Source organism: Mustelus asterias, chromosome 18, assembly GCF_964213995.1.
Source record: "Mustelus asterias chromosome 18, sMusAst1.hap1.1, whole genome shotgun sequence".
NCBI classification, from domain to species: domain Eukaryota; kingdom Metazoa; phylum Chordata; class Chondrichthyes; order Carcharhiniformes; family Triakidae; genus Mustelus; species Mustelus asterias.
Window position 1 is genome coordinate 79,755,063 of NC_135818.1, and position 245,136 is coordinate 80,000,198.

Sequence of the window (245,136 nt, forward strand, 5' to 3'; positions counted from 1 at the left end):
ACTGATTGGGGCTCACAGCCGGACACTTTGATCACGCGGCCCATAAGTGAAGATCACTGGCTGCTGCACGGGACGAGTTCACCGTTGCGCCCATTGCGTAGCTGCGGTATACTTCCCGGGAGTGAAACTCCGTCAATGACTCCATAAAGACATAACCCCATAAAGGAAAGAACAAAATCCCGACAGTCGCCGCCCCCGAAACCCGTCGTTAATTTTCTTTCTGTGTTTGGAAAGTGGCACCGGTTGGGCTTCTCCTCCGGCGCGCCGGAAGTTTGCGCTCGCAAGCGTTGCCGGGAGCTGTAGTTCCTGGCGCGGGTCGGAAACTACGACTCCCGACGGCCCTTGCGCTCCGGCGCATGCGCAGACCGGGCGGCGCTGCCTGTACCTTGAGGAGGCTGATGCAGGGAAGTGAGTGAATTCAGGGGTGAGTGAGTGAGGGAGTGAGTGAGGGGGTGAGTGAGGGAGGGAGTGAGTGAGGGAGGGGGTGGGAAGCATTGATTTCCTATATGTAAACATGAGTATCGTCAACAAACAAACACACAAGCAGATGTACCTGATGTTTTAAAACAAAAGTGGGCTGTTCCCCCTGTAACTGTCCCCCAAGGAGAGGGACACTAATCAGTTTAATGGATTGTGTCCTGAGACTGCCTCTGCCATCCAGCAACACTAAAGGGCAGCTAAACCCCCTCCAGAGGGCCAGCTTGCAGCATTAACCTTCCATTGTGTTTTGTGAGGGAATGTTCTCTATCGTTTGACATCTGCCTGAAACCTAGGTCAACATCTACTTCCTAATTTTACCCCTTGAAGGATACAGTTGTCCGTCCCTCCCCCCCACCCACAATTTCAGTTCCTTTTTCTCCTTGCAGACAGATTCTTCATTGGATTACAGTTCTGCAGATGTCTGCAGCTCACCCTCCAGTTCCAAGTGACTGTTGTAGTGTGAATCTCGGCATCCAGTGTTAGTAGGCTGCTTAGTTTTGGAGGGCAATGTCGTGGTTGGTTATATCGCACTTGCAGGTCAATTCTGCGCCTCCACTGTTGCCCTGTCTGAGGTCAGCCAACCAGACTGGGGTATTAATCCCTTCCCCCCCCACCCGTGTCACCATTGAACTGTTTACTTTGAATCTGATTGGAAAAATGGCAGGCTGGACCTCGTAATGAGTAGCGGAAACTTCATGATGGGTTAAAGTTGGAAATGGTTCTTGTATTCTATAAACATTGTAATTAATTCTCATCCTTGTTTTCAAATCCCTCCATGGCCTTATCCCTTCCTATCTCAGTAATGTCCTCCAGTGCCACAACCCTTCTGCACTCTCCGAATTTGGGCTTCTTGTGCATTCCCAGTTGTGATTGTCCCACCATTCAGTTGCCTCGACTCCAAGCTCTGGAATAAACTCCATAAACCTCTCTGCCCCTCTACCTCACTTTCTTCCTTTAAGACACTTACCTCTTTGACTGAGCTTTTAGTCGTCTGCCCTGATATCTCCAAATGTGGCTCAGTATCAGACTTCTTTTATGCTCCAGTGAAGCACCTTGGGACATTTAATCACTTTAAAGATGCTGTATAAATATAAATTGTTAATACTATATTTTTCATTTTTAAATTATATTTGTAGATGAGCAGAACTAAAAATGACGAAGAAGAATATTGGAACAGCACAAAATGCAAAGCTTTTATGTTTGATGATGACGATGAGTTTACAGAGGTGAGTAAATTGCCTGTTTTTAAATTTCCCAATCAGATGAATCATCTCTGTAGACACTTCGAGCACTTACTTGTGCACAGTAACATCTTACAAACCACAAATCGATATTTGGCCGGTTAATACTATTGATTTTGGAGTTAATTTTGGGAGGAACATTGTCCAGGTTACCAGGAAAACTCGTTAATCTTCTTCTGGACAGGAATATAGAGTCTTAAGTGCCTCTGTTCAGGCAGACAAGATCTTGGTTTAACAGCTTACTTAATGTATTTATTTAGAAGAATAACCTGAGACTGGTTAAAGTCTATTCAATTTTATTTATTCCAAATTTTTAATTAACCAGTCTTTTACACCCTGCCTCTTGAAGTTTTCCTTTTCATACCCCACCCATTGCCCACAAGCCACTGACAATGGCAGTCTTGGCAGCTTGGAGTTGTAAATGAATAGTACACATGAATCTATCACCCTCTCAGGCCCTTGTGTCCTCATCCCCCTCCTATACTTCTTATACACCCATGACTGTGTGGCCAAATTCCCCATCAACTCAATTTTCAAGTTTGCTGACCACACCACCATAGTGGGTCGGATCTCAAACAATGACGAGACAGAGTATAGGAATGAGATAGAGAATTTGGTGAACTAGTGCAGCGACAATAATCTCTTCCTCAATGTCAACAAAACGAAGGAGATAATCATCGACTTCAGGAAGCGTAGTGGAGAACATGCCCCTGTCTACAATAACAGGGAAGAAGTAGAAAGGTTCGAGAGCTTCAGGTTTTTCGGTGTCCAGATCACCAACAACTTGTCCTGGTCCCCCCCATGCCGACACTATAGTTAAGAAAGCCCACCAATGCCTCTACTTTCTCAGAAGACTAAGGAAATTCGGCATGTCAGCTACAACTCTTTCCAACTTTTACAGATGCACTGTAGAAAGCATTCTTTCTGGTTGTATCACAGCTTGGTATGTCTCCTGCTCTGCCCAAGACCGCAAGAAACTACAAAATGTTGTGAATGCAGCCCAATCCATCACGCAAACCAGCCTCCCATCCATTGACTCTGTCTACACTTCCCGCTGCCTCAGCCACGCAGCCAGCATAATTAAGGACCCCACGCACCCCGGACATTTTCTCTTCCACCTTCTTCCTTCGGGAAAAAGATACAAAAGTCTGAGGTCACGTACCAATCGACTCAAGAACAGCTTCTTCCCGGCTGCTGTCAGACTTTTGAATGGACCTACCTTAAGTTGATCTTTCTCTACACCTAGCTATGACTGTAACACTACATTCTGCACTCTCTAATTTCCTTCTCTATGAACGGTATGCTCTGTCTGCATAGTGTGCAAGAAACAATACTTTTCACTGTATACGAATACATGTGACAATAATAAATCAAATCAAAATCAAATCTCTCCTCCCTCCTATTGAATGAAGAAATTACTCCTTGTCCCGGTCCGAAATGATCTCCTCTTATCCTGAGACCCATGTTTTAGATTACCCAATCAGCGAAGATAACTTCTTTGTCTATTCTATCAAACCCCTTCAGAATCTTGTGTGTTTCAATGACAGCACCTCTCCTCTTCTGAACTCCAGAAAACATAGACCTACTCTGCATAGGACAACTCGCTATTTCCCGGAGACTAATGTTGTAAAAATTCATTGTCCTGCTTTCAATGCAAACATATGCTTCCTTAAATATGGAGACCAAAACTGCACACAGTGTTCCAGCTAGGATTTCATCAAAGCCCCATACAACTGGGGTCAGACTTGTTTGAAAGAAGAAGTACCTTTATTAGCGCACTGTCACCCATGGATATGGAGTAGTGTATATATTATTGTAACACTATACAGAATTAGGTGCATTGAATTGGGGTGGTGACGGAGCCAGTATAACTGGTTTGGGGTTCATATCTTTTAGAACTAGCCAGTGACCCCAGTTAGCCACATGACGTTTCAATTTATCTACACTTGACCTATCGCACTCGGCTGCCAGTTTGCTGGTTGGTTATATTTTGCATGACAGTTTGTGTTATATTTTTACTTCAGCTGAAAGAGTCCAAGCGAGCAGTAAACAGTATCCGCAGTATTGTGGAAGAAGATGACGATGATGTGGAGAAGGTTAGCTGGAGTGGGGAGCCAGTAGGAAGTAAGTACTGTAACTGCATCCCAACACGCATCCCTCCCCGCTCGCCCTTCTCACTCCCTTCCCTCTCGCTCCGGCTCTCACCGCCCCCCCCATCTCTCTCATCCCCCCCATCTCTCTCATCCCCCCCATCTCTCTCATCCCCCCCATCTCTCCCATCCCCCCATCTCTCCCATCACCCCCATCTCTCCCAACCCCCCGATCTCTCTCTCATCCCCCCATCTCTCTCATCCCCCCCATCTCTCTCATCCCCCCCATCTCTCCCATCCCCCCCATCTCTCCCATCCCCCCCATCTCTCCCATCCCCCCCATCTCTCCCATCCCCCCCATCTCTCTCATCCCTCCCATCTCTCCCATCCCCCCCATCTCTCCCATCCCCCCCCCATCTCTCCCATCCCCCCATCTCTCCCATCCCCCCCATCTCTCCCATCTCCCCCATCTCTCCCACCCCCCCCGTCTCTCCCCCCCCCCCCGTCTCTCCCCCCCCCCCCGTCTCTCCCCCCCCCCCCGTCTCTCCCACCCCCCCCCTTCTCTCCCATCCCCCCGTCTCTCCCATCCCCCCCGTCTCTCCCATCCCCCCGTCTCTCCCATCCCCCCGTCTCTCCCATCCCCTCCGTCTCTCCCATCCCCTCCGTCTCTCCCATCCCCCCCGTCTCTCCCATCCCCCCGTCTCTCCCATCCCCCCATCTCTCCCATCCCCCTCCCATCTCTCCCATCCCCCCCCATCTCTCCCCCCCCATCTCTCCCATCCCATGTGCTTGCTGTTATAACATGGAGTAAACTCACAAATATAGAGGGATCCGAGTTCCCTACTGCATTGTGAAAGGGGTGGAACATAACAGTGGAAACTGGCTGCGATGGTATCGAAAGTGTTTGGAATGGAATGAAAGCAAAGGGAATCGTGGATCCCTGTGTGGGATCTGTTTCTGATTTCTATATTTCCTTCTCCCCAGGTATCTCGTGGTCAATCAAAGAGAGCGCGACAGGGATCCGAGCAGGGGACACCCGAGACTTGGGACCTGGAAAATCCCTCTCCGACACATCGCAGCCGACTCTTTCCAAGCCTGGCTCTACATATTCCCTCAGCAGCTTTTTCAAAGGTAAGTGGCAGCCTCGTGGACATTTCTCTGCTATGAATGATTGCGTCGCAGGGAAGACCAAGTGGGTCCCATCAAACCTGCGCTCCTCCCCTCCTCCCTTCATGGTGGCTGGAGCAGGTGCACAGTGAACAGGTGCATCTTACCACACTGTACCCCATAAGTCCTGTCCTGCCGCTATGTAATCTCCTTAGTGGGGGAAAAACAGAGGGCTGCTACCGGAAGAAAATATATTGGAACATTCCTCTCTAATACCATATATGCCCCCCCCCCCTACATTTTATTCACCATTGCTCAGTTTTGAGAGTATAAATCACTCTGGCAGCTGTGCAGTAATGCCTCAGGATGCCACCGGTTACCTTTGCATCATTACTGGCTTTGAAAGCAATATACACATCCACATGCTTTATCAGTTTCTGCCACCCAACTTGACAGCGTGACTCCCTCCCAGACCCACAGGTTCTGGGTGCCTTTCGATATGCCACCCGCGATGCCATCCTTCCACTGTGAGTCACGATGATCCGTGTCATCAAGGTATCCCAACTGCGTTCTCTCCTCCTCCCCCCCCCCCCCCCCCCCCCCCCCCACCAATCTGCAGTGATGTAGAAGCCTTGCTGTCACTGCCTTTGAATGGAGAATGTCACGTACTCCACGTACTACTGTGTTCTTGCTTTTTCAATTTGTATTCCTGACTGCAGAGTCACTGGATGTCAGGGAGTGAATCTGTGGCAAGTAAGCAGTCTCTCTGACCAGATTTCTAACATGGAGATGCCGGCGTTGGACTGGGGTAAACGCAGTAAGAGTTTTTAACAACACCAGGTTAAAGTCCAACAGGTTTATTTGGTAGCAAATGCCATTAGCTTTCGGAGCGCTGCTCCTTCGTCAAGCAAACTACCCAGCCTTCAGGAGAACAGTGACCACGACACCACACAACCCTGCCACAGCAACCTCTGCAGGACATGCCGGATCATCGACACAGATGCCATCATCTCACGTGAGAACACCATCTACCAGGTACACGGTACCTACTCTTGCAACTCGGCCAACGTTGTCTACCTGATACGCTGCAGGAAAGGATGTCCCGAGGCATGGTACACTGGGGAAACCATGCAGACGCTACGACAACAGATGAATGAACACCGCTCGACAATCACCAGGCAAGACTGTTCTCTTCCTGTGGGGGAGCACTTCAGCGGTCACGGGCATTCAGCCTCTGATCTTCGGGTAAGCGTTCTCCAAGGTGGCCTTCACGACACACGACAGCGCAGAGTCGCTGAGCAGAAACTGATAGCCAAGTTCCGCACACATGAGGACGGCCTAAACCGGGATGTTGGATTTATGTCACACTATCAGTAACCCCCACAGCTTGCCTCCTGGACTTGCAGAATCTCACTGGCTGTCCTGTCTGGAGACAATACACACCTCTTTAACCTGTGCTTAATGCTCCCTCCACTCACATTGTCTGTATCTTTAAGACCTGGTTGGCTGTAGAGATTCACATTCTAATCAGTATTCTGTAACTTGATTTTGTGTCTCTGTATGCCCTGTTTGAGAGCAGATATCCACTCCATCTGACGAAGGAGCAGAGCTCCGAAAGCTAATGGCATTTGCTACCAAATAAACCTGTTGGACTTTAACCTGGTGTTGTTAAAACTCTTACTAGATTTCTAACAGCATGTATGTGCATTGCATTGCACTGCATAGCAGGAGTGGTAATCCCATTTAAATGTATGTTCAGTTAAATTACAGATTCAGAAAGATACCTTGACCTCTGTCACTGTGGTAAAGTCAAATCATTCCGATAGTGGGTAAACATGGCTTTTATAAAGGAAATGGAACAAGTGTCAGTCAGTCTCAGGCTGTCCTGCACTCACCAATTTTGGAACATTTTTATTCCACAGGTAAAAGGGATCCATCAAGCGTTTTATTTGGGGTCAGTCGGCCTGGAAGTTTCCAATCGCTTTCTGATTGTAAGTTTTCTGTTTATGCACCATTTTATCCCCTTCCTACCCTGCATCATGTAACCCCATCAGCATATCCTTCTATTCCCGGCATGATGGCACAGTGGTTAGCACTGCTGCATTACAGGACCAGGGACCTGGGTTCGATTCCCGGCTTGAGTCACTGTCTGTGTGGAGTTTGCACATTCTCCCCGTGTCTGCATGGGTTTCCTCCAGGTGCTTCTGTTTCCTCCCACAGTCCAAAGATGTGCGGGTTAGGTGGATTGGTCATGCTAAATTTCTCCTTGGTGTCAGGGGGACTAGCTAGGGTAAATGCATGGGGTATGGGGATAGGATCTGGGTGGGATTGTGGTTGGTGCAGACTCGATGGGCCAAATGGCGGCCTCCTGCACTGTAGGATTCTATGATTCCTTTCTCCCTCGTGTTTACCTAACTTTCTCATGAATGCATTTATGTTAATCATTTGAACCACTCCCCATGGTAGCAAGTTCCATACCCTAGCTGCTCTCTTGGTAAAGAAATTCCTCTTACTGGATTTATTAGTGACTATCTTACATTTATGCCCCTGGTTTTGGTCGCTTCCACAATTGGAAACATCTTCTCTAAATCTGCCCTATCAAACCCTTCCATAACATTAAAGGACTCTATCGGGAGAATTGGGCCCCAGCCTGTTCAACGCTTGCTGAAGGGTATTATTTCTCCATATTGGATGTGTGGGAGCTTTACCATTTCCCCTGCGTCACTAACCTTTGCTGCTTAGGTTTACACTGAATGGCGCTGTCACCACCGTATCCGCCCAACTCCCTCTTCAAGTCATTTATGGATCAGCTTCCATCACCTGTTCAGGTCGCGCATTCTTGATCCCAACAACACATCTCGTTTCCTCTGTTCTGAAGTGAAAGCATCAAAATAATGTAAAAAGTTGGCAGGAGGATAATTGGTTTCAGTGAAGTCTGTTCTTCAGGGAGCTGCAGAGTGACGGGAACTCATGATCACAGACTTCACAATACCGGCTGTGATATAATGGGGGCATTATGAAATTCTCCCCCTCCTCTAAAAGGGGAGATGGAGAAATGAGTGAGAGGGTTGCAGTGTCAATGCTAACACAGCTTCTGTAAGGAGTCCCACAGCGGCAGAGTGTGACTGGTGGAAGCCCTTCAACCCCTCTCTTAAGACTCCCCCTTCGACCTCGTGTTGGGACCTCCCTTTGAGCTATTTGTTTTTTTAAAAAAATCATTCGTGTGATCTGAGCAGTGCCACCAAGACCACTATTTGTTGCCCATCCGTAATTACCCTTGAGAAGGTGGTGGTTAGATGGATGAACTGCTGCAACCCACCTCTTGTGGGTACAACCTCAGTGCTGTTAGAAAGGGAGTTCTAGAATGTAGACCCAGGAATAATGACGGAATGGTGATGTATTTCCAAGTCAGGATGATGTGCAGCTTGGAGGGAACTTGCAGGCGGTGATGTTCAACACTTCCATCATTAACATTACATTCTCCACTCTCTCCTTTCCTTCTCTATGAATGGTATGCTTTATCTGTATATAGTGCGCAAGAAACAATACTTTTCACTGTTCACTAATACATGTGACAATAATAAATCAAATCAAATGAAGTCATGTTCCTGTGCCCTTTTGTAGTTGGTAGGGTTTGGACATTGTTGTCAAAGGAGCCTTACAAAGTTGCTGCAGTACATCTGGCAGATGTGCACACTGCTGCCACTGTACGTCGGTGGTGGGGGGAGTGGATGTTGGAAGTGCTTGAGAGGATGTGATCAAGTGGGTTGCTGGTGAAAATTGGGTAGCCATGTTTTGGAGGAGGAGCTGGTCACCAGATTAGCATGCGTGACAGACAAGGGGGTAACAGAAAAGTGAGATTTTGCTTTCTCACAAATTGTCAAGGTACTGATCACTCTTCAATACTTTTGTGCCAGCTGTCATAGGCTCAACTACCACGAACTATGCTCCCAATCTACGTAAATCAAAGGCCGATTACAAGGTGGGTGAATTAATTTATTTAAAGCTTCTGTGTAAGGTACAAGTTGAGTTGTAAACTGGTTCCATCACCGTGGACTCAGAACATAAAATATAGGCACAGGCGTAGACCATTTGGCCCCTGGAACCTGTTCTGTCATTCAATAAAATCTTGGCCGATTTTCTGTCTCAATCCCACTTTTCTGCCCATTCTCATTATTCCTTCATTCCCTTTGTATTCAAAAATATATTGATTTCAGTCTCAGATATGCTCATCGACTGAGTATCCGTAGTTCTTTGGAGAAATCCGAAGATTCACAACCCTCTGAAGAGATTTCTCCCCATGTCAGTTCTAAGTAGCCATTCCCTTTATAGGCTGGACTGCCCAGACAGAAGAAACAGCCTCTCAACATTTGTGCTGTAAAGATGTGTGTAGTGTTATAGAAAGCATTTCCCTACTAGAATGTATGTACTGATGTCTTTAGCGGGTATGAGCATGCGCGGGTAATGTCATTGGTAGTGCAGGCGTTTGTGGGTTTAGTGTTACCAAGAGGGACCTGTGTAACTAGTTGTCTCCAGTTTTGAGTCCGTGCTGTACTGTATTTGATATTTTTACAAGAGGATTGAATATCATATTGCATTCCACATACCTTTTTGTGGCCAAGCTACCACATCTTTTTAGTGACGAGGAAAAAGCATCAAAATAAAAGGAAAAGAACAGTTTGAGGTTCATCATGGCGCTATGAAGATTTGCACAGCGAGTTTGCAACATGAGCGGCTGTCGAGGGCTCTGATCAGCCGGTTTGTGAGTTTACTGATGAAAAACAGACGGGCAGCACCATGACTGCGTTCGGGACCATCAGTGAGTTTGTGGAAGAGAACGGGGACTGGACAGAATTTGTGGAAAAATTGGAACACTTTTTCTTGGCAAATGGAATTGCAGATGAGGCAAAACAAAGTGCTCAAGTCTCCTGGCTGTATGTGTGGGGCGAAGATTCACAAGCTAGAGAGGAATTTAGAAAATCCACGGTCAATGGGGGGGGGACGTTTCATTGTGGAGTTTATTGCGCTCATTCGGAATCGTCACAATCCTAAGCCTTCAATGACTATCCAGTGCTTCAAGTTCCATAGTCGTTTTCGTAAGGCGGGGAAAGTCTTTAGCTAACTTTGTTGCTGAGTCAAAACAACTCTCTGAACATTGTGAATTGGAGCAGTATTGGAGGACGTGCTCCAGGACAGACTAGTCTGTGGAATTAATGTGGACAGCATTAAGTGTCGTTTGTTGGGAGAAACCACACTGACTTTCAAGAAGGCTCCAGAAATTTCTCAGGGCATGAAAACGGCTGCCGGCAATGCAAGACATTCAAAAGGCAAATGGCGGGTCATAGGTGGGTGCAGAGTGACAATTAAAAAAAGAGGCTGCAAGCGAGAAGCTGAAAGCAGTTGGAATGTTTTTGGTGTGGAGGGACACGCTATGTGAATCATCGCAAAGTTAGGGGTGCTGTTTGTCTCCTTTGCAACAAAAAGATAATTTAACTAAGAAATACAGGGGTGCGAAGAGCAAGTCAAAGGCTGAGCGGGGAAAATATAAATTTGAAAAAGCCTCAGTCAGCTACACATCACCTGGAGAGCTCAGAGCAGGGGAAGAACACTCTTACAACGCGCTTAACGTGTGTGAGGGGTGCGCAGAGCCTTTTTATGCCGCAGTGGAGGTTGATAAACAACAAATTAAGATGGAGGTGGATACGAGAGCCTCTGGATCTATAAGAACAAAGAACAATACAGCACAGGAACAGGCCCTTCAGCCCTCCAAGCCCATGCCGCTCCCTGGTCCAAACTAGACCATTCTTTTGTATCCCTCCATTCCCACTCCGTTCATATGGCTATCTAGATAAGTCTTAAATTAGTGAGGAGATCTACAGGAGGACTTGAGCCTCTAAGCAGGTGCCAGCATTTAATCAGGCTGGGATCCAACTTCAGACGTGCACAGGAGAGGCTACCCTTGCTTGAGGCATTAGAGGTGGCCATTGCACACAACAGCCAAGAAGCAAGAGCATGGCTCCTGGTGGTAAAAGGGAAAGGGCCTAGTTTACGAGGGTGTGATTGACTCAGTAAAATTCCATTGAACTGGGGTGTGACTGAGCACACAAGGAGAGAGGATGTCATTCAGAAATATCCCAAAATTTTCAAAGATGAACTCGGTGCAATGCTTGGCACTACAGTTAAGTTGTTTGTAAATCCTCCGGCTACTCCAAGCTTTTTCAAGCCCAGGGCACTGCCCAATGCCATGAAAGGCAAAGTGGAGGAGGGGTTGGAGCAGCTACAGAGGCTTGGAATCATCAAGTCCATTCAGTTCTCATGTTGGTCATCTCCATTTGTTCCTGTTCTTACAAGTGACTATACTATGTACATAAACTCACCGTTAATCAGGCCTCCAAGCTGGACGCTTACCTGTTGCCACGGGTGGAAGATCTGTTTTCAACCCTTGCAGGAGGCAAAACGTTCTCAAAACTTAACATGAGCCACGTTACCACCAACTCTTGTTAGAGGAGGACTCAAAACAATATGTCACAATCAACACTCACAAGGGTTTGTTCAAATGCAACCGTCTGGTTTTTGGGGTGTCCTCCAGTCTGGCGATTTTTAAAGGACAATGGACAATCTGTCGCAGGGGATTCCTCATATAGCTGTTCACTAGGACGACATATTGATCACAGAGAAGACTGAGGAGGAGCACCTCAGCAACCTGGACCAAGTGTTAAAGAGAGGCAAGGCTGCATCTGAAGCATAGCAAGTGCATCTTCCAGGCACAGAGTGTGGAATACTTAGGTCACAAAATCACAGTGCAGGGTCTATCCCCGGTGGAAGACAAAGTTTGAACTCTCAAGGAAGCTCCAAATCCCAGGGGTGTGTCTGAGGGCAGGCCATTTCTGGGCATGGTAAATTACTACAGGAAGTTTCTGCCAGACTTTTCAACAAAGTTGGTGCCACTATGTCTACTACTTCACAAAGAAGCAAAATGGAAGTGGGAGCCAGCACAAGAGAGCTTTCAAGGACGTGAAAGCGCTGCTACAACCAGCTAATCTGCTGGTTCACTTGGATCAGGTCAGGCAGTTCATGCTGCCATGTGATGCCTTGCCCCATGGCATCGGGGCGGTGTTTTCTCATCTGATGGAGGAAGAGTCAAAAAAACCCATTGGTTTTACATCACATGCCCTGACAACAGCTGAGAATGGATATTTGCAGTTAGACAAGGAAGGTCTAGCTTTCACATTTGCCGTGAAACGGCTTCATCAGTACCTTTACAGTCATTCATTCACTGTATGTACTGACCACAGGCCATTGAACCTTTTCAGTGAATCTAAGTGCATTCCTTCTCCTATAGCCCTGGCGAGAATACAGCTCTGGGCTCTCACATTGTGTACAGGGTAGGGATGGATAATGCAAGCACAGACACATTGAGTCATCTCCCTTTACCAGACATACCCATCAAGACATTATTTCCTCTAGAGACAATTTTCTTGCTCGAGAAACTTTCACATTCTCCTGTGAATGCCAAACAAATTATGCAGTGGATGGATGGATTAGGACCCTGGTCTATCCCAGGTGAAGAGATTCCTGATGCAGGGATGGTCTACGCTTATCGGGGATGATAAATTGAGACCAAATGCAAAGCGGAAAGGTGAGCTGAGCGTGAGGGATGGTTGTATCCTTTGGGGGTCCAGAGTGGTCGTCCCACCCCCTGGTCTTTCAGAAGCCTTGGATGAAATTGATGAGGCTCAGCTGGGTGCCTCCCGAATGAAAAGCTCAGTCAGGCCATACGTTTGGCGGCCTAATATGGATCAGGACTTGGAGAGCAAGGTGAAATCCTGTTCGGCATAGCTGATCAACCAAAAGATGGCGCTACATCTGTAGGAGTGACCTGATCATCCATAGCATGGACATCATGTGGATTTTGCAGGGCCTTTAATGGTCAGATGTTTCTAGTCATCGTGGGTGCACATTCTGAGTGGTTAAAAGTACACATTATGAGCAACATAAAGTAAAGTAAAAGTTAAGTTTAGTTATTAGTCACAAGTAGGCTTACATTAACACTGTAATGAAATTACTGTGAAAATCATAGCTCCCATTACGATAGAGAAGCTGCGCCAAGTCTTTGCTGCACATGGTTTACCGGACTCTCTTGTTTCTGATAACGGTACAAGTTTACGAGTGATTTGTTCCAAGAGTTTATTCAAAGGGATGGAATATACCATGTGCGTACTGCATCTTTTTATCCAGCTTGAAGTGGTTCAGCAGAGTGAGCTGTTCAGACACTGAAATGATTGAGGAGAATGACGGGTGATATTTTGGGAACCAAGCTCTCACGGTTCTTGTTCCAGTATCGGATCACACGGCAAAACAACAACAGGACGCTCACCAGCTGAATTGCTGATGGGTGGGAGGCAAAGTCTTCCCCAGATGTCAGAACGAGAGTGGGAAGGAGACAGGAAAAGCGGGAGGAGAGGCATGACTACCATGCTAAAGAGAGACATTTCTATCTGAATGGTTGGGTCTGTGTGGGTTTTTGGCAGTAACAACATTTGGCTGCCTGGAGCTATTCCCAACTGAAGTGGTCCAGTATTTTTGATAATAAAAGTGACCAATGGAGCAGTTATTCGTAGACACCAGGATCAGATTCGTCTACTCCATGACTCGGAGATAGCAAACATCCTAGACCACCATGGTAGAAGGAATAACCGCTATGGACATTGGACAGGAAGTAGTTCCTGATGTACAAGGATTTCCAGTGGACTCTGCACCAGGAGAGGATGAGGGACATTCATTCAGAGATGCCGAACCTACTTCTGCACCCACAAGCCCAACCCAACTGAAGCAGTCCTCACCAGTGTCTACAGAGTCACCAGTGGCACTGTGCAGGTCACAGAGTAGTTGCAAAACTCTTGAATGACTGATGTATAGTTGAGACATGAGTTTCATTATATTTCTATCCTTCAGGAGAAGTAAGCATCTTCCTATTTCAATGTATATACGGTTGTCTTTAGCGGGTATGTGCATACATGAGTGATGTCATTGGCAGCATGGGCTTTCGCAGGTTTAGTCTTACCACGAGGGACCTGTATAACTAACTGCCACCATTTCTGCGTCCACGTTGCACTGTGTTTCAATATTTTTATAAGAAGACTGAATATCACAACACTTCCGACTGCCTTTTTGTTACCATGTTACCAAAAGTCTCATCAGAATTTTACACGTTTCAACGAGATTAAAGGCTAAAAATTTTCAAACTAATTTGTTTGACCAAGTTTTGGTGAGAGTTGTTACCACTGGGGAAATGGTTGTAGCAGACCCTCATGGATCAACCATAACCTAGTCAGCCTCTGCCCAATCCCCAGAGGGGGACCTTTGCAGCAGTAGTTTTACATTTCCTGCACTCATCTCCTCCTAGGGGCCGCTCTGGGCAGGGAAACCAGATTGACGCTGATCCTGGGGTATTGAACCCATTGTCCTGCTGGCCTCCTGCTGTCCCCTATGGGGAGAGAGGACTTTCATTCCACCATTCTGCATCCCAGAGGGCGAGGAGCATTGTGCTAACCTGCTCCCAGCCCCGCACTTTTAATGACTGCGCCTCTGTAAACCATTGTGGAACTTTCCTGAATGACACGAAAATTCAGGAAGCGTTGCATATTTTTGTGGGCGGCACAGTGGTTAGCACGGCTGTCTCACAGCTCCAGGGACCTGGGTTCGATTCCCAGCTTGGATGACTGTCTGTGTGGAGTTTGCACGTTCTCCTCATGTCTGCGTGGGTTTCCTCCGGGTGCTCCGGTTTCCTCCCACAGTCCAAAGATGGTGGGTTAGGTGGATTGGCCATACTAAATTGCCCCTTAGAGTCAGGGGGACTAGCTCGGGTATATGCATGGGGTTATGGGGATAGGGCCTGGGTAGGATTGTAGTCTATGCAGACTCGATGGGCCAAATGGCCTCCTTCTGCACTGTAGGATTCTATGAATGTTAAGCATGCAGTTTAAATCCAAGAGGAGAATGTTGCATTTTCTTCTCTGTAACAGAAGATGCTGCTTAATTAGAAAACAGTGCCTAGATATTGTAAAAAAAAATTGAGATGGCTATTTATAGTTTCATTCATTAAATACACGAAGACTCACAATTATTGGACACATGTGGGAATGAATGTGCTTCTTTCCTTCATGTTTCATGCCCTTTAAAAACCTGATTCCACTTAAATGAAATGAATGTTGTCCATTGGGGCCGCTGTAGTAGCAATACTACAGGTTTAGTAACCCGATGCCTGAACCAATGATCCAGAGTTCATATTCCTCCGTGACAGATGGAAAATTTTAATTCAGTTAATTGACAAACTGTGGCCTAAGAAGTTAGTGTCGGTGACATTCGTGGACTGCAGTAGTTCAAGGAGGTGGCTCACCACCATCTTCTCAAGCTCAATTCAGGATAGACAAACAATGGACGCTTGTCTTGCCAGCAATGCCCGCATTCGTTAATGAATAAACAAAACCTGAAAGACTTGGCTCTGAACTAATTACATGTTATTGTGAATCTTGTTCTGTTATGATTCTGACTGTGGCGATTCACATTGTGTTTCCCAATCCCTTTACACAGGACATTTTAATTGACTGGAGTCCATTGGAGACGGTCCGGCAGATGCAGAAAGGCAGGGTATGTGATGTATTAACAAATATTATTTTGCACTCTTCCTCTTGAATCTGAGGGACAGTTTGACTGGCACAAGGCACTTGTCACTCCCTTCCCTCCGTGTCATTATTAATGTGTGAGTCTGGATGCTGAGTGTCTGCTGGACATTCACCCTTGAGGGGACTGAGCTTGACCCTTGTCCTCATCCGATATTCACACATGCTTTCTTTCCTGGGATTGTTTATTCCCTGCTTCAACTTAAGGCCACTGGCCGCTGCAGCAACGAGCCAATAGCAGTGGCCGACTGCAGCAGCGAGCCAATAGCAGTGGCCGACTGCAGCAGCGAGCCAATAGCGGTGGCCGACTGTAGCAGCGAGGCAATAGCGGTGGCCGACTGTAGCAGCGAGCCAATAGCGGTGGCCGACTGTAGCAGCGAGCCAATAGCGGTGGCCGACTGTAGCAGCGAGCCCATAGAGAAATAGAGGTTTACAGCATGGAAACAGGCCCTTCGGCCCAACTTGGCCATGCCACCCTTTCTTTTTAGACCCCTAAGCTAATTCCAATTGCCTGCATTTGGCCCATATCCCTGTATACCCATTGTACCCATGTAACTGTCTAAATGCTTTTTAAAAGATAAAATTGTACCCGCCTCTACTACCACCTCTGGCAGCTTGTTCCAGACATTCACCACCCTCTGTGTGAAAAAATTGCCCCTCTGGACACTTTTATATCTCTCCCCTCTCACCTTAAACCTCTCTAGTTTTAGACTCCCCTACCTTTGGGAAAAGATATTGACTATCTACCTTGTCTATGCCCCTCATTATTTTATAGACCTCTATAAGGCCACCCCTCAGCCTCCTACGCTCCAGAGAAAAAAGTCCCAGTCTATTCAGCCTCTCCTTATAACTCAATCCATCAAGTCCCGGTAGCATCCTAGTAAATCTTTTCTGCACTCTTTCTAGTTTAATAATATCCTTTCTATAATAGGGTGACCAGAATTGTACACAGTATTCCAAGTGTGGCCTTACCAATGTCTTGTACAACTTCAACAAGATGTCCCAACTCCTGTATTCAATGTTCTGACCAATGAAACCAAGCATGCCGAATGCCTTCTTCACCACTCTGTCCACCTGTGACTCCACTTTCAAGGAGCAATGAACAAGTACCCCTAGATCTCTTTGTTCTGTAACTCTCCCCAACACCCTACCATTAACTGAGTAAGTCCTGCCCTGGTTCAATCTACCAAAATGCATTACCTCACATTTGTCTAAATTAAACTCCATCTGCCATTCGTCAGCCCACTGTCCAAATTGATCAAGATCCCACTGCAATTGGAGATAACCTTCACTGTCCATTATGCCACCAATCTTGGTGTCATCTGCAAACTTACTAACCATGCCCCCCTATATTCTCATCCAAATCATTAATATAAATGACAAATAACAGTGGGCCCAGCACTGATCCCTGAGGCACACTGCTGGCCACAGGCCTCCAGTTTGAAAAACAACTCTCTACAACCACCCTCTGGCTTCTGTCAAGAAGCCAACTTTGTATCCATTTAGATAACTCACCCTAGATCCCGTGAGATTTAACTTTCTGCAACAACCTACCATGCGGTACCTTGTCAAAGGCCTTGCTAAAGTCCATGTAGACAACATCAACTGCACTGCCCTCATCTACCTTCTTGGTCACCCCTTCAAAAAACTCAATCAAATGTGTGAGACATGATTTTCCACTCACACAGCCACAGCTGACTGTCCCTAATCAGTCCTTGCATCTCTAAATGCCTGTAGATCCTGTCTCTCAAAATACCTTCCAACAATTTACCCACCACAGATGTGAGGCTAACTGGCCTGTAGTTCCCAGGCTTTTCCCTGCAGCCCTTTTTAAACAAAGGTACAACATTTGCCACTCTCCAATCTTCAGGCACCTCACTCGTGACTATCGATGATTCAAATATCTCGGTTAGGGGACCCACAATTTCCTCCCTAGCCTCCCACAACGTCCTGAGATATACCTCATCAGGTCCCGCAGGTCTTCTTGACCATGGCCTCAATATCCTGAGTCATCCAGGGTTCCCGACTTCTGCCAGACTTGCCCTTCACTCTAAGAGGAATGTGTTTAGCCTGAACCCTGGTTAACACACTTTTGAAAGCATGCCACTTACCAGACGTCCCTTTTCCTTCCCACAGACTCCCCCAATTCACTTTTGAAAGTTCCTGCCTGATACCATCAAAATTGGCCTTTCCCCAATTTAGAATATTAACTTTTGGGACAGACCTATCATTCTCCATAGCTATCTTAAAACTAATAGAATTATGGTCACTGGTCCCAAAGTGATCCCTCACTAACACTTCTGTCACCTGCCCTTCCTTATTTCCCAAGAGGAGGTCAAGTTTTGCCCCCTCTCGAGTCGGGCCATCCACAGACTGAATGAGAAATTCCGCCTGAATACACTCAACAAATTTCTCTCCATCCAAGCCTCTAATACTATGGCTGTCCCAGTCAATGTTGGGAAAATTAAAATCTCCGACTATTACCACCCTATTTTTCTTGGAGCTATCTGTAATCTCCTTACATATTTGCTCCTCAATTTCCACTGACTATTTGGGGGCCTATAGTACAACCCTATCAAAGTGATTTCCCCCTTCTTATTTCTCAGTTCTACCCATATAGACTCAGTGGCCGAACCCTCGGATATATCCCCTCTCAATACGGCCGTGATGCTTTCCCTAATCAAAAGTGCAACTCCCCCTCCTCTCTTACCTCCTGTTCTATCTTTCCTATAGCATCTGTACCCTGGAACATTGAGCTGCCAGTCCTGTCCATCCCTTAGCCATGTTTCAGTAATTGCTATAATATCCCAGTCCCATGTACCCATCAATGCCCTGGGTTCATCTGCCTTGCCCGTCAGGCCTCTTGCATTGAAATAAATGCAGTTTAATCTGGACTTCCCTTGCTCTCTGTCTTGCTTCTGTCTGATCTGTCTGGTACTAGGATTACTGACACTGCCTTTACTAATTAATGTGCTCTCTTTAACTTCCGTGCTGTCCTCAAACTTCTCTTCTGTCTCCCTACTGCTTTGGATCCCACTCCCCTGCCAAACTAGTTTAAACCCTCCCAAGTGGCTCTAGCAAATCTTCCTGCCAGGATGTTAGTCCCCCTCCAGTACAAATGTAACCCATCCTTCTTGAACAGAACAATAGCAGTGGCCGACAGCAGCAGCGAGCCAATAGCGGTGGCCGACTGTAGCAGCGAACCAATAGCGGTGGCCGACTGTAGCAGCGAGCCAATAGCGGTGGGGCTGACTGCAGCAGTGAGCCAATAGCGGTGGCCGACTGTAGCAGCGAGCCAATAGCGGTGGGGCTGACTGCAGCAGTGAGCCAATAGCGGTGGGGCTGACTGCAGCAATGAGCCAATAGCGGTGGGGCTGACTGCAGCAGTGAGCCAATAGCGGTGGGGCTGACTGCAGCAGTACGGTGGCACAGTGGTTAGCAATGCTGCCTCGCTGCACCACGGCCCTGGGTTCTATTCCGGCCTCAGGTCACTGTCTGTGTGGAGTCTGCACATTCTCCCCGTGTCTGCGTGGGTTTCCTCCCACACTCCATAGTTTTGCGGGTTAGGTTGATTGGCCATGCTAAATTGCCCATTCGCGTCAGGGGGACCAGCTAGGGTAAATACGTGGAGTTTCGGGGATAGGGTCTGGGTGGGATTGTTGTCTGTACAGGCTCGATGGGCCGAATGGCCGCTTTCTGCATTGTAGGGATTCTATGACTGCAGCAGCGAGCCAATAACTCATTGGATCTGGTTTAAAACGTAAAAATAGAATATTTAAATTGGAGGGGGACGATTGCTTGAGACTTCAATGTAGTCATTCTCTCTCAGATGTATGCTTGCGGGCACACACATGCATAAGCACACAGCTTTGATTTTTATATAACCAACATTTATTGTTGCTCAGTCTTGTACCAATTTTGTTTTTCAGATGTACTCTTTAGAGAGGTTTCGCTCCTTGAGTGACAAATTGCACCTTGTGGATGAAGCTGTTCGAACGCACGATGGGAATGTCATCACTGCGGTGAGTACTGATCGGAAACTCCACTCAAACTTGATACAATTGACTCGCCGAATGTGTGACTCACTGGACAACAGCACAGTGTGGTGCATCTCGTTCAAATCCGCTGTGTTTTGTTCAGTTTGCGCACTTACATTCACCTTGCTTTCCTTATGACTCTTGTTACGCACCTATCCTTTTATGTCAGCCACAAATCGTCACACCCGGCCTAATTCACTGCATTCTGTCTAGCCTCAATCCAACCATTGTCTCACACAGACCACCGGGATCCTTGTTTGTCCAGAATTAGGTGTGAACTCCTGTCAACCCACCATCAAGGACCACAGCGATCTGAATTATTCCAGTTAATCCCTACCAAATAAACCTGTTGGACTTTAACCTGGTGTTGTTAAAACTCTTAGTGTGTTTATTCCAGTTAATGCAGTGAAACAGGACAAGGAAATGTTTCTGTAATTGTTTTCCCAATTGTTCGAGGAGCTACCAGGAGATTAATCTTTAATAAAAAATAAAAACAGGAAATGCTGGAAAAGTTCAGCAGGTCTGGCAGCATCTGTGGAGAAAGAGGAACAGAGTTAACATTTCGAGTCTCCTTCAGTTCTGAAGTTTTGAGTCATACAGACTCAAAACGTTAACTCTGTTCCTCTCTCCACAGGTGCTGCCAGACCTGCTGAGTTCTTCCAGAATTTCCTGTTTCTATTTCAGATTTCCAGCATCCGCAGTATTTTGCTTTCAGATTAATCTTGAATTCCAGGAGAAGATCAGTGGGGACTCCCTAGTGCTGATAATGCTTGGGCTCAGGAATTTTGATTTGATTTATTATTGTCACATGTATTAACATGTAGTGAAAAGTATTGTTTCTTGCACGCTATACAGACAAAGCATACCGTTCATAGAGAAGGAAAGGAGAGAGTGCAGAATGTAGTGTTAAGTCATAGCTAGGGTGTAGAGAAAGATCCAACTTAGTGTGAGGTAGGTCCATTCAAAAGTTTGATGGCAGCAGGGAAGAAGCTGTTCTTGAGTCAGTTGGTACATGACCTCAGACTTTTGTATCTTTTTCCCGACAGAAGAAGGTGTATGTCTGGGGTTGCGTGGGGTCCTTGATTATGCTGGCTGCTTTTCTGAGGCAGCGGGAAGTGTAGACAGAGTCAATGGATGGGAGGCTGGTTTGCGTGATGGACTGGGCTTCATTCACGACCCTTTGTAGTTTCTTGCGGTCTTGGGCACAGCAGGAGCCCATACCAAGCTGTGATACAACCAGAAAGGATGCTTTCTATGGTGCATCTGTAAAAGTTGGTGAGAGTTGTAGCGGACATGCCGAATTTCCTTAGTCTTCTGAGAAAGTAGAAATATAATTAGAGGTACGTGTCGCAATAATTCATCAATGTGATGATGAGTGTTTCAGAATGCCAATAAACTAAAGAACCTGGTGTAACCATATGTCAGTTTGCAAGTTGGAGATTATAAGGAGAGGATGATCATTTATATGTGAAATGATTAGGAATCCATAATACAGCTTGTTCTCCCAAATTAACATTTTGAAGATAAATGTGATTATATTATTCAACATTCTCTCAATTACTCGCTCAAGGATCATAAAGAAACATTGAATTGCCAGTCATCATGGAGGATGGTTAATTATCTGTTTAATGCTTATTTTGATCGAGCCTATATTTACAAAAATGTTTCTTATCTCTTCTTTCCTTTTAGATTTTGATATTCCTGAAAAAATCATTAAGCAAAGGTAATTTGGTCTTGTATGATATCAATGTTTGTTGTGACCAGGGGAATTGAGGACAATATAAACTCTCATCTGCTTTGTCTCAGCATGGTGCCTTTCTCTCCTGCTTACCCAATGACGGGGCTTTTACACACCCAGTAACATCCCACATTCAGCCCTGACATTGTGCTGAGTAATGCAAGATCAAGATTGGGCGGGGGGGTGGTGGATAGGAGAAGTATAATTGACTTCAAACTATGCATGTTTCTGAAGGAGGAACAGAGGAGAATAGGGTGAACCTGGTAGGGTGTCTGATCTTCTAACTGCCTAGTGACCTCCATCAAGCAAGAGCTGTGTACCCTTCACAGTTGAAGAGCTGTCTGAAATTCACCCTCTCAGTTTGTATGTGAAGAATAGCAACAGGCGGACACCATTTAGGGCCGTACGGTGGCACAGTGGTTAGCATTGCTGCTTCACAGTGCCAGGGACCCAGGTTCAATTCCGGCCTCGGGTGACTATCTGTGTGGAGTTTGCACGTTCTCCCTGTGTCTGCGTGTGTTTCCTCCGGGTGCTCCGGTTTCCCCCCACAGTCCGAAAGGTGTGCAGGTGGATTGGCCGTGCTAAATTCCCCCTTCGTGTCCCAAGACGTGTAGGTTAGAGGGATGCGCGGGGTGGATACATGGGAATGCGGGGTCTGGGTAGGATGCTCTGTTGGAGAGCCAGTGCAGACATGATGGGTCGAATGGCCTCCTTCTGTACTGTGGGGATTCTATGATTTAATCCTCCCTCAAACTTGCTCCATCTTTCTATGAGATTATAGCTGATTTGTGGCTTACCTCCATGTTCTTGGGCAAGAGAAAGGGGTTTACAAAGTGACTTCTTCTCCATTGTAGTAATGGTGAATTTGTTCTCGCTCTGAGCATCCATGCTGTTGGTGAGGCTGCCATTTCACTAGGATGGAAGCACTCAGCAGGTCAGTCAGCATGGGTTTATCTCTCTCCACTGGTGCCACCAGACTGCTGAGTATTTTTTTAGAGTTTTCTGCTTATCTTTCTGATTTCCAGCATCTGCAATATTTTGCCTTTTGTCATGTTGCTGAATTGTGGGAAGTTAATCCCGGTGGTATTCAATAAGCTGCTGCACGCATGTCTCTTGAGTATGACCCTTCTCACTATATCTCCCCCAGGGCCCTTTTGTGTACAGTATTATGTTGATGAAGTGACTGCCTGTCCAGGGGTTGCCAAACAGTGGGTCAGGACCCCACGAGGAATAGTGCTCAGTGAGAATTGGATGTTCTGACAGGACAACCCTGGGAATGGCTCTGAGTCCCCATGAAACACGCACATGTTTTTTCCTTCTTGCCCTTGATTTAGAAGGCATTCTCTAAGGGAAATTGCTCTGCTTTGAGACCCCAGTCCTGCCTCCGTCAACCCCTGCAAGATGATCGTGAGAAACACCATTGCTCCCTGCGCTCACGACCCTCCCCCCCACTGCTCTCTTAGCTTTAGCCCCATCCCTGCACTCGCTGTTCTTGTCCACCCCTACTCTCATTCTACCCCACACCTCCTATACTGCTCTCATTATGAGACGGCCTTTGCTATTTTTCCAGTGAATGCCACTGAATTCACCCATACTTGCAGGGAACTGTGTTGGATTACCCAAGGTAATTTTCAGTTATAGACTCCTGGCAGAAGAGAGAGATAGGAGGAGGTAGAGGATTTAAGCCTGTGACCCAGAGCTGCAAGACCAGTGTATAAATTCACTCTGCCTACCCAGGGTCCCATTAATTCTTGCTACTGTAAGTATGTAATGCTTTGTTGTGTACAGTGAGAAGTCTCACAACACCAGGTTAAAGTCCAACAGGTTCATTTGGAATCATGAGCTTTCGGAGCGCTGCTCCTTCTTGATTACCTGTAAAGACTCGCATTCCAACCATTCTTCACATTCCAATCTGTAATTATCTTGCAATTGTGTCTTTGCCTACATATGCCGTGTTTGTGAACCTACCTCCAGTCACCTGATGAAGGGGCAACGCTCCTAAGGCTTGTAATTCCAAATAAACCTGTTGGACTTTAACCTGGTCTTGTGAGACTTCTTACTGAGTCCGCCCCAGTCCAATGCTGGCATCTCTGCATCATGGCTTTGTTGTGTTTGTTAGAACTTGTTAGATTCTTGTCGTTTCTCCCCCCCCCCCCCCCCCCCCCCCCAAAATGTTGGTGGTCCAGTGTTGTTACTGGTCAGGCCTGCTATTTCTGCTGCTTCCCCTTGATGGCACTGTTACATGGCAAAGTTAAAACTAATATAAGATATTGTAAGAGGCTGTTATTGTTTTACCCAGAGGTGGTGCTGTCAATTCACTCTGCAAGTGGAAATAGAAGGCGTCAGCCAGCATTTTCTACTCTGTTATTTCCAGCGCGATTCACCCACGATTGGCCAATCCAACACAAATGATCAATACCAACTACCTACATTTATAGAATGGCTTTAACATAATGAAATGTCTCAAGGCAATTTGATGACAAAAACATGATTTGCACTGAGCAGAACTTGCATTCGAGATTCCGCCATCTTCAACACTGGTTTATCAAAGTTTAGACTGGATGGCAAGGTGGCACATGGGCACCACGGTGGCACAGTGGTTATCACTGCTGCCTCACAGCGCCAGTGACCTGGGTCCGATTCCAGCTTCGGGTCACTGTCTGTGTGGAGTCTGCACGTTCTCCACGTGTCTGCGTTGGTTTCCTCCGGGTGCTCCGGTTTCCTCCCACAATTCAAAGATGGGCGGGTTAGGTGGATTGGCCATGCTAAATTGCCCCTTATTGTCAGGGGGACTAGCTAGGTAAATACATGGGATTATGGGGATAGGGCCTGGGTGGGATTGTGGTCGGTGCAGACTCGATGGGCTGAATGGCCTCCTTCTGCACTATCGGATTCTATGAAACCAGCCTCTCCCACAAACTGACCTCCCCAGATTGAATTAATCACCACCGTGAGTTTCCACTAATTGTGACAGTCCGCAGACCTTTGAGAAGGCTCTTCAAATTGAGCTTTAATTTTGTGCACTAGAGCATTAATGGGCAACTTTTAAAAAGTATTTAAATGTGAAAAAAAAATTAATTTACTGAGTAAATGACTGCAATACACCAGTGAAACTGCTAAGTGGTTCTAGATATTTTGAAGTAACTTTCAGTTCTGTAAAATTGTGTTAGTTACAGATGGCAGCCTAAAATGCTTTTTAGTAATAAACCCATTTTTTGCTTATATTAATAAAACTGTACATGGTTACCACTCTTACAATACATTAGGGGCTATTTCTGTCACAAGGGAAGGAATTACTTTGTAAAACGCTGCTAGATTTGTGCTGATTCATGAACCAATTTACATTTATGCAAATGGAGTGAATGGAAACTTAAAATGAATCTGCAAAACGAGTGTAGAATCATAGAATCCAACAGTGCAGAAGGAGGCCATTCGGCCCATCGACCACAATCCCATCCAGACCCTATCCTCATAGCCCCATGCATTTACCCTAGCTAGTTCCCCGTGACATTAAGGGACAATTTATCATGGCCAATCAACCTAACCCGCACATCTTTGGAGTGTGGGAGGAAACCAGAGCACCCGGAGGAAACCCACCCATGCACGGGGGAGAATGTGCAAACTCCACACAGACTGACCAAGGCCGGGAATCGAACCCGGGTCCCTGGCGCTGTGAGGCAGCAGTGCTAACCACTGAGTGTGATTTGCAGTTGGAAGCTGTACCCCGTAAAAGTACAAGAATAAACATACTTAACACCAGGGAAGCCATTTTGCTCAGGCATGATGGGTTGAATAGCTTCCTGAGGTGTTCAAAATCACCCTGCACAGAGTAGGTAGAGATGAACTGTTCCCATTGCTGAAAGGATTGAGAAGCAAAGGGCACAGATTTAAGATAATGGGCAAAAGAAGCAATGGTGATCTGAGGAAAAGTTTTTTGTGCCGCAAATGGTCAGGATCTGCACCTGACACTGTGGTCTGGGCAGGTTCAATTGAGGCATTCAAGAGGGAATTAGATTGCTACCTGAAAAAGGAAGAATGTGCAGGGCCACAGGGAGAAGACGGAGGAGTGGCACTGAAGAGCCAGCATAGACATGATGGGCCGAATGGCTTCGTGTACTGTAACAATTCTATGATTCTGTCCTGCATCACCTTATGTGGAGAGACCTGAGATATTGAGAGCTGTTTCCTTTGGAACAGGGAAGGCTGAGTAGAATCAATGGAGTAAACAAGAAAAGGTTATTTCCTCCGGGTGGGAAAGCAATGATAAAGGGCCATTAAATTACAAATATCACCCGAGATTAAGGAGAAAAACCACGGGAGTTTCTTAATGGAGGGAGTTATTACAGCATGAAATACTTTTTTACAGAGACTGGTTGAATCTTTTAAGGGAAAATTGGATAAATCTTTGAAGGAACGATGGGGTAAATGTCAGACAGAGGAATTGGATTTTGTGTTGCTGTCACAGGAAGCTTGTACAGACATGATGGGCTGAATGGCTGCCTCCTTCTGTGTTACAAATGTATATGCAGCCTCTTTCAGCAGCTGAAACAGACGCAGCTAAAAGGCACACTACACGCTCTGTCACGCATTGCACAACCAGAGCCAGTGGTGGAAGCGGAATCCACAGTCACTTTTAAAGGGGAAGTTGTTGTGGTTGTCCCTTTAAGGGCAACAAAGGATCACCTGGCCTGGGAGACCAATCGGGAGTCAGAGTGGGGAATCACCCCAGGGGGAGGAGTTCTCTTAGGTTGGAGAAATTCCAGAACTAGCAGCAGGCATGAGCTGCTGTTGTCGATCCTTGTAAATTAATCCTTTGTTGCCACTAATGAAGACTGTGTAAGTGCATCATTACAGAAGTGGATACATATTTGAAAAGGGAAAAATTTAGAAGGATCTTTGGGAAGGGAAGAGGAATGGACAAAGTGCGTAGCTCCTCCGGGGAATTGACAGAACTGTCATTGATCAGGTGGTTTCCTCTGTGCCACAATGTTCTACGAATTTTACATCCAACACAATCGAAATTGATTAATGTATCCTTTAAAAAAGTTCAACACCTCATTTTCGACTAAGCCCCTGATGGTAAGAATGTCTTTTTAAATGATTGTGTAATTCCTTACCATAGTGATGTGACGTAGGAATGTAGGTTTCGTTGTGATGGTAATTTGCCGAGCTTATTTGGAAATATGTGTGTGTCTGTATTGTAGAAGTTCTATTTCGAGAGTTGGAGTGCAGACAGGTGGCCCTACAACATTTCGTCTACTATCTGAAAGAGACGGGGGAACAGAAACTGCTGTTGGAGATGCTCAAGTAAGGCAACTGTTTTTATATCCTGTAGTATTTGGTTATGAATACAAATACTATGAGAATTGAGCATGGAAGATTAACATAACTAAAGGGCGAGAGAGGATGGGGCTCTCGAAGAACATGAAGGAATGGTCATGATTGAGAACAGCAATTGAATAGACGACAGGGCCGAAGATTAGACAAATTCCCGTCTCCCCAAGGATATCTGGGAGGGGACAAAGAATGGAAGTGGTAAATGTAGAGGAAGCAGCAAGATAGATGAGGTTGGATTCGCAGGCTCTCCTCAGCTGATCTGAAGCGAGGCAGCTCTAAGGATGCTTGAGTGGGCCTCCGGGATGTACATGGAAATGTGGAATTAGCCTGTTTCCCGACTCCTGATCAAATGAGGCGGCACGGTGGCACAGTGGTTAGCATTGCTGCCTCACAACGCCAGGATCCCGGGTTCGATTCCTGGCTTGGGTCGCTGTCTGTGTGGAGTCTGCACATTCTCCCCATGTCTGCGTGGGTTTCCTCCCACATTCTGAAAGACGTGCTGGTTAGGTGCATTGGCCGTGTTAAATTCTCCCTCAGTGTACCCGAACAGGCGACGGAGTGTGGCGACTAGGGGGTTTTCACAGTAACTTCATTGCAGTATTAATATAAGCCTACTTGTGACACTAATACATGAACTTTAAAAAAACTTTATATCCAGTAATCGCTGGGTGGGGGTAGAATTAGATTTTTCTAGCTAGCGTCAGTGGCAGCAAGTGAGAGCTTCAGAATTGGGTCGGTAAAGGAAATTAAATCAGGATAAAATATTCTGATATGCAAGGTGACACTATACTTTGTGTTTCTTTTAACGCAGGGTTCTGGGGAGAACGGAAGAGGCTGCAGTAAGTATGCTACAGCGTGGAATGCAGAATAAAGCTCTGTCTGATCCACTCCCGGGTCGAGTCCAATAACTGTTTGGGGTACCGTAGTGTTGTGGTTATGTTCCTGGACTAGTCACCCAGCGAATGTGAAATTCAGTTTGAAAGATCTGGAAGTAAAGAGCTGGCATCAGCACGAGTGACCATTAAGCTGCCGAGTTGTCGAGAACAAAACAAATAATGTCCTGTCGAGAGTTAAACCTGCCACCCTTAGCTGGTCTGGCCTATATGTGGCTCCAATCCCACCCTGACATGGTTGACTGTTAACTGCCTTAGCTCACCACTCAGTTTTACTGAACTACAAATGGGCTTCACTACTACATTCTTGGAGTGCTCTGGATGGGCAGTCAATGCTGCCTGTGCCAGTGTTGTCCATATCCCGAGAGTGAATTACATGTAAAATGCATAGTAGCGTTTCCCCTCCACTTCCCCATTGAACTCCCACAGGTTTAGTGTAGCTTAGGTGAGATGGTATAATTTTCCCAGCAATGTACCATTGCCTCAGATGACTATCCCTCTGGTGCTTTGGCGTAACATTACTGAATGAGGTAAAACAAGTTACTGGGCAATGTAATGGACAAACGTGCCAACAAATTGGCAGAGGAAAAGCGGCCATCTCCTTGGGTGTGGATTGCAACTGAATTCCAGGCTCGGAGGTGTAATTGTGAGGGATCATAGAGTCCCTACAGTGAGGTAGGAGTCCATTCGGCCCATCAAGTCTGCACTGACTCTCCAAAAGAGCTTCTTACCCTGTTTGTGACCTCGACCCCACATTCCTGCCTACCCCCAATAACCTTTCACCCCCTTGTTAATCAAGTATCTTTTATTTTGTCCTGGAATTCCCTTGTTGCCATGTGAGTGGTTTGGTTTGTGAGATCCTGGTTGTTAAATTAATGCCAAACAATTGTCATGTGAAGCAAGAATACTGAGATTCAATAGATGCTGTTGTGATTTTTGTAGAATTGTTTCATCTCTTGTTACAGCTCTTGCAGTACAAGGATCATCTGAATATCAAAAGCCAAGTGAAAAAAACAGAATATTTAAAAAACTGCACTGGGTGAGTGCCCTCAAGAGAGATACAAATAGCTGAATAGAAGCTAGGCTTTCTGTGCTCGTCATGTCTCATGATTCCTACCCAAATGTTTCTATCTTCTGTTTACTCTCTTTTCCTGCAGACTCCTTGCTGTGATGTGTCCTTGGGCTCTGTGTCATCCAGTATCTCACCCGAGCTCCTATTCTTTGTGTGTGTGTGTGTGTGTGTGTGTCAGCAGGCTGTGTCGAGCACACAGCGATCGAACCCAGTCACGATCCTGACCTTCACACCTGTGTGCTTTCCCAGCGCCTTCTGCTTTTGCTGTAACCGTCTGCACTCGTCCAACTCTGGCCTATTGTCCATCCCTGATTCTATCATACCACTATTGACAAAATTCCCTCTCTCACACCTTCTACATCTCTCTCGCCCTTTAAAATACTCCTTAACGGCTTTCTCAAAAAAAAAAATTGAACTGTCAGAAATTTGGTTTAGAGCAGCGGCATGGTGGCACAGTGGTTAGCACTGCAGCTAACCACAGCGCCAGGGACCTGGGTTCGATTCCGGTCTCAGGTCACTGTCTGTGTGGAGTTTGCACTTTTCCCCCCGTGTCTGCGTGGGTTTCCTCCGGGTGCTCCGGTTTCCTCCCACACTGCAAAGATGTGCGGGTTAGGTTGATTGACCATGCTAAATTGCCCCTTAGTATCGGGAGTTAGCAGAGTAAATGTGTAGGGTTATGGGAATAGGGTCTGGGTGGGATTGTGGTCGGTACACACTCGATGGGCCGAATGGCCTCCTTCTGAGCTGTAGGGATTCTATGATGATACTGTGAATTCTGGTTGAGTGCTGGATAACACCAAGTTTACTGTACTTTTTCTCTAGTGATCATTGTTTTTAAGTTACTCCTTCCCTTTTTGCCTCTATTATTTTCTATTATTCTTCGGATGCTTTCTGTGTCTTCTACTGTGAAAGCAGAAACAAATATTTGTTCAAAGTCTCTGCCATTTCTTTGTTTCCCATTATTATCTCATGGGACCAATGTTTACTTTATATTTCTTGCTAGTTTTCTCTCATATTTCAATTTCTCCCTTTTTTTTTAGTAATCCTTTGCTGGTTTCTCGAAATGTTCCCAAGCCTCCAGGCTATCACTAATCTTGCAGCATTATACATCTCTTAACTTCCTTAGCCACAATGGTGCATCCTTCCCAGAGCATCTTTCTTTCTCAGTGGAATAAGTGTTATGATATATCTCCATAAATGGCTGTCACTGCTGCTCTACCATCTTGTCTTTTAACCTATTTTCCTCGCCCACTTTAGCCGTCCCTATTTTCATACCCTTATTCAAGTTTAAAACTCCAGTTTCAGAACCAAATTTTTCACCCTCAAACTGAATGTGAAATCCATCATGTTACGATCACTCTTGTCTCGATGATTCTTTACCATAAGGTCATTGATCCTGTTTCATTACACATTTTCAGGTCTAGAATAGCCTGTTCCCTGGTTGGTTTCAGAACATACTGTTCTAAGAAACTGCCCGAAGTGAACTCAGCCTCCAGTCTATCTTTGCCTCTTCCAGTCTATTTTTTCCTCCAATCCACAAAGTTGGATAAAAATCTCCAATGGACTGAATATTCTTGCGTTAGTTGGGTAAGCAGATTCAGCGAGTGGTTTAGTCCAAAACATAAGGTCCGTTTCCACTCAAGACTAGTAGTGGAATGTAATATGGATGGACTCAGTGGACTCAATAGTCAGCCTCTTTCTCTGCCTGAATCATTTCTATGTGGCACACTAACATAGTGCCATTGGAGGTGTGTTCATTCCAGTAACCACTGACAAACACATTCATTAGCATGTGATGCCCGGGGGCACATGAAGGCAAGTCCAGTTGTATACTGTGTGATTGTTTTTAAGCCGACCTTGGGAGCAGCTCCCTTCACTTTGCGTTGTGTGTGTGAAGCATTTTAAGAACATTTCTGTCTATCAGATCTACCTGACTGTACATTCCAAGCTGACAGTATCTGGATGTGACAAGAATCCAAACATAACACATCAGGGCATCAAGACAGGGCTGGAAGGAATCAGAAATGATGTGGAGATGCCGGCGTTGGACTGGGGTAAACACAGTAAGAAGTTTAACAACACCAGGTTAAAGTCCCAACAGGTTTATTTGGTAGCAAAAGCCACACAAGCTTTCGGAGCTCTAAGCCCCTTCTTCAGGTGAGTGGGAATTCTATTCACAAACAGAGCATATAATCTTGAGTCTGTGTCTTTATATGCTCTGTTTGTGAACAGAATTCCCACTCACCTGAAGAAGGGGCTTAGAGCTCCGAAAGCTTGTGTGGCTTTTGCTACCAAATAAACCTGTTGGACTTTAACCTGGTGTTGTTAAACTTCTTACCAGGAATCAGAAAGACATGATAGGACACTATTAAATACAACTTTTTTTTCCTTTTGAATAATGTCAATGTAAGAGAATCAGTGTGTAAAAGTGTGCTCTCTGCAAGTCACCAGTTATATCTGTCTTGCACTGAGTAGCTGCTTTAAGTCCCTGAGAGATGGTGATTGTTGAAACAGACATTCCACATTACTGTATCTCCATGTTTTTCTTTTTAGACTTCCATTTGCTTCTGATGACGCCACATTTGTTAAAGACCACTACACACTGCTGGACAGACAGATCATTATTGAGGTAAGAGCAATCTGGAAATATTTCACTTTTTTCCTAAATTTAATTTTGTTTCAGTTTGTGTTGAATCACTGGTCACTGCCTCCCATACCTGCCATTGGTCGCCATCTCCTGTAACCACCATTGGTTCAGAGGTGGTGAACCTTTGGAACTCTGTTCCTTAGCTAGCGGTGAAGGCAGTGTCAGTGAATATTTTTAAGGCAGCGGTAGATAGATTCTTGATTAACAAGGGAGTCAAAGATTATTGGAGGTGGCAGAGGGGTGGCACGGTAGCACAATGGTTAGCACTGCTGCCTTACATTGTTAGGGACCTGGGTTCGATCCCGGCTTGGGTCACTGCCTGTGTGGAGTCTGCACGTTCTCCCCGTGTCTGTGTGGGTTTCCTCCGGGTGCTCCGGTTTCCTCCCGCAGTCCGAAAGACGTGCTGGTTAGGTGCATTGGCCGTGCTAAATTCTCCCTCAATGTACCTGTAAAGGCGCCGGAGTGTGGCGACTAGGGGATTTTCACAGTAACTTCATTACAGTGTTAATGTAAGCCAATTTGTGACAAATAAATAATTTTTTTTAAAAAGAGTGTGGAGTTGAGGCCACACTCAGATCATCCATGACCTTATTGAATGGTGGAGCACACCTGGGGCTAAATGGCCTACTCATATGTTGGATGTAATTCCTAATCTCCGGTTTAGGGGAGACAGTGATCCAGAGGTAATGTGGCTGGACTAGTAATCTGACGGCCCAGGATTAATGCTCTGGGAACATGGATTAAAATCTCAATGTGGCAGCTGGTGGAATTTAAATTCAGTTAATAAATCTGGAATGTAAAGCTAGGCTCAGTAATGATAATTCATTTATTGTTGCAAAAATCCGTCAGGTTCATAAATTTATTTAAGGGAAGGAAATCTTGTCTCCTTACTGGGTCTGGCCTACATGTGATTCCAGATCCACAACACTCTGATTCTGAAATGCCCTCAGAAATGGCCTCGCAAGCCAAAGACAATTAGGGACGGACAACCCATGTCCCTGGAAAGACAAAGAGTTTTACTTTAATGGCCTGGATTTTGCTTTGCGAGTAACAGCACTCACCATTATTTTTGATAAGTCAGACACCAACTTCCAGGATATGGGTACACACAGTTAAATCTGGAAGTTACAGCCTGGGTTTCCCTGCTGCTCTGCACTCATCATCCTCTTCAACATTGAAATTAATGTAAGGACATGAGGTTGTTGTACTTAATTCTAGTTATTGACTAAATGTGGTAGAGAAAGATGGGCAGGTGCATTCGGGTGAAAGTGAATTTTTAATGGCATGATACTTAATGCCAAACAGCCTCTCCAGCCCTGAAAATGTAACTTCATAAGTGTGGAATTATATTCCTTCAGAGTTTAATTAGTGTTAGAGATTTTTTTTAAATTACTTTTTTTTCCCTCATTTATATCTTTTATTCCCTTCTCTCCTATTTCCATTTTTCAATCCCTTGTTTTATTTTGCTTTTTATACGTGATTTAAATCTCATTTATAATATTTGGTTTATACTTTGCGTGTCTCAGTGAGGATTCTTCAGTCTGATTGGTTGAAGAGCCCTGCTGTTGCTTTTTCTGCCACAGATCTGTGTAGAGGGGGCCGCCCGGGATCAGAGTCCTGATGACGACGAGTCTCCACTCCAAGGGCCATGATACACTTGCATGCCCTCCGAGTATGCAATCCAGTGTGATTATGCAGTGGCTTTAACTGATTAGTGAACTGCAGAAGGAGAGCAGCTACGTGTCCCAACTTTATTGGTGTCTGAACCACATTGTAACTATGGGTGTATTAGTGTGAAGCTGGTTTTGGAATCGGAAGTGACCCTTTTTGTTTTGGGGTTTCAGGAGAACGACAAACGCATTGAGGCATCTGGTCAAATGGAGGTTTTCAGGAAACATCCCAGGAAGGCCTCCATCCTTCACATGCCGCTGGTCACAACACTTTACTATTCCTGCTTTTACCATTACGGGGAATCTGAAGTGAGTCATCGTTTTTTTTGTATACACGTGTATGTCTTTGCACATGTGTTAATCATAGCGGGGCTGATGATAAAGGAGGCCTGCTTTGCAGTATTTTGACCAATTGGAGATTGTCACCTTGAGAAAGAGCCACTTCTTTAATTCCGTCAGTGCCGGCTCACATTTGCATCATAAATGTGAAATAACCACTATCGCACCGTAAAATAGATGCATGTGAAAATAAAATTATTAATTCTGAGTGACAGATCAACACATGGGGTGCGATTTTCCAGCCACACTCCCTCCAAAGCCGGAAAATCCTGCCCGAGGTCAATGGACCTTTGCATGGTCTGTGTCCCGCCTGCGACGATTCCCGTGGCGGGCGGGATGGGAAAATTCCACCCATAGAGTTTATTCTGAGTGATAAATCAATAAAGTAGCATTGATCTAAAAGTATCAGATTAATTTATAACCCCTTCCCTTCAACTCCACGTCAGAGATAGGGTTGGAATTTTACCTTCCACCTTTGAGCTTTGCCAGAACTTTGACCTGATTTATAATATCCGGATCAATGTTTGTTCCCAGTGACACTGCCACTGAAAAGGGCTGGTGTAATGTCATCGTAGAAACCCCTGTTACTATCTGGTTCCTCACTTGGACATATGTCGCCATTTCTCCATCACTTCTTGTTCAATATACCGGAAATGATGGGCAACATGGTGGCACAGTGATTAACACTGCTGCCTCACAGCTCCAGGGACCTGGGTTTGATTCCTGGCTTGGGTCACTGCCTGTGCAGAGTCTGCACGTTCTCCCCGTGTCTGCGTAAGTTTCCACCGGGTGCTCCAGTTTCCTCCCACGATCCAAAGATGTGTGGGTTAGGTGGATTGGCCATGCTAAATTGCCCCTTAGTGTCAGGGGGATTAGCTAGGGTAAATGCATAGGGTTATGAGGATGGGACCTGCGTGGGATTGTGGTTGGTGCAGACTCAATGAGCCGAATGGCCTCCTTCTGCTCTGTAGGATTCTATGATTCTATGAAATCCCTGCCTCAGCACACTATGGCAGGAGTATCATCACCACAAGGACTGCAGCAATTTGAAGTGAAGTTCACACCAGCAACTTCTCAGGGTAATTAGTGACCAGCAGTAAACAGGAGTCTTGCCAACATTGCCAACATTTCAAGAACACTTTTCAAAACACTGCACAAACTATTCCAATCGCAGTTGGAATGCTGCACACCAGCGACTAAGTTAGCTCATTTGCTTTTGCCTGAGTCATTAAGAATTAAGCCAGGCACAGATACACAAAACTGATGCCACTTTATTAATACACCAACTAATACCATCTAATCTTAAATATTTAAAAAGTATCTGACATACTTGGGTAGTCATCATTAATTGAAATAATTTTATTGCAGGGTCAAACATAGTTAAATCTGTTGTAATAGCATATAGTTGGACAGAATTAGATGACAGGTCTTGTCCAGATTGTGTAAATTGACAAGGTTGTTTTATTGGGCAGAGAAGGGGTGATGCGAATACTGCTGTTGGTGTCACCACTATGATGTTTGGTGTGGGAAGTATGGTGGAATGTATATCATTATCTCCTGAATCGTTCTGGCCCTCGTTTAGGAATGAAACACTTGTTGATTCTAACTGTGTTCTCGTTTTGTTTCTTTGTAGGGAACATTCAGTAGCCCAGCCAATTTGAAAGCAACATTCAAAGTAAGTACTGTGTCTTTCCAGTCAAGCAAAAGAAAGCATTTATTGAGTAAAATACACAAGCCCCAACAAGCACCTGTATTTCAGTGTGCAACTGAATCATCGTCACTGATTCCATCCTCCCCCAATTTAATCCATGGAGAGAAAATGCTCCGAAATTCTCCCAGCTCTCAGTTTAATATGTATGAAGTCAGTGCATTTTCCTCGGATGGGAAGTTGCGATTTTATTGTCTGCTTCCTTTAACCATCCCAAGAATCGACAAATATCAACTTTTTTTTAATACTCATTCATGGGACATGGGCGTCGCTGACTGGCCAGCATTTATTGTCCATCCCTAGTTCCCCGAGGGCAGTTGAGAGTCAACCACATTGCTGTGGCTCTGGAGTCACATGTAGGCCAGACCAGGTAAGGACGGCAGATTTCCTTCCCTAAAGGACATTAGTGAACCAGATGGGTTTTTACAGCAATCAATAATGGCTGCATGGTCATTAGTAGATTCTTAATTCCAGATATTTTTTATTGGATTCAAATTCCACCATCTGCCGTGGCAGGATTCGATCCCAGGTCCCCGGAACATTAGCTGACTTTCTGGATTAATAAACTAGCGATAATGCCACATGGCCGTGATTAATTATACTTAATATAATAATGGCTCTGTGATTACCACTTCCTGCACCGAGTCAGACATTTGTGGGTTTAAACCCCACTCCAGAGACTTGAGCACATAATTTAGGCTAACTGACACTCCATTGTAGTACTGAGGGGAGTACTACATTGTCAGAGGTGCCAGCTTTCAGATAGGACGTTAAACTGAGGCTTCAGCTGCCTACTCAGGTGGATGTTTTAAAAAGTAAGTCCCAGAGCACAATTCACAAAAAAGCATAAACTCTCACTCAATGGGTGGAATCTTTGGCACTTTTGAGATATTTCAGGCATGGGCCATTTCCAATCCCGACCCTGCTTGGATCAGAAATGCAACAACAGAGACTTTTTGGGAGGCAACCAATTGAGAGGCTGTCTCCATGTTGACTGAAGTGGTAGGCCCAATCAAAGGGCCTGCCGCACTCAACTTCTCCAAGGCGGCCTTCACGACGCACGACAATGCAGAATCGTTGAGCAGAAACTGATAGCCAAGTTCCGCACACATGAGGACGGCCTCAACCGGGATCTTGGGTTCATGTCACACTATCTGTAACCCCCACGACTTGCCTGGGCTTGCAAAATCTCACTAACTGTCCTGACTGGAGACAATACACATCTCTTTAACCTGTGCTCAACCCTCTCTCCACTCACATTGTCTGTACCTTTAAGACTTGAATACCTGTAAAGACTCGCATTCCAACCACTATCTTGTAAATTGAGTTTGTGTCTGTATATGCCCTGTTTGTGAACACAACTCCCGCTCGCCTGATGAAGGCTTTGGTAACTTGTGCTACCAAATAAACCTGTTGGACTTTAACCTGGTGTTGTGAGACTTCTTACTGTGCACACCCCAGTCCAACGCCGGCATCTCCACATCTTAGCATTCAACGGACAACAATCCTCTGGGAGAGGTGGGTGCTGCTGAAGTAGGTGGGAGAATGTGAGACCACTGCAAAATGGAGGCACCCTCAGAAGCCGACCTGATATTAGAAACTATGGAAGGCCCACAGCTCTCGGTTCCCTGAGTGTAGAGGGGAATCCCTCCAGAGGAACAGTCGTGGCATAGACTCCATCCTTTGCAATCATGCAGCTTAACAATGGGGCCTGATGTTCAGTTAACATTCGAAGAATTCCAGTGACACCTACATTTTGGTGCTAAGCGGGTCCTTAATTGATGCTAATAGGCTATCTGTTATTACTGGACAGCTAGCCACTGCCACTTAGAGCCCACCTTCAGCAAATGCTGACCTGATGTGTGACTTTGCTCCTGGTCCCACCTCCAAACGCACTGCTACAGGGCCGCAAAGATTAGGCCTACAGTTTGCGTCACTCGTTTTCAAATAGGCAAAACGATGAACATTGTCAAAACAAGCTCAATGGCTCATTTTTGGAGATTTTTCATGACTGAACAGAAGCAGCATTTTCCATTTACAATGTGTTCTGTAACATGCTTTTCTGGAAGGAATATTTTCTTCATTGCTATATTTCTTTCGGGTTGGCTACTAACTGGGAAAACCAACCAGCTATATCTCAAGGACCTGCTTTCTCAAAGCCACGTGAGTCCTGCCTGACATTGAATGTTTTGTTTTGTGAAATCTTGGCCAGGATGCCTGGGGAGCTAACCCAGCTGAACTCCTATGTAATGAATCAACTCAACAGGACAGGTGTGAACAATCACTGAAATATCCAGACTGAATCTTATCATGTGAGGCACATTAGTTCAGATATCTCATTTGGATTGTAACCTACACCACTCAGCCTGACTCTGTCCCTTTGAGACTCAAATTTAACTCAATTGTTGCACTCTTAATATATATCAGGTTACCTCATATGTCAGAAATCTCGGTATGTAACAGTGAGCTGTGACAGTGAGAGGTACCATTTCGGAGCTCGATTCCGGCTGGAGCAGGTGCTCACAGCTGTACATTGCCAGAAGCGCTTGCTGCATGCAGTTGGTAGCCATGACCTTGGATGTGTATTTTCCTTCTGCTGCTAGTACCAGAAATACTGAGGCCAGGACGTGGCACCCTGACGCTCACCCCAGCAAAGATCATCAGGAATAGGGAATAACTTGTCCACCTAATCGTAGTACATTCTGTACAGAGGACAAAACCCTCACCTATAAACTGGAACAAAACACCACAGGCAAGTTCACTTTAACTTGCTAACAGAAGCATGTGAAACTGGACCGCACATGGTTTATGAGCCGAATCTGCATCAGAAATTACTGGCCAGCCAGGAAGAAGTTTCTGTATGTGATGCATTCTCCTCCAGTTATGGTGACCTCTGTTTTTGAGTCTGGGGTAAAGGGCAGGACCGATGCATCGCGTGTATGGATGCAAACATGGGGCATCTTGTGTTGGAATCCTTCCTTCCTTCCTTCTCCTTTGAGTAGGAATAAAATGGGCCACTATCGAGGAGAGGCACAAAAACAAAGAACAATCCTTCAGGGTGCTCGGAGACACAGAGTGGACCGGTACCCATGTATAAGGCGGGGGTGCCGACAGTTACAATTCCACGATGGGTCAATTAGGCTTCAAGATTAGGGAATAAAGAAATGTCAATGAGGACAATTTGAAAAAAATGTCTTCACAGTTTCACAAGAGACGCGGGGAGAAAAAAAACAATTATTTGTGGATGAATTATGTCCTATTTTTAGTGAGGTTATATTGTGTGTGTATTTGTATTTAGTAGAAAATATTATTTCTGCTTGCATTTTAGATTTCAGACAAGCAGTACTTACTCACTACACTTGCAGCTCGTGCCAAACTGAAGGCTTGGAAAGATGTCGATACTCTATTTACTACAAAGGTAATTTTTTTGTCTGAAGACCTCATTGTATCAATAGTCTATAAAAACAGCAGAACATGTTCTTTAGTACTTTAACCTACTTATCTGTTCGTTAGTAAAAATAGCAGATTTCATAGTTTTACTTTCTTGGTTACTGATTTGATTTATTATTGTCACGTATTAGTATGCAGTGTAAAGTATTGTTTCTTGCATGCAATACAGACAAAGCATAGCGTTTATAGAGATGGAAAGGAGAGAGCGCAGAATGTAGTGTTACAGTCATAGCTAGGGTGCACATAAAGATCAACTTAATGCAAGTTAGGTTCATTCAAAAGTCTGATGGCAGCAGGGAAGAAGCTGATCTTGAGTCGGTTGGTACGTGCTAGATATTCATTAAGAGAAAGACTTGTATTTATGTAGCACCTTTCATGGCCAAAGAATGCTATAAAGCACATTGATGATATATCATTGCATTTTGTTTTATTTTAGAATTGGCTTGGATATACCAAGAAGAAAGCTCCAATTGGATTTCATAGAGTTGTGGACATCTTGCACAAAAACAATGCCCCCGTTGAGGTAAGATGCTATTTCTAATACTTTGATAAGATATTTCCTTCCTTCTCCTTTTGAGTAGGAATAAAATGGGCCACAATCGAGGAGAGGCACAAAAACAAATAACAATCCTTCAGGATGCTCGGTGACACAGAGTGGACCGGTACCCATGTATAAGGTGGGGGTGCCGACAGTTACAATTCCACGATGGATCAATTAGGCTTCTTCTGTGCATTACTGTTCTCTTGAGCTTCAAATTCACTTCCCTTGCTGTCTCACATCAGCCTCCATCTCACTTACTTTTCAGTTGTTATTTTTGGTTATTCAGTCTTAGTGAGTTAGTCATTGAAATGCCACAGTAAGGGTTATAATATTATAGAAACATAGAAGATAGGAGCAGGAGGAGGCCATTTGGCCCTTTGAGCCTGCTCTGCCATTCATTAAGATCATGGCTGATCGTCCAACTCAATAGCCTAATCCTGCTTTTTACCCATAACCTTTGATCCCATTCACCTCAAATGCTATATCCAGCCGCCTGTATAATATGATTGTGTTATTAGAATCAGAAAGCTACCACTGCTATAAAGGTCTTTTGTCTTGGCAATGCAACATGCTTGTCATTAACATCCACATGGATGTTAGAACATAAGAACTAGGAGCAGGAGAAGGCCATCTGGCCCCTTGAGCCTGCTCCGCCATTCAATAAGATCATGGATGAGCTTTTCATGGACTCAGCTCCACTTACCTGCCCGCTCGCCATAACCCTTAATTCCTTTACTGTAGAAAAATTTATCTATCCTTGCCTTAAAAACATTCAACGAGGTAGCCTCAACTGCTTCACTGGGCAGGGAATTCCACAGATTCACAACCCTTTGTGTGAAGAAAGGATTGGGTGAAGAAGGGTTTGCAATACTGCGATGATTCAATGGTTTCTTCCATGCATTTTGACCCCCCACCGTCCCCACTTAAAAAATGATTTGTAGTGTGATCGCCCTGTTCCATTTTGTCATGTGGAACCGGCGAATACCAGATCACCTTTAATGCTGAAGCAGAAACCATTTGGGATGTTGAGGTGGCTGCTCGTTGGTAGGAGAGGGTTAGGGTGTGAAAACTGTTTTGGGTACAGTTAGAGCAAACTGCACTCTGCAACTTGGTCATGACATATCTGACCCAAGGGTGTTTTGATGCTGGGAATTACCCACTATTCCTGTCTCTATTGGCAAGCAAATATTAAGTTGAAGGTAGTTTTTAGAATAAGGTCAGAACTAACTTGGCACTGAGCGATGGGGACTGAGATATCAGCAATGAGATAGTACACCTGTGAAGCAGTCAATCTGTGATATCATGTGTGGGTTCATGTAACACATCATGCCGCTATAAAAAGAAAGACTGTTTCATGGAATGATACCACATTGAAGGAGACCGTTTGGCCCATCGAGCTGGTTCTGTTTTTGATAGAGTTAATTGGTTCGAATTGCCTGCTCTTTCACCGTAGCCCCATAAGTGTTTCCTGTTTGAGTATTTGTACAAATTTCTTTTGAAAGTTACTATTGAATCTGCTTACAGGCAGTGCATTCCAAATCACAACTCAGCGTTCAAAATGCTTCCTCATGTTGCTACCGATTCTTTTGCCAATCACCAGTGGTATTTCACACCATATTCTTACACTTTTCTACAGGTTATTCAAGAATATGTTGCTTTAGTGGATAGCACAGAACTGAAGTTGAACCTTGCCACAAAGTACAAGTGCCATAATATTGCGATTGATGTAAGTATAAGTGTGGATTTATTTCTGCTGTGATGTTGAGGGGCTGAGTGCCACAAAGAGCAGTAGCACAGTTTCATGCAGAGAGTCCATTGTTGGTGTGTTTTACATTCCCACAGAGGTCCAGAACAGCCAAGTGTGTTTAATGTCACAAATGGTCTGGGTCAACTCAGCTGCTGGATTTCCTCTCAAACACTATAAACAGCAGCCTTTCATCAGCCATCTCCCCTCCCTGCCCCGCCCTCGGCACCCGCTCCGCCCTCGGCACCCGCTCCGCCCTCGGCACCCGCTCCGCCCTCGGCGCCCGCTCCGCCCTCGGTCTTCTCCCTCCCAAATTCTCACCCCTGTATCCCGCACGATACCCCTGACTGCCAATCCTCGTCCCCCTCGCCCAGCAACCCTCGCCCCCTTCGTCCGCCATCCCTCGCCCTTCACTTGTCTGCCCCCCTCACCTGCCAACCATCAGCCCTCACCACCTCCCCCCCTCCATCCCCATTGAAGTGCATATGAGCAAGAAGGTTCCTTTACACGCTTTCTGCCCCCAAACAGCTTGTTCATGGTGAGAAAGGCACTCATTTTGAGTGCGTGTGATCCAAATACCCATCAAAATAAATTGATGAGTTGAGAGTACTGATGTGCCACAAGTTGTCCTGACTCTCCTGAACCTCTTGTGTTAGAAATCTCATTGCCAGAGGCATGAGAATGGTTCAGCTGGGAGATAATGGTTGGTTTGGGAGAGAGGGAATGTGCCTAAAAAAAGGTCAGGATACCCTGATGAAGGATGAGTGAAGATGATGGCATTGGTTCCAGATGTTGTTTAAATTGGAGATGTAAATATCAGTTGAGGTTACAGAAAGTAAATGATGCAGTAGTTTGTAAAAGTTTGTTTACTTATTTCTTTGCTCCTAATTTAGACCTACAGGGATCTCAAGGACCGACAGCAGCTGGTTCTGTACAGAGACAAAGTGGAGAAAAACACACAAGAGCACAGGAAGATTGACTATATACTGAGCAATTCTGTAAGTTTAAAACGCGACTTTAAATTTTAGCTAGTGCTGGGCTGCAAGAATGTTTAAAGCACTTGTGACAGCTGACTTAAATCTTCTGGCCAAGTGATGATCTCAGTCTGTAACTGGGACTCTGCGCTGCTTTAAAGCAACGGTCCAGTTCCAGAAATAGAGACAATTGCTGTTCTGTTAAAGCCGTTGCTTGCTTAATGGCTGGAAGTGAGAGCTACTTTCTTTTTAATTTATTTTTATTCATTCGTGGGACATAGGCGTCACTGGCTGGCCAGCATTTATTGTCCATCCCTAGTGAGCTGCCTTCTTGAATCGCTGCAGTCCACGTGATGTGGGTTGACCCACGATGCCATTAGGGAGGGAATTCCAGGATTTTGACCCAGCAACTGCGAAGGAACGGCGATATATTTCCAAGTCAGGATGGTGTGTGGCTTGGAGGGGAACTTGTGGGTGGTAGTGTTCCCATGCATCTGCTGCCCTTGTCTTTCTAGATGGAAGTGGTCGTGGGTTTGGAAGGTGCTGTCTAAGGATCTTTGGTGAATTGCTCAGTGCATCTTGTAGATAGTACACACTGCTGCTACTGAACGTCGGTGGTGGAGGGATTGAATGTTTGTAGATGTGGTGTCAGTCAAGCGGTCTGTTTTGTCCTGGATGATGTCAAGCTTCTGGGGTGTTGTTGGAGCTGCACCCATCCAGGCAAGTGGGGAGTATTCCATCACACTCCTGACTTGTGCCTTATAGATGGTGGATAGGTTTTGAGGAGTCAGGAGGTGAGTTATTCGCCACAGTATTCCTAGTCTCTGATCTGTTCTTGCAGCCACTGTGCTTATGTGGTAAGTCCAATTGGGTTTCTAGTCAATGGTAACCCAAAGGATGTTGACAATGGGGGAATTCAGCAATGGTAACACCATTGAACGTCAGAGAGTGTCTCTGGAAGCAGAAAGCATGAAAAGGAATCATCTTGCTCAAATGCACTTCAGTGGGGGTGGATGATGGCTGGCAGGTGAGGGGAGTGCGAGGGTTGGCGGGCGAGGTAGGGGCGAGGGTTGGCAGGCAGGGGGACGAGGGTTGGCGAGCAGAGAGGAATGGTGGGGGATAGAGGGGTGAGAATTGGGATGGGTGAGGATCGAGATCATTGTCTGGCATTTGTGTGGCGTGAATGTCTGCCCAAGCCTGGATGTTGTCCAGATAATTTGAAAACAAGTAAATGAAAAATGAATGCACCTGCCTGATTGTTAACTGTAGTTTTGAATATTATTGTGTTTTGCAGCAGATCAGATGGAAAAATTGATGAACCAAGATTCAATGCAGCAGTACCTCCTGTGTACATGATTCCTGAGGGAGCGGGAGGTTGAAAAATCTGGTAATCAGCGACAAGGAGGAGTGATCAACATCAACCTTTGGAGAATCGCAGGAGCTCTTCCCCCTCGCGATTAAAATGAATAATTAAATGGAAGCTTATAAACTAAGTGTCCTATCCATACATTTGTATATTCCATGTGTATCAAGTTGTTCAGTTGCAAGGTTTTGACTTTTAAGAAAGGGAGATGGAGCGAGGGAAGGGTGGGGAGCGGTGGAGGAGGTATGGCTGGTGAAAGACAGTCCTGAAGCTAAAACTAACAAAATACTGAGGATAAGAGACAAGCTCTCTTTCAAAACTTGAGGTATTTGGTTTTAGCCAGTAGTTGTTGCTAGCTGGCTTCACCGTTAACATCTAGAAACAAGAATATGATACTAGAGAAAAGTTAATATATTTATTATCTGTTTGTTTGGGCTCTCCCCTAATAACGCTTTGAAAAAAAGTTCAATTCCTAAATATTATTTCAACATAAATGAAAGGAAGCATTTTTGTTGTACAGAAACTGAAAACCAAGTTGCACATTAAAAATAAATTTTGTAATAAAATGCTAAACTCTGGTAGTTTTTTCTATGTTGCATTTCATTTGTTTATTTGTATGGTGCTTTATTGTTTTCTTCCTGTGCCTGGCATCACTTCTGGTCTATCTTAGGCCTTAAGGGGAGAATGAGAGTTGATTGAGGGATGAATGAGAGAACTTGCTCCTTTTCCTTCTGGTGAGGTGGGAAATTCTCCCAGTGTGTGGAGCTTTGCTGGGGCATAAGTGGGCATCAGGTGAGTGGGAGTTGAGTTCACAAACAGGGCATATATAGGCACAAACTCAATTTACAAGATAATGGTTGGAATGTGAGTCTTTACAGGTAATCAAGTCTTAAAAGTACAGACAATGTGAGTGGAGAGAGGGTTAAGCACAGGTTGAAGAAATGTGTATTGTCTCCAGCCAGGACAGTTAGTGAGATTTTGCAAGTCCAGACAAGTCGTGGGGGGGTTGCAGATAGTGTGACATGAACCCAAGTTCCCGGTTGAGGCCGCCCTTGTGTGTGGAATTTGGCTATCAGTTTCTGCTCAGCGATTATGCGTTGTGTGTCGTGAAGGCCGGCTTGGAGAACACTTACCCGAAGATCAGAGGCTGAATGCCCGTGACTGCTGAAGTGTTCCCCAACAGAAAGAGAACACTCCTGCATGGTGATTGTTGAGCGGTGTTAATTTATCCATTGTCAATGCATCTGCATGGTTTCCCCAATGGCCCATGCCTCGGGACATCCTTTCCTGCAGCGTATCAGGTAGACAACGTTGGCTGAGTTGCAAGAGTATGTACCGTGTACCTGGTGGATGGTGTTTTCACGTGAGATGATGGCATCCGTGTCGATGATCTGGCACGTCTTGCAGAGGTTGCTGTGGCAGGGATGTGTGGTGTTGTGGTCACTGTTCTCCTGAAGGCTGGGTAGTTTGCTGAGGGCAATGGTCTGTTTGAGGTTGTGCGGTTGTTTGAAGGCAAGAAGTGGGGATGGCCTTGGCGAGGTGTTCGTCTTCATCGATGACATGTTGAAGGCTCCGGAAAAGATGTCGTAGCTTCTCTGCTCTGGGAAAGTACTAGATGATGAAGGGTACTCTGTCCGCCGTGTCCCGTGTTTGTCTTCTGAGGAGGTCGGTGCTGTTTTTCGCTGTGGCGTGTCGGAACTGTCGATCAATGAGTCGAGTGTCATATCCAGTTCTTATGAGGGCATCTTTCAGCATCTGGAGGTGTCTGTTGCGATCCTCCTCATCTGAGCAGATCCTGTGTATACCACAGGTCCGTAGGGGATGGCTTCTTTAACGTGTTTAGGGTGGAAGCTGGAGAAGTGGAGCATCGTGAGATTATCCGTGGGCTTGCGGTACAGTGAAGTGCTGAGGTGACCGTCCTTGAAGATGCGTGTGTCCGAGAATGCAACTGATTCCGGATAGTAGTCCATGGTGAGTCTGATGGTAGGATGGAATTTGTTGATGTCATCATAGAGTTGTTTCAGTGATTGTTCGCCATGAATCCAAAGGAAGAAAATGTCATTGATATATCTAGTGTATAGCATCGGTTGAAGGTCCTGTGCGGTGAAGAGGTCTTGTTCGAACCTGTGCATGAAGATATTGGCATATTGAGGTCTGTACCTTTAAGACTTGATTATCTGTAAAGACTCGCATTCCAACCACTATTTTGTAAACTGAGTTTGTGTCTATATATGCCCTGTTTGTGAACACAACTCCCACTCACCTGATGAAGGGGCAATGCTCCGAAAGCTTGTGGCTTGTGATACCAAATAAACCTGTTGGACTTTAACCTGGTGTTGTGAGACTTCTTACTGTGCCTATCCCAGTCCAATGCCCGCAACTCCACATCATGGACAAAATGACCAAGTGCTTCATCCTTTAGTTCCATCCTCAAACCAGTGGCTTTGCTTCAAGAAAGTATTTAATTAGCCAGGAAGTGCTTTGTGTCCCAAGGTCAGGAAGGGTGCTATATAAATGAAAATATTTTATCTCATTAGCGTTTCCCACTAAGCTTGTGTGGTATGAGACAGGCACCAGAGTACAATTGCCACAGCCCGTTGCTGTCACTGCTGACTTGCATGCCCTCAATTCCCCTTTGTGTGTTGGGGTGGTGAGGGTTGTGAGTTGGGCTGGTTAGGGTGGAGACAGGTTGAGTCTGACCCTGGGAGAGGGCAGTGGGCAGTATCAGCGACTGTTCCCAATGGGGTTCCTGCCCAGTGACTGTTCCCAATGGGGTTCATGTCCAGTGACTGTTCCCAAATGGGGTTCCTGCCCAGTGACTGTTCCCAATGGGATTTCTGCTCAGTGACTGTTCCCAATGGGATTTCTGCACAGTGACTGTTCCCAATGGGATTCCTGGCTCAGTGACTGTTCCCAATGGGATTCCTGGCTCAGTGACTGTTCCCAATGGGGTTCCTGAGCTGCTGCAGCTTGAGGCTCAGCTCTAGGTGTCCCGCTCACTGCCTGAGCGCTCAGCCTCAGGACCCTCCCTAGCAACGCGTCCCCTGGCTCCGTATCCAAGGGCCCCGGGGCGATCATGGCCAAACAGCTCGGGGTCATCCCGGAGAAAATCCGCAGCAAGCGGATCTTCCTCAACAACTTAGACTCGTTTGTGGGGACTCAGACTGGGAAGGTTAGCGAAATCGGCAACTGGTTACTGAGGGGCGGGGGGGGGGGGGGGGGTAATTGTGTATGTGAGGGGTACAAGTGTGTATGTGTGTGGAGGGAGTGTATGTGGGGGTAAGTGTGTGTGGTGGGGGTAATTGTGTTGGGGTACAAGTGTGTGTGTGGTGGGGTTAGTGTGTGGGAGGTACAAGTGTGTTGGGGGGGCTGTGGGTATGTGTGTGGGTAAGTGTGTGGTGGGGAGTGAGTCAGGGTATAAGTGTGTGTGGGGGGTAACTGTGGGTAGATATTTGAGTCTTTTGGGGTACATGTGTGTGTGGGAGGGTTAACTGTATGTGGGGGTAATTATTCATGCCTATGTGAGGGTATATGTACATGTGAGGGGGGGGTTAAATGGTTAGCACTGTTGTCTCACAGCGCCAGGGACTCGGGTTCAATTCCGGCCTAAGGTGGCTGACTGTGTGGAGTTTTCACATTCTCCCTATGACTCCCTGTGTGGGTTTTCTCCGGGTGCTCTGGTTTCCTCCCACAGTCCAAAGGATGTGCGGGTTAGGTTGATTGGCCAGGCTAAATTACACTTAGTATCAAAAGATGTGTAGGTTAGGTGGATTAGCCATGGTAAATGCGCGAGGTTATTGGGAGTGGGTGGGGAGGTCGGGAATGAGTGTGCCTGAGTAAAATGTTCTTTCAGAGAGTCAGTGCACACTCGATGGGCTGAATGGCCTTCTTCTGCAATGTTGGGGTTCTATGTGCATGTGGGAGTAGAGATGTGTCAGTCTGCTGGGATATATGTGTGAGGCCACAAATGTGTGAGTGGAGGGTAAGCGTATGTGAGGAGAGTGTGTGTGGGGTTAACTGTATGTGGGGCAAGAATTCATGTCCAAATGTATGCGGCTAACTGTGGGGTTAAGTGTGTAAGTAAGTGCAAGTCTGCATGTGGGTAAGTATATGTGTAAGTGTGCGTGCATGTTTGTTTATGTAAATATATCTTTAAATGTGTATGTAAATGTGCATAAGTATGTAAGGTTGTGTATGTATATGTATACTCGTGTACGTGATTCTGGTTGGGGAAATTCCAGAATGGTGCAAAGAAAGAACAAAGAAAAGTATAGCAAAGGGACAGGCCCTTCGGCCCTCCAAGCCTGTGCTGATCATGATGCCCTACCTAAACTAAAAAAACCTTCTTCCCTTACTCGGATCACATCCCCTCAGAATATTATATGTTTCAATAAGATCACCTCTCATTCTTTAAACTCCAATGAGTAAAGGCTCAGCCTGCAGCACTTTGCCTCATGAGACAACCCCTTCATCTCAGGAATTGCCGAGTGAATCTTCCCTGATGTACGGGAGAGGTGCCATTTGGCCCACTGTGCCTATGCCAGCTAAGATGGCATGAATGGTACTCCTCACCTGTATCTAGCCTGTGATTTCTGAACTTCATCTTCCTTTACTACAGAGCGCCTCCACCATTTTACAAACTTGATTCTACGTTATATTTTTATAAATGAGCACAGCACATTAAACACATTAAAAAGAATGTCTGATGAGCCTTTAGACAATAGGGGCTGGTTTCAACTTGACTTGATCACATCATTACGGCAACTGATTAAACTCCTACTGTGTATTCCCAGGCACTTAAGTAGAAGGAACACAGTACGTTTGACAAGATAGTTTTTGAGTCCAGGAAAGATAATTTAATTGAAGGAGGGAGCAAATTCATCGAAGAGGGCATAAAGCTGGCAGTATCAGAGCTGTTAAAAATTGGGCAGAGCTACAACGAGTGTCTGATGCCATTAGTTTTACTGCCTTTCTGAAGTTGGGTGGCACGGTGGCACAGTGGTTAGCACTGCTGCCTCACAGCGCTAGGGACCCGGGTTTGATTCCCGGTTTGGGTCACTGTCTGTGTGGAATTTGCACATTCTCACCGTGTCTGCGTGGGTTTCCCCCGGGTGCTCCGGTTTCCTCCCACAGACTGAAAGACGTGCTGGTTAGGTGCATTGACCCGAACAGGTGCCAGAGTGTGGCGACTGGGGGAATTTACAGTAACTTAATTGCAGTGTTAATGTAAGCCTTACTTGTGACTAATAAATAAACTTTACTTTAAGTTGAAAGTTTTTTCAAGTTTTTCATTGACAGTGGCAAAGTGCACTGCCATAGGTTTCAAAGCTTGGAAATTCCATTTTCACACGCTCCCATCATGAAACATCGACCAAACTGACCTTTGCTAATATAATATATGACCTTTGCTAAGATTGTCAGTGCTGAAAGTTAACAATGCTGTTGAAGAACTGTACAAAAACACCTCCATGAGAAGGTTTTGATTTGTAATTCTTTATCATGCTGAACCTGTACAAAATGCTAGTTAGGTTCCAGCTGGGGTATTGTGTCTGATTCTGGGCACCACATTTTAAGAAGGGCATGAAATCTTTAGAGACGGTACAGAAAATATTTATTAAAATGGTTCCAGGTGAAGGATTACAGTTACATGGATAAACAGGAGAAGTTGGAATAAAAGCAAATTACTGCGGATCTGAAACAAAAACAGAAAATGCTGGAAAACCTCAGCAGGCCTGGCAACATCTATGGGGAGAGAATGGAGCTAATGTTTCAAGCCTGGAGCTCTAACGAAGAGTCTTCCAGACTTCAAACATTGGCTCTGCTCTCTCTCCACGGATGCTGTCAGACCTGCTGAGATTTTCCAGTGCTTTCTGCTTTTGTTGGAGAAGCTGGGGTTGTTTTCCATAGAGCAGAGAAAAAGCTAAGAGGAGGCAATGAAGGCATTTATGATTATGAAGGGTTTAGATAGAGTAAATAAAAGCAGAAACTATTTCCAGTGGCTAAAGAGCCGATAACCAGAGGAAACAGATAGATATAAGATGATTGGCAAAAACCTGATTTGTCATAAAATAAACTTTTATACAGAACAAGTGAATAGGATTTGGAATACACTGCCTGATAGAGCGGTGGATACAGATTCAATAGTCACTTTCAAAAGAGAATTGGATAAATACGCCAAGGGGAAGAAAATGTCAGGAGTGTTGGGAGTGCACGAGGGAATGGAACCAACGAGATTGTTCCTCAGATGAGATGGCACAGACTTGATGAATCAAATGACCTCCTTCTGTGCTGTATTGTTCTCTGCTTCTATGAACTCAAGGGTTAAAATCTGATACCTGATTCATTTCCAGCATCTATCCAGCTGTGTAGTTGGAGCATCGCTGGAGGAACTGGTAGAAGATGAAGAGCAAGTTGAGGAAGAGACTGACACCATCAAAAGTGTTCAAATATCCAAGGGGACATACCAGGTGGTAGGAACAATGAATGATGCTGAAGCCAAGAAGCCTGAGTTTGCTTTTGAAATCTTCTCTGTAAGTCACTTTCCGAAGCAAAGATGTTCCTAAAAGTATTATTTTTAAAATTAATAACGGGACTGATACCTCAAAACAGGATTGGAGTTCTTATAATTAGGCAAAGACAAGTGTGCATGTTCATGGTTTCTTACCAGGTTACTATTGCTTGGCATGTAGAAGAGCTGATTGTTAATGATTATTAATCTCAATCACAAAGGGATAGGGTGGGGCAGTATGGTAGCACAGTGGTTAGCACTGCTGCTTCGCAGTGCCAGGGACCTGAGTTCGATTCCGGCTTGGGTCACTATCTGTGTGGAGTTTGCACATTCTCCCCATGTCTACGTGAGTTTCCTCCGAGTGCTCCGGTTTCCTCCCACATTCCGAAAGACGTGCTGGTTAGTCGCATTGGCCATGCTAAGTTCTCCCTCAGTGTACCCGAACAGAAGCTGGAGTGTGGTGACGAGGGGAATTTCACAGTAACTTCATTGCAGTGTTAATGTAAGCCTTACTTGTGACTAATAAATAAACTTAAAAATGCTGCACTTGTATAACAGGCCAATCACAATCTGAAAGGAACTATAATTACTAGATAGTAATCGATGAGGCTCCAGCAACAAGAAGGGTTTATTAACCTATATTAATTATATACATCCTAAGGGTCTGACAGAACATCTGCACAGGTCCACTCTCTTCTCCCTGGTTCCATCTGAGGTCCCCAAGACACTCGCCTACACTCCTGATTGGCCTTGCTTAATTCGTTGCCACTCCATAGGATCCGGCCCAATCACGTAGCCCACAAAGGATCGCCCCTTAAAGGGGCCACATTACCCACTCCTTACCCCCTAACTCTTGAGTCCACCTATGAATGAAAACAAAAAAGGAAATGTTATTAAGCATAGGCATACAGACACAATATCACATTAGGGACACCAAAAGGAAAGTCCATTCACAAAATCAGTCGATCCAGAAACTACCAGACTCTTGTGGAATGCCACAACTCAATACAGGGTGCTTCAGCAAGCAGTGAATCCGGTCCAGCAGAAGCAAAAGGCAAACTCATCAGCTCAGGGCGATATCTTCCCCAGTGGCTTCTCCCTCCTTGGCTACAGAAGCCAGAGGCAGCTTTGGCTCTACAAAGGCTGCAGGTATTCCTGGTTCTGGAGCTGGTACACATAAATCTGCAGTGGGGACACACCTATTGGTGCCCTGGATCAGGTCCAGCTCTAGTCCTCAAATGATCCACATGTTTTTTCACATGGCAACCTTATACATCCAACACGTACGAAACTGGTCACGTTCTCTCTACAATTCTTCCTGACACCCAGACTGGTCCATCCAAAGTTTCTTGCTATGACTAGGCCATCGACCTCGAACATTCTGTGTCCTTCAAGTCATGGTGTTCTTTCTGGGAGGTCTGGCCAGCCTCCACCCTCCCAGACAAATCTGGAAACACCAAATCCAAGTAGGTTTGAAGGTGGTGTCCCATTAATAATTAGCTGGCGTAAACCCTGGTCGTAGTACTGGGCATAGTACTGTACAATAATAACAAGAAACTTGAGAAACGTAAAGTCAGTGGCCTCTGAGCTTGCTTTTTCATCAAAGCCTTAAATGATTGTATGGCTTGCTCAGCCAAGCCATTCGAGGCTGGGTGGTAAGGGACAGACTGAACGTAGTGTATTCCATTTGACCTGACAACCTGACGGAACTTCTCAGCTGCAAATACTGTGCCTGTTTTTTATTCATTCGTGGGACGTGGGCATCGCTGGTGGCCAGCATTTATAGCCCATCTCTAGTTGCGCTTGTTCAAAGGGTAGTGAGTGTCAACCACATTGCTGTGGCTCTGGAGTCACGTGTAGGCCAGTCCAGGTAAGGACAGCAAATTTCCTCCCCTAAAGGAATTAGTGAACCAGACAGGTTTCATCAGTAGATTCTTAATTCCAGATATTTTTTATTGAATTCAGATTCCACCATCTGCTGTGGCAGGATTTGAATCTGGGTCCCCAGAACATTAGCTGAGTTTCTGGATTAATAATCTAACGATAATACCACTAGGCCATTGCCTCCCCTGCCATTGTCGGACATGAAGACCTCAAGGACGCCATGGATGGCAAAGACCTGCTGATGGTGGCTGTGGCCGTCATTAGCTGACCTTCAGCCATTTTGAATGTGCATCCACCAGGATGAGGAAGAACATATGTCGCATGAATGGTCCAATGATGCACATCCCAGGCAGAGCAGGATGAAAATACTGGCCTGAAGTTATGTCTGGTGGCCTGGTATCGAGAAAGAGATTGAAAGAATGCTCAGCCAGTGCCTGAGTTGTCAAGCCCAGCAGTTATTGCCACCACCAGTTAATATATATATCCGTGGGAGTGGCCAAGTCGTCCATGATCGCATTTATACATAGATTTCATTGGACCATTCATGGGACAGATGTTCCTCATCCTGGTGGATACACATTCAAAATGGCTAGATGTCCGGCCAATGAAGTCTACAATGGCCACAACCACCATTGGCAGGTTGTGTGCGGCCTCTCAATGTCAACTGACATCTTGTGGGAAAGGACAGCTCCCACTCTATATGGTGATGTATCACAGGTCACTACCAACGGTTTGGCTGGATCAAAATTTACCAGTTTGTTGATGACTGTAAGGCTTGCTTTACTTTAGCAAACGCCTCTTTTTGCGCCTCTCCCCATTTCCATCACTGATGGTTCTTCAGAAGCTGGTCTAATGGGATCAGAGTCATGGACACATTCTGCAGGAATCTCCCATTATAATTTACCATTCCTTGGAAAGATTTGAACTCCGTAACATTCCTAGGTTGTGGTATTTCTTTGATGGCTTTCACCTTGTCCTCAAAGGGATGCAAGCCAAGGTTTATAACCTCATCCACTTGTAATGCACATTTCTTGTGTTTTAAGTGGATGCCTGCTTCTTTAAACCTTTTTGGGACCTTTTTCATGTTTGCTCTGTGCCCCTTGGGGGATACTCCAGTGAGGGCTTTCCCCAGCCTTATTTTTCCAATGGCTTCATCATTAGCATCCTCACCTTTACCCTATGTAAACTCCAACTCATCCAGAACTCTGTTACCTAGAATGTTACCCCTTTGCTTATCAACTTTGTTAACTCTCTATCCTCAACATATCAACCTCAGGATTTTCATTGTCTTCTATAAATGTTCCTGCTTGCATCCAGTGCTCTCCTGACTCTGGACCATTTGTGTTCCTTCTTCCCCTGATGTACCATTGGCGGCAGAACCATTTCACTCCAATGCTCTGGGAGCCTCACCGAACATGGGAGACTTTCACCCAGTTTCAAAAGCCTTCTTAAAACCTAACTCCTCAACAATATCTTATCTATTGTCCTTAATTCTACCACAACTCAGACACTGGGAGTTTGTAGAACCTGAGGAGGAGCTTGGGAGGATTTGCCGCTTTAAAGACAGGATATATTAGACATTATTGCTGTTCACTGTGCCAGTTCTGATGAAAGATTACACCTGAAACCTCGACTTGTATTTCTCTTTTAGATACAAATAAACCCACTGTGCCTTGCCATCAACTTCCAGCTTTATTTCAGATTTCTAACATTTCCAGTTTTGCTTTGAGAAATTAGCTTTTCCCATTAAGTAAAGGTGTTTTTCAATGTTATTGGAGCAACAATGAAATAAAATATTTCAAACTGATGGTATGGTACTAAGACTTGCAAATCAGTTCTCAGGTTCCACCCGTGTCACCATTTTGTTTCATTTTTCTTTACTAGTTTTAGTTTTAATCTTTTTTTTTCTTATTTTGTTCCTGAACAGCATGATTCTGCCATTCACACCTCCCCGAGACACACTTCTTGTTTATTTACTTGTCCTATTAACACTGCCTTTGCCTTGTACCTTTTGTCATTTAGTTTCTCACTATCAGAGACATTCGCCGGAATTTTACCGCTCCACCCGCCACGGGAATCGGAGCAGGTGAGGGGTGGACCATGGAAAGGTCCGTTGACCTCGGGCGGGATTTTACGGTTTCGGGACGAGTGAGGCTTTAAAGTCCCGCCCATAATCTTTCATTCTTCTTTGCATCCTCCCACCTTTCCCTACCTCTGTACTCACTTTAAGCCTGTTACATCTCTAACTTTTCCCAGTTCTGTTGAGGAGCCATCAGCTTGAGACATTAACTCTATTTCTTTGCTAGACCTGCTGAGTATTTCTAGCCTTTTCTTTTTCTTTTTATTTCAGGTTCACCATTGAACCTGCACTCAGTTAGCTGATCCCATTTGCCACAATTGGCCTTCATGCCTCTGAGATAGAAAGGGAGAAATCCAACCAGGGATCCCGACCTTTGGTTTCTATTCCAGTGACCTCTGCTGGAGAGTCTGTGCGTGTTGACATTGAGTGAGGCTCGGACTAAGCTTAACTATGATGCCTTCCACAGTAAACCAGTCAGCTCAAAATTACTATCTACCTCCATACATGGATGATACTGGAGTCATTTGCAAGTGGTATTGGAGAGGCTTAGCAAGATTTGAGGAGAAGAGGGGAGAAAATTGAATTGAATTGTAAGTCAGTAATATAATATATCAATGTGCATATGCCTGAAGATCTGAAAAGGAAAAGAATAGCTTTAAACCTCCATTGGAACTTGAAATATTGCAAACGTGAATTGCAAATATGCACGTCTGTACATGGAGTCATAGAGGTTTACAGCATGGAAACAGGCCCTTTGGCCCAACTTATCCATGCGCCCTTTTTTTTACACCCCTAAGCTAATCCCAATTGCCCGCATTTGGCTCATATCCCTCTATATCCATCTTATCCATGTAATTATCTATAATGCTTTTTAAAAGACAAAATTGTACCTGTCTCTACTACTACCTCTGGCAGCTTGTTCCAGACACTCACCACCCTCTGTGTGAAACAATTGCCCCTCTGGACACTTTTGTATCTCTCCCCACTCACCTTAAACCTATGCCCTCTAGTTTTAGACTCCCCTACCTTTGGGAAAAGATATTGACTATCTACTTTGTCTATGCCCCTCATTATTTTATAGACCTCTATAAGGTCACCCCTCAGCCTCCTACGTTCCAGAGAAAAAAGTCCCAGTCTATCCAGCTTCTCCTTATAACTCAAACTATCCAGTCCCGGTAGCATCCTAGTAAATCTTTTCTGCACTCTTTATAGTTTAATAATATCCTTTCTATAATAGGGTGACCAGAACTGCACACAGTATTCCAAGTGTAGCCTTACCAATGTCTTGTACAACTTCAACAAGACGTCCCAACTCCTGTATTCAATGTTCTGACCGATGAAACCAAGCATGTTGAATGCCTTCTTCACCACTCTGTCCATCTGTAATTCCACTTTCAAGGAGCTATGAACATGTACCCTTGGATCTCTTTGTTCTGTAACTCTCCCCAACGCCCTACCATTAACTGCGTAAGTCCTGCCCTGGTTCATTCTACCAAAATGCATCACCTCGCATTTGTCTAAATTAAACTCCATCTGCCATTGGCCAGCCCACTGGCCCAATTGATCAAGATCCCGTTGCAATCGGAGATAATTTTCGTCACTGTCCATTATGCCACCAATCTTGGTGTCATCTGCAAACGTACTAACCGTGCCTCCTATATTCTCATCCAAATCATTAATATAAATGACAAATAACAGTGGGCCCAGTACTGATCCCTGAGGCACACCGTACACTTTAGAGTTTAGACACAAGTTCTAAACAGGGTTGCTATCTTACACATTTTGTAGAAATTATTTTTTAAAAAGGTATCGTTATATAAATACCTGGAAATTATCTAATGCAGACTGTAAAAATCTGTTAAAAAAAGGTAGCTTTCTTTATTTTTCACGTCTTATTTCAGTTTATTTCACGGGAGCAGCTATTGGAATATCTTCTGGACTGCGACGTCATCATCTATAACATCACAGAGTCAACAGAGCAAATTGATGAAGCCTCTTGGGCTGTTTCAGGTTCTTATTTATCATTTCCTTTTTCTGTTTTCCTTTAGCCTTTTGAACAATAATTATGTACAATCAGCTCAATTTCTTTCATCTTGTTTGTTTCCTAAATGAACAGCATTCCATTCAGGTCAAATAAAAATCCTTGCCTTAAGTACCTGTCAGTGAAGTTGCATTTGTTAACGAGGTGTGCTGAATTTCATTAAAACCGTAAAAAGGGGGTGGGAGGAGCTTGTACTTTCACCCACTAAAATAGAGCCAAGCCCCCTCTGAGTAATCCTCAAAGCCAAGACACACAAATAGTGTTATGATATGGCAGCTGGTAAGTGCCAGGCTGCCCAAATCTCAAAGGGAAACATGAACAAGCTATCACAACAATTTGCCATTTCTATTTTATGAAAAGGCATCTGAAGTCAGGAGGAAGAATTTCAAACCGCTTGTGAAGATTTAAAAACTAAATGTAAACATTTATTGAAAAAAATGAAACTTAAAGACACAAGATTCCATTTACACCATTAACAGCACTTCTACAAACATTCCCAATAATGGTATCTGCTTAATTAACTCAGAGCTAAACATCTCTTTTAGGCAACAGTTCTCATAGATTTTAATCTTTCAAATTCCAGAGATATTACCACAAATTCTATGTTGCTATAGGGGAAATCTTACACAAACATTTCCTTCTCATTTGATTCTGGGACCAAAGTTTGTTTCCAAAACCTTGAAGACACAAACACTTTTCTCTGAGGGTGGTGACAGCTGCTTATTCATGGGTCTGTTTCCAGCTCACACTGCTTTTAGATTTCATAACCACTCCGACTGATACAGTCTTATGTCTCTCTTTAAAATGTTTTTTTTCTCTTTCATCTTTAGCTCTCTTGTTTTACCTTCCTTTAGAAGTTTCTTTTCTCAGAATTTATAGGTCTTTCATGGTATTTTATGGCCTCTACTTTTACTACATAAACATAATACTTAACTTTATTTAATTTACGATCCTCTCCAATTATACATGTTCCTTTTGAAATACAAACGTTAACTTCAAGTCACTTCCCTTATCTTCCCTAATGTAAATTTCCATTAATGTTGCCACTGTTCCCACCTTAGCCCTGCTCAATTTCCACTTAAAACATTTGCTTTCACACCTAACTCTTTTGATTTTTTAAATCTTAGGGCGGCATGTAGCACAGTGGTTAGCACTGCTGCTTCACAGCGCCAGGGACCCGGGTTCGATTCCCGGCTTGGGTCACTGTCTGTGTGGAGTTTGCATGTTCTCCCCGTATCTGTGTGGGTTTCCTCCAGGTACTCTGGTTTCCTCCTACATTCTGAAAGATGCGCTGGTTAGGTGCATTGACCTGAATGGGCACCAGAGTGTGGCGATGAGGGGAATTTCACAGTAACTTCATTGCAGTGTTAATGTAAGCCTTACTTGCGACTAATAATAGATCAACTTTAACCTTGCAGTCTAACTGTCTTCATTTTAATTAAATGAGTCAGACCCTACAGTGTACCACAATATTATTAGAAAAATATAGAAAAATATGCAGCCAGATTCGCTGACCTCACCCGCAGCTGTGATTCTCCAGTCCGCTGCAGTGAACGGTGATTTGGCTGAGCACCAAATTCTCCATTCTCGCTGGCAGCGACAGCAGGGAACGCGAAGGCCGGAGAATTCTAGCCATGATATTTCCATCATGATAGACAATGGAAATGTTGAGACGTGCAACTTAATTTGGGTCAGTGAGGTTTAATCTGCAGAGAACCTTAAGAAAATACATGCCACATAGTGTTTAGGTTACAGTGTGAGTAATCGTATCGCTCTGGTACATCATCTTCAGTTCTGGCTTCACTTTATATGTAGTCTGTATCCATGCCTATCCCTTTATCAGTATCTAGGGTAACTTGCATTCCACTTGAATTAGCAATGATAGAAATCTGCTCTTTAACTTTTTAACGAGGTAGGAACTTAAAACAAAACCATTTTAATTTTGCATTGTTAATTAGTTTAATTGTGCTGTTATGCATTGTAGAATCAAAAAGCAATTGTATCATTTACCTTCAGACTGCCAACAAGTTCAGGGAAACAACAGTTTTATTACTAGAATATTAACTGTACCCGACAAGAAAAATACCAACAAACAAATTTGCATAAAAATAAAACTGTAAAATACTCTACCTGAACTCTCTGTTCTTACTTTTCTCTTCCTATTGTCTCTTTTTCCTGACTTGAAAATATGACCTTTTATCTCACTCTATCCAGCTAATAGCTGTTGAAAAAAGTTTTATTAACGAGAGTTTTTGTCAGTTGAATGCGAGCTTTCAATGCCACTATTTCAGATACTGAACATTATATGTTTGCTAAACGGGGAGAGGCGCTTACTAGATCTGACTAGGATTACATAGGATATATAGCACAGAAGCATACCATCTGGCCCAACCAGTCTGAGTTGGACTAAGTAAACCATTGCCATGTCAATTGTGTTTACTGCCCAGACAACTGATTTCATTCATAGCACACGGTAGGTTAATAAATATGGCATGTAATCACCAAGGAAAGATTTACCATGTAATATTTACTCTGATGTGCTTAGAAACATATAAAGTCAGTCAATGCTCAGTGACACACAATTTTCCTTGCCCACCTCTTTTACACACTTATAGCAAAGTGACAGATGAAGTTTAATGCAGAGAAGTGTGAGATGATTCATATTGGCAGGAAGAATAAGAAGAGATTGTATGAAATAAAGGGAGAAACTCTAAAGGAGGTGCAGGAACAGAGGGACCTCAGTGTATATTACGTAAGTTCATGAAAATGGCAAGGCATGTTGAGAGAGCAGTCAATAAAGCATATGGTATCTTAAATTTGATTAATAGGGGCATTGAGTACAAGAGTAAGGAGTCAAATTGAACTTGTATAAGACACTAGTTAGGCCTCTTTTGGAGTATTGCGTCAAATTCTGGGTGCCATACTTGAGGAAGGATGTGAAAGCATTGGACAGAGTTCAGAGGAGATTCACAAGAATGATTCCAGGGATAAAGAATTGTAGCAATGAGGATAGATTGGAGAGGTTGGGTCAAGAACCTAAGGGCACAGATTCTAAATAATTGGCAGAAGGAGTAAAAGTGACGTGAGGAAAATTATTTTCACCCAGAGGGTGGTTGCAGTCTGCAAAAAAATTCCTAGGAGGATGATGGGGTCAGATTCGATCGAGGTATTCATATGGGAATTGGATTACTATCCAAAATGAAAGAAAATGCAAGATTATGAGGCATGGGAGTGGGACCAGGTAGAATGCTCTTTCAGCGAGTCAGTGCAGCCTCGATGGGCTGAATGGCCTCCTTCTGCACTGTAAAGATTCTGTGCTTTTGTGATTCCAGACGCAGAATAGAACATGGGCAGAGACAGTTGCAGTACTAGTGAAATTTAAAGAGATGCAGGCACTTGAGGAAGAAGTGGCAGAATTGGAGGCCTGAAGTCCTTGCGGTCTTGGAAAAGGCTCAAAAGGCTCCTCTGTCCATTTCCAACCTTTGACAAAGTTGACAAAAGAAATCTTGGAGGAAATTATAGAGATAGGGAGGGGCGAGGTGGTGTATCAGTCTGCTCAACACCCAATCAGCTGTTTTAAAACTGCACAGTGGAATTTGCACTAGTGTAAGGAGTAAAAGTGATGACTTTGCCCCACCATGCTTCCAACCAATTATTTTAAATAATAAAAGATCTTCGGGACTATTTCAGGTGGGCAATTCCTGTTGCCTGCTACTTTATCATTTTCTGTATTGGCGTGAATTGGGAAATAATTCAATATAATTGATCTCTGCCTAGTTTTCTGATCAGGTCTATGAAAAAGGTGAACCTGATAGGAAAATCTATGCTATTTGTTGTATTTTAATGTGACATTTTAGGGTATCCAGGGATCTTGCTAAGTTTAAGTTCAAAATGCTCAACTTTCAGTTAGTAATTATATATGTTTATGATATGCAATATACATTGAAAAATTGTTCATGATGTGCATTAAATATTTAAAAAGTTGAGATTTCTAATGCACTCCTGGATGGCCTCCCAGATTCTACCCTCTGTAAACTTGATGCCATCCAAAACTTTACTGTTTGCGTCCTAATGGACACTAAATGCTATTCACCCATCACATCAGTGATCTATATTGATCCTGGGTTAAACAACACCTTAATCTTAATATTCCCATCCTTTTTTTCAAATCCCTCCATAGCCCTCACCCCTCTCGATCAATGTAATGTCAAGTTCCACATTACTCCGAGGTATCTGCTCTTCTAATTACCGTCTCTTGACCATTCCCGATTTTAATCACTCCATTATTGGCAGCAGTGCCTTCAACTGCTGAGGTCCTAAGCTCTGGAATTCACTCCCTAAGCCTCCCTGCCTCTCTACCTCACTTTCATCCTTTAAGTAAGAGGTCTCACAACACCAGGTTAAAGTCCAGCAGGTTTATTTGGAACCACGAGCTTTTGGAGGATGAAGGAAGAGGATCCAGGATGAAGGAGCAGCGCTCCGAAAACTCGTGATTCCAAATAAACCTGCTGGACTTTAACCTGGTGTTGTGAGACTTCTTACTGTGCCCACCTCAGTCCAACACCGGCATCTCCACATCATGTTCATCCTTTGAGACACTGCTGAAAGCCTATCTCTTTGAGCTTTTGCACATCAGTCCCAATGTCTCCTTACATGGCTTGGTATCGTACGTTGTTTGATGATACTTCTGTGAAATGCTTTGAGGGTTTTTTTGAACGTAAATTATTGTCGTTGTCTCAACATTCCAAAGGTGTTTCACTTTTAGGTGGCGTAACGGACACAGCATTACATGACTTCATGATTGTAGGGCAATCATGAGGAAACAACAGTAACACATTTGTGGATCTTCATGGCAGGGAAATAAACATTGATTTTGAAAAGAAATGTAAGAAGCACAGGATGCACAGCAAGCTGCAGAACCTCAGAATTAATTTAAAAATTCAATACTTAATGAAATAAAATGAACCTCCCAGTTTGGCTGTGCCCTCCCTCATTCCTTCATTCCCATTCTGTCCCCTCTCATTCTTCCCTCTTTTTCTTTCCTTCTATTCCTCTGTCTTTCTCCTCCCATCCCTTTACACTTTTCTCTATTCCCCTCCCCTTGTCTCAAAATCCTTGCATCTCATCTTCTGCCTCTCACCTTCTTCCCTGTCTCTCCCTTTACTATTTTCTCACACCCCCTTGCCCCTCCCCTCCTTCTTCCTCTTCACTTCCCTTCCCTTCTCTTCTCCCCTCTTTTCTCTTGTCCTCTCTTCCTCTTCTCTCCTCTGCTCTATTCTTCTCATCAACTCCACCTTCCCTTCCCTCCTCTTGCTCACTCATCTTTTCTTTTGCTTTGTGCCAGGGGATCATTGAAACAAGATAGTTACTAATAAACCCAAAAAGGCATTCAGGAGAAACTTCTTAACCCAGAGTGGTTCGAAGGTGGAACCTGCTGCAATCGGGTGTAGTTGAGGCAAATATCAGGGATATATTTAACGGGAAGTATATGAGGAAGAAAAAAATAGAAGGATATGATGATAGGGTTGGATATAGCATGATGGAGGAAGGTTTCACTGGTATAGACCAGCTTGGCTGACTGGCCTGTTTCTGTGACGTACTAACCTATGTAATTCTATATAAAGTTCAGTATAAGTAGGTAGACATTTTGTGTATGAAGTGCAGTTGAATATTGCTGTCCACCTTCAATCTCACCCCATTTACCAAGCAGTGAAAAACATGATGAACCTTCTGGAGCATCAAGCGTTCAAACTTATGAAGTATGGCACAGGAGATAGAGCTCACCGAGTTATGAATCACTCCTGAAATTCAAGGGCATGCAACTATATTGAAACAATACAATTCTGTATGAACATAAACTTCATTGTCTTATTCAGGACCAGGTAAGTAAACAATGAAAGAATACCAATGGGTAATGTTTATTTCTTTTCTCCTTTTTCCACCTGCAGCACTGCATTCAGAGATTGAAAATTTCGAGGGTACAAAGATATTCATTCTGTTGACAACGATAATGACATGGGCACTCACCAAACCCTCTGATCCTGTAAGGAAAATTCAAAATGTTTCGACATTTGCTGTTTAATCGTTAAGAAAATCAAATTGAATTTGCTGCTTTTAAGCATGCCTGTTTATTGCAGTTAAGTATAGTTGACACTTCAGGCAGAGCTGACCTGCAGAACTCAACACCCAATGATCATGGGTGAGTTGATCTGCACCTGTTCAAAATTTTGTGGATGTGCAGGTTTTTGAAAAATTCTTTCATGGGATGTGGGCATCACTGGCAAGGCCAGCACTTGTTGCCCACCCTCACTGCCCTTAAACTGTGTGGCTTACTAGGCCAATTCAGGGGGCAGTTAAGGGTCAACCACGTTGCTGTTGGTTTGGACTCACATGTGGGCCAGATTTCATTCCCTGAACAACAGTAGAGTTATAGGGTTTTACAGCACAAAAAGAGGCCCTTTGGCTCATTGTATCTGTGCTGGCCATCAAGCACCCATCTATCCTAAACGTATATTCCAGCACTTGATCCATAGCCCTATATGCTATGGCATTTTAAGTGCTCAAGTAAATGCTGCTTAAAATGTTGTGAGTCTTCCCACCTCTACCACTCTTTCAGGCAGTGAGTTCCAGATTCCCACCACCCTCTGGATGAAAAAGTGACCACACTCGCTGGCAGTGCGGAAACATGAAGGGCGAGGCAATGGAGAGCTGCTGCACTTTTGGAGCTTTGCATGGCATGAGTTTGCATCTTCACAAGAGCAGAATGTCAGAGAAAAAAATGCATTAATTGCTGCTTAGCTGCTTTGTACTCTCTCCATCATTTTATATATTCTACATTAAATCGGAAGATAACGGGGGCGATTCTCCCACAAAAATTCTAAGTGTCGAATTGGCGTAAAAACTGGAGCAAATCATGTTGGTTTTTTCAGTGGAAGTTTCAATATGAATCTCCCACACTCAATGCACTGCAGAGAACCGTAGCGTGAATCACTCGAAAAATCAGTGGGTGGGGCCTATTCCCGCCGGAGAGGCCTGCAGCATAGCGCTGAACAGGCCACTGCGCATGCGCCAATCTGTCAGTGCTGAGATCGGTGCATGCACAGTGACCCCTGTCTGTCGGACTCCCAATCACTGCCAGCTCAATTGCTGGCCAGCCCCGCGGCCCCCGCATTGCCAGCTGTGCGAGTCCCTCACGGCCCGATCACTGGCTTCCCCCTCCCCCGAACATGCCCGGGCCAGCCTCAATGCCCCCTTCCCCCAGGCAGTCCCAACCCACTCCCCCTGCGGCCTGAGGCCCCTCCACAGCAGGCTGACCCCCCAATCCCAATGGCCAGCCCCGATCGCTGGCCTCACACCCTCTGTCACCCAGCCCAAAGTGCAGAGTGGAACCCCCATCCCAACAGATCACCTCCCAGGGGCCCTTCCCCATCAGGCCCTGCCCCCATTTGGCCCCACCCCCTTGGCATTGCCCCATTCCCTGGTGGGCACTGTTCAGGGTGCCCCCAGGGGCTCAGGCTGGCACTGCCAAGGTGGCAATGCCCAGTGGGCACCCCTCCCCAGTGCCTGTGAGGACCTTGATTTCCCCTCCCTTCACTCCAACCGGGTCGGACTGCCAGTGCCTCGCAAAGCTGACAGCGCCGGAAATCTGGAGCTGGGAGTCACGAGGAGGCCATGGCGCCCAGCGGGGAGCCCGCCAAACGGCCTCCGCTCGTGTCTCCCGGCTCGCTGCGCTACAAAAGCAGTGCAGCGGGATGGGAGAATCGCCCCCCAATATATTTTTAAAATTTGCTTCTAATATTTTAATGTGTTTCATTCATGTAAAAATAAAGTTGACTACTGATTTATTTCCTCAGGAAGATCCAGAGGCTTCTTTAACAGAAGATGACTATCGTAAAAGAAAGGCTCATCCAAATTTTAAGGATCATCTCAGCCTTGAGAAACTGGTTATCAAACTTGGAAAAACTGTATGTAATTGCAGAAGAGTTTGAATTTTAGAGAAGTAATTTTCCCCTGTGCAGCTGCAGTGGTGGTACATTGATGTGGTACATTAGTGTTAAAACCAATAGACAATTCAGGAGAAGCTTCTTTCGCCAAAAGGTGACAAGAATGTGGAATGCATGACTGTTACGATCCCAGCTGATGTTACTACTGGACAGACAGATCCCCGGGTAGAATACTTACTCAATAGATCGTAACTTTTATTTTTTGTTCAGAGATGTGGATGAACTGAGCTGCAGGACTGCCGATTAACTTTTAACCAACAAATAAAACATTTATCAAACCATAAGACATAGGAGCAGAAGTAGGCCATTTGACCCATCAAGTCTGCTCCACGATTCAATGAGATAATGACTCAGCAAGAAAAGATTAACTATAATACGCTACTCCTTCACCCCACCTATATCTTTATAGATGCACACAGATTTATATGGATAACACAAGTTACAAAAATAGATCTTATACTCCAATGTTCTCAGTAAATACACAGTCCATGTAAACCAATAGGCCAACTGTGATCAGACATGTCACACTCAGAATTCCAATATAACTTACATGGATTTTTCATCAAATCCCCATAGATGCTCGTCACACTGTGAGCCAACTGATCTCCCTAGAATTCTGACTTCCATGTGAGTATTGCCAAACAACACTTCCAGACAACATGTCTTAGAATCTTTTTCCGAGCAACAAATTCTCTTGGATGCTGTCACCAAGGATCCACATCCAGGGTTTCAACCTCTCCTTTCAATAGTCTTTTGCCTTGGATTGCCACGTCCATGCCAACATAACACCACTGCTTCCCGGGTTGTATTTAGATGTCACCAAACTTTTGATTTACCTCGGATGTCTGGTTTCTCACTTTAAACTTGGCTCTTGCTGCTGCCTCTTTAACTCAGAACACTTTTTCTGCTTTTTACTTTAATTTCACCCAACAGGACCTTGTTCAACTTCATGGGCGGAATTTTACAACTTCATTGTGCCCGTTTTGCGGCAGGAAAATGTTGTAAAATTGGGCATTGAGCGGGAATGGCGCCTGTTTTTGCACCCATTTCCATTTTACCACAAAAAAAATCGACGCAATTGGGACCCACCCAAAAGGGACGAAACATCATAGAGTCATAGAGGTTTACAGCATGGAAACAGGCCCTTTGGCCCAACTTGTCCATGCCACCTTTCTTTTTTAAAACCCCTAAGCTAATCCCAATTGCCCGCATTTGGCCCATATCCCTCTATACCCATCTTACCCATGTAACTGTCTAAATGCTTTTTAAAAGACAATATTGTACCCGCCTCTACTACTACCTCTGGTAGATTGTTCCAGATACTCACCACCCTCTGTGTGAAACAATTGCCCCTCTGGACACTTTTGTATCTCTCCCCTCTCACTTTAAACCTATGCCCTCTAGTTTTAGACTTCCCTACCTTTGGGAAAAGATATTGACTATCTAGCTGATCTGTGCCCCTCATTATTTTATAGACCTCTATAAGATCACCCCTCAGCCTCCTACGCTCCAGAGATAAAAGTCCCAGTCTATCCAGCCTCTCCTTATAACTCAATCCATCAAGTCCCGGTAGCATCCTAGTAAATCTTTTCTGCATTCTTTATAGTTTAATAATATCCTTTCTATAATAGGGTGACCAGAATTGCACACAGTATTCCAAGTGTGGCCTTACCAATGTCTTGTACAACTTCAACAAGACATTCCAACTCCTGTATTCAATGTTCTGACCGATGAAACCAAGCATGCTGAATGCCTTCTTCACCACTCTGTCCACCTGTGACTCCATTTTCAAAGAGCTATGAACATGTACCCCTGGATCTCTTTGTTCTGTAACTCTCCCCAGCACCCTGCCATTAACTGAGTAAGTCCTGCCCTGGTTCAATCTACCAAAATGCATCACCTCGCATTTGTCTAAATTAAACTCCATCTGCCATTCGTCAGCCCACTGGCCCAATTGATCAAGATCCCATTGCAATTGAAGATAACTTTCTTCACTATCCACTATGCCACCAATCTTAATGTCATCTGCAAACTTAACCATGCCCCCTATATTCTCCTATATTCTCATCAATTTGCATTTTTGCATTCATCACAATATAATTAGCGAGCTTCACTCCCAATCATCCCAGCTCACCTGCCTTAATGACCTCGTTCGCTGCAACTGGATCATTCAGGCAAACACCTCAAGCATAAAAGTCACATTCAGGCGCTTGAGCAGAGAGGGTGAGTGAGGAGGTAAGTATCTGCTTTCAAACTGCTCCGAGCTGCCCAGGAGGGGTTATTTCCTGGCGGGCATGTTGCATTTCAGGTCAGGGGGGCTGCGAGTGTGTGGGGGGTTTGGGGGTTGCTGTTCTTCACGGGATCCGACTTTGACCTCTCATGACGGACCCAGGTCAGATATCTGACCTCGGGTCTTAGTGCAGGCAACAGCAAGCAAAGAAGGGGCTGGAAACTCTCTGAAGTGGCAGTCCTGCAGCCTCCTGACTTGTCAGGCAGCTCTGTCCGTGGCCACTACTGCATGGGTTCTGGGTGTATGTCTGTGAGTGGAGGGCATGGAATAGAGGCGGGGGGGGGGGGCTGTGTTACCATTCTGGGATCTGTGGGGGATATGGGGAGTGTGTGTTGCTGGGGGTCTGGAGGGGTATGGGGAGTGTGTGTTGCTGGAGGTGTGCGGGGGGGGTGGTTGGTATGGGGAGTGTGTGTTGCTGGGGATGTGTGGGAGGGGTATGGGGATAGTGTGTTGCTGGGGCTCTGTGGGGGTATATGGGGAGTGTGTGTTGCTGGGGCTCTGTGGGGGTATATGGGGAGTGTGTGTTGCTGGGGGCTGTGTGGGGGGATTGGGGAGTGTGTGTTGCTGGGGGTGTGTGGGGGGATTGGGGAGTGTGTGTTGCTGGGGGTGTGTGGGGGAGGGTATGGGGAGTGTGTGTTGCCGGGGGTCTGTGGGGGGGGTATGGGGATAGTGTGTTGCTGGGGCTCTGTGGGGGTATATGGGGAGTGTGTGTTGCTGGGGGTCTGTGGAGGGGTATGGGGAGTGTGTGTTGCTGGGGGCTGTGTGGGGGGATTGGGGAGTGTGTGTTGCTGGGGGCTGTGTGGGGGGATTGGGGAGTGTGTGTTGCTGGGGGTCTGTGGGGGGGGTATGGGGAGTGTGTGTTGCTGGGGATGTGTGGGGGGGGGGGGGTATGGGGAGTGTGTGTTGCTGGGGATGTGTGGGGGGGGGGGGGGGTATGGGGAGTGTGTGTTGCTGGGGGCTGTGTGAGGGGGGGGCATGAGGAGTGTGTGTTGCTGGGGGTCTGTGGGGGGTATGGGGAGTGTGTGTTGCTGGGGCTCTGTGGGGGTATATGGGGAGTGTATGTTGCTGGGGGGTTGTGTGGGAGTATAGGGAGTGTGTTGCTCCTTGGGATCTCTGAGGGGGAAATTGGGGGGCTGTGTTGCTGGACTGGGGGTGAGCAGAGATCCTTAACCTTTCCATCTGTCTCTCCATTCCCCAAATTCCATCCCCCTCCCCTTCAGATTGATGGGGTGGCTTTTGCAATGCAACCCATTGATCTTGCTGTTCATTTGGTTGCTGCTGGAGCAGACTGGGAGGAGCAGGAGGATGAATTGTGGGTAGAGGAGGCCCGGGTCTTACCACTCGCGGGAATAGAGGGAGATGGCCCATTTGCCCCGAGGGGGGGAGGGGTGGTGGGGTGCAGGAGAAGGAGGGAGCAGAGACCTCGGCAATTCCACACGCGAGTGTCCTTTGAGCAACTGTCTGATGGCACAAGTCCTGCAGGGTTTCAGGGAGTGTCCCTCAGAGGGCAAGGGTTGTGATATTCTTGGTGGGGAAAAGGGAGGTGCTTGGGGGTCAGGGGTCGAACGCATGCAGGGTGCTGGGAGTAGGGGGATTTGGGGGCAAGATGCTACTAGATGAGGTTAAACACTCATCCTTGCTGCCTGGGTTAAGTCATTCAGGTTTTTGCGGGACTGCGTCCCAGTTCTCCTGGCCAGTGTCCTGGCACTAACGCATGCTGCCACCTCCTCCCAGGCTGCGTTTCCATTCCTCCCTCTGGGACAGTGTCCTGCTGGGGGGGAGGAGGGTGTCCCGCTTTGCCTCCACCGCCTCCAGCATCCTGGCCAGATCATAGAACATAGATAGAACATTACAGCACAGAACAGGCCCTTCGGCCCACGATGTTGTGCCGACCTTCATCTGAAACCAAGATCAAGCTATCCTGGTGTGCTCCATGTGCCTATCCAATAACCGCTTAAATGTTCCTAAAGTGTCTGACTCCACTATCACTGCAGGCAGTCCATTCCACACCCCAACCACTCTGCGTGAAGAACCTACCTCTGATATCCTTCCTATATCTCCCACCATGAACCCTATAGTTATGCCCCCTTGTAATAGCTCCATCCACCCGAGGAAATAGTCTTTGAACGTTCACTCTATCTATCCCCTTCATCATTTTATAAACCTCTATTAAGTCTCCCCTCAATCTCCTCCGCTCCAGAGAGAACAGCCCCAGCTCCCTCAACCTTTCCTCATAAGACCGACACTCCAAACCAGGCAGCATCCTGGTAAATCTCCTCTGCACTCTTTCCAGCGCTTCCACATCCTTCTTATAGTGAGGTGACCAGAACTGCACGCAATATTCCAAATGCGGTCTCACCAAGGTCCTGTACAGTTGCAGCATAACCCCACGGCTCTTAAACTCCAACCCCCTGTTAATAAAAGCTAACACACTATATGCCTTCTTCACAGCTCTATCCACTTGAGTGGCAACCTTTAGAGATCTGTGGATATGGACCCCAAGATCTCTCTGTTCCTCCACAGTCTTCAGAACCCTACCTTTGACCCTGTAATCCACATTTAAATTAGTCCTACCAAAATGAATCACCTCACATTTATCAGGGTTAAACTCCATTTGCCATTTTTCAGCCCAGCTTTGCATCCTATCTATGTCTCTTTGCAGCCTACAACAGCCCTCCACCTCATCCACTACTCCACCAATCTTGGTGTCATCAGCAAATTTACTGATCCACCCTTCAGCCCCCTCCTCTAAGTCATTAATAAAAATCATAAAGAGCAGAGGACCAAGCACCGATCCCTGCGGCACTCCGCTAGCAACCTGCCTCCAGTCCGAAAATTTTCCATCCACCACCACCCTCTGTCTTCGATCAGATAGCCAGTTACCTATTCCAATCGGCCAACTTTCCCTCTATCCCACACCTCCTTACTTTCATCATAAGCCGACCATGGGGGACCTTATCAAACGCCTTACTAAAATCCATGTATATGACATCAACCGCCCTACCTTCATCAACATCAGAAAAATGAGGGGCTGTTTTCCTGGCCATTTCTTCCTGCACTGCCCACCTGTCTGTCCATCCTTGGGGGTTTTTATGGAGCTTTCCCTTGTTAGGGTAGATCAGCTGCAGGCAGTTTGGCGAGTCACGCACCCACTAGAGCATTCCCAGCAAATTTAATGCAGTTTGTCTTGTTACCATGGAGGGGAAGCGAAGTCAGCACTTGCAGGTATGCTGATGGGGTGGGAGGAGGGGCTGAATTTGTGCCTCTGTGATGATCGGGAGCATGGGAGAGAAAGGGTCATGTCAGTCAGCCATCGGGACTGGGGGCGGGGTCTAGGGGTTGGGGGGGTAAGGGGGTCAGTAATGTTGGGGAAGACTCCGATGTCTGTGGTGGGGAAGGGGAGGCTGTATCAGGTCCAGGAGGGTTCTGCCAGGAGAGCTGCTTTATTTTTCACTTTTTCTGCGCGTGCGTAGTTTGTGGCTCCAATCTGAGCTGCTGATTGTCTGGCGAGCCAGAAACAGTCTAGCCCACTCTTTCAAAGACTGAGTGCGTAAGATCGAGCGTGAAAGCTCGCTCGAAAAGCAAATCAGGAACTCTCCTGTTTTCACGCTAGCTGGACACATAGAAAAAATCTCGTAAAATTTCACCCCTTGTTCTTTGTTCCTTTAACTGAACTGTCTTCCTGAGACACAGGGTTGGACTACCTTCACAACCCACCATGTGTTTTGCAGTGGTGGAGGCCTGCCATTGGCTAGCGGTAGGATCTTCTGGTCCCACCATTGTCAATGGAGTTTCCTGTTGAATGCACCTCTCACCTTTGGGAAACTCACGGTGGGGGTGCACTGTCGGTGGAACTGGAAGATCCCACTGGCGTGAACAACCGGAAAGTTCTGGCCACACGTTTTGTTCCACGTTCCTGGCCTCTGGACTTTCATCTGTTTTTTTGGGAAATCTGCTTTTCCCCTGTTCCCAGTTCATAGAATCCCTACAGTGCAGAAGGAAGCCATTCAGCCCATTGAGTCTGCACCAACCACAAGGAGGCCTTATTCCCACAACCCCATATATTTACCCTGCTAATCCCCTGACCTTAGGATCAATTTAGCATGGCCAATCAACCAGACCCACACATCTTTGGACTATAGGAGGAAACCGGAGCACCGGAGGAAACCCATGCAGATACGGGGAGAATGTGCAAACTCCACACAGACAGTGACCCAACGCCGGAATCGAACCTGGGTCCCTGGCGCTGTGAGGCAGCAGTGCTCACCACTGTGCCACAATGTGTTCTGTCCAGCTTCTCCTGGGTCCGGCTAAAAACTAAACTCTTTCTAACCGAGGGTGGTCTTTGGTTTTTAAGCAACAACCTAGTTTTCCTTTGAACCTTATTTGCTTTCCTGTTGTAAATTCTCATTACCATATAGACAACTGAACCAAACTGAAGTCATCAACCCATTCAAATACAGAACCACAACATTAAACTTACTTAAAACTGTGCCTTATTTTGAATACTCACAAATACAAATATAGATTATTTAAAACTATCTGTTTCCTGACATAACATTAGAGTATTTGAGATAAATAGGGTATATAAATTTAAGGGGTGCTAGTTTGTCCAAATGGCTTGATTCACTGCAGGAGGAAATGTAAGGTAAATTTTACACTTAGTATTTTGGGTGTTCAGTTCCTAATTTTGGATGAATCTCCAAGACTATAAATATCCTATTTCATTCTATCCATCAGGCCATGTGTGACTCGAGCAAGTTACATTTTTGTATCCTTTTACTAATTCCCAATTTTTAATCAGTTTTTAAAAATGTTATTTTCAGAGGATGTAAGGGGCAAAATTGCATTAATTCACATTTAAAGAAGTATTGGTAGGAATGCTCGGACCTCACCTGCAGCTGGGATTCTCCAGTCCCGCTGCAGTGACTGAATGGAGATTTGGCTGAGCGCCAAAATCTCCGTTCTCGCTGGCCGCGGTAGCGAGTTGTGCGAGACTGGAGGATTCCAGCTATTGTGTTGCATTTAATGCATGGTTTCACTTCACAACAGCAATTTCCTGTCAAGAAAATGTGAAATACATTAGGAATGATTTAATTATTCAGGTGATGCCATATAATAGACTTTTTTTACAGGATAGATTATCAACTTGCTCCATGAGCACTCAATTGGCATTGTGAATCGACGACCTGTTACAGAATCCAACTAACTTTTATTGACAACATTAAAATATGGCAATTTAGATCATGGCCAGTTGGACTACAATGCCAATTTTCTCACCCTAAAAAGTAATTGAGACTAGGGTCAATCTTAAAAGAGAGATGAAAGGATTTTTAGTAAGTAGGGGTATTAGTGGTTATGGAGCCAAGGCTGATAAATGGAGTTAAGATGGAATTCGGCTATGACCTAATCAAATAGCACAAGGGGCTGATTGACCTATCTATTCCTCATTCTACATGTTTAACGTAGCCAGTAAGAATATCAAGTGAGGAAATTGATCTTTTTGGATGGATTGTGTAAATATAGCAATGAATATAGATGTGGACAAACCAATACAACTCTTCCAGGGGAAGAGGTGAAAGGATGAGACGGGATTGTGACTTAGAGGCGTTCAGTCATAATCCCAGAGATGGTAGCTTCGCACCAATGGCTCCTCAGTCAACCACATACACCAAATGTCTGGACCTGTGGTTCCTCTCGTACTTAGCAGGATTACTATTGCAACAACAATTTTTAAATTGTAGGGCAAGGTTTGTCCATGGGAGTTCTTGCGTGTTGACAGCAATATAGACACAGTGGATGAATGAGGATGGAAGATGCATGCTGCCAGGTGAAGGCAGCGCTTGGCTGCTGATGATAGCGCAAGGACAGAGCCTAACTACAGACAATAGCATGAATGTGGAGTCACAAAGTGCTCAGTATGACTTGTTACACTGTGGCGGGAACTTTCCGGCCATTCCTGCCGGCGGGATCTTCCGGTCCTACTGATGGCAGTAGGTGTGCAAATAATGGGGAACCCTGTTCACAGCAGCGGGATAAGATCCCGCCACCAGTCAATGGTGGGCGACCTCCACTGCCGCAAAACACTCCGGAAGGGGTGCAATTATTTTTAAATAGATCTTGATGCAGACTGTAACAGTTTTAAAGTTTGTTTAGTATTTGTTCCCACTTTGTTTTTTCAGCTAGGAGAAATTAGTAAAGTTAAATGGCCGATGATTGGAAAGATCTATTTTATTACATGCTGGATGATTTAGTTCTATTAATGCTGAATTAATCACTCAGTTTATTTGTGAAGAAAATATTTTGCATTTGTTTTATTTTAGAAAAAACGCAAGTTTACCACATACGTTGTTGCTGCTGGGCTTGTTTATGGAATGGAAGAAGGCACATTTCACTACTTTTTCAAGGTAAAGAATATGTTTTTTACCATCTTGTGATGGTCTTAATGATACAGAAACAGGAGCTTGACCCCCATAGCATCAGTTATTTTATATTCTGTAATGTATGGAAGGAGTTCCAGGATTTTGACCCAGCGACAGTGAAGGGATGGCGATACAGCACCAAGTCAGAACGGTGTGTGTCTTGAAGGGAACTTGATGGGTGGTGTTCCCATCCATCTGTTCTCTGGTCCATCTCGTTGGTAGAGGGCTTGCGTTTGGAAGATGCTGTCAAAGGAACCTTAATGAGTTGCTGAAGTGCATCTTGTAGGTGGGTCTGGATTCACAGGTAGGCTTGACCAGATGGCAGATTTCCAACAATGGTTTCGTGGTCACAATTAGACTAGCTTTTAATTCTAGATTTATTAATTGAATATAAATTCCACCAGCTGCCATGATGGGATTTGAACCTGTGTCCCCAGAGCATTAGCCTGGACCTCTGGATTACAAATCCAGTGACATAGCCACTTCACCCCTCCTCCCCTTAGATAGATAGTTGGTTAGCTGTTTTACTTCAGGTACTTTATTGAAAAGAAGCAGATTTCTGCAGATATCTGAGGAAAGATAATCCGACGTTGAAACCCTCATTCATACCTTTGTTATGTCAAGACTAGACTAATCCAATGCACTTCTGGCTGATCTCTATTCTACCCTCAATAATCTTGAGGTCATCCAAAACTCGACTGCCCATGTCCTTCTCAACTTGGTCCTATCCTTGTCAACCCAATGCTCGCTGAACTATACTGGCTCTTGGTCAAGCAATGCCTTGGTTTTAATATTCCGATCCATATTTCCAAAGCCTCCATGGTTTTGCCACTCTTTACCTCTGTAACCTCCTCTATCCCCACAACCGTCTGATATTACAATGCTCATCTATGATTTCTATGACAATGCTCATCTAATTTTGACCTCACGAACATTGAGGGCCATGGACAGAGTGGATAAGGAGCGGTTGTTTCCCTTAGTTGAAGGGTCAATCACGAGGAGACGTAGGTTCAAGGTGAGGGGCAGGAGGTTTAGGGGGGATGTGAGGAAAAACCACCCAGAGGGTGGTGACGGTCTGGAATGTGCTGCCTGGGAGGGTGGTAGAGGCAGGTTCCCTCACACCTTTTAAAAAATATCTGGATGAGCACTTGGCACATCAGGCCTATGGGCCAACTGCTCGCAGATGGGATTAGGTGGGAGTTCAGGTGTTTCTAATGTGTCGGTGCAGATTCGATGAGCCGAAGGGCACTTCTGCACTATGCAGGCGGCAAGGTGACACAGTGGTTAACACTGCTGTCTCACAGCGCCAGGGACCTGGGTTCGATTCCCGGCTTGGGTCACTGTTTGTGTGGAGTTTGCACGTTCTCCCCGTGTCTGCATGGGTTTCCTCCGGGTGCTCCGGTTTCCTCCCACAGCCTGATAGACGTGCTGGTTAGGTGCATTGACCTGAACAGATGCCGGAGTTGGCGACTAGGGGAATTTCACAGTAACTTCATTGAAGTGTTAATGTAAACCTTACTTGTGACTAACAAATAATAAATGATTCCTGATTTTAATTGCTCCGCTATTGCTGACTAGGCCCTGAGCTGACTAGGCCCTGAGCTGACTAGGCCCTGAGCTCTGGATTCACACCCTAAAATTCTTTGTCCTTCTTCCCCTCTTTCTTTACTGAAGTCGCTCCTTAAAAATGACCTTTTAGACAAAGCTTTTGGCCATTTGTCCAAGAGCACCTTATGTGGCTCAGTATTTAATGTTATGTGTAATGCTCCTGTGATGCACCTTGTGGTGTTTTAGTATGTGAAAGATGCTGTCTGGAGAAAAATATTGTTATAATTAAGATGCATCCAATTTTATTGTGACCAGGACAGCATCATCTGATGATTATGTCATTTCACATCTTTGTTCCACTAGATGTGTCAAAAATGGATGTGATCTTGGTCTGTTACTGATGACCTTCTGTGTGATTGTGTTGTTTGATGCGGTGGTGTAATTCTCATGGGGTTTGGCATACTTCAAACATTATGCCAGTATGGGGAATTCTAACCTCACGTGAATGCTTCTTTCTGTATTCAGGAGGCCTGGCTCGGGCTGAATCCAGCCATATCGTGCTTTGGGGAGGGTAAAAATATTCTTCCAACCATTCATGTCAAAGACTTAGCTTCGTAAGTATAGAACAAAAGAGAAGAACTTCACCATCAAGTCAAGGATATCAGCAGTACCTTTTTCTCAATTTAACTTCAGAAGTAAAATTTAGCCAACTGTTCCGAGATCGGAATTCTGATCTACAGCAATTTTGTTGTTACCATCAGAATTGGATGATTTTGCTGCCAGAACTGCTGAGTTTATCCTGCATTTTATGTTTGTATTTCCAGCATCCAGAGTATTTTGCTTTTACTATTATAGCATTGTAAGTCTGTTGGCTCTTTACCTGTCTTTTGAGTTAATTGGATGTCTGAGAGACTGGTCCTTTGCCATCCTCAGCCTGTGGTGAAAGCTATACTTTGTACAGTCAATTTCTTCAAACTTGTAATTTTCTTCAACAATTTAAAGATGTGATTTAGCAATAGAGATAGGTTCCTCATGGCTGTAATTGATTTATTGCAAGGCTTGCCTGTACTCACCCTTATTATTCCATCATGTAGGAACCCCAAATACTGTTTTGAAGTGGAAGGAAGAACATCTTTCTCTTCAGCAGGATGTTTTGTCCTCTTGTTGGGCTACAGTATCATGAGTATTGGTTAACTTCCCACATTTCATCTAAGTGTTGTTTGAAAAGAAAAAGACTCATATTTACGTAGCACCTCTCATGAACAGCACTGGATGTCTCAAAGTGCTTTATAGCCATTAAAATACTTTTGAAGTGTTGTCACTGCTGTAATGTAGCAGCCAATCTGCACACACCAAGTTCCCACAAACAATAAACTGAACCTGTTTTGTGATGTTGACTGAGGGATAAATATTGACCAGGACACCAGCAATAATTCCTCTAATTTTCTTTGAAATAGCGCCCTGGGATTTTTGTGTTCACCTGAGAGGGTAAAAAGGTCTCATGAAAGATGCCAACTCAAAATGTGCAGCAGAGTGGGACTTAAACCTGCAACCTTCTGATGGAGAACCAACTTAGCCACAGCCGGCGCACAATTCAGTTATTCAGTGTGAGCCCTGACAGTGAGTTTTGGCAGGATTTTGAACCACAGCAACTTCACACCCATACCAGATTTTGCTCTTATCAAAGTCTGGAAATGGGAATTAACTTAGACTTTGTGTACAATATAAAACAACAGTATCCAATTGACCACCTACTCACTCAATATTTAGTTCCAGTTACTTCAGCAGAACAGAATTTCAAACAGGGCTCCTGCTAAGTGTGATATCAACTATGGCTCCCCTTTCATTTCCCAAAACTCGGATGAATTTGTGTAGCTAATCACAAGGTCCTGAACCCAGGATCTTCCTCAGTTGAATGACTCGGGTGTTTAATAAAATTGCTGAGCCTTACGGAGAGCCTCTTATCTTTTGTTCAAAGGACTTCATTATGCTTGGAAAAAAATATAGTTGTATAAATATTAATTGGCATTTTAAAAAATAACGTCAAATACTCTTCTCAAACAAAGTTATATCTTGTTGGGTCACATTGTCTTCTTTTGTTTAAGTTACACCAATCTTTATGCCTCTACTGAGGCACATACCATTGTTTTCAGAACTAAAGAACAAAGCGTATAGGAAGTTAAATGGAAATATACTTTTTAAAAAGTCATCAGCTTCAAACATAACCACAGCCTTGGCTCAGTTGGTAGCACGCTCAGCTCTGAGTCACAGGGTTGTGGGTTCAAATGTCACTCCAGGACCTAAGCACAAAAATCAAGGCTGACACACCAGTGCAGTATTGAGTGAGTGTCAGAGGTGCCATCTTTCAGATGAGACATTAAACTAAGGCCCCATCTGCTCTTCCAGGTGGATGTAAAACAACCCATGCTATTTCAAAAAGATAAGGAGACTTACCGCCACTGTCCCAGTCAATATTCTTCCTTAATAAATATTACAAAATAAACAGATTATCGGGTTATTTAGCACAGAATATTCTGTCTCTGACACGCTGCTGTAGCCAGACTATTTACGTGACTGGTCTAGTTAAGTTTCTAGTCATTAGTGAACTCCCCCAGAATGTTTATATCAGGGAATTTGACCTCTGCAATGTGATTAAATATCAAGGGGTGGTAGTTACATTTTTTTTTGTTAGAAATGGTCAGCCTGGCACTTGTGTGGCACCACTCAGTAGCCCAGACCTGATTGTTGCACGCAGAATGGAACAGCTCATTGGCTGAGCAATTGTAAATGTCATTGAAAATTGCAATCATTAACAAACATCCCTGTGCCTGACCCTACGATGGAGAGATGGTCATTGATGAAGCAATTGGGACTTGGACACTGCCATGAAGAACTCCTGAAACTCATGAATTCCGGGGCTGAGATGATTGGCCTCCACAACCACCTTCCTTTGGTTTTAACAGCAACAGGAGAGGTGGGAATAAATAAAGAATTTTATAATGAACAGAAGTGTGACGAGGGGTGATTCCACATTCGCTTTGGGGAACTGTTCCAAATGGGAATGCAGGACAGAGAATAGGAGTGCAATCTTGTAGGTATGCTGTATCTCATTCTTCAAATCCTTTCAAGTGTGACTTCTCCCACTGAGATCAGAGAATCACCCTTTAATTTAGACTTGCTGAAATATCACCTTCATTTGGATGGATTATTTTTGTTTCGTAAATTATCTCAAATTTCCAGGCAGGTTGGAAGTAAAGGACACCATGTGGTTATTCCAGTATCAGAGACCAGGGAATGTGTGATTTTGTGTTGATTCAAAGAATTGACCTTTTTTGGCCATATCTTGCAGAGTGTTACAAAATGTAATGGAACGCAAGCCAAAATCATACTACATTCTTGCATTGGATGACTCAAAGCACAAGCTGAAAGAGATAGTCAAGGTAAACGCTTGGAGATCCCTCCTGAATGAAGAATGTGTATTTATATAGCCCCTTTCACTTCCACTGGTTATTCCAAAGTGTTTTACAGCCAATAAAATACTTTGGAAGTTTAGGGTGGGATATTCCGGATGTTACTGTTGGCAGGATCTTCCTGTCCTGATGATGGTGACGTCCAGCTGTGGGGTTCTCGGCGGCGAAGGATGTGAGCAACAGTAACCCCCATTGACAACACTGGGACTGGAAGATCCTGCCACCAGCCAATGGTGGGCCACCTCCGCAAAACACAATGTTGGGGGAGGGGGGGCTAAGAAGATAAGTTTCAATCTGTTCTATTTTGATTGTGTCATGTAACCTTATAGAGTATATAGATCATTGCAGCATATAAATACTTCCAATGATAGGTCATTTGCTTGCATTAACTTAATTTCAACCTACAAAATAAAGGAACATAAGAAATAGGAGGAGGACTGGCCATTTGTCCCCTTGAGCTTGCTGATTTGATTGCGGCCGTAATTCTGCCTTCCTTCCTAACGCTTACCTTTGGCTCTCTTGTTATTCAAACATTTATAAGGAATCACTAGGAATCAACCTAGTAAGCCTTCTCTGAACTGCCTATAGTGCAAGTATAAACCTCTTTAAATAAGGAAAGCAAAATTGAACATGGTACTCCAGGCGTGGTCATACCAATTTCCTGTACAGTTATAACAAGACTTCCCTTACTTTTATACTCAATCCCCACCTTGCAATAAAGTTCAACATTCCATTTACCTTTCTAATTGCTTGTTGTACCTGCGAAACATGTGACCAACCCTCCCTACATCTCCATTTCCACAAAATTGGTTGAATAATTCAGCCTTGAACTTATTCATTCATAGATCAGGGACTGGGTCCCTCGCATAATCGATTGAGGGCCTCAACCCAGCCCTGAGCCCATTGAGGTCCAGGTCAACATAGACTGTCCGCATTGCTGACTGACTGGAAATTCCTGTCAGCATGTGACTGAGGCCTTAATATGTTCCATAATTGGCCTCAAGAAGTTTGACACCATCCATCCAAAATGGCTTGGGGTTGGGATCATGGCACCAAACTGACATGGAGGCCAGTTGTGCAAAATTGTGTGCTTACCAGCTTCTGCAGTGTTGGGACATTTTTCCCTTGAGCTGATATGCTGGGCATCATTCTGTTGCAGTGCTTCATGCGGAATGTTAAAGTTGCTTTGGCAATTTTCAAAGAAATACAGAGTTTTCTTGGTATCCTGGTCAATATTGCTCCCAACCAATACTACAGATTAGCTGGCCATTTACCTCAATTCTATTTGTGTGATTTATTAGTACAGTATATACGCCTTTTCTGTTTATATAACAGTAAATAGATTTCACAAGAAATTCATTTTGTGAAGTGCTTTGAGACATTTAGACATGATAATTCATTATACATATATAAATATATATATATATTCCTCGTATCATAGGATCAACTAGATCAGCATAGGAAATTTAGTGATTGATCTCCTGGTCTGCATTGCTTAACTCTACCTTGGACAGGGCCTTCAAATGCCAGGAAATTGAGAGATCTCTAAAGAATAGTTGAATGTCAAATCCAGTAGTATTATTTTGAGAAACCGAGTAAATATAGTAATTATCCTAACAGGCAATCAGCAAACTTGGACCTGGCAAGATCCAACACGTTCCTGAAGAAGATGCCCTACTCAGCTATGACTTGACAGTCAGTACATCATTTATTTAACTATGTTCATGCTTAACTGTTTGAGTTTCCATTGTATTCAGCAAAGTAACAAATAGGCTTTCCATGGCATTTGCAGTTTTGCCAGTGTTGCCCATGTCCTGAGAACAAAGAAAGTGGGTTATTTCCAAAACATTGTCACTGCTGAATGTACTTTCTTCCATAGCATTCATACGTGAAAATTTGTATGGCCTATGTTTCTTTCATAAAGTTGGGATGGTTTCATTGAACTATAGGCTCTTGGCATGCTGCACTTACCTCATTCGGAACCATTGCTGGAAAAGGGCAGAAAAACAGCAGCGAGAAAATGAGAAAAGAAAGACAAGTTGGCTAAGGAGATTAAAAGGAAGAAACAAGGCTGGAGAATGTAGGAAGCAGGAATGGGCGGTAAATTGGAGGCAAGACAAGTTGGCAGGCAGATTTAAGAGGGAGCAGAATAAAACTGGACAAATTATCGGAAGAGAAAACACGAGGCAGGAACAGTTGCAAACATACTACGGGTGCTGAGCACCCATGCTTGTATTTTCTACAAGCATTTCAAGTAGAAGAATCATAGAATCAGTGCAGAAAGAGGCCACTTGGCCCATCGAGTCTGCACCGACCACAATCCCACCCAGGCCCTGTCCCCATATCCCTACATATTTACCCGCTAATCCCTCTAACCTACACATCTCAGGACACTAAGGGGCAATTTTAGCATGGCCAGTCAACTTAACCCACACATCTTTGGACTGTGGGAGGAAACCAGAGCACCCGGAGGAAACCCATGCAGACACGAGGAGAATGTGCAAACTCCACACAGACAGTGACCCAAGCTGGGAATCGAACCCAGGTCCCTGGAGCTGTGAAGCAGCAGTGCTAATCACTGTGCTATCGTGCCGCCCCTAGTAGTGGGCATTGCAAATGATAGAATACAGAAACAGAGAGGAGCTTCTTCATTATCTGAAAAAGAAAAGGCAGGCTAATGTGTTCACTGGCATAAAAACAGAGAATGCTTGAAATACTCAACAGGTCAGGCAGCATCTGTGGAGAGAGAGAAACAGTTAACGTTTCAGATTGATAATGCATGGATTTCGAGAGGTATCTTTGACCTGAAACGTTTCTCTCTCTCCACCTGCCGAATATTTCCAGCATTTTCCATTTTTATTTCAGATTTCCAGCATCTATTGTATTGTGTGACATTTTGAGTGGGCTTGTTTCACCAGAATCTTTCACCTTGCACACCTTGGACACTGCTAGTGTAATTCTATCTTCACCCACAAGGAAAAACTTCCTCGAAACATTTTCTTTATTTAATTTCACCTTTCAAAATTTGAAGTTTTAGTCTTTAAATTCACTTTCTGTTCCAACAGCAATCCGATCTTGATCACTTGATGGTGAACCTGACATTGGAGGCCTTTTTCATCAAGGAAAACTTCAACATCCACTGGGTGGCTGAAAGTGGTATTGTGGAGAACATTCAGAATCTTATCAAAGAATACAAGCAAGCTCGAACGCTTCTGGTAAGGTGGTTCATTATCTCAGTGATTGATCATTTCTCATGGAGATCTTTTTACAGTATTTCTCTGGGCTGTTTAAGTATCTGGAATTTTATGCTCATCCTCATACTTAAATCTTTCATATATAGAAATAATGACGTATGGGGAAAGCACACTCCAATGAAAGGACTTGAACTGTTAACTTTGTTTCTCTCTTCATAAATGCTTTCCTCACCTGCTGAGCATTTCCAGCATTTTCAGCTTTTATTACAGTCAGTAAAGATGCTTTGACGCCACTTACACTCACCCACCCCATTCTTTGGACCAATCATTCTTTCCCTATATTTGACAGTGAGAAATTTTGCTGTTATTTTGCACTGGATACTTCTTAAAGTTAGGAGAACGATAGTGTTTATTTCCAATGTAGTTCCCTTGCCTCTTCAATTTTCTCCCATTCTATTCTGAAGACCTTGGATCATTCTGGATTATAGTTGGCTCCCCTCTGTTACCTCATCCAAATGGCCATTCTTTACAGGTGAACCTAGACCTGGCGTGTTCAAACCTTCAGCCAGTTCAGGCGCCAAGTGCTGACAATCTGACCCCAAAAGTAACTCCTTCCGTATTTATTTTTATATTCTCTTTTATCCGGCTTCAATTTTATGGGTCTGAGTGTTTGAAATGCATTGTTTTAGCACTTCTGCTTCATTGCTGAATAACCTTCAAATCAGAATATTCCACTAGGCCCCACAAGAAAAGATCTCCTTCCTCCCAGCTTTCCCTCCAACGAGACCCTCCCGAAACCCCTCTCTGCCTTTTCCCAACACCTTCTATGTAGAGGCCAATAATTACTTCCCACCTTTCCACATGGGTGGGGAGTAGACTGAAAACATGTTAATGAGGCCTGGGAGTTAAAATACTCACCCCACCATTTACCCACCCAAAACATGCCGGGAGTTAAATTTGGAGCCTGTATGTTTGCTAAATATGATGTGGAGATGCCGGCGTTGGACTGGGGTAAGCACAGTAAGAAGTTTCACAACACCAGGTCAGGTGATGAAGGAGCCTGAGACTCCGAAAGCTAGTGCTGCCAAATAAACCTGTTGGACTTTAACCTGGTGTTGTGAGACTTCTTCCTGTGTTTGCTAAATAGCCAGTAAAGTATTTCAGCCCTGCTACCTCCATGTTTGTCTTCTGCTTTCCTGCTGAAGAATATTTCCTTTATTTTCTGAAAGCCTTGTAGGATGTTTTCATATTCAGACAAATGCAGAAATGTGTTTTAGCAATTATTTTATTTTCCACAGCCACTAAAAATCGCTATTCTGGGACCCCCTGCAGTGGGGAAAACCTCGGTGGCAGAAAAGTTGGCCAAGCACTACAAGCTGCACCACATCAAAATAAAAGATGTCATTGACGAGGCTATAGCAAATCTGGTATGTTTATTCTAACTAGACATAAGAAGAGTCAAAAATGAAAAAAGATCTCTTGACCCATCCAAGCGTAACCCTCCTGCACCCATACTTTCTAAAAGGACCTTCCAGTTTTATGTTAAAGAATCCCCAATGTTCTTACTTCCTCTACCCTGCCTGGCAGATTATTCCTCACACAATTCACTCTTTGAGCAAACCTTTTATCCCTGAACTAGGTTTAAGTTTACTTTGAACTAATTTATTTATTTTAATAAATTTATTTATTGCCACAAGTGACCTTACATTAACACTGCAATGAAGTTACTGTGAAAATCCCCTAATCGCCACATTCTGGCCCTGTTCGGGTACACTGAAGGAGAATTTAGCACGGTCAATGCACCTAACTAGCATGTCTTTTGGACTGTGGGAGGAAACCGGAGCACCCGGAGGAAACTCATGCAGACACAGGGAGGACAAGCAGACTCCGCACAGACAGTGATCCAAGACAGGAACCAAACCTGGGTCCCTGGTGCTGTGCGACAGCAGTGCTAACCACTGGGCCACCATGCCGCCCATGAAATATGGATCGCTTCACAAATTTGCATGTCATCCTTGCACAGGGGCCATGCTAATCTTCTCTGTATTGTTCCAATTTTAGTGTATGTGCTGCTGAAGTGAGCATATTACTATCCATGCCCTCTGCTCCATTTATTTCTGGGTCACTTTGAAACAATAATCTATACTGTTTAATATCTTATATGTTTCCATGTGATCCACCTTAATTGTCCACTTCAACAAGAGTAACACTTAAGATTCTCCAATCTTCCTTAATACCTCATCCCATTTACACATGGGGATCATGTGGTCACTTTTCTGTGGTCACTTGTCCCTGTGCAGATTTCATTGATTTGCTTCTCCAGAAATATTGCAGTGTTACAAGCAACCGGTTACTTTTTGTGTTTTTTTTGTTGCAAGTTTATTTTTCTCCTAGATAGCTAGTGTACGGTTCCCTCATTAATGTGTGTGCTCTTCATGTGTAAACCTAAGCAATTGGCAGCAAGCTATTGAACCGTGGATGAATCACAGTCCTATTATCTGCTGATGTTCACATATTTCATGTTCCTTCCAGAGGAGCAGTTACTGGATAGAAGGTGATCTGGTCCTCCTTAGCCCAGAGGCACTGAAGCCAATTGGAGCATACTTTCTTTCACCTTAACTGAGACATGTGACTCAGCACAGACCAGCGACGATGGTGACACAGTGGTTAGAACTGTTGCCTCACAGCACCAGGGACCCGGGTTTGATTCCCGGCTTGGGTCACTGTCTGTGTGGAGTTTGCACATTCTGCATAGGTTTCCTCCGGTTTCCTCCCACAATCCAAAGATGTGCGAGTTAGGTGGATTGGCCATGCGAAATTGCCTCTTAGTGTCACAGGGACTAGCTAGGGTAAATGCATGGAGTTATGGGGATAGGACCTGGGTGGGATTGTGGTCTGTGCAGACTTGATGGGCCAAATAGCCTCCTTCTGCACTGTAGGGATTCTGTGATCCTATGAATGTCACATTGCTTCTGCCAACTGAACTTAGCTGAGGTCTACTTTGAAAAAAAACAAATTGGGGGTTATTTTCACAGCTTTGTTTCAAACTAAATGTTCATCATTTTAGGAATTAAAAACTACACAGCCTGATACTGAGGAAGCGGAAGAAACTGAAGAAGAAGGTGATGAAATGGCAGTCAGAGATGCCCAGGGGCTTCTTGACCAAGTCAAAGAAAATATGGAACAAAATGGTGGTAATGAGTGTTGGTTTTCTTTGCATTTATTTTTATTTGCGAATAAATCAAGATAAGGGTGGCGTGCCGCAGGGATCGGTGCTGGGGCCTCAACTGTTTACCATATACATAGACGATCTGGAGGAGGGGACCGAGTGTAGGGTAACAAAGTTTGCGGATGACACAAAGATGAGTGGGAAAGCGAATTGCGTGGAGGATGCAGAAAGTCTGCAGAGAGATTTGGATAGGCTAAGTGAGTGGGCGAGGATCTGGCAGATGGAGTATAACGTTGACAAGTGTGAGGTTATCCACTTTGGAAGGAATAATAGTAAAATGGACTATTATTTAAATGGTGAAAAATTACAACATGCTACTGTGCAGAGGGACCTGGGGGTCCATGTGCATGAATCGCAAAAACTCAGTTTGCAGGTGTAGCAGGTGATCAAGAAAGCAAATGGAATGTTGGCCTTTATCGCGAAGGGGATGGAGTATAAAAGCAGGGAGGTCTTGCTGCAATTGTACAAGGTACTGGTGAGGCCACAACTGGAGTACTGTGTGCAATTTTGGTCCCCTTATTTGCGGAAGGATGTATTGGCTTTGGAGGGAGTACACCAGGTTGATACCGGAGATGAGGGGGTTAGCTTATGAGGAGAGATTGAGTAGATTGGGCCTGTACTCATTGGAGTTTAGAAGGCTGAGGGGGAGATCTTATAGAGACATATAAGATAATGAAGGGGCTAGACAGGGTAGAGGCAGAGAGATTCTTTCCACTTAGAAAGGAAACAAGAACTAGAGGACACAGCCTCAAAATAAGGGGGAGTCAGTTTAGGACAGAGTTGAGGAGGAACTTCTTCTCTCAGAGGGTGGTGAATCTCTGGAATTCTCTGCCCACTGAAGTGGTGGAGGCTACCTCGTTGAATATGTTTAAATCACGGATAGATGGATTCCTGATCGGTAAGGGAATTAGGGGTTATAGGGATCAGGCGGGTAAGTGGAACTGATCCACTTCAGATCAGCCATGATCTTATTGAATGGTGGGGCAGGCTCGAGGGGCTAGATGGCCTACTCCTGCTCCTATTTCTTATGTTCTTACGTTCTTAAAAGCTTTTAAACATTGCATCAAGTTATAAGTCCATGTACGGCCAGGTAGGTACAATGCATAGCTTCCTCTCACCATACTAATCCAATAGTTTATTTTATTGATTCTTTCCCTCGGGTTTATGTCAATAGAACTAATCAGTACTTAATGTCAGGACAGGCTCACATTGCAGACAGCCGCCCCTTAACAACTTCATTAACTTTAGTCAAAATGAATTTCCTTTGCAGCTTGGAACTGATTGGTGACTGCCCTAATTTCTGTTGTGTTGGCTTGGATTATTCCTCTTAAGGCAGGTGCACAGAGTCAAGAAAATTCCTCCCTCACAGCACCTGCCTCCGGAGAAACAGCCCCAAATGGCTGGATTTTTGTTCCGGGGGGTAGGTGTGTGCTGAAGTTTGGCTTGCTGCCCCTGGAAAAAGTTTGAATGAAGCCACAGGGGCTGCCAAGCATGTTTAAGAAGCAATCAGGCAGTAATACTATAATGATAACCCTCAGGTGTATGTCATGAAACAGACAATAAAATTGCAAGCATCAAGACACAGCAGGCTGTTTTTATCAAAATTTAAAGAATAGAAGATTCAAATAACCTGACGGCCCAACAATTCCACAGACCATATTCACTTTTTATGCACATCCCAATCTACTCTTAAAAGTTGCAGGTCACACACTGGGAAATGGCTCTCGCAGCAACCAAAATGGGCCCAGATGGGTTAAGGTTTCTCCCATTTGTACATAATGTTCCCCACCTCCGCCCCCCCCCCACCCCCCGCGCACACACACACACCTTCTCCCCCCCCACCCCCCGCGCGCACACACACACACCTTCTCCCCCCCCTCCCCCCGTCAAAAATAAGATCTGTCAGAAATGAGGTGAATATTCCAGATCTGGGAGCCCCGCATCGTTTTGGATAAGGCATGGAGTCTCTCTGACTCTTCAAAAATCACAGCACCTCAAAATGTAAAGCCCAAGATTCCATACGCTTTTCTAATTGCTCTCTGGTTTAGAGAAAAATGCATTTTCTTTTACAATCTAACTGATGGACTCTTTTGTTTTCAACTTTGTAGGTCGCCTGGATGATTCTTTCGTCATCAGGTTTATGAGGGAGAAGCTGTCATCTATGCCATGTCAGAATCAGGGTTTTATTCTTGATGGTTATCCTAAGACGTATACACAAACCAAGGAACTCTTCAGTGGTAAGCTTTGTACACTTTAATATTTCACAGTTGTCATCTTGAATTGCAGTTAGCCCCAGTGCAGCCTGACATGCAAGCCCAAAGACACACACAGTGACTCTGATTAGAATGAGGCTAGGAATGGATATATGTATAAATATACTTACCGTAAGTAACGGGACATCCCATGATAACTCATTTTTTTCAACAAAATCAAATCCTGTCCATCGTTAGATCAATCTGTCACAATGACGATACACAACTCAAGAGTATGATGGAATATTCGTCACTAGCTTCGAGGAGTGCAGCTCTAACTACGCTCAACAAGCTCGACACCATCCAGGACAAAGCAGCCCATTTGATCTGCATTCCATCACAACCTTAAGCATTCACTCCCTCCACCACGAGTGCTTAGGGCAGCAGTGATTTGATTTGATTTATTATTGTCACATGTATTAGTATACAGTGAAAAGTATTGATTCTTGTGTGCTATACAGACAAAGCCTACCGTTCATAGAGAAGGAAAAAGAGAGGGTGCAGAATGGAGTGTTACAGTCATAGCTAGGGTGTAGAGAAAGATCAAATTAATATAAGGTAGGTTCATTCAAAAGTCTGATGGCAGCAGGGAAGAAGCTTTTCTTGAGTTGGTATGTGACCTCAGACTTTTCATAGAAATCATAGAAACCCTACAGTGCAGAAGGAGGCCATTCGGCCCAATCGAGTCTGCACCGACCACAATCCCACCCAGGCCCTACCCCCACATATTTTTACCCGCTAATCCCTCTAACCTACGCATCCCAGGACTCTAAGGGGCAATTTTTAACCTGGCCAATCAACCTAACCCGCACATCTTTGGACTGTGGGAGGAAACCGGAGCACCCGGAGGAAACCCACGCAGACACGAGGAGAATGTGCAAACTCCACACAGACAGTGACCCGAGTCGGGAATCGAACCCGGGACCCTGGAGCTGTGAAGCAGCAGTGCTAACCACTGTGCTACCGTGCTGCCCTTTCGTATCTTTTTCCCGAGGGAAGAAGGTGGAAGAGAGAATGTCTGGGGTGCATGGGGTCCTTAGTTATGCTGGCTGCTTTTCTGAGGCAGCGGGAGGTGTAGACAGAGTCAGTGGATGGGCTGGTTGGTTTGCGTGATGGACTGGGCTCCGTTCACAACCCTTTGTAGTTTTTTGCAGTTTTACCTGGTGCCTCTCTGTTGCTGGCTGGCCTGCCTTCCTCAGCCCCGATCAAGTCGCCCCTCGCCTGCTTCCCTCGTTGCTTGATGGTTGTTGACTAGCGTGCTCACCTTGGTTTGCAGCTTTCACCTGGCACCTCATGCTTTGCCTCGCTGTTGCTGGCTGTGCCTTTATTCACAAAAGTTAAATATAGCATTTTCTGCCTCTGCCTCTCTCTCGTTCCACGCACGCACGCCTCAACATTTGGACCCGTCTATTTTCCTGCTTTAAGGGGACTCGGCCAATCAGAGTCTGATGTCGCTCTATATTGCCTGCTGATAGGCTCATTTTTATTTTGAGTCTATTAGAAAATGCAGAGTTATCAGGCTCTGATTGGTGCCCATTGACACTGGCCGGGGCCCACTGATCAGGACCCTGTGCCTAGGCACGGTGTGTTTCATTGTAAATCCCCCTCACCATTGGAAGCAAGAAGCATCGTGATCCCAATGCTTGTTTTCAATTTTGCAGCTTTCATCTCTCTTCCTGTTCTCCTTCTCAGTTCTCTCCAACTCTCTAATTCTTCCTATTTCTGTCAATTGTGGAAAAGTAATCGAAGAGCTAATAGACCACTGCAAAATGACGATGTGAATCTGGGTGCTGGATGCAGTACATTTAGATGAAGCGAATGAACCTGACGCTAATTCACACTGGCTGCCACTTTGCTGTCTGGCATGGCTTTTAGAAACAGTGAAATGGTATAAGAAAAATTGCATTTGAGGCACACACACAGAGGTAGTGGCAGACAAACAGAATGGAGGGGAGATAAAGGGAGTGACTATTACAGAGAACAGGAGAGAGAGTGAAAGTGTGAATGAAAATAAACAGAAATAACTAGGGAAAAAAGCCATCCAGACAGAAAGGATAACACACAAATGGAAAGAATTAGAGGGTTGGAGAGAACTGAGAAGCAATACAAAAAAGGACCGCAAATTTGAAAAGGGGTGTGGGAATTATTATACTGCACCTGTTACTTCCGATGGTGGCAGCACATAAACATGCTGTCTGCTAATTTAACTGATTGTAGCAAGAAGCCAACACTAAGTGCACTGTTGAATGTTTGCATGCCTGAACAGGTGGTGCAAAATTGAGGCTAACATGAGTTAAAGCCAGCCAATGTCTCTTAAAGGGGAGGGGCATTTTGACTGGAGCAGGTATTGGAAGCCATTCTAAAAGTGATGATGACTTGGGGACCCCTCAGTAATAGCAAACATTGCAGCTCGCTTCTCGGCCTTTTGGCTAAGATCAAGTGTAGTGTGGAGAGGATGCTGCGCTTGGTTGAGGTCATTGGGTTGCATTGAGGCTTCATATGTTTCATATGAAGCAATTTTTAAAAGCGGCATCTCGGCCTTTTGGCTAAGATGGAAATGAGCCCAAGCCTTGGAGGAGGAACCTCCCCCTTCTCCAATCAGCTTGGCTCATGTAGATCGGGCCCAGGACAGGGTGGTTTGGTCGCCTGCCCTGTCTTGTCAGCCTGGATCTGAAATGTCTCAACTTGTTGAGACTCTGAATTGGATTTGATTTGATTGAATTGGAAAAGTATTAAAAAAAACATTGCATAGAGTGGGCTCCAAGATTTTCCAAAGCTGCCCTGGAGGCCTTGCTGCAGGAAGTGGCGGGGGAGGAGTAACGTCAACAATGCACAGGGGTTAGGAGGCTTTCCAGACAAAAGTTGCAAAGTTAATGGGACCAACAGATATCTTCAGAAGTTAATACCAGGAGTCTGGTTGAAGTGTCACAAAATGTTCAATGAGTAGTCAGTGAGTGCATCTTCAAATGCCATATCACCCCTAGCTTAACATACAATGTACCATACCCGCATAACACAATGGCCAACAATCTTTATCAATTAACGCTCACTTGGCATTGATATATTTTACTGTAATGTAACACACATAGAATCATAGAATCCTACAGTGCCGAAGGAGGTCATTCAGCCCATCGGGTCTGCATAGACCACAATCCCACCCAGGCCCTATCCCCATAGTTACCCCAGCTAGTCCCCTTGACACAAAGGGGCAATTTAGCATGGCCAATCCACCTAACCCGCATATCTTTGGACTGTGGGAGGAAACTGGAGCACCCGGAGGAAACCCACGCAGACACAGGGAGAATGTGCAAACTCCACACAGACAGTGACCCAAGCCGGGAATCGAACCAGGGTCCCTGGCGCTGTGAGGCAAGAGTGCTAACCACTGTGCCACCGTGCTGCCACATCACACACACACCTCTCATGGTTTGCACACACTATTCAACCCCAACCATATCACCCGAACGTAGTCAAGAGTGGAATGAATTTTTAAAAATCAATCTATTGAGCACGTGAACAGGTGAAACTAGAATATCATGGGAATATCACTGGAATATCATGGGCTGTGCCCAATATATTTAGTCTCCTGAGAGAGGTAAATAGCCACACAAAACTTCCAAAATGATAAGGCTATATCAAACATCTCCTTGACTCGCAAAACACAATATATATATAAATATCTAACAAAGTGAGTGATTTAATTTAATCTAGCTCAGTTACATTCCAAGCAGCCCAGACACCACTGCGATCTCTTAGAATCTGTATTAATCTGTGTCTTACTCTTTTTCGCATCTTGTAATGCAGTTGAAGAGGATGAAGAAGAAGAAAGTACCATGAGCAAATCACCACAATATGACAAGGTTATTACTCCAGGTTGGTAATGTTTCATTGTATTTATGATTTTATAAAGCTATCTCAATAATATCAGTCATACTTTATTTTTTGTCATTGCCATCTTGCAAAATCTACTGTCTTCAGTTAAAGAATCTATCTGTTGTTGGTCCTATTTAATTGAGTTAAGGGTGAAAAGGTAATTTGGCCCATCAGGTTTGCTCTCTCCAAATGTATGATCTAACCCATGGAGGACTTTTTTCCTCCTCTAAGCCCTGAAGGGAAACATTTATTTGAAGCTCCCTCAAAGGTAATCAAGGAAAGCTCCAGAATAATAATGCGCCACTGAAATTTAAACCTGTCATGAGGGCCTCCTCATCCTTGTTGAATTCGTTTATGCCTGAATTCCCTAAGTCCTTCTCCTCTGACTTTTCTGCACACCTATCCTCACTCAATTTCACCATACATTAAAATGTTCCAAGTCCACGCAGATCACGACACAATCAGCTTTGCCTTCTCTCTGCTCCTGAGGTCTCAATCACCAACAAGGCTATCTCTGACTGCTTCCTTGACTCTATTATCACCCACATCCCCTCCAGCCTTCTACTACCTAAAAGCACTTTAAAAACTTACATTCTTCTGAACCCCCACCTATTACATATTTGCCAATAATTCAAGTTCCTGTATGCCTTCTCTCCACAGAGTTTATTTTTTCTTTGGATGCCTCTGATGAGTTCTTGAAGAATCGCGCCTTGAATCTGCCAGAGAGTGTTGTTGTTGGGACCCATTATACACAAGACAGGTTCATGCGCCATCTTGCCCAATTCAGGGAACAAAATGCAGAAGATGAGACACTCCTGAATTACTTTGATGAGATTGAGATTCATCCTGTACACATTGGTAAGCTTGATTGATGCCAATGAAATGACTAACAAAAGATATATGAGGAGAAGTAGTCCATGTGGGTCTTTAACAGGGCTCTGCCATTCAATCACATCATGGTTGAACTTCAACACCTGTCTGATCCCCAATCCCCTTGATTCGCTAAGGGTCTAAAAGTAAATCAAAAGAGTATTGAATCTTCTTATCAACTGTCAGTTTTAAGGGAGTCACACATTACCCAAACAAGCACTCATAAGTGATCTAAGGTAGTTTATTAATTTTTTAAGAAACAACTGTTTAAATATGATACATAACCTGAACAGATCGGAAAAACATATGGCCGTGACAGGAGGGAGCACTTTACTGATCCTCAAGGATTAATGGACGGATGGCACAGAGTGTATTGATCTCTGTGGCTTGTGGGTGCTCTGGTTTCCTCCCACAGTCCAAAGATGTGCAGGTTAGGTGGATTGGCCATGGTAAATTGGCCCTTTGTGTCAGGGGGACTAGTTAGGGTAAATACATGGGGTTATGGGGATAGGGCCTGGGTGGGATTGTGGTCAGTGCAGACTCGATGGGCTGAATGGCCTCCTTCTGCACTGTAGGGATTCTATGGATTCTATGAAGTCTCAGTCTGGAATGGTGAACATCTTTCCTGGTATGCCGAAACTTACTGTACTTGTCTCTGCATCCTCCAAAGCAAGTATTGATGCAGCCTACAGTTACAGCCACCCGAGGCCTGCAAAGTCTCATAGTGAGATGGACAGTGTTGTTTTCTTTTCACTTCAGACACTAATAACTTAGACTTGGGTTTCTTCCTTCCACACTGACCCTCCCTCTGCCTCTTTTTCCATTTGCTTCTAGCATTTCCTGCTTCTGAGTCCCCAAGCAGGACTTCCCAGTCCCTATCTCGCCAGTTTGTCGTAACAGCACCTACATAAGAGCCATTCACCACAGACTGCTGCCTGGTGTCCATGGTTATCCTACCTCTTGCCTGATCACATTTGCCAAATTTCTCTGTACAGGCCCAGGAATTAACGTTAATTGTTTAAAGTTTTGTTATCTTTTTAACATACTTGATCAGGGAAAATTCACATTTCATTGAAAACAATGTTTATTCATACGGAGGGCCTCTCTTGGAATCACTCATGATAACTTCAAGGTCGCATTTTACAAGAAAATGGGAACAGCAGCAGGCCATTCAACCCCTTGAACCTGTTTCACCATCAGTTAAATCATTTGATTTGATTTGATTTATTATTGTCACATGTATTAACATACAGTGAAAAGTATTGTTTCCTGCGCGCTACACAGACAAAGCATACCGTTCATAGAGAAGGAAAGGAGAGAGTGCAGAATGTAGTGTTACAGTCATAGCTAGGATGTAGAGAAAGATCAACTTAAAGTAAGGTAGGTCCATTCAAAAGTCTGATGACAACAGGGAAGAAGCTGTTCTTGAGTCGGTTGGTACGTGACCTCAGACTTTTGTTTCTCTTTCCTGACGGAAGAAGGTGGAAGAGAGAATGTCCGGGGTGTGTGGGGTCCTTAATTATGCTGGCTGCTTTGCTGAGGCAGCGGGAAGTGTAGACAGTGTCAATGGATGAGAGGCTGGTTTGCGTGATGGATCATGACATATGCTGTAAATATCCAGGATGTGGAGATGCCGGCGTTGGACTGGGGTAAACACAGTAAGAAGTTTAACAACACCAGGTTAAAGTCCAACAGGTTTATTTGGTAGCAAAAGCCACACAAGCTTTCGGAGCTGCAAGCCCCTTCTTCAGGTGAGTGGGAATTCTGTCCACAAACAGAGCATATAAAGACACAAACTCAATTTACATGAATAATGGTTGGAATGCGAATACTTACAACTAATCAAGTCTTTAAGAAACAAAACAATGTGAGTGGAGAGAGCATCAAGACAGGCTAAAAAGATGTGTATTGTTTCATCACTAATGATGTGTATTGATGTGTAGTAAGTGAATAGTCATGAGACAATACACATTTTTTTAGCCTGTCTTGATGCTCTCTCCACTCACATTGTTTTGTTTCTTAAAGACTTGATTAGTTGTAAGTATTCGCATTCCAACCATTATTCATGTAAATTGAGTTTGTGTCTTTATATGCTCTGTTTGTGGACAGAATTCCCACTCACCTGAAGAAGGGGCTTGCAGCTCCGAAAGCTTGTGTGGCTTTTGCTACCAAATAAACCTGTTGGACTTTAACCTGGTGTTGTTAAACTTCTTACTGTAAATATCCAGGCCATTAATTGAGCAAAGCAAATTGTAGCAAGAGGCAACTGAGTCTCTAATTGACTTAATTTGAACCAAGCACTAGAAGAGTTTAAAGAGGCAGGTAAGTAGGTTAATAATAGTACCTCATTGGCTGTAGAGCACAATAGGATGCCCTGAGGCTGTGAAAGACACCATATGAATACAAGTCTTTTTTTTAAACTGTATCACTCTGGTTGACTTGCCCTCTGATTTTCCTTCTCACCCTCTCAAAGGAGAAGGACCTCAGCTGTCTTCAACTCTGTTCCCTGATGACACAGTGTGTATGGAAAATCTTGGGTGTTTACGCATTTATTTCTTAACTATGGACGCCTATTTTAATGTCTGATCTATTTTTAGCTCTGGCAGAATCATCATTAGTGATTTTCATGGCCAATAATAACATCACATTGTTTTTTTTAAATCCACAACACACTCCAATGAGCGTTGAAAATCTGAAATTAAATCATGAACTGTTTAAAGTAAAGGATAGGTAGGTTAATTGTCCGGTTTCATTAGAACCGCCATGGTCAGTAGCAGAGCTCATTGACAGGACTGTAAGAGGTCAAGATTGTCGAGATGATACAAAACAGCAGGCAAAATGTGTTTTTTATTCTTTCATGGGATGTGGGGATTACTGGCATAGCCAGCATTTGTTGCCCATTTTCAATTACCCTTTTTGATTTGATTTATTATTGTCACATGTTTTTTTTTATAGATAGAATCATAGAATCCTACAGTGCAGAAAGAGGCCATTCGGCCCATCGAGTCTGCACCAACCACAATCCCACCCAGGCCCTATCCCCACATATCCCTCTGACCCCTCTAACCTATGCATCCCGGGACACTAAAGGCAATTTAGAATGGCCAATCAACCTAGCCCGCACAGTTTTGGATTGTGGGAGGAAACCAGAGCACCCGGAGAAAACCCACGCAAACACAGGGAGAATGTGCAAACTCCACACAGACAGTGACCCGAGCCGGGATTCAAACCCAGGTCCCTGGAGCTGTGAAGCAGCAGTGCTGACCACTGTGCTACCGTGCCGCCCTTGTATTAGCATACAGTGAAAAGTATTGCTTCTTTTGCACTATACAGAGAAAGCATACTGTTCATAGAGAAGAAAAGGAGAGAGTGCAGAATGAAGTGTTACAGTCATAGCTAGGGTGTAGAGAAAGATCAACTTAATGAGATGTAGGTCCATTCAAAAGTCTGATGGCAGCATGGAAGAAGCTGTTTTTGAGTCGGTTGGTACCCGATCTCAGACTTTTGTATATTTTTCCCAATGGAAGAAGGTGGAAGAGAGTATGTCTGGGGTGCATGGGATCCTTGATTATGCTGGCTGATTTTCCGAGGCAGCGGGAAGTGTACACCATGTGAATAGATGGGAGGCTGGTTTGAGTGATGGACTGGGCTTCATTCACGACCCTTTGTAGTTTCTTGCGGTCTTGGGCAGAGCAGGAGCCATACCAAGCTGTGATACAACCAGAAAGAATGCTTTCTATGGTGCATCTAAAGAAGTTGGTGAGAGTTGTAGCAGACGTGCCAAATTTTCTTAGTCTCCTGAGAAAGTAGAGGCATTGGTAGGCTTTCTTAACTATAGCGTCCGCATGGAGGGGCCAGGACAGGCTGTTGGTGATTTGGACACCTAGAAACTTGAAGCTTTCGACCATTTCTACTTCGTCCCCCTTGATGTAGACAGAGGCATGCCCTCCACCACACTTGAACTGAGCTTAGGCATTTCAGTGTACAGTTAAAAGGCAACCACATTGCTGTGGATCTGGAGTCACATGTAAGCCAGACCAGGTAAGGATGGCACATTTCCTGCCCTAAAGGGCATTTGTGAATCAGATGGGTTTTTATGACAATCAACACAGTTACTATTTCTAAAATTAGCTTTCCATTTCAAATTTTATTAATTGGTGTTAAATTTCACCAGCTACCGTGGAGGGATTTGAACCCATGTCCCCAGAGAATCGTCCTGGAATACTAGTCCAGTGACATTGCCACTGCCTCCCCCAGTTTAATGTAAAAACTTAAAATAAAGAGGTGTAAATCACAGTGCGAAATACAAAGGTAATTTTGGCCTGCTGTTTGCATTAGAAAGAGAAAATTCAATGTAGCATTTTCCAGCAATGTTGAAGATTGCAGTAGGATTACAAGAAAATTTGACAGTGCAACCTGTAACTGTTCCTTTCAGACGTTTCACAAGACAATGATGCTGAGAACACCCCAGTGATTGATGATATGATTAAAATCGTGGGATCTGCGAAAAACTACGGGCCCACACATGATGAGCTGAAAGAATTGCAGCGCAGAGAGGCAGATGAACGCCTGGCCAGAGAGGCTAGTGAACTTGCAGAGCGGGAACGCAGGGAGGCAGAAGAAGCTTCAGAAAAACTAGCACGCTGGGAGGAGTGGGTAAGTTAGGGAAACATGCTTGAAGATGGAACATTCTGTCCAGTTAGGATAAGGGGCAGCACTTTCATAAATGTTGACTCTGCCCATTCCTCTCTTTCTTTTCTAACAGTTCAGTTGTCACGCCCTTTATAATATATTCTAGATCTTTTCTCTAATCTACTGAAGATTGATGGAATTGACAATCTGATGCGCATCAATTGGACGCGAGGCTCAAAGCTTCGGTAAAAGAAGGCTTTTATTAACTAACAATGGAACTATCAGAACTTTAACACACTATCCCAGACTGAAGGGGTCCCGTCCGAGCAGGGGGTCTTATACCTCTCCCAGGAGGCGGAGCCCGACTGGGATGTGCCACAACAGTAACAATCACAGGTGTATCAATCCCACCCTAGCCCAACAACAACATTAGTACAATCCCACAGTAACCTATATATATTCCCATAGTGCTGGCCAGCCCTGGCCCAGTACTATCCAGTGGGAACCAACGATGGTTCACCACATTCACCCCTCCTTTGAGAACAAAGGCCGCCGGGGTACGAAAACAGACTAAAATGTCAACAGATTATAAGTTCAGACGGTCTGGAGGACCGCACCGTCGTTGTGACCTCCTCAATACCGGCGGTGACACCGGAGTAGGCACTTGCAGTGGCGTTCTCCCCAAAACGGCGTCCAGCTGTTCTCCCACGGACTCACAGGCCGGTTGACCCTGATGAAACGGTAGTGCAGGGGATCCTGACACATTCTGCGGTGGCGACGATCTTCAGGGCTCAGGCAAGCTGTGCATTGGAGTAAAACTGTTAAGCACTGGTCCCGGTGCTGTCCGTGCCACGTCCGGGGGAGAAATAAGGGATAAGGGATTCGTCACTGGGGGTATGGGAGCGACAGGAGTTGCTACGTCCCCTGCGGCCGCCAGGTCTCGAATCGAGACTGTGTCCTCTCGCCCGTCAGGATATGCCACATAGGCATACTGAGGGTTGGCGTGGAGGAGGTGGACCTGTTCGACCAAGGGGTCGGACTTGCGGGCCCTTACATGTCGCTGCAGGAGGACGGGTCCTGGGTATGTCAACCAGGCTGGTAAAGATATCCCCGAGGACGACTTCCGAGGGAATGAGAACATCCTCTCGTGGGGAGTAGCATTGGTTGCCGTACACAGGAGGGAGCGAATGGAGTGAAGCGCATCAGGGAGGACCTCCTGCCAACGGGAGACTGGAAGGCCTTTGGACTTCAACGCCAATAGGACAGCCTTCCAGACTGTAGCATTCTCTCGTTCCACCTGTCCGTTACCCCTAGGGTTGTAACTCGTGGTCCTACTAGAGGCAATCCCGTATGAGAGCAGGAATTGCCTCAAGTCATTGCTCATGAACGACGAGCCCCTGTCGCTATGGATATAGCTGGGGTACCCGAACAGGGTAAAAAGATCACGGAATGCCTTGATCACCGTGGCAGCCGATGTGTCCGCGCAGGGGACAACAAACGGGAACCGGGAGTACTCATCTATTATGTTCAGAAAGTACACGTTCCGATCTGTTGAGGGAAGGGGGCCCTTAAAATCAACACTCAGCCTCTCGAAGGGGCGAGTGGCCTTGACCAAATGTGCCCGGTCAGGTCGGTAAAAGTGCGGTTTGCATTCCGCGCAAATCCGACAGCTCCTTGTCACCGACCTGACGTCCTCCACCGAGTAAGGCAGGTTGCGGGCTTTGACAAAGTGGTAGAGCCAAGTGACCCCAGGATGGCACAGGTCATTATGGAGGGCGTTCAAGCGATCCTCCTGCGTAGTAGCGCATGTTCCGCGCGAGAGGGCATCCGAGGGCTCATTGAGTTTCCCTGGACGATACATGATATCGTAGTTATAGGTGGAGAGTTCAATTCTCCACCGCAAGATCTTGTCATTCTTGATCTTGCCCCTCTGCGTGTTGTTGAACATGAACGCCACGGACCGCTGGTCCGTGATCAGGGTGAACCGCTTTCCCGCCAGGTAATGGCGCCAGTGTCTGACGGCCTCCACAATGGCCTGGGCCTCCTTCTCCACCGCCGAATGCCGAATTTCGGGGCCTTGGAGGGTGCGGGAAAAAAACGCGACGGGCCTGCCCGCCTGGTTAAGTGTGGCGGCCAGGGCGAAATCAGATGCATCGCTTTCCACCTGAAAAGGGATGGATTCGTCTACCGCGTGCATCGTGGCTTTCGCGATGTCGTGTTTCAATTCCTTGAAGGCCAATTGGGCCTCTGGCGTGAGTGGAAAAGTCGTGGACTTAATAAGCGGACGGGCTTTGTCCGCGTAGTTGGGGACCCACTGCGCATAATAGGAGAAGAAGCCTAGGCATCTTCTCAGTGCTTTTGCGCTAGCGGGCAAGGGAAGTTCAGCAAGGGGGCGCATACGGTCTGGATCAGGGCCAATGATCCCGTTTTCCACCACGTATCCCAGGATGGCTAACCGGCGCGTACGGAATACACACTTCTCCCTGTTGTAGGTCAAATTCAGGCGAGATGCAGTGCGTAAGATGTTCTGGAGATTTGTGTCATGGTCCTGCTGATCATGGCCGCAGATGGTGACATTATCCAAGTACAGGAAGGTAGCCCGCAGCCTGTTCTGGTCCACCATTCGGTCCATAGCACGCTGGAAGACCGAGACCCCATTGGTGACACCAAATGGAACCCTAAGGAAATGATACAGACGACCATCCGCCTCAAAGGCCATGTATTGTCGGTCCTCTGGGCGAATGGGGAGTTGGTAGTAGGCGGACTTAAGGTCTATGGTGGAGAACACCCGGTACTGCGCAATCTGATTGACCATATCAGATATGCGCGGGAGAGGATACGCATCCAGCTGCGTATATCGGTTAATGGTCTGACTGTAATCAATGACTATCCGGGGTTTGTTCCCGCTCTTGACCACCACAACCTGTGCTCTCCACGGACTAACACTGGGCTGTATGATCCCTTCTTTGAGGAGTCGCTGAACCTCAGATCTGATGAAGATCCGATCCTCAGTGCTGTAACGCCTACTTTTAGTAGCGATGGGCTTGCAGCCTGGTACCAGATTCTGAAATAAAGAGGGTGTGGTGATCTTTAACGTAGAAAGATTGCAGGCGGGGCGCTTTGGACAATTTGGAGACTGCAGCTGTTCTCCCACTGTCAGCGAAGGGAGTGGCCCACCGTACTGTAGGATCACACTCTTCATGTGGACCATAAAGTTTAGTCCGAGGAGAATTGGTGCGCAAAGATGCGGCAACACAAGGAGCCTGAAACGCTCGTAAATTGTGCCTTGCACTTTCAAAGTTACCACACAACGTCCTAGCACAGCGACAGACCGGGACCTTGATGCCATAGAGATTGTCTGTTTGGCAGGTTGAATCTGGAGTCCACACCTCTTCACCGTGTCAGGGTGGATAAAGCTCTCAGTGCTCCCGCTGTCAAACAGACAATAAATTGCATGATCATTTACCTGTATATCCATCATCGAACAATCAAGCCTGTGAGGCTTAGCCTGGTCCAGGGTGATCGACGCCACCGTTGGTCCGTGAACGTCACTGCAGGCAGCTGAGGTCGATGCTGAGGGCCCCTGCTGGTCGCTCATGGTCATCGTCGACCAAAATGGCCGCCCCCATGAATCGCACATGGGTGAGGGCTCCAAACGTAGCGACCCCTGGTGGTCATCCTCCTCCGACTCCGTCGACCGCAATGGCGTCGTCCTGGACTCGCACGTGGACGAACCCCGCGAGGACTTCGACGACGATGGTGATGATCCCCGTTCCGAAGAGTCACAGGCCGCACTGCCGTTCCTGGGCTTCGATCTGCACACCTTCGCATAATGCCCCTTTTTACCGCATGCGGTACAGACTACCGCTTTAGCGGGACACTTTTGTCGTGTATGTTTGGCTCCTCCGCAGAAGTAGCACCGCGGGCCGCATGGGGCTGCAGCCGTCGTCTGGTCCACATGGGAGCACGCCATAACACTGCACTTCAAGCCCGAGGGGCGAGGAGGGATTTGCGACTGCTCCTGCCACGTTGTCTCCACGTGGTCCTCCGGATACAGGACCAAGCTCTTCGAAGCCGCCTCAAGCATTTCAGCTAATTCCATGGCTTGGGTCAGGTTGAGATTACCCTTTTCTAGCAGCTTGAGACGGATGTATGAAGACCCGACCCCGGCCACAAACGCATCTCGGGCGAGGTCGTACATGCTCTGCTCAGCCGACACAGCTTTGCAGTCACAGCCCCTGGCTAGCTGCAAGAGCTCATTGGCGTAGTCCTCCATGGTTTCGCCCGACTGCCGACGTTGTGTAGCGAGGAGTTAACGAGCATGGATCTCGTTAGGAGGTTTCGTATAGCGCTTCTTTAGAAGCTCGAGGGCCTTCGGGTAAGTGGTGCCCGCACGGATCGCGAGGTAGACTGTGTCGCTTACCCTCGCATGGAGGACCCGGAGTTTGTCATCATCTGTGGTGACCGCTGCGGAGGCTGCTAGGTAATCTTCAAAACACTTCAGCCAGTGGTCGAAGGTGTTAGAAGCGCCCACCGCACGTGGATCTAGCGTCAGACGTTCTGGCTTAAGGATTTGCTCCTTACTCTCCTTTCTTTTTTTTCTTCCGTCGAGAGTTTAATTTTAGTTAATAAAATTGATGCGCATCAATTGGACACGAGGCTCAAAGCTTCGGTAAAAGAAGGCTTTTATTAACTAACAATGGAACTATCAGAACTTTAACACACTATCCCAGACTGAAGGGGTCCCGTCCGAGCAGGGGGTCTTATACCTCTCCCAGGAGGCGGAGCCCGACTGGGATGTGCCACAACAGTAACAATCACAGGTGTATCAATCCCACCCTAGCCCAACAACAACATTAGTACAATCCCACAGTAACCTATATACATTCCCATAGTGCTGGCCAGCCCTGGCCCAGTACTATCCAAGTGGGAACCAACGATGGTTCACCACACAATCAGTTCCTGAGAAAATAACTGCTTGATACGCTTGTTAAAGTTTTATTTACATTAAGTTTATATAAATGTGTATGTGTGTTTATAGCTAAGAAATAAGAACAGGAATAGGCCACCTGACTCTTTGAGCCTACTCCACCTTTAACATCATGGCTGACCTTCTACCTCAACTCCACCTTCCAGCAATATCCCCATATCCCCTACCTTGTCTTTGTGTTGAAAAGTAATTGTCTATGCTTTGTTAATGCAGAACAAGCGCCTGGAGGAGGTAAAGAGACAAGAACAGGAATTTCTTGAAGCTCATTCGGTTCCACTACGAAATTATTTAATGCAGAACGTCATGCCTACACTGACGAAGGGGCTGATTGAGTGCTGCAAGATCAGACCCAATGACCCAGTGGATTTTCTGGTAAGAGAAAGAAAATATTGATTCCCTTGCCGCCACCCCCTCAACCTTTTTAATTATCCTCCGACCATAGGACTCAAAACAACACCATGCAATAATTTTGATCCGTGACAATATTGCACTTATGGTAATCAGTACTGATACCAGGTCAGGATCATTGTGAAGGGTGAAACGTCCAGTTTTCCATCCCAGTCTGCAGCCAAGGCTAACCTCCCACAACTGTGACTGGCTAAACAGACATTGAAAGAAACAAGAGCTGTGAAGCAAGTATTTTAACATGTTTGATTTTAGTACCAAGCTTCCTTAATGCCAACTACAGCGATACACTTTGCTCTGTCCAACACTGCAATTAACTACATGAATGAAACCCTCATCAATCAAACCAGCCTCCCATTCATTGTGTTTACAGTTCCCACTGCCTCGGCAAAGCAACCAGCATAATTAAGGACCCCACGCACCCGGACATTCTCTCTTCCACCTTCTTCCGTCGGGAAAAAGATACAAAGGTCTGAGGTCACGTACCAACCGACTCAAGAACAGCTTCTTCCTTGCTGCCATTAGACTTTTGAATGGACCTACCTTGCATTAAGTTGATCTTTCTCTACACCCTAGCTATGACTGTAACACTACATTCTGCTCTCCTTTCCTTCCCTATGTACTACGGTATGCTTTGCCTGTATAGTGCACAAGAAACAATACTTTTCACTGTATACTAATACATGTGACAATAATAAATCAAATCAAATCAAAACTTTAGTCTCTTCTGCTGAAGAGGACAGATATCAACAGTACTCTGTTGAAATCTCACAGAAGAAATGTAAGCATTTTGTATACTTGTCCATTAAATATCATGATTGCGCCACATTTCAAAAACATAGTTTGGAATCACTGGATAACAATCAAGATCAATGGTCTCGGGTAATATCCCCCATCTGTAGTCCTGTTGTGCTACTCTCGCCCCACATCTAAAGCAAATAGTAGTTTCTCTGCAGCGATCTGTGCCCCGACCCCCAACCACCATCCCACCATCAGTGGGATCAGACAATACAGCAAATTCACAAATCTGCAGTTTTAAAAGGTCATGATGTGGAGATGCCGGCGTTGGACTGGGGTAAACACAGTAAGAAGTTTAACAACACCAGGTTAAAGTCCAACAGGTTTATTTGGTAGCAAAAGCCACACAAGCTTTCGAAGCTCTAAGCCCCTTCTTCAGGTGAGTGGGAATTCTGTTCACAAACAGAGTTTATGAAGACACAGACTCAATTTACATGAATAATGGTTGGAATGCGAATACTTACAACTAATCAAGTCTTTAAGAAACAAAACAATGGGAGTGGAGAGAGCATCAAGACAGGCTAAAAAGATGTGTATTGTCTCCAGACAAGACAGCCAGTGAAACTCTGCAGGTCCACGCAACTGTGGGCGTTACAAATAGTGTGACATGAACCCAATATCCCGGTTGAGGCCGTCCGCGTGTGTGCGGAACTTGGCTATCAGTTTCTGCTCAGCGACTCTGCGCTGTCGTGTGTCGCGAAGGCCGCCTTGGAGAACGCTTACCCGAATATCAGAGGCCGAATGCCCGTGACCGCTGAAGTGCTCCCCAACAGGAAGAGAACAGTCTTGTCTGGTGATTGTCGAGCGGTGTTCATTCATCCGTTGTCGCAGCGTCTGCATAGTTTCCCCAATGTTTCCCCAATGTTCCCCGAGGCATGGTACATTGGGGAAACTATGCAGACGCTGCGACAACGGATGAATGAACACCGCTCGACAATCACCAGGCAAGACTGTTCTCTTCCTGTTGGGGAGCACTTCAGCGGTCACGGGCATTCGGCCTCTGATATTCGGGTAAGCGTTCTCCAAGGCGGCCTTCGCGACACACGACAGCGCAGAGTCGCTGAGCAGAAACTGATAGCCAAGTTCCGCACACACGCGGACGGCCTCAACCGGGATATTGGGTTCATGTCACACTATTTGTAACGCCCACAGTTGCGTGGACCTGCAGAGTTTCACTGGCTGTCTTGTCTGGAGACAATACACATCTTTTTAGCCTGTCTTGATGCTCTCTCCACTCCCATTGTTTTGTTTCTTAAAGACTTGATTAGTTGTAAGTATTCGCATTCCAACCATTATTCATGTAAATTGAGTCTGTGTCTTTATAAACTCTGTTTGTGAACAGAATTCCCACTCACCTGAAGAAGGGGCTTAGAGCTTCGAAAGCTTGTGTGGCTTTTGCTACCAAATAAACCTGTTGTACTTTAACCTGGTGTTGTTAAACTTCTTACTGTTTTAAAAGGTCACATTGCTGGAATGTCCACTTATTTTACCTGTTCCCCTTGTGACATAATGTAAAAATATGAAGGTATACCTAAACATAAAGGTATAGCGGGCTCCTCTCTCAAAGTTTAGGTTTCCGATCAATGTTTTCTAAAACAAGTGATCAGACAATCATATTACAAGTAAAGATTTGCCATGTCCTACTTCAGTTACACCTCTCTTAAATACCCCTGCATATTTTAATTCCCACTACCCTTATACAGAACTGATCAACCTTACTAATATGTATTATATATTTATTTTCAAGGCTGAGTACCTGTTCAAGAATAATCCACAAATTGAATGAAGAGAAAAAAGAAGTTAAGTTGCTTCCAGCCATCAAATAGATGTTCAAACCAGTTCTGATAAAATGCAATGATTAGGACGGTGTATTTTTAAATTGTAGATGAGGAACAGAAATTGTAATGGAAATGTAATTTGTGCTGTTAAAATAAATCCTGCTTATATATATATATGAATAAAGAGATGCACATTCATTTGTACTCTTACAATGCAACACCTTTGTATTATTCTGACCTTAAAAAGAAATCCTATTCCTCCATTGAAAAATGCAGCATTGGCCTTTTGGATTATCATTAGGCTATGATTAATACAAAAAAAATCAAGTGTGAGCAATGATGTGTTTTTTTCAGCCAGGTTGAGAAATTAATGGGATTAATCGGAACAAGGATTCAAAGGTGGAAGTGAAGGTGTGGTGGAGTGAATCAGTAGCTGGAGATATGTCATGGTGAAAAGAGAACCAAAGGCTAGAACAACTGGAAATTGAAGACAGCAGTTATAAGTGAAGAGTTTTTGTCCCGGGGCTGATACAGAAAGAGGTAGTGTTTGGAGTGGGAATTAGGGTGTGGGTGTAGAGTGATACAAATAATCAGAGTTGTCTTACCTGTGATTGATACCATGAGGTGTTATGATCCTTGGTCAGACCCAGGTCATGGGTGGGGATCCTGTTAGGGACCAATAACGTTTTGTTTAAAGTAGATAAAGTTTGAGTTTCAAGACGCTTACAAAAGTCAATAAAGCCGCAATATTCCACAAGTTTCAAACAACAATCTTTCAACAAACTTTACAAGTTCAGAAAGGTAAAACAATTTACTCTAACATTCAGGGTAAGTATGAGGTACATGTGAATTAACAGGTGAATTGTGGTCAGACACACACCAATGCGCACAACAGATGACAGATGCAACCAAACAAGATTTCATGGATTTCGCAACAACTTTCCCAGATGTTTGTCACATTGTGAGCCAACCAATGTCACTGAGACTTCATATTTCTCATAAAGGTTTCCAATCTCCCCCTTTCAAGATGTCTCCTCGGAAACCTCTCCAAATTTTGTCTCCACTCAGACATCTTCAATAATGACCCACCTCATAGGGTGCCTTCCGAGATTCCTTTCTTCAAGTACATGCAAGCTTCACTTTCCAAGTACAATTACAGATCTTTGGCCATTCCAAGCAGAACACCACTATTCCAAAGGGGTACTTTTGCCAACAACCCACAGTATGGAGTCTCCAATATTTGGCTGCCTTCTTGGATCTTCAGGGATTCTCTTGAGCCCACTTTGCTTAAGGTCTGCTCCCTGCAGCTCTCTCTTGAATTCTGAGCATATTTCTCTGCTCTTTTTTATTGACTTAATGGGACTTATTTCTATCCCCTGTCTTTCTCCCTTATCTGGTACTTTTCTTTGTGCAAGTGTAGGATGTTTCCAGCCGGTGCATGCACAGGAGACCCGAGGTTCATTAGGAACTGGAATTCCTGATCTCTGAACTTCAGACTAAGGTAAATTTAGGTTTCATCACAAGAGAATAGCAAGACCATGTGAGATGGCAAGGTCAAAGCAGATGGTCCCGAATAACGGTTGGGAAGTGTGAGATTAAGGGGAAACAGTAAATTCAGTGGAAAGAGAGCATGATAAATTGAGATGATGACTGAGACCATGAAATATTTTTCAGACAAGCACAAGCAAATAGTAAGTTTCAAATTACAATCCAAGTATCCAAGTATTACAATCCAAGTATCCAAGTGGGGTCTGATGTTGCAGTTGTATAGAACGTTGGTTCGGCCGCATTTGGAATACTGCGCCCAGTTCTGGTCGCCACACTACCAGAAGGACGTGGAGGCTTTAGAGAGAGTGCAGAGGAGGTTTACCAGGATGTTGCCTGGTATGGAAGGGCTTAGTTATGAGGAGAGATTGGGTAAACTGGGGTTATTCTCACTGGAAAGACGGAGGATGAGGGGTGACCAAATAGAGGTGTATAAAATTATGAAAGGGATAGATAGGGTGAACGGTGGGAAGCTTTTTCCCAGGTCGGTGGTGACGTTCACGAGGGGTCATAGGTTCAAGGTGAGGGGGGGGGAGGTTTAACACGGATATCAGAAGGACGTATTTTACACAGAGGGTGGTGGGGGCCTGGAATGTGCTGCCGGGCAAGGTGGTGGAGGCGGACACACTGGGAACGTTTAAAACTTATCTAGATAGCCACATGAACGGAGTGGGAATGGAAGGATACAAAAGAATGGTCCAGTTTGGACCAGGGAGCGGCGCGGGCTTGGAGGGCCGAAGGGCCTGTTCCTGTGCTGTATTGTTCTTTGTTCTTGTTCTTTGTTCTTTGTAGCAGCAGAATAACTTGTATAAAAACAAGATTGTTAATTTGCTACGTCTCTGGGTGTGATTTGTTTAACAAGACAGCGCAAGATGTTGACCCTTTATTAAAGAAATAATGACGACATGTGGAAAAATGTTTCCTTCACAGGGAATGGTTAGGTTCTGGAAACGCACTGCCTCAGGTGGTGACAGACTCAATAGTGAATAGAATAGAAATCTTACAGTGCAGAAGGAGGTCATTCGGCCCATTGAACCTGCACCAGCAACAATCTCACCCAGGCCCTTTCTCCGTAACCACACACATTTTTCCTGTTAATCCCCCTGGCACTAAGGGGCAATTTGGCCTCGTCAATCAATCTAAGCAGCACGATTTTCGGACTGTGAGAGGAAACCGGAGCGCCTGGAGGAAACCCATGCAGACATGGGGGAGAACGTGCAAACTCCACACAGTCACCCAAGGTTAGAATTGAACCCGGGTCCCTGGCGCTGTGAGGCAGCTATGCCACCGTGCTGCCCACTAATAGTGGACTTTCAAAAGGGAATTGTCTGATGAGAAAATAGTTGCAAGGCTGCCAGGAAAGTTGGTTTGGATTGGTTGAATTGCTTTTTCAGAAGGTGCTAGTAAGGGAAGTGATGGGCTAAATGGCCTCCTCTAAGACTGTGCCCAGCCTCTGCATGGGTTTCCTCTAGGTGCTCTGATTTCCTCCTACAGTCCAAAAGTAGGGGCGGCACAGTGGTTAGCACTGCTGCCTCACAACACCAGGGACCTGGGTTTGATTCCCGGCTTGGGTCACTGTCTGTGCAGAGTCTGCACATTCTTCCCATATCTACATGGGTTTCCTCCAGTTTTCTCCCACAGTCTGAAAGATGTGCTGGTTAGGTGCATTGAACAAAGAACAAAGAAAATTACAGCACAGGAACAGGCCCTTCGGCCCTCCAAGCCTGCACTGACCATGCTGTCCGACTTAACTAAAACCCCCTTCCCTTCCGGGGACCATATCCCTCTATTCCCATCCTATTCATGTACTTGTCAAGACACCCCTTAAAAATCACTACCGTATCCGCTTCCACTACCTCCCCCGGCAACAAGTTCCAGGCACCCACTACTCTCTGTGTAAAAAATCTGCCTCGTACATCTCCTTTAAATCTTGCCCCTCACACCCTAAACCTATGCCCCCTAGTAATTGACTCTTCCACCCTGGGAAAAAGCTTCTGACTATCCACTCTGTCCATGCCTCTCGTAATCTTGTAGACTTCTATCAGGTCTCCCCTCAAACTCCGTCGCTCCAGTGAGAACAAACCAAGTTTCTCCAACCTCTCCTCACAGCTAATGCCCTCCATGTCAGGCAACATCCTGGTAAATCTTTTCTGTACCCTCTCCAAAGCCTCCACATCCTTCTGGTAGTGTGGCGACCAGAATTGAACACTATATTCCAAGTGCGGCCTAACTAAGGTTCTATAAAGCTGCAACATGACTTGCCAATTTTTAAACTCAATATCCCGGCCGATGGAGGCAAGCATGCTGTATGCCTTCTTGACTACCTTCTCCACCTGTGTTGCCACTTTCAGTGGCCTGTGTACCTGTACACCCAGATCCCTCTGCCTATCAATACTCTTAAGGGTTCTGCCATTTACTGTATATTTCCTATCTGTATTAGACCTTCCAAAATGCATTCCCTCACATTGGCCGTGCTAAATTCTCCCTCAGTGTAACCCGAACAGGCGCCGGAGTGTGACGACTAGGGGGTTTTCACAGTAACTTCATTGCTGTGTGAATGTAAGCCTTACTTGTGACACTGATAAATAAACTTAAAGTGAATCTATCCTATCCCCTTTAACGTTGCCCAAAACGTAACCTTTGCCCAACTCGTATTTGCCCCCCCCCCCGGGGGGGGCTAGTGTGTGTGTGTGTGGCGTTGCTGCGCATGCGTGCAATTGGCAGCCCGACCAGGGTGTTCCTGGAGGGAGGGCTTTTGCGCATGCGTAACCTAGGAGGCTGTGGGGGGGGGGGGGAGGGGCGGAGCGCCCACGCTCGCCCTGTGACGCGTACCGCTCTCCCATTCCCTCGCGGCGTCCGTGGCGGACGCGGTGACGTAGACTGACGCCGCGCCGGGCACGTCGAGCCGGCTGGCGCTGGCTGCGGCGGGTTTGTTGTTTTTGTCCGTCTGTCGCCATGTTGGGAGCGGGCGCTTTGTTATAAAGGAGGAGCAGGGGAGGGGGTGGGGGGGAAATTAGAGAATAAAGGAGGGGGTGGGGGGGGAAAAGAGAGGGAGCAAGTGAAGAGGAAGAAATTTCAATTGGGTGAAGGTGGGGGAGAAAATTACACGGGCGAGGTGGGGGAGAAAATTTCCGAAAAGCGGTTAAATAATAAAGCTCGGGGCGCAAGGATGAGAGTGAACCTCGGCGACCGTTAGGGAAGGGGGAGTGGAAGTGGAACGGAGCCGGGCCGAGCCGAGCCATGCCATAGTGAGTACCGTGTGGGAGAGTCAGGGTGAACGGCGAGGGAAGCCCAGAGGCCAGGCCATTGTCCAGCTCACCCCACCCCGAAAGGCCAAGAGGCCGCCAGTCACTGCCGCCGCCGCCTTTAGGCCTCTCTCCCCCCAGCCAAACCCTGAGGGGGGGAGCTTTCATTCCAATTTATTGTTGAGTTGTCGCTTACTCACAATAAATGGCCGTGTCACTCTGCATTTCGTCCATTGCTTCCCCTCTGCCGGCCTGCTTGGAGAAGCCTTATGAAATTACAATATTTTAAATCAATTTGTTTGATACGGTTGTTGATATTTAACATGGTTTTATCCCTCTGCCTTTAATATCATGTATTTTGAATGGTTGACCGGATTTTGTAACCGAGGTTATGGGGAATCCTTCAAGCCACGTTTTCTGATTTAAAAAAAACCCCAACCTGCTTTATATTTCCCACTTAATAGTTTATAAAGCACAATTGCCAAAATTCTACCTGTTGAAATGTTATTTTCTTCCCAAGCCCCTTGTTCATGTATCAGAGCACACCCCCAGCCTAGTGGTAAATTGTATAATTAATGTTGATGTAATCAAAATGGGGATCTCTACCTTCTGACATGTTAAAAGGATGACCTTGGTAAGCAACTTTAATTGAAACCAGTACGGCAAGCAGTGCTATTTTGTGCCATTTGGTGTTGCTTAGAAAACATTCATTGATAACTAATTTCAAAAATGAACTTGCTTCATTTGGGGAGCATAGAGAAACTTGCCTTTTGGCAGGGGAACTTAATCACTTGAATTTGAAGGGGGGCAATTTTGAATTAACAAAGTATTTTGCATGTTTACTTTGTTTAGAGGGAGTATGTGTATGATAGAGATGCCGGCGTTAGACTGGGGTAAACACAGTAAGAAGTCTCTCAACACCAGGTTAAAGTCCAACAGGTTTATTTGGTAGCAAATTTGCTACCAAATAAACCTGTTGGACTTTAACCTGGTGTTGAGACTTCTTACTATGATAGAGATGGCAGCTATGCTTTTATACTTGGTGACGCTATCTGGGAAGCCAACCTGCAGTGGCAATTTGCTGTCACATCTCGTAGGGTGAAGTAGAGGGGGGAAAGGAGATAAGGTCGGAACTGAATTTCACAGTAACTTCATCGCAGTGTTAATGTAACCCTTACTTGTGACTAATAAATAAAACTTTAACATGGGCTCGAAATTGCCTGAAGGACAGAGAGCAGTGATATTTCTCAGGGTCCAGTATTTAGGCCGCTATCCCCTCCTAAAATACATTACCTGAATTTGGGGATACAGAGCATCATTTCAAAATTTTTCAGATGCACAAAACACAAATGTAGTAAGCAATGAATGAGGTGGTTAGTAATGAACTTCAGAAATGCATAGACAAGTGGATGAAATGGACACGTGGCAGACGAAATTTAACTCCGATTTGCTTTGATAGGAAGAATGAGGATAGATAATGATGCAGTTTTGCAGGGGCTGCAGAATTAGTGACTTGGGCTGAATGTATCCAAATCTTTGCAAATGAAAATTCAGGGTTATTAAACTAGTGCTTGAGTCTCGCTTTTATTGATATAGGCACAGAGTGCAAAAGCAAAGAAGTTATGCTAAAACTTTATAAAACAGTGGTTAGGTCTCAGTTGGAATATTGTGTTCAATTTTGGGCACTGTACTTGAAGTATGTGCTTTGAAGAGAGTGTGGAAGAACATAACTTAAGTCCTTCATCCCCAGTTCATTCTAGTTATTTGGAGAGCCTGGGCTTGTTCTGCTTAAAGCAGAGAAGGTTAGGAGGTTAGACAGGTGTTCAAAATCATGAATGGTTTTGCTACAGTAAATACAGTGGCATAACTGATAACCAGAGGATATAGATTTAAGGTAATTGGTAAAAGGATCAGAGGTGGCACAAGGAAATTTGAACAGTGATTTGTTGTAATCTGGAATGCACTGCCTGAAAGAGTGATGGAAGCAGGAGCGGGGGACGAGTTAGATAGCTCTACCAAAGTGACAGCACAGGTCCAAAGTGCCTAATGGCCTGTTCTGTATGATTCTATTATCTTTTATAACGGGCATCTTAATGATGACCTTCTTCATTGAATGTGACTACTTTAAAATGTAGGATATTTTGCATAGAAGTTGTAAAAGAAAATGGTGCTGGGGTGGAATGTACAAGAAGCCAGAGTTGGAAGAGCATAAAACTCTTGGAGGTTTGTATGGATATCAGAGGTCACAACGATAGGGCGGGCTGAGGTCATGAAATAGAACACTTTTAAACTGGAGATGTTGGATGTCTGAGGTTGGAAATTGTGGGTTAGGATACAGACAGCAGATTTTTAACAGCTGAAGCTTATGAAAGTTGGAGATTTGTGTTGGGGATGTAGGGTCCAAACCTCAATTTGGGTGTAAGTAGCATTCCGAAGTTCTGAACAGCTGGTTGGTCTCAATTTGGTGGTAAAGATGTCAATGAACTTCTTGCACTGATGGGGGAGGGGGGGTGGTGGTGGTGGCAAGGCAAATGGTTTGTAGCACAAAACAGTGCCAGGCTTATTCAATTCGATGATACTAGAGTAGTATGTAGTTTTGGTAGGTGACATTGAGGCCTAAAAGTGCTTGTGGTCCAGACAGACGGGGCAATGGTTGGCTAAGCTCGTTCTGCACCAGTTATGTTCAAGTGTTTTGTCTGTTGAATTTGAGGGAGTACAGACAGACCATGCCAAGTGGGACATGCATGATCAGCCTATTTACTCGTAAAACAGTTTTTTAAAATGAGAAATGACTGATGCACAGAAAATGCTGATGGCCAAATAATGAATAAAGGTTTGGAGATCCACTGGATATAAACAAATTCAAAATTTTAATGAGTTATTAAAATTGTATGGACTGTCATTAAATAAATTCAGCCAGAAAGTTCAATCAAAGACTTGATAATGAATTTATCATATGCTGAAAACACTTGGAAAATTAATATGTATAGGTGTTTTTATTCTTTTGGCCATCAGCATTTTCTCGTTTTTAAAAAACTGTTTTATGAGTAAATAGGCTGCGTTGTTTCCTAATTTAGTTTAATCAATTTTTAATTTTTCCTGCAAATATTTCATCAGTGAAATCATGGTATGGATTTTGTAAAAATGAAAGTGAAATGTCCTATTAACTAGTGCTTGGAGAAGGCAACGTCTTAAGAGGAAACCAGAGACAGTCCAATTTATTGTGACTGCATATAATTTGTGTGATTGTGTGCACTGATTATCTCCTGCATTATTATACAAGTAAGACTGAGCAGTCATGTGTAAATATGATTGTGAAAAATATCCATGTGGGCTCATTGTGTTCAGGTTTCAATAAGATTCGTACGGATTTAAGTGAATTTTTAAAAGTGGAGCTGGGGAAGAAGGAAGCATTTTTTTCCTTATCTATTTATGGTTTTACATTAAGTTCTAATATTCTGAAACTCTGACAACTTGTGTGCATTGACATTAGCTGTGGACGTCCTTCAAGAAGAGTACGATTCGGCAAAAATGTTGCTTCTTCACTTAAGGCATTACTTATTGAGTTTTTTACACACAGATTAGAAGCCTCAGTAGGAGGGTTCATAATTTCCTTTGTGTCCTGAAGCTGTTGAATTTACAATCAAAGCTACTTTGGTTTGGGTGGTCTAATTCATTAAAGAGATCAGTTATGATCTAATTGGCACAGCAGACTTGAGGGGTCGAGTGCCCTACTCCTGCTCTTAATTTGTATGTCTGAATGGGTTAGGGAGGTGCCAGATTTGATTTTGATCAAGGCTAAATTAGTTTGTTGTTCCTAGATTGGGAGTAGAAAAATTACAAGTAGTCTTGTCATGTCTAGCTAGGGAAAAGGCCATCCTGGATTTCTGCTCTTCAAAGTTACCCATTAATCCCATTGGAGGTGAACTTGTTGATGGAATTGGTTCTGATGTTTGAAATATTTAAATTGCCTGTTAGTACATTCACTGTGCAGACTTGCAGATGAAAAGTGAACAAGGCACTGGAGGCTGTCTGGTTCCTTTGGACCCAGCGAGGCAGCAGCTTTGGTTGAGATGGGAGAAGATCAAGTTGGCAGGAAAAGGAGGGAAGAAACTAAAATGTTTCATTTTAATTTGTTGACGTATAGGTCACTAGCTTCCTGTCTGGCTTTTCTGGTTAGAGGTGAGTAGCTGAGCTACACTGGCAAGGCTTCAGGTTTGAATCCTCATCTGTACTGTGACAATCTCCATACTCTTGGATCCGGTAGGGTAAGAATTAATTTTCTAGTTACACAAGAATGACCACTTTAATGGCACAGACCAGAATCTCTTTACAAGATGTTCATATCTTCAAGAGCTGAGAAAATTGCAAGGACAAGGTGCTAGTTTTTGTTCACAACTTGACTCTTTCTTGATATGAGTTTTGCATGAAAGGATGATAAAATCCAAAAAAAGTTTCAGTCTTGTTACAATTAATGAGGTTTATAAGATTATATTTTTGGACTTTTGCTTTCAATTTACGATAAAAGAACCATGTGACCTGTTGAAGTCTGCCTGGCAGTAAGTGATTTGATTAGAATAAGGCTTCCGTTGTCTTACTGAGAGGAAGATGCAAGGTATTTGCACTTGGAGATACTGGTCTCTTGAATTTACTCGAGCCTCCCAAAGTCCCACAAAGGTGGTGTTGGTATCAGGTTGTAAACAGTTGCACTGTCAATTTACTTCAAAGATGAAACAACATTGGGAGGAAGGATAGGTAATTAGCATTTCGATCTGAATGAAAGGTTATTGTGTTTCATGGGGAAGAGGGCAGAGGAAGCCATTTTTGTGATCGGCTTAACAGTCTTCCCTACGAAGCAGTGAACATCAGAGATAGCAATTGTTTGTGATCAGCAGAGAGAAAATGCTGAAGTATAAACAGAAAATGCTGGATAAACTCAGCAAGTCTGGCAGCATCTGTGGAGAACGAAACAGTTAACGTTTCAAGTCCATATGACCTATCTACAGAATTGAGTAAAAAGGCTGCTCGACTTTGCTAGCTACCACATCCAGATGCGGGGGGGGAGACAGTCTTTAGTTGAAGAGACGTATTCAGCAGCCTTCTACTGATTGTGGGAGATTTGTTTTGGCTTGGCCAGGGTAAAAAAGCATAATCAGAACAGGCGTTATTGCTGGTGGCAGATTTACACGCTGAAGACTGAGGAAAGTGCCTGGAGATGGTCACTTGAAATTACTACTTGGCGAAACTGATTCAGGAACCCATTGGAAGCTGGGGAGTAATTGTGGACTGTTGTAAAAAGGACTGATTCCTTGAAGTGTGATGAGTATACAAAGAGAAATATCACTGCTTTAAATTTTATTAGTGTCACAAGTAGGCTTACATGAACACTGCAATGAAGTTACTGTGAAAATCCCCTAGTCACCACACTCCAGCGCCTGTTCGGGTACACTGAGGGAGAATTTAGCACGGCCAATGCACCTAACCAGCACGTCTTTCGGACTGCGGGAGGAAACCGGAGCACCCGGAGGAAACCCATGCAGACCCGGAGAACGTACAAACTCCACACAGTCACCCAAGTCGCTAATTGAACCTGGGTCACTGGCACTGACGGGCAGCAATGCTAACCACTGTGCCACCGTGATGCATATACCCCTTGTGATTTTTAAGTTGCCTACAAAATGTTTCATCAGTGTTTTTGGTCCTTTGTAACAAAAGTTTTACTTTGTGAAATGCAATGTCATTCTTTCAGCTATTAACTGGAAGGTCACATTTCTTAAGTTATTGGTCTTTCTGGAAATCATAACACCCTCAAATATGACCTTTGCACATGTTCATAAATAGTTACTGGAGTGCTCTTCTGAACATCAGATTTGTGTCATGTGAGGCCATGTGGGAGTGTGACTGTTGTGCATGACAAATACCAGGCACCAGCTTGCTTCAAGTAGCGATGCGCCATGTGTACTCCTAGTATAATAGTGACATGTGTTTCTAATTTCTGGCTTGTCCCAATGGAAGGGTTAATTGTACTCTTGGGTAGTTTTTATAAAGTAACATTGTTTGGGTTCATTTGCCCATGTTAACGCAAAACATTCTGCATGACTACAATGATATGATCTCGGGTTTGCCTTGCTCAGTGGATGATGATCAAGCTGCGCTTTGCTGAGGCAGGTTTTATCTCCAGAAGTTACATGAGGTTTTGTTGTACAGATTAATTCAGGCTATTGACTAGTCCGGAGAAATGATTCCTGTCATGGATTTTAAGCGAACCTACCACAGTTCTGAAATTAAGTATTAGTTAAGGTGAGGATCTCCTGACCGTGAGTTGCAAGCATTGTTAAGAGTGAAGGCATAAAAACAAAGTGTTGGCAAAACTCAGCAGCTGGCAGATCCCTCCCTTAGGTTCCAAAGAATGATACTGGACTTGATGATAGCTGCTTCTTTCTCCACAGGTACCGCCAGACCTGATTTTTGCCAGCACTTTGTTGTTTCAAATTTCCAGCATACCAGTGTTTTGTTTTTTATTGAAGAATCAGGGCATGGTAGGTTGAGGTGGTGGGGAATAGCTGAGGAAAATAGCTATTTCAGAATAGCTGGTTTTGAAAGTGGTGTCATCGGAGACTGAAGAACTGATGGAAAAACTTGAGTATTTACAGGGAATAGGGAGGGAAGAAATTAATCCAGTGGGTTGTTTGATTCTGTGATCTTAAAATAGATGTTAGAATTGGAGAGAGAAGTCTAGGGAAGTGGCAGGTAGGGATGAACTTCGAGTGAAAATGAGAAGTACAGCCACTGGAAATTTCAAGATCGAATTGAAAGCAGGGTTGCACACATCAGTAGTGTAATTAAGTTTTAAGGGAGGTGGCCAAAATATGATTAAGTTGCTGAATATTTCTAGCTTTCTGATTTTTTTTTTTGGTTCAGACTTTGTTTTTACTCTTTGTCTGTAATATAGGATTATGTACTCTTGAGTTTGGAATGAGCAAGAGGAAATATCACTGGAGTGACACATTATTGTCAATCAAGTGGACATTTTGAAAAACATGGAGATATTGGAGCTGAAAGTAATAAACGGGAGTGTCCACTAGTGAAATTAGAAAATGATTTGGGTATCTCATTTTTAAATAGTCTTCAGTGTTTGTATTTTGGACGTCAGGGAGTAACTATGCTGAATGTTCCATCAAGAGAATGAGTACTCTATGTATTTGTGTAAAGGTTGACCCAAAGACTTTTGGCTTAAAGAAATTTTCCTTGTACTTCGTGTAAAAGTCAGCCCTAATTTTTTTTGGAATCAAACTCTGTTTTGATTATTAATTTTCCCTCGACAATTTCACAGCCAATCAGCAAGACTAATTTGCACCACATAATCTGTCTTGATTCCTTTGAGAAAGAATAATAAGTACACAACTCAGTTTAAACTGGAGGAAAATGGTAGATTGGATTAATGAATATTGGCAAAAGAATTGTATTATCACTGGTGGAGCCATTTAACTGTGCCCTCAGAATCAAAAGATGGTATTTTAGAATTCGCAGCCAGTATTAGGTACAACAGATTCATGAAAAGGCAAAATTGGTACTTGTCAGAAAATGAAAATTTCACATCGGCTAAAATCATCAAATCCACTGTTTTGTCATCCAACGTTAAAGAATGGATATTGATTGGCCAGCTTTAGGAATATGGATGAAATATTAATGAACTGCGCCAGGCCAAGATGAGTGGAAAACCGTCCTTGTAAAGACAACTGGCTATTAGAAGATACGGTTCACAGTGGTTCTGTCTTATAATTGAAGCCCATGGTGATATTCAAGCACAAAGTTTGAGAAATTTCAGAAAGGCATTGTCGTCCATACTCACGAGAAAGGCTGGGTGGATGAAGGCAGTTGCAAAAATTGGTGGGAGAAGTGTGGAATTTGAGATGAGGTGGACTACTGAAAGAAAAATGTTTGTTCATCTGCCACATGTTCAAATTCCACCTATTGACAATGTAGTCTGTGATAAGAGAATAACCAACAACAACTTTGCCCTTATTTCCAACAGTCAGATTAGTGTTGATCAGCCCTTGAATGTATATATCAATAAACCTCTCGAGGACAGTATCTGAAAGACGTGGAACAAGGACGTTGGAAGGTGAAAAATCATACACTAAAGGCGGAAATATGCCAGCACCCTCAACATTGTGCCAATGAGTCATAGACCATGGAATGAACTGTAATCCCAATATTGTCAAAAAATAACTTCTAAAATGTGGAATATTGAAAGTGCTCAATGATAGAGGGTGATTACTTGGGAAATTATGCCAAAGTCGGCTTCCTAAGTTTGCCGTAAAATATTGGGGTCTCAAATTTGACACTTATACAAGTTTTTGTATTGTTTTTATTCATTCATTCATGGGATATGGGCTTCGCTGACTCGACCATCATTTGCCCATCCTTAATTGCCCTGGAGAAGGTGGTGGTGAGCTGCCTTTTTGAACGATTCTATTTATGTTGTGTAGGTACACCCACAGTGATAGGGAGGGAGCTCCAGGATTCTGACCCAGTGACATTGAAGGAATGGCAGTATGTTTCCAGGTCAGAATGGTGTGTGGCTTGGAGGGGAACTTGCAGGTGGTGTTTCCATGCTGCCCTTGTTCTTTTAGATGGTAGCAGTTGTGGTTTTGGCAGGTGCTGTCTAAGGAGCGTTGGTGAGTTCCTGCCTTGCATCTTGTAAATGGTAAACAGTGCTGCCACTGTGCATTGATGGTGGAGGGAGGGAGTGAGTGAATGTTTGTAGATGGGGTAACAATCAAACGGGCTGCTTTGTCCTGGATGATGTTGAATTTTTGACAGTATTGTTGGAGCTGCACTGATCCAAGTAAGTGGAGAGTATTCCATTGCACTCCTGATCTATTGGCCTTAAATATGGTAATCATTGTAAAGCCCATAACCTTGCATGACTTTCTTCATTAGTTCTAATAGAAAGCTAAAAAAAATACAAGAGCTATCATGTAGTTGTGCTGTTCTGTCTCTGAGGATCCTCTGTTTTATCCTGTTTGAGGTTTTTGACTATCACAGATCCATGCTTGTTTTTCTAATGTTGATGTGAAAATTACATTCACATATCCTACTACTATGGCAATGCTTTGCAAGTAGCTGCAGATGACATCCTTTACATTTATATACAACCTTAAAATATAATCGTACAACACAGTTTTTATAAGATAATTACTTTTGACTTGCTAATAGGAATGCTGGCTGTTGCCAATGTTCTTTGTGGTTGTGCATCAACTCCTTTTGTTTTCCATTGTGCTTGCACCTTCTGTTGTGATCTTGCCCCACCTTGCCAGCTGGTGTCAAGTTGACTCGCTTGGAGAATATTTTGGGCAAATATGTTCACCATCAGATAATTTTTTTGATGTGTGCTGGATGAGTAATCTTAATATAGACTGTTGTTTTACATTCAATGTGGCAGGTTTCCTTTGCTGGTCATTGCTGTTTTTGTGCTTCCATGTTTTGTGAAACTGTTCCAGTGCACACTATACCTACCAGTTTTGCAGAAATCTCAATTAAATATGTTAAATTGATTTTCAAGGGCAACCTGTATTCTGCTCATTGGCTATATTAATTTATAAGCTATTTTTCTGTAAAGATATGCTGCCATATCTGTACTGGATACAGTAATAAATTGTGACACTCTTTTGAAGGAGTTCTGTGTCTCCGTGTGGGATAGATAATCTTTTTACCACTTTTTATATGCATGTGCCACACATGACAGCTGTAGATGGAAGCAAAACCAGGATGAGAAATATCTTTGTAGTTCAACATTCTTGAAATTCCAGTGAAATGACAGCATTGTAGACTTCAAAGTGTCTAACCTTAATTAAACCCGTTGTAAATGTTCACCAGTAGTGACTGGAAGAGGGAATTGCTCCATAAATGTCAAATTTTGTGTCATTTAGAATCAACCACTTCCCTTTGATATTCAGTGACATAATTACTGACTCTCCCATCATTGGCCAGAAACATAATTGGACCAGCCACAAATTTTGTGCTGCGTGAGCAGGTCATTGGCTGAGTATTCTGCAGAGAGTAGCTCACTTGACTCTCAAGGCCCTCCACCACATCCAAGGCAGAAGTCAGAAATGTGACAGAATCCTCCCCACTTGCCTGGATAAGAGCAGTTCCAGGAACCTCAGCAATATCTAGGACAAAACTGCCCACTTGATTGGTATTACCTCCACAACCAGTGCACGTTGGCAGCAGTGTGTACCATACAGCACCTACCAGACCTGTTCTCTGCCACCTTGAAGGAGAAAGGGAGCAGGCAAATGAGAATACCAAGTTCCTTTCCATGTTGTGCACCATCCGGATTTGAAAATATGTTGTTGTTCCTTCAGCATTGATAGGTCAAAATCCTGGAACTCTCCCTAACAGTACTGTGAAACAACTATCACCACATGGACTGCAGCAGTTCAGGAAGGCATGTAACCCATTGTCTGATCATAGGCAAATAGGAATGGACAATTGCCATCCCTTGAATGCACTTGGTGAACTTCATTGTGAAATGAAGGTACTTAGTGCTAAATATACTTATTGAGTTAAATCATTTTGATTTACTCACAGACTTTATAAATATAATTATTTGCTCCAACCTCACATGTCACAGGCAGTAAGTGTTCAATTGCTGTATAGTTTGACTTTTTTTTTCTGTTTTGTTCCACAGCCCTGCTGCAAATCAAGGATCTCTGCAGCCCCAGACACACAAACATTATGGTATTACATCTCCAATCAGTTTGGCTTCACCAAAGGAAAATGATTATGTACTTACTCAGAAACTCATTGAAGCATTGAAACCTTTTGGAGTCTTTGAAGAGGAAGAGGAGCTGCAGCACAGGTGAATCTTGCAGGAATCAGCCACAATTGGAAAGCTATTCAGCCCTAGTTTAATAAATCTTTGTTTTCCCTGATTTTCAGTCAAGTTTTCATTTATTAATTTGACTGGTTTTTATACACGGATCAGGGCAGAGGTGTGATACGCTCCTCCAGAAACATGCCCGGAGCTCTACCCATTCTTTTGACCATAATAAATTTTCAATTTCCACATACAAACACAATACTCTTGTCTGTCTGTAGGCTGGGAGATTTCTCTGGTAAAAGAGCACCTAGGAGATAATTCCTTTCAGCATTACCCACCTCTGTGCTTGTGACTGTCGAACTTGGCTGTTAAAAACTTGCTCTGCTTACATTCTCTCTCCTCTCCTATATCACCAGCATTAACTGGCCATTATTCTGTATTGTTGTTCCAGAAAACATCTGATCTTTATTAGCTTCTGTATATAGGAAATGAATATGCATAAAAATACTTGGAGGGGAAGGCCATTGGCCCAGTCTACCTGTCTCTTTCAGATATCAACCTTGTGTCTCAACCTCTAACCATATTCCCAATTCTGTTGTAGAACAGGCTACACACTGACACTGATACTCCTGGTAGGTTTTTCCAGATTTAAATGAAAAGATTCACAAGATATCCAGTCTCTCCAATATCAGGGCACTGCGGCTGCAGTGTATCCTATCTGCGGCACGGTAGCACAGTGGTTAGCACTGCTGCTTCACAGCTCCAGGGTCCCGGGTTCGATTCCCGACTCGGGTCACTGTCTGTGTGGAGTTTGCACATTCTCCTCGTGTCTGCGTGGGTTTCCTCCGGGTGCTCCGGTTTCTTCCCACAGTCCAAAGATGTGCGGGTTAGGTTGATTGGCCAGGTTAAAAAAAAAAAATTGTCCCTTAGTGTCCTGGGATGTGTAGGTTAGAGGGATTAGCGGGTAAAATATGTGGGGGTAGGGCCTGGGTGGGATTGTGGTCGGTGCAGACTCGATGGGCCGAATGGCCTCCTTCTGCACTGTAGGGTTTCTATGATTCTATCTGAGGGCTACATAGAAAAGAAGTAGGCTGGTTAGCCCCTTGAACTTGTTGCATCTTTCAATGAGAACCCAGCTGCTTTGTGACCTAATTCCATATTTTTGGCTTTGTCCCATGTCCTCTAATACTTTTGCTTAACAAATACATCAATCTCGGTTTTAAAATTAGCAATTGATTTGGAATGAATTGTCATTGTGGAGAAGAGTTCCAAACTTTTCACTGTGTTGAAGTGTTTCTTAATTTCTCTGAAAGGTTGTGTTCTCATCTTTAGAATATGTTCTGTGGTCTTCGACTACAACCACTGGAAATCTACGCTAATTGTTCTCTTCAATATCGTGAAAATTTAAATCAAAAGCCACAAACAAATTTGCCAGTGACATTCCAAGCAGTGCAGATGAAAGAAAATTATAAAATAGTAACAGATTAAAAGAATGGGCAGATAATGGCAAATTAATTTCAAAATGGATAAATGTTAGGTTGTTCACTTTGGGCCTCAAAAGGACACCACAGACAGAGCACTTTCTAAATGGTGAAAAGCTGAAATACTGGAGTTCTGGGTGCACATCAAATGTCATGAATAATTATGTCATGAGAGTAATCAAAGTTTAATGGAATACTGGTCTTTAGGGTTCCTGGGGATACAGCCGTAGTTTCCATCTCTCCATGTAATTTAACTTTTGAAGTTCAGGTATCTTTCTGAACTCCAGCAGTTCAAGAAAACAGCTCGCCACCACAGGGCAATTACGGATTGCTAAATGCTGGCCTTGCCAGCAACATTCACATCAAATGAAAAAGTAAAACAATTTTAGTAAATATAGACTGCATTTCCTACAAAGCCAGTATATTTTTCTTAAGGAGTGATGCCCAGACCTTTAAGGTGAACAGTTGAGGCCCCAACACAGACCCTTGCAGCGCACTGCTAAATCACGGCCTACCAATTACAGGACCTCCCGTTTATCCCTACTCTATCTCCTGCTCCATAGCCAATTTCCAAGCCAGGTCAATAATCTTCCTTCAGTTCCATGAGCTTTAGCTAAAGGTCTCTTACAAGGGACTTTAACAGATGTCTTCTGGAAGTCCAATACCCATACATGTTCTCTTGTCCACTACTTCAGTCACATCTTCAAAAAATTTCAATTGGATTCATCGGGCATGACCTACCACTTACAAGTCTAATGTGGCACTCTGATCAGCATGAAGTTCTCAATCACACTGTCCTTAATTATACTTAACCTAACATCTGTTGTTCAGAAATATGTTAACTGGGCTACAATTCTCCAGTATCTCTTGTTTCGCTAAATAGCAGAATAGTGTGCAATTTTCAAATCTAATGGAATGGCTTCTGAAGGCAGAGAACTTTAGAGGATTATATCTCACCTTTTTCTGTAAAACTTGAGATGGAAATCATAGCCATTGTTTTCTTCATTACTGTCATTAGTTTACGTTAATTTTGGTGAGTCCCTCTCTGATTCCTTAGAATATTGACATGCTGATCTCTACTGTAAATACTGATCATTTAACATCTTATTTTCATTGCCAAAATCACCATTATTAGTTTCAAAGGACTCTACATTGCTCCTGACTCCAGAATATTTTATAAAGTACAGACTGGAGTAATTTACAGCGCAGAAGGAGGCCAGTTGTCCCATTAAATCTATCACCGTGGAGCAATCCAGTCATTTTCTCATTACCCCTGCTTGATCCCTGTAGTCCAAAAAGGTTTTTCAAATTGCTTATTTTCACTTCCTCCACTTTGTGGGTAGCAGGTTTCCAGTTATTGCCACCCACTGCGTTTTTTTAAAAAAAGTCCCGCTCCTATTAAATAATGGTTTAAAAAGTTGGTTGATTTGTGATATCCCTTACAAATTTCTTTTCATCTTTTTACCCCTTGTATCTGTGCTTTTTCTTTTGGTTTTATGTTGTCTCTTATCTCTTTGATCATCAATAGCCGTTTTTGTAGGGTAAAGCTCTTGCCCCTTGGGGCTATAAATGTATCTTTGCAAGCTGCTTTATTGAGCACCTTTCACTGATTATCTGTTGTTTTACCCACAAACAGATTTGCCAGTTTACTATGATCATTCTCTGTCTCGTGACTTTGAAGTCAGCCGTAACTAAATTTAGAAAATCGGTGGCCATTTTACATTTCTGATTTAATAATCATAAGATCAATGTTTATTCATTGTCAAGCTATTAACAAAATCTGACTTCCTTATTACTCAATCTGTTATGACCTTATTGGTCCTCAGACACATTGTTACAGAACAAATCCTGAGTAATTAATTTTGTTTCTGACATGCTAGTCTGCTTGTCCCAATCTGTAATGAAGGTTAAATCCCTTAATGGCATCACTCTATTTTTACTGTATGTTTGTCTCTGCATTTATATCATGTAACCAGAGGGCCTCTATAGAATTCCTACTAAAGTCTTTCAATGCTTTTCTATTTCTTAACTATATACTAAAGCCTGCACCGACTGCTTGTTATTGGTTGTGTCCTTTGTTATCATTAATGATTTCATCATTAGTTATTAAGGCCCTTGCCCTCCACTATTTTCCCTGTCTTTCCTGTGGACTTTAAATCTGGTATATTTGGCTCTTAGTCCTAACTAACCTACAGCCATGTCAAACTTTCCAAATTGAATTTGCACATATTTTAATTCGGTTTGTTCATTTGCACAAGTGCTTCCCAAACCTTTCCTGCCTGAGACCCCATTTCGAGGCTTGAAAATTGCAATGACTCCAGAGTGAGAGCCAGGTGGGTATAGAACTGCGAGAGCGGGAGAGATTTCTGAGAGTGCTGGGTGGGGTCCGTTTTGTGAGTAACGTTGGGATACTGGCTTTTTGGAGCAGGAATTGGCCCTCAGATTCGGACACACCCACAACTTGTTTTAAATATGTGGAGTTAAAGGGACCTCAGCTTTTGCATTCCCCTGCTGCTTTTGAGCTCGCAACCCCAAAATCTGATGTCTGGTATCACGATCCTTGGTTTGGGCAACCCTGCTTTGCACTGTTTGTGTAAGGAATGCTTCTTTGGGGCCACGCACAACTAACCTGTCCTTCTGCTGTAATGTTTTACTTTTTTGTCTCCTGATTAATTACATCTTTGTTTTCCTTTTACCTGTAGCACCTAAACTACAACTTCTGATTTTTATTTGCCTTTTGAATTATTTATACTGCCTGTTCCACCTAAGCTCTGCAGCAGCTTGCCATATCTTAAACAGCAACTTCCAAACCTGCAGCCTCTCATCCAGATGGTCAAGAGCGACAAGTGCATGGGAACACCATCACTTTCAAGTCATGCGTTATCCTAACTTGGACCTACATCTGTTCCTTGATTGTCACTGGGTCAAAAGCGAGACTACACAGTGGGTGTACCTTATCCATGTGAACTACAGTGGTTAAAGAAAGTGGTGCATCAATAAGGATGGCCAACTTTGGCCTTGCGCCAATGACACCCATATTCTGAGACAATTAAAAAAAACTTCTAGGTGAATTAAAAATTGCTCTGAATTACTTTTCACCAATTTCCCTTTGAATTTGCCAGAGACAATTTGTTAGGATCAATTGTTAGATATTTTTCAAACTCCATTTTGATGCTGCTTTTCCAAAAGGGATGCGTTGTAAATTCCTCATCTGGTGCATTCTTTGTTTTATAATTTAAGATGCTCCGTTAAATTGGATTTGTACATAAGACATAGGAGCAGAATTAGGCCACTCGACCCATCGAGTCCATTCTGCCATTCAATCATGACATTTTTCTCATCCCCATTCTCCTGCCTTTTTCCCATAACCACTGATCCCCTTATTAATCAAGAACCTATCTGTCTCTATCTGAAAGACACTCAATGACCTGACCTCCACCGCCTTCTGCGGCAAAGAGTTCCATAGATTCACCACTCTCTGGCTGAAGAAATTCCTCCTCGTCTGTTTTAAAGGATTGTGACTTTCGCCTGAGGTTGTGCCCACTGGTTCTGGATTTTCCTACTAATGGAAACATCCTCTCCACGTCCACTCTATCCAGGCCTCGCAGTATCTTGCAAGTTTCAATAAGAACCCCTTTCATCCTTCTAAACTCCCGAGTACAGACCCAGAGTCCTTAACCGTTCCTCATACAACAAACTCTTCATTCCAGGGATCATTCTTGTGAACCTCCTCTGGACCCTTTCCAAGGCCAACACATAAGGTAGCAATGAGAAAATTTAGGTTCAGATTGTCATGTTTTGGGAAAGATCTGCATTTTCTAATTGGGAAATATTCTTGATGTCATAAGGCAGTTGCAGTGGTGAATCTATAGGGGGTTTGCATTGTTAAAACTGACTCTATCCAACATCGATCCTCTTTGTTACTTTTCAGTTTGACTAATTTGGAGCATTTGTCGCAGTTATATTCCCAGTTGATCTCGCTAAGCTGAGAGAAAATGAAAAGTAATGAATGCTGAATAATGCAACTGTAAATGTTGCAAATACTGAAGAGGTCAGCCCACATGTTAATGAGCATATTGATTGTAACCCTTCATTAACATTTCCTCTTATTTAAATTAGGGTGGCCACGCAAGTTTACTTGTAATAAATACTGAATAGTAACTCAAGAAAAAAGGGTGAACGATGAAGTAACCTCTTGATTAAAATCCTTTGTTATGATACGTTCAGTGATATTTTAACTACCTCATTTTGCAGAATTGCAATTCTCGGAAAGCTAAATAGCTTGGTTAAAGAGTGGATCCGGGATACTAGTGAAATTAAGGTAAGGCTGGTGCTTAATTGAAATTTCGTTTTTTCTTTGCATGTTTTATGCTGTCACTTGCAACTAGCATTTGGATAGATATGTTGGAGAATGATGCTCCAAGATCATGCTTCTGAAAACAGGCAGCTTTTTTTTTTTCAACGTAGTACGGGTGTGTGATCCTTCCTGAGAAATTGGTAATTGTGCACTGGGATTGAACAAACTAAAGGGTGTTTTAGTTTTTTGTAAGTAGCTGCAAGAATATTTGAAACATGTTCTATGTTGAATGCCGAAATTGGTTTGGGGGCTCCCAGATGAGGAGACTAGACTGCACAAAAGAAAAATGCCACAGATGAAGGAGCAGAAGCTCTCTTAACCTCTAAATATACCGAGGTGGCATCAGTGTGTAGGCTCGAACTTTGAATGCTGAATGCATCTAGCTTTACTCTTGATTGGAAAAAACAATGTATGTGCACTCATTATCATAAAATCCTCTCAAATTGGTAACAGCCTCGCCACTTGTATCATCTAGTTGTTGGTTTAGGTTTGCACACCACTCTAGGATTGGAGTGCACAATCTCAGCTGACATTCCAATAATGAGAGAGTACTACATTGATAAGACAGCAAATGACACCCTGTCTTCCTGTTCAGATGGACTGAAAATTCCCATAGCATTAATTGAGGAAGCGCAGTGAGATCTTCTGGCATCCTAACTGAGGTTATTTCTGAAGCTTGCATCACCTAAAATCAACTTATTGTTCATTGTTGCTATTTGTGGGAGCTATTTGTTCATCTGTATAGCACCAGTCACTTTGCTTCAAAATTTGCTAAGTATTTTGAGACATCATGAGAAAATTGTTAAGACACTATAGATGCGCAGATTAATTCGTCCTTCATAGAATATGTAAATTGTTGATTTTTCTTTTTCCTGCAGAACCTTCCACCATCCGTAATAGAGAATGTTGGTGGGAAAATTTTTACATTTGGCTCGTACAGATTAGGAGTGCATACAAAAGGTACGTTGTCGACTTGAATGCATTTGGCTAAAATCATTGTTATGTGCACATCCGGTGATACATCCACCACTGGATGGAATTTTCTAAGCTGCAGATCCCTATACCTACAGCAATGCTAATATTGAGGGGGAAAATTGGGCATTCTGAATCCACCAGTCCTAGTTAAAATTCCAGCCTTTGAATGACTTGTCAACATTTGCAGTAATGTCTGGGCACCATCAGTTCGATACATTTTGAATGGTGGGGCTGGCAAGAGAGGGGACAAGAATCTATTTTTTGGATTTATTAGAAAATTTCATTGAAAGCAATGGTTTAAAACCCAACTGATTGGACATGTGAGTTCCTTCTACCTGGCCTGAAGTTCTAATTATGTGCTGAGTATACAGATACTCCAGTTGTTCAGGATTGGGATGCAACTTCCAATCTTGGTAAATTTCAAGAGCTAAAAAGAAGTCCATTCACTAGTCATAAGACAGCAAAAGAAACATGTAGACCAAACCAAGCTGGAATATTAGATGTTGGAAATCTGAAAAGGCTGGAAATACTCAGCAGGTTAGGTACTATCTGTACAGAGGGGGAAAGGGAAATAAGAGTTCATGTTTCAGATTGACCTTTCATAACTAAAAGTTTGCAGATGTAATAGGTTGTAAGCGAGTATGGAGGCAGAAGATGGGTAAGAAAGGACAAAATGGAAATTCTGTGGTAGAGTAGAAGGCTGGAGTAATTAAATGACAACAAAATGGACCCTTTGTAAAATGGACATTGGGGAGCAGGCCGTGAAGAGCAAAAATGGTAAGCGAGATGCAGAATTTTTGGATTGCTACATCACACTCACCAAGGAATTGCAATCCTCTTGGAAGCAGTCCGCAGTTGCTCCTAGCTTGCAATGGGTTCTTTGTCCCCGTCTCATCGAGTGGTAACTTAGAGTGGCTGTCTCCAAGGGAGTTTTTCGGAGAGTTTTAAATTCATCGCTAGCAGAAAAGTCTGTTCCAATGAATTTTCTCCCCGGCCATGCCAGGACAAACCCCGTTGGGAACTTTAGATCGCTACAGAAAGCATCTTTTCGGCTAGGTAACGTTTCTTCCCATATCTGTCTTTTGACTGTCAAAGCCAAGCAACTTTTTTTCTCTGGCCACACAGAACCTATGCTGTCTGTGATATTGATTTGCAGGGAAGCCTGTAACCTGATTGCTTCCTCTGCCCTCTTCCCCATGGTAGCATGAAACACAGCCTTACATTTCAATAGAAATGCTAATTGGCTGTTCTTGAATTCAACTCTTTCATCTTTAGTAGAAAATGGACAGCATAACAATATACAATCTGGTACCTTCAACACTGTTTCTGGATTTTGGGAGAATTAGCAGTCTGAATATACATTGAGTAAACTTTGCCATTGTCTGCAAGCGTAAATACTTTACACTTTCTCAAAACTACCTGAGGCTTCCTCTGATTTCCCCTAACAATCCGACCATCCGGGCTTGTCGGGCAGAATTCCGAACAGGTCACGTGACTCTACACATTTATGCACAAGTTTAAAGTTACAGTCTCAAAATAGAATATAAATTTTACGATTGCTAATATTTATTTGGTGGATATGGTGCACATCAAATGGGTTGCTTGAACAATGTGTTTTCAGCATTGTTGGAGCTGCACTCATCCAGGCAAATGGGGAGGGCCTTTTCTCTCATTCCTGACTTGTACCTTGCAGATGATGGACAGACTGGAGAGTCAGAATTCAGAGTCTCTGGCCTATTCTTGTAGCTGCGGTATTTGAATCACTGGTCAAGTTAAGTTTCTAATCCATAGCCTCAGGATAGTGATACTTTTGGATGTCATGGGGAGGTGGTTTGATGGACTTTGGTTGGCACTTGTGTGGCATGAATATCACTTGTCAGCAAGCCTGAATGTTGTCCAGGTCTGGCAACATGCATATATGGACTATTGTGATCCTGGACCTGACCCCCAGGTTTTGGTAAGATCTGGTTAGGGACCAATAACTTTTATTTAAAGTAGACAATGTTTGAGATTTGAGGCACTTGCTAAGAGACTAAAACCACAAGTTTTACTGTACAAGGTCAGAAACATAAAACAATTTGCAATATCTACTATGTAGGGTTAATATAAGGTGTATGTAAATTAACAGGCAAAAAGTGGTTGAACAATGGTAGATGCAATCAAAACAGATCCCACGGATTTCTCAACCCACCCAGCCAATTGACACTAGGTTAACTAATCTCATTGAAACTCTGTCCCTCTCAAACGTTGTTTCAACTCGGATGGCCTCAATGACGGCTCAACTTGCAAGGTTTCAATCGCATCTCCTGAGACTCCAAAATATGTACTGAAGCATCAACTCACAAGCAGAACTTTAGCACTTTATCAGCCATGCCGGGTGGTTAAGACTGCTCCAAAGAGATACCTTTGCCTCAATGGCCCGCAGCATGGAGTTAGCACCTTCAATTACCACAGCTTCTCCGACCACAGCCCCTTTTCTGCTTGGAGCCTCTTTTTTTTCCTGCTCTTTCCTAACTGGGACCTCTCCCTGTCCCTTGTCTCTATGTCCCTCTCTGGGACTTCCTTTGCAACCCTTCTCTGTTCCTATCCTGGGACTCTTCTCGACTATAGCACTCTGCTCTCGGTCATGATCTGGATTTTTGCGTGTTTCTGTTTTTCTTTTTACGCTGGTACACTGTCCGGATAGCTTAGCCCTTTAACTGCTGGATTGTGCATGCACTATGTGAATTCCTGAGGACTTGGAGTTCCTGGCCCTTGCTTGCCAATGAGGTAGGTCTGAATTTCTTGACAACTGCTTCAGTATCTGAGGAGTTGTGAATCATACTGAACACTGTACAATCATCAGCAAACATCCCACTTCTGGCCTTATGATGAAGGCAAGGTCATTAGTGAAGCAGCAGGACATGACCCTGAAGAGCTCTTGCAGCAATGTTCTGAGGCTAAGTTGATTACCCTCTAGCAACTGCATCCCACTTCCTTTATGCAAGGTCTGACTGCAGCCAGCAGAGAGTTTTTGCCTTGATTCTCAACTTTAATTTTGCTAGGACACCTTGATGTCATACTAGGTCAAATGCTACCTTGATATTAAGGGCAATCACTTGCCTCACTTCTGAATTTCCACTCTTTTGTTCATGTTTGGACCATAGCTTAATAAGTTCTGGAGCTGACCATCAGTGAGTGGAGTTGTTGCCACTATATAGCACAGTCGATGCAAACTTGTATCACTTTGCTAATGATTTGAGAATCTAATGAAACAGCAGTTAGCCAGATTGGATTTTTCCTGCATTTCTTGATGACCAGGCATCCCTGGGCAATTTTCCACATTGGCAAGTAGATGTCAGTGTTGCTGTTGTACTGGAGCAACTTGGCTAAGGATGTCACTCATTCTGGAGTATACGCCTTCAGTACTACTGCGATGTTGTCAGGACCTGTGGGCTTTACTGTATCTAGTCCCTTCAACGTTCTGATACAATGTGGAATTAATTGAATTGTCTGAAGTCTAGCATACATAATGATGGAGACCTCGGAAGGAGGCTGAAATGGTTATCAGGCACTTCTGCCTGAAGATGGTTGCAAATGCTTTTGGTTTTGCAATAACATGCTGGGCTTCTCCATCGTTGAGGATACCAGCTCCAGTTACTTAATTGTCAACACCATCCACGATTGAATGTGGCAGGACTGCAGAACTTTGATGTAATCCGTTGGTTGTGGGATCGTTTAGCGCTCTATAGCATGCTGTCTGCTGTTCAATATGCCTGTAGTCTTATATTTCTAACTCTTGGACAACCTTTATATAGATGGCTGTTCTCTCGACCTCTGGGAATTACTATGTAGGCAGCATCTGTAACGCTGTTTTTACTGCTGAAGATGTTGAAGCCTTCCGTGTCTGCATTGAGTTAGCTGGGTACTACAATTAACCTTGATGGCTCTGTTACCAAAGAGAATTGGCCCTCATTTCTGTTCCTAATGACTGCACTAAACCATGCTGGAAGTTTGATATTAGGACTGAATCCAACTGCGGTGCCTCTGGGATTGATTAACCTGTTGAACACTTGCTGGAGGGTTTCATGTGCTGGTGGCGCCACATAGCAGTAAAATTCCAGACTTTCGGAGATGTATAGAGAAAGGGTGAATTTGGATATTCTATTAACAAGCGTGTTAAATATGCACAGTAAGGCAAAAACCCTTATTCTTTTAGGTGCTGATATTGATGCTCTATGTGTTGCACCTCGCCACATTGAAAGAATTGACTTCTTCGCATCCTTCTGTGAAAAGCTGAAGCAACAAGATGAAGTGAGGAATTTACGGGTAGGTATGGAGAATGTTGTATTGCTTGCATGTGTATGATGTTCATTGAATTTATGTGCTATATTGACTGTGATCTGTTTGTTTTTCAGGCTGTTGAAGAAGCTTTTGTCCCAGTAATTAAACTATCCTTTGATGGTATAGAGGTACTTGAGTATTAACTGGTTTGCATCGTTTTTCAGTTAAATTTGTAATTTATCTACAAGATAATATTTTTAAAATGTGATTTTTTTTTTCATGGTGGAATTAATCACTGATAGCTGGTGTAATTTTACAATGTTTAGTATTTCAAGCCTGTATATGTGAAATTAATTAAGAAATGCTGATATCAGTTAACTCCATATGCAATTAAATGTTTGCAAGTCTGAAGGTGAATTCTACTAAAACGAAGTGCGCCATAATATACTTATTGCACTCCCGTAAAGTAGCTGTTACATATATTAAATCAAAAATGCATAGAGGTAAATTTTCTAATATTTGAATCACAATGCGTATTATCTTTTGGGAAAGTAACAATTCGATCAGTTTAGGATGTCAAATCTTCTGTTTCAGATTGATATTTTATTTGCGAGATTGGCACTTCAGACGATCCCTGAAGATTTGGATCTTCGCGATGATGTGCTACTTAAAAACCTGGACTTGAGATGCATTAGAAGTCTTAATGGTAAGTGACTCTCAATTGTAAGTGCACATTGAATAACTTTGTTGTGAGAAATTGGGAGAAAAATATTTATTCTTGCCTTGGTCATGGGTTAATGAGAGAGGCAGAGTGGACAAAAGTGTAATTGTAATCTGTTTGTATTGAATATTTTACTGAGGGGACTGTTCCAGTTTAAAGAAAAGGGCTTTGGATGTAAAATTCAAGTCTGGTGTTTTTAACACTTGTTAAAAAATTATCTCTACCTGCTCTGCAAAAAAAACCCCAAACCAAATGGTTTAAAAGGCATTTAGAATCCCTACAGTCAAGAGGCCATTTAGCCTATCGAGTCTGCACTTGCTCTCCAAAAGTGCATCCCTTCTAAGCCCTCCCTCCGCTCTGCCCAATAACCCTGCGCATTTACCGTGGTTAATCCACCTAACCTACACATCTTTGGACTATGGGAGGAAACTGGAGGAAACCCATGCAGACGCAGGGAGAATTGCAAACTGCACAAACTCACCCATGGCTGGAATTGAACCTGGATCCCTGGCACTGAGGCAGCAGTGCTAGCCATTGTGGCATCCCTTTCACTAAGGTGTGCAACAGCTGTAGTTAGCTGACCTGTAGTGCATTAAGCCCTTGAGTCTTTCACCCACTGAATGTAAACCAGTCAGTGCAGGTGATGGAGCAGTAACGTTTTCCAAAACCAGCATCTTTTTTAAAGTCATGCTTTTAAGGCAAATAAGTTTAAACCCCTTTTGGACTGTTAAACTGAAACGTGTTTCTTGTTCAACAGGTTGCAGAGTCACCGATGAAATATTACATTTAGTACCAAACATTGAAAATTTTAGGCTGACATTGAGAGCAATTAAATTATGGGCAAAACGTAAGTTTTCACATTTTGTGTACAATCAATGTTCGAATTTGAGTTTTCAGGCATTCTTATGGTGACAGTGGTTACATTTTGTTCAGTATGAGAAAGACTTGACATACTAATGTCTGAGCCTTTCAACAAAGCACAACAACATTGCATCAGACAGTCTGTGTGCTTGCGGAATCTCTTACACTTTCAGCAAAGCCCACAGAGACCAATTTAACCCAATCATACCTTGCTGTTATTTGAGTAGCCCAATTACAAAATGTCTTTTAACCATCTGCCTACCCAAACCAGATCAAATTCTCAAGATCTCTGGCTTCCCGCAGCCTCTATTTGCATCTGGGCATCTGAAGTTCTGTTAAGGTGTTTATCTTATGGTTCTCATTCTGCAGCTGTCTTTTCGTGCATTCTAATAGATTTTTGCCAAAGGTTACCTTTTTACAATTTGGCCCCATTTCAAAATCTTTAGTGTCAAAAGCACTTGATCAATGAAGGTCCAAACCACAATTCCTCAGCCTCTTTTACACAGAGTGCATCACAAACAGGATTAAACACCTAGGGTAAGCTTTTCCCCTCTACCCTATGCGACATGTTTTGCAGGGCTGGCGGTGGGATCTTCTGATCCTGCCATTGTGAGTGGAGTTCTCCTTTGATCGCAACCTCGGCTGCCAGGTTAGTCAGTGGAGTTGCCGTCAGCAGGAATGGCCAGAAAATTCCCCCTCATAAGTCAGTATAAGACTCAGTATTTATGAACATCCCAGAAAGTGTACAATTAGTCATAGCATTTAATTTCATTAGAGGCAGCCCAATGTAGTGTTTTCTAGGATTCTTACAGAAGTATCGCTTTGACCTGATGGTGTCTAGCTTTGTGTTATTAAAGCTACATCTATTCAGGTGAGTGGGGAATATTCTATCTCAATTCTGCTGTGAACCTTCTAGATGGTGGAGGGGATTTGAAGGGGAATTCTCTCAGTTAATTTACACATTGCATGCGTATGCATGAATTTCTTAAATCTACTTGAAAGGCCTTGCTTGATGTGCTTAATGCAATGTGTTCAGACCCAGCCATGTTAAGGAAAATTGCTATCAGTAGACAAACTTGGGACTCCCATTTGGCACAGAATTGCTGCACTGCTCCCTGGACCAGTTAATGCATTAAACGGAAGGAAGAAACATTCTAATGTATATTATTCAGGGTTAGTGGTTCAGTTTGTACTGCCCTATGTTGAACTGAATTATGAATCAGGTTAAATCACTGCTTCATGCTGAATTAACTTTGTTCTTCTGGGCCATGGTAGAGTTGTTGCAGCTGTCCTTTGATCCTTAAGTAAATAATTACACTCATTTTGCCTCTGATTATTCTCTGCCTGAAAATACACGTTTGTGGATTCACATTAAGAACATAATTGTATTTTGTTGTGGTACCTCCAGTTGAATGCCCTAAAGACACTCTGCATGTAGGTTCTGATATGAAGAACAACTGCTTGGGTAAAAAGTAGCATTCTAGTTGTGTTCTGGAATAGTTCATGTTGCTGGGGACAGGCTGTTGGATTCTTCAAGCCATTCAAAACCATTTTCAGTGGGCAATGTTTCAGCCAAGCATTGAGTAGTGTTTGACTTGGAATTGTCACCTTTGAGATTTTGGAACCTCCGGGATTCACATTTCTTTAAATTCTGGGCTGTCCACTTTGCTGCCTGACCAACTGGTAATAGCATCTATTCCTGATAGGTGATTTTTAGCACTCACTTTGACATTTTACATGCTCAGCATTCCTCTATTTGACCTGGATACCAAAAGAAAAAGGAAGTGATTCCAGCTCATAGTCACCTGGAACCGAGTGGGGAAATTGGCCTTTACAAATGGGAGATGACCAACAAAGATGCTGTCCATGGTTCAAGTCAATGAACAATGGAATGCAGAACCAGGCCTTGTATAACAGTTGGCACAGATAAATTTCTGCTGTGCTTTATCAACTTTATAAAATAATGGCAGTCTATATTTGTGTACTGTGTATGCATAAAGTGATTTTTCAGAGTGGGGAAGACTAACCCATAGCACGGTAATCAATATTTTTCACTTAATCTTTCCTGGAAAATGGCCATGACTCAAATGTTCGAGCCTATTAGTTTATTTCTTTCTCCAGCTTGAATGTATGTTTGATGGATGTATTAAGTAATATCCAGCAACTGGGGACTGTGATTCTTGGTACTTCTCCAGCTTGACTTTGTCCGCCATAGCAATAATGTTATGCAGCCAACCAGTTCAATCCTGGTAAATGTTTTTAAAATGGCGGCAGAATTGTCACCTTCATCCTTGTTCTTACCTACCTCTCCTCCCTTCTATTCACCTTCCACTATTCCCCCACAGCTTCCCCCCCCCCCTCCATTTTCCACTATCTACTATTGTATGGAAGAACCCATTCAGAAGTCATTCTCCCATCTGCATATTGTTATGTCATAACCTATAGTTTTGAATGTCACTAATCTAAGTTAGAGAAGTTGCAATATGGCTGAGAAATTGAAAGGTTAAATCATAAATTAAATGTTGTAATGTGTGAAACATGTTAATCATGCTGAAAAGGAATCTTTTTTTTTAAAACAGGCCACAACATTTACTCTAACATACTAGGCTTTCTGGGTGGTGTGTCATGGGCCATGCTTGTGGCCAGAACATGCCAACTGTACCCCAATGCTGTTGCATCCACCCTAGTACACAAGTTCTTCTTGGTGTTTTCAAAATGGTGAGTGTTGCTTTCCGTGGATCGATCTTGTAATTAATTTGGCAGTATAGACTTAGAAACACATGATATAATGTGTGTACGCTTTTGCCTCCAGATTGTATAAATATTTTGCTGCTTATTCCTTTCACCCCACACAACCACCAAAAAAAAGTCTGGATGATGGGTCAATTGTTCGATAAAGGGAAGGAGGCGTATGGGGCAGTGGTTGGTAAATAAAGTTGAGGAACAGACAAGTATATGCCTGTATCAGGCTCTGTCCCTCAGTCTGCTCGTGCCTAGTGAAAAGAATTCTGTTCAGTCTTTACTGATGTAACTGTATCATCTCTTTGCATCTTCAGTGCCTCTGCATCCTTTTGAGACTAGAACTGTTCACAACTCCTTCAGTTGAGGTCTAACTAATATTTTGTACAAGTTTAACATAATTTCTCTGCTTACTTTACCCTTGAAAAGTACCCCAGTTCTTTGCTCTTTTCTGGCCTACCTGCATTGCTACTTCTAACTATTTATGTATCCATACTCCCAGATCCCTCTGTCCCACTACCCAATTTGGGCATGTATTTCCAAGGAGTATTTGGTATACTTATATTTTTTGTACTTAGATGTATCATCGCTCACCACTTTATATAGAAGTTTATTTACCACTTTGATGTAGCTTATTTAATTTTTTTTGAGTCCAATGCAAGTCATGCCTTGATCTTTGCATGGAGTTTTGACCAGTGTTCACTTTGTGCTGGTAAGATTAATAGAATTTTAAATAGCTACACAAATAAAATGCAGATTTTAAAAAATACATGCAGGTTTTAATTGTTGCTCAGTTTTATTTACATTACTCCTTTAGCTTATTTAACATGTGTTAGATGCTACATATAGTCAGACACGGTGCCCTGTCCTTTAGGCGGAAGGAGCATGTCCACATTTCGTATCGTTTTCAACTAAACAAAAGCTTGGGAGCATCATTCCCTGATTCATTTTCCAGGGCAATGCCTTGACCAATCAGTGCTGTCCTGCCTGTTTTGAATTTAAGCAATTAACTGTTCCCTGGTGCATTCTCCATGGCAATTGCTGTACCAATTTGAGTCCACTTGCCAACCAGCCAGCACACACTTCTCATGCAGTATAAATTGTTGTTCCCTTTGTTTGTATTCTTGCAAATTTGTCTTGATGAGCACAAGATGAAAAGCTTCGACAGCATGTCTGTCTTGTGTGCAATACTCTTCTTTCTGAAACAGTAAACTGGAATTGTTTTATTTTTAAATGCTACGTGAACACAGTAGCAAACCACATTTGTAACAGTGTCTTCCTTCAAAGAACTTGGCTCACCATGTGAAAACTGTTAAGCCTGTTAAAATCAGTGGCTTGACTTGGCCCTTCTGAGTTCCAGCTGTATTTTCTTTAAGAAAGTAATTCAAATTAAACTTTACCAAGACTTTTATTAAATAAATACTGTTTTAGAGTTACAACAAAGAACTCCATTTGTGAATCTTATAGTAGCTAATATACTCAATTGTATGCTTCTATTTATATTACAAAAGTGTGTTGATAATCACGGGCAGTAGCTGACTCACTTAAAGCACTGCTGGAGAGCACTGTGCGCACATTTATAAATTGCACAGCTGAAACTATTGGAATCACTACCTGGGAAAATTGGCAGCAATAACAGGTTTGCATTAGCTGGACTGGAGTTTTGATTACTTGGTAGCAAAAGCCACACAAGCTTTCGAGGCTCTAAGCCCCTTCTTCAGGTGAGTGGGAATTCTGTTCACAAACAGAACTTATAAAGACACAGACTCAATTTACATGAATAATGGTTGGAATGCGAATACTTACAACTAATCCAGTCTCCATTGTTTTGTTTCTTAAAGACTAGATTAGTTGTAAGTATTCGCATTCCAACCATTATTCATGTAAATTGAGTCTGTGTCTTTATAAGTTCTGTTTGTGAACAGAATTCCCACTCACCTGAAGAAGGGGCTTAGAGCCTCGAAAGCTTGTGTGGCTTTTGCTACCAAATAAACCTGTTGGACTTTAACCTGGTGTTGTTAAACTACTTACTGTGTTTACCCCAGTCCAACGCCGGCATCTCCACACCGTTTTGGTTACTAGCAGCATAGGCTATGTTAGTCTAAATAGATCCTCTTAATTACTAAATTACCTATACAAGTTAAACTGTAATCTTCAAATATAATAAAGTAGTATTGAAATGTTACATATGCTCATGAAACATTCTTGACTAGATGTAAAGCTGTGTAAATAAATCCAAAAGTGAAATTAATCCATCTGAGTTAGGTTTCGAGATAGCTTTGTTTGACAACAATATCTTAGAAAAAGGAGCGTTTAATCACCAAATGGACAACTGCCCAAACCAGTGAAGGATTAATTGGTAAAACCGTAGTAAAGCAATTACTGGAAACCCTGTTATGAAGTAGGGTGCAGGTTACTGAGTCAAAACCACTATCAAAAGTATGCCTTTGCAGTCCAGTATATTTGTTTCAGGAGATTCTGAAATATCAACGCTGTTGCTTTTTCTTGGTAGGGAATGGCCTAATCCTGTCTTGTTAAAGCAGCCTGAGGATTGCAATCTGAATCTACCGGTTTGGGATCCGCGGGTAAGTTAATTGTGACAGCTCTGAACGAGGCTGTGTTGGTTCAGGTTCTTGTACTGCGTTTTTTTTCACTGGCCCGAATGAAAGAAATGTATTCTGATGAAGATGCAACAAATATATAGAGGCTTAACAGCAGATGTAGGAAATCTGAGCTATGGCGATTGATCAGTAAATTATATTTTATGTGCAGTACTGAATGCTTTTCAGATGGTGTTTTATTTGTGTAATGTAGCGCTGCTTCATCAGCTGTTACCTCTTCAATTTATGCCTTGTGTTTTTGCAATAATTAAAGCATGGTATAGATGCATTTACAGGAAAGCTGGAACCTATATGAGGAAAAAAGAAATAGGATGTGGGAGGAGGCTCGTGCAGATTAGACCTGTGGGACCAAGTTACCTGTCTCTGATTCGTAATGGCGTGCAAGAATTTATTAAATCATTATCCCAGAGATTTTCAAACTTCATCCGAAATTGAGATGTTACTTCAGGGATTTTATTTCTCACTTAACAATACGAATATTATTTTGCTTCTTAATTTTGAATTGTTGTCTATTCAGGACCTGTAACAACTGTGGGTTATTATCTTGTGTATAGGTTAACCCAAGTGACAGATACCATCTTATGCCAATTATCACACCAGCCTACCCACAACAAAACTCTACATACAATGTCTCTGCATCTACACGTGCAGTGATGATGGAGGAGTTTAAGCAAGGTGAGTAATTGTATCAATAAAAACAGCAAATACTGGAAATACTCAAGGTCAGGTAGCATCTGTGGAGAGAGAGAAAACGTTTGTTTGACCATTCATTAATTTTATGCTTTTGTTTTGGAAGATGTACTGTATTTTTAAAATCAAACGTCTTCTAAGACTCTAGTCATGCCTTTCAAACCTTCTAATGTGTTACATGTAAGTAGAGGTAAGGAATCCACTTTGTTTCCTCACAGGTCTTTCGATCACAGATGAAATTTTAATGGGTAAAATGGAATGGTCCAAACTCTTTGAAGCTCCAAACTTCTTTCAGAAGTACAAGTATGTATTCAATTACTTATGAGTGGGACAAAGGTTGTGAGGGTTAGCTTATGTTTCACTTTTGGTTCCTGTACCCAGAGGCAACTTCCCTTCCTCTGCTCCCAAGAAAAAAGGAAGTAAATCTCTCCAACATTTTTGATTTGATTGCAACCCAACGCTATGAGTGGCTAAGTCGTAACACCTGAGCCTGGTTAAAACAATTTGAACTAGGAAATTTTCAACCTTGTAGCCACTGACCTAAAGTAACTATGGCTATTTAACTCTAACACCAGTTTTGTAGTACGACCTTAAGCAAATGTGATGGGCAATTTAATTATTCATTAATACTTAAACTCACTTGGTCTATGTTGTGAATTGATTTAATATTATGAAATGCCTTTTCACTTGCCCTTTTCCTTAAACTACTTGAAGTTTTTTTCTGAAATCCTTAGCCAGTTTTCGTATGATATCAAGATGGATTTCTTTCAGAAGAATATTATATTTTAAGTGAGATTCTTGATGTTTAGGATCTAAGTGCTTATTTTCCAAATTTATTTGGTACACCCTTATGAGAGACTGAGCATAATATTATCAAACTTGTCATAACTTTGTATCCACTTCCCTAATAAATATTTTTCTTAGCAAAATGGTGAAATGTCTGTCTGTCTGTTCACGGCTGTCCACAAAGTCAAAATGGAAATTTTGGTTTTACCCTCTCTGGATATATGAATGTAATCTAATAGCTTAATGAATCAGTAGGTAATTTTTGATTGTCAAAAAGGCTAAGGTTCCACTCATGGTCCATGTTGAAATAACTAATCTCATTGGGGTAACGTTGTAATTGGGACACCTTTGCTGAAAGGAAAAAAAATCAACTGGGCTTCTGAACCTCATTGGTATCTACTGATCAGCCAGTGAAAATGCATGCATTTTGACATGAAGGCAGCAATGTGGTTGGACTATGATCTGGTCCCAATTAAGGCAAGTGGATGGTGACCTTCTATAATTGGTTAAAATATGCTTGTTAAAAGTTCTTTCTGAATGCATGATGTATCTGCAGTAAAATAAGGGATGTGGTTTAGCTCTAATTGCTATTAGAGATATAATTACAAGGAAATATTCCAGGGTGCACACTATTTCGGAAAGACAAACCTGAGTCGCAAAACGGGTGGGGTAGCCCTGGTAGTAAAAGATAACTTAAGGACATTAATGAGAGAGGACCTGACCTCAGAAGATCATGAAGTAGAATCGGTATGGGTGGAAATTGGGAATGAGTCAGAAAATGCTGGCAGGAGTAGTTTACTGGCCCCCTAATAATAGTTACACTGTTTAACAGGGCATTAAACAAGAAATTATTGGAATTTGTACTTAAGGCAACGTAATAATTGTAGGGATTTAAATTTTCATATTGACTGAAACAGTCAACTTGGCAAAGATGGTCTAGAGGTTCCAATCTTATTAATTGATCTTATTAAATGGTAGAACAGACTCGAGGAGCTAAATGGCCTACTGCTGCTGCTCGTTCGTAAGATGATCGTATAGAATGTTTTGGTGACAGTTTCCTCTTTTAGTTGAACCAACTAGGGATAAAGCTATTTTGGATCTACTGTTATGTAATGAAGCACGATTAATTGGTCATTCTATCTGGTATTCTACATTCATGGTAGAAATCCACTGGGAAATAGTGATCATAATGACATTGAATTCCATATTAAGTTTGAAAGTGACACATGACAATCACAAAAAAGTAAACCTAAAGCCAATTAAGTATGAGGGGAGAACTGGCCATGATTAAATTGGTAAACAGACTAAATGATATCACGGTAAATAAACAGAGGGAAATATTCTTTAAAAAAATTCAATGTTCAATCAAAATACATTCCACTGAGAAACAACGCGAAGGACCCATATGTGGCTCACTCAAAGCTAAGGATAGTAATAGATTAGAGGCTTAAAATATTGCAACGGACAGTAGAACATCAGTATTTGGAGTGTTTTCGAAACCAGCAAAGGATCACCAAAAGGTAGAATGAGAGTAAATAAGTCAAATGTAAAAAGAGCTTTTGGAAGAATATAAAAAAGGAAGAGAGTAGCTAAAGCAAACATTGGTCCCTTAAAAGCAGAGACAGGAGAAATAATCGTGGAAATGAAGAAATGGCGAAGTAATTCAACAGATACTTGTGTCTGTTTCACAATAGAAGACAAGTTTCATACCAGAAATAAATGGTGATCTGGAGGGCTAAAAGAGTGGGGAAATGAAGGTGATTAATACAGGCAGAGAAAAAATATTGGAGAAACTTAAGGGACTGAAATATAACAAATCCCTGGGAATGATGGCCTACACCCTCGGGTTCTAATAAAGATAGTGGATGTGCTGGCTATGATTTTTCCAAAATTATTTAGATTTGGGAATGGGCGCATCAGGTTGAAAGTTAGCAAACACAACACAGCTTTTCAAGAAAGGAGAGAAAGAAAATAGAGAACTACTGTTAGCCAATCACCTGCCATTGGAAAGCCTGATCTGTCATTGGGAGATGCTGGAATCTATTAAGGAAGCCTTAACAGCTGCAAAGTATATAATTAGAACAAAGCAACATGATTTTACTGAAGGAGAATTCTGTTTGGCAAATTTATTTCAATTGCATTACTTTACATTTGAGAATTTAGGGTAAATGAGGGGTAGCTAGTAGATGTAGTGTACATAGATTTTCAAAAGACATACGCTAAGGTGTTGCACACAAGGTTAATAAGCAAGATAGGGGCTCATGGTGTTGGTTGTAATATTAGTAAGGATAGAGAATTGGTTAATGGACAGGAGGCAAAGACTGGGCATAAATGGGGCATTTTAAAGTTGGCAGACAGTGACTAGTGAGGTGTCACAAGGATCAGTCCTGAGGCCTCAGCTATTTATGATATTTATTAATGACTTGGATGAAGAGGCAGTGAGTAATGTATTCACATTTGCTGATACAAAGCTAGGTGGAAAGGTAAGCTGTGGGGAGGACATAGGCTGCAAAGAGATATAGAGAGGTTAAATCAGTGGGAAAGGGTGGCAGATGGAATATACTGTCGGGAAGACTGAAATTATTCATTTTGGTTGTAGAAATGGAGAAGCAGAATTTTTTTAAAGATGTGAAACTTGTAAATATTGAGAGAGATTTGGGTGTGCTTGTGCAAGGGACATGCAGCGTGCCGGAAAAGCAAGCAATTGGGAAGGCTAATGGCGTGCTGGTCATTATTGAAGAGAGGATTGGAGTACAGAAATAAAAGTCTTGCAACAATTGGAAAGAGCACATCTGGAATACTGTGCAGTTTTGGTCTCCATATTTAAGGAAGGATTTAGTTGCATTGGAAGGCAGTACAATGAAAGCACTTAGGCTAAGGAGATTTCTAATGATGGACTGAGTAAATTTCTACATTATAGAGAGAATACAAGGCAATCTTATTGAAACAAACAAGATTCTGAAGGAGCTTGATAGAGGAGACACATTGTTTCCACTGGCCAGAGAATCTATAACATGGGGGCACAAACTCGGGGCAAGGGGCCGATCAATTAGGACTATGGTGAGGAGAAATTACTTCATTCAGAATTGTGAACTTTTGGAAATCTCTACCCCAGAGGGTTGTGGTTGCTTCATTGCTGAATACGTTTATGGCTTGGGTTTTGGTGTCTCAAGAGACTGAGCGATATGGGGAGTGGGCAGCAAACTGGAGTTGAAGGCAAAGATCAACCAAAATCATATTGAATGGTCAAATCCCGTATCGAATGGTTGAAAAGGCTCGATGGGCTGTATGGTTTCTATTTCTTTTGTCATATTCATTCCATTTAAGACCACAGGGAAAAAAGAGAACCTGTAATGAGACCTTAGTATCTAGTGTCTTTTTGTTTGCACGTTTATGGCCATTTGCTGAACTTGAATACGTAGGCTGGCGCAGGAGCAAAGACTGTGGGAAATCAGATTTGGATGCCAAAGAAGCAATGTTTCCTGAGACTTTATGTTCCAGGAAACACTTGAGGTATAATCTGTACCTTGCAGTTGACAGCATCCTGTTATGACAACAGGCATAAAGTTGAATGTAATTTAGATAATTTCCTCCAGTGTCAAATTTGTTGGAATAACTTCAGCTTCCATCTGCTGGTAAGAATACAAGGAAAAAAAACTTGCCTGAAGTCATCCTTTTGCCAACAGCTCTAAATCTGTCTTGCGCACTGTATGCATCTCGGCACATATTCTACCTTAAGGTCACGTACACTCAAAGTTAGTGCAGTTGGTGCTGTTCTGAGTTTTCCCAATTCATCTGAGTTCCAATATTTTGCCCTCTGTCGCATCCCCGCTGTTTTAAAATTGCGACTTTTGTATGGTCGAGCAGGTTGTATGCCTGAAGAAGATTTATCTGACTCCAGAGTCATTGAGCTGGAGTGAGAGTTGGAGACATTCTGACAGATAACTGGAGGGGAAAGAGTATTTGGACAACTTGCTCCAGACCTTGGTCACACCCTTGTAGTTGGGTACAGGATCGGAACAAGGTTGATGTGACAATAGTGTACTGAGTAAGGGGAGTCCCCTTACACGGAACAAGGAAGGATCCATTGGTGGTGTATTTTGCCAATTTGGTGCCAGGGTAAGGGAGATCTTGTACCAGTTTGATAGGATTTTGGAGGGACAAGATCCAACAGTTTGGGTCCCTGTTGGGACTGACCTCCCAGGAAAGAGGTCCTGTTCAAATAGCACTAGGGGCTAAATTTAAAAAAAAACAAGACCTTGAGGATTATAATCCCTGGATTAATTGCCGAGTTGTGTTCAAATTGACATAAGCAAAATAAGGAGGTAAATGCATGGTTCAAGGAATGGCATGGGAAAGAAGGGTTCCATCTTGCAGGACCCTGCCACCAGTACTGGGACAGCAAGGAACTGCACTTGAATCGGTTGTGACCAGGCAGGGTTTGAGCAGCAAAGATTAATAAAGCATTCACAAAGATGTTAAACTAGTAAATGAGGAATGAGCTCAGGTGAGAGTTTGTATAAAGAGCTATTCTAAACCAAAGAGTAATAGTGAAACTGTGTATTAAACACTACATTAAAAGTGAAAAATGAGAGACATTAGAACGGAAGCCCAAATAAGCATTCTACATTCAAATGCACGGAGACAAATGGAATGAATTTCAGGTGAATTAATTGGTGCATTAGAAGCACTGAACGTCCAAAGAGATGTGTATCTATTTACTTGGATCATTAAAAGTCATGAACAGATGCAAAAATATCAAAGCCTTTTGGAAAACAGGCCTTCAGAGTACAAGAACATTATGGGGGACTTTTCCATCCCACCTGTCCCAGGAATCGTGGTTTGGGGGGCCACCTGTCCCAGGAATCGTGGTTTGGGGGGGGGGACCATGCAAAGACAGATTAAACTTGAGTGGGATTTTCTGGTTTTGGGGCGAGCGCGGCTGGAAAATCCCGCCCAAGGTGTTAACAGCCACGCTATTCTATAAGAGCTTGTTAGACTGTTTTGTTGCAGACACTACACCGGCGGAAGGATATGTTGGTCTTTTGGGGGAGTGCAATGTAAATTTATTAGAATGGTACCTGAAACCCAAGGCTTAAATAAAGAAAGAGATTCTACAAACCTTAATTTTGCTCCCTGAAATTAAAATTAAGTGGTGGTTTGATTAAAGCTTTCAAGGTATTTAATACGGACTGATCAGGTAGATGGGAAGAAAGTATTTCCATTGGTTGGAAATTTAGGACGAAGGAACATAGCCTGAAAATTAAAGTCAGGCCTTGCAGGTGTGAAGCTAGGAAACTTTTCTACAAACAAGCTGTGGTAGCCTTTGGAACTATATTCTGAAAGCAGCAGATGATAGGTCTGTTAATTTTAAACCTGAGATTGATTTTTGTTGTCCTAAAGTATTAAATGATGTGGAGCAAAGGTAGTTTTGAATAAAAAAATCAAGAACTGCTGTAAATACTCAGCAGGTCAGGCAGCATATATGGCAAGGAAAAACAGTTGGCATTTGAAATTGATCTTTCAGGTGTCAGTTATTCAATCTCTTTATTTGTATACAAGGATTGTTGTCATCCTGTGGGGAGGAGAAACTACTTGGCATTACTGCTCCTTTAGAACTTTGCCATGTACAATCTCTTGGTTTGAATATATTTCTGTTCCCTTCCCCCCCCCCCCCCCATCTCATAGTCAACTCACTGGATTCAAGATTGCCTATTAATGGCTGACTCCCATAGTCTTGCTGTTAGCTATCATAGAATCATAGAAATAGATATGATTTCTTTTTCTTTAGATTTGTGCAGTCTATTAAAGTTTTACTTTCACTTTTTGTTCTCCCACTCTTGGATTGGTTTAAATTTTCATTCCACCAACCCTCTAGATGCAGTGCCTATTGTTGTAGATCCTTTCTAGGAATCAGTAGACAGTTTGTTTCATGTTGCACAGCTTTCAGCCTTCTGGAGCCTTCATGGTTATGTACTACTCAACATGTTAGTCGCCCTCTTGCCTAGAATAGTTCCAAGTGAGTGACTATAGTGCAGGTTCGTGACTTAAAATTTTTGTTCCCAATGCAGAGGTTTGTCCAAAGCAGTCTTTTGAGCTCAGCATTGTCACTGCTTTGGTTTGGTAGAGATTGAATGGACGAAGGCATTCTACAATTTCATTGCATCATATTGTGCAATTTAATCATGTGGATTTAGGTGACAGCCATGACCTCATTAACCTGCAGAATTGACATGTGGGGTGACATAGTGGTTAGCATTGCTGCCTTAGTGCGCCAGGGACCCAGATTCCATTCTAGACTTGGATAACTGTGGAGTTTTTGTGAAGGCTAGGTCGTGCCTCACAAGCCTTATTGAGTTCTTTGAGAAGGTGACCAAAGAGGTGGGTGAGGGTAAAGCAGTTGATGTGGTGTATATGGATTTCAGTAAAGCGTTTGATAAGGTTCCCCACGGTAAGCTATTGCAGAAGATACGGAAGCATGGGATTGAGGGTGATTTAGCGGTTTGGTCAGGAATTGGCTAGCTGTAAGAAGACAGAGGGTGGTGGTTGATGGGAAATGTTCATCCTGGAGTTCAGTTACTAGTGGTGTACCACAAGGATCTGTTTTGGGGCCACTGCTGTTTGTCATTTTTATAAATGACCTGGATGAGGGCGTAGAAGGATGGGTTAGTAAATTTGCGGATGACACTAAAGTCGGTGGAGTTGTGGACAGTGCGGAAGGTTGTTGCAGGTTACAGAGGGACATGGATAAGCTGCAGTGCTGGGCTGAGAGGTGGCAAATGGAGTTCAATGCGGGAAAGTGTGAGGTGATTCACTTTGGAAGGAGTAGCAGGATTACAGAGTACTGGGCTAATGGTAAGATACTTGGTAGTGTGGATGAACAGAGAGATCTCTGTGTCCATGTGCATAGATCCCTGAAAGTTGGCACTCAGGTTGACAGGGTTGTTAAGAAGGCGTAGAGGGATTGAGTTTTGGAGCCAGGAGGTCATGTTGCAGCTGTACAAAACTCTGGTGCGGCTGCACTTGGAATATTGTGTACAGTTCTGGTCACCAGCATTGGAAAAGGTGCAGAGGAGATTTACTAGGATATTGCCTGGTATGGTGGGAAGGTCTTGTGAGGAAAGGCTGAGTGACTTGAGGTTGTTTTTGTTAGAGAGAAGAAGGTTAAGAGGTGACTTAATAGAGGCATACCAGATGATAGGATTAGATAGGGTGGATAGTGAGTCTTTTTCCTCGGATGGTGATGGCTAGTACGAGGGGACATAGCTTTAAATTGAAGGGTGATAGATATAGGACAGATTTCAGAGGTAGGTTCTTCACTCAGAGGGTAGTAAGGGTGTGGAATGCCCTGCCTGCAGCAGTAGTGGACTCGCCAACATTAAGGGTATTTAAATGGTCATTGGATAAACATATGGATGATATTGGAATAGTGTAGGTTAGATGGGCTTTAGATTGGTTTCACTGGTCGGCGCAACATCGAGGGCCGAAGGGCCTGTACTGCGCTGTTGTGTTCTATGTTTGTACCTTCTCCTTGTGTCTGTGTGGGTTTCCTCCAGGCGCTCCGGTTACCTTCCACGGTCCAAAGGATGCGCAGGTTAAGTGGATTGGCTGTTAAATTGTCCCTTAGTGGCCAAAGATGTGTGGATTAGCTATGGTACATGCGCAGGGTGATGAGGATGGAGGGGTGGGCCTGGGTTAGATGCTCTTTCGGAGAGTTGGTGCTGACTCAGTGGACCGGGGATTCTATGGGAGTAAATGCCGATCTCTGTTCCAATGATGAGGAGATTTCTGCTATTGTCAGATTCTGCTGAGGTGATGCAATTGAAGAACTGGTTCTCAGACTTCCTATTAGGCTTCGGTTCCTTTCTTCCTGAAGAAATACATTCATTACTGATCCAGAATGGTTTAGAGGGAGTGGGGATCTTAGTTTCCGTCCTCCTATTGTGTACCACAAACAATAATTGACTGAGGGAGACTAAATTCTTCATAAAACTATTAAGAGGTGGAAATGTTCAGGTCAGGCAACATCTGTGAAGAGAAACAGTAATTTATGTCGATAACTTTTCATAATTTACCACCATATTCTGTTTTTGTTTCTGATTTCCAGCATTGAGATGTTTTTGTAAAGGAGGTCAGTAGGACCTCATAGCCTTTATTGCAAAGGAGTTGGGTTAAAATAGGGATGTTTTGTTGCAATTGTACAGGCTGTTAGTGAGGCCACACCTGGAATACGGCATACAGTTTTGGTCCCCTTACCTTAAAAAAGATATAGTGACATTGGAGGCAGTCCAAAGGATGTTCACCATGCTAATTCCTGGGATGAGAGGGTTGTTAAGAGAGATTGGTTAGTCTTGGTATTCCTTGGAATTTAGGAGAGTGAAGGGTGACCTTATTCAAACATACAAGATCCTGAGGGGGCTTGACAGGCTAGATGGTGAAATATTTTCACTAGTGGGAGAGTCTCAAATAAGGGAACATAGCTACAAGATAAAGGGCCAGTCTTTTAAAACTGCGGTGTAAAAATTTCTTTTGAGGGTGATGAATCTCTGGAATTCTCTGTCCCATAGGGTAGTGGAAGCTGGATCATTAGATGTATTTAAAGTGGAGGTGGATAAATATTTGGTAGATTGAAAAATGGTCCTATGGGGAAATGGCACAGAAGGAGTTGAGGCCAGCATAGACCAGCCATGATCGTATTGAATGGTGGAGCAGGTTTTGAAAGGCCTGGTGGCCTACTCCTTGCCTTCTCAAATAGGCAGATTGGTACTGAACTCTGAAGAATCCACTTTTGAAAGGCAAGTTGAAGAATACACAGTGATGATCTGTTGAAAGGGTATTCATGAACAAGGTATATGTAGGGATATGGATACACAAGGCAAGGCCATTATTACAGCATGGTATGCAGTTTTGGTGCAGGATCATTTATAGAAAGGGCATTAAAATCATACTGTGTAGATTCACTGGGATGATGCAAGGAATGGGAAACAGTCCTAAGATACTCGAGCTATTTCCACTGGAATGGAAAAAAGTGGTTTTAATAGCGCTTTTAAAAATTATGATGACATGAATAGCGAAAGATTATTTCCTTTGGTTGGTGAATCAGTGATGGGCGGGGAGTGTTTCATTTTTAAAATTGTCATTGAAGAGATGAGAGGGAGTAGTTGCGACATGGACATTATTGCATATTTTGAAGGAAATTGAATGAATATTTCTTGCTGAAAATGGGAATGATAGAATTAGTTTTAGATTTTACCAATCATGCTCCACTATCAGTGGAACATTGTTAATTCTGGTTTTTAAGTTGCTCCTGAAAATTGGTCCTGGCATATTGCAAATTCTTAATTGACAACATGTACAAGATTCGTAACCAAATCCTAAAACCATCAACTTCACAAGCCGGGTGGAAGTTCTAACCAAACACTAGCCTGTTGGAAATTAAAGTATGGTAGCCACAAAGGAGGCTGAGTGCAAATTGCACGTAACACTGAAATTTCTAAGCTTCAGTGATGTATACCCTGGTAGGTATTTTCACATCAGCCAGTGAAACTGTATTTATTGAAACTTCCCACATTTGCACACAGTCAAGTTTTCTCATTTTAATTTCCTGTGTCCACATTTATAATGACACCTTGTGCTCAAATTGATGGCTTCTTGCTAATGGGAGTACAGCATTGTCTCCATTGGCAGGCGAGTGTATTTACAGCATAAATCGTTTACATCGGTAGCACAGTGGTTAGCACTGCTGCCTCACAGTGCCGGGGACCTGGGTTCAATTCCCAAATTGGGCCACTGTGTGGAGTCTGCACATTCTCCCTGTGTCTGCATGGGTTTCCCTCCACAGTCCAAAGATGTGTGGATTAGGTGAATTGGCCATGCTAAATTGCTCCTTAGTGTCAGCTAGGGATAATGCATGGGGTATGGGAATAAGGCCTGGATGGGATTGTGGTTGGTGCAGACTCGATGGGCCAAATGGCGGCATCCTGCACTGTAGAATTCTGATTCTAAATGTGGATTGAATACATTGGGGAAAGAAAACTAAGGACAGAATGTATGCCTTCAAAGTGAGAACTGAATTGCATTTCCAGCCCTCGTCTAGTGTCCCTCAACCTTTTTGTTCTGCTTCACCTGAAGACTGCACTTGGTCTTGAGTATTCTTGTGCAGACAACTATGTTGATGGTATTACATTTTTGCAATGTAGGGGGAAGCTGTGGTCAACTTTAACATCTGTGCATCAAGGATTTTGTTGAATACTTTTGGAAGTTCATTTTTATTAAACTGCTCTTACCTACATTGCATAATTTGTTGTGCTATTGTTAGTACCTTGTTTATATTTTATCCTTTCCATCCTTTAAGGTTATGTTGCTTCCCATCTAAGGTGGGAAGAGATCTCTCTTTCTTTTTGTGTTCAACCATTTAAAAACTCAACATTTGTTTGCATAAAATTATAAATGCAAATGCAGTAATTACAAAGGACTTACCTGATTGTAAATAGGCATTTTTCCTTTTAGGAACAAAGTAGAGAGCCCAAGAACATATTTGGTAACAGTAATGCGCAGATGTTCATTGTTTTGGTTTCGTTAAGGTCTTTGTGTTTGACCATTTGGTTCCAATGACTTTGTTAAGCTAACTTCCAATGTATGTCAACATTACAGCAGAAAAAGCACCATGATTTGTATAACCTCAAAAGGGAATTGGATAAGTACCTAATGAGAAGAGGTTTGCAGGGTTACTGGAAAAAGGAGGGGGAGTGAGACGGAGTTGGTCTTGCAGAAAGTTGATATAGACTTGGCCAACTGGCTGCCTCTTGTGCTGCAATTATTCTCAGATTCTTACTTTCTTAATCCCTCTTCCATTATGATGGGAGTAGCCTATACCATTTTTCACACTTGAGCAGTTTAGGTTTTTCCACCTTTAATAGCAATGCCCACGGTACCTAGTGATGTCACTCAAGCTTATTCCATGAGTAGCACATCAGCGGAAATACTCTAGACAGAACATAGGAACATTGGAATTAGGAGCAGAAGTTGGCAAATTCAACTTTTTGAACCTGCTCCGCCATTCAAACAAATCATGGCTGATCTCTCCCCGGTCTCAAATCCACCTCCCCACATGTTCCCCATATCTCTTTATCCCTTTTTTCATTAGAAATATATCCAGCGTCTTCTTGAAACCATTCAATGATTCAGACTATACCGTGCTATTGGAACAAGTGTTGTCCTTTGATTTTGAAGAATCCTATATTAGGCCTTTGTTGTTCGATACGCTGGTCACTAGTCATGTGATGTAATTAGAATCCTGGTGTAGCTAATTGCATGTTTGATGACTTAAATGACTAACAGTCATTAACATGGCGTGTGGATGTGTACTCTAACATTTCTGTGCATTTGGTAAATGGGCTGCTGCAAAGCAGTGTTTGAGTGTTATTTCATTGTGTGTGCTTTACTTCCTTGGTTACTGGTTATTGATTTATCTGGTGAAATAGTGTGCAACACGGGTGAAAGCAGCAGATTTCAGCACCATGAAAACACCAGCAACACTATGGAGGGGGGAGCTGTCATCGTGGTCAGCTTGACCAATCTGAATAACCACAGACAGCAATCCCAACCTATAACAAGCAATTTCAGCAGGGCACGTCATGGCACAGGACAATGTGCATCCACCTGGATGGAGAGCCAGGGCGCGTCTCATGTGAGTCAACCTTCTCGGCAAGCCCTTGAAGTCAAAGTATTGTTCGCTAGCTCTGGACAAAAATCCCCAAGCTCTGCAGTAAGATGTGCTGTCTGGTAAAATTCATGACAGAATTTCAAAATTCCACACTGAATTGTGGTAGATATTTAAATATACAGTTGAAGCATGTTTACCTGTATTGTATACAAGATGTTTTTCGACTAAAATTAGTGCACATGGCTAAAATGGTGTCGCTGTAGCCATGACTAGCCAGTTACCGATTTCTGTTGGGTAACGCTGTTTTAGACCAAATATCTGTGCTGTTGTTGCAGGAGGTAGGAATTGGCAAACCCAACAATGCTAGGTTTAAGTGATGCGCACGTTGGGCGAAGGAAGATGGCTCACAGGCATGTGGGTCGCTAATTTTAATCCATTGCATTTTATTACCTGAATTTACTGGGTTATTGATCAGTCTTAATAATTATGAAATGTAATTGGATTATATTTTGAAAATAAAATCTTTTTTAATTGTTCGTCGTGACTCTTTTCTGTTTGTTGATGCTGCTTGTAAGTAGTAGGCACACACAAAAGTCCATTGAGTATGTTACTGGTTAGAAGCCAGTTTCTGTAACAATTGGATGAGTAATAAGATTAAGTGGATGCATGCATGACAGCAAGTGTGCCCAGTTGTGGTAAATGCAGTCGGATTAGGATGGCAGGCGTAGCCTTGCTTTCATTTTCCCCTCCTTTATTTCATTGTTTCAGTAGAAGGAATTGCCCTGTGCTTTGTGGAGAATATGGAGACCCTGATGAGGTTTAAAGTCATCCCATAACCTTGGCCTTCTCTGGCATCGGGTGAAAATGCTGCTCACATTTGTGAGCCAAGGAGCATTGTAGAATCTGTCAATGTGATTGCTTCACATTTTTTAATTGAAGTGTTTTCTGAAGCAGCAAGGTCCCTTTCGTACAATATTTCTTGGATGTAATACATTTTATTGGGATATTTTATTTGGCTACACCTATTTGTACCTGATCATTTTTGGGTCACATTTTTCAAATCTATAAACTTTGTAAAAATCATAACATTTGTGACATTTCTGATGGGACTATGATTCTGCAAACCCAGAAATTATACTTGATGTGTAACTGAGCCATCACTAAATAGGTAAATTTCAGCTCTAAACTTGAAGGAAATTCGCTGAAGGTTAAAGACAAGATTAACTTTCAAGTACATTCAAAAGAAGTGAAAATTGGCAAGTATTTCACAAGACTGAAGTTTGTCATTTAAATGCACAAAGTAATTCATCTCCTCCCTTTCAAAGGCATTACATTGTTCTGCTGGCAAGTGCCCCAACGGAAAAACAGCACTTGGAATGGTAAGTTCTGCAGACTGTTGTAATAAGCATTTAAAATTGGTTAATGGGCTATGATTGTCATGTGGGAGCTGAGAGACTTGTCCATAGTTAATATGAAAAGACCTGTTAATGTTATAATTTGGCAATTTTCTCATTACCAGTTTGGGTATACAGATGTCATGTACTGGCCACGTATCCTCTCTCAGCTCCAACAGTTGAGTAACTTATTGGCATATATTTAGTCACAATTGAGTTTTTCCACGTAGTGAACACTTGTATGAGATAAGGAATTTTATTGGCATCCCTTTGAACCATACACCACCACTAGGTTAAGGGAGTAGGAAAGGGTGAAAGTTTAAACATAATGCACAAAATACCTTATGAATTGTTTTCACTTGTTCCTTGGCAAGCATGATTTTTCTTTTTAAAAACAAGACAAGCCAGCATGGTCTGTGCTAAGTGTGTGGTGCACTTAACTTTTAGCAGGATAGTTGTTCTTAAGAGGAAAAAAGAAAGCATTGATTTATCACCTGAGCTATCCTTCTGTACCTTGTATTGATTAAAGGCAAAGGGCTGTATTAGAATAGCTAAGTGAATGATGTGGGTTTAAGTACTATTCAGGGCTTCAACGCAGAACACAGGCTAATCTATTAAGGGAGAGCTGCACTGTTGAAAGTGCCGTCTTTTGGATGAACCAGTAAACTAGCACCGTGCCCACATTTTCAAACCTATATGGCACTTTCTAGAAAAGCAAGGAGTTCTTCAGATGTCCCAGCTAACTTGCCACCCATAACCATTAAAAGCAGGTTAATTGATTAATCACGTCATTTTGGGATCTTTTTGTATAACAATCACATCATTTGTCTACAGAAGTCACTATTCCAAAGCAACTGATTTGATCTTGTCACTTAATTGCTTGAGTTCCTGTAAGCCATTATAAAAATGCAAGTTTATTTGTTCTACCACTTTCATTGTATTTGCTTACCACCTCAAATGTTTAGCTCAATCCAGGTACTCTGAACCAATTTAGATTGAAACTGATTTTAGTTATGTCATACCTTGACAAAGTGCAGTGTAGTTCACTGAAGCTCCTCATCTCCATTCAGTAACAATGTTTTTGTGTTTAGGGTGGGTTTGGTGGAATCCAAAATCCGAATCCTGATTAGCAGCTTAGAAAAGAATGAGTTCATTACTCTGGCTCACGTTAATCCACAATCATTCCCAGCACCCAAAGACAATCCTGAGAAGTAAGTAATTTTGTCGGCGTTTGTAACTATTCTAAGGATTATAAATTGGTTTATTTTAAATGGTTGCTGAATAAGAGGATAAAAATGCAAGATGAATGGTGGTTTGACCTGAAGAAAAGTTTGCTATGCTTTGCAACATATTTTTATATAGTATTAGAAGTTTGACGGGCTGAATGGCCCAATTCTGCTCCTATATCTTAGGGTCATGAGGTGTCTCATTGTGCTTTTCTATTTCAGGGATGAGTACAGCACAATGTGGGTTATTGGGATAGTCTTTAAGAAAGTGGAAAACACTGAGAACCTGAGTGTTGACCTGACTTATGACATTCAGTCATTCACAGATACTGGTAAGAGCCATTTCTGGTCTCGTGAATGTTGCGACTGTTAACACACAGGAAATACATCTTGTTTGATGGGCCAGTATGCAATTATTTCATACCAGAAATCTATGCAGTTTTTCTTTTGAAAAAAATATGCTGTTGTGGGATAACTTTGGTTCCTGATATTTTGGGCAGAGTTTTGCCTTTGATAGGGGATGGCCCACGTGTAACAGAGGCCTTTGAAAACCGGTTCTGTTTGCCTGTGAGTTAATCCACCCTTGCTTTTAGTTGTCCAGCTGCCAAACTAAATTTAATAAGTTCTAAGTGTCTCAGTGCAGGTAGCAGTTTTGTTGCAGTACAGGTTTTAAATGTGCACCATTCGTGGCCGCACTTGCTCAAAGCTGGCTCCTGGCCCTATGCATGTTTCGTTTAACTGAACCATACCTCCCTATTTGTCTGATATCTGTAACTTTAACTGTCATATATTCAGTTTTAATGCAAATCCTTTAGAGTTTGGACACTTGCTTTGTTTCCTGAAGTTTCAGTCCCAGCCAATGTTCCATTTAAGCCACGCATTGACCCAAAAGTTCCTGTCTCAAATCGGCCTCTTTGCACACCAATGCAAAATAAAAGCACCTGTACTTAAATGAATCAGCCATCCACTACAGAAAATTGGAGGATACATTAGTCCCAACCATGTCTGAACACTCCCAGCTAAACTTGAAATTACATTTCCTATGGTGACGAGTTCTTCCATTTTTCCTATGGGGACATACCTCTTGGGGCTAAAGGGACATGGGGGGGGTGGGGAGATGGAATCAGGGTATTTGATCAGCCTTGATAATGAATAGACGAGCAGGCTCGAAGCGCCAAATAAGAACATAAGAAATAGGAGCCGGAGTAGGCCATCTAGCCCCTCAAGCCTGCTCTGCCATTCTGTAAGATCATGGCCTACTCCTTCTATTTTCCATTTATGTTTCTATCTGCTATTTCAAAATTAGAGGGAAATACTGCACTTGGCATCTCCATATTCAGCAATGTTAGATGAAGTTGGGGCCCCTTGATAGAGTGGTAACTGTAAAATAAGCCAGTAGGCAGACAATTAATCTCACCTACTCTTACAGTTTATAGACAAGCAATGAACAGCAAAATGTTTGAAGCAGATATGAGGATTGCAGCAATGCATGTGAAGAGGAAACAGCTCCATCTGCTTCTACCCAGTTATGTTCAACAAAAAAAGAAAAAGGTAACTTCTACATAATCTATTATTTAAAATTAGATGTTCTGTCTCACGCATGTCTGTGCCTCAAGTGAACACACCTGCTAAATGGAAACAATAACAAGTAGGAGGAGCAGGAGTAGACCATTTGGCCCATCAAGCCTTCTCTGCCATTCAGTATGATCATGGCTGAACTTGGGCTTCAACTCCAATTTTTCACCTCCTCCCCATATCCCTTAATTCCCTCAAAGACCAATAATCTCTTATTCCAGCCTTTAAATGTATTCAAAGATGGAGCATCCACAGCCCTCTGGAGTAGAGCATTTGGAAGATTCACAACCCTTTGAGTGAAGTAATTCTCCTCACCTTAGTCCTAAATGATCGACTCCTTATCCTGAGATTGTACATTGTGCCTTAGGCTCCCCAACCAGTGGAAACAATCTTTCAGCATTTACCCTATCAGGCCCCTTGAGAATTTTGTAGGTGACAATGAGATTGCTTCTCATTCTCCTAAAGTCCAGAAAATATAGCCCAATTTATTTAGCGTCTCGGAATCCAAGAACCAATTTAGTGAAGCTTTGCTATACTGCCACCAATGCAAGTGTATCCTTAAATGTGAAGACCACAACTGCACACAGTATTTCAGATATGGTCTCCTCAAAACCCGATACAATCACATCAGCACTTATTTATTCTTGTGCGCCAATCACCTTGCAATAAAGACCAATATGTCATGTGCCTTCCTAATTACTAATGCTGCACCTGCATGCTAACATTTCCTTGTAAAAGCACAAAGTATCTCAGGACATCAATGCTAACTAGTTCACACCTTTAAAAAAATATTTTGTTGTTTTATTACAATCAAAATACACCTGTTCCTAAAGAGCTAATAAGTAACCTAGGTAAATTGAATCTTTGGTCTGGGTTACATATCAGATCTCATTTATTCCTCCACAATTTGTAAAAGTTTTTTTGTTGGACTACAGAAATAACTGGATTTTTATCAGTCTGTCTAAATGCTACAAGTTATAGCTATAGTCAAACTGATTTCATTATTATCTTTAGGCAACTATCCAGCAGGGATGATTTGATGATTTTTTTTGTTTCCATGCAGTCTTGTCAGGCCACTGATCAATGACTACCTCTTTGTATTGATTTTTTTGAGATAATTTTGGTTCTAATTGAATCCAAGGTTTTAATTTATGAAAATTGTATTAGACGGGAGGGCATGTTAAATTCATTGAATGGTGGGGTGCAAGTTACAGTGCTGAATTGCCAAGCTCCAATGGGAAGCTGATTCTTCCCTGTAGTCAGAGAGGGAACAGGGTGAAGGGATGAGGGATAGAAAAGCCTGGTAGTTTCTAACCTAAAAGTATCAAGGATATGATGCCTGACAAAATTAAATTCCTGGAGGAATCAAGTCCCCCATGTGTTGCACAAAAATTTGCAATACTGAATATGAAGTAAAACTAGCACATCCCATGTCTTGCTATGAATCATTTAGATGTGCTTTGGAATAAGACCAGTCACATTCTTGGCTAAGCTTGTAGTACCAGTCCTCAGATGAAACCTCATTAAATCTGACTTCTGCATTGAAAAAGATCTGGTACTTATTTACTAGTTAATTTTCTTCACCTTCCCAGGGTAGATAATTATTCTAATACCCTTGAAGGGGAAAGTTGATCACCATTTGGCCTATACAAGTCCAGTCAAACCTAATTCTCTTTTCAATATTGTTCTTCCCACTGTGATTTGCAAACAGCTGGTACTCAAAATGCAGGTTTGGAATTCAGTATCTAACCTTTTGAAACTTCTTTTTCATTTTAAGCATTCATTGGAGGGGAACAAAGCCAACTGTGAAGATGAAAATAGCATGGAGGCTTCTCTGGACAGTGACCACAGCCTGCTAGTGCCTTCTAGTCCATTACAGAATGCCAACAGCCCGCAGAGGTAACATGGATGTTACTTCCCTCTTTTTTTTTGTTTTGAAGCAAGGGTTTCATGGAAGAAATTCTCCTTGGGATGAATATTCCCAGTGTTTATGCAGCATATTAATTGACTGGGGTTTGTGGCGGGACAAATGTTAGTCACTGGTGGCAACCTTCCATCTGGTGTGCATCATGGTGGTCAACTGTGTTAAGCATTTCCTGATGTGGGGGCCCAGGAACCGCACTCGGGTAAATAGTCTCTGCTGCATTTGCTGCAGAGGAAGACAGTGGATTGAGAAGACACACATTTCGTTGCCCTATATTTTCGCTGGGCCCTCTGCTCAGCCAGCTGAGATTTCTGTTTCTGCTCACCCCTTACATTGCCCCTCCAAGCAGTCAGCTTGCAGAAGGCATGGCTGTCAGCAACTGTCTCCCAGTTGATGTCATTGTCTCCATCCTCATATATATTACTTATTGGTGTCCTTGCAGTAGAGACATTGATGCCCGGGAGACTGTGACCCAAAGACCAGTTCACTGTATGGAAAGTCTTTGGGTATATGACCATCATCCATCTGATGAATGTGGCCAAAGCAATGCAGACATCATTAGCTTAGCATTGAGTGTAAGTTGATAGAATTAGCATGCCCAACCCAGATCCTCTTGAGTTAGTGACTTTGCCCTGTCTAGAGATACCACTGTGAAGTCTGAGACAATGAAGCTGGAAACCGGGTCTTTTCTACTGCCTAGCATATGTTGTCCAGGTCTCACCATGTAGAGCAGTGTGCTGAGGAATCAGGCTTGGTAGGCTTGCAATTTAGTGTTTACTTAGCTTGGATGCAACATCAAGAAACAGATTGCTGATGATTGAGGAGCCTAGGTACATGAAGCTATCAACAATCTTCAGATTCACATTTTCAATGTTGATATATGGCAACATCCTAGACCATGACATTTGTCGTCTTGATGCTGATGGTCAAACCAAACTCTTTACAGGCATGAGAGAGTCTGTCCGTTTGCTGAAGGTGTTCCTCTGTATGGAATGCTAGTGTGGCATCATCAACGTAGCGCAAATCTTTGAGGACTTGGTGCACCCTTGTCTTGGATCTCAGGTGAGCAAGACTGAACCGCATTCTATCAGTCCTGGTGTGTAAGTGCACAGCCTCTGTAGATGGCAACAGCAAAGACAAGGAAATGCCTCGTTGTGGGTACCAGAACACATCCCTGTTAGACCACACTGCGGATCTCAAAGGGTTCCAATGTTGCTCCATCTTGTTATCATAGAAAGTGGAGATCACATTGAATGGCTTAAGGGGGCAGCCAATTTTCTGCAACAGCTTGAGTAGACTGCCTTTGTTCACATGGTCAGTGTCTTGGTGCGATCAATGAAGGCAGTATATAGCAGTCTCCTTTGTTTACAGCAGTTATCTTGCAGCTATCTGACAGAGAAGAGCATATCAGCTGTAGATCTTTCAGTTCTGAAACAACACGGGATTCAAGGTAGGTGTGTTCAGTTATGATCTGCAGTCTGACGAGAGCAAATACCACTGCATTGCTCAACAGGGAGATGTGATCATTGTTGCTGTCACTCTTGCTCTTGTGTTCCTTCACCGTTCCTTCTGTGGCTTTCTGTGGTGTCTAGAACTTCCATGGACAGTGATTTCCCTAGAATACAACACACAGCGGTGTTCCACCCATCTTTCCAATTGCTTACTCCTGTCAGTGATGACCTCCCCTGTCTTTGTTTTCAGCAGGGCAGTTTTCTTTACTGGTGAGGTGGGTTGTCTTTTTGATCCCTTCATACATTTCCCTGTGTTGAAGGATACCTGGATATTCTGGAAAAGTTGTAGCCAGTAGACATTGCTGCACCAAGCAGCCTGTTAGACCCTGTGTAACTCTTAGTGCATTGAGTCTCTTTCTCAGGTACCTCTTGTAATCAATGACAGTGATGTTATCATCGAACCAGTCTGCATTTTCCTGCTGTTGCTTCCTATATGCTGAGAGTGCAGCATTGTCGATGGTGTCTTGAAGTAAGTTCCATTTCACTTCTGCACGCATGGGAATGCATGAGGGTGCCTATTCAATCAAGGAACTGTTTTTATCTGGGTGGGTTTATGTTGATACGAGGATGGCATTTCTGCTTTGGATGAAAACAATGCAAGCGTTGCATCCTAACCCTGATCACCTAGGAAGTGATCTGTTTGAAGGCAACGCTTAGCTGCGTGTCTTAAATCCTGTTCAGTCATGTCTGGTGATACCAACCTAGCTGCTGCCAATGGCCTCATCTGTCTTCAGAGTACCTTGTGGCATGGTTTGTTCTAAAAGAAGCTGTTATTTACTCAGTTCAAGTAGTCTCTGTTCTGCCTTCTCTTTCCTAGGTCATGATGTCTGAGGGAGTGCAGCCATCCCTCATGGCCCTTGTGTTGAAATCCCCCAGTAGATAAAGATGTTCTGACTTGTGGATTCTACTGATAGCAATGTTATGCTCCTCATGGAACTAGCCTTTCGCCTCTTTATTAGAGCACGGTGTTGGCGCATAGATGCTCGTGAGAGTAACTTGCCCTGTTTGAGTTGAGGTAAATGGAAATAACGTGTGCTGAACCACTTGTGAGGGTGTTCTATCATCCAGAGTAATGGGTTCTTTACAATGAACCCTGCACCTTGCTCCCCTGTCAGATTAATGTGTAATGTTTTTCTTTCGGTGAGCGGCTCTCAGCGAGCCTGGTCTCTTGTAGGAAAGCTATATCAACATTCAACCAGTCAAATTGCCAAGTCAATCACAGCTGCCTTGTGTGCAGTATTAATCATCTACAAGTCATCTTTCATGTGATCCTGATCCAGTTTTCCAATTGAAGAGTCAGACACCTTTTCATGTTTTTTGCCTGATGCGATGGATTCAGTCCACTTGTCGAACAGATCCAAGCAGTTGGACTAGCTGGTCAATACTTATTATTCGGGGACTGCCCAATATAGATGGATATTGACTGACCAGTGGGACAGAGCAGTGTCTCCTGTAATTGCCTGTGTTCTGCAGTGAAACTGCACTGTGTTCTCCAGGGTGCAAGCCTGAGCAAGGTACATGGAGAGGCTGGGATGTCCAAATGTCAAGGTCCCCCTCTCGACCTCCTTGGTGAAAGGAATGTAAAGCACTATGTTGGCACCGGCTTGGTTGCAGAAGTTACCAGAAAGATTATGTATTTGGACATCAGTGTGCCTTTGTGCTCCACTGCATATCTTTTTTGTCAGGGTTTAATCCCTTAGCCTTCACCTCTCCAGAAGTATCCTCAGAGCAGTGAAGCTATTTGGCCATAGCTGAGAGATTGGTTCATGAGTGCCAGGGCATGTCATCGTGCAAATGGACCTGTACACTGCAAGTTTGGACCTCCTGAGTTCTGAAGTTTTAGCTGAAAGCTGCAAAGGATCCAATTTCTGTGTGTCACCATGAGGAGGCACATCTGAGAACATGCCAATGCAAAGGCTGTGAGCTGAAGGACAGAGTTACATGTTTGACTCTCTTTAATGCGTTGCTGCTCGCAAGCAGTGTGGATTGGAAATGAGAAGCAAACTAGTACACATCAACCCGGTGGAAGCATGTCCACATGATCAAATGGGATGGAATTCTTGGTACTAACATGTAGCGACATGTGGATTTGTTTCATAAAAAGCTTATACGGTGACAGACTTTAGTTTCCCCATCGTGTAACTGGCGCTTAGCTTGTTCTTTTTTCTTAAATTACCCAGATGTGTTTTGAAGGTGAAGTTTGAGGTAAGGGCTACTGTTTTCCATTCCTGTACCTGATGAAACACATTGCACCAATTGCAGGTGAATAAGTTGAAATAACTGGCATCTTGGAAGAATGAAAGTGTTTTTTAAAAATCCCCATGCATGATCCTGTATGAAGTAGTCGTGGATTTTCATGGCCATTAGTCATGCATGGGTGTACTGTTCAATAATGTTTCTTCTCATTTGATACAGTCCTGTTACTGCTGCATTGACGACAAATGCAATCAGTGTTCAGAATTCAGAAGCCCAGGTGGAATCAGAGACTAGTCCTTCCAAAAGAAATTCCATTCCCAGCTCAGGGGGTAAGTAGCAATCCTTTTTATTGGAGTAGAAATTGAATGAAGGAGTGTGTTGTTGAAGGGTGAGCTACTCTAAACTTTTCACAAGACACATGCCATAGTCCCACTGTGCCTGTATTCTTTTACTTTTCCTGAATTCTTGCTGTACCGGGGCTCTGAGGTCAGACAGTACCTGGTCATAAAAATCACTTAACTTGTCTGTTATGCCTTGAGTAAATATATTGCCATCTTTTCCCCACCCCTAAAAAAAAATTGCTTGTTTTATGGGGTCAAGAACTTTACAGGGAAATTGTATTTTCTATTATTGTGTAGTTTATGGAGTAGGTGCTCTGTGACAACAGATGGGTGGCACAGGGTGACAGTGGTTAACAATGCTGCCTCTCAGCGTCAGGGACCCAGGTTCACTTCCAGCCCTGGGTGACTGTGTGGAGTTTGCACATTCGCCTCGTGTCTGTGTGTGTTTCCCCTGCGTGCTCTGGTTTCCTTCCATAGTCCAAGGATGTACATGTTAGATGGATTGACCATGCTAAATTGCCCCTTAATGTCCCAAGATGTGTAGGTTAGGGGGGAATTAACGGGGTAAATATGTGGGGTTACGGTGATAGGTTCTGGATAAGCTACTCTGGAGAGTCGGTGCTGACTCGATGGGCCAAATAGCCTCCTTCCGCACTGTAGGGAATCTTGTCGATTTTTGTCTATTTTGCAGTTTCAATTGTTATTTAGTCACTTTCAAGGAAGTTTAGCTAACACTGTAAAGCTCCCCCCTGCCCCGCCCCCAACCAATTTTCCCTTTAATTTGTTTTACTGTGCTTGTTACACTGTGGTTCTTTGATATTGATGCATGTGCTTTTCTGAAAGGGACTGGGTTTTTTTTACGGGGTCTGTTTGTTCCCTGCAGAAGCATCTTCGCCATTGTGTGGCAGTGCATCCACACAGCTTAAAGGGAACATCACTCAATCTGCTTCTCCTCTGACTGAGTCTGAATTATGATTTCTCTGCTGCATTCTCATCAGATAGCTAGGTGTAGGCAGAAACTTGCAGCTCAGACGAGGCCTTGTATATAGAGAAGGGAGAATTCCTTGATCACATATTGTTGATTTTGTAAAGGCACAAGTTTTTCTTCCCTTTTATTGGAGGACAGCATTGTTCTAATTTATATGTGGTGGTTGAACTGGTTCTCAAAGGAAAAGATCACAATGGCAGAGAGTTTGAATGTACCTAGATATAGGGAGAGTAATGCCTGAAGGGCATTGAAAATCTGGGTGCTTCAGTTTCCTGTATTTGTGGGATAGAGAGAGTGAAATTCCAAGTTCATTTATGTGAATAGTTAAGTAACTTGCGTGGATTTATTTTCTCTCTTTCCTAGGCTCATCATCATCCAGTGACAACATTCCTCAGGCCTCTCCCATACCTACTTCTACTGCACAGCCAAAGTCAGCAATCAACTGGGTTTTGTCTACGTGTGTCAGCAATCAATCTCCAAGTGCAGCCACAAAAGCATCCAGTCCTGTTGCCTCTGGGAGAAAAAGACCGGCGTCACCACTTACAAATGAATCCACAAAGGAGGTTTGTAAGCTGATTTTCTGTATTTCCCACAGTTGAAGATCCCAAAACGGGTGCATTTTCAATTCTAACTTAACAAATTTGTTTCTGCTTTAGTTTTTTTTTGCCATTTTCACTGTTTAGCTTGAAAACAGTTTGATTTATTGTCTCTTTAGGCATGAGGAGGACAAGAGAAGGAAACTTGAGTATGAGTGAAACTGAGCTGGTTCTCCAAGGTTGATGCCTGAGTCGGGCAGATGTGCATTGTTCAGGGATGCTGTTGATTTGGGTAGTGAATGTTCAGCTAATCTGGCTCAATGATACTCTACTTCTAAGGTTGCATCATTGAAGGGCTCTGATTCTTCCCATTTGCATCCAGCTAACCCTGAAAGTTAATGGATGGGATTGTTATGAAATGGCAAATGGTAAGAAACTTGTCAGTGCTCTCTCTTAACTTCTGGTTTAACCAAGAAAGCACTTCTCCATACTGTGCATGTAAACTTTTGGATAACTGTGCTTAATAAAATCTATCATAGAATCCCTACAGTGCAGAAGGAGGCCATTCTGCCCATTGAGTCTACACCGACCACAATCCCCCCAGGCCCTATTCCCGTAACCCCACACATTCAGCCTGCTAATCCCCCTGATACTAGGGCCAATTTAACATGGTCAATCAACCTAACCCACGCATCTTTGGACTGTGGAAGGAAACCAGAGCACCCAGAAGAAACCCACGCAGACATGGAAAATGTGCAAACTCCACACAGTGACCTGAGGCCGGAATTGAATCCAGGTTCCTGGCACTGAGAGGCAGCAGTGCTAACCATTGTGCCACCGTGCTGCCATCCAGTCCTATGGGCAGAATGCTTGCACTCAATACAAGTCTAGTGGAAACTGCAATATGGATTTTTTCAGTGGTATAGAACATAGACGCTATGATGGATTTCTGTTGTGTCAGACACTCAGTTAACTAAATCAAACTATTACTTGGCAAAAGCACCAGTGTGGTTTGGAGTTTCAGGGACTGGCGTATAGCTGCTTTTTAAAATTATTATACACGGTTAAAATAGTTTACAAAGTGTATTTGACACTTTCGTCATTATTTTGCATAACTTGTCAAATTATGGCTCCAACTTAATAGTTTCATTTTTCACCGAACGAGGTCTGTGATTTTATTTATTGAAAATGTAAAGCTCTCGTAAAAATATTTGTCAGTTGACTTGCTAAAACTAGGAGGTATTTGCATATTGTACCTTGGAGCTGGCAAATGTGGCTGATTTTCTTTTTCATCTATCCAGAAGGTGCATCTTGCAGTGTGGTTTTGAAATTTGACTATTAGTCTAGTCTGTGAAATTGGTGTTTTTTGACCACAAACAGCTAGTTTGATTGCTATTTCAGTCCTTATATGAAGGGTTAGTAGAGGAAAATCTGATTCACCGGCATTATTGAGCACTGATAAGAAACAGAATTCAAGTTTTAATTCCTGCTATCCCGTTGAAATAACTGGCCCTGCCATTGGTGAATATTTTGGCAGTTTTTAAAATTTCATACTGTGAATATCTAGCTAATGTGAAAATGGCCAAAAATATTGACCCTGTAAATTTGCGTATGTTGTTCATGTAAATTGCTGGTCACCAGAGTGAGATTGGCTCAGATGTTGCTTGGGTGAAACTGCTGGCATGTTGGTCCAAAGGCCAAGATAAGAGCAGTCTTTCTATGTTGAGGTGATAAATTCTTGGATTAGTATTTGTCCTCCAATTTTGAAGGAGCAGAATCTTAAATGAGGAATTATTTTACATGTTTAGGAAAGTGGAGTTGAGGCAGAAGATCAGCCATGATTATATTGAATGATGCTGTACTATTGAAGGACTAGATGGTCTACTCCTGCTCTTTCTTATGTTCTGTCTCGGTGTACAGATGTATGCACAATTAATTGTAGTGCAGCACTATCATTTTGTGTTATCAGGTACAGATTTGGATTTTTCTTGTGTTGATCTCAAAGGGATAGCATTCAAAAGGCAGCTCATCTCTCTTGTTTTCTGGTAATTGTTTAGGAGCCTGCAACGAATGGTGTACCAATGGATCAAAATTCATCACAAAGCTTGAAGAGAGCATCTGCACAGGCATCTGAAGTTTCACCAAAGAGAAAGAAACTGGATGTAAGTAGAACCATAGAATCCATAGAATGGCTGCAGTACCGAAGGAGGTCATTCGGCCCATCAAGTCTGCACTCAAGTTCCGAAAGAGCATCTTATCCAGGCCCCCCCCTCATCCTATCCCTGCCTGTAACCTTGTGCATTTACCATGGCCAATCCACCTAACCTACATGTACATCTTTGGACACTAAGGAGCAGTTTAGCATGGTCAATCCACCTAACATGAGCATCTTTGGACTGTGGGAGGAAACCCACGCAGACCAGGGACAACGTGCAAACTCCATACAGGCAGTCATCCAAGGCCGGAATCTAACCTGGGTTGTTGATTTGTCATAAAATTTATGCATACTTTTTCTGACTTTTTAATTCATTCCTGGACTTGTGTCTGACAAGGAAAGCATTTATTACGCCTTTAAAATATTGCCTTTAAGAAAGTGGTGGTGAGCCACTTTTTTGAATGGCTGCAGTCCATGTGGTGTAGGTGCACCCATAGTGCTGTTGGGAAGGGAATTTCAGGTTTTTGACCCAGTGACAGTGAAGCAACATCAATATAGTTCCAAGTTACAATGCTGTGTGATTTGAATTAACAGCTGGTGTTCCCATGCAGTGCTGCCCACGTCCTTCAAAGTAGCAGAGGTTGTAGGTTTAGAGGGTGCTGTTAAAGGAGTCTTGATGAGTTGCTGTTGTGTACCTTGTAGATGGTAATACACTGCAGCCACGGTGCTTTGGTGATGGAGGGAGTGGATGTTTAAGGTGGTGGATAGGATGACAATTAAGGAGGCTATTTTGTCTTGGATGGTATTGAGCTTTAGTGTTGTTGGAGCTGGTCTCATCCAGGCAAGTGGAGAGTATTCCATCACATTCCTAACTTTTGCCTTGCAAACAGTGAACAGCTTTGAGGAATTAGAAGGTGCCTCAGAATTCCCAGCTTCTGCTCTGTTCTGGTAGCCACAGTATGTTTGTGTGTTCTGGTTAGGCTTCTGGCCAGTAGTGACTGTCAGGATTGTTGATGAGGTGATTTGCTGATGGTAATGCCATTGAACACCGTGGGAGATGGTTACATTCTCTCTCGTCAGGGGCTACAGCTTTTGTTGTATCCCATGTTTTTGGCCAATTCTTTATATCTCTGTGAATGGAATTGTTCATAATGCTGAGGACCTCAGGCAGTGATTAAGGTGGATCCTCCATTAGTGGCTGCAGATGATTGCAATTGCATATGCCCCATCCCATACTTGCCTCTTGCACTCAATGACCTTGACACCAGCCCCATTGAGAGTGGTGTTTGTGGAACCACTTCCTCCAGTTATTTAATTATCCACCCCCATTCGTGGCAGATGTGGCAAGACTGCAGAGCTATGGTCTGATCCATTGATGGTGTGATCACAGCTGTTTGTTATTCAGCAAGCAAGTAGTCCTATGTCTGGAAAGAACGTCCTCGCATTCGCATTGCCGTGAAACAGTCTGGGGAGAGCAGACTTGCAGTCATATCACTGTGAAGCAGTCTGGGGAGAATGTACTCGCATTCATGTCGCCGTGAAGCAGCCTGGGGAGAGTGTACTCGCAGTCACATCGCTGTGAAGCAGCCTGGGGAAAGCGTACTCGCAGTCACATTGTCGTGAAGCAGTCTGGGGAGAGTGTACTCGCAGTCACATCGCTGTGAAGCAGCCTGGGGAGAGTGTACTCGCAGTCACATCGCTGTGAAGCAGCCTGGGGAGAGTGTACTCGCAGTCACATCGCTGTGAAGCAGCCTGGGGAGAGTGTACTCGCAGTCACATCGCTGTGAAGCAGCCTGGGGAGAGCGTCCTCGCGGTCACATTGTCGTGAAGCAGTCTGGGGCGAGTGTACTCGCAGTCACATTGCTGTGAAGCAGTCAGTTTTCGGACATAGCGAAAAGAACAACAAGCTGGGGGCCAACAAGAACAGCAACTCGCCAGGCTGGCTTCTGCTCCTGAGGAGGAGCCAGCTGCCCGCCATGATTAGCATTTGCTAGTTCCCATCCTACAGCAGAGCCTGGTCTCCAGTCATTTTGGATCTTCCTGCCATTGGACCAAGATTTTGCTCCATTGGGACTGTGTGGTGATAGGTGTGCAGCGGCTATCCCACATTAAAATAATCCACACACAAGCAACTTCCACCTCAAGCCCACCCACCCAAATGAATTTTGGGACCTAGAACATGAGGACCCTTGTGGACATCTTCAGTTGTGACAGAACTGAGAGTTGCATTTCCATCATAGCCTGGGAGCTCCAGCACTATAACATTGACATCACTGCCCTGAATGAGACACGACTAGCGGGAGAGGGCCAACTTAAAGAACAAGGTGGTGGCTACACCTTCTTCTGAAAAAGAAACTGTCTCTACGGGGTCAACTTCACCATAAAAAAGCAAACTGGTCAGATGTCTTGTGGAACAAATTTCCCCCCCCCCCTCTCCCCACGCGTGGATAAATGTGCATCTCCTGACCCAGAAGCAGCATGTCACAGCCATCAGTGCCTGTGCCCATGCCCCCACCCTGCACGCAATGGATGAGATAGAAGAGACATTCTGCTCCTGCTGAGGCCAACTGCTGTCCCACATCTCAAAGGGATTCTCCTCTGACCTCCATGTCAGAGTTGGGAGGGACGCAAATTTTTGAAAATGTGTGGGGCGGGCGTAGGGAAAACAAACTCCAATGGAATCCTCCTCCTGTCAAAGTGCCTAGACCATGATCTTGTCATAACAAACCTCCTGTTCTGCCAGAGGAGTAAATACAAAACCTCTGGCAACAGTCCTGCTCCAAGCATTGGCACCTAATAGACTACGTCATTGTCTGAGTCACGGATTGTCTGCATCACCCACGCCATGACTGAAGCCACCGACTGATGAACCAACCACCAACTAATTTGCCCTACTATCTCCATCGACTGGCACCAAACCAGTAAAGGCAGAAAGAACTCTGCCCCAGGGCTATCAATATCACTGGACTACAAGACCCTGAGAAGAAAGGTCTACTCAACCAATGCCTTACAACTAACCTGGCATCGACCAATGAACCAGAGCTATGGAGTGTCCACAGTACCTGATCCATCGTAAAAGCCACCATAATCAACACCAGTGTGGAGATGTTCGGTTTCTTGACCAGGAAACACCAAGAATGGTTCAACGAGAAGATCAGGATCTCTTGGACCGCAAACGCAAAGCTTTCCAGAATGGGCAGCTCCACCAGAGTGGGAGCAAACAACCCTACAGGCAACTGAAGGTCGAGATGCAGCAAAGAGCCCATAACGTAATAGATGGTGGGGGGAAAGAACGTAAGAGACTCCAACTCACTAACAACCATAGTGTGTGCAACTTCAGCACAATTGAAAGCATCCAGGGCCCACCCCACATGAAGCCCATCTAGGTTCTGCATGCGGTCCATAAGATATTTTGTTGACCGTTAGGGTTGACACATTCTGCTGATTTCCATCCATGTATATTCTTCCTACTGATACGACACACAAGATGGGCAAGTGAAGCGAGGTGCAACATTGACTGTGGGAGCCATGCTCTGTGTCCAAAGTATAAACATTTATTTTACCATTTGAAGTTGATGGTTCTTAATTAACATATAAATAATTAAGCATTTTCTATAACTTGTGAAATATTTGGAATATTAAATGTATTTACTCATTCTTGGGGTCGTGGTTGGTGAACAAGTTTGGTTTCCATCTTGCAGCCCACTGAGATGGAGGGCCACTCATGCAGCCCACTCAGCAGCCTAAGTTGTCCATCACTGCACGACACCCTTGCTCTTTGAAACCTTGTCCCTAAGTCACCTCATTTTGCTGCAACTTGTTCTTCAGTTGCCTCCTTTGACAACTGTGCATTTTGTTCACCTGCCAGCATTTCTGGCTACTTAATGTAAATTGTTTTTTTTTCCCTAAAGAGACTGGGGAAGATGGGTAAAAGAGTATTCAGTGTCCATTTCTGTTTAATTTTTAGTTGTCTATTTATAACATCTGAAATTTAGGGTAAACCAATTAAACAATCAGTGCCCCTTGAATTTCTTGCTAGGGATCTGTCCCTGTGAAGGAGCAGGGTGACTGTTCGAAAAGTCCCGTCAGTGAGAAAAAAATGGATGAAAATGTGAAGGTAAGCTATGGCTTCTAATTTAACTTTCGCATTCTAACAGGTGTGTGGAAAAACAAAGTTCAACGTACAAAAATACTTAACTTTGAAAATTCTGAAAGGAGGAATAAAATTAAAACTCGTGGCCTTCTGAGAAATAGGAAGTTTAATCTTGTGCAAGCTGGTCAGTGTTGACACATTTCTATAATTTAGATAAGTGCTATTATATATTTGACTCCTTTTTTCTGCAGGAAGTTGAGTCTGAAGAAAAGCTGATGCCAATCCCATCCAAGGCTTCTGCCTCACAGGTAAGTGTGTGATATGTAGTGGAGTTTAATTACTGCAAACAGATGAGGCTTACTTTAATAATTCTGCCTCTCATCTCCTGTAGATACTAGTTCATGTTGGGAGTACAGTTCCTCAGATACTGGCCACCCTGCAGTATCTCTTAATTAAGCATTCTTCATTTTTATATATATATTTGCAGTGGGTATTCATAGGCTTTGTAACTGTTTGAAATGTCACAGGTGAACATAGTCTTGCTGCTCCCACTTGTGTACTACTGAATCAGGATAATAGTTAGGGGCAGGAACTTATCCAAAGTATTTTTAATGTACCTGATTAGTCTGAAATCTATCAGTGACTGAGGAGGAATGAATTAAATCAAGAAGTTATGATTTGATGGCGCCAAGCTTGGGTTTCTAAAATTATTACCATAATTCTTAAACATGGAAAAGTTAATGGAAGGCAAAAGGACTATGTGAGCACCTGCCAGGTTATCTACCTGCCTTTTGTATTACGGGTACGAGAGTTACATGGGAAGTGTATTCTTGGAAATGAGGGCTGTGTTGCTCATCTTCTGATTGAGATCACTAACTGGCAATGTCAAGACTTCGTTGGCTGTAAGTTGATCTTGCAGCACCGTACCCTTTGATATATAAGAGCCCACTTGGGGTTTTTCCAGTGTCTTCCACCATTAACAGTTAACTTTTTTCGCAACTTTCCTCCTGTCCTCTTTGTCACTTTTAAAAGTTAAATAAAGGGTTTGATGAACAATCCCGAATGTGCAAACATAAATTACTAACTCAAACCAGGAAAAGACAGGTGAGCAACTAAGTTTGGATCTCATTGCTTTACACGAGAGTGCGGGCTGAGGGAAAAAGTGGATACTGGTAATGTTCAGTCCTCTACATTCCTAAGATTTTGTATGCACTAGCTGTATTGAACTTCTTGAATATTTGGTTGAAAAGATTTGCACTTAGATGGCAGATAATAATGGTGCTACTCTCTATTGAACTGATATATAAATTAATCTCTTTACACAGGAACCAACGAGCACAGAACTTTCTGATGTCTCTTCTCTTCCTGTAAACCCTGTTCCAGTAGTTAAAAATTCGATAAAGCTGAGGCTGAATCGGTAGAACTACCAATCTCGGGGCCATAGAACACAAAAATAACCAGGACACACGCATACATACACATACACACACACACACACACATACATATACACATACATACACACACACACACACACACACTCTCTCAAACGCAGACGTGAAAACAAAACACCTACCGGAAGAGTCATCTGATCGCTGGCTACAGCTTCCTCCGTGGAAACATTTTAAGAAGTTCTTTGAACACAGGTGATCGTGGTATATGGTGAAGTTGGACGATAAAGGCTGTAGATTTTTTTAAAAACATGTCCTATAAGACTTGATCATTGTTGAATCTGGAGTCTGGTAGAACTCGACCAGTGATGACGATGCACTGCGGACTGACTGGTCATGCAGGGAGTGCATCTTGGCGGAGTACTGCTGATGTGTTGGCAACAGTTATGTTAGTTGAAACTGTTTTTTCCAAGAACTTTTCTTTTTCCTGTTATCTTTGCTCTTAAACTGCCTTGCAATTGTGAAAAGATTTTAAAAATTTTTGTTGACCAATTGTTCTGTCATAATGGGCATTATTTGTAAATTTAGGTTAGTGATGGTATTGAGAGGGAGAGATTTAATATTGAAGGGCTCTTGTACCAGACCATGCCATTATTGATTTCAGGGCACTTAATCTATGTGATCCAGCTGTTTCTTTTCTTTCTAATACCAACTAAAAATTCAGAGCTTTGTTTCTGGGGCATCCTATGACCTGGAAAGGGGGTAGTAGCTTCTGAGAGTTTATTTCCCAGTTGCTTCCATTGTTTTTGTGCTGCTTTTTGATCATTAGATATTAATTTGACTATCTACTTCTAGTTTATGCCACTATCAGGGACTGTTCGGGACTTATTTTGCTTCAGAGCTAAATTCAGGATGGTGGATGTCATGTTAGGACACTGGACATTTCTTTTGGAGCTGGTTTCAAATCAAGCCTTAGTGGGTGGCGTTTAATATCTGCTACCACTAGGATGAGTCACTGCTTTAAAATATTAAATCAGTTCCTTGCCGATTTGAAATCCACAGTGCAAAACTCATCCATATTTGACATTGAACTCATCTGTATTTACATTGATCGAAACTCCTAGGTGATTTGCTCCTGCTTGGGAAAAGCAGACTGTGTGCTTTGCATGGCTTATGGGTTTGCAAACTGCATGGCCATTATGCATCCATGAAGCATGGTAATGTGGGTTTAGAACTCCCCTCTTCTTTAGCTAGAAATCTGGCCTATGTCTTGTACCATTGTCTACATTGACCCATTTGACCCAGAAATGAGTGTTACCAATGGGCTAACGCACTTGCAATTCCACTTAAGTATCCTCAGTGTACAAGCAAATAACTTCCTTTCCCAAGAGCTACCAATAGAAGGACATTAAAAATCTAAAACCTCCTTTCAATCAGTACAAAAAGGTGGCTTTTTTATTTTGCTGGTCCTCCAATTTATATCACTTAAGTCCCTCTAGAAGGGATGTGTAGGGTAAATATTCTCCAGGTATGTGATAAGTAAATTGAAATCTCTCTATGTCCAGATTTAAATCGTGTCATAAAACTACATGAAGGAAAATCTTTTGGGTGCTTTTAAGCTTTGGGATGTGTTATGACAATGTGAGATGTGCATGGCAACATGTTCAGAAACAGACTTTTCTAAAGTTAATGCATTCAAACAGATCAGAAATGATCTTAACCCTGAGTTTCACAATTTCTTTTTGCTAAGTCCAGCTAGCATTTATAGACGCAAATTATAGAAGAGTGGCTTGCTGGACTGCGCAAGCAGTTTCTGGGAATCTGGCACGTGCAGCTTTTTAAAAGAAAAGATTGAGAAAAAACAACATGTGGCTCAAATTTTGCCATGCCGGAATTTGAGTCAATTAATTATGACTGTTATTGGCTCAATCCATAACCGTTTCACTCGAGTCAATCTTTACTATGAGCTTGTCGTCTGCTGGCGGGTAGGGATCCGGATCCTGTGGTTTCCCCATTGTATAACTTCTGTGCTTGAGTTTTTAATGAGAGGTTTCCTCCGGGAATTTAATTTTTTTTTGTGCTTGCATAGACTGATAATTCCTGAAAATATTTTTCATCAATTTATCACAAAAAAAAGAGTTTGAGGTAAAAATGTATACTTTTGGCAATGAAAATGCGCTTTTGGAAGTACAAATAGTATTTTACTGTTTTAATTAAATTTAAATAGTTTAAATGCGTCTCCCCGTTGTGTCCCCCCCCTTCAAAACAAAACTGCAGAGTTTCAAATCCAAGTGTGCGTAATTAGATCTCCTTGAGTGACTAGCTGGATTTGGGAGGAGAGTGAAGAGCTGAATTTGAAATACTAGTTTTTTGCATTAAATGTGTATACATGCATTTCTCTCTTGGTTCCTATAGGCAACCTATTCTTTTTCCTGTCCTGGAAAACATTTCTAATTGTGAAATGGTTGGCCCACTCTGGCAGAGCTGAACCATGTATCCTTCCAAAACACAAACTAAATTGTCTGTACGCTTAAGTTAATTTTTCAGGAGTTTCAGGTATTTTCAGGTCTCTCTTTTAACTTTAGACATACTGTAAGTGGTTAAAGTCTGTTTAACAAATCATCTATCAAATAATTTACTAGGAAGATCTCCCAGAAACTTCCAGGCTTTTGTTTTGAAAGGTATCTATTTTTTCCACATTTTGATGTGCATGGTGATACTGCCAAGTATTTTAGGGTGGAAAAGCAGCTTATGGTAATTAAAAAGAAGCTACAACATCAGTGGTGATCAACCAGTGCAGGCTCTGCACAAAATGGAGAATTGCTTGTATTTTCCCAACCTCGCAACACTATTTTGGCTATTAAAAAATATTGATTGTGGCTACTGACTAATCCCTTTAACTTTAGCTATATAAGTTATTCTGCCTACATGGAAGCAGTTCTAATAATTAAAAAGAATAGGTTTGTTTCCCTTTCAACACCTCTGTTGGTAAGAAGGGCATGAGGTGGTGAGGGAGCCTCTATAATTGAGGTAAAAAGAGCTGTAGTTTCCCCTTTTAGTGGACCTGCCAATGGACTGGTGTTCTTTAAAGCTCTTTGCCTTTACTTTCTTGTAGTGTATTGGGACTACAGTTCACTGTGGCTGACCAGGCAGTTTCAAAATTGATTTTTAGTGAGGAGCAGTTACTGGGTAAGAAAGTGAGTTCTCAGTGTGAAAGTCTGTTCTGCCGTTGTAGAAAAAGGGACTTTTCTTGCGATTGAGAAGAAATACGGCTGATCCTTGCTTCAGAACATTGGAAAGAAAAATATTAATCCTGGTCTTTCCCACCCAAGGAGCTACCCCAGCTAATTGCATGTCTAGTAAGCAGAAAGTTATCCCACTTAATTTTACATAGGAGAAATGAGATGTATACTGACTAACCATGAAAGTGCTTGCATAGTAGATTGTAGTATATATTGTGATGTCTGATTTGAGTTTCATTTTGCCGTGCATTTACATGAAACCAATTTCTTTGATTCTTTGGAGAGACATTGATAACATGGATATCACAGAAATTGTCTTGTTTTTATTGCCAACGTCCTAAGAAATTGGGTCGAGGAGGAAAAATCTTTGAACGCACCAAGATGTGCAGCTTATAGCAGGGAGTAACTTTTTGCCATATAACTGGTACAATGCACTGCCAGCATTGTCTCATTTGAGTTATGAAATGCACTTTTATGTAAGCGTGCATTTGCATCACAGGGTCCAGGAACGCTAGGGTTCATACTTGCTGGTTTGTATGATATTGATGTATATAAGGCTGATTTGCCCTTCCCATTAATTAATGGCATACTCTTAAGTTTACTCCCTCTTGGGATATATTAAAATGTAGTAGAATGGAACTCTTTCTATTCTTCCCCCAACCCCAGCCAAATAACTTTAGCTTTTATTCCAAACATTCCTATTAAGAAAATATTGCAAGTTATATCTACCCATCCTGGTTGGCCGGAACATTTCTTTTTTGTGCTAATGGCATTAACCCATTTTTAGGTTTGCAGTAGGTGACCAGGTGGGAAATTGGCCCGTTGAACTCCATAACACTGGGTCTTTTTAATACGGCAGCAACAGGTTATATGAAAGCTGCTTGATGGTGCTAGTTACAATATCTGCCTGGGACTTTCATGAGTGCTCTGTTTCGATGTTTAAGCCAACTATGTTTAATGAAACCTTTGACAGTGTTGCTTCTGTTTTGAATGCTTTTGTCCACTGATGGTTCCATTGCCACACTGCATGAATAATGGTTATAAAACAGTTCCCAGCATTTAAAAAAAAAAATTTCATGTAAATGAATTGGTGCTGGACTGACCTGTTCCCATTTAACAGGATGATCATTAACTGGCTTTCACTGAATCAAAGTTTTTAAAACATCAAAGATTTCACAATTGTCACACTCTTCAGGAATCAAAATGTCTGTTTACTTGCCTGAATGTGAAATCAAGCTGACTGTGGTTGGGCAGGTTATTTGTGGACGAGCAAGAATTGAAAAAGCTTCAATGTGAATGCACCTATTGTTCTGCCAAGATGAGTGCTAAATTATTTTATTTTTTCATTGTTGGTGAACTTGTCATAGTTTTCCCTTCCTCACAGTTTAACTGTTGCTTTCGCAAGCTGTACTCTGCGGCTCACAGATGGAGTTCTGTTTTTTTTCATAGTGTCTGTACACTAGTAATTTTCAGAAGCTATTTTGTATAGAGATGTATTTCTTCATTTAAAATAAAAAAAATAAAAATGCAGCACAAAATGGAGTGATATCAGAATTCTTTGTTCTCCAGTTCAGCCTTGGATAGTGTCAGGCGTGGCTCAGTTTGGAGTCAAAGGTTCTGGATTCAAGTCCCATTCCAGAGAAGTGAACACAGTCTAGGTTGACACTTAAGTGCTGTTTTAAGGGAATGTCCCACAGTTGGATGTGCAAACTGATGGTTGTGGGACCTTGCTTACATGCATTTAGTGGTTTATGTGTTTTTATTCATTTTGTGGGAAGAGCGTTTGCTGGCTAGGCCAGCATTTCTTGCCCATCCCTTCAGAAGGACAGTAACTATAATTCAGACATCATTGGGCTTAAGGTATGTCGGCTCAGTGCACATTGTTTTGAGAGCTGTAAAATGTGCTTCTTATTTGTCCTAACTGCACTCCAGTTAGGAACATTTTCTATCTTGACACAATTGTGTGTATAGGGCCAATATTAAGCTGAAACAGTACACTCCCCAACTTGAGTGTTCTGTACTGGGTCCATCATGCAGTTTTGAACCCTGTGTTCACAAGTGTAGCAGGTACATTCCAGGCACCACAAAGCTGCTTAGACACGCACAACACAGGCCATACCTACACTAGGTCTTTCAACGGGGGCAGGGAATTCATATGGTGTTCGTGGAAGTGGAAATGACTAGGGTTGGGAAGCATTTTCCGATCAGGGCCATTGTGATCTCCTGGACTCGTTTCGATCGCCTCAGGGGGTCGGAGAGGAATTTCCCAGATTTTTTTTTCCCCATATTGGCCCTGGGGTTTTTCACTCTGGGTTTTCGCCTCTCCCTGGAGATCACATGGTCTGGAATGGGGGGGTGGGGGTGAGTTAATAGGTTGTAATGAACAAAGCATCATAGCTGTGAGGGACAGCTCGGTGGATAGGATATTGGTATGTAGATAGGCTGGAAAATTGGGCGGGGATCCTGGATTCAGGATTCAATCCTGGACCGGGGAGCGGCTCGGGCTTGGAGGGCCGAAGGGCCTGTTCCTGTGCTGTATTGTTCTTTGTTCTTTGTTGTTGTTTGTCCCATGGCCCTTTTTCCCTGCTGCCCTACAGACTTTTCTAATATCCATCCATTTCCTTTTGGTGAGTTACTATTGAATTCACTTCTGCCACGCTTTCACTATAACCCCTTATGCAGATATTGCCTCATCTTCCTGAGTTTTCTTTCACCAGTTATCTTGAGTCTGGTAGAACCATAGAACATTACAGCACAGAAACAGGCCTTTTGGCCCTTCTTGCCTGTGCCGAACCATTTTTGTGCCTAGTCCCACTGACCTGCACCTGGACCATATCCCTCCACACCCCTCTCATCCATGTACCTGTCCAAGTTTTTCTTAAATGTTAAAAGTGAGCCTGCGTTCACCACTTCATCTGGCAGCTCATTCCACACTCCCACCACTCTGTGTGAAGAAGCCCCCCCTCCCCTAATATTCCCTTTAAACTTTTCCCCCCTCACCCTTAACCCATGTCGTCTAGTTATTTTCTCCCCGAGCCTCAGTGGAAAAAGCCTGCTTGCATTCACTCTATCAATACCCATCATAATTTTATACACCTCTGGTGTCCTCTGGTTAACACAGTAAGGAGTCTAACAACAGGTTAAAGTCTAACAGGTTTATTTGGTAGCAAACGCCACTAGCTTTTAGAGCGCTGCTCGTTCGTCAGATGGAGTGGAAATCTCTGTTTGACTTTAACCTGTTGGACTTTAACCTGGTGTTGTTAGACTCCTTACTGTTCTTACCCCAGTCCAACGCTGGCATTTTCACATGTTGCCAGTTTTCATCCCAGTAAGAACAATTTCTGTATTCACACTGTCAAACCCCTCATTTTAAACACCTGGATTGCATTTCCCCATAACCTTTATTGCTCTATGGAGAGAGAAAAAAAAGCCTTTGCCTCTTGGCTGTCCCGCTGCCTTGGATTTGAGGCCATCTGCTGTTGAGACCTAAAGTTGTCAGTTTTCCATTCAAATTAAGAGAGTCCATGTTGGGGTGAGTAATCAAGATGTTTCTGCAGATGAGTGAACCATGTCTTATGCTGGTTTGTTACTAAAACTGGATCTCTGCATGATTCATCTGCTTTTTGTTATGCAGGCAATCTTATAACTTTTAATTATTTTGTGATCTTTTGAAAATTAGTAGAAGCACCAAGTTAATAGTATCTCAACTCCTCTACACTACCAGAATAAGTATTTTTTGTAAAATCCTCTACACTACCAGAATAAGTGTTTTTTGTAAAAACATATAAACTGGTACTTTTTCCTCCCCAGATAGTCATGATCATACTATGGGAAGCAATGGCCCAGTGATATTATCGCTAGACTATTAATTCAGCAACTCGGCTAATATTCAGGGGACCTGGGTTCAAATCCTGCCATGGCAGGTGGTGGAATTTGAATTCAATTTAAAAAATCTGGAATTAAGAATCTACTGATTCCATTGTCGGAAAAACCCATCTGGCTCGTCAATGTCCTTTAGGGAAGGAAATCTGCTGTCCTTACCCAGTCTGGCCTATATGTGATTCCAAAGTCACAGCAATGTGACTCTGAACTGCCCTCTGGACAAGGGCAATTAGAGATGGGTAATAAATGCTGGCCAGCCAGCGACGCCCATGTCCCACAAATGAATTTTTTTAAATGGCGAGGGGCCAAATGGTCTACTTTTTTTGTATGTAAAACTTTAAGTTGGTTAAAATCGTTTGAAACAGTTTTTGCAGTAGGAACACAAGTACTTTTTCGGTGCGAAACACATACAAAGTACACCTTCAGATAGGTTAATAAATAATGCTCTTTCTTCCTCGGGGTCTGCTTTAAAACCAGCCAAACTGACCGGTTCAAGTCTCTTTTTCTCCTGTTCTGAAAGGCCCAGATACCAGGTTGTGAGCTTTTTAAAAAAAAAAATTCCTTTGATTTATCCGTAAATAAACTTTAAAGAGGTGAGTTAATATCGTGACCTCTGAGGAGCAATCAAAGGAAAAAAAAGTTGTTGCACTTTTTGATCACTGCCACCAGGGGCCATGGTTGTACTTTGAAGTCCACGCAATGCATAAAGACATCAAAGAACCTAAAATGATTGGGAATGTGGAAATTGAGGTAAAAGATAAAGATCCATCTGGATTACTTTTTGCCATCCTGCTCGTTGCGTGATCCACCAATGGAGTCTTATTTACAATATACGGTCCAGAAACGGATCATTTGGTCCAACTTGTCCATTCTGATATGCTCTACTCTCACCTGATCCCATCTTTTCTCATCTAAATCTACCGATGTAACCCTATATTCTCTTTTCCCTGACATGCCTAAGTTTCCCCTTAAATGCAGCTATGCCAGTTGCCTTAACCACCCCCTGTGGTAGTGTTCAAACTTCTCAACACTGAGTTTCTCCAAGCTTCTTCCGAGTTCCCTATGGATTTCTTGGTAACGATCTTGTCTTGATGGCATTTAGTTATGCATAACTCTTCACGAGAGGAGATGTGTTCTCTGTATTCACTCTTTCAACTCCTCTTTGATCCTCAGATGTGAGGTAGGTAAAACTGCCAGTGAAGAAGAGCTCTGGGAACTTATAGATCCAAAGTCGCCTGTTTCTCTCAATAAAAGTATACTTGCTAGAATACAAAAGCAGGGATGTACTGCTGAGGCTTTATAAGGCTCTGATCAGACCACATTTGGAGTATTGTGAGCAATTTTGGGCCCCGTATCTAAGGAAGTATGTGCTGGTCCTGAGGAGGTTCATAAAAATGATCCCAGGAATGGAAAGCTTGAAGTATGAGGACTCTGGGTCTGTACTCAATGGAGTTTAGAAGGATGAGGGGGGGGATCTCATTGAAACTTAGAATACTGAAAGGCCTGGCTAGAGTGGACATGAAGTTGTTTCCAAAAGCAGGAGAGACGAGGATCCGAGGTCACAGCCTCAAAATACAGGGACAACCCTTTAGAACCAAGATGAGGAATTCCTTCAGCCAGAAAGTGGTGAATCTATGGAACTCATTGCCCCAGAAGGCTGTGGAGGCCAGATCATTGAGTTTATTTTCAACAGGCTCTTGATCGGTAAGGGGATAAAGGGTTGCAGGGAAACGGTGGGAGAATGGAGTTGGGAAACTTATCAGCCATGATTGACTGGCAGAGCAGATGTCATGGGCTGAATGGCCTAATTCTGCTATATCTTATGGCCACATACCATGTCTCAAATCATTCATGACCATAACAAAATAGTGTTTCCTGAATGATTCATTTAAATAAATTATACCAATCTTTACTTTCCACTGCTCCATAGATCAACCAGTTGCTCACTGAAATTTTCTTGAATTTCAAACTCAGATAGCATTCTCTTGTCTAGTTGCAGTGAAATGGATTCTGGCATTATGTATTCCTTTTAGAATCCCAAGAACAACAATCATCTACCTCGCTTCCATTAAGTACATGTCCAATTCACAATTGCATTTCATAATCCCTTCAATCATTTAAATTACAAAGAACAAAGAACAATACAGCACAGGAACAGGCCCTTCGGCCCTCCAAGCCCGCGCCGCTCCCCGGTCCAGGATTGAATCCTGAATCCAGGATCCCCGCCCAATTTTCCAGCCTATCTACATACCAATATCCTATCCACCGAGCTGTCCCTCACAGCTATGATGCTTTGTTCATTACAATCTATTAACTCACCCCCACCCCCCCATTCCAGACCATGTGATCTCCAGGGAGAGGCGAAAACCCAGAGTGAAAAACCCCAGGGCCAATATGGGGGAAAAAAAATCTGGGAAATTCCTCTCCGACCTCCTGAGGCGATCGAAACGAGTCCAGGAGATCTGTATCCTGTGCCTCACATTTCAACAAGAATGTACTTGCAGTGAAGTGCTTTGAGACATCCCAAAGGCACTAAATAAATGTAGGTCTTTCCTTTTGCTAGCTGCAATACTCGTTTTGTATTCAAGGAGGTTTCCACGGGCATCCAAGGAAGGAATGAATAGGGCTAAAGTTTCTAAATGGTGCCATTTCTAGTTTATTGGATTTTAGCAAAGTGTAAATTCTCTTGTTTGGTTTTCTCTCCTGCAACTTACTGCCTCTGTTCTGTCCTGGAGGCTCCCACCAGCACGCTACCTCAACTTCACACTATGTGAGCATATCTTCATACATCAGTTCAGATCGGATGTACTGACTGGCTAATTGACCACAGGAGTCATCACGTCCAAACCTAATTGTTTCCTCAGTGAAAATACTGCAGATGCGGGAAATCTGAAACTTAAACAGAAAATGCCCAACAGGCCAGGCAACATCTCTGAAGAGAGTCAAGAAAAATGTGCACGGTTCCACTTTTGGCAGAATTTCTGCATGATTTTTTAAATCTTGTTTACCTTCATCCTGTTTAATTTCTCCTTCCCTTCCACCTTTTCACAGATGCCCTTCCTTTTCTTCTTTCACCCACCTGCCCCCCACCCTTTCCTCTCATCCCTCCCTTCCCTCTCCCTTCTCCCCCCTCTCTCCTCCTCTCTCTTCTCCCTGGCCCACACTTTCCATCCTTTCCCTCATTGCCTTCCTCCCGCACTCCTCCCTGAGAAGCTCTGTGCTACAGAAGGGCCTGGGTGTCCTTGTACATGAGTCTAAAAAGTTAGTACACTGGCACAGCAAGTGATCAGGAAGGCAAATGGAATGTTGGCCTTATTGCAATGGGATGGAGTATAAAAGTATGGAAATCTTGCTGCAGCTGTACAGGGTATTGGTAAGACCACACCTAGAATACTACTGGCAGTTTTGGTCTTTAAGGAAGAGTATGCTTGCATTGAAAGCAGTTCAGAGAAGGTTCATTGGGCTGATTCCTGAGATTGGGTTGTCTTATGAGGAAAAGTGCAGCAGGGTAGCCCTATACTCATTGGAGTTTAGAAGAATGAGGTGATCTTTGAAATATATAATATTCTGAGGGAGTTTGACAGGGTAGATGCTGAGAGGATGTGAAGAACAAAGAACAGTACAGCACAGGAAACAGGCCCTTCGGCCCTCCAAGCCTGTGCCGCTCCTTGGTCCAACTAGACCAATCGTTTGTATCCCTCCATTCTCAGGCTGCTCATGTGACTATCCAGGTAAGTCTTAAACGATGTCAGCGTGCCTGCCTCCACCACCCTACTTGGCAACGCATTCCAGGCCCCCACCACCCTCTGTGTTAAAAACGTCCCTCTGACATCTGAGTTATACTTCGCCCCTCTCACCTTGAGCCCGTGACCCCTCGTGATCGTCACCTCCGACCTGGGAAAAAGCTTCCCACTGTTCACCCTATCTATACCCTTCATAATCTTGTACACCTCTATTAGATCTCCCCTCATTCTCCATCTTTCCAGGGAGAACAACCCCAGTTTACCCAATCTCTCCTCATAGCTAAGACCCTCCATACCAGGCAACATCCTGGTAAACCTTCTCTGCACTCTCTCTAACGCCTCCACGTCCTTCTGGTAGTGCGGCGACCAGAACTGGACGCAGTACTCCAAATGTGGCCGAACCAGCGTTCTATACAGCTGCATCATCAGACTCCAGCTTTTATACTCTATACCCCGTCCTATAAAGGCAAGCATACCATATGCCTTCTTCACCACCTTCTCCACCTGTGTTGCCACCTTCAAGGATTTGTGGACTTGCACACCTAGGTCCCTCTGTGTTTCTATACTCCTGATGACTCTGCCATTTATTGTATAACTCCTCCCTACATTATTTCTTCCAAAATGCATCACTTTGCATTTATCCGGATTAAACTCCATCTGCCACCTCTCCGCCCAATTTTCCAGCCTATCTATATCCTGCTGTATTGCCCGACAATGCTCTTCGCTATCCGCAAGTCCGGCCATCTTCGTGTCATCCGCAAACTTGCTGATTACACCAGTTACACCTTCTTCCAAATCATTTATATATATCACAAATAGCAGAGGCCCCAGTACAGAGCCCTGCGGAACACCACTGGTCACAGACCTCCAGCCGGAAAAAGACTGCAGGGAAAGACTATGTCCTTCAGTGAGCAGAAACACAAGCGTACAAATTAGGAGCAGGAGTAGGCCAGTCGGCCCCTCGAGTCTGCTTCGCCATTCAATCACTTCAAGGCTGTTTTAACCATCCCCACATTCCTGCCCACTACACGGTAACCTAATGTTAGTGTCATTTCCACCTTGCCCCATTAAAAGCTATGGATCAGTGCTGCACAAACTTATTCCTGAATGACCCTATTTTAAAACCTCAGACTTTGTGACCCCCAGAGTGAACATTTGGCAGATTCCAGAGATGTTAGGGGGAGCTAAGAGCTTCAGTTATTGAGCCGGGTGGGGTGGAGCTTTAGTTCTTGACTGTGTGTGTGTGGAAGGGGATGGGGGGAAAATTGAGTTCTTGTCGAATAGAGTTAGAACCACAGGATTCTAGGGCAAGGGCACAAAGTAAAATAGCATCTGTTTCTATTTTGAAATGTTCAGGATTCGACATCGGGAAAGAGAAATGATAATATCTTCAGTCTTCCTCCGATTCAGTATTTAAAACATGGTAAATCTCCCATTTTAGCTGAAATTAATTTGTTTGCAGGCATCTATGTTTGTATATTTAAGGATTTGTGTTTACATACGTGTGGCTGTGTTTGTGTGTGTATGCGTGTATATATTTGTGATTGCGTGTCTGAATGTTTGTCTGTGTCTGCGTGCAGAAATGGTCTTGGCCACTCTCAGCTTTGCAAGTAATTAGAAGCTCCACTGGGTTCCCTCCCTAGAAGTTGCATTACACTGGACAGTGTGTTTCACATTGTTCCTCAAAACCTTTTCATCTTATCATCCCGACTGCCCATCTGCCCTAGGACCCAGCTTTGCAATTGTTGAAAAAAACCCAATTATTTCATGGAGTATCTCTGCTCAGTATCTGCCCGGTTCCAAGAGCCTGTCTTGTAGCCAATGATGGGAGCAGCTGAATGTGTCCTCCGGGTTTGAGAGACCACAGACGCACCTAGACACGTAGGGCACGGACTCCTGGACCCACTGATGTCGGACAGCCTATCACCACAGGCAGGGCACCTTGTCAGCCTTGGCCCAACGGGTAGCATTCTTGCCTCTTGAGTCAGACGTCGTGGATTCAAGACTCCAACCTAGAGACTTCAGTACATGGATTCCCAAGGAGTGTAATGGAATACTTTTCACCTGCCTGGATGGGTGTAGCTCCAACAACACTGAAGAAGCTCAACACCATCCAGGACAAAGCACTTGATAGGCACCCCATCCATCACCTTGGACACCCACTCTCTCCACCTTCAATGCACAGTGGCAACAGTGTATACCATTTAGATGTCCTTCAGCAACTCACCAAGGCTCCTTTGATAGCGCCTTCCAAACCCGTGACCTCTACTACCTTGAAGGACAAGGGCAGCAGATACATGGAAACACCATCACCCCAAAGTTCACCTCCAAGCCACTCATCATCCTGACTTGGAAATATATTGGCCATTCCTTCGCTGTTGCTGGGTCAAAATCCTGGAACTCCTTCCCTAACAACTGTGGGTGTACGTAAACCACATGGACTCGCGGTTCAATAAAGCAGCTCATCACCACTTCCTCGAGGGCAATTACAGGTGCACAATAAATGCTGGCCTAGCCAGTGATGCCCACATGCCACGAATGAATTTTTAAAAAGTTCTTGATACAGATGATGCTACATAGAACGTAAAGAATCTTTATAAATAACAATTGCAGCATTTGTTCTTCTGGACTGGTTTTAATCTGAGGGGCTTAGAGAGAAATTTTCCAGAGTTTTCATACTTGCTCCTGGGATTTATTTTTGCCTTTCCCTGGAGATAACCTGGCTGCTGAGACAATAGGATGCAGGGAAGGGTGGAGTGTCTATGCAAGATGCTCTGGCCATCATAAGTGTGTGTGGTAAAGTCTTGATGGACCAGCTGTTTATGATGTTTAATGTCAGCTTTATGATGTTTAAGAGAAAATTAAATAAACCTTGGGAGAGGGTGAGACCGTATCACAGGAATAATGGGGTTGTTTTTATTGCCATCTGTTGCCATTTTCTTCCACAAATAAATTATTAATAGACTAAAAACGGATCTTTCTTAATTATCCACCTCGGTAAGTCTTACCAGCCCAGACTCTTGGGTAAAATGTCAGTCAGTCTTTGTGTGCATGTCTAACTGGATTCAACATGAACGCAGCAATGTTCTTCAAAGTCTTCAAAGGACTTTCTTCATCTTTAACACATGTCACCAATCTTCTACTCTGAGATGTTCCAATTAATTTACTTCAGCCTTCTATCTTTCCTCAAGTCTTTAGTGGAACCACATGCTTTATTATCAGTGCAGCTACGAGATTAAATTACCTAGTGAACCACAGTCAGAGCTTTTTTTCTAGGTTATGTGGATGCGCAAACCGAGCTGATGTTGAGGTTTAATTCGTGCTTCACGTTAGTTCTCTGCCACCCTGGCCATCCCAGTTTCATCCATTGGAACCTCTGATTGGTGAGAGCGAGAGTTTGAGTGGACGGAACCAACTCCTTGTCACGCAGTATCATGGGGAGATTGTGAGCAACCTTCCTTACTCACTCTGTCATGAGGTCAGGTGGTGGAATCTCATGAGCTACCCCTCTTCCAAGTGGCCAAGTGTGTGTTGTGACTGACCACAAGTCCATTACAGGCGAGCTTGGCCCTGTCCTTGCTTGAGGCACATACATATTTTCCAGCAGGGATCGTTGGAATCAAGGTTTATTTATTTATTTTTTGTTTGTTCCCAATGGCCAAGGAAAACAATTAGTTGCGGCCAATTGTAGTTCAGTTTGACCTTCCTGGTTCAGGCCAACTAATTCAATGAGGTTGATGATTAAAGCTGGGATCTACCTGCACCCAATTGAGGTATGCTGTAGACTTCCTCTCCAGCAGTTGGTCTCTTAACACTCTAAGAAGTAAGTCACTTATAAATCCAAGAATGGATCTAGGACAAGTGTCTTTAACCAGTGTGTGTAGAGAGCACTAACCGCAGTGTTGTTGAGGTGAATAGAGGTTTACAGCATGGAAACAGGACCTTCGGCCCAACTTGTCCATGCCGCCCAGTTTTTACCATTAAGCTAGTCCTAATTACCCACATTTGACCCATATCCTGCTATACCCATCTTACCCATGTAACTGTCTAAATGCTTTTTAAAAGACAAAATTGTACCCGCCTCTACTATTACCTCTGGCAACTTGTTCCAGACACTCGCCACCCTCTGGACTCTTTTGTATCTCTCCCCTCTCACCTTAAATCTATGCCCTCTAGTTTTGGACTCCCCTCCCTTTGCAAAAAGATGTTGACTATCTAGCTGATCTAGGCCCCTCATTATTTTATAAGCCTCTATAAGATCACCCCTAAGCCTCCTACACTCCAGGGAAAAAAAGTCCCAATCAATCCAGCCTTTCCTTATAACTCAAACCATCAAGTCCCGGTAGCATCCTAGTAAATCTTTTCACTCTTTCTAGTTTAATAATATCCTTTCTATAATAGGGTGACCAGAACTGTGTATGGTACAGTTGATGCATTGAAGCAGAAACGGGCTCAGTATATAAGAGAGAGAGAGAGAAGGATATGCTGATAGGGTAAGATGAAATAAGGTGAGAGGAGGCTGGTGTGGGGCATACATAGACTAGTTGGGCCGAATGGCCTGTTCCTGTGCTGTACGTTCTATGTAAGGTTTTTACACAGTGTGATGAATTTGTAACAAGGACTGAATGTTCCTGTAAGTCTGTGGGTACAATCTTACCGGCCATTCACACCCTACTCTTGCTGCAGCGAGGTCAAAGAGTTTGGCAGTCGGCCAAATCTCCGTTCATTGCAGCGGGATAGGAAAATCCCGCTGGTGTGAACGGTGGTAACATTCTAGCTTGGGAGTCTTTCATTGCACTCCACCAATAAGAAAATGCAGCAGAACACCTGACCACGAGGCCGGGTCCCAGTTTGACCAGGCCTCTGTCTGCCTGCGCTGGTTTCTTTAGGGTAGACCTGATATAGGGGAAGAACTTCCATCCGCCCTGACCCCTATCTGACCGAGGCACTGCCGGGAGGAGGGAACTCCAAGGAATTTCCTCAGGACCAGCTAGGATGCCCTGGGCAACAGCGCTCCTGATGTAAGGAGGTAGACTGGTAGAAATGGAGGGGTCATGTCCTGAAGCCTGGTAAAGAAAAACTGGCATCACTGAGGAATTAGCTCTTGCCAATCCCAAGGATATAATGAATTGGTGTCTAGAAATGGAAGTGAGTGGGAGCTTGTAGAACGACCAATAAACTAAGAGCATCTGTGAGGCAGCTGAGCTAATCACTCTGCCATCGTGCCACCCCAAAAATCTGAGCTCATTCGAAGCATTGCTGCCGTATCCTCACTCATAACAAATCCCATTCACCCATCATCCTTGTGCTCACTGGGCCCGATGGGATTCCCTCCCTAACTTCCCCTCTTTCTATTCACTATCTCTCGTTCTGATCTCCCTCTTTGACCCAAGCCTTTGGTCAGCTGTCCGGACCTCATTCTGTAGCTCAGTGTCACGTGTCGTTTGATAATGTTTGATAAAGGGACTGGTTGAAAAAGTCAGCTCCATGGGAGGTGGCACTACAGAAGCTGAACCATACCACGCTGCTTCCAGTATTGGGAAAGCTATCTTTGGTCTGATTTGATTTGTTATTGTCACATGTATTAGTATACTGTGAAAAGTATTATTTCCTGCGCGCTATACAGACAAAGCATACCGTTCATAGAGAAGGAAATGAGAAAGTGCAGAATGTAGTGTTACAGTCATAGCTCGGGTGTAGAGAAAGATCAACTTAATGCAAGATAGGTCCATTCAAAAATCTGATGGTAGCAGGGAAGAAGCTGTTCTTGTGTCAGTTGATACGTGTCCTCAGACTTTTGTATCTTTTTCCCGACGGAAGAAGGTGGGAGAGAGAATGTCCAGGCTGCGTGGGGTCCTCAATTATGCTGGCTGCTTTGCCGTGGCAGTGGGAAGTGTAGACAGAGTCAATGGATGGGAAGCTGGTTTGCATGATGGATTGGGCTACATTCACGACCTTTTGTTGATTTTTGTAGTCTTGGGCAGAGCAGAAGCCATACCAAGCTGTGATACAACCAGAAAGAATGCTTTCTATGGCACATCTGTAAAAGTTGGTGAGAGTCGTAGCTGACATGCCAAATTTCCTTAGTCTTCTGAGGAAATAGAGATATTGGTGGGCTCCCTTAATTATAGTTTCGGCATGGGGGGGGGGCCAGGACAGGTTGTTGGTGATCTGGACACCTAAAAACATGAAGCTTTCGACCATTTCTACTTCGTTCCCATTGATGTAGATTGGAGCAAGATGTGCCGTAATTGACCAAAAGGCTAGCCAATTCACCAGATGGTGGCATCAAGCAACCATTCCAAAGTTGGACTGCACAACTCCACCAAAGGCATTTGTTTCTCACTGGAAGTTGACCATGCATTCTACTGCAAGAGGGAACCCCCATTTCCCCTTACCCCACCGGCCCCCCACCACTGGCATGATTTAAAGGGTTAGTCATTCAAATCACATCTGACAATCTTGAGTAACTGGCCATTGGAAAGGTTATGGAAGTGCTTCGGAGAGTTATTGGGGATGTCGTGGTGAGATCCTGGATTTGACAGGGGTGATGCAGGGAGGGTAGAGGTGACCTGTTCATCCAAAAGCTGCAGTGGAGCTGGGAGGGACACGGCAAAGGCGGTGCCTCTGACGCAACCGGACAGTGAGGAGACAGAGAGGCTGTAGAGAAGGGAAGCTTCTTTATGAAGGGACAAAGAGGAAGATGCTGTGGAGAAGGGAAGAGGCTGGGTCACTCTTGGTCTCAATAATCTTTTCTCCTTAGTGGAGGGATCAATGACCAGGGGGCACAGATTTAAGGTGAGGGTTTGGAGGGGATGTGAGGAAAATCTTTTTCACCCAGAGGGTGGTGGGAGCCTAGAACTCGCTGCCTGAAAGGGTGGTGGAGGCAGAGACCCTCATAACATTTTGGAAGTGCTTAGATACTACTTGCGATGCCAAGGCATACACGTCTATGGACCAAGTACTGGAAAATGGGATTAGAATAGTTAGGTGGTTTTCCTTTGACCGGGGCAGACATGATGGGCTGAAGGGCCTTTCTCTGTGCTATATACCTCTATGACTCTAATCCCCCCACACACACTCTGCCAGGTGTTTGACCTTGGACACAACTCAATAATAAAGGGACCCCAGTTCACATCACGATGATGGAATCTGATCCTCCGAATGGGTGACCCCTCTGAGTGTCAAACCGGGCGCCAAGGGGCAAAAAAGGGTTAATATTGCCTTCACTGCAGCCCACCTCCTTAGCGAGCGGGTGCCAATGCCCTACCATGAGGGAGACATACTGCAGCATCTGCCGAATAGTTTACTCTGAACCCCCTTTCGGTGGATCATATATCAACATGGCAGGCTTCATAGCAGGAGCGAGGCCTAAACTGTACTTAGTGTTCTGTGCAGACAGAGGTGCTTTGTCATGCCTTGATTGGATGTGAAGGGGAGCTGGAGTGCAGGAAGGCAGTATTTCAGCTCCCTGCTGTTAGGGTCACCCACCACTGGGAGAATTAGCAAGAGCTGAACTAATTCTTTCAATCTGTTCCAGGCAACGGGTCTGCTCTTAACTCTTTGAGGACAGTGGAGCTGAATCAATGAAGTTATAGATCCTTGCATAAACTAACTGAGAAATATCATTCAACAATCTTCATAGCGTCCAAAGATGTGCAGGTTAGGTGGATTTGGCCATAGTAAATTGCCCCTTAGCATCAGGGGGATTAGCAGGGTAAATAAGTGAAGTTATGGGGATAGGGCCTGGGTGGGATTGTGGTCAGTGCAGACTCAAAGGGCCGAATGGCCTCCTTCTGCTCTGCGGATTCTATGATATGAAAGGTATGAAGATACGATGACTTTGTGAGCAGGATCAGAAATGGGCGGCACGGTGGCATAGTGGTTAGCTCTGCTGCCTCACAGCGCCAGCAACCTGGGTTTGATTCCCGGCTTGGGTCACTGTCTGTGCCGAGTCTGCACGTTCTCCCCGTGTCTGCATGGGTTTAAGCCGGGTACTCCAGTTTCCTCTCGCAGTCCGAAAGATGTGCTGGTTAGGTGCATTGGCCATGCTAAATTCTCCCTCAGTGTAACCCGAACAGGTGCCGGAGTGTGGCGACTAGGGGATTTTCACAGTAACTTCATTGCAGTGTTAATGTAAGCCTACTTGTGACACGAATAAAATAAGCTAATAAGTAAATTTAAAGTTTACATTTTAGAACTGGTGCTTCCTCATCCCCTGTGTTCAGGGTGGGCCTTCCCTATGAAGGTTCTCTTCTTCCAACCCCACTCCTCAGAATACCCCTTTGCCCGAACATCCGATCTGGATCGACCCGGCATGTTGCCACCCTGGGGAAGAATGCTTCACCCAGTGCGCAGCCCAAGAAACCTTATAACCTACACAAGAGGGAAGGAAGCTAAGAGAAACAAAATGTTCAAAATTTTTGATGTTTTTATTGAAAGACAAAATGGGTAATAAATGATACTTTCCTTTCTTGTAAAACAAAAGTCCCTTAGTAACAAGTGGTTTCACAGTAGTGCACCTTCAATCGTGTAAAATATTTAAGTCTCACTTTTTTAAGCATTAAACACAGACAATAAATACTGTACAAGAAACTCACAATTACAATAAGCTATTAAGTCCTTACGTTACGCACAATAATTATTCAAACTTAAAAACCGATTGCAGCATTTTCTTTGTGACTAATCCTCTTGAGAACAGTGGGACACAACTTACACACAACAACAGAATAAAAATGGAACATCCAAAGTAAAGTGCCTCAGTTCTGGAGCAATCCAGCGAGCGAGTTACTCCAAAAAGTTACACAGAGCCAACATTCTTATACTGTCCTCTTACCTTGCCTGGGTGCGGTAACCCACGCTGGGCACATCTGGTACAATAGATACCCCGACCTCTCTTGGTATCTCTCCCGAATGAGCCTAGAGATCTGACCATTTAGGGTGATGGGGGAGCACCCCAGCAGAGCTGGCACCCACCTCCGCCGTTAATAATCCCTTCACCCGCTCATCTTGCATCAGGTAGGTTTGTCACCTAGTGTGGAAAGCCATGACTGAATCAACCTCTTTTTACTCCAGGTTTCTCTTCCTGCCACCCTGCCCGAGACCAGTGGACAAGGGCAGCCCAGGAGAACACCTGAGAGTTTCCTGGCCTCCATTGCTCAGCGCCGCACTGGACATTTACCAAGGAACGTCGGTGCAAAACTCGGGCGAAGACCCCGCTTACCTGTCCAGCCAGGAGCTCTGCTGATTAGGATGGAGGGAGGGGGCATCAGAGGGAAATCCCTACTCACTGGATGAACCCATCAGCAGACCTTGTGACCAGGTTCCTTGACTTTGGAGAGGTGGGAGCAGCCTGAGGAATCAGTTGGGAAACTCCTCACAGGAACCAGCTTTCTGTCGCTGCTACTGAGTTGGAATTGGAGGGAAGTCAACAATCACCCTTTGGATACCACATCAACTGAGTAAAGAAGGGAGGGATGGAGAGGGGGGCTCAAATGCCATTGGGGAAGGGGCTAGCTGAAGAGGGAGGGAGTGTTAATGCCATTGGGGAAGGGGTTAGCAGAAGAGGGCAGGATGTTAATGCCATTGGGGAAGGGGCTAGCAGCAGAGGGAGGGGAGGGGCTAGCAGAAGAGGGAGGGAGGGTGTTAGTGTCACTGGGAAAGGGGCTAGCAGAAGGGGAAGGTGTTAATGCAATTGGGGAAGGGGCTAGCAGAAGCATCTAAGAGGAGAGTAGAAGCATTTGCCACATCCTGTTTTGGGCAGGGTGATTACCTAATGCTACAAAGACCCAGGGCAGGGGGTTCACAGAGTCCCCCTTCCCCCACCCCACCCGCTTCCCTCAATAATGTTGATAGCAACAGACAATTCCAAAAGAAAGTGCGGAAAGTCCTATGAGGTCAGAGAGCAACCTTTACAAAGCAAACCGCCTCTAAATAAAACACTGATGTAAAACCACAATTCAGCGTTGTGGAAATATGAACAATAAATCCTGCAAGAACTGGAGCAGAACCTGGTTCTCCATTTATAAACAGCGTCTCTTAGTTTTCCTGGTCCACTTGGGTTTAAAATCATTAGAAATGCATTCAACGCACCAAAGCGGCTTTTCTTCACTCTGTGTGGTTAGTTTTGCAATCCAAATTGCCATAGGTTGAAAATGGAGGGGATAACTCCTTCACACAACACCGACTTTATATATCATTTAGAATGCATTTGTCTTAACGTGACTTCAGACTTTATCACAAAGAGAGTCAGACGTGATCCTCAACAAAAAGAAGAATGGTGCCTGTTTTTTTCTGGTGGTTTAAAAATGCCAAAGGTTTTTGGATCCAATTGCCAAAGGCAAGCAACACAAAAGTCTCAGCTTGATGTAGGACAGGAAAGCTCTTGTCGGACGTAATGGTATCACTCTGGCAGCCGATGCAATCTCAGTCACAACCTGGAGTCTACTTGATGCCAGGGAAAGCAAGGGTTGCTTTTCAAAGCGATGGTCCTCATCAGTTCTCCAAGTCTTTTTTGTGGCTTTGAGGGAAACTGAGGCATCGTCCTCAGATGGCTGCAACTCCAGATGGTTCTGGGACCCCATAGAGCTGAGTTTGGGCGCAGCGCTGGAGCCCATATGATAAAGCCAAAGAAAACACTGACTTTTCCAATGGGAGTTAGACAAAGATTAATATCCCCCCCCCCCCAAACCCACACACTTGAAAATGTTCATCCATATAAAGCTAATGGAGCCAACAATATTACAAATCACTGTCCCTGGGTTCCCAATCTCATTTTATGTAACTAATTGTTACTTCAATGTATCAGAAATGACAGACATAACAGCATATTACACAAGAGGAATCAGGTTACAAATATCAAGGAGTGAGTTACAGACTGCAATCTAATCGAGGGGTTCAGATGGTTTTTATATGTAGAATAATAGATACCCGGGAGTGAGTTACAGACTGCAATCTAATCGAGGGGTTCAGATGGTTTATATATAGAATAATAGATACGTGGGAGTGAGTTACAGACTGGAATCTAATCGAGGGGTTCAGATGGTTTATATATAGAATAATAGATACCCGGGAGTGAGTTACAGACTGCAATCTAATCGAGGGGTTCAGATAGTTTATATATAGAATAATAGATACCCGGGAGTGAGTTACAGACTGGAATCTGATCGAGGGGTTCAGATGGTTTATATATAGAATAATAGATACCCGGGAGTGAGTTACAGACTGCAATCTAATCGAGGGGTTCAGATAGTTTATATATAGAATAATAGATACCCGGGAGTGAGTTACAGACTGGAATCTAATCGAGGGGTTCAGGTAGTTTATATATAGAATAATTGATACCCGGGAGTGAGTTACAGACTGGAATCTGATCGAGGGGTTCAGATGGTTTATATATAGAATAATAGATACCCGGGAGTGAGTTACAGACTGCAATCTAATTGAGGGGTTCAGATAGTTTACATATAGAATAGATACCCGGGGGTGAGTTACAGACTGGAATCTAATTGAGGGGTTCAGATGGTATATATATAGAATAATTATATATAGAATATATAGTCCAAAGATGTGCGGGTTCAGTTAATTGGCCATGCTAAATTGCCCCTTAGTGTCCCGGCATGCGTAGATTAGAGGGATTAGCGGGTAAATATGTGGGGATATGGAGGTAGGGCTGGGTGGGATTGTGGTCGGTGCAGACTCGATGGGCCGAATGGCCTTTTTCTGCACTGTAGGGTTTCTATGATTCTATGATGATTCTATGATATAGAATAATGGATATTTGGGAGGGAGTTACAGACTGCAATCTAATCGAGGGGCTCAGATGGTTTAGATATAGAATAATAGATACTGGGGTGTGAGTTAGAGACTGGAATCTGATCGAGAGGTTCAGGTATTTATATGTAAATGGAGATATGTACAGGTCTATTGGCAAATTTGCTCCTTCCTGTTGATACGTGATGACAGGGGCATATTGACTTCATCAAATCTATTTATAATAAATATTGAGAGTCTCAGAGGTTATGCACATTGAAGATCTTCCAAGTTATAGAACAGAGAATACTCAGCCCACTGGCTGTGTGGGGATGAGGTAGATTATAGTTTGAAAAGTAGGAAGCATCCTTCTACCCTTCATCCTCAGACTCCGGAATGAAAATGCTTAAAAGAGAAGATATTTCCTGCATTGGTCAGGTTGAATGAAGTAAGGAATCAAACATGGAGATAAAGGATAATGAAGTCTTTGCCATGATGCTGGGAGAACTCTCCCGCTCTTCTCCGAACAGTGCTGTGGGATCATTGAGGCCCACTTGTAAAGACCAGATTGAGCCTTGGCTTGGTGCAGCACACGGAAGGCAGCACCTCTGCTAATGCTGCACTCTATCTGTACTGCACTGGACTTGAGCCCGAACCCCCAACCTTCTGACTCAGAGGACAGGAGAGCACCAGCCCAGGGGAAGCTAGCCAATGAAGAATTTTGGTTTATTTTTATTATTGTGGCTCCCTCCAAACTCAGGTGAAAAAAGAACCCCTCCTGAGCATCATGCACTGATTTTAAAATGGTCTCGCTGTGAGAAACAATTCACTCTGTCAGTAAAATGGATATCCCAGCTATGTCAGAAAAAGAAGCTATTCTAGACTGAACCATTTCAACCCATTGGTCACACATATTTGCAGAAGGCTAATTTACAGGTTATGGAGAAACAGCAGTGGCTCGATGGGCCTAATGGCCTCACGGGATGCTGTAAGAGTTTATGATGCCGATCACTGTTCCCAAGCCACGATTTTCTCCGATTCGTGACCATCCAATTGGATTTGCAACAGTGTCTTTCAAAGGGGAATTGGACAAATAACGTGAAACAAAAGCATTTGCTGATCCATGGGGAAAGAGCAGGGGGGAGGGAGTAGGACTAACTGGATAGTGTGACCAATGAGACTGCAGAGTTACAAATGGGCTGAATGGCCTTCTTCAGTGTAGCATAATTTTAGGATTCTTCCACATTGTGTTGGTGAAACCCTTGCCTCTGATGTTTTGGTGGATTTAATGCTAGAGGAATTCTTGACTCTTAAGGTTGAAGTCTGAGGCAGACAAAATACCCCCGAAATTTCGAATAGATGGGTTCAAAAAAGGAAATTCTATTCCTCCTGAATGAAGTTTGGAAGTGAATCTGAATCTGGAGGGAGTCAGTGATCTGTGTCTGGCACAGACACCCTTAGATGGTAGAAACTTTTTTTAAAAATTCAATTCTTGGGATGTGGCCATCACTGACTACGCCAGCATTTGTTGCCCTTAAGAAGGTGGTGGTGAGCTGCCTTCTTAAACCGCTGCAGTCCATATGGTGTAGGTACATCCACAGTGCTGTTAGGGAGGGAGTTCCAGGGTTTTGACCCAATGACAATGAAGGAACGGCCGATATATTTCCAAGTCAGGATGGTGTTTTATTTGGAGGGGAACGTCCAAGTTTTGATGTTCCCACATATCTGCTGCCCTTGTCCTTCTAGATGGTAGTGGTCATAAGTGTGGAAGGTGCTGGTCTAAGAAGCCTTGGTGAGTTCTTGCAATGCATCTCGTAGAGGATACACACTGCTGTCACTGTGCGTTGGTGGTGGAGGGATTGAATGTTTGTGGACAGTCAAGTGGGGCTGCTCTGTCTTAGGTGGTGTTGAGCTTCTTGAGTGTTGTTGGAGCTGCACCCATCCAGGCAAGTATTCCATCACATTCCTGACTTGTGCCTTGTAGGTGGTGGACAAGCCTTGGGAAGTCAGGAGGTGAGTTACTCGCTGCAGTATTCCTAGCCTCTGGCCTGCTCTTGTAGCCACAGTATTTATATGATCAATCCAGTTCAGTTTCTGATCAATGGTAACCCCCCGGGATGTTGATAGTGATGGAATTCAGCGATGGTAATGCTATTGAATGTCAAGGAGTGAGTTGGTATATATAGACTCATCCAAAATGCAAATGCGATAGATTTCTTTGAGAAAATATTTTGTGACACAACATGCGAGTAATTTCAGAAATGACATGCTGGTTGTACCATTGCTTGAGAGGAACAGATGACTTTGGACCAATGGTTCCCAAAGTTCTCCACCCTGGGGTTACTGACATGTCATTTCTGGGTCTGTTGTGGACTAATTAACAGAGATTTGGCGCTATTATTAAAAAAGACTCGCATTTATATAGAACCTTTCTTGATCTCAGGAGGTCCCAACATTTTTTTCAGTCAATGGTATCCAACAAGTCCATTGCCATTGCGTATCACAACTACTGGAATGGTAGACAAAGGGTCATCTGGATTCGAAATGTCAGCTCTTTTCTCTCCTTGCAGATGCTGCCAGACCTGCTGAGATTTTCCAGCATTTTCTCTTTTGGTTTCAGATTCCAGCATCGGCAGTAATTTGCTTTTATACTGGAATGGTAGATGGTGGACTAGATTGATCTTTACTCATTTAGGAACACCTATGCTTGGTGTCAGGAAGATTGTACACTGGAATAGAGATCGCAACAGACTTGTGGCTTGCATTTCAGTGCCCCACCTCCAGGTAGATTCTGTTGAACCTCAGATGCCCTCGTTTGGCATACTCTGCTTATGTGGAATCAGCAGGGGTTTGAGAGCATTTTGTTTCCGTGGCCGTTATTTTCATGGAAAAGGAATTCTTTTCTCCACACAAATGAACCAGTGTTTTTTTATTTTGATTGGAAAGTCCAGGAGACATGTCGAGGTCAAGGGAGCATGAGCATCATCAAGGCAGAAAAGATAGACAAGAACTGCTGGCTCTCCAAGCCTGGGATGTAGCGGCCTGTGTACTGAAGAAGGAAGAGGAGACTGGGGGAGGTAGGGTCGTTCCACAGCTCTCAGTCCCAGGGAAGGAATGGATTAAACTAGGAGACAGCGCAAATTCTCATTCAGCGACCAGTTCCTTCATGTTAAAAGTGGTGATCCCTTGTTTTGAGAAGATGTTACTTTTCATGAAACCAAGAGCGAGTTGTGACAAATTCTTGTTGACTTTGGATATAGTTGTGCCGGAATCAGATGGTGAACAAGATCGAAGCATGTGTAGGCCATAAGGGGAGAGGTCATCACCAATTGGCCTCCTCTATTTCCGGTAGATTCAGCCACTCAAGTCCCATTTAACAATTCAAAATGGTGGAAGTAGTGGGTTCTGGTTCAAAACTAGGCCTAAGAGCCTGAATCATCATGGATGGAGAGTCTGTCATCACTCCATGCATCCAAAAGACCAACGTGGCCTCAGGACATCCCAAAGTGCTTTCCAGCCAATGGAATCCTTTTTGAAGTATAGTCACTGTTGTAAATGCGGGAAATGCAGCTACCAATTTGTATACAGAAAATTCCCCAGGGATTAACATCAACCGTGGATGGCAGCTCAACTTCCCATACAACACCGGGCTTGGTGACACTTACAGCTCCCCCCCCGAAATCTCCCATCACCACCGTCCGCGGTGAAGCTTGAAGAGAATTCTGTGCCAATTAAGTTGGGAAATGGAGAATGGACGCAGGCCACAAAACCAGCAGACGGAGACAGGGTCAACCGCGAGAAATGCGATGGTCGCCGATGATCCACTGCAACCCGTGAGGAGCCATGTTTAAAAGAAAATGAGTGGCGCGACACTCTTCAGCCACGGTAGGAATTGGAACTGGAAAAACCCTGAAGCAGGGATTCCGACAGAGCGAGTGAGTGACAGAGAGAGAGGGAACTCCGCATCTTGGGTTTACTGAATTATCCAGAGAATGTGGCTGTGACAGATTTCCTATCAGAGTAACACCTGGAGCCATAAGGAAAAGACAGCGATGATGGAATGATGACACACCTCTTTAGAATACATTTCTTTTCCCTCTTATTTGATGAGTTGAAGGTATTTTCTTTAGGTGAGCAAGTGGTTATACGTTAATATAGATATATATATATATATCTTTTAATGGTAGAACCAATCTGGTACTGTTTCTAACCATCCTTGATGTTGCCATGGAAACGTTGGCTAATGTCATTGGAGGTGGGGTAGGGATGGTGGTTTCCATTATTGAAAACGTCCATTTATTTTTCCATTCATCCCCTCGGAGACTCTTGTTTCTTTTAAATTAATACTTTCAATACTCTTTCGCTTCCTTCAGCTGAGCTATAAAGTCATCTTCCAAAGGGTTTTCGGAACAGTTGAGGCCATTGTTTGGTGGGCGCACGGCATTGTACCTGCTCCAGTCCCCTTTGCACAGTATCCACGGCAACACGTCCACTTTGTAGTGGAGCTCCGGCGAGAACTCCGTGCTGATCAGGTTGGGAGCCCCTGCGCCTTTCCCCCGCGTGATCAGCCTCATCTGGTCGTCGTAGCAACAGTGCTGGGCCGCCAGGGTGGCGCTGTCCAAGGACAGCATGGAGCGGATGCAGAACTTGGAGGTGGGCTTGTAGATGTCCAGGCGCTCCTTCGGGCCGCTGGCGTCTCGCCATCGGAAGAGTCTTCCCTTGCCATCTTCGTGGACGCTGACAATACTGTACACCGCCTCTGTGGGGTAGGTGCAGGGGCAGCTTGGTAAATCCGTCAGGGCCTTCATCAGGTACTTCTTCAGGAACTTGCTCTTGCAGTTCAGCCATTTATCGCAGCTGTCCACTTCTGGGGAAGGAAAGAAAAAGTCCAATAAAGATGGGTTCACATGGAAACAGATTTCCCTGCAGGCCGGCACTTGGCAAATGTTGTTAATGCTTTAAGCACCGTGGTAAAGTCTAACAAGTCGTTAAACACTGACGTTAAAAACAAAGGTAAAGCAGGGAGCAGGAAAAGGCCACACAGCCTCACACACGGACTTACAACAATAGCCCAAAGGTCATTAAAATAAGGTAGTCACGAATAAACCCAATAAGGAATTCAGGAGGAATTCCATAACCCCTAGTGAGTGGTTAGAATGTGGAACTCATTCACACTTGGAGGACTGGGGAACGATTGGTATAGTTACATCGAAAGGGGAATCTAAGTGTACACATGAGGGAGAAAGGAACAGAAGGATGTGTTAACCAGGTTAGGTACAAACGAGTGGCTGGGAGGAGACTCATGTGAAGAATAAACACCAGCATCGACCAATTGGGCTGAATAGCCTGTTTCTGTGCTGTACACTCTTAGTAATTCTCCACAAGTGACAGGATTGCATTAGCACCCATCATCCAGCCTGTTTCCTTTCCATTGACATTAGTAAGAAGCAATATGAAACGTGCTGCTTAACACACGGTGATCCAATAAAACCAGCTTCCCAGCACTGTCAAAGTTGCAACTCCCGTCTCTCTGCAGAGATCAGTATCGCACCAATTACCCTTTCAACCGATAGAGGAGCTGATGCAACTTCTAATCATTATATTGTCGGTGATGTTAAGAGGTCGGACTTCCCACACCACCCACCAATCACCCCCACCCCCACCCCTAACTCCTGCCTGTCAGTCAATCCTGGCATGTTGGACAGGTCAGCCAGGTTCTCATTGAATGGCAGAACAAGCAAGCTCGAGGGGCTGAGTGGCCTCCTCTGATCCTTTCTACATTCCCAGAGAGTTCAGCCGACATGCTCCCACAGTCGGGCTGGTGGTGTAGCATACGCACCGGAGTCAAACAACTCTGTTCCATTCCCCTTCTCCGCCAGAGTTTTTTCAGTGGCTGCATTCAGATCATCTTCCATCCCTTTGGGAAAAGAGTACAGTCAGGGTCAGACGTGGCCCAACAAATCTACACTTCGTTACTCCAGGCCAATGGAGTGAATCTAAAATCTGAATTTAAAATCAACTGTATTCTTTCATGAGATGCGGGCGTCGTTGGCTGGGCCAGCATTTGCTGCCCATTCCTAATTGCCTTTGAGCTGAGTGGCTAACTGGGCCACTCCAGGGGGCAGTCAAGAGCCAACAACATTGCTGTGGCTCTGGAGTCACATGTAGGCCAGACCGGGTAAGGACGGCAGATTTCCTTCCCGAAAGGACATTAGTGAACCAGATGGGTTTTTACAACAATCAATGGTAGCTTCACGGACAACATTGACTCCGTCTACACTTCCTGCTGCCTCGGAAAAGCAGCCAACATAATCAAGGACCCCATGCACCCCGGGCATACTCTCTTCCTATACTAATACATGTGACAATAATAAATCAAATCAAATCTTCCACCTTCTTCCGTCGGGAAAAAGATACAAAAGTCTGAGGTCACGTACCAACCGACTCAAGAACAGTTTCTTCCCTGCTGCCATCAGACTTTTGAATGGACCCACCTTGCATTAAGTTGATTTTTCTCTACACCCTAGCAATGATTGTAACACTACATTCTGCACTCTCTCCTTTCCTTCTCTATGAACGGTATGCTTTGTCTGTATGGTGCGCAAGAAACAATACTCTTCACTGTGCGCTAATACATGTGACAATAATAAATTAAATCAAAAATTACTGAGCCTAACTTTTATACTCCAGGTTTATGAGCTATATGAGCTGCAGTGATGGGATTTGGACCTATGACCCCTGGGTATTAGCTGGACCTCTGGGTTACTCGCCCAGTGACATTATCACTACGTTACGATCTCCCTGAATACACAACACAACTTGAAATAAAAGCAAAAATACTGCGGATGCTGGAAATCTGAAATAAAGACAGAAAGTGCTGGAAAAGCTCAGCAGGTCTGGCAGCGTCTGCGGAGAGAGAAGTGGAGTTAACATTTCAGGTCCAATATATCGCACAGGGCACTGGTGAGGCTGGACCCGAAGTTTTGCATCCAGTTCAGGTCTCTTTAGCTGAGCAAGGAGATACTCGCCATAGAGGGAGTGCAGCAAAGGTTCACCAAACTAATCCCTCGGATAAAAACAGGAAGGGCTGGAAAAACTCAGGTCTGGCAGCATCCGGGGGGAGAGAGAGAAATAGATTTAACATTCCGAGTCCAACATGAGTCTTCTTTGGATCAAATGAATCCATTCAATTTCCAGTCAATTTCCCACATCTGACTGCTTCTGTCCAACACCCTGAGCGCTCTAACTCATGGAATCCCCACAGTGCAGAAGGAGGCCATTCGGCCCATCAAGCCTGCACCAACAAAAAATCCCACCCAGGCCCCACCCCCGCAACCCCACGCATCCACCCCACCAACAAAGGGCAATCTAGCATGACCAATCCACCGAACCCACACATGTTTGGACTGTGGGAGGAAACCGGAGCACCCAGAGGAAACCCACGCAGACATGGGGAGAACATGCAGACTCCGCACAGACAGTGACCCAAGCCGGAAGGAATCAAACCCGGGTCCCTGGCGCTGTGAGGCGACAGTGCTAACCACTGTGCCACCATGCCATTTAATAGCTCTTAGATCTGGAATAGAATCCAATGCCTAGTTTTGGGCTGTTACATCTTCTGATAGTGTGTGTGTCTAAAGTTGCTGGTCCCCATGTGTTTAAGGACAATTTAGAAGTGAATGGCTCAGTTGGTGAATTCTAAGAGTATTTATACTCCAGGGCACTCTGCATTAGTTGCACAATTGTGAACATTTTCTTGACCTTGTGATTGGCAGTAATGTATATAAAAAGGTCTGGCAAAGAGGAGTGGATCCTATCGATTATGGGGCGGCACGGTAGCACAGTGGTTAGCACTGATGCCTCACAGTGCCAGGGACCCGGGTTCGATTCCCGGCTTGGGTCACTGTCTGTGTGGAGTTTGCACATTCTCCCCGTGTCTGCGTGGGTTTCCTCCGGGTGCTCTGGTGTCCTCCCACACTCCAAAGATGTGCGGGTTAGGTGGATTGGCCATGCTAAATTGCCCCTGAGCATTGGGGGACTAGCTAGGGTAAATGTATGCAGTTATGGAGATAGGGCCTGGGTGGGATTGTGGTCGGTGCAGACCCGGGCCGAATGGCCTCCTTCTGTACTGTAGGATTCTATGAAATCCCGCCATCCTGGAAATCTGAAATTAATTAACCTGCTCGAAGTCATGGGCTGACGTCAGTTATCATGGATATGGAAACTGCCAGATTGTTGGAATCTGGTTCACCACTTCCTTCAGGGACTGGAACTTGTCAGCCCTGCTACCCGGTCTGGTCTACATCTGAATCCAGCCCCACTGAAGGGCCTGGACCTCATGTTTCCCCATTGGCTGGTTTGAGGGTGGGTGGAAGGGTGGGAGCACATAAAATCCTGCCTACTCTGCTTCCTCTGCCCCCACAACAATTTTACCGGGGCATTGGACTTTCTGTCCAACAGTCTGTCAACTGAGTGGGCAATTGATGCCCATTTAAAGATCTCATCCTATCAGCAGCAGGAGGGAGAGGTCCATGCGAACTGGGCAGCCCAGATTCCCTGAGCGGCTCGTAGCAGGCAAGGTGGGGAGGGGGGTGACTCTCTCCTTAATGGACCTCTGGAACCAAGGAAGGCCCTTTAATCAGTTACTGCCCCTGCACCCCTCACCCAGCCCTGGACCCCAGGCTCCCCACACACCCCCCCCCCCCCACACACCATGGCCTCTCAAACCTCAACCCTAATCCCTCTCACTAGAGTCTCAGCTTGGCATCCATCGAGACCCCCAAACACTTACAACACAATCCCATGCTGAAGGCCTCTACAAGTCCAGAGTGCAGTACCAAAAGTGGCCACCCCTCCCGGTGGAGCACTGCCCATATGGAGGAGCTGCTGGTCCCTGATTGGCTGGTAGCTCTATGATGCGGAATTTCCAGCCCCCAGAAGTTTCTCCTCTTGTCGACTAATGTCCAACTCGACTCCCTTCTCTGACCCCCGACATTCTAGCCGGATGGGTGGGAGGGATGGTGATGCAGGGACCATGGCATCCTGTAAACCTGTCTGACAACCAGTCAGGTGTCAGACACTGCAAGGAATTGAGGGATGGGCAATATATGTGGTCTCGCTACGTCATTCATATCCCAAAAACAAAGATTGATTTCCTATCCATTTATTTAAATAAATAGAGATTTGTTTGGATTACCCACTCCTCCCCTCTTGATATTCAAAGAACAAAGAACAGTACAGCACAGGAACAGGCCCTTCGGCCCTCCAAGCCCATGCTGATCGTGATGCTTTAACTAAAGATAAAACTTTCTGCCCTTACTCGGTCCGTATCCCTCTACTCCCTCCCTATTCATGGACCCATCCAGATGCCTCTTAAATGTTGCTAATATGCCTGCTTCCACCACCTCCTCTGGCAGCGCGTTCCAGGCACCCACCGCTCTCTGCGTGAAAAACTTCCCCCGCACATCTCCCTTAAACTTTCCCCCTCTCACCTTGAACCTGTGCCCCCCTTGTAATTGACACTTCCACCCTGGGAAAAAGCCTCTGACTATCCACCCTGTCTATGCCTCTCATAATTTTGTAGACCTCTATCAGGTCTCCTCTCAGCCTCCGTCTTTCCAGTGAAAACAATCCTAGTTTATTCAACCTCTCCTCGTAGTCAACACCTCGAGACCAGGGAACATCCTTGCATTTGCTGCACTCAAGTGGTTAGCACTGCTGCCTCACAGCGCCAGGGACCCGGGTTTGATTCCGGCCTCGGGTCACTGTCTGTGTGGAGTTTGCACATTCTCCCCGTGTCTGCGTGGCTTTCCTCCAGATGCTCTGGTTTCCTCCCACACTCCAAAGACGTCTAGGTTAGGTGGATTGGCCATGCTAAATTGCCCTTAGTATCAGGGGGATTAGCAGGGTAAATATGTGGGGTTACGGGAATAGGGCCTGGGTGGGATTGTGATCGATGCAGACTCGATGGGCCGAATGGCCTCCTTCTGCACTGTAGGGATCCTATGATTCTAAGTGAGCCAATGGCCCCAGACACCGGATCAGGAAATTCTCCCCTTATACATGTTGGAAACCGGATGCCATTGAAACACGGTCCCATTGGTTTTAGGGAAGAAATTCAGTTTGCTATCGAGGTGTTGATGGGTGTTCAGATCTGCCCTTAATCTTCCTTCAGAGGATCTCAACACTCACCTGGGCATCGTTTGAGGTCACACGTTCGGGATTCGGTTGCGGTGCAGGCATAACCACAGGACCTGGTGCGTTTCTGGTTGCCACTGCCACATGTGACGGTGCAGGGAGACCAGGCACTCCAGTCCTCATTATCTTCATATTCTGCAGAACGAGAGGAACAAACATCTGAAATGCTGCAACTTTCCTTCACGCGCAGCCGGGGAAAGCTCAAGGAGCAGAACGAGGGTGGGAGAAAATACAACTTGATCAGCAGGGCTGCAAGATTATAGATTGCATCAACACTTTTTAATGCTGTTACGGTCCTGTTAACAATTAAAGAAGAAATCTGAACACATGGCAATTAACCAGCGGGACTGTACCACAAGAATTCGTGCTTTTTAACAAAAATAAACCTTACATAAAGAAAAATTAAACAAAGCAAATGTCACTAACTTAGCATTATGCCTTCTAAAGACTTGTGCTGTAAACTCAATTCTATTTTTTATTTGCCCCCAAGAGTTCCCTTATCATACAAAATCATTTTTCCTGGGATATATTCCACAGCCGTCCAGGGCTTATTCTCCTCAGTGTTCCAGCTATCCTTGGGGACCCTTCCATTAGTTTTTTGGTGACACCAACTTTTCTTCATAGACCCCATGATTGTGGATACCTCCGCTCCCTTTTCAGGCTGCTGGCAAAACTGCCTTCCCAATTTCCAAGCTAACTCTGGTGACTGCTTTCTGCAACAAGGCTCTGTGAGGATCACTGTGAATTTCTCCCACTGGCTGCAAGCTGCAGCAAATCTCCCAGCTTGCCTTTCCCTCGTGAAATCTAAGCTAGACAGAGTCACACTCTGATCCCACTTTGGCGGAAAGGGCTGGAAAATCCCACCCTATACCATGAGGTGCCCCCCCCCCCCCCCAGTCCCAGTATCTCATTGAATAAGACTGTATTGTTGTAAAAATCTCATCGCTGATACGATTTAGGACGAGCATTTTGAAACTGAGGTATTGCTTGACGGGAAGCCAGTGTAGGTTCGCAAGCATGGGAGAGACAGGCGAACAGGGCTTGGTGCAAGAGTTTTGGATTACTATACAAAATCAGCCAAGAGTGATTTGGGATAGACCAGAAGGTACAAAAGCAAGAATGAAGGTTTCAGCAGCGGATAAGCTGAGACGGGGCAGAATCGAGCGATGTTAGAGTTGGAAATGGGCGGTCTTAGTGATGCTGTGAATATGAGGTCACGGGATCACTCGGTTTCTCGAGGTCTTGACACCTTCACTCCAAACCACTTGCCCAGCTTAAATTGATCGTCCTGCATTGGGCCCACGCCAGGTGCCTTTGAGACACACACACACACATGCACAAACACACACACATGCACAAACACACACACACGCATGCACAAACACACACACACACTCACACACATATACCTATATTTGTACACACATATATTTTTATATCTTAGATTAAGCATTTCTATACTTGTAAAGATCAAATACTAGACCAGCCTCCCGTAATCCCTTTAAACAATGGTAAATTGGTTGTTTCCTGTTCTTGTATAGTGGGTCAACTTACCTCAGTGAGGGGGTCACCCCTAACACTGGGATTGTAACTATACCCTGGGAACATGATCTGTTCAGCCCTGCCTGTTCCTTTCTCTCTCTCTCGTACATATCGGGTCGAAGGCAGGAATGTTCCATGGAGATCCGGGCATGTCCGTACAGCTGTCTCACTCTGATATCAACTGCAAACAAGATTCCCAAATGGACCATCAGAATCGAATCCGCACACACGTCCCTGAGTGAACAGCCCTGACGCTGAAATCAGCCAGAGTTTGTTGGAGCACAATAAGAAAAGCAAACCTTACATTTATTAGCACCTTTCACTAACACCAGATGTCCCAAAGCACTTTACAACCACTGGAGTAAAGTCAGTGTTGTCACAGTGTGTGCACAGTAAGATCCCACAAAGAGCAACGTGCTAATGACCAGGCAATCTTCTTTTTGTGATGTTGACAGAGGGATAAATGTTGCTCAGGACGTCTGAGAGAATTCACCATTTCTTTTCCAAAACAGTGGCCATGGGATATTTTCCTTCGATTTCAGAGGGCAGCTGGGACTTCGGTTTAAACTCACATCTGAGATGTGGCACCTCCAACAGCGCAGCACTCCCTCGGTACCACGCCGGAGTGTTACACTTGATTTTTGTGCTCACGTCCTGTAAGCTGGACTCGAACCCACAACCTCTTGGCTGAGAGACGAGAGTGCTGCCCACCGAGCCACAGGTGACACCACAAGGGGGCCACAGCATCACCTTAATAGCGGAAAATGCACCGTGCATTCCACGGTGTAACACGTCTATCTTTACAAAACGCGTTTTGCTCTCAGAGGAACTGAGCTTATTTAGCCCGGAAGGAGTGGATTCGATAAGCCTCACGTGGAGCCGCTGCTTTGCTGACCAGTATTGTGTTGTAAAAGGTTTGTCACTGAGTCTGTGAGTGCTTCCGCAATGTCTCCACATCTGGCTAACTCACAAGGCTGGAGAAACAAATGATTAACAAGCTCTCTGGACAGGACAGCTTCTGATTTCTAAACGCTAACAGCTGCCGTTTACTGACAGCTTCTCAATAAGCAGTTGGAAGAGCTTGCTGAAGTGTTCACTCCAAATCTTTTGAAGTGAGCAGCAATTAACCTGCAGTCGCTGTGGGAAAGGCATGTGTGTATTTGGGCTCAGTTAGAAATGTTCCTCTGGTTTGTTGGTGGCACAGCGCTCTGGGACAGCGGAGAGCTTTGGATTAAACTCTCTTTGGGAGGTGTCTCCCTCATTAGAGACCCCTCTAACACCCTAACTCCCTCTCACTGACAACCAGCTCCCTCTCTCTCTCTCTGTCCAACACCCTAACTCCTTCTCTCCCTTCAACACCCTAACTCCCTCTAACTCTCCACCACCCTAACTCCTTCTCTCTCTCTGACACCCTAACTCCTCTCTCTCCAACACCTTCTCTCTCTCTGACATCCTAACTCCTCTCTCTCCAACACCTTAACTCCTTCTCTCCCTCCAACACCACCCTCTTTCTTTTTCTCCAACACCATAACTCCTTCTCTCCCTCCAACACCACCCTAACTCTTTCTCTTTCTCCAACACCAACACCATAACTCCTTCTCTCTCTCTGACACCCTAACTCCTTCGCTCTCTCTCTCTAACGCCCTATGGGATTGAACCACACTATGGACTCTTTGCCCTGCAGTTGCCTACCTCCTGATACCATTAAGGTGGCACGGTGGCACAGTGGTTAGCACTGCTGCCTCACAGCACCAGGGACCCGGGTTCGATTCCCGACTTGGGTCACTGCCTGTGTGAAGTTTGCACATTCTCCCCATGTCTGTGTGGGTTTCCTCCGGGTGCTCCGGTTTCCTCCCACAGTCCAAAGATGTGCAGGTTAGGCGGATTGGCCATGCTAAATTGCCCCTTAGTGTCAGGGGCAACTAGCTAGGGTAAACGCATTGGGTTATGGGGATGGAGCCTGGGTGGGATTATGGTCGGTGCAGACTCGATGGGCCGAATGGCCTCCTTCTGCACTGGAGGATTCTATGATTCTTTGATCACTGGGCATTCAGAAGATCCCACTGGAGCATCCCTCTCACTGGTCCCTGACTGACTGGATCGAGAGCTCGCTGGGCTGATGTCCTCCTGAGGAATGTGTGACATTCACTGTCTGCAGACAGTGGTGGAAGCCTGGGGGGGGGGAACAACTTTGTGATCCGGCTGAGATTCCGTTCCTCAGACAGCCTCCAGAGTGAATCGCTGGCTGGTGTTGGTGAGTGCTGGACTTTTACATACAGCACCTTCAAGAGGATCGCTTCCTGCCTGGAGCAGGGATCACTCTGCATTAAAGGCAGTGGATTAACAGTTAATGTACGCACTGCTTGTGAAGCGAGCAGGTAACACTGGTGGGAAGTAGGAAGCTGTTCAGTCACATTGCTCCTGGCATCCTGCTGTGGGAGCTGAAAGATGAGTCGGCCTTACCCTAGACACGATTTCTCTACATTTAGACTGCAATGTTAACCATATCCCACACTCCAAAGATGTGCAGGTTAGATGAATTGGCCATGCTAAATTGTCCCTTAGTGTCAAAAGATGTGCAGGTTAGATGAATTGGCCATGCTAAATTGCCCCTTAGTGTTCAAAGATGTGCAGGTGAGAGGGATTAGCCATGGTAAATGTGTGGGGTTAAAGGGATACTGTGGGTGAGAAGACCTGGGTAAGATACTCTGTCAGGTGGAAACTCGATGGGCCAAATGGTCTCTTTTGCACAGTGGGGATTCTATGATTTGTTTGACTCCAAATCACAGCGCCGTCAGGAGTTTCTTTCTGATGGAGAGATGGGACAGTTATCCACTCTGCTGGATTGGCGAGTCATCATGATTTTGTGTTTCATTTTGCAGAGACAACATCTGTTGGTGGGATGAAGCAGCCCTTAATGAGGTGCTCCATGATCGTCACAGGGCTTTTTGGAAGGACAGACTGATTCTTTGCGAGCTTAAGAGAGAGATGTGGCCTAATAGAGAGCACGTGCAACCATAAAGATAAAGCTTGCATTCGCGGTGGCACAGTGGTTAGCACTGCTGCCTCACAGCGCCAAGGACCCGGGTTCGATTTCCAGCTTTGGGTCACTGTCTGTGCGGAGTCTGCACGTTCTCCCCGTGTCTGCGTGAGTTTCCTCCGGGTGCTCTCGTGTCCTCCCACAGTCCAAAAGACGTGCTGGTTAGGTGCATTAACCATGCTAAATTCTCCCTCGGTGTACCCAAACAGGCACCAGAGTGTGGCAACTAGGGGATTTTCACAGTAACCTCATTGCAGTGTTAATGTAAGCCTACATGTGACATGAATAAATAAACTTAAACTTGTTTCTTAAAAAAATAATAAATAACCTTAAACTACTTCCACAATCCCACAATGTCCCAAAGCATTTTGTCCCCAAGGATGGAATTCTGAAGTAGACATGCGCACAGCAAGATCCCAGAAAAAAGCAATACGAGAATGACTCGGCAATCAGTCTTTGTGAAGTTGACTGGGGGATGAATACATAGAACATAGAACATAGAAAGCCACAGCACAAACAGGCCCTTCGGCCCACAAGTTGCGCCGATCACATCCCCACCTCTAGGCCTATCTATAGCCCTCAATCCCATTAAATCCCATGTACTCATCCAGAAGTCTCTTAAAAGACCCCAACGAGTTTGCCTCCACCACCACCGACGTCAGCCGATTCCACTCACCCACCACCCTCTGAGTGAAAAACTTACCCCTGACATCCCCCCTGTACCTACCCCCCAGCACCTTAAACCTGTGTCCTCTCGTAGCAACCATTTCAGCCCTTGGAAATAGCCTCTGAGAGTCCACCCTATCCAGACCCCTCAACATCTTGTAAACCTCTATCAGGTCACCTCTCATCCTTCGTCTCTCCAGGGAGAAGAGACCAAGCTCCCTCAACCTATCCTCATAAGGCATGCCCCCCAATCCAGGCAACATCCTTGTAAATCTCCTCTGCACCCTTTCAATGGCTTCAACATCTTTCCTGTAATGAGGTGACCAGAACTGCGCGCAGTACTCCAAGTGGGGTCTAACCAGGGTCCTATAAAGCTGCAGCATTATCTCCCGACTCCTAAACTCAATCCCTCGATTAATGAAGGCCAGTACGCCATACGCCTTCTTGACCGCATCCTCCACCTGCGAGGCCGATTTAAGAGTCCTATGGACCCGGACCCCAAGGTCCTTCTGATCCTCTACACTGCTAAGAATGGTACCCTTCATTTTATACTGCTGCTCCATCCCATTGGATCTGCCAAAATGGATCACTACACACTTATCCGGGTTGAAGTCCATCTGCCACTTCTCCGCCCAGTCTTGCATTCTATCTATGTCTCGCTGCAACTTCTGACATCCCTCCAAACTATCCACAACACCACCTACCTTGGTGTCGTCAGCAAACTTACCAACCCATCCCTCCACTTCCTCATCCAGGTCATTTATGAAAATGACAAACAGCAAGGGTCCCAGAACAGATCCCTGGGGCACTCCACTGGTCACTGACCTCCATGCAGAGAAAGACCCCTCCACAGCCACTCTCTGCCTTCTGCAGGCAAGCCAGTTCTGGATCCACAAGGCAACAGCCCCTTGGATCCCATGCCCTCTCACTTTCTCAAGAAGTCTTGCATGGGGGACCTTATCGAACGCTTTGCTGAAGTCCATATAGACCACATCCACCGCTCTTCCTTCGTCAATGTGCTTGGTCACATTTTCAAAGAACTCAACCAGGCTCGTAAGGCACGACCTGCCCCTGACAAAGCCGTGCTGACTACTTTTGATCATACTAAACTTCTCTAGATGATCATAAATCCTGTCTCTCAGGATCCTCTCCACCAATACTGGCCAGGACATCGAGAAGAACTCTCCCTCCTGCTCTTGAAAATAGAGGCAGGGATCGTTTACACCAACCTGACAGAGCAGATGAGCGCCGGAACGCTACCACCCCACCAGCCATTGAATCGGAGCGGGCGAAGGTCCGACAACGGAAATCTCCGTTGACCTCAGGCGGGAACTTTCAGTCTCGCTCGAGCGAGGCTGTAAGATCCCGTCTGTTGTGTCAGTTTAATGTCTCATCCAAAAGATAGTGACTGGAGTTCTCTGATCTCGCCCGCAGTTTTAGCTGAGCGCCAAATTCTCCATTCTCGCTGGCAGCGGTGGCGGGAGCGGGTGAGATGGGAAAATCCCATCCCCTGGCAGTGCAGCACTCCCTCATTCCCGCACTGGAGTGTCAGCCTGGATTCACTTTTGATTTGATTTGATTTATTATTGTCACATGTATTAACATACAGTGAAAAGTATTGTTTCTTGCACGCTATACAGACAAAACATACTGTTCATAGAGAAGGAAACAAGAGAGTGCAGAATGTAGTGTTACAGTCATAGCTAGACTGTAGAGAAAGATCAACTTAATGCAAAGTAAGTCCATTCAAAAGTCTGACAGCAGCAGGGAAGCAGCTATTCTTGAGTTGGTGTACGTGACCTCAGACTTTTGTATCTTTTTCCCGACAGAAGAAGGTGGAAGAGAGAATGTCTGGGTATGTGGGTTCCTTAATTATGCTGGCTGCTTTTCCAAGGCAGCGGGAAGTGTAGACAGAGTCAATGGATGGGAGGCTGGTTTGAGTGATGGATTGGGCTACCTTCATGATCTTTTGTAGTTCCTTGTGTGTTAGGCAGAGCAGGAACCATACCAAACTGTGATACAACCAGAAAGAATGCTAACTATGGTGCATCTGTAAAAGTTGGTGAGAGTCGTAGCTGACATGCCAAATTTCCTTAGTCTTCTGAGAAAGTAGAGGCGTTGGTGGGCTTTCTTAACTATAGTGTCGGCATGGGGGGACCAGGATAGGTGATCTGGACACCTAAAAACTGAGCTCAAATCTCCGCAGTGGGGACTGACCACACAATCCGGTAATTTAGACACTGGATGACGACCAACAGAGCCACCGTTAACACCCGGATTATTTCATCTATACACACCCTTTGCAGAATAGGAAGGTTCAGCATCTGGAAGAGAACATTCAGTGTTCCCAACATCTGTTGAACAGAATTATTTACGGGCAGTAAGTGCATCTCGTGTGTCAAACTGTTTTACTAGGAACAGAACATTCTCAACAATTATCACAGAAACCTGCGACATCATCTGCTTCATTCTCTCCTCCTCAAACACACATCCCTGAACAACTTTGCCTTCTTTACCTGAAACTCGCTCTCCCCCTGACAGCAGCTTCGGTACTGCCCCTACCCTCCTCCCCACACCCACCCGACACCCGGGGATGGAGATCTCAGCTGGAGTCTCGCTCGCACGACTGAATGTTTTCATGCTGGAGGAAGTCCAACAGGGGAAAAGAAACAGATAGAAAGGATCTGGCAGCAGAGAGATACAATCATTGTAACAGGAACAACGTCCAGTTACATCAAACATGCTGGAAATGTGTCTGCCCTTCTCTATGGTCTCAACCCTATGACGGCACGGTGGCACAGTGGTTAGCACTGCTGCCTCACAGCGCCAGGGATCCGGGTTCAATTCCCAGCCTTGGTCACTGTCTGTGTGGAGTTTGCACATTTTCCCTGTATCTGCGTGGGTTTCCTCCAGGTGCTCCGGTTTCCTCCCACACTCCAAAGATGTGCGGGTTAGGTGGATTGGCCACCCTAAATTGACCCTTAGTATCAGGGGGACTGGCAGGGTAAATATGTGGGGTTATGGGGATGGGGCCTGGGTGGGATTGTAGTCAGTGCAGACTCGTGGGCTGAATGGCCTCCTTCTGCACTGTAGGGCTTCTATGATTCTATGAACTCTCGTCCAAATCTCCAGGTTCGCTTTAGAAGCTGTCAGCTTTGAAGGACTCTCTTCACCCGATTGAGACTGTGCTGGCACTTTGACAGAACTATCTAGTTAATCCCACTGCCTTGCTCTTTCCCTCTTCAAGGACCTATCCAGAGTAGGTGGGGATGGAAGAGGAGGGGCAGGAAAATGCACTGACCCCCTAGGGAATGGGAGGTGAGCTGGTAATGGTGTCATCGTCAAAACTGATCAATGACCTTAATTCGTTAGCATTGACTGGGCTGGACCAACATTCAGAAATAGAATCAGAGAATCCTTACAGTGCAGAACGAGGCCATTTGGTCCATCGAGTCTGCACCGACCACAATCCCACCCAGGCCCTATCCCTGTAACACCAAGTATTTATCCTACTAATCCCCCTGACACTAAGGGGCAATTTAGCATGGCCAATCCACCTAACCTGTACATCTTTGGAGTGTGGGCAGAAACTGGAGCACCCGGAGGAAACCCACGCAGATACGAGGAGAACGTGTAGACTCTGCACAGACAGTGGCTGGAATTGAACCCGAGTCCCTGGCTCTGTGAGGCAGCAATGCTAACCATTGTGCCACCGATATGTGGCTCCTTTAGACGTGGTTCAGTTTGGTATATAGGGGCAGTTTTACCATGGCAATTTGGTGCAGTTGGCGTGACCCATTGCCATTCTTGCTTTTCAGTGTCAGCGATGTGAGTTTTGCTCTGCCCATAGCACTCAAAACCCGAATCTTTCATGTTGCTGTCAAAGGAAGTTCAATTCCCAGCCTCTTTGTAAATCCCTTCACGTTCTCATGTCCTCCCAACCTCTGTAACCTCCTCCATCCCTCCAATCCACTGAGATATCTCTGCCGAACCAATCCTGGCAACTTGTGTATTCTTGATTTTAACTTTTCCACGCTCAGTCCTCTGTATTCAGCTGCCTGGGCCCTAACGCTCTGGAATTCCCTTCCCAGGCTTCTCTTATCTCCCTTAAGATCTATTTTTGACTGTTCTTTAGTTCAGCTGACCTAATATCTCTTCATGTGGTTCAGAGTCACATTTTGATTGACAATGCTCATATGAACGTATGGACAAGGAGAAGGAGTGGGCCACTCGGCCCCTCGAGGCTGCTACACCATTCAGTAAGATCAAACTCATCCGATATTAAACTCAGCCCCACATTCCCATCGACCCCCGATAACCTTTTACCCCCTTGCTTATCAAGAATCTATCTATCTCTGCCTTAAAAATATTCAAAGACTCTGCTTCCATTGCCCTCTGAGGAAGAGAGTTCCAAAGACTCAGAACCCGCTGAGATAAAAAATTCTCCTCACCTCTGTCCTAAATGGGCAATCCCTTATTTTAGTTTTAGTTTCTCCCACAAGAGGAAACATGCTCTCCACATCCACCCTGTCAATACCCCTCAGGATCTTTTATGTTCCAATGCGCTGCTATAAAGCACCTTAGGACAGAAGCGGATCCATTAATATTAATACCCGCCAAGAATATTGAGGATCTCCTAGTGGGAGAGTGTTCCGGACACAGAAGTACACCAATGTGCCGAGATTCTCAGCATGTTTGACCTCGAGTCAGTAAGAGCTCCACTAACAGATTCATGTGAGCTGAATGGATATTGGTCCCATGCCCAAAATCCATTAGATCACAAGATATAGGAACTGAATTAGGCCATTTAGCCCATCGAGTCTGCTCTGCCATTCGATCATGGCTGATAAGTTTCTCAACCCAATTCCCCCGCCTTTTCCCTGTAACCTTTGATCCCTTTACCAATCAAGAACCTATCTATCTCTGTCTTAAATACACTCAATGACCCAGACTCCAGCCTTCTGTGGCAATGAATTCCACAGATTCACCACCCTCTGGCTGACGAAAGTCCTCCTCATCTCAGTTCTAAAGGGTTGTCCCTTTACTCTGAGGCTTTGCCCTCGGATCCCAGTCTCTCTGACTAATGGAAACATCTTCCCCGAATCCATTCTATTTGGGCCTTTCAGTATTCTGTAAGTGCTCAATGCTGGGCTTGCTACTGGCACAAGACCAATAGGTTACCCATGTCTGTGACACAAGGATGTCTGAAAGCGAGACTTCAGGTTGACTGGAGTTGATGCATTGGGAAGTCCTCAGTGCTGACTGGAGTGATGGAGACCAGCAGTGAAGAAGGGTGTGGAGAAAACAGAGGGCAGGAGTTAAGAAAGCCCACCAATGCCTCTACTTTCTCAGAAGACTGAGGAAATTTGGCATGTCAGCTACGACTCTCACCAACTTTTACAGATGCGCCATAGAAAGCATTCTTTCTGGTTGTATCACAGCTTGGTATGGCTCCTGCTCTGCCCAAGACTGCAAGAAACTACAAAGAGTCGTGAACGAAGCCCAGTTCATCACTCAAACCATCCTTCCATCCATTGACACTGTCTACACTTCCTGCTGTCTTGGAAAAGCAGCCAGCATAATTAAGGACCCCACACACCCCGGACATACTCTCTTCCGCCTTCTTCCATTGGGAAAAAGATACAAAAGTCTCAGATCACATACCAACCAACTCAAGAAAAGCTTCTTTCCTGCTGCCACCAGACTTTTTAATGGACCAACCTTGCATTAAGTTGATCTTTCTCTACACGCTAGCTATGACTGTAACACTACATTCTGCACTCTCTTGTTTCCTTCTCCATGAATGGTATGCTTTGTCTGTATAGTGCGCAAGAAACAATATTTTTCACTATATACTAATACATGTGACAATAATAAATCAAATCAAGTCAAATTAAGGAAGAGAGAGTCCATAATGTTACAATTAGGCAAGCGGTCTGAACCAGATTGCCCAAGCAGTACTGTTTGGAAATAGAGGCTAAAATAATACTTTTATCATTCAAGCTACAAGAAAAATAAAACAAGTTTAACCTGATATACTGATCCACTGATACCACCTGCAAGTATTCAGTAAGATCCTAACAACTGGATGTGCTGAAACTGTAATGTTTACAATACCAAACAGAAAACGAGCACTGAACAGAAAAAAACTTCCATAAATCACTCAGAACAATCACATTGCCAATAAATCTGCTCTGAGTTATCTACAAGTAAGTTCTGAGCTGATGTAACAATCAGCATAACCTAGAGACACATCAAATCACAGAGACAGTGTGACCCATATCACGTCACCAAGGAACAAACAAAGGAGAGTTAACTCAACATCCTGGGAGTTCCCATTGATCCGAAACTCAACCGGACTAACCATATAAATACTGTGGCTACAAGAGCAGGTCAGAGGCTGGGAATACTGCAGCGAGTAACTCACCTCCTGACTTTCCAAAGCCTGTCCACCATCTACAAGGCACAAGTCAGGAGTGCGACGGAATACTCTCCGCTTGCCTGGATGGGTGCAGCACCAATTCAAGAAACTCGACACCATCCAGGACAAAGCAGTCCACTGACACCCCATCCACAAACATTCACTCCCTTCACCACCGGCACACAGTGGTAGCCATGTGTGCCACCTACAAGATGTACTGCAGGAACTCACCAAGGCTCCTTAGGCATCACCTTACAAACCCATGATCAGTACCATCTAGAAGGACAAAGGCAGCAAACACCTGGGGACACCACCACCTGGAGGCTCCCCTCCAAGTCACTTACCGCCCTGACTTGGAAATATATTGGCCGTTCCTTCTCTGTCGCTGGGTGAAAATCCTGGAACTGCCTCCCTAACAGCACTGTGGGTGTACATACACCACAGGGTCTGCAGCAGTAACAGGCAGTAATTCACCACCACCTTCTCAATGGCAATTAGGGATGGGCAATAAATGCTGGCCTGGCAAATAATATCCACATCCCGTTAATGAATAAAAAAAGACCATGAAACGCATCAAGCACCAACTGCCTGTCAATGAGGGAGAGAAATGCAAAACTCCCAGGAATGCAATTAGTTAGAAACAAAAATTCTGAGGGTAGAATTTTAAAATTGGCGAGTGCTTGGCGCTCACCATCCTGAGAGTCGGTGCATAACATGCTGATTCTCGGATGCCCACTGACATTTTAAACGCTCACCCGATCATTGATTGGCAAGGGGCAGAATTTCCACCCGCCCTTGGTAAACTCTAGCCAACCTGATTAGCTGACAGCTCTCCAAATCTGTCCAGACACAATGCTGCAGTGGGACCGTTCTCAAGGTGAATGGGAGGGTAAGGGATGCCCTGAGGGGTTAGGGGTGGGGCGATTGCAGAATTGGGGGGAGGGCTGGGGGAGTGGGAGGGCCAGAGCTCCAAGGACCCGGAGGGGAGGGTGCCCCAAAACTGAAGGAACAAATACCTATCGGAGCTGAGGGATGCCAGTTGTTGACCCTCTGGGCAACGTGCCCAGGTACTGACACTAAATTACACATCTGGCCAGCTGACCTTAATCCATTTGAAGATTATAATGGGGTCATTGTGTCTGAAATTGGCTGGATTGGTTTGGATCAGATAGGACAACAATGGAAACTAAAAGCAGACAGATTATAAAACTGATACTTGATCTGACCTTGCCAGTTTCCCGACAAGTGGCTCATACATACACTACATAAACAAATGCCAAATTTGGCATTAATGTGGCAGCATTTGGTGGCATGGTGGCACAGTGGTTAGCACTGCTGCCTCAAGCGCCAGGGACCGGGTTCAATTCCGGCCTCAGGTCACTGTCTGTGGAGTTTGCACATTCTCCCCGTGTCTGCGTGGATTTCCTCCAGGTGCTCCGGTTTCCTCCCACAGCCCAAAAATATGTGGATTTGGTTGATTGGCCATGCTAATAGGCCATTGCCCCTAGTGTCAGGGGATTAGCAGGGTAAATATGTGGGGTTACAGGAATAGGGCCTGGGTGGGATTGTGGTCGGTGCAGACTTGATGGGCTGAATGGCCTCCTTCTGCACTGTAGGGATTCTATGAATTCTAGCATTGCTTAGAGAGGGAAGAAGGAACAAGATTTGCAATTCTCTGCGATACAATCATTCAATTTGTCCTCTTGTGGCTTAGTCTCATACTCTTAACCTTGGGATGACTGATCGATAGCCAGAAACACAGGAGTTCTCGTTTTTAAACAGACTCACCATAGTTAAACTTCTCCTTGGAGGTCCAGCTTTTCTGTAAAGGCCAGTTCTGATCCCAGACTCCATCCAAGGTGCTGAGGAATGTGTCTTCTCCCTCATACTCCACAGAATAATCATCCTCTTCATCGTCATCCATCCCATTGGAGGAATCCAAGCTGCCGACTTCAGTCGAGTCCGGATACTCCCAGAACAGAGGCCAGAAGATGTCTTTGTGGGACAGCCATTCCGCCGATGAGATGGACCAGTCGTTTCGATTGCCCTTCAGGAGATCCATCTCGATCTCTGCCTGAGGATCATCCACCACCTCAATCGTGACCTGATCAGCAAAAAAAAACCCAAGCCTCAGTTTATCGAACCAATGACCAAGTCCTGATTTCTACCCTTGAACAGTCTAGCTCCTATTTTAGGGTTACGTCCCCTTATTCTGGGCTTCCCCCTCACCAAAGGAAATAGCCACAACTCCTTTAATCATCTTAAAGGCCTCAATTACATCACCCCCTCCAATCATCTATACTGAAGGAATTGAATGTTATGTAGGTTTGAGACCCAGTTATGCCCATTTGTACAGTACATTGTAGATGATTTACCTCCAACAGGGTCTGTTAAACTTCTGGAGGGCCAGTCACCCACTTTTAGCGGAAAGGTAGTACAGACAACTCCAGGCGATGGCCTAGTGGTATTATCGCTAGACTATTCATCCAGAAACTCAGCTAATGTTCTGGGGACCTGGGTTTGAATCCCATCACACCAGATGGAATTTAAATTTATTTAAAAATATCTGGAATTAAGAATCTACCGATGACCGTGAAACCATTGTCAATTGTCAGAAAACCCATCTGGTTCAGTAATATCCTTTAGGGAAGGAAAACTGCCATACTTACCTGCTGCGGCCTACATCTGACTCCAGAGCCACTGGAATGTGGTTGACTCCCAACTGCCCTTAGGCAACTAGGGATGGGCAATAAATGCTGGCCCAGCCAGCGACGCCCATGTCCCACGAATGAATAATTTTAAAAAAATGTCTGGAGTCTGGTTTATGGAGGTGGTCTGCTATGACAAGACAGTGTACAGTTTAGCTACAAAGTTGGCATGTTTGTAAGAGGTTCAAGCTAAGCTGACTTGAAAATGCTATGTAAATCCTAATGAACAAGGGAAAATGTCGAGGAGATGGGCAGCAGATAACTACCTCAACCTTATGGTGACATGAGAACCATTGGCTACACAAAAAAAAATGTATAGTCGCCATAGTCCTGAGTGACCATAGGCTGTTCGGCTAGACAAATATCATAACGTGGAGTCTATCTTTATCCCTCACTGAAGCTTCTGAGAGAATGTGCAACACAAATACCTCATTGATTTCCCAAAGGCAATCTAGACTCTGGTAAAAACATATATTCATCCATCCTTGCTTTTTTATTTTTCAATTCTGACTTGCTAGTCTCCAGGGACATAAGCACCCACAAGAGCCCTGCGCAGTACGTAAACCATCCCTGCACATTTTCCCATTGGCACACACCTTCTCCGTGTCTGCTTTCACATCTGAAGGGGTGAAATGTCCACCATGCAGGTATCTTTGATGTACATTGCTTAGGACTTGGGGAGAGAGACAAGTGACAGAAATTGTTCCTTGAAGCAGCAAGGGTTCATTTAAATGGAGTGGGATTGCCATTTCCGAGCTCACTCGTACCTTTCTCTACACTGTCTGCTACCTTTTCAAGTTAATGGAAATTGTTAGTTGGCCGTTTCTCTGGGGGACATTTAATTACGTTTGAATTACAAGGAGAATTATTTTTGCCAGATTGAGGTTACTTCTCAGCCATGCCCACCCCAAGGTCTCGCCCCCAAGATTGTGTTTGATTCTGGCCTGAGGTTACTGTCTGTGCAGAGTCTGCACGTTCTCCCCGTGTCTGCGTGGGTTTCCTCCGGGTGTTCCGGTTTCCTCTCACAGTCCAAAAGACATGCTGGTTAGGTGGATTGGCCATGCTAAATTGACCCTCAGTATCCCAAGATGTGCAAATTAAGAGGATTAGCCATGGTAAATTGTCCCTTAGTGTCCCATGGTGTGCCGGTTAGGGGGATTAGCACATGGTAAATGCACACGGTTACAGGGATAGGACAGGGAGGAGAGCCTGATTAAATTGCTCTTTCAGAGAGTTAGTGCAGACTCGATGGGCCAAGTGGCCTCCTTCTGCATTCTATAGTTCTATAGTTGGGAATATGTTACAGTGCAGTGGGTGCGATGGTACAGTGGGTGCAATGGGGCAATGTACATGAACAGGCGCCGGAGTGTGGTGACGAGGGTGCGGCTTGATGGGCCGAAAGGCCTCTCTCTGCACTGTAGGGATTCTATGATTCTATGAGTGGTCGGCGGGCTGTTCCAAAATGCAATGTCATGGCTGAGGCCACTCTAAAGAACAGGCCAGAACCCTCACCTAACCTCCATGCGACATTACACAATTAGCCCAGCTTTCGAGTGTGCGCACGAGTATTCCTAAGTTAAGTTACTGTGAAAATTCCCTAGTCGACACACTCCTGCGTCTGTTCAGGTTCACTGAGGGAGAATTTTAGCATGGCCAATGCACCTAACCAGCATGTCTTTCAGACTGTGGGAGGAAAACCACGCAGACACGGGGAGAACGTGCAGACTCCGCACGGTGACCCGAGGCCGGGAATCAAACCTGGATCCCTGGCACTGTGAGGCAGCAATGCTAACTAACCACTGTGCCACCGTGCCACCCCAAATGCAAACAATATTGTTTTATAAGATTTATGCTACTGTTGATTTTGATTATCATGGATATTACTTCAGAATTATGATGACTTTAGAAGATAAAATGGAATTTTTCAGATAAACCTTGTGGTATTAATGTTTATGATATCAAAATGTTGATGCTTTCATTTAATTTTTAAAAAAATTGTGCATAAATTTATTACATTCAGTAGCAAAATATTTTTAGTTGCCACACTAATTCTGATGGGTTTTTTTCGAGTGAGGTTTGACTACTCGATGTTCCCCAGGATCTCTGACTCTGCCTCAGTGTCCACAGCTGAGAAAGTTTGGGAACCGCTGGGATAATGTCCTTTATCGTGATTCAGAACATAAATGATGTAAAACTCTATAACCTCGGTCAGTCCCGGCGTCACGCAGGGAAGCACTCAGAATGTAGCAGGGACAGGGGTCACCAGGAATGTGTTACCAGAGCCAGTGGGGCATCTTAAGGGTTATCAGGCCAAGGGTCATCAAGTCAAAGGTTATCAGTGTGCATGTGAAAGGGTCGCCGTGGTAACGGTTCTGTTATCAGCCCGGGTGATCCACTGACTGATGTATAAAGTGCTCAAAAGCCTTCAGTCTTACAACTGCAGGGCTTGTTGCCATCTGGTACACAGTGCTTGGATCTGTGGGACAATGAAGTCCTTTCTCCCCCCCTCACAGTGGTCAAGTTAGTGACGTAGTCTTCCTGTGTGGGGCAGTTGGGCTTCATGTTGCCAAAGGCGGGAGTTATACACAAACTCTCCTCCGCCTGAGGCTCCGGCTGAATTTGACTTGGCTGCAATAGTGTTCACGGCCAATCGACCTTCACAACTCTGGCACCGGACTGAGGAGCCGCATTTATTGGCTATCAGTTGTCCCACCGTGGGCCCCAACTTCAAAAGAGTGCCCGATTGAACCTTGGAAGCCAAGTCTGGAACTAGTTAAACTGTTTTATTGAATGAAGTGAATATCAGTAGAAGTGGTGGCAGTGCATGTGTTTAATTTAAAAAGCTGGAGTGAATGAGAGAGACAAGCCAGGACACAGAGAGAGAGAGAGAGAGGATAATGGGTAAGGGGGCTGAAGGGTCCAACATGTTGTTTTGGTTAATTGTGCATTGTTTAGTTTACATGAGGTATAGGGCACTGTAAAAGGCCGTTTGGCCCAACCAATCCATTCTGATACACCATTCGAGCCTCCTCCCATCTTTCTTCATCTAAATCGAACATTGTAACCCTCGATTCCCTTCACCCTCTTTACTTCCTCTTAAATACATCTCCACTATTCACCCCAACCACTCGCTGTGGTAGTAGTAGTGATACAGTGGTTGGCACTGCTGTCTCACAGCGCCAGGGACCTGGATGTCGAATTTGCACCATTCTCCCCGTGTCTGCGTGGGTTTCCTCTGGGTGCTCCGGTTCCCTCCCACAAAGTCCAGAGATATGCAGGTTAGGTGGATTGGCCATGCTAAATTGCCTCTTAGTGTCTAAAGGTGTGCAGGCTAGGTGGATTGGCCATGCTAAACTGTCCCTTAATGTCCAAAGATGTGCAGGTTAGGTGGTTTGACCATGCTAAATTGCCCCTTAGTGTCTAAAGATATGCAGGTTAGGTGAATTGGCCATGCTAAATTGCCCCTTAGTGTCTAAAGATGTGCAGGCTAGGTGGATTGGCCATGGTAAATGCGTGAGGTTATGGAGATAGGGCAGGGGTTGGACCTGGGTAAGGTGCTCTTTCGGGGAGTCAGTGCAGACTCGATGGACTGAATAGCCTCCTTCTGCACTGTAGGGATCCGATGGTTCTGTAGGCATTCTCACCACTCGCCGGGTAAAGAAGCTTGTTCCCAATTCCCAATTTGGCTTTCTTAGTGACTGTCTTATATGTCTCTAATTATGCCCTTCAATGGAAACATTCTCTCTGCAGTTTTGTATCATCAGATTAACATTTCAATAATAATGTAGTTCACACAATGGAGCGTCTACAATCTAATCTCAGTCTCAATAGCAGCGTCAGTGTGGGAGCTGAGAGTGTTTTTCAAAATTGTCAAAGAACAGGAAAATCAAAGGCTTTTCATCTTTAACATTCTAATACAGAACACTTAGTTTAACTGCTAAAATAAAAGCAAAATATAAGTTTGTTCAGCAATGGGGAGGCGATGGCCTGGTGGTATTAACGTTCAACTGTTAATCCAGAGACTCAGCTTATGTTCTGGGGACCTGGGTTCGAATCCCACCACGGCAGATGGTGGAATTAGAATTCCATAAGATAAAAATCTGGAATTAAGAATCTACTGATGACCATGAAACCATTGTTGATTGTCGGAAAAGCCCATCTGGTTCACTAATGTCCATTAGGGGAGGAAATCTGCGTCCTTTCCTGGTCTGACCTACATGTGACTCCAGAGACACAACAATGTGGTTGACTCTCTACTGCCCTCTGAAATGGCCGAGCGAGACACTCTGTTCAAGGGCAACTAGGGATAGGCAATAAATGCTGGCCCACAAATGAATAAGAATTTAAAAATAATGCCGGAGGGAGGGGGGATCAGAGATTGCTATGCAGATCCCTCCCCTGGGAGAGTGAATGCTGAGTTCAGTCTACGTTTTACCAGGTTAGACATGGACTGTGGATGGGAGAGGCTTGATGGACCATCTCCTGCCCGCAAGCTTTGCCACACTTACAGAGTACAGCAATCGTTTCTCTCACCTGGATGTTTGGGTTCTGGGCGTTCAGGTCGGCGTTAGTCAGGTCAGGGAAATTCTTCAGGTCCAAGACGAAAGGATCCACCTCCTCCAAGTTGGAACCAAACTTTGGCTGGGCCTGGGTGCCCTGTGTCCCTTGAGGAGACCACCGGCGCTTGTGGCGTTGCTGACTGCTCTGCTTCCAACTCTGCAACTTGTTATTTTCCCGCATTGGCTCCGGAGTTTGAGTCGACCTTGACATCAAATGACCTTTGACCTTCTGAATGAAAAGGAAGATTGAGACAAGGGTGACAGTCAGTAAAATAGCCTAAACCCTTTTGTGAAATGGGAGATTGCAGTTTGTTGATTTATTTTAGTCTCGCTCCAACCCCCACCTCCCCTCTGCCCCCCACCCCCCCTCCCCCCCCCCCCCCCCTCCCCCCCACCCAGTTGACTCTTGCTGTGCTAATGTTTCAGCTAAGCCCTTGTCCAGAGCGAGGAGCTTCTTCAGGGTCTGGTTTTCCTGAGGCGACTTTCTCACCTGCCGGAGGACATGGTGGGTCACTGCTCACCCTCAGCTGGATTAAACCCAACCTTTGAAATAGATTGAAACAGTTTCTGTGGCACGATAGACAGAGAGAGAGAGAGAGAAAACAGGTTTTTAGGTGTCCAGATCACCAACAACCTGTCCTGGTTCCCCCCATGCTGATGCTACAGTTAAGAAAGTCCACCAACGCCTCAACATTCTCAGGAGGCTAAGGAAATTCGGCATGTCCGCTACGACTCTCACCAACTTTTACAGATGCACCATAGAAAGCATTCTTTCTGGTTGTATCACAGCTTGGTATGGCTCCTGCTCTGCCCAAGACCACAAGAAACTACAAAGGGTCGTGATTGTAGCCCAATCCATCATGCAAACCAGTCTCACATCCATTGACTCTGTCTACACTTCCCACTGCCTCGGGAAAGCAGCCAGCATAATTAAGGACCCCACGCACCCCGGACATTCTCTCTTCCACCTTCTTCCTTCAGGAAAAAGGTACAAAAAAATGTGAGGTCACATACAAACCAACTCAAGAACAGCTTCTTCCCTGCTGCCATCAGAGTTTTGAATGGACCTACCATATATTAAGTTGATCTTTCTCTACACTGTAGCTATGACTGTAACACTACCTTCTGCACCCTCTTCTTTTCTTCTTCCCTATGTACTCTATGAACGATATGCTTTGTCTTTATAGTGCGCAAGAAACTATACTTTTCACTGTATCTCAATGTGTGACAATAATAAATCAAATCAAAAACTGTGTGATAATGTTGTAAGCTTTACATCATGCAGATGGAAAGCAGTGAGAGAGAGAAAGGTAATAGCTGAGCCTCTCTGTCATTTTAACTTGATGTCCGAGTAACATCACTATAATCTGGGGCAACATTGGCAGGGTATCTGCTTTACCTCTGGGGGACCTGCAGCAAAATAATGAACTCCTGGGTTTGATGAGATGTGCGAGTATTCACCACTTGAAAGGATTGCATTTATTGACAGCTAAAGCGGCTCCCATGGAATCACTCCCAGTCAGACACTGGCCGGAATTCTCCCACCTTGCCCGCGGCTGGGATTCTCCAGTCCCGCTGCAGTGAAGGCAGATTTGGTTGAGTGCCAAATTCTCCATTCTCATCGGCAGTGGTCGCGGGGTGAACGGGACTGGAGAATTCCGGCCACTGTTGCTGTGATTCCTCTTGTAACAGCAGCAATGCCTCACTATGTAACACACAAGGGGGATCTTTTTGAAACTTACAGGATACTGCGAGGCCTGGATAGAGTGGATGTGGAGAGGATGTTTCCACTAGTAGGAAAAACTAGAACCAGAGGGCACAACCTCAGGGTAAAGGGACAATCCTTTAAAACAGAGATGAGGAGGAATTTTTTCAGCCAGAGAGTGGTGAACCTGTGGAACTCTTTGCCGCAGAAGGTTGTGGAGGCCAGGTCATTGAGTGTCTTTAAGACAGAGATAGATAGGTTCTTGATTAAAAAGGGGATCAGGGGTTATGGGGAAAAGGCAGGAGAATGGGGATGAGAAAAATATCAGCCATGACTGAATGGCAGAGCAGACTCGATGGACCGAGTGGCCTAATTCTGCTCCTATGTCTTATGGTCTTAATGTATTATTCTGCTGTGGAGACGGAGTTGCGTTAAAACAACGTCTATTTTATGGCTTTAAACAGAGTCAAGCAGAGTTTTCAGTGAAAGAATTATGTGTGGTTTGGAACCTATTTGTAAATGTCATTCAAAACAAATGTATAACTTTCTTTCTCTTTTTATACTTTTGAGCCATCAGCATGTGACATCTAGAGAGCGATAGTTTCATAGAATCCCTACAGTGCAGAAGGAGGCCATTCAGCCCATTGAGCCTGCACCAACAACAATCCCACCCAGGCCCTATCCCCATAACCCCAGTATTTATCCAGCTAGTCCCCCTGACACTAAGGGGCAATTTAGCATGGCCAACCCACCTAACCTGCACATCTTTGGACAATGGGAGGAAACCCCCCGCAGACATGGGGAGGAAGTGCAAACTCCACACAGACAATGACCCAAGCTGGGAATTGAACCTGGGTCCCTGGCGCTGTGAGGCAGCAGTGCTAACCACTGTGCCACCATGCCACCCGTTTCTCTCAAAACCTTTATATATAACAGTTTTAACAAAATGTTGTTCAATTTAAATTGGAATTCAGGGCTTGAAATTGGAAAAGAAATGCCGGAAACCCAGAACAGTTTGGTTGCTCTGCCCTACCCCTCAGTGGCGGAGGTCTTGAGGCACAGAGGATAGCTTGCCTCCCCCTGAGCCAGAGGCTCATCAAAGCCCTTCAGTTACACCCTCACAACAAATTCATTGGTTGCTCTGATGGTATTGGACGATTGTGAAGGATGATGGGTGGGAGGGGGTGGGGGTGGGAATACCAGGAAAATGCCGTAGGAAGGAGGAGGAATCACACGGTGGTGCGGAGGGAAAAACACTGCAGAGCTGCCTCAGCCGGGACGATGCTGTTTAAAGAGGGAAAGGTTACAAGGTACTAGAGAGAAACATCTCAGGAAGAACAACAAAAAGAGAAGGGATTTGCGTTTGAGAGCTCTCTGAATGACATAATTCAACAAATTCCACTGGCAAAGGGAAACCTCCTCAGCCACAGAGTGAGCGTTTTTCTTCTCTCACTGTTTCTGCCTCATGTACGTTTTTTTTAAAGTTTTGCTTTTTATATCCTTTTGCGGTTTCCTGTGCTACGATTCACAGCAAACAAGTATAGCATTAACATTCCTTCATTACGATCTGACTACAGAGACAGACCATGAGGAATGCACCAAGCACTGGGCAGTGCAATCAATTCATGGGAATTTTCCAGGGAGGGACTCGATCTCCCAGCATGCCTCTTGCTCCACTGGGCAGCAGTGACTGGATCTCAGTCATAAAGATGTAATGGGAGAAGGGAGTCGGCCATCTGGCCCCTTGAACCCTGGCCTCTCAGTAAGATTATAGCTGGCCTTCTGCCTCAACTTCACTTTCTCACCCTATCCCCACTATCCCTCGATTCCCTTAAGAGTCCCAAAATCTATCGATCTCTGCCTTGAATATTCTCACAAAGATGGAGCAGCTTCATCCCCAGCCAGATCAGCAGTGGTCTTATTGAATGGTGGAGCAGACCTAAAGGGTCCACTCTTGCTTCTATTCCCTTATTTTCTCTCTGGTGTAGAGAATTCCAAAGATTCATCACCTTCTTGGTGAAGAAATTGCTCGGCATCTCGGTCCCAAATGATCGACCCTTTATCCTGAGACTGCGTCCGATAGTTCCAAGCTCTCCAACCAGGAGAAGCAACCTCTCCGTGTCCACCCTCCTCTGAACCTTACATGTTTCGACAAGATCACCTCTCATTCTTTGAAAGTCCAGTGTAGGTCGGTCGCATCTGCTCAATAAAGCCGTGTTTTCAAAGCATTCCAATCGGTGGATTTTATTTAATGGTGGGCATGGGATAGAAACATCATCAACAGTGCACGGTTTGTGTGGTAAAGTTGTATTTTGAATGCCAAAAATAACAACTTATCTTTGAAATGTAGCCACATTTCATTCCACCAGTTCTGAAACTCTCTATGATTTCTGTTACTCCCTGATTTTCATGGTGTCTTCAGCTGCCAGGACCTCCCCCCCCCCCCCCCCCCCCCCAGTAAGATACAAGATCCCATTGCAAGCCTGTGGCAAGTGATCTTGAGTTGTTTTCAATGAGGGCGGCACCTTCTGCTGAGGGAGGTGTTCTTGCTGCCGATTGCTGTCTACTGACCTCTGCTGGCAAGGTAAGAAGTCTCACAACACCAGGTTAAAGTCCAACAGGTTTATTTGGTGGCACCAAGTGCTACCAAATAAACCTATTGGACTTTAACCTGGTGTTGTGAGACTTCTGACTGTGCTTATCCCAGTCCAATGCCGGCAGCTCCACATCCCTGCTGGCAAGGGCAGGAATGTGGCTATTGCATGCACACATGCCCAAGGCATTGGGCATTGTTTTCCACAATCATATAGTCATACAGCATGGACAGCCTGCTGATACTTCCAGTCTAAGATCATAAGAAATAGGAGAAGTAGACCATTCGGCCCATTGAACCTACTTACCATTCAGTAATATCATGGCTGATCTGACTGTGGCTTCAATTCCACTTTCTTTCCTGTCCCCCATAACCCTTGACTCTTGCACTGACTCAGGAAGCCAGGCTGGAAAGCAACATAGTTTCCCCTCACTGCCATACGATGGGGCCTTCTCCGTCGCTTAGCCCATGGCCTCATCTCGATCGTTTGTAGGGTCCGGTTGGAGGAGAGGGGGGGGGGGGGCATGTAATGGATGGCCCACTACAGGGGCCTCATCCCTAGTGGCACCTCTGACTGGGTGTCCACCATATCTGTCTCCATTTCCGAGCCAGAATCTTCATCGTCCAGAGCACTGGCTCTTGAGTTTTTAGAGGGTGATCTGCAGGCTGGTGTGAAGGACGCAGAAGGTGGCGTGTCCATAGAAACAGTTGCCTCAGTGGAGGGTTCTCTGTGACGGAGGTGATCTTCTTTAAGGTCAGTAATACTGAATAAACCCTCAGACACTCAGTGAAGCCACTGTTTTGCCCTGCAGAGAGTTAGACATTGCCTCAGCTGCAATCAGGGACAGATGAGACCTGAAATAATCCTCATCACTGGGGCAAATGAAAAGCAGATCACAGAGCAACAAGAAGCTGTATCTCATCACCACCTCGTGTTAGAACATAGAACAGCACAGCACAGAACAGGCCCTTCGGCCCACGATGTTGTGCCGAGCTTTATCTGAAACCAAGATCAAGCTATCCCACTCCCTATCATCCTGGAGTGCTCCATGTGCCTATCCAATAACCGCTTAAATGTTCCTAAAGTGTCTGACTCCACTATCACTGCAGGCAGTCCATTCCACACCCCAACCACTCTCTGCGTAAAGAACCTACCTCTGATATCCTTCCTATATCTCCCACCATGAACCCTATAGTTATGTCCCCTTGTAATAGCTCCATCCACCCGAGGAAATAGTCTTTGAACGTTCACTCTATCTATCCCCTTCATCATTTTATAAACCTCTATTAAGTCTCCCCTCAGCCTCCTCCGCTCCAGAGAGAACAGCCCTAGCTCCCTCAACCTTTCATCATAAGACCTACCCACCAAACCAGGCAGCATCCTGGTAAATCTCCTCTGCACTCTTTCCAGCGCTTCCACATCCTTCTAATAGTGAGGTGACCAGAACTGCACACAATACTCCAAATGCGGTCTCACCAAGGTTCTGAACAGTTGCAGCATAACCCCACTGCTCTTAAACTCCAGCCCCCTGTTAATAAAAGCTAACACACTATAGGCCTTCTTCACAGCTCTATCCACTTGAGTGGCAACCTTTAGAGATCTGTGGATATGGACCCCAAGATCTCTCTGTTCCTCCACAGTCTTCAGAACCCTACCTTTGACCCTGTAATCCACTTTTAAATTAGTCCTACCAAAATGAACCACCTCACATTTCTCAGGGTTAAACTCCATTTGCTATTTTTCAGCCCAGCTTTGCATCCTATCTATGTCTCTTTGCAGCCTACAACAGCCCTCCACCTCATCCACTACTCCACCAATCTTGGTGTCATCAGCAAATTTACTGATCCATCCTTCAGCCCCCACCTCTAAGTCATTAATAAAAATCACAAAGAGCAGAGGACCAAGCACCGATCCCTGTGGCACTCCGCTAGCAACCTGCCTCCAGTCCGAAAATTTTCCATCCACCACCACCCTCTGTCTTCGATCAGAGAGCCAGTTACCTATCCAATCTGCCAACTTTCCCTCTACCCCACACCTCCTTACTTTCATCATAAGCCGACCATGGGGGACCTTATCAAACAATCAAACATGTTGGAGGAAGCCTGGGAGAGCTTTGCAAACACAGAGACCAGCCAGTGAAAGGGTAAAAGTTCCACGCTGGGCATCTGATCAACTTGCTAAAACCCCTTACGCTGAGTGGGGTTACACCTCATTCAAAAAGATACCCCATAAACAGGGTCACTATTATCCACAATCTCACCAACCGGATCCCCATTAACCAGAGTTTCAACATCTGGGTCCCCATTAACCAGAATCTCAACAACCGGATACTCATTAACCGGAATCTCACCATCCGGATCCCCATTAACCAGAGTTTCAACATCCAGGTCCCCATTAACCAGAGTTTCAACATCCGGGTCCCCACTAACCAGAATCTCAACATCCAGATCCTCATCAACCAGAATCTCAACATCCAGGTCCCCATTAACCAGAGTTTCAACATCCAGATCCCCAATTACCAGAATCTCAACATCCAGATCCCCATTAACCAGAATCTCAACATCCAGGTCCCCATTAACCAGAGTTTCAACATCCAGACCCCCATTAACCAGAATCTCAAAATCCAGATCCCCATTAACCAGAGTTTCAACATCCAGATCCCCATTATCCGGAATCTCAACATCCAGGTCCCCATTAACCAGAGTTTCAACATCCAGATCCCCAATTACCAGAATCTCAACATCCAGATCCCCATTAACCAGAATCTCAACATCCAGGTCCCCATTAACCAGAGTTTCAACATCCAGACCCCCATTAACCAGAATCTCAAAATCCAGATCCCCATTAACCAGAGTTTCAACATCCAGATCCCCATTAACCAGAATCTCAACATCCAGGTCCCCATTAACCAGAGTTTCAACATCCAGACCCCCATTAACCAGAATCTCAAAATCCAGATCCCCATTAACCAGAGTTTCAACATCCAGATCCCCATTATCCGGAATCTCAACATCCGGGTCCCCATTAACCAGATCCTCACTGGTTCAATGTCAGACAATTTGGTGAATGAAACACAAATGTTTCCTTTGCATTTCCGGGATTTGGAACATCTCCCTCTCTGACACACACACAAATACACACACACATGCAGACAGACAGAGACGCACAGATACAGACACACAGATACTTACACACACACAAACATACACACGCACAGATATACACACAGAGGTGTACACATACTGCCACAGATACACACAGATATACAAACACACGCACACTGCTACATAGACAGATATACACACTGCCACAGATATACTGAGATATACACACACTGCCGTAGATACAAACAGAGACACACACACACACACACAGACAATATGTGCAGAAAGACTAACTGAAGCAGCAGCAGACAGGAGAGAGTTTGAACATTGCGGCAAGAGTTGGGAGTTTGAGTCGATGCAGCCACAACGGCACCCGCGTCCCCCAATGTGGAATCTGTGCAGTGTGAACCGCTCACATCCCTGATTTTAATAACATTCCGGGATCGCACACTGCCGGCGGGGGGAGCGGGAGGGGGGCGGAATGTTAGTGTCTACACCCGGTGCACTGAGCAATCCAAATCCTGAACAACACGTGGACAAAATTCAAGGAGAAGCTGAACTCAAACAAAACCCACCCCAACTTCAACAATATTCACCCCAAATTCAACCCCCCCCCCCCCCTCCGGGAAGCATCAGGCTGTGATCTCTGTCTGGCTCACCTGGGTGTCACATTCCCAGTCAAGTCAACACTCCTAAAGGGAGGAATGCTGGAACAGCTTCACTATAGAAATCACACCTCGCTGCATTCTGTAACCTCCTGATTCTCACTGCCCACTGGGTGCCCCCACAGTCAGAGGCACCTGGATTCCCAGGGAGGGGTGGGGTAAGGGGGAGATTTGTCTTCACCCTGAACTGCCTAGGGGATTTTCACAGTAACTTCATTGCAGTGTTAATGTAATCAATAAACTTTAAAACTGACTCTGCTCTCTCCCTCTGTCTCTGCATCGCCAACAGGAAAGAGGGGCGGGGGGGGGGGGGGGACAAAGCCCGAGGCACATTTCAGCACACAGACCCCACATTCCAAGCTTCAACACAATATCAGAAGCCCCACTTTTCAATTGCTAGCTTCCAATGATTGAATTTTAAAATAATAATCTTCTCCATTCATATTTCCAAAGATTCTCTCTCTCTCTGTTGTGCTTTCCTTTTTTAAAAAAAAACTTAAGAAGACACTCACCTCCTGTTCTACACTCTCGCTTTCCTGCTGGCTTCTGGGCTCGAGTTTCGCAGTTGGAATTCCTCGGAGCAAGGCGAAGAAAGTGGTCAGAGAAAGGAGCGCGAGGAGCCGGGCTGTGTGTGTGAGAAGCTGCATCACCTCACCCTGTGTGTGAAATCTGAAATAAAATCCGAGGCTGCACTGGGACTATCCCAGCCTGTGTGTGTGGCTACAGACACTCCTCAGTTTGTGGGGAAACCTCTCGTCTCTCCTCGCTGCCGCTCCCGAGTGAGTTTCCTCCCTCTCAGTCTCAGCACTTGATGTTCAAGATTAAAGTGATTTTTTTCTCTCCCTCTCCCCTCCCTCAATCGCAGTCACTGGTAAATAATCAAACACCTTTCTAAACCTTGCAAACTGACCCAGCTGTCTGCGCCGAGGTGAAACTGACAACTGTTGATATTGAGAGGCAGACGGGTTATTAAAGGGGGGTCTGCCTAACAGTGTGACTGCTGTCTCTCACTGTCCGGAGCCCAGTGCTCCCTGTGCAGTGAGGCAGGCGTCTCAGTCTCCAGAAACCCCAGCTCTCTCTCCCTCTCTATATTTCTCCTTCCCTCTCTATTTCCCCTCTCTTTTTCTTGCTCTCTCTATTCTCTCTCTCTATTCTCTCTCTCTATTCTCCCTCTCTATCTTTATTTCTCTATTTCTCTCTCTCTATTTCTCTCTCCCTCTCTTTATCTCTCTCTCCTTGTCTCTATCTCTATCTGTATTTCTCTCTCTCTATTGTCCCTATCTATCTCTATCTGTTTCTCTCTCTATTTCTCTCTCCCCCTCACTATTTCTCTCTCCCTCTCTCTCTCTTTCTCCCTATCTCTCTCTATCTGTATTTCTCTCACTATTTCTCTCTCTCTCTCCCTCTCCCTATCTCTATCGCTCTCTCCCTCTCGCTCCCCCTCTCTCCTGATCTCTGTCTGGATGCGGTTTGGGTTGATTTTGCTCTATTCTCTGTGGCTCGGTCCGGTTTGGGAATAAAAGCCCAAAGCAGCGAGACGTCAACAGCTTTAGTGACGTGTGGGTGTTTGGGGGAAGAGTCTTAAATGGGAGAGATGCTAAATCCCTGGCAGAGAGAGGGGAGAGGGGTCAATGGTGTAGGGGGAGAGAAGAGGCGATAATCCCCCAGCCTGAGGGGAAATTACAGCCAAAGTTCAGATAGATTGGGAGGAATGGGTGCGAGTCACACAAGGGAGTGTGGCAGATTGAGAATGAGAGTTCAGGGTTGGGCAACAAGAGAGAGGAGACATGGAGGGAGAGACTGAAGGGCAGAGTTAACAAAAGGACTGGATGCCAATCAGGGGAATGTCTGCAGATATTCTGGTCGAGAGAGAGACAGGACAATGAAATGGGTGAAGGAAGGGGTGGAGAAAGGGGGCCATTTCCAGATAATGTGAACACCAGACTGGAGGGAGTGTGTTAGGAGAAAGGGGTTAGGGACAGTCAGGAGCAGGGAGAGGTTGGAAGAGGAGAGGGAGAAAGGTCAGCTGAGTGGGAATGGGGGGAATGAAACAATCAACATGAGAACAGAGCAAACAGGAAAGGGAGCCAGAGGGAGAAGTTCAGCAGTATTTCACCGAGGACTTTCCTGGAGTGTTAATGTGTGTTCATTATCTTTAACAGCTGCACTGTGAAGTCCTGGAGTGGTGGAGACAGGCTCCATCGAAAGGGTGGCACGGTGGTTAGCACTGCTGCCTCACAGCGCCAGGGACCCAGGTTCGATTCCCAGCTTGGGTCACTGTCTGTGTGGAGTTTGCACATTCTCCCCGTGTCTGGGTGGGTTTCCTCCGGGTGCTCCGGTTTCTTCCCACAGATGTGTGGGTTAGGCTGATTGACCATGCTAAATTGCCCCTTAGTGTCAGGGTAAATATGTGGGGTTATGGGAATAGGGCCTGGGTGGGATTGTGGTTGGTGCAGACTCGATGGGCCGAATGGCCTCCTTCTGCACTGTCGGGATTCTATGAAACATTCAGCAGGGAATTTTAGACTGTTTTCTGAAAAGAAAGAATATATGGGAGAGGGGCAAGTAAGGGGATGGCACTAAGTGAGTTGCCCGTTCGGAGAGCCTACGCAGACATGATGGACCAAATGGCCTCTTCTTGTGCTGTAACAATTCTGTGATTCTGTCTTCATCAAACCCCAAGAATGGACACCCTCACCAAATCCCTACAGTGCAGAAGGAGGCCATTCAGCTCATCAAGCCTGCACCAACAACAATCCCACCCTTATCCTATCCCCGTAACCCCTATATTTACCCTGCTACCCTGACCAATCCACCTAACCCATACATCTTTGAACTGTAGGAGGAAGCCGGAGCACCCGGAGGAAACCCCCGGAGAACGTGCAGACTCTGCACAGACAGTGACCCAAGACAGATATCGAACCTGGGTCCCTGGTGCTGTGAGGCTGCAGTGCTAACCACTGTGCCACCGTGCCGCCCTTGAGGACACCCAGAGATTAGAGATAGAGTCAGTGAGACAAAAGGAGAGAAAGCACATGAGACTGCCAGTAGTTGGGGGGAGGCCCATTCGCGGACAGAGGGAAGATATCAGATGGAGAGACAAGAGGCATGAATGGGGAGAGAGAGGGGTCAGAATGAGAGGTGAGAAAACACACACAAACAGCACAGAGAGCCAGAGAGAGAGAGAGAAAATTGGAATGGATAATGTCAAAACAGCTACACATGAGATAAACACAAAAACATACAAGAGGAAGACAGGAATATAACAAGTGGAGACATTTGGACACGATGGAGAGGTGTGAGAAGGTGCAGAGAAATCTCCTAGGATCAGTCAAATGACACAGGAGAAAATGTCACCATCTCAAAGGGAGGTCTGGTTAATGTTTATTCATCAACCAATATTATCACAGCTCTTTAATTGGTCACATGTCCCATTACTGGGAACTTACTGTGCACGGATTGGTTGCCCCTCTCTGCATTCTCTGTCTAGTACAATACATCATTGGTTGTAAAGGTCTTTTGCGGGGCCCTGAGCGTGTGAAGAAGGCTATTAAAATGTGTATTCTTTCCTGAGAACAAGAGATGGAATGAGTTACATGAAAGACACAGGGAGAGAGGAAGCTACCAAAAGCATTAACAAGAGGATCAAAGTGTGAACTCTTGCTAGGTGGGAATGTAACCAAATGGCATTGAGGAGGCAAGAAGGACACGATTCTCCCAAGACAGAGAAAGTGAGGGGTAGGGAAGCATAGGGGACAGAGAGAGCGAGGGACAGAGGGACAAAGGACAGAAAGAGTGAGGGGCAGAGAGACTGAGAGACAGAGAGAGTGAGTGACAGGGGCAGAGTGAAGGACAGAGAGACTGAGGGATAGAGAGAGTGGGGAAAGAGAGACTAAGGGACAGAGAGAATGAGGGGCAGAGAGAGTGGGGGATGGGGCAGAGAGAGGGAGAGAGCAGGGGACAGAGAGTGAGGGACAGAGAGAGGTGGTGGGTTGGTTGGGTGGGGGGAAGGTGGTGGCAGAGAGAGGGAGAGAGAGACCAGGGGACAGAGGTCTATACAACTGATTCCCAAAACACAGAAGGAGTGTAAATATTTCACGATGGAGATAATGAGAACAGATAACAGGCAGAGAGAGATGAGGAGCAGAGAGATCAGGACAGAACAGTGAAGAGAGAATAGCACAGGTCAGAAAGGGTAGACAGCAGCTGCAAGTGCTGGCAATAGATCCCAAGAGACTGTGGGAGAAATTAGAAGAATGCAAATGTTTGGGAATAGGGCGAATTGTCTGGGAAAGTTTTGTCCTTTATTTACAGGAGGAAAGAGAAAATAACTTTTTAAAAGATATACAGGGGTTATTCCTGGTCAGAGCAACAGTGTCATGTATGTATGCATATACAAGTGTGAATCTGTGTGTGTATGTTACTGTGTATATGCATGGGTGAACATGTGAGTGGAAGCAAGTCATCCTCAATCCTGCAGGACTATCTAAGAAGAAGGGCATGTGTATGTATGTATGGGAATATATATATATATATACATATATAGTGGGTGTGTATATACCACTAGTGGTACCTTCTCGACTTCCTCCAATTTCTGTGGCAAGAAAGGTGCTCCCAACAGTCGTCCCATCAAGTCACCTTGCCCAGCATTGAGGCATTAATCACTCAAAACCAGCTCTACTGGGTGGGACATGTTGTTAACATGCCTTACGCCTGACTCCCTCCTCGGAACTGGGTAGCAGCAGGAGATTCCCTGGAGGGTAGTGGAAAAGCTTTAGCGATGTCCTCAAAACCTCCCTGAAGAGGCCAAACATCCCCAAAACAATGGGCGACCAACCAAAATGGAGAAAGTTGTCACCAAACACCTCTGGAGATTTTTATTGGGAACACGTAGAGGTGAAGTCAAGGCATCAGAGGGAGGGAACAAACCAACAAAGAATCCCCGCCCCCCCGACTAACTCAACCCTTCAAGCACCACTTGTTCCACAAGTGGTAGAATCTACAGATCACATGTTGGATTTATCAGCCATCTCAGAACCAATTGAATCAGAGTGGGAGCAAGTCATCCTCAATCCTGAGGTACTGCTTAAGAAGAGGTGAGTGCGTGTGTACACATACCTATGTATGTATACCTGGGCATATGTATATACATCAATGTGTGTGTGTGTGTGTGTGCATTGAGCTGACTGTTCTCCTGGGGTTGCTATTCTTGAATTTCATCTCAATCCATAGGTTAAAATTGTTTTTTTCTCTCTCTGTTTTCTCACTGTTATTTCTAATGTAAAAGTTCAACTTTAAATAAAAAGTTGTAAATGGAGAAGATAATGAGAGATAATGGAGAAGAAAGTGATTTTAGTTTTGAGGGTCAGACGTCAATAGGAGAGGTGGTGGTATAGAATCATAGAATCATCGAATCCTGCAGAAGAAGGCCATTCAGCCCATCGAGTCTGCACCGAACACAATCCCACCCAGGCCCTATCCCCATAACCCCATGCATTTACCCTAGCTAGTCCCCCTGACACTAAGGTGCAATTTAGCATGGCCAATCTACCTAACCCGCACATCTAGTTGGATAGTCAGAAGCTTTTTCCCAGGGTGGAAGAGTCAATTACTCGGGGGCACAGGTTTAAGGTGCGAGGGGCAAGGTTTAAAGGAGATGCACGAGGCAGATTTTTTTACACAGATGGTGGTGGATGTCTGGAACTCGTTGCCGGGGGAGGTAGTGGAAGCGGATACAGTAGTGATTTTTAAGGGGTGTCTTGACAAGTACATGAATAGGATGGGAATAGAGGGATATGGTCCCTGGAAGGGTAGGGGTTTTTAGTTAATTCGGGCAGCATGGTCGGTGTGGGCTTGGAGGGCCGAAGGGCCTGTTCCTGTGCTGTAATTTTCTTTGTTCTTTGTTCTTATCTTTCGGACTGTGGGCAGAAACCGGAGCATCTGGAGGAAACCCACGCAGACACGGGGACAACACACAAACTGCACACAGACAGTGACTCAAGCCGGGAATCGAAAAGCCGGGTGATGTCACGGGACCTGCAATCCAGGGCAAAGCTCTGGGGACCCGGGGTTCGAATCCCACCACAGCAGAATCTAGGTGATAATTAAAGTCTGTTGTTATTAAAAAAACAACCCTACTGGTTGACTCTGAAATGGCCTTGCAAGCTTCTCAGTTGATGGGCAATAAATGCTGGCCCAACCAGCCACATCCCATGAACGAATGAATAAGGGGAAAAAAATATCAAAATTAAATTTTCGAAGAGATCAAATGGGAGAAAACTATCTTGAGATTAAAACAACAATGAAGCAAAGCATTTCTGTAGCATCACTTTACAGTCAATGAAGTAGTTTTGAAGTTTAGTCACTGTTGTAATGCAGGAAGCACAATATAATGTACACATGGCATGCTCCCACAAACAACTGGGAGATAATGACTAGATCATTTGCTTTAATATTATCAGTTGAGGCTAGAATATGATGGGAACTTTCCAGCTCTTCTTTGAGAAGTGTCCCACATCTTTTACACCCACTAGAAAGGGCAGATGAGCCCTCGGTTTAATATTACACATCTGATAGCGCAGCGCTTTCCCAGGTCTAGAGTGGATAAGCCCAGATTATGTGCTCAAGTCATTAATGTGGGTTTTTGAACCCACGGAGCTCATGAGTCAGTCAGGTGCTGTTTCCAGGCTATGCGAGGCTGCTGGGGGAGTAGAGAGCCCTCAGCAGACCTTAGCGGCAGCACTGATCAGGCAGGCAGGCTATGCATTCAAGAGGGCATGAGATGATTGCTTGAATAGAAACAATGTGCAGGGGTCCGGGGAAAAGACAGGTGAATGGCACTAAATCACGGTGCTCATTGGGAGAGCCGGTGCAGACACGATGGACCGAATGGTCTCCTTCTGCCCCATGATTCCGCATTCAGCCTAATGTGTTCTGTTTCTGCATGACTGGGCTGTGTGGATCTCCCCCTAGGGAAGTCATGGGGCTAGGTTTTGATCTGATTTATTATTATCACATGTATTGGTATACAGTTTATATTGGTATATTGTTTCTTGTGCACTATACAAACAAAGCATACCGTTCATAGAGAAGGAAAGGAGAGATTGCAGAATGTAGTGTTACAGTCATAGCTAGGGTGTAGAGAAAGATCAACTTAATGCGAGGTAGGTCAAAATTCTGATGGCAGCAGGGAAGAAGCTGTTCTTGAGTTGGTTGGTCCATGTCCTCAGACGTTTCTATATTTTTCCTCGACGGAAGAAGGTGGAAGAGAGAATGTCCGGGGTGCACAAGGTCCTTAATTATGCTGGCTGCTTTTCTGAGGCAGTGGGAAGTGTAGACCATGCCAGTAGATGGGAGGCTGGTTTGAGTGATGGACTGGGCTTCGTTCACGACCCTTTGTAGTTCCTTGCGATCTTGGGAAGAGCAGGAGCCATACCAAGCTGTGATACAACCAGAAAGAATGCTTTCTATGGTTCATCTGTAAAAGTTGGTGAGAGTCATAGTGAACATACCAAACTTTCTTAGTCTTCTAGAAAGTAGAGGTGTTGGTGGGCTTTCTTTACTATAGTATCGGCCTGGTGGGACCATGGGGGGGGGGGGGTTTGGAACTATACCGCTGGTTTAATTGCCCAGTTGATATCGGGGTTGAGGGGATGGGCACAAATGCATCCAGTATCCAAATCAAACCTTTCCATGAGGGACTCCTAGAGGCCAAACAGCACCTCTGAATTTGAATAGAAGAGGCAAACCCAGAGTCTGAGACCTAAAAAAGATGACTCAGCACTAGGCCAAGGGAATAGGAGAGGAGGGACAGAGAAAATGGAGGAGGAGGGGATAATATATTGGAAGAAACAAGCATAATTACAAAGGGAACAAAACTAGCCTGTGGGCAAAATCACCCTGGAGAATTTACCGTGTGTTAAAGATGTATATCTTTGTTAAACCAGCAGAAGCGGGAAGGAAAGATACATTGCTCATTGCGAATCTGCAGAATTTGCTGGTTGATTTGCTGCCTGTCCCATGGTAACAATATTCTGCCCTTAGCCTCTCCATTATTTAAAACAAAATGTTGGATTTTGTCATTAATTGCCCATTAAAGACTGATAATTAACCAATTAAACATAACTGTTAATTCAAACTCTCTAACCCAGAGGGGGAACAATATAATCTGCCGAGTCTCATTCCGGCATGTAGCAAAATGTTATTAAGGGATTTAAAACATTTAAATTTTTTCTTTTGTTCATGTTTTCTCTCTTTATCCAATCTTCCTTTCCCTCTCTTTATTTCACTTTTGAAACCGGATTTGATCTACCTTCTCTGTCATTCCCGTCTCTTTCCCAATTCTTATATTTCATTGATAAAGGAGTTTGTTTGGCCAGTCACTACGATGATGTTTACTTGTTGCTTTGCACTGTCAGTAAGTTATGGTGCAAATTTCTTTATTGAGCTGATGTGTGTAAAAAATGTTTTAATGGCACATGCCCCGCCCAATGAGATTTGGCCCAATGTTGTTCTTCACTAAGTGGATATTATTTTTAAAAAGATGCAAAAATAAAGTTTGCTCCCCAATGACAACTAAATCAGAAAATTCTATTTGAAAGGGAATGGACAGTTTAACATCTGGGTTGTAGCCCCAGAGTGTTTGTGAGTGTTAAGCATTCCCAAGATTTGCTTCTCATTATAAACCATGAATTCTATTTTTATTTTGAGTGCCTTTCTTTCCAGATGGAGTTTATTGATGAATGACAACAGAACATAGTTTATTTTAATAAGCATTTTTCAAGAACACAAGTATAAACATTGCATGCAGTATTTTACTGGAATTAATTATACATTTTTTTTGGAGAGAATAGATATGTACAAGGAGCAGGAGTAGGCCACTCTGCCCCTCGAGCCTGCTCCACCATTCAATAAGATCATGGCTGATCTGGTTGTAACCTCAACCCCACGTTCATGCCAACTCCCAACAACCTTTCACCCTTTTGTTAATCAAGAATCCATCTAGTTCTGTCTTAAAAATATTCAAATCTCCTGCCGCCGCTGCCTTTTGAGGAAGAGAACTCCAAAGTCATCTTTCGGATTGTGGGAGGAAACCCACGCAGACACAGGGAGAACGTGCAAACTCTGCATAGACAGTGACCCAAGTCGGGAATCGAACCCGGGTCCCTGGTGCTGTGAGGCAGCAGTGCTAATCACTGTGTCACCGTGCCACCCATGTGAAGAAAAACATTGGGCCAAATCTCACTGGATGGGGTCCGTGTCATTAAAACATTTTTCTACACACATCAGTTCAAAAAGGAAATTGCACCATAACTTACTGACAGTGCAAAGCAACAAGTAAACATCATCATAGTAACTGGCCAAACAAACCCCAAAGAATTATGATCCTCTGAGAGAAACATGTCTCCTCATCTCTGTCTTCAATGGGAAATCCCTTATTTTTAAACAGTGACCCGAGTTCTAGATTCTTCCACAAGAGGAAACATCCTCTCCACATCCACCCTGTCAAGTCCCTCAGGATCTTGTATGTTTCAATAAAGTCACATCTTACTCTTCTGAACTCCAGCCTGCCCTGTCCAATCTTTCCTCATAAGACAACTCATCCATTCCAGATGTTAGTCTAGAAAACCTTCTCTGAACTGCTTCCAACGTATTTACATCCTTCCTTAAATAAGGAGACCAATTTTGTACACAGTACCCCAAATGTGGTCTCACCAATGACCTATAGGAGGGAGGAGGAGGGGAGGCAGTGGTACAATGGTAGTGTCACTAGGCTAGTAATCCTTTTCAGTGGGGGGGGGGGTAACTAATGAAGGGAATGAGCCCAAACCATTGACTATCTGTTCTCCACAGCATGGTGGCACAGTGGTTAGCACTGTGGCCTCAATGCCAGGGATCCGAGTTCAATCCCAACCTCGGGTCACTGTCTGTGTGGAGTTTGCACATTCTCCCCGTGTCTATGTGGGTTTCCTCCCACACTCTAAAGGTGTGCGGGTTAGGTTGATTGGCTCTGCTAAATTGCCCCTTAGTGTCAGGGGGTTAGAACTGTAAATATGTGGGGTTATGGAAATGAGACCTGGATGGGATTGTGGTCGGTGCAGATTCGATGGGCCAATGGCCTCCTTCTGCACTGTAGGGATTTTATTCTATAATTTGCTCACTGTGGTTTCCAGCCTTTTCCCTCCTTTGCTTTGATCTCTACCATCCCACATTCTTTTCCCCATTTAAATCAGGTTAAATCCAGTGAACATGTGCTCTGCAGCCCATCCTCCCAGCTGTTTGAACCCTCCTTAAAGCGCCAGAGTCTTTTTGAAAGTAGAATGCCCACCTACCCACCATCTTGCATTCGTGACTTAGAGGCTTTGGAATTGGATGCACTTGCACTTATTTGGTAACACAGTCTGCAAGACTGGATGTGGTTAATAATCACTGCCAGATCCTTCTCTCTGTCGATCTTCTCTAATATTAACATTCCATTGTCATGCCTGTATTTAAGGGGAGGCAGTAGCATACTGGTATTGTAACTGGACTAATAATCCAGAGACCCAGAGTAATGCTCAGGGGACCTGGATTAAATTTAAAAAAATCTGGAATTAAGAAGCTACTGATGACCATGAAACCATTGTCGATTGGTGAACCAGATGGGTTTTTACAACAGTGTTCTTTAGGGAAGGAAATATGCCGTCCTTACATGTGACTCCAGATCCACAGCAATGTGGTTGACTCTTAAATGCCCTCTGAAATGACCTGGCAAGGCCCACTCAGTTCAAGGACATTAAAAGCTGGCCCACCCAGCGATAGCCACATCCCATGAATTAACTTTAAAAAAAATTGTTCTTCCTTTTAACATAAAATTTCTGTATTATGGCTCCTGCAAATGCTTAGCTCAACTATCCACATCTCTCAGGTCATTTACTTAGCACCTAGCTACGCCATTTATTATAGAGTTACTATTGAATCTATTACTGCCCGAAGGGGCAATGCATTCCAGATCATCAGAATTAACTACATTTAAAGAAATATCTCCTTACATCCATGGTTCTGTTGTCTGTCCTTAAATCTGTGGTCTGGTTACTCACCTTCTTACTCCATCATAACCCTTCATATACACCGCAGATACAGTTTGAACAATGCAGGGGGCTCAGAATAGTTGCCTGGACAAATTCCTTCTCACACATGGCACAGGGGTTAGCATTGCTGCCTCACAGCACCAGGAACCCGGGTTCGATTCCCAACTTGGGGTCAGTGTGTGTGTGGAGTTTGCACGTTCGCCCCGTGTCAGCGTGGGTTTCCTCCGGGTGCTCCAGTTTCCTCCCACGGTCTGAAACTGCGAGTTACTAAGATTAGTAACTCGCAGTTACTAATCTGCTGGTTAGGTGCAATGACCCAAACTGGTGCTGGAGTGTGGCGACTCGGGGAATTTCACAGTAACTTCATTGCAGTGTTAATGTAAGCCTTACTTGCGACTAATAAACAAACTTTAAACTTTTTATTCATCATCACCACCGAGAGCTTTCTGGTTCTCAAACCAGTATGTGAAAATTAACGCATTTGCCCAACTATTGTTTTTTTAAATTGCAAACGTCCAAATTTTCGAGCATCTCCTGTAAATCTGTGCACATTATATTTGGATAATTGTTGTGGATTGGTTTATTTACTTGATTAGTGTATTTGGGCAGATGCAAGATGGGATAGGATAGGAGGTAGGATAACGTCTAAAAGGTCAGAAAGCCAGCATTGTCGCGACGTGTTGCTTTTTTGACTTGTAATCTTAGTAACTCGCAGTTTGAGCTTTTTTTAAAAAAACATTTAAGTTTATTGATTATAGTGTCACAAGGAGGCTTACATCAACACAGCAATGAAATTACTGTGAGAATCCCCTAGTCGCCACACTCCGGTGCCTGTTCGGGTTACACTGAGGGAGAATTTAGCACCTAACCAGTGCGTCTTTCAGACTGTGGGAGGAAACCCAGTAAGAAGTTTAACAACACCAGGTTAACACGCAGACTTCGCACAGACAGTAACCCAAGCCAGGAATCGAGCCTGGGTCCTTGGCGCCATGAGGCAGCAGTGTTAACCACTGTGCCATCCTGTTAGTGTGCCATCCACAGTCCCAAGTTGTTAATTAAATATTGAAGTATTAATTAGGGTGTGAACTGGTTTCCTTTATCTTTCAGAGGACTCCAGGGCTTCTGCCACTAGTAGGTATGTATTTAATTGAGTTGGCTCATACACATGTTTTAGATTCCTGAGCTTTAAACTAACCAAATCTGGAATTTATCTAGTCTTAAATGAAGTCTGACCTGAAGAATTCACTGGCTTATTTCCTGATTGCCCATAATGTCTCTGTGCTACTTATCCCCGAGAGAACTCTCGTAGTTCTTGCATCTTCACCTAGTAACTTTGTCTGTAAATGACTTTTGACCTTTACTCTTGGTCTCGTAGGACATACCTGCTCGAGGGCAGTAGGTTAGTGCACTGACCTTTCACCTCTGGCAGCTGGGTATAAATCACGGAAAGGGAATGAAAGTCTGTGTTAGGCTGACTGGGTTGGGCCATCTCAATCTAGCTGGTAGTGAATGTTAGCTCGCAGCTACGCTTCAGCATTGGGTTACAACGTCATCCAGGTTTTGTAAAGATGGGCAAATGAAGGGTTGGGGGGGGGGGGCAAAGCATTGATCAATACCAAACTATTAGGGTTCGAATATTGAAATACCTGGTGATTAAATACAGAAAGCACAAAAGTCAAGTCAGGAGACAGAGAAAACGGTGCAATGGATTTTATGAAAGAATGGATCAAAAATTACAACTTCAAGCAAAACAAAACTGCATTCAATCTTACTTGATTTGCATTTGACACATGATTGAAGAGAATTCCAATCAATTTAGTTACTGAAGTTTGACCTCTGGCAGTTTTCCTATATTTTGTTCGAAAGTTTCAAATCTTTTTCTACTTTTGTGACCTTGTGCTCACTAATACCTTGAAGACTGTTGTAAATTGATGTCACATGGGGACCGAGAATCACTACAATGCAGAAGGAGGCCATTCAGCCCATCGAGTCTGCATTGACAACAATCCCACCCAGGCCCTATCCTTGTAACCCCACGTAATCCCCCTGACACTAAGAGGCAATCCTACCCAGACCTGTTACCCCCCAAGTATTTACCCCGCTAATCCCCCCAACCAACACATCTTGGGACACTAAGGGGCAATTTAGCATGGCCAATCCACTTAATCTGCAGCACCCGGAGGAAACCCACGCAGACACGGGGAGAACGTGCAAACTCCACACAGCCACGAGTCAGGAATTGAACCTGAGCCTCTGGCGCTGTGAGGCAGCAGTGCTAACCACTGTGCCACCATTCCTTCAGCAGAAGGAAAGAGGGCAGCAGAGGGAGAAAGAAAAATGGGCAGAAAAATCTTCCCTAGGAAGAGGAGCAGGCCATTCTGCCCTTTGTGCCTGTTCTACCTTGCAATTAGATGGTGGTGAACCTCCATTTTGACTCCACTTCCAATGGGCCTATTAAAAAAGCACCATTTGATGACATTGTTCCTCGAATGGATGCCCAATTGTTTTATCTGAAATCATTTCCATACCTTTAACAAAATCAGTTTCACTTTCTAATTGCATGTTTACACTCTATTTTGTTTTAAAACTGCAGATAAGCCTGAGTGAGCTGCAGCAAAAATCAGGCTTAAATCATGACCAGAATTAAACTCCGAACAATGTGGAAGATGGAAATTGGCTTGTAGGAATTGCTGTTGATTTGTGTTGGGACATTACCACATCAATCAGGTGATTTTTTATTTAGAGAGTCCAGGAAAGAAACATTTTTTTGCACCAACTAAATTGCAGCTGAGCTCAATCCTAAAGCTAGTTTGATATGCATCTAGGAGAAACACCAGGAAGGTCTTATATTAGAGTCATGTCCTGCAGCAACGGTATAGATGCAGCAGAAAAAATGGAGTTTCCTTGGGCAATGAATACTACAGGATGAGTGGGCATCAGCCAAGGCTCCTGGTCCACTTGCTCTCAAGTAACCTGTGCGTTAAGGTCCCCATGCACCCCAGACATACTCTCGTCCACCTTCTTCTGTCGGGAAAAAGATAAAGTCTGAGATCACGTACCAATCGACTCAAGCACAGCTTCTTCCCTGCTCCTTTATATTAAGCTGATCTTTCTCTATACTATAGTTATGATTGTAACACTACATCCTGCACTCTCTCCTTTCAATTATCCCTATGTACTCTATGAATGGTATGCTTTGTATAGCGCAAGAAAGCAAGCCTCCCATCCATTGGCACTATCTACACTTCCCGCTACCTCGGAAAAGCAGCCAGCATAATTAAGGACCCCAACGCACCGTGGACATTCTCTCTTCCACCTTCTTCCGTCGGGAAAAAGATACAAAAGCTGCCATTAGACTTTTGAATGGACCTACCTCGCACTAAGTTGATCTTTCTCTACACCCTGTGACTGTAACACTACATTCTGCGCTTTCTCCTTTCCTTCTCTATGAACGGTATGCTTTGTCTGTACAGCGCGCGAGAAACAATACTTTTCACTATATGCTAAAACATGTGACAATAATAAATCAAAAGTGCACAAATGAGGAAATTGAGACAGACCAATATTGAACGTGGCTGCACTTTGGTGGTACGTTAAGATAAGTTGTATCTCCAAGCTGTAAGTAGGCAGGAGCTAATGTCACCTGATTAATTGGGCAGCTTAAGAGCACAAGTATCAGTGTGCCAGAAAGCTCCGAGTCCGAGTCCAAGGTGCCTCAACTCCCAAAATAAGGCAGCTACTAGTTTCACTTTCCAGCATCAACACACTAGCATTCGGAATAAAGAAAAATAAAACCGCACTCAGGATGCTGCTGCTGCTGCCAAGGTCAGCATTTATTGCCCATTTCCGATTGCCAAAGTGGATTGCCCAGCCACTCCTTGGTGGAAAACAAAACAGAATGCGAATGGATATTTTACTTTATGTTAAACTCTAATAAAACTGTTAGTTTAATTGAATCATAGAATCCTACAGTGGAGGAGGCCATTCGGCCCATCGAGTCTGCACCGACCACAATCGCACCCAGGCCCTATCCCCATAACCCCATTTATTTACCCGAGTTAGTCCCCTTGAAACTAAAGGGACAACTTAGCATGGCCAATCCACCTAACCCACACATCTTTGGAGTATGGAAGGAAACCAGAGCACCCGGAGGAAACACACACAGACACTAGGAATGTCTTAAGGTAGCATTGTTGTAATTAACAGAATTCCCATCACCTTTTACCAGATAATCCTACATTACAACAGTGACTGCTACTACAAAACTACTTCATTGGCTGCAAACCGTTTTGGGCGGCACGGTAGCACAGTGGTTAGTACTGCTGCTTCACAGCTCCAGGGACCTGGGTTCGATTCCCGGCTTGGGACACTGTCTGAGTGGAGTTTGCACATTCTCCTCGTGTCTGCGTGGGTTTCCTCTGGGTGCTCCGGGTTCCTCCCACAGTCCAAAGATGTGCAGGTTAGGTTGATTGGCTATGCTAAAATTGCCCCTTAGTGTCCTGAGATGCATAGGTTAGAGGGATTAGTGGGTAAATATGTAGGGATATGGGGTAGGGCCTGGGTGGGATTGTGGTTGGGGCAGACTCGATGGGCCAAATGGCCTCTTTCTGCACTGTATGATTCTATGTTTTGAGATATCAAGTGGTCATGCTAGCCAAGTAACAGCAGCATTAGTGTTTCAATCAATGTGGTTAGATACCAATATAGCAAAGTAGTCTGCGCCAGTCAACAGAATATTAGATTTATTTTTTATTATTCA

At 44.3% G+C, this 245,136-nt stretch overlaps 4 protein-coding genes and 1 non-coding gene across 7 annotated transcripts; 3 read left to right on the forward strand and 2 right to left on the reverse strand.

Moving 5' to 3' along the window:
- The first annotated feature begins 337 nt into the window (after nucleotides 1-337).
- vipas39 (VPS33B interacting protein, apical-basolateral polarity regulator, spe-39 homolog) lies at nucleotides 338-43,703 on the forward strand. Of its 2 annotated transcripts, none has more exons than XM_078234377.1 (20): nucleotides 338-408; nucleotides 1,617-1,706; nucleotides 3,746-3,845; nucleotides 4,796-4,942; nucleotides 6,841-6,909; nucleotides 8,836-8,900; nucleotides 15,512-15,568; nucleotides 19,530-19,622; nucleotides 21,327-21,360; nucleotides 26,580-26,682; nucleotides 27,524-27,551; nucleotides 28,571-28,644; nucleotides 31,231-31,306; nucleotides 33,169-33,303; nucleotides 34,967-35,008; nucleotides 38,370-38,459; nucleotides 38,928-39,014; nucleotides 40,669-40,758; nucleotides 41,670-41,774; nucleotides 43,045-43,693. In XM_078234377.1, the coding sequence occupies exons 2-20, from the start codon at nucleotides 1,617-1,619 to the stop codon at nucleotides 43,063-43,065; spliced, it is 1,506 nt and encodes a 501-aa protein (XP_078090503.1). In that variant the 5' UTR covers nucleotides 338-408; the 3' UTR covers nucleotides 43,066-43,693. The 2 variants fall into 2 exon arrangements, with proteins under 2 accessions (XP_078090503.1, XP_078090502.1); XM_078234376.1 differs by having other exon boundaries at nucleotides 352-424; nucleotides 43,045-43,703.
- A 2,447-nt stretch (nucleotides 43,704-46,150) lies between these two features.
- ak7b (adenylate kinase 7b) lies at nucleotides 46,151-103,589 on the forward strand. The gene is made up of 18 exons (XM_078234375.1): nucleotides 46,151-46,285; nucleotides 49,464-49,643; nucleotides 55,487-55,595; nucleotides 61,575-61,669; nucleotides 63,480-63,590; nucleotides 72,243-72,326; nucleotides 74,415-74,503; nucleotides 77,239-77,329; nucleotides 78,980-79,054; nucleotides 80,425-80,574; nucleotides 81,852-81,980; nucleotides 83,621-83,747; nucleotides 85,891-86,019; nucleotides 89,839-89,907; nucleotides 90,568-90,765; nucleotides 95,213-95,433; nucleotides 100,613-100,771; nucleotides 103,350-103,589. The coding sequence occupies exons 1-18, from the start codon at nucleotides 46,190-46,192 to the stop codon at nucleotides 103,386-103,388; spliced, it is 2,151 nt and encodes a 716-aa protein (XP_078090501.1). The 5' UTR covers nucleotides 46,151-46,189; the 3' UTR covers nucleotides 103,389-103,589.
- LOC144507384 (U6 spliceosomal RNA) lies at nucleotides 82,532-82,638 on the reverse strand. The gene has a single exon (XR_013500082.1). It is a non-coding gene; the product is annotated as a U6 spliceosomal RNA (small nuclear RNA).
- Nucleotides 103,590-107,822: 4,233 nt separating the features above from the next.
- Nucleotides 107,823-169,648, forward strand: LOC144507304 (poly(A) polymerase beta-like). The gene is made up of 23 exons (XM_078234373.1): nucleotides 107,823-108,173; nucleotides 118,870-119,040; nucleotides 124,737-124,803; nucleotides 125,718-125,799; nucleotides 130,013-130,122; nucleotides 130,212-130,265; nucleotides 130,672-130,783; nucleotides 131,556-131,645; nucleotides 134,239-134,377; nucleotides 136,911-136,983; nucleotides 137,574-137,694; nucleotides 137,928-138,012; nucleotides 151,486-151,539; nucleotides 152,646-152,765; nucleotides 153,003-153,112; nucleotides 154,210-154,331; nucleotides 156,133-156,254; nucleotides 160,206-160,315; nucleotides 161,679-161,878; nucleotides 163,909-164,013; nucleotides 168,046-168,123; nucleotides 168,351-168,407; nucleotides 169,425-169,648. The coding sequence occupies exons 1-23, from the start codon at nucleotides 108,166-108,168 to the stop codon at nucleotides 169,518-169,520; spliced, it is 2,286 nt and encodes a 761-aa protein (XP_078090499.1). The 5' UTR covers nucleotides 107,823-108,165; the 3' UTR covers nucleotides 169,521-169,648.
- A 22,079-nt stretch (nucleotides 169,649-191,727) lies between these two features.
- Nucleotides 191,728-230,269, reverse strand: ism2a (isthmin 2a). 2 transcript variants are annotated; one of them, XM_078234379.1, is made up of 7 exons: nucleotides 229,821-230,269; nucleotides 221,215-221,466; nucleotides 215,762-216,077; nucleotides 202,299-202,439; nucleotides 197,947-198,024; nucleotides 193,896-196,974; nucleotides 191,728-193,846 (listed from the first exon to the last, which is right to left on the reverse strand). In XM_078234379.1, the coding sequence occupies exons 1-6, from the start codon at nucleotides 229,953-229,955 to the stop codon at nucleotides 196,457-196,459; spliced, it is 1,440 nt and encodes a 479-aa protein (XP_078090505.1). In that variant the 5' UTR covers nucleotides 229,956-230,269; the 3' UTR covers nucleotides 191,728-193,846; nucleotides 193,896-196,456. The 2 variants fall into 2 exon arrangements, with proteins under 2 accessions (XP_078090505.1, XP_078090504.1); XM_078234378.1 differs by having other exon boundaries at nucleotides 221,215-221,469.
- Nucleotides 230,270-245,136: the final 14,867 nt, after the last annotated feature.

What these genes read in the sequence shown, in the direction of transcription:
- vipas39 (XM_078234377.1), top strand. Translation starts at nt 1,617, where the DNA reads ATGAGCAGAACTAAAAATGACGAAGAAGAATATTGGAACAGCACAAAA. An exon ending in AATCAAAGGCCGATTACAAG is followed by an intron (nt 8,901 to 15,511) that starts GTGGGTGAATTA and finishes CCCTTTACACAG; the next exon opens with GACATTTTAATTGACTGGAG. An exon ending in GAAAAAATCATTAAGCAAAG is followed by an intron (nt 21,361 to 26,579) that starts GTAATTTGGTCT and finishes TCTGTATTGTAG; the next exon opens with AAGTTCTATTTCGAGAGTTG.
- ak7b (XM_078234375.1), top strand. Translation starts at nt 46,190, where the DNA reads ATGGCCAAACAGCTCGGGGTCATCCCGGAGAAAATCCGCAGCAAGCGG. An exon ending in TTGCTTTTGAAATCTTCTCT is followed by an intron (nt 49,644 to 55,486) that starts GTAAGTCACTTT and finishes GTCTTATTTCAG; the next exon opens with TTTATTTCACGGGAGCAGCT. An exon ending in AAATATGGAACAAAATGGTG is followed by an intron (nt 83,748 to 85,890) that starts GTAATGAGTGTT and finishes TCAACTTTGTAG; the next exon opens with GTCGCCTGGATGATTCTTTC.
- LOC144507304 (XM_078234373.1), top strand. An exon ending in GAAGAGGAGCTGCAGCACAG is followed by an intron (nt 119,041 to 124,736) that starts GTGAATCTTGCA and finishes CTCATTTTGCAG; the next exon opens with AATTGCAATTCTCGGAAAGC. An exon ending in AACTTCTTTCAGAAGTACAA is followed by an intron (nt 138,013 to 151,485) that starts GTATGTATTCAA and finishes TCCCTTTCAAAG; the next exon opens with GCATTACATTGTTCTGCTGG.
- ism2a (XM_078234378.1), bottom strand. Translation starts at nt 229,955, where the DNA reads ATGCAGCTTCTCACACACACAGCCCGGCTCCTCGCGCTCCTTTCTCTG. An exon ending in CAAGGAGAAGTTTAACTATG is followed by an intron (nt 202,440 to 215,761) that starts GTGAGTCTGTTT and finishes CTCGTTCTGCAG; the next exon opens with AATATGAAGATAATGAGGAC. An exon ending in TGACCTCAAACGATGCCCAG is followed by an intron (nt 198,025 to 202,298) that starts GTGAGTGTTGAG and finishes CTTTTCCCAAAG; the next exon opens with GGATGGAAGATGATCTGAAT.